Below are 284,789 nucleotides of genomic sequence, written 5' to 3'. Positions count from 1 at the left end.
TCCCTTTTTTTCCCCCTGAAAAATAAGATCCAGTGACTCAACCACCTCTGAGATTCTCAGCTACTGGCTTAATCTGGGAAGGCTGAGAGCCACCTGCCTTTATTACCCTCTCTGACCACGTGACTGTATACATATGCCAGGTATAAATAATGGTGGTAGAGATGGAGCCCAGTGGTGGCTGGCGGGGGGTGTGGGAGGGGCAGTGTCCAGTGCAGCATTTGGATCAGAAGGGCTGGAGGTAATCTGGTTCAGTGGGAGCCACAGGAGAAGCACAGACTCCATCAGCCTGGGCTTGTCTGCAGTGTCATGTGTAGTGTCCTGACAGTCAGTAGGAAGCAGCCATGTGATCCGGATTAGTAGGTGGATAAAGCATTGATCCTCATACATCTCTGAATGTATGAATCTTTACACTTAAAGTCTTAAAAAACACTTTCATGTGCTTTTAAATATTGACTATTAAAAATCTTTTTTAAAAATTTAATGTTTATTTATTTATTTTTGAGAAAGAGTGAGTGTGCACATGGGGTGGGGGAGCAGAGAGAGAGAGGGAGACAGGGGCTCCCAAGCGGGCTCGGCACTCACAGCAGCAAGCCCCAATGCAGGTTTTGAACTCACAAACCGTGAGGTCGTGACATGAGCTGAAGTCTGATGCTTGACCAACGGAGCTGCCCAGGTGCTCTTAAGTACTAAAAATCTTATTGTGTAAGCCTCTTTTTCCTCCGGACAATCACATACCTTTGGCATATGGGATTTGTGCCTGAGCTGGTGATGAAGACGTGTGTCATGAGCCCATACCGCTTCCAAAGCGGTGGCTGCCAAAACTAACAGCTGTGAAATTATTTGTGACCGTTAAGGATAAACACGTTTGTCTCTATTCATTTTATCATCGGTAAGTGCTAGCAGTTCCTATCGGTAAAACTGTGATTTATTCTCCGCAGTGTATTTCTTAGTTTGGAAGTGGACACAGAAACCATGGCATCGTTTGTTTTCTTTGGGATCCAAGTTATGAGTTTGGGCCCTGTTATCAGGCAGGCCTTGGCTCTTCAGTCTCTGCAAGATCGGGCTTTCCTGTTTTTGTCGATGTCCGTTTACTTCGTAGGCATGCTTTGTGTAGGGGAGAAAAATACCCACGAAGGAAGCTTCTCAGAGGGTGACCAGGTGCACAGTTCAGCCAAGTAGGTGACTTGATGGGACGTGTCTCTTTGTTTGTTCGGGTCGGGAAGGGTGTGACAGCGCACTGGGAGATATTCGGCTCACGGCCAAATAACTTTTCCACCTGAGGTCCGAGGCCACTCTTCCGAGGGGTCCGGTCTTGGCTTCTTGAGAAACCGAGTATGTGGAAAGCAGACGGCCTTACGTGGCACTCCGCGTGGACCGCGTGATAGCTGCTCACTGCGTGTGTTCCGAGCAGATACACAGAGCTCCTCCTGTCCATGCATGTATGCGTGTAAAAGTGTCACTGTGTACATAGTGAAGTTCTTGTGAGTAGAACAAGCAAAAGAACAAAGAAGCAAAAAGGTGTGTGTGGGGGGCGGTGGAGAGAGAAATGGCAGCATGCTGACAGTTAGTGAGGCTGGACGGTGGCCACACAGGGATTCATCATACTCTTCTCTCTGCTTTTGTGTATGTTTGAAAATTCCAAAATAGAAACATTTAAAAATATGTGCAGTATTTAAACATTTGTGTAAATGTTTGGTCCGTGCAATTCTCACTGCACCCCAGTTTTGCTGCAAATGCTGTGCTGGGTATTTGGGTACAGTGACAATTCTCTCCTTTCACAGTGCTCAGAGCCGATGGGGGACAGACATGAATCTAACATCACACAAATACCGAGTATCAAACAGAGAGGCATTATTTGAAGCACAGAGATGAGGTATTAGGAAACCTTTGAATAGTGGAAACTGCTAGGGGGAGGAAGTCTTCCTTCACAGAAGGATTTACCAAGCTGAAGTCTGAAGCATGACTAACTGGTTGCCAAGGAGAAAGGGAGAAGAGAGTTCTAGAAGGTGGGACTGGCTTGTGCAGTGCCAGGGACCTGAAGCGGGTCAGGGTGATGGAGCCCTGAAGGAGGGGATGGTGGCTGGGAGGTGGGCTGGGCATGTTGCCAGGCCTTGTTATAGAATTGCCCTCCTGGGAGCAATGGACAGCTAGTAAGCAGCTGAAGCAGGAAGTGGCTGTGGATCCACCTCCCCTTCCCAGGCACCATTTTGGCTACAACGTGGAGGGTGAGTGGGGAGCAGGAGTTGGCATGCAGGTGAAACACTGAGGCTGTCTGTGGGGGAGGTGGGGACGAAGGTGTGTCTAACAGCTGGAATCTAAGCTGCTGACTGTGTGGATGTGGGTCAGGGAGAGGAAGGGTCATGTGACTGTGATGGGCCGTCATGTGCTGAGATGGGCCTCCAGAAAGGAGGCTCTGGTATGGAGGAGAAGTCTGGTAGAGATGGAGGGGGATAAGGCTGAGACAGCTGGTCACATGGGGTTGGAGCTCAGGGCTGAGATGTGGGCCAAGGGAAGAAGCTGGCGACTCCTCCTGCGCAAATGGTGCTGGGAGCCAGAGCTGCTTGGAGAGAGGCACCCTCAGAGAGAAACTAGGACAGGACGATGGTGGCCAGCTCCAGCCCACCTTGGGTATTTTTAAAATTAAAGTTATGAAGCCTTTGGGTGGCTCAGTCAGTTAAGCACCTGAATCTTGGTTTTGGCTCGGGTCATGATCTCACGGTTCGTGAGTTCAAGCCCCACATCGGGCTCTGCACTGACAGTGTGGAGGAGCCTGCTTGGGATTCTCTCTCTCCCTCTCTCTCTGCCCCTCCCCTGCTTGCTCTCTGTCTCTGTCTCTCTCTCTCTCAAAGTAAGTAAATTTAAAAAAAATTAAATCAAACAAGTTATGCATAAGGATGCCTGTCATAAAAATGTTAAGCCATGGCACGGGCATCCAGATGCAAATGCTTACAGACCCAGTACCATTCCGAATATGCACATATGTACATGCACACATGGCTTTCCATTTTACCTAAATTTTGCCTCAACATTTACCCATGTCACCAACTCCACAGCTTGTTTGCTTTGAAATTTTCTTCCTGATGTTTTTTTATTATAAAGTCTCCTCCTACAATCTTGTCTTCCAGAGGACATTGCTGTTGACATTCCTTCAACTGTTTCTTCCATGCTTGTATGGCATCTTATTATACGGATGCATTGTTATTTATTTAATTGTTCCTCTGTTACAGGGCACCTAGATTTCCTGCTCTTAAAAAGTGGCGCTGCAGTGAGTGTCCTTGAGGATATGTTTTCATTTGTGTGCATTTGTGAGTATTTTGGCAGGCTGGAGTCTTCCAGGCCCAATCATTGGGTCAAGGAGACTGCACATTTCAGAGTTTTAACAGATGTTGCCCAATTGCTCCAGAAGGCCCATCTCTCTTTAACCACTACTGGATTTTAGCTTTCTGAGTTTTTTCCTAGTCTGTTGGGTGAAAAGGCTTATTTTAGCGATGCTTTAATTTACATTGCATCTATTACTTGCAAATGTAAGTATCCTTTAAAATGTTCACTGGCTGTCATCAGTTTTCCTGAGAAAATTGTATCTTTTGCTCATTTCTCTTTGGGATTACTTTCCTCTTTCTACTTAGCTGTAACAGTTCTTTATATGATATGGATATTAAGTTAACAGCTCAAGTCTCTAGGATGCACCCACCCCAACAGCAGTCTGAGAAACTCCCCTTCTTCTGTGTCACCCCCAGTGCCCTGTGTCTGTTGTCACCAGGCCCTGCTTGCTCTCCTCTGAAGCATCTTGGCAACTCTGTTCTTGGTCCCTTAAGCCTGGGGACAAGCTGCAGAGCATCCCCTGCAGTGGACTGTCCTTGCTGTCTGGAGTGGGTCCTGTCCCCAACTCGCTTCTCTCAGGCCTGCTCAGAGTCTGCTTTCTCAGTTCCTAGCACAGGGCCTAGTGATGAGTAGGCACCCAGTAAGTACCTGCTAGAGGAAGGAAATGGCTCTAGTGTGAATGTGGAAAGTGGGGGCCACAATGGAAGAGTCCCTGGTCCCACTGGGCCTTGGGTTTCTGTCATCAAGAGGACTTTTTGGCTCCTTCATGCACTTGGCAGTTCTGACATTATGGAGTCCAGGAGAAAGGGGGCCTTCAGAATTGGCCTCTGCCCCTGGGGCCTCTCAGAGGGTATGAGCCTATGCAGGGATCTGGAGCCTGCATAGGAGTGCTCTCCTTCCACTACTGCAGTACCCAGCTCTGTACGCTGAGCATGACCTGTGTCACTGCTGTCCTTGGGCTCGTTGCTTGGCACCTGGTGGCTGCCAGGCTGTGGAGAACGCCAGAGCTGGGTTCTTCCTGTCTTCTACCTGGGGCTCCAAGGTCCCAGTTGGGTGGAGTCCCTCTTTATCCTTTGGTAAAATAGTGAGGATGTGGTTAGTGATTAGTCAGGCCTGTGCAAGGGCAGGTGTCCACATCTCCTGGATACAAACCACAGCCTCTCCAGGACTGCAGACCCAGTCCGGTCTGGCCCGGCCACACTGTGGCTTCACAGAACCCCCAGCCCCTGAGGACCACCCTCACTTGGCTCTGCTCTCCACTCTGCCCATATTTTTTGTCTCTCATGCCCCTCCATAGAATACCTGTTCCCTGCTGCCCCTTGGTGACAGAAGGGGGACCTGGTATAGTGTAGTTGCCCAATAAATACACATGGAGTGAACAAATGAACAAATGTATAGAGACTTCTTTTTGTTGTTGTTGTTTATTTATTCTTGAGAGAGAGACACAGCATGAGCAGGGGAGGGGCAGAGAGAGAGGGAGACACAGGATCTAAAGCAGGCTCCAGCCTCCGAGCTGTCAGTGCAGAGCCCGACTCGGCACTCAAACCCACAAACTGAGATCATGATCTGAGCTGATCTTAACCAACTGAGCCACCCAGGTGCCCCCATTTATAAGACTTCTGGCTGAGTTCAGCTAGATTAGGCTTGAGTCATTCCTGCTGAGATGATCACGCTTTAGTTTTTGTTTAGAGAGCGTTATTAACATTTGGATATTTAGAAAATGCCAAGAATGAAAAAAGGGAGGAAGCTTCCTTTTTAAAAACAACTTAGTTATAGAAAAATACAAATATATGCACAAACAGAATAATAGCGTAGTGACCTCCCATGATCCAGCCCCAGCCCTAACAGGTCCCAATTCACACCATCCTGTTTCATCCAGTCCCCCGTTTCCACTCCTGGGTTCATTAAAAGCGAACCACAGATAATGCCATCCTTAAGTATTTCAGTTTGTATCCAAAATGAGGCTTCTACATAGAAAGTCTGAGGGAGAGATGAACTGCTAATTCCGATGTTCTGCTGGCCCAGTGAGGTGGTGCCCAGCATATGATGTTACCCGCCCTGAGTGTGTGTGTGTGTGTGTGTGTGTGTGTGTGTGTGTGTGTGTGCGCTATTTGCATGGCATCTAAAAGAGTCAAGCCTGGCTCTAGCCACTGCACAGGTGTCTCCATGGTCATTTCCTTCCTGTGCTAGTCAGGGACACCGTCAGAAGCTCAAAAACTCTGAGGGGTTTTCCTTTTTTCCATTTCCTGTCATGGTTTTAAAACAGAGAGGAAGAGTGGTACCTCGATTTGATAACCATTCACTTACTGTCAGAGCTGGTGCCACATACTTCTAAGAAAATGTGGTCAAAATCATGAGTATCAGTAACGTGAGGAATGCTAATGTTTCATTAGGACAGGAAGAAACAGGGGCGCCTGGGTGGCTTAGTCAGTTAAGCGTCGACTTTCGCTTAGGTCATGATCTCACGGTTCACGGGTTCGAGCCCTGCATCGGGCTCTGTGCTGACTGCCAGTTCAGAGCCTGAGCCTGTTTCAATGTGTGACTCCCTCTCTCTCTGATCCTCCCCTGCTCACGCTGTCTCTCTCTCTCTCCTAGAAATAAAGCATTAAAAAAATTTTAAAAAAATGGACAGGAAGAAACAGATTTTGTTTTAGGTTATATACAAACAGGTATGTTTTTAGGTTTTCTGACACATTGCTAAATGTGGATTCTTACGTGAATGATGGAGAGAAACATAAATCTCATATTTCTACACATTGAGTCACTTCAGTGGAATGTCAGTAATTGTTAAAAGTTATGGTGCTGAATGGGAGAAAAAATGTGGTCTCAGATATGACATTAATTTTTTCCTTATTTTGAGCTTCTGATCCTCATAATAAGACATCTCTCAGTTGCCGAACAAATCAAGATAAAACGTCGGTTTTAAAAAATGTTTATTTATTTGAGAGAGAAAAACAGAGAGAGAGAATAAGTGAGGGAAGAGTAGAGATAGAGGGAGGAAGAGAATCCCAAGCAGTTTCCTTGCGGTCAGTGCAGAACCAGATGCAGGGCTCGAACTAACGATCCTAAGTCAAAATCAAGAGTCAGACACTTAATCAACTGAGCCACCCAGGTGCCCCTAAAATGTGTTTTTAAAAACAGAATGTTGCTTAAAAACAAAACCCCAAACAGCCTAATTGAAAAATAGAGTACTTGAATAGGCATTCCTCCAAAGAAGACATACAATTGGTCAATAAGCACATGGAAAATGCTTAACATCACTAGTCACCAGGGAAATGCAAATCAAAACTGAGATGAGACATCGCCTCACACCCCTTAGAATGGCTACTCTCAAGGGGTGCCTAGGTGGCTCAGTTGGTTGGGCAACCAACTCTTGATTCCATCTTGGGTCATGATCTCACAGTTTCTGGGTTTGAGCCCCTTGTTGGGCTCTGCGCTGTCAGTGCAGAGCCTGCTTGGGATTCTCTGTCTCCCTCTCTCCCTGCCCCTCTCCTGCTCTTTCCCTCTCTCTCAAAAATATATAAATAAACATAAAAAAAATAACAAGTGTTCAGAGGATGTGGAGAAATTGGAAGTTTGGCAGTTTCTTGAAAAGCTAAACATAGGATTACCTTAGGACTCAGCCATTCCATGCTTAGGTATATACTGAAAAGAATTGAAAGCAGGACTCAAATAGATACTTGTACACCTATGTTAACAGCAGCATGATGTACAATAGCCAAAAGGTGGAAACAACCCAAATATCCATCAGCAGATGAATGGATCAACAAAATATGGTATATACATACAATGGAATTCTGCCAAAAAAGGAAGAAAATTCTGACACATGCTATACCACAGATGAAACTTGAATGCATTATACTAAATGAACTAAACCAGACACAGAATGATAAATGCTTCATGATTCCACTTATATGCAGATCCTAGAGCAGTCAAATTCATAGAGACAGAAGGTAGAATGGTGGTTGCCAGGGGCAGAGGGGATGGGGATGGGGATTTTTCATACTAATAAGGAGTCAATACTCACCAAGAAGACATAATTATTCTAAATATATATGGGGCGCCTGGGTGGCTTAGTCGGTTAAGCGTCCAACTTTCGCTTAGGTCATGATCTCGCGGTTCGTGGGTTCGAGCCCCGCGTCGGGCTCTGTGCTGACTGCCAGCTCGGAGCCTGGAGCCTGTTTCAGTCTGTGACTCCCTCTCTCTCTGACCCTCCCCTGCTCACGCTGTCTCTCTCTCTCTCTCTCCTGGAAATAAATAAAAATATAAAAAACAAACAAACAAACAAAAAAAACCAAAGTATACATGTACGTCAAAGTTATCAATGTATATACTTTAAATTTTTTTAAGTTTACTTATCTATTTTGAGAGAGAGAGAGTGTGCACATGTGGGAGGGGCAGAGAGAGAGAATTCCAAGCAGNCTCTCTCTCTCTCTCTCCTAGAAATAAATAAAAATATTAAAAAAAATAAATATATATATTTTTGGAACATATATATTCAAAATCCAAGAAGCACAAACTGAGCAAACAAAAATGATGAGTAGATAAACACACATTTGTGGTTAGAGATTTCAGTACCTTTCAGGAAATGATAGAACAAGTAGGCAGAAAATCAGTATAAGGATGCAGAATACACGAGCAACCTTAACAATCTGACGTAATCGACATAGTATATTCTCCGACCGCAACAAAAATTAGAAATCAATAACAGAAGGACATCTGACAAAAAAACCCTAAATATCTGGAAATTAATACATTTTTCAAATAACCCAAAAGTTAAAGAAGTCACAAAGAAAATTAGAAGATCTTAAATTGAATGATGATTTTGAAAAATAATAAAATCTGTGGGATGTCAGTGCAAGCCTGACACTATATACTGATATATATCAGTGTCTGACACTGATACTAAGACAGTATTTAGAGGGAGATGTATAACTTTAAATTTTTGTATTGGGAAGAAAGAAAGGTCTTAGAAACCATGATCTAAGTGTGATATTTAAGAAGCAAAAAAAAAAAAAAAATTGAATCCAAAATAGAAGAAAATATTATAAAACCAAAATCAATAAAATAAAACAGAAAAACAGTAGCTAAAAATCAACAAAATCAATGGTTGGTTCTTTAAATTTAAAAAAATTACTGTTTGTTTTTGAGAGACAGAGACAAAGCATGAATGGGGAGGAGCAGAAAGAGAGGGAGTCACAGAATCCAAAGCAGGCTCCAAGCTCTGAGCTGTCAGCACAGAGCCTGATGCAGGGCTCAGACCCATGAACTATGAGATTATGACCTGAGCTGAAGTCGAAGATTCAACCAGCTAAGCCACCCAGGCACCCCAATGGCTGCTTCTTTAAAAGAGCAATACAGGTGATAAATCTCTAGTGAGACTGATTAAAAGAGAGAGAGAGAGACATCAAGTTACCAATGTAGACAATAATTCAGGAAATGATTCCACAAACATTAGAAGGGAAATAGGAGAAAATTATAAACAGCTTTATGCTAGTAAATCCAAAAACTTGGATAAAATAAACTACTTAAATACTCAAATTACCAAAGTGGACTCCAGAGGAAGGGGAAAATCTGATTAGCTCTACATGAACTAAAGATATTAAATTTATATTTGAAAACCTTCCCACAAGGAAAACTCCAAGCCCATGTGGCTCCAAGGATGAGCTTTACCCAACATTTATGGAAGAAATAGTGCTAATCTTACACAATATCTCCGAGAGAACAAAAGAGGAGAGAATACTTCCCAACTCATTCTATGAAGCCAGCACTACCCTAATACCAAAACCTGGGAAAAAGTTTAGGAGAAATCTACAGGCCAGTATCTTGTATGTAAATAGACATTAAAACCCCTTCAAACTATTGCCAATTGAATCCAGCAATACATAAAAAATGACTATTAACCATGGACGAATGGAGTTTATCTCAGTAATGCAAGATTGATTTTTTTTTGGTTTATTTTATTTTTGAGAAAGAGAGAGCAAGAGCACAAGTGGATGAAGGGGAGAGAGAGAGAAAGAGAGAGAGACAGAGATAGAGAGAGAGAGAGAGAGAGAGAGAGAGAGAGAGAAAATCCCAATCAGGCTCTGTGCTGTCAACACAGAGCCCAGCGTGGGGCTCTAGTTAACGAACCATGAGATCACGACCTGAGCCAAAATTAAGAGTTGCAAACTTAACCAACTGCACCACCCAGGCATCCCAAGATTGATTTAACATTTAAAAAAAAATCAATGTAATTTACTATTTTAAGAGAATAATTTTTTTAAAAACATGATCATCTCAACAGTTGCAAAAAAAGGCATTGACAGAATTCAACACCTGTTCATGATTAAATCAAATCAAAACAAAACAACAACAAAAAACACTCAGCAAATTAAGGAGGGAAGAGAGTTTCTATAACCTTGTAGAGGGCAAATGCTAAAAATCTAGAGCTAATATCATAGGACAAAAATGAACACTTCCTCTTGCTGTCAGTAACAAGACAAGGATGTTCTTGCTGTTTTTATTCAACATTTTAATGGCAATGCTAACCACTGGAATAAGGCAAGAAAAAGAAAAGCATACAAACTGGAAAGAAGCAGAACTATCTTTATTCATAGACAACATGTCCATCTTAAATAGGACATGACCATGTACCATGAAAACTCCAAGGACTCTACCAAAAATCTGCTATAATTAATAAGTGAATTTAGCTAGTCAAAGGATATAAAGTTAATATTCAAGAATCAGTTGTTTCTTCAAATGCTGGCAATAAGCAATTGGAAGTTAAAATTTTTAAAAATACCATTTACAATACCATCAAAACACACAACATACTTAGGGGGGAAATATACAAAATATATGCAAGAGAGGTACAATAAAAATTACAGAATAATGCTGAGAAAAATTTAAAAATCTTTAAATAAATGTAAAGATATGGCAAATTCATGAATCGGAAAGTTTAATATTAAGTTTTCAATTCCACCCATACTAATCTACATATTCAGTGCAATCCCAAATAAAAATCCCATAAGCTTTTATGTAAAAATAGTAAGTTCGTTCTAAAAAGTTGTAGAAATGCAAAGGACTGAACCCAAGTTGTTTTCTTTAATCAAAACAATTTTGAAAATTAAAAACAAAGCTGGAAAATTTACACTATCTTATTTCAAAATGCACACAAATTTATAATCATCAAGACAGTGTGGTACTGGCATTAAGGTAGACATATAGATCAATGAAACAGAAATAAACTCAGAGATACATAGTCAGTTGATTTTGACAAAGTTGCCAAGGGAATTCCGTGGAGGAAAGGACAGTTTTTTTTCCAATAATTGATGCTGAGACTGTTGGATATCAACTTGGGAAGATATGAATCTTGATCCCTATGTGATTAAATATATAAACATTAACCTGAAATGGATTGTAAAGCTAAATAAATATAAAAGCTCACATAAAACTTGAAGAAGAAAACACAGAAGAAAATATTTGCCACCTTGGGAGATTTCTTAGAACATGAAAAACCATAAGCTATAAAAGACAAAAAATTGATTAATTGAACTTTATCAAAATTAAAAACTTATTTTACAAGCACCTTTAAGAAAAGGAAAAGATGAGCCAAAAATTGTACATTTGATAAAGGACTTTTATGCAGAATCCATGAAGAATGTATAATTCAAATATCAGAGGACAAACAAAACTTCATTATGAATTAAGCAAAAGACTTGAGCAGATGTTTTACAGAAGGTATACCAGTGGCCAATGAACCCATAGTGAGATAGCACTAGACAACCATTCTAATGACTAAAATTTAAAAGACCAACCACGTCAAGTGCTGCCAGGGAGATATACATTACTGTTGAGAATTTAAAATGATATGGTTGGTGGGGTTACTGAGTGCCTCCATCAGTTAAGTGTCTGACTCTTGGTTTCAGCTCAGGTCATGATCTCATGGGTTTGTGAGATGGAGCCCCACTTCGGCTCCATCTTGGGGTTTTTCTCTCTCAGTCTCTCTCTGCTCCTCCACTGCTTGAGCTCTCTCTCTCAATCAATCAATCAATCAATCAATCAATAAACATTTAAAAATATAAAAATGGTATGATTGGAAAAGTTGGGCAGTATTCTTTACTCTTAAACATTTATGTCTGGTTTACAACTCAAGTAATTCCCTGCTACATAATACATAACAAAAAACACCTGTCCATGAAAAGACTCACACAGCAGCTTTATTCAATACTAGTCAAAAGCTGGGGTGCCTGAGTGGCTGTGTTGGTTAAGCGTCCAACTTTGGCTCAGGTCATGATCTTGCAGTTTGTGACTTCAAGGCCCCTCTGTGCTGACAGCTCAGAGCCTGGAGCCTGCTTCAGATTCTGTATCTCCCTCTCTCTCTGCCCCTCCCCTGCTCACACTGTCTCTCTCCGTCTCAAAAATAAAGACATTAAAAAATATATTTTTGAAACCCTGAAAACAACTTAAATGTCCATCAATATTTGATGAACAATTGTGCTATAGTTGTGCAGCAGAACACTATCAGCAATCAAAAGGAGAAACTACTGAAGATGCCACAAGTGGATAAATCTCACAGACATTATGTTAAATAAAAGAAGTAAAAAAGAAAAACCCACAGATGGCAAGGTTCCATTTATAGAAAACTTTAGAAAGGACAAATCTAATCTGGAGTGACAGGAAACAGGTCAATCATTTGGGGCCTGGTTTGGAAGGTAAGGGGACTGACTCGGAAGAGTCACAAAGGAAGTTTTCGGGCCATGGAAGTGTTTTATGTCTTGATTGTGATAATGGTTACTTACACAGGTATACGCACCTGTCAGAACTTGTTAAAATCACTTAAACTGGGGCGCCTGGGTGGCTTAGTCGGTTAAGCGTCCGACTTTCGGTTAGGTCATGATCTCGCGGTTTGTAGGTTCGAGCCCCGTGTCAGGCTCTGTGCTGACTGCCAGCTCAGAGCCTGGAGCCTGTTTCAGTCTGTGACTCCCTCTCTCTCTGACCCTCCCCTGCTCAAACTGTCTCTCTCTCTCTCCTAGAAATAAATAAAACATTAAAAAATTTTTTTTAAATCACTTAAACTAAGTGCCCTCTATTGTATATAAATGATACCTTAATAAAGTTGACTCACAAAAATCCTGTATGTAATCAAAGTAAAAAAGAAAAAAAGAAAAAACTGACATACAGTATACTTACTCTGTATTTCCTTCCTTCCTTCCTTCCTTCCTTCCTTCCTTCCTTCCTTCCTTCCTGTCTTTCTGTCTTTTTTTTTTTTTCTTGAGAGAGAGAGAGAGTGAGGGAGGGGAAGAGGAAAAGGGAGAGAGAGACTCTTAAGCAGGCTCCACACCTAGTGCAGAGCCTGATGCAGGGCTTGATCTCAGGACAGTGAGATCATGACCTGAGCCAAAATCAAGAGTCGGATGCTTAACCAACTGAGCCACCCAAGTGCCCCTCTACTCTGTATTTTCTAAAATAACTACAGTTTATATCAGAAAAAAGAATGGAGACCCAGAATGGTACATAAAGATTGCTACCATTTTTAAAAGATCTATTTACCCATATGCTTGTCCATGTCAATCAGTACACAATCTTCTTGTAAAACCCACAATTGCCCCTGGTGATGGGAGATAGGTAGAGAGGGAGAGACACTTGAATTTTTCATTATGTGCATCTGTTTCGTAACAGAAACCAAAACTTCTGATTTACAATTGATGACACTAAAAAATGTGCCATTCAGTCTGGGACTGCCAAATTAATGACCTGGAAATAGTATTAAGGAAACCGAAGGGCTGGGTAGTGCACTCCTAGACTTCAAGTCTGAGTAATGAGGGGGAGTCTTCCCAGGAGTGGCCTCCTGTGCATGGGCCTGGGAGCCAGGGGCAGTGTGTGTCCTGGCACTGCCACCAACAGGCAGTGTGGCCCTGGCAAGCCCCATATCACTCCCGTCCACACTTTCCTAAACACACCCAAGTCACAGCAAAAATCCAATTCGTTTGAAAATGAGGGTTAATCAAAAAATTAACAATAGAACTCCCCTATGACCCAGCAATAGCACTGCTAGGAATTTACCCAAGGGATACAGGAGTGCTGATGCATAGGGGCACATGTACCCCAATGTTCATAGCAGCACTCTCAACAATAGCCAAATCATGGAAAGAGCCTAAATGTCCATCAACTGATGAATGGATCAAGAAGATGTGGTTTATCTATACCATGGAATACTACATGGCAATGAGAAAGAATGAAATCTGGCCATTTGTAGCAATGCGGATGGAACTCGAGGGTTATGCTGAGCGAAATAAGTCATGCAGAGAAAGACAGATATCATATGTTTTCATTTATAAGTGGATCATGAGAAACTTAACAGAGGACCATGGGGGAGGAGAAGGGGAAAAAATAGTTGGGGAGAGGGAGGGAGGCAAACCATGAGAGACTCTTGAATACTGAAAACAAACTGAGGGCTGACGGGGAGAGGGGAAGCGAGGTGATGGGCACGGAGGAGGGCACTTGTTGGGATGAGCACTGGATGCTCATGGGAACCATGAGCATAACTGGATGTTATATGGGAACCAACTTGACAATAAGCTATGAAAGAAAAAAAAATAAAATAAAGGTAAATTAAAAAAATGAAAATGAAGATTAAATATAAGGTGTTCACAAAAGCAGAGACTGTGTGCCCCTCAAAGCAAGGCATTCCTTTTGTTCCCTTACATTGCTTGCTGCAATGCAGTAATCCCAGTGTATGGTCACTCAGTATAACCTAAAACAACAGTTATCTGAGAAATGAAATTTTGGTAACTTCAAGAATACAGTTGAACTTATTTTAATGAATGGGATGTAGAGAAAAGCTCACAGATTTAGAAGAGCTTATATGTGTTTTTTTAAACCTTAAACTCATTAATAGGTTCAAGAAGTAGAAATCCATGTGACTGCAAAGATTTGTTACTAGTGCAATTCCATGACCTTAGTAGGATAACTCCTGCTCCAAAGGAAGAGAATACATTTGCCTGAAGCGCTGATTCTTAAAAAAAATAATTAAGATAAAATTTATTGAAGTGTAATTTATATACAATAAAATGCATTTGTGTTAAGTAAACTGTAATGCTAGTGGTCAATGTAACCACCATCACCATCAAAATATACAACATTCCTATCACCCTGGAAAGCTTACTGGGCCCCAAACCCTCAACTTTCACATTCAAGCCCCAGGCAAACACTCATCAAATTTGTGACACTGCAGATCAGATTTATCTTCTTCAAGAGTATTACATAAATGGAGTCATCCAATATATACTTTTTTTTGTCTGGCACCTTTTTTCACACAATATTCTTCAGATTTATCCATGTTGCATTCATTTTGGTTGCTGAGTGGTATAGTATTCCTCAAATGATTTTTTAAAATCATTACTTGCTTCCTAATTACCTGCTAGTAACTCCTGGAAAGCGATGAATGAGAGCTTCCTGGATAATTAAATCAGGGAGCAGAGCAGCGACCTCTCCAGTTGACCAGACCAGAAACCTAGGGATTATATTTGCTTCCTCCTTCTATTTTCCAAATCCAAGAACCATGTCAGTCAGTTTTAGTCTCCTAATCTCTCATATCAGTCTTGTCAGCCACTTGTATAAGCAACTCTTCATTTCTCACCTGTGTTACTGCAGAAACCCATTTTGCTTTAATTTTGCACCTGCCATCCATTCTCCATCTTTAAGCCAGAATGAATTCAGCTGTTCTAGGGACCTCATACGAGTCGAATCATATAGTATTTGTCCTTTTGTGTCTAACTTATTTCATTTAGCATGTTTTCAAGGTTCATCCATGCCAGAACTTCCTTTTTGTGGCTGAATAATATTCCATTGTATGGGTAAACCACATTTTGTTAATCCATGTATCTACTGATGGACAATTGGTTATTTCCACCTTTTGGCACTTACGAATAATGCTGCTATGAACACTGGGGTACAAGCATTTTTTCAAGGCCTTATTTTTAATTCTTTTGTAGGTACACCTAGGAGTGGAGTTGCTGGGCCATGTGGTAAATTCTGTGTTTGACTTTTTGAGGAACCACCAAACTGTTTTCCACAGCAGTTTGAACCATTTTACATTTCCACCAGCAGTGCAGGAGGGTTCCAATTTCTCCAAAATCTCTAATCTGGTGAAAAACTATTTCAGGCAACTTAAGCTCTCTACATCTTGTTTCCTTCAATTTCCAAAATGCAGGAAATGCTAACATTGTCATTCTAGTGTGGTTAAGAAATTTAAATAAACATATGTATGCAGGGGCACCTGGGTGACTTAGTCGGTTAAGCATCCAACTTTGGCCCAGGTCATGATCTCACATTTCTTGAGTTCAAGCCCTGCATAGGACTGTCAGCACAGAGCCTGCTTTGGATCCTCTGTTCTCTTCTCTCTCTGCACCTCCCCTACTCGTTCTCTCTTTCTCTCTCTCTCTCTCTCTGACAAAAATAAAATAAACATTAAAAAATCAAAAAAACAAAACCAAACCACAAATGTATGTAAACGACTTAGGGCCAATAAACATGAATGCTATATTAAATGCTAGCTGGTATCATCAACGTCGTCATTACTAATGAAGATCAGCATGGCTGAAATCTGCAAACTTTGCAATCCATGCCCCTTCCCTGGGTCTCCTAGGGCTCCATGGAGACTGTAGTAGAAAAGCAGCCCAGTGGGCCAGGGGCCAGAAGCTGGGGTTGAGTCAGACGAACCCCTGGAGATGTGCACAATGAACAGACCGGGAGGTGTGGACTTCATGGAAGGGGCCGCATCGCACAAGGGAGTGGCAGCACATCCCTTCCTTTCATGAAGCAGGAAGGGGAGGCTCACAGAGGCTGAGTGGTCCTGGCTCCTGCCCTTCTCTTTCCACAAGTGCTTTAGAAAGCACAACAGGCAGCAAGGCACATTGCTTCCCATGCATGCAAAGAGCCCGATGGAATCACCTTAATTGTGAGAGCAAGCCCACGATGCTGCAGGTGTTCCTGAACATGACCTGAGCACAGGGTTCACATACCTGGTTTTTCCTCAGGATTGTTTTCAGCAATGTGGTGACCGTGGTCACAGTGTATGCATATTCTCTCAAGGTCTCTTGAACAAGAATGAGTGCTCTATGTTGCTGGGTGCCAACGACCAATTGTCACTGCTATTCCTGTGGGCTTGTCTCCAGTGAAGATCTGTAGTCCGTTCATATATTATAGAAAGCCCTCAAATGGTGAACTTCCAACTCCGTAGCAGTGTAAATTTTCACCTTCTAAAAATTGGCATTTATAAGGCAAAAATATGCGTGTTGTGTTTTGGGGGTCTGACCAGTACTTTTGCAGTTCTGCATTCCTAATGCATCTGCTGTGTGTTCTGGGTCCTGCTGAGGCCACAGGGCAGCACGGGCTTTGCCCGCCGGGTACACAGGAAGTCTGCCAACAAGGGCTCGGCTCTCACCCTCGTGGGATCTGGTGGGTCACTTCCTGGTTCTTTCCTATTATTATTGTTTGCTAAGTTTGAATAGGACTGCTGGCTGGGCGTTAGGTAGTTTTTCTAAAACCTATTTAATTATTAAAATTTATTACAGCATTTGGAAAAAAGTGAAAAAAAGGACATGTCACTCATATTTCCACCATCATAGCACAATAGCTACCTTCATTTCTCCGGACTTTCTTGTAGTCTTTTCTCTTACTGGCACATATTTTACATTGTTGTAATCACTGTACGTGGGAAATTTAGGTTCTTTCTGCCCAGCTCTGCTCATAAATATCTTTTTCATGTCACTTTACTTGTTTTTAATAGCTGTATGATAATCTGTTGGGTTAACATCATTTATTTAGGAATTCTTCTCTAACTGACATTTAATTTTTCCCACTCTTCCACGATCATGAATTTTATTGTATTTACCTATCTTTGGTTTTATGCAATGTGTAACAACTATAGGTTTAGACTTAAACTGTCAAATGATGGGGCGCCTGGGTGGCTCAGTTGGTTAAGCAACCGACTTCAGCTCAGGTCATGATCTCACTATTTGTAAGTTCGAGTCCAACGCCGGACTCTATGCTGACAGCTCAAAGCCTGGAGCCTGCTTTGGATTCTGTGTCTCCCTCTCTCTCTCTGCCCCTCCCCTGCTCACACTCTGTCTGTCTCTGTCTCTCAAAAATAAACATTAAAAAAATGTAAAAAAAAAAAAAAAACGCTAATTAGCATGGGCCCCAGACTTAATTGTATTCAAATAACTGACATGATTCTACTGACATCTATTTTGAACAATGCAAATCATTTTTCATAATTTATCCTTTGGAAATTTTCTAAGTAGGTCCTGGCACAGAATTTTAGCCCGGGTATTGCCATTCTCCTTCATCCTTGTTATATCAGACCTCTAGACAGAGCCACCAGCAAGGAGTGCCACCGAAGCAGCATTTTGGAAAGACACCCCTTTAGTGAGGGCCAGTCTTGGGGCTGGACAAATGGTTCTCTGGGGAGGTGCCTACCATGTGGCTGGTGAAGCACAGGTCCATGACTAGACTGTCCTGGTACTGGCCATACTAAAGTCAGGTCAACAGTTTGGGGTAACTGTACCTTGTGTATCCTGCTGCCCTAAGCAACTGGAAACCTGGACAAAATTCATGAATTGGCTGTTTTCAGACATTGAATACTAGGCAGCACAGGGCTGTGCTAATGTCGCCCTGGATTTCTGCCTGGGGCTACTGCATGGACCGCAGCTAGGGAACAAGGACCCAAGTGATATCCAGCCAGTAGCTTAGCGGCCTTGAGGAGTGGAGATGGGAGTGCAGGGACTCAGCTGTGGTTTGTGGGACAGAGTCCTGGAGAGAAGGGAATTCTGCAGGGAAGGAGCTCCAGAAATCCTCAGGGTGCCTTGAGTATTCGTGAGTTACTGAGCTGTGCATGTGCAGTGTGAGACGCCACAGACATGCACCAAGAGCAAATGCCAGGGAGCTGTAAGGAGGCCAACTCCAGGAGCTCAGCCTCAGTGGATGGCTCTCAGTGACCCGCAGGCAAGCTGTAGAGACTCCCAAAAGGTTCCACCTTAGGAGTGGGGTGAACAAGACCTAGAATGAGTGTCTGTTGAACCTCCCCAACAAAGCTTAAAAACAAGTCTTGAAAGGGTCAAGATAATAATCTGCAAAGGGTGTGAGGCACCCGGGTGGCTCAGTCAGTTAAGTGATTGACTTTGGCTCAGGTCATGATCTCAGGGTTTGTGAGTTCGAACCCTGCATCAGGTTCTTTGCTGTCAGCACAGAACCAGCTTTGGGTCCTCTGTCCCCCTTTCTCTGCCCTTCCCCTGCTTGTGCTCTCGCTCTGTCTCTCTCAAAATAAATAAATTAAAAACATTATTTGCAAGGGGCTTAAATGCCCGCCTAAAGAGACACAGAAGAATGGAAAGCTATAGATCAAGGTCTGTTGTGTGAATACAGATGTGAAATTCTCAATAAGATATTATCGAATCTTAACTCAGCCATATATTATACATCATGGTCAGTAGAGTTTATCCCAGGAATAAAAGGTTGGTTCAACATTTGAAAGTCAATCAACAGAATTCTTCATATTAACAGACTCAAGAAGGAAAAGTTTATGATCATCTTAATAGATCTAGAAACAGCCTTTAACAAAATTCAACACCCATTTGTAATTTAAAAAAAAGAAAAAGAAAGAAAGTCAGCAAGCCAGGATTAAAACAAATTTTCCTTAATCTGGTAAAAGCATCTAGCAAGCGCCTGCAGCTGGCCCCATGCTTAACGGTAAAAGACTGGATGCTCTTCCTCAAGATCAGGAACAAGGCAAGGATGTCTGACCTCACTGCTTCTATTCACCATTGTACTGGAGGTCCTAGCAAGGGCAAAGGCAAGAAAAAGAAATCAAAGGCATACAGATTGGAAAGGAAGAAATAAAACATTTCTATCTGCAGGTGACATGATTTGTTATGCACAAAACCCAGAGGAATCTAAGTAAAAGTTAAGCCTCGCAAATGAATTTAGCTGTGTACTAGCAAAGAACCATCAGAGGTTGAAATTAAAAATATTTTAATTTATAGGGACACCTGGGTGGCTCAGTCGATTAGGCGTCCGACTCTTGATTTCAGCTCATGATCTCACAGTTCCTGAGTCCAAGCCCTGCATCAGGCTCTGCACTGTGGAGTCTGCTTGAGATTCTCTCTCTCCCCCGTCTTTCCCCTTCTCTCTGCCCCTTCCCTGCTTGTGTGCTCCCTCTCTCTCTCAATAAGTAAATAAACTTAAGAAAAACCATTTCAATTTCTAATAGCACCAGAAGACATGAAATACTTGGGAATAAGTCCTACAAAATAAGTACACAAGCTTTTTGCTGAAAACTACAAAATAATGCTGAAAGAAGTCAAAGAATTCCTTAAATAAATGGAGTGATATATTGTGTTCATGGGTTGAAGGAGTCAATATTTTAAGAGGTCTGTTCTCCCAGATTAATGTAGAGAGTAATGTAGCCGGCTTTTTTGGGTAAACCGTGGCTAGCCGATTCTAAAATTCACACTGAAAGGCAACTTCCAAGGAGAAGAACAACCCTTTCTGTGGGTTTGCATGGGGCTTTCCAAGGACGCACATCATCTGATTTCAAGCTACAGTCATCGAGACTGGGTGGGATTGCATAGGGGATGGCCGCACAGATCAATGGAACAGAATGCAAAGTCCGGAAATAGCCCCACACGGGTGTGGTCAATTAATTTCTGACAAAGCATAAAGCCAGTGCGGTGCAGAATGGATTGTTTGGCTTGAAAGTTTTTGCAGGACATCTAAAGGGCAGTTAGAAGGATAGATGGTCTGAAGCTCAGGGAGGGCTTCTGGGCTACGGAGACACAATCTGGGGAGTCATTGAATTAGACTTGGAAGTGGAAGTTTGGGAAAGGTGAGAACCACCCCAACTTGGCAGGAAGATGGAGGAGAATGCCAGGGATGGCATTCTGAGTCTGGACTGGGACAGTGACCGGACCATGAGGGATCCAAGGCAGAGACACACAGGCCTTTATTGAATGCTGAACATATGTGGGGGAGGGAGTCCCCATAAGCACAAGCAGGGTCAGAGAACAGTAGAGGCAGAAGTAGGTGCCCCAGAGATAAAGAAGAGGAAGACAGGTGAGCCAGGCCTGGACCATCTAAACAATGTGAACCTGTACAAGTACAAACAGCGGCTGCACATATCAGCCTACTGTCACCTTCTGCTCGGCACAGAAGGAACCAAACTGCCATGTGGTCCCCCCCCCCCACCATCTGGAGGGCTTTCTAAGTGCCAAACGCTACTCTAAAAGCTTCATAAATATTAAATCACTTTGCCCTCACAACTTTCTGAAGTGGGTACAATTATCCCCATTTTACAGATGAGAAAACTGAAGCCACATTCCATACAGTGAAGCTAGGCGTTGAGCCCACGCCCTTCCATACCATGCTTTGCTGCTCTGGCTTGGGATGATGAAAGCAATGACTCAGGAGGCCCCTGGGGGTCTGCACCTTGTGCCTGCTTCTCATGATACCCTGCAAGGCCACACACCTGGTACAGGTAGGTTCAAGGCCAGGTCTGGGTCCCCCTTGCTGTGCTGCCCACACTCAGCACGGATGGATCTGTCTTGCTCGCACAGGTGGCGTATGGGATGGGCCAATGAACCCTGGTCTCAGGTTTCTGGCCCTTGCCCCAGGCTGCCTGCGTCCGTGCTGCTCAGAAGCAGATGCCCCCCAGTGTCCCTGGAGGGCAGGTTTCAGACTGGACCCTGGCACTGTGTCCCGCCTCCTGTACTCCGCCTCTAGCACCAAGTTTTCATGGTTTCCTCCATGCATAAGTTTGGAAGTGGCTAGGGTCAACAGAATGAAACAAAGTATAGGTTTGAATTTCAAAGGAAAGAAAAAAAAAGACCATTCTAAAACGTTGAAGCACATTTATCTGAATGACTTACTCTTAAACCTGAAAGAAACCCAGGGTGATTTCCGAATTATTTTGAACAGCAGTAACCCTTTAAAATTTATGCATGCAAGGTCTTCCAATATATGCTAAAGGCGGTGGCATTTGGGTTTTTTTGTTTTTGTTTTTTTTTTGCACATGAAGAGACTGGCTCTTGATTTCAAAGTCACCTGGTATTTTTGGTCTTCTGTACCTTTTGTAACTTCCTCTGAATAAGAGGAAATATGGTTGCCATTTGTGTTTAATTTATTTTAAACAAATCAAAGCACTGATTTCTACTTCCTGCCTGTGTAATACTTGAGCTGCAGGCTTCAAAGGGCAGAGTAACTATGTTCTTGAGTGATTGGGCGTCTGTTGTATTATTTTATAAACAGTTCAAAGTTTCATATTGTATAGGAGCGACTGGTACACATTGGGATATTATTTTCTGCATGAGTAGCGGCAGAGAACTCCAGGTGACCTTTACATTTGTCTTGTGCTAGTTCATAGATTAAATTTAGGTTTTGGTAGAATATATATTTATATAAAGACTCAGAGTTTATTTTTCCTGTTTTCTCTAACACTGCTTAACTTGTTCTCTGAAATGTTTATCACAAATGGCAGGTTGTTGCAAAGAGCAGTGGAAAGAAAACTAAATACTTAATTCATCGCTTGGTTTTCTTGCAGGTTCATCGGGTTGAGGAAACTCCACCTAGACAAGCTGCTTGTTTCGGGTGGGACCTCTCCCCAGAACCAAATTCCTAGGGCTGCGGGCGTGGGGGTTTCAGAATCCAGGGTTCCCAGGGATGCACGGGGCAGATCCCCATCATACAAGTTGTTAGGGCAATGATGTTACCATACCCAGATTCCAAAGCAAGTTCACTTATTAAAAACAACAAGAACAACAACAACCAAACAGGCCCCCAGGGCTCTGCTGGGGCCATTCAGCCTCTGCGTCCAAGCCTTCTCTGCCCTCGGCCAAGACGGCCATTCATGTATTCTGCTGCTGGTTGCATTTTGGTGTGGGGAACAGAGGAAGATTTGTATGCACATGGCCACCACGCTGCCCTGCCGCGTTGGACCCAAGCAAGAAGCCCTTCTCTCCTGCTGGGAAGAGCCTGGGTAAGTGCCTGGGGGTGGGGTCACTCAGGGCCAGCCAGATGCTAATCAGGGCCTGCGGTGCAGGGCACGCACCGGTCCTGCCCCTGGGCTGGATGTGGCCCAGAGGAGCCCAGCATCATGGTCTGGGGGAGCCAGGAAGAGGCTTCCTACCAAGAGCCCCTGGATGTGCAGGCTTAGCAAAGTATGTGTGTCACATGCCACTCGGGAGTGCAGTGTGGACAGCGTCTTTCGAGCGGGGCTGCCATCTGACCTAATGTGAGTTGGAGAGAGGCAATGAGGACCCTGGGTGAAAGTCGTAACCCCTGCGCTCTGCTCAGGGAACCTAGGGGCTGGCCGTGTCCTGGTCCCAGGACTGGGCAGGGGCAGGCCTAACAGGAAGTGGGTTGGCAGGCGGGTGCTGGGCACTTTCATCTTTTGCCTGTCTTCGCTCAGAGGCCGTGAGTGCTCCAATTCCGTTTTCACTTCTTTGGAAGTGCTGATAAGATGGGAACGGGACAAATCAAACGCCAAGTTACAGGTTTCCTGGCTTAGGAAGGGGAAAAAAAAAAAACTAAGCATAACCTTGGAAATGCTCCCAGATAGTGTTCTAAGTTTTTTACCCCAAGGTGATTTTTCCTTCTTGTTTTCTTTTTAATTGTGGTAAAACATACATAACATAAAGTTGACCGTTTTCCCCATTCTAAGGGCACAATTCAGTGGCATTAAGTACATTTACACTCTTGTGCAGCCATCGCCACCATCCATCTCCAGAAGTTTTTCGTCTTTTCAGCGGAAACGCTGCCCCCTTACACATGAACTCCCAGATCTCCCTGCTTCTCTGGTGGGTCTGCCCGAGGGCCGCCTCTCACCCAGACACCCAGGAGCTACAGCTGAAGTACCGTCTCTGCAGCCATGCATGGGCTGCAGGGTGGCCTTGTGTCCTGGCCCCAAATTCCTCCCGGTGTGGGCTGGCCACCCGTTGTCCTGGCCCTGGCTGGAGCTGAGGACAGCTGTTCGCATCTTAAGGAAGGGGGTCTGTCAGATGTCAGTTTATAGAGCTCAAAGCTGACAGCCGTGGAGCGCCCGTGCTCCCACGCACTGTCCTAAAGCCCTCTGCGTGCCGTTCTTGTCTTCCAACCGGCTTTGGTCTAGTCCTTACAGAATGGATGCAGCAGGAAGCCAGTGTCATTAATCCACATCCTCGACTGTGGAGTGAAGGAGAGGGAGTGGCTCTCCGAGGCCGGGCTGGGGTTTTCTTTTATTCTGTTTTAGTCCCAATCCCCACAATGACCCACAAGGACGAGAGATAGCTCACTGTCACTTGGCATCCGAGAAAACAGGCACAGAGAACTTAAATCTAAGGGTGCGTTTCTGGGCCCTGAGCAGGGCAAGGGTCAAAGTGGGCCTTCTTCCACATTTGGTGATTCCTGCGTGAGCTGGGGGCCGGCGGCTGTGGAGTGGCCTCAGGTCCCGCTACCCCTGCAGTAGGTGTGCATGGATGGATGGCGGGAGAGGAGGCAAGTCTGGTTCAGAAGCGAGCCAGCCCCGAGCTGTGGACAGTGCCAGCGTGTCTCTGGGCCTTGGTCACCCCTGATTTGTCAGGGCTGGGCTACCATCTGTATCAAAACCCAGAGTGTGCGCTCAGAACGGCTTTCCTCCTGGGGGAGAATGACTGACGTGTCACTTCTGGGTTAATTTTCTAGTGCAAAGGTCCACTACAGGCCTTCAGGGACATGAATCAGTACGTGTGTTTTGTGAGCAGCTTCGGGAAAGGGAAAGAGTGATGTCGAAGATCTCGGGCGGGGCTGGAGCAGCTGACTCTCTGAGTGACTGAGTGACAACGTCAGCTCTGGGCACGGCTCCAGGCCACGGTGTGCGTGGGCTTTGACCCTCTGGCCCTGATGTCTCTGTGTTTATCCACTCTGCTTCCTCTGCCGCTGATGTCATTGTGACTTCATATTTTGCCCTAGGTTGGTCCCTGGGGAGAGGGGTGATGAGGGCCACTGCAGGACACCAGCCAGCTGAATCCCACCCCCTGCTCTACCCCCCACCCAATCCCCCCACTCACCCTGCAATGGCTCAGGAGCTCAAAATGGCCATTGCATTGTTAAATGGTTGGGAAATCTTAAAAGAAGATCTCACGACCCCTGCAAATTATAGGGAATTGCAATGTCAGTGTCCCTGATAAAGCTTTATTGGAACAATCACACATTTGTTTAGGGATTGTCTGTGGCTGCTTTCTCAGTACAATTAGGGACTGTGTGGCCCGAGGAGCCAAAAATATTTCCTCTCTGGCCTTTTCCAAACTTTGCCAACCCCAGGCACAGAGTCCTCTTTCCTGTGATGACAGAAACTCAGGTTGGTAGTGGCGTTTCACATGGTCAGCTCAAATCTCTGGCTATAAATCAGAGTGGAAAAAAGTGGAAAGTGTGGGGAGGGTGAACCTCTGGGTTCCCAGAGAGGGCAGGGCTCATGGGTGCCCTGACAGTCCCCATCTCTGACTGCTCAGGGCCTGAGATCAATTAGGGTCACATGTATTTAAGTGAGAGGACCGGGCTCCACTGGAGGGCCCCGGCAGGCAGGCAGGTCTGTGTCCAGAGCTCATGGGATGCTCTTCAAAGGGACTCTGATTGGGAAGACTTCCCTGTGTTGCCAGAATGATCCCAACAGAATCTCCTGTCCTGACCTATCTGTGTGTGTGTGCATGTGTGTATGTGACAACAGTCCACCCATATGACAATGGCTCCATGTCTTTCACAGCACTTTCTGCTCCTAAGGGAGCAGTTCTAGATTTGCCCTGGGAAGCCACTTCTCAAAATGGCAGGAAGAGCTGAGAAAGCACCGAGGTACTGGCCAGGCCCTGAGCCTAGTTGGTGAGGAAATAGGCCTGGGGTCAGCCCTTGGTGACTTGTAGCTCTTCTGAAAGCCGGACTCATGTGGAAGGGCCAGAGCCATGTGGCATTTCGATACCCACTCAGCATTCACGCAAAACTGATGGTGAGGACACAGTGGGCTTTGCAAAGACCCTTTGCTCCCTCTCACTGGGCAGCTTTTTAAAAAATAGTGATAAAATACATACACATAAAATTTACCATCTTAACCATTTTTCCCCTTTGACAAATGTTTATTGAGTGCCTACTATATACCGGGCAGTATGTCAGGCATCAGAGGTACCAAAACAACAACTCTTATGTGACAGACAGATTTCCCAGAGTAATTATTGGACACTTACCATTAAAGTTGGTGGGAAAAGTCCAGCATCTGCTCAGACCTAGAAGTGTACTTGCTTCAAGCTCAGAATGTCTGAAATCTCTTTTTATTTTTAAAATTTTAATGTTTATTTATTTTTGAGAGAGAGAGAGACAAGAGTGCAAGCAGGAGAGGGTCAGAGAGAGAGAGGGAGACATAGAATCTGAAGCAGGCTCCAGGCTCTGAGCTGTCAGCACAGAGCCCAATGGCGGGGCTCGAACTCACAGACTGCGAGATCATGACCTGAGTGAAGTTGGACACTCAACCGACTGAGCCACCCAGGCACCCCAGAATGTCTGAATCTTAAGTAGGTCCAAAAATCATGACACAACCTTATTACTTCACAGGTAGCCCAAGCTGGTTGTAGAATTATCTCCTCAATAGAAAAGTCTACTTAGAAATTAACTTAGTAAGGTATTAAAATGCACACTTGAACAGGATCCAGCCAGAGATGTAGTCAAATTTTCAATCCTTGCCATCCCTCTGTCTGAACACTATTCTGTTAAAATGCTATTTCTTTAAAAAATATTCCTAGGAGCTCCTGGGTGGCTCAGTGGGTTGAATGTCCAACTTCAGCTCATGAATTTGAGCCCCACGTCGGGCTCTGTGCTGACAGCTCAGAGCCTGAAGCCTGCTTCTGATTCGGTGTCTCCCTCTCTCTCTGCCCCTCCCTCACTCGTGCTCTGTCTCTCTCAAAAACTAAGTAAACATAAAAGAATTTTTTTTAATTAAGAAAAATTCCTATACTTGAGGGTGCCTGGGTAGCTTAGTCGGTTAAACATCTGACTATTGATTTAGACTCAGGTCATGATCTCAAGATTTGTGAATTTGAGTCCCATGTTGGGTTCTGTGCAGACAGTGCAGAGCCTGCTGGAGATTCTCTCTCTCTCTCTCTCTCTCTCTCTCTGCCCCTTCCCCGCTCACATGTGCTCTCTCTCCCCCAAATAAATAAACATTAAAAAAAAAAAAACTCCCCTTTGTCAACAAAATGAAAAAGGCAACCTAATGAATATGAGAAAACTTTTAACAAATGTTTCATACGCTGGAATACCATAGTTCATCAGGACCACTCGTTGGCAGCATTACGAAATGCCTACACTGTTCATAGACATCTGTTTGCCATCACTGTGGTTTTCTTTCAGTTTTAGGATTTTGTTTGTATTTTTCCACTTATTTTTATTGTGGTAAAATACACATAGCATGAAATTTACCATCATACCCAGTTTTGAGGGCACAGTTCAGTGGCATGAAGCACATTTACACTGTTGTGCAGCCATTGCTCCCACTCACCTCCAGAACTCATCTTCCCAAACTGAGACTCTGTCCCCATTAAATACCAGCTCTCTCTCCCTCCCACTCTCCCCAGCCCCTGGCAAGCACTGTTCGATGGATTTGACTACTCCAGGGACCTCATATAAGTAGAATCACACAGTATTTGTCCTTTTGTGGTTGGCTTCTTTCACTTAGTATAATGTCTTCATGGTTCATCCACTTTATAGCATGTATCAGAATTTCTTTCCCTTTTTAAAAAAAATTTTTAAACGTTTTTTATTTATTTCTGAGAGAGAGACAGCGTGAGCAGGGGAGGGTCAGAGAGAGAGGGAGATACAGAATCAGAAACAGCCTCCAGGCTCCGAGCTGGCTGTCAGCACAGAGCCTGACACGGGGCTTGAACCCATGAACAGTGAGATCATGACCTGAGCCGAAGTCAGACGTTAACCGACTGAGCCACCCAAGCGCCCCTTAAGGCCGAATAATATGCCTTCATATGTATATTTTGCTTATCATAAGCCCACATGTTGTTTCTTCATTCATCCATTGATGGACATTTGAGTTACTTCCGATTCTTGGCTATTGTGAATAATGATGCTATGCACATGGGTGTACAAATATGTCTTTGAGATCCTGCTTCCAATTAGTTGGGGTTTATACCAAGAAGTACGAGTGCTGGATCCTATGGTATTTCTATTTTTAATTTCTGAGGAAGGAAAAAATTTTCACAGCAGCTGTACCATTTTACATTCCCACCAACCATGCCCAAAGGTTCCAATTTCTCCATACCCTTGCCAAAACGTGCTATTTTTGTTTCTGGGTTTTTTTTTTTTTATAGGAGCCATCCTAATGGAGGTGGAGTAGATTTATTTTGTTTTGTTTTTAACTAAGGCATAGTTTTCATCCAATGAAATGCACACGTCTTGTTTCCTATTAGAGGAGCTTGGACAGGTGAACACCCTCATGAAATCCACCTCCCATCAAGAGAAAGGACATTTCCAGTGCTCAGAAGCTTCCCTCTCTGCCTTTCCAGTCAGTCCCTCCCACCCCGCCTGCAGATCTCTATCACCATGGAAGTGTGTGTCCGTCCTCCAACTTGATGTAGCTGGACCCACACGGTGGGGACTGTGGCGGGTTTTGTTGACCCAAGCACGCCTCCCTGTGCCTGGTGGAGTCAGAGCCACTCTCCTCTCTGGGGAAAAAGTTGCCATTACGCCATCAGGAGCCAGAGGAGGGTCTTTGCAGCATGCAGAGTGTCCTTCGGCTCAGGGCTGGCCCCCAGCTCCTGGCCTCTCCTGGAGCAAAGCTGTGTTTGCTTTTGGAGGACTCAGCACAGGATGCACTGTCCTCTACTGGATGACAGGAGAGTGAGGTCAGCCCAGGTGCTTCCTGGGCAGGGCTGGAGGGAAGGCTTCCGAAGACAAGGCTGAACCACTGAGCCGACAACATGTCAGCGATGCTCACAATAGCTTTTCCCCAAATACACTCAACCTTGGAACTGGTGCGGTTTTTATGAACAGCAGGTTCCTGAAAAGCTGCCATTCCCATGTCTAGGCTGCTGCCTAGAAGGGAACTAGGTCTTGTCTCACCATGGATTTGCTGAGTGACAGTGGACAGGTCTTTTCCTCTTTCAAGACTTTGGTTTTTCATTGATACTTCAACACACAATGATTTCTGCCAGGCGCTTGTCACACAGAACTGAGCAGGACAGATGGTGGGGGCGAGAGACATGAACAGATGATATAGCACAATACCTACATATCTACGGAAGTGTGGTGAAGGGGCAACATTCGTATCGGGGGTGGTCAGGGAGGGTCCCTAGGAGGAAGTCACACCTGAAGGATGGATAGGATCTACCAGGGACACAAGCGGAGGTGTCTGAGTCTTTGGGCTTAGGATACAACCATCTCCAAGGTAATGTGTGTGGAAGGTCTCGGCAGGCAGGCCTCTCTGCACTGCCACTGGACAGCTCAGGGACAGCAAAGGGACAGCACACAGACACTTAGGGAGGGGGTACAGGGGAGTACAGGGGAGGGGTTCCAGCCCCGCATTCACTGCTCCTGGGGGAGGGGGAACAGTAGACACCCAGCAGCCTGGGAGAGAGCTCGTGGGAGCAGTGATATAACCCAGAACCAGAAATGTCTTTTCTTTTTCTTTCAGGAGAGAGAGGAGAGGGCAAGTCCAGAGTGGAGGAGAGGGAGGGAGAATGGAACCAGATGCAGGCTCAATCCCACAACCTTGGGATCATGACCTGAGCAAAAATCAAAAGTCAGACACTCAACTGACTGAGCCACCCAGGAGCCCCCAGAATTATCTTTTCAAGTTTCAGTGGCTGGGATCCTAGGGCCTTTGTTAGCTTGGCAGGAAGAGATTAAAATGTCTATTTCAGTTCCCTTCCCTAAAATCAACTTTTCTGACACTGGTTTTGATGACTTCACTGGGTTTTATGGCTCTTTTTCTAGAAAGATGCCAGGTTGGACTCATTCCTGGACCATTAAGGGGGCAAGGGTCAGGGTCTATGTGTATGATTCCAAGATCTGAGGCAGCAGTGGGCCTTCTGTCGCCACTCGCTGGCTTCCCCCGGGGTATGCTTCCCCTTTCACCCCACCACACACAGCATCCCCTCTATACCCAGGCGCCTCCCAGCCTGGCTCTGAGGGTGCCTCGTGTCCTCAGATGGTGGCTGGCGACCACCTCATGCATTCCTGAGATCTCATTTTCAAAGCGAGGGTCAGTAAATAGAAATGTGCTAAAGCAAATGAAAATGGGGTGGAATGTGGGAAACAGTGGACTTTCAGAGCTCTGCTTTCAATCTTTGGCATCTCCCACCCCCTGTTCTCTGTTCAATTGTGGTATATACACAACATGAATCTATCATCTTAACCATTTTTAAGTATAAAACTCAGTAGTACTAAGTATATTTGCATTGTTGGATGACCAGTCTCTCGAACTCTTTTTTTTTCTTGTTTTTAAAAAAGAATTTTTTAAAAATGTTTAGTTTTGAGAGAGAGAGAGAGAGATAAGAGTGCAAGCAGGGGAGGGTCAGAGAGAGAGAGAGAGAGAGTCACAGAATCTGAAGCAGGCTCCAGGCTCTGAGCTGTCAGCACAGAGCCCGATGTGGAGCTTGAACTCATGAATCGCGAGATCATGACTTGAGCTAAAGTCGGATGCTTAACCGACTGAGCCACCCAGGTGCCCCTAGAATTCTTTTCTTCTTGCATGAATGTTAGGTATCTTTTTAAAAATAAAATAACATGGAATAAAATAAACAGAGCAACGCTCTCTTCAAAAATCAGTGGCCAGGGGCGCCTGGGTGGCTCAGTTGTTTAAGCATCCAACTTCGACTCAGGTCATGAGCTCACACTTCATGAGTTCGAGCCCCAAGTTGGGCTCTGTACTGACAGCTCAGAGCCTGAAGCCTGCTTTGAATTCTGTGTCTTCCTCTCTCTGCCTATTCCCCATTCGCACTCTGTCTGTCTGTCTCCCTCTCTTAAAAATAAATAAACATTAAAAAAAAAATCATTGGCCAGGGGGCCTGAGTGGCTCAGTCGGTTGAACGTCCGACTTCGGCTCAGGTCATGATCTCACAGTTTGTGGGTTCGAGCCCTGTGTCAGCCTCTGTGCTGAATTCTTGCTTAGAGCCTAGAGCTTGTTTCAGATTCTGTGTCTCCTCTCTCTGCCCCTTCCCCACTCACGCTCTGTCTTACTCTGTCTCTCAAAAATAAATAAATGTAAAAAAATTTTTTAAAAAAATCAGTGACCAGAAGCCAACATTTACTCTCTTCTGTCGTGGCCTCTCCCCAGCCACTTCCTGCCTCACTTTACATTCACCATGGTAGCCTGTCATGGCCCAGGGGCTTCAACGGGGCCAGGGACATAGCTCCGTGATTTAACCAGGTAGATGTGTTCAGGACCTGCTCCTTGTTCTTGCATGCTTCTGAGTACGTCGCTGATGGCCCAAGAACTATTATAAAGCCAGGGTGACAGGAGGGACGAGGAACCCACAAAGATCCAGCGAACACTAGCACTTTGGGAAGGCTTGGTGTACGGCAGAGGACCCTCCACACCCAGCCGCTAGCAGGGCCCTCCCACTTCTAGCCCCTAACATATCCGTAATTCCACACTCTGCTTCACAGTGGGCCGGATGGTCAGTTTGGGCTGGCAAGCCGGAAAAGTTGAGGCCTGTGTTGATTGGTGATATCAGTACTTTAATTTTGTGGGTTTTTCCACTCATCATAAAGCAAGCAGGGAAAATGCAGTGAAACCGTGGCTTTCAGTTTGTTTTGATATTTAATAGCAAAACTTTCTTTAAAAATATTTTTAATGTTTATTTTTGAGAGAGAGAGAGAGAGAGAGAATGAGCTGGGGAGGGGCAGAGAGAGAGTGAAACAGAATCCACTGCAGCCTCCAGGTTCTGAGCTGTCAGCACAGAGCCCGACGTGGGGCTCGAACTCATTAGCTGTGAGATCATGACCTGAGCCGGACATCCAACTGACTGAACCACCCAGGCACCCCAGCAAGACCTTTCTTTAAATGAAATTTTTCCTGGCAATGATGTCAAAGGAGAAACAAGCAAAGGGTCTATGGTTGATGGGACTGGGGCTTCCCCATGCTGGGGCACCCCCTGCCCCTGAGGCTCTTCCTCCAATCCACACAATCCAGTTTCAAACCCCTTCTGAGCTGTACAGACATCTCTCAGAGGGGACAGCAGCTGGGCCCCCGCAACGTGCTGAGTGCCTGCGAGGTGAGCTCACACAGAAGAGTCCGAATCAGAACCTCAGGGTGGGGGGCATGGGGGGTGGTGACGCTGTTTAACATTTGAAGGTAGGATGTGCTTGCCAGGCAAATGTAGAAGGTTGTACCTTTAGGAGGGGAAAAGAGTTTCAGGTTAAGATGGTGGCGGGAAGCAGTTGAACTTGAACAACACAGGTCTGAATGACGCAGGTCCATTTATCTTTTTTAATCAGTGTTCCAAAACATGTTTTGGAGATTTTTTGACAATTTGAAAAACCTTGCAGATGAACCGCATCACCTAAGAATACTGAAAGAATTAAGAAAACGTTGGGTGTTATGATAAGAATACAGTGTATAATACATATAACACAAAATGTGTGTTAATTGACTATTCTCGGGAAGGCTTCCAGTCAACAGTAGGCTATTAGCAGTTAAGTTCTGGGGCAGTCAAGAGTTATACGTGCATTTTCAACTGTGTGGTGGGGGGTGGTGCCCCTACCCTCTCTATTGTTCAAGGGTCAACAGTATAAATCTCTTTCCTAATGTCTTTTTTTTTAAGTTTATTTATTTATTTTTGAGAGAGAGACAGAGACAGAATGTGAGTGGGGGAGGAGCAGAGAGAGAGGGAGACACAGAATCTGAAGCAGGCTCCAGGCTCGGAACTGTCCGCACAGAGCCTGACGTGGAGCTTGAACTCATGAACCGTGAGATCATGACCTGAGCCAAAGTCCCACAAACCGACTGAGCCATCCAGGGACCCCTCTTCTCTAATATCTAATAAAATGACTAAAAACTAGTAAAATAAGCTTCCCAAAAATCCACTATAGCAACAAACAGAGTAATACCGTGTGCCTCAAACTTCAGAAGCCAGCGGCCAGAGAGAGAAAGGAAAGATATTGGGACACCAGAGTGTGAAGCTTGGTCCCCAGCCCTCCAGCCCTGCCAAAGAAGATGCAGCGGGAGAAGATGCAACATCTTGGGTCTTGAGAAGTCTGCTGTAAACCTGCCAGTTTGGAGAGAGCTGGACTCAGGGGGAAGAGGCTGCCCTGGGGAAGCCAGTTGTCCTCGGCACCAGGGTGACAGCTCAGTGCGAAGGGCGATCTCCCTCTGCACTTCTCTCCGATGCCCTCGCCACCCTCTGTCTGGCTCTCCATTCTGTCTCCCAGGGCCCTTGTTTTAGACCTCCCCTCTCCCCATCCTGTGCTTCCCCCTCCATGACCTTCCCTAGTCACTGACCTCCAAGGCCTTCGCCTGGTGTTCCCTCCTCCTCCCTGAGCTCTCCTCTGCCTCTTTTTTCTTTTTTTTACAAACAGTTTATTGTCTTTTTTTTTTTTTTTACAAATAGTTTATTGTCAAGTTGGTTTCCATATAACACCCAGTGCTCATCCCCACAAGTGCCCTCCTCCATGCCCATCTCCCCCCTCCCCCCCCATACCCATCAGTCCTCAGTTTGTTCTCAGCATTCAAGAGTCTCTCATGGTTGGGGCGCCCGGGTGGCTTAGTCAGTTAAGCGTCCGACTTTCGCTTAGGTCATGATCTCGCAGTTCGTGGGTTCGAGCCCCGCGTCGGGCTCTGTGCTGACTGCCAGCTCAGAGCCTGGAGCCTGCTTCAGTCTGTGACTCCCTCTCTCTCTGTCCCTCCCCTGCTCATGCTGTCTCTCTCTCTCTCTCCTAGAAATAAATAAAACATTAAAAATTTAAAAAAAAAAAAGAGTCTCTCATGGTTTGCCTCTCCCTCTTTCCCCCACTGTTTCCCCCCTTCTTCTCCCCCACGGTCCTCTGTTAAGTTCCTCCCAATCCTCCTATACGTGCAAACATATGATATTTGTCCTTCTCTGCCTGACTTATTTCGCTCAGCATAACACCCTCAAGGTCCATGCATGTTGCTACACATGGCCAGATTTCATTCTTTCTCATTGCCACGTAGTATCCCATCATATAGATAAACCACATCTTCTTGATCCATTCGTCCATTGATGGACACTTAGGCTCTTTCCATGTTCTGGCTATTGTGGAGAGTCTCCTCTGCCTCTTCTTGTTCCCTCCCTCCACCCACCCCGCGTTCCCCAGGCCAGCTTCTGCCTGTGGTCCCAGAGTGACAATGGATGGTCATGTTCAGAAGTAAAGTTGAAAACCCACACTCACAGTTGTATTTTTAAAAATCATTATTTTTACGAAGTAGTTCGGACCCAAAGGAAAGAAAAGACGAAGACCTGCAACTCCCTGTCCTCACTCACAGTGTGTGAGCCTATCACATTCACTGTGGACATGTGTCACCCTAGGTCATTTGTGTGTGGTGGTAGGACCACTGGATGCCGGGATCCCAGGGGATGTGGTAGAAGCCTGTGCTGAGTAGAGTCCAACAGTGTTCAAGACGAGACAACAGGCCCCAAATAAAACCACTTGTGCTAAGCCTGGTGTCACCAAACTGAGACTTAACTTAATTATGGTTTCAGCTCTCCCAGAAATGTCATCTTAAACCACTGCCTGACCAGCACTCCTTAGGTAATCTGCCAGATAGACCCTGCATCCCCAAAAGGAAAATGACCTTGCAATAATCAACCTTTTTTTTTTTTTTTTTTTTTTTTTTTTTGCCTACTATCACTTCCTCGTTCCCACTCAGTTCTGCCTATAAAAGTCTCTCATTTTGTTCAGCTGCTTAGAGCTCCTTTCTATCTGCCAGATCGGATGCTGTCCGATTCATGAATTGCTTAATAAAACCAATAAGATCTTTAAAATGTACTTAGTTGGATTTTGTTTTTTACCAACAGGAATGCCGCCCATCTGTTCACTCATTTCCCTATTGGTGGACCTTCAGAGGTTTCCAGTTTTCTGTTCATATAGCAAAGTTACTCAATACCTCTGGGGCAGGTGTAGAGGTTTCTAAGGATATATATTTAAACAGGGACTTGGGGGGAAAAAGAAAGTTAAAAATAGAACTACCCTATCATCCAGCAATTGCACTACTAGGTATTTATCTAAAGAATACAAAAATACTGATTCGAAGGGATACATGCACCCCGTTGTTTAGAGCAGCATTATCTACAATAGGCAAATTATATAAAGAGCCCAAATGTCCATCAATTGATGAATGGATAAACAGGATGTTGTAAATATATAAAATGGAATACTACTCAGTATTCAAAAAGAATGAAATCTTGTTATTTGCAATGGCATAGATGGAGCTAGAGAGTACTGTGCTAAGCTAGATAAGTCAGTCAGAGAAAGGCAAATACATTATGACTTCATTCATTTGTGGAATTTGAGAAACCAAAAAAAATTAACATGGAGGGAGGGGGTTATGTGCTGGAGGGGGGGCACTTCTTGGGATTGTGTTAGCAGCAATCCCTAGCTACGCCATGAGCTTACATGGAAAGGGAGTCATTCCCAAGCTATCAGATAGCCACTTCAATTGCAGTGGCTTTGGGATAAAAATTTTTGTTGACTCTGTCTGCACTCCTGGAGGAGTTGATATCATTTGGAAGAAATTAGTATTGTCATTTCACCTAAAAGTAAGAAAGTAAGAAGGAGCTGGGTTGGCATTCCAGATACTGCCCAGATACTGGGGAGTCATTGAAATGGATTGGGGATTGTGGCATGACCAGTATGGTTTGAGTGTGTGTGTGTGTGTGTGTGTGTGTGTGTGTGTGTGTATTAGAAAGAGAGAGAGAGAGAAAACAATACAATATAATAACATTTGCCATCTTAATCATTTAAGTGTACAGTTCAGTAGTGTTAAGCATACTTACATTGTTGTGCAACAGATCTTCAAAATTTTATCATCTTGTAGAACTGAGACTCCATTCCCATAAAATAATAACTCCCCAGTGCCCCCCCACCCCACCACAGCAATGACCTTTCTATTTTCTGTCTCCATGAATTTGACTCTAGGAACCTCAGATAAATGGTATCATACAGCATGTGTCCTTTTGTGATTGGCTTATTTCACTGAGAATAAAGTCCTCAAGGTTCATCCATGTTGTAGTCTGTGTCAGGATTTCCTTCCTTTTTAAGGCTGACTAATATTCCATTGTATGAATACACCTCAGTTTTATTATCCATTTATCTGTTGATGGATGCTTCGGTTGTTTCTGCCTCTTGGCTATTGTGAAAAATGCAGCTATGAACGTGAGTGTACAAATCTCTTAGAGACTGTGTTTTCAGTTCTTTTAGATATATAATTAGAAGTAGGATTATTGGACCATATGATCCTACTATTTTTAGTTTTTTGAGGAAACGGCATACTGTTTTCTATAGTAGTTTCACTATTTACGTTCCCACCAGCAATGCACCAAAGTTCCAATTTCTGCGTATTTTTGCCAACATTTGTTATTTCACATTAGCCATCCTAATGGGTATTGTAATATCTCATTGTGGTTTTGACTGGTACTTCTTTAATGGTTAGTGATGTTAAGCATCTTTTCCTTTGTTTCTTGGCCATTTGGACATCGCTTTTGGAAAAATGTCTGTTCAAGTCCTTTGCCCATTTTTTAACTGGGCTATTTGATTCTTGTTGTTGTTGAATTGTAAGAGTTCTTAATATAGTTTGGATATTGACCCCTTATTAGATATTTGTAAATATTTTCTCTTACTCTTTTTTACTCTGCTGAATGTGTCCTTTGACGACCAAAAGTTTTGAAGTTCGATATAGTCCTGTACAGCTTGGCTTTTGGTAACTATATGCCTGTGTGGCCCCAGAACTCAGTATGGGGTTCCCTTGTCTCTGGTGATGCAATGTCAAGCCAGGACGTTCTCTGATTGCATTTGATGGACTTTTCTTGATTTCCTTCCAGCCTGAAGTTCTCAGACTTGAAATTCATGAAAATTGTTCAAGGCAAAATCAGTGTTTGCCAAAGTCGATACCCTCACCTAAAGGAGACTGGGGTCAGCAGCTGGTCCTAGACGTCTTTCTTTGGGATCCATGTGGGCAGTGAAGAGAGAGCAGATCCTGGCATCAGTTCCAAAAAGAGCAAAGCCCCTTTGAATAAGGAAGCATTACTGATTTGCTAAAAATAAAAACAAAGACAGAGTTTTGACTAGTATGAGAGAAAAACTCCAGAGGTTGTCGACTGTCTCTGTTCGGTTCTCAAAGGGCATTTGGAGCCCTGCTCTGCTCTGTTCTGGGTCCTGGGATGCGAGCTCTGGGCAGCCAAGGGTCAGGTTGAGTGTGTTGCTGCTTTTGTGTGTTACAGTGGGACACCCCCCTCCCCTGCCACATGTGGGGCTGGCCTCATGCCTTGGGATACCTCCTCTGTCTCTGCAAGAAATGCCACAAACATAAAACCATGCACAGCCCCTTGTCCAGCTCATCTGGCTGGCATTAGAGGGCTTCACTGGGGGGTCTCAGAGGCAGACCTCTCTCCCCCATGCTCCCTCGTATCTGTCCATCCAAGCCTGGCCATGCCAACTGGGCCATAGTAGAAACAGCAGCAGGGAACTGGGTGTCGTCTATTCTTTTCTTTTTCCTTTCTTCCTTTCCATTCTTTTCTACAACAGCAAAAAGATGCCAAAGTTTTTCTGTTGTCCCCTTGGTATGGGCTGAATTGTGCCCCTCCCCCCCAAATCAGGTACTGACATCTTAATTCCCAGGACCTTATAATGTCACTGTGTCTGGACACAGGGTCTTTAAAGATGTGGTTAAGTTAAAACGAGATCATTAGGGTGTACCCTAATCCAATCTGTTTGGGGTCCTCATAAGAAGAGGAGATTAGGACACAGACAGGCAGAGGAAAGACCATGTGAGGGCACAGGAGAACGGCCACCATCACATGCCAAGGAGAGAGGCCTGAGGAGAAACCATTCTGCTGCCATCTTGGTCTGGGACTTCCAGTCTCCAGAACTGTGAGAAATACCTTTCTGTTGTGCAGGCAGCACAGGCTGTGGTACTTGGTTCTGGCAGCCCGGCAAGCCAGCACACCCACCCACGACCCCTTCTTTCTCGCGGTACAACCTCATGAGTCGCTATGACCTCCAGCAGTCGTATGCCACTGTCAGTGTTAATGTAAAACTCTAACCAAGAGTTACTTGTAATATTGGCAAGTGCTTGTGAGCTGTGAGCCCAGCATCCTGTCGTGAATGGGTACGTTCCTTATTGAAATGCCACTTTCAGTCCACTGTTTCCCGGCGCTCTTGGCAATGGCCCAATTTCATGTTCCAAATAGGAAAAGGCGGGTTGATTTAAAGACTCAAGACGTTGTTAGGCGTTACCTTGATTTATGTAAAAATAATATTAACCAGATGAATAACAATGGCTCACCATTCACCTGCGGCCTGAGAGGCTAATAAAACGGGCACATTAATCTCTATTGTGATGACATCAATTTGTACCAGGCCCTTCTTCCAAGTTAAGAAACGTGTTATGTTGTTCCAAATGTACGTTTGCTTGCTACGAGGTTGTGTTAAGTGGTTCCAAAAAGCGAGCGTGTATATTTTCTCTGGGGAAATGCTTGTATATTATTTCAGCTGAAAACATCTCTCGCGCACAATTACTAATCAGGAGTAAAAATCAGCATTTGTCCTGATGGCCCAGCTGGAGCCTCTGCTGCCGTGAGATGTGGCTGCCGAGTGGAGGGCCACTGGGCGGGGGGCACCGGGAGCTCTGGGTCCCATTCTTTCGGGCTGGGCCCCGGGAGCTCGTGCAATGCTTCAGAAGGAAGCGCGGCTTGGGGCCATTCCTGTTTTGTCTCGCTGGAATTCAAAGATATTTTTTAAGCCTTTCCCCCCCACTTGAGTTGAGAGGCCTGGGACACAGTTTCACAAGCGGTGCCACATAGAATTCCTGAGCAAACCCATTCAAAAGAATGACTTCATGAGAGGAGAACTAGTATTTGCCGTTTCTTCTTGTTTTTCTCCTTTCCCAAGGGAAGGCTAATCTGTAGGAACACAGAACCTCTGGAGGCCAATAAAATGGAGGGGTAAGAGAAGTGAGATTGTTTCATTGTTGCCATCATGAACTACAGTTTGTTTTTATTGCTTTTCTTTTTTCCCTTCAGGAAAGCGCTGGGTTAGGAGCCCTGGTAGATTATTCTTGAACCCCCTAGTTCTGGCTTTCCCCGCATTGTTCCAGCTGCCTTTTTTATCACCGAGATCTGTGTCAAGTTCAATGCCGTTCTTGTTTCATGTACTTGTTCCTGCCACTGAGCTGCCCACCCGCCTCTGCCCAGAGTCCCGGAGGGTGATGGTGTGTGGCCCCGTTACTACCCTTTCATGTTGCAAATGGCCTTGAGTGGCCCTGGAACCAGCTCGGGCATGGACGGGACGGCAGCGACTCCACATTCCCCAGCCTGGTGGCCGGCAGGTGGGCATCTGGGCATCCGCCGCGGATCAAAAGGCTGTCTTTATACCTGTGGGCTCCTCGGTGGGGGGAGCTCAGTGAGGTCTGGCCCGCTGTGTGTGAGCACTTGGGCTGCCCTGTGCCTCTGGTCATGAGAAAGCGTTTATTTGTTGTACAGAAACATGCAACCATAAGCAGAAATGACAGCACTCTGGCTTTGGGACACTGCCTTTGAATGCCAGGACAGGGGTAGGGGACCAAAGCATCACCCATGGAACTGAAATGCTTTCATGTGCAAGAGCGCAGTTAAATGTGTGGGAACAGGGGTGAAGAAGTAAGGAAGTTCAGGCAAGGAAAGCGGATGGGAGGCAAGAGGTGTGGGGTCTCCTTTCTGCCCGAGTAGCTCTGAGATGGAACAGTCTTGGTAACTCAAGCGAGCAGGGACCAGCCCCCTAGCCCTTCACCCTGATGTTTACTTGTGGGGTTAGTGGAGGAAGCCTCCCATCCTGTCACCACGGCTTGGGGAGGTTTGATTCTGAATTGGAGGATAGTGACATCACAAACCTATGCCTATATACACCTGGATGAATGATTTCAGGGGGTCTCTGCATTTGAATCCCTCTGTAACCTCCCCGAAACGGGTCATCCTGGGGTGCCTAGGCCCTCCATTGACAAGAAGCCCAGAAAGCCCCCTCCTGCGTCCAGCCTGACCTTGTGTGTGTGTCTGCCCCCCACAGACCTCCTAAGACAACTCTTGGTGGCCCCACCCACCATCTGTCCCAGGTCCAACTCTAACATGCTCTCCACATGGTGTGGTGGGTTAAGTTCATCTAGAAGGAGGATTTATCACATGAAAATGTTGGCCTTGTTTGTGGTAGTCATCAGTGTCAGCAATGCTCCGCTTTTGTTAAAATGGAATTGTTTTTTAATCTTGGGGAAAGAAAGACATCACATCTTGCTGCCTGGCATGCTGGGGCACAGGACCTTCTGCAGTGTCAACTCAGTCACTCAGGGCTCTTGGGGCTTTGGGGGTCCGGGAGGGCTGGAGAGAGCACTGTGCTCAGGGGAATGAGGCCACAGCACTCCAGGAATCCAACCTGGTTTGGAACTGTCTTACCCAAGCCTTTAACCTGCACGTACTGAACACTGTTCCCAGGGAAAGTAGGGCCTCTCGTGAGCTGCCGGGCATGACATCCATTCACCGATCAATATATAACATATGGTAATTGTGGTAAAGACACTGTATTGAATATGTATTGATTCTTTTTTTAATGTTTATTTATATTAGACAGAGAGAGACAGAGAGAGAGAGAGAGAGAGAGCGTGCATGCAAGTGGGGGAGGGGCAGAGAGAGAGGGAGACACAGAATCCAAAGAAGGCTCCAGGCTCTGAGCTGTCAGCACAGAGCCCAAGGCGGAGCTCAAACTCACGAGTCGTGAGATCATGACCTGAGCTTAACTGACTGAGCCACCCAGGCACCCCTGTATTGTTGATCCTTTAATATTAAACTCATAGCCAATAGGGCTCACTTGGGCTTGGACGAGGTTCATCTAACATATATTTTCTACATAAAGCTCGTCCCAGCCTTCTTGTGCTGAGGAACACCAGGCCACACCTCATCTGTAAAGTAGGGACAGCAGGTCAACCACCCGAGGACAAACAAGACAGCAGTGTGTGGAGGCGGCAGCAGGTGCCCAAGGGGGCTGCCTGGGCCCACCCCGAGAGCCGGGCCTGGCACACCTGGCCACACAGGTGGGTGGCAGCAGGCTCTCAGCACCCTAGGGCTCCCGGGTATGTGAGGGGGGACCCCACACAACGTTTATGAGGCCGTGACACACCCCTGCTGCACACGGCCTCCTGCACACTGAACCAGCATCCGAGAGCCTGAATGTCACACTCACTGGCCTGGGCTCGGCAGAAGCACCTCCCAATTCGAGTGTGGCCACTTTTCCTGTTTTGTGGTTTTTTTTTTTCCAAGGCCAGGTGACATAGCAGAGCAGCAGAGCAGGGTCCAGAAAGGATGGCTTTGGTCTGGCTTCTGCCTCTATTTTCCTTCTAAAGATACAATACATGTGGTCTCTGAGACCCTCCTGGGGTGGGAACACACTAGGATCTGGCCATGACCCTCTGGGGCTGTCCAGGAGAACTGGCCACCTATCTGCCCTGCTCACTTATCTCTTTAACCCCACTCTCTTCTTGAGAGTGGAGCCAGGGCTGAGAGTCTCAGAGGAAAGCTCTGTGCAGCTACTGGAGGTCCTGAGCTGCCAGCGGAGGTTCCCCAGGCTGAGGAACTCCTGTTCCTGTGCCTGCCAGATCGGCCTTGCAGACAAACTCCATACGGATGAGCCATCATACCTGATCCCATTCTGGCCACCTCTTCTTGGCCCCATGGCCTAAGTGGGGAAATATAGAAGGAGGGGACTCCCCATCCTGGAACACTGTACCACTGACATGCAAGGCCCCCCCCCCCCCCCCCCCCGCCCCACTCCCCTGGGGTTTGCCATCCTACTGAATGTCACTGCGACAGTGTGCACACAGCTGACCTCCCAACCCGGGCTCTTGGGAGAATCATCTGGCCCCCTAGATGGGCTCTAGACCAGCCTTCAGCCCTCCTCTGCAGAAGGAAAGCCCTTCTCTGGAGTTGAGAAGACTCTGTCTCTCATGCGGTGGGTGTGATGCTCCTTTCATGGTGAGCATATGACTTGGGACCTCTGCTTCTGGTCATCTGCCTCCCCCCAAGCCTGTAGAGCACCCTTGTGGCTGGGAAGGACAACGCCAGCCCCTAGGTCTCATGGTCCCTTCCTGATGGGGCACCACCTTAAGAGGGGGTACTCTCTGTGTATCGTTGTTTTCAGACTATCATTAAAAACTAGCATAAAATTTACCATTTTAGCCATTTTAAAATGTATAGTTCAGTAGCATTAAGTACATTCACACTGAGCAACCACCTCCATCCATCTCCAGAACTCTTTCATCTTGCAAAGCTGAAGCCCCGTCCCCATGAAGCACTAACTCCCCATTCTCCCCTCCCTCCAGCAGCCCCTGGCAGCCACCTTCTATTTTCTGTCTTTATGAATCTGATGGCTCTGGGGGACCCCACATAAATGTAATCATACGGTATTTGTCTTTTCCATCTGGCTCATTTCACCGAGCGTAATGTCTTCAAGCTTTGTCCGTGTTGTAGCAGGTGTCACGATTTCCTTCCCTTTGAAGGCCGAACACCATTCCAGCGTATGGATACACTACATTGTGTCTGTCCGTTCCTCTGTTGGTAGACCTTTTGGTCCACCTTTTGGCAATTCTGAATATTGCTGCTGTGAACATAAGTATAAGGAGGGGTGCTTTTGGAGGTTTGAAACATCCTTGCTTTTATGAATGTTAACACTTTAGTTGTTTTTTTCTTTTTTTACACTTGGAAGAGATTTGGCAGTAACCCCAAGTCATTTTAGCTCCAAGGTTCCATTTAGTTTTCCTCATGCTCCCAACACACTTGGTCACCTGGTACATCAATGTGGTAACCTGTGTGCTCACTTGGGCCGGTGCTCCATCAGCAGCCAGTGGTCCCACCAGGCAGAGGCCAGACAGATCGAGGTGCCATGGAGACCTTAAGTCACAGACCTTGAGAGTAAAACTCAGCCAGATACTCTCAAGTGAAGCGTGTGCTCCCCTGAACATCCAGGGTGGAAAGTGGCCTCTTACAGAAACGGGGATTAGATACAATGCCACCCAACCCCCAAGTCATCGCTAGGCAATGGCAGTGCACAGCAGAAAGCTGAGCTAAGGGCTCACTGCAGTTATTGAGAGGGAGGTGACATCGAGGAGCCCTTGGTTAGAGACAAAGTATCCCTGGGAGTATCAGAAATTTGGAACAGGATGTTCAAGAGAAGTGACAGAGAAGCCCCTTTCCCTGTCTTATTGCAGGAGATTACTAGTCAGAAATACCACCACTTGAATTCACTGGCTTCTCTAAATCCATCTAGAATCTGTCCTGAGTCTCAGGTACCTGCAATCCAGCTCTAGGACACGGTGGTGATTGTCCTTCAAGGCGTGTGTACAGAACGTGATCTTACACAGAAGAAGCCTGGGGACAGATGGTTTTCTCCCCTCACTGAGGACGAGAGGAGCGCGGACCTATCCTAATGATGTTGGGTCAGCTGGGCACAAAGAAAAGAGGAAAACTTAGTATCCCGGTCTTCACTGGATGAAGGCGTGGTTCAGAATACCACCTCGCCAAGGAGTGTCCTGGGCTCAGAGTTTGTGGACACTTACTTCCCTCTAGTGGTAAGATGGAAGCAGGACATGCTTTTTCTCATAATACGTTCTTCAATAAAGGCTGTGGCTGCTGAGTGATTCCATGCATAACATTGTGATCATTACCTTTCTGTATATGTGTGAGTTTGTACATGTTGTGCAAGGTGCCAGGGATGTATGAGATGAATTACACATCGTTATAGGCTGAGTTGTGTGCTTTGAACATTCATACATCCTAACCCCCAGTACCTTGTAATGTGACTTTATTTGGAGATGGGATCTTTATTTATTTTTTTAAGATAAAAAATTTTTAATTTATTTTGAGAGAGACAGCACGAGTGGGGGAGGGGCGGAGAGAGAGGGAGAGAGACATAATCCCAAGCCAACTCTGCACTGTCAGTACGGAGCCCAACGCAGGGCTCAAACCCACGAAACTGTGAGATCATGACCTGAGCCAAAATCGAGTTGGATGCTTAACCAACTGAGCCACATAGGCACCCCAGGAGATGTGACCTTTAAAGAGGTGATTACATTCTTCTCGAGTTCACATGGAACATTCTTCGGGATAGATCCTCTATGAGGCCAAAACACAGGTTTCAGTAGGTTTTTAAAAGATGGAAATCATACAAATAATCTTCCCCAACCACAATGGAATGAAGTTAAAAATCAATAATCAGAAGGAAATTTGGGAAATGCACAAGCATGTGGAAATTAAGCGATATTGAGCTAAATAAACATTGGGTCAAAGAAGAAATGAGAAAGGAAATTAGAAAATACCTTGTGATATATGAAAATAAAAAATATGACATACCAAAACTTACATGATGAAGCTAAAACAGTATGCAGAAAGAAATTTAAAGCTCTAAGCTTTCCCCCTGAGATCTGGAACACGACAGGGATGTCCACTCTCACCACTGTTGTTTAACATAGTGCTGGAAGTCCTAGCATCAGCCATCAGACAACAAAAGGAAATCAAAGGCATCAGAATTGGCAAAGAGGAAGTCAAACTTTCTCTCTTTGCAGATGACATGATACTCTACATTGAAAACCCGACAGACTCCACCAGAAGCCTACTAGAACTGATCCAAGAATTCAGCCAAGTTGCAGGGTACAAAATCAACGTACAGAAATCGGTTGCATTTTTATACACCAACAATGAAGCAACAGAAAGAGAAATCAAGAAACTGATCCCATTCACAATTGCACAAAAAACCATAAAATACCTCGGAATAAACCTAACCAAGGACACAAGAGATCTGTATGATGTAAACTATAGAAAACTTATGAAGGAAATTGAAGAAGACACAAAGAAATGGAAAAACATTCCATGCTCATGGATAGGAAGAATAAATATAGTTAAGATGTCATTACTACCCAAAGCACTCTACACATTCAATGCAATTCCAATCAAAATTGCACCAGCATACTTCTCAAAACTAGAACAAACTATCCAAAAATTTGTATGGAACCACAAAAGACCCCGAATAGCCAAAGTAATACTGAAAAATAAAACCAAAACGGGAGGTATCACCATCCCAGACTTCAGCCTCTACTACAAAGCTGTCATCCTCAAGACAGTATGGTATTGGCACAAAAACAGACACATAGACCAATGGAACAGAATTGAGAACTCAGAAGTGGACCCAAAAGTATACAGCCAACTGATCTTTGACAAAGCAGGAAAGAATATCCAATGGAAAAAAGACAGCCTTTTTAACAGATGGTGTTGGGAGAACTGGACAGCAACATGCAGAAGAATGAAACTAGATCATTTTCTCACACCATGCACAAAAATCAACTCAAAATGGATAAAGGACCTGAACGTGAGACAGGAAACTATCAACACCCTAGAGGAGAAAGCAGGAAACAACCTCCTTGACCTCCACCGCAGCAACTTCTTACTTGACACATCCCCAAAAGCAAGGGAATCAAGAGCAAAAATAAACTGTTGGGACCTCATCAAGATTAAAAGCTTCTGCACAGCCAAGGAAACAACCCAGAAAATTAATAGGCAACCAACGGAATGGGAAAAGATAGTTGCAAATGACATATCAGATAAAGGGTTAATATCCAGAATCTATAAGGAACTCACCAAACTCCACGCCCGAAAAACAAACAACCCAGTGAAGAAATGGGCAGAAGACATGAACAGACACTTCTCCAAAGAGGACATCCAGATGGCCAACAGACACATGAAACGATGCTCAGCTTCCCTCCTCATCAGGGAAATACAAATCAAAACCACACTGAGATATCACCTCACGCCAGTCAGAGTGGCTAAAATGAGCAAATCAGAGAACTCTAGATGCTGGCGAGGATGTGGAGAAACGGGCACCCTCCTACACTGTTGGTGGGAATGTAAACTGGTACAGCCCCTCTGGAAAACAGTGTGGAGGTTCCTCAGGAAACTAGCAACAGAACTCCCCTATGACCCAGCAATAGCACTGCTAGGAATTTACCCAAGGGATACAGAAATGTTGAGGCATAGGAGCACATGTACCCCAATGTTCATAGCAGCACTCTCCACAATAGCTAAAACATGGAAAGAGCCTAAGTGTCCATCAACAGATGAATGGATCAAGAAGATGTGGTTTATCTATACCATGGAATACTACATGGCAATGAGAAACAATGAAATCTGGCCATGTGTAGCAACATGGATGGACCTTGAGGGTGTTATGCTGAGCGAAATAAGTCAGGCAGAGAAGGACAAATATCATATGTTTGCACGTATAGGAGGATTAGGAGGAACTTGACGGAGGAACAAGGGGGAGAAGAAGGGCGGAAATGGTGGGGGAAAGGGAGAGAGGCAAACCATGAGAGACTCTTGAATGCTGACAAAAACTGAGGACTGATGGATGTGGGGGGGGATGGGCTAGAAGAGGACACTTATGGGGATGAGCACTGAGTGTTATGTGGAAACTAATTTGACAATAAACTATTTGTAAAAAAAAAAAAAAGAAAGAAAGAAATTTAAAGCTCTAAGCACCTATATTAGGAAAAAAGAACATTTTCAAATCAATAACCTAAATTTCCACCTTAAGAAACTGGAAAAGAAAGGGCAAACTAAACCTAATGCAAACCAAAGGAAGAAATAATAAAGATTAGAATGAAAAAACATTGAGGAGAATAGAAAAACAATAGAGAAATCAACAAAATCAAAGGCTGATTTTTTAAGAGATCAACGATGATCATCTTTTTCTACACTGACCAAAAAAGAAGGGAAAGCATAAATTATTAAAATCAGGAATGAAAGAGGGGACATTATTGCCAATGTTATAGAAATTTAAAGAGACTAGGAAGGGATACTAATAACAATTGAATGCCATGGTGGGCAGAATGCCCCCCTTAAAATATCAATGTCTTAACCCCTGGGACCACTAATATGTTGCCTTACATGGCAAATGAAATTTTGAAGATATGGTGAAATCAAGGATCTTGATATGGGGGATCTTAATTTGGGTGATCTGAGGGGTGGGCCAATATAATCACGTAGGTCCTTATAAAAGAAAGGAGGCAAGAGGTTTAAAGATACTACACTGCTGGTTTTGAAAGAATACAAGTGACCTTTGGGAGCTGGAAAAAAACCTTGTGCCCTGGAGACTTCAGAAGGTATGTGGTAGCACCTGGGTGGCTCAGTTGGCTAAGTGTTCAATTAGGTGTCTGACTTTTGATTTTGGCTCAGGTCATGATCTCACAATACGTGAGTTCGAGTCCCAAGGCAGGATCTGCGCTGAACTTGCAGAGCCTGCTTGGGACTCTCTCTCTCTCTTCCTCTCTTTCTCAAAATAAATAAATAAACAAAACAAAAAAAAAGAAGGTAAGTGGCTTTGAAGGCATCTTAATTTTAGCTCAACAAAAGGAGCATATCTGCCAACACATTAGATAACCTAGATGAAATAGATACATTTCTAGAAAGATAGAAACTACGGAAACAGACTCAAGAAGAAACTACGGAAACAGACTCAAGAAGACATACAAAATTTGAATAGACTTACAAGTAAAGAGATTGAATCAGTAATCAAAAACTTTCCGTATGAAAAACCCAGGGCCAGATGGTGAAACTCATGAATACACCAAACTCTCCCAAAATATCGAAGAAGAGGGAACGCCTCCTAACTTATGCTATGAGGCCAGAACTACCCTGATTGTAAAACCAGACAAAATCATCACAAAAAAGAAAACTACAAGCCAATATCCTCTAAGAATATAGATATCAAAATCTTCAACCAAAACTAGTAAATCAAATCCGGCAATATCTTAAAAAGAATTATATACCATGGCCAAGTAACATTTGTATCGGGAATGTTGGGTCAATAATCAATTAATGCAATTACTATATTAGTGGACTAAAGGACCAAAAAATGCATGACCATCATAATAGGTGCAGAGGGAAAAAAAGTATTTGACAGAATCTAGCAAACTTTTATATTAAAAACAAACAAACAAACAAACCAGAAGTATAAGGGAACTTCCTCAACCTGATAAGGAGTATCTACCAAAAAACCCTCACAACTTACATCATGAGACTGAAAGCTTTCACCCTAAGATCAGGAACAAGATAAGGATTTTGCCTGTTGCCACTCTATTCAAAACTGTACTTGAGCTCTAGTCAGGGCAATTCAGAAAGAAAATGAGGAGCACCTGGCTGGCTCAAGTGGAGCATGCAACGTTTGATCTTGGGGTTATAAATTGGAGGCCCACACTAGGTGTAGAGATTACTTAAAAATAAAATTACTTTTTAGAAAAGAAAGAAAATTAAATAAAAGGCAGACAGATTATAAAAGATAAAGTGAAACTATTTGCAAATAACATGATCTCATATATAGAAAATCTTAAAGAATTTTTAAAAATGATTAGAGCTAATAAACAAGTTCAGCAAGGTTGCAGGATACAAGATCAATATACAAAAATCAATTCTATGTCTACACACTAGCAATGAGCAATCTGAAAATGAAAGTAAGCAAATAGTCCCATGTATGATAGCATGAAAATAATAAAATACTTGGAATACATTTAACCAAAGAAGTGCTCTCACACTAGTACTAGCTCTTTGCACTTGCAAAGAAGTGCTTTTGTACAAAACATTGTTGAAGAGATTAAAGAAGACAAGTAAATGGGAAGACATCTTGTATTTGTGGATTAGAAGACATAATATTGTAACATTGACAATATCCCAGACTGATTTACAGATCCAATGTAATCTGACCTTGTTGAGGAAATTGACAACCTGATCCTAAAATTCATATGGAAATTAAAGGGGCCCAGAATAACCAAAAATCTTGAAATAGAAGAACAAAATTGGAGGATTCATAATTTCTGATGTCAAAATTTATTCCAGAGCTACAATAATCAAAACTCTGAGTTACTGGCATAAAGATAGATGTATAGATCAATGGGATAGAATCAAGAGTCCACAAATAAACCCTCACTTTTATGGTTAATCAGATTTTTGATAAGGGTGCCAGATAATTCAATGGGGGAAAAGATAAGTCTTTTCAACAAATCATGCTGGAAGAACTGGATAGATCCACATGCAAAAGAGTGAAGTTGGATCCCCATCTCATACCCTGAGTTTTAACTCAAAACTGATCAGAACCAGTAAGAACTAAAGAAAGAACTTAGAACTAGGATAAGAACTAAAACTATAAAACTGTTCAAAGAAAACATAAGTATAAACCTTCATGACCTTGAATTTGGCAATGGTTTCTAGATAAATGACACCAAAAGTTCAAGCAACCAAAGAAGAAAATAGATAAATTGGACATCATCAGAATTGAAATGTTTTTGTATTTCAAAGGACACCATCAAGAAAGTGAAAAGACAACCCATAAGATGGGAGAAAATACTTGCAAATTATGTATCTGATGAGGGACTGGGGTATCCAAAATATGTAAAGAGCTTTTACAATCCAACAATAAAAAGCCAAATAATCCAGTGTAAAAATAGGCAAAGGACTCGAATAAATATTTCTCCATGTGCGAATAATAAGCACATACAAAGATTCATAACAAATGAGATCAGAGCCACAATGAGATATTACTTTACACCCACTAGTATCACTGTAATCAAAAAGATATACCATAACAAGGACATGGAGAAATGAGAACCTTCATACATTGCTAAGGAGAATGTAAGGTGGTACAGCTGCTGTGGAAAACAGTCTGTCAGTTACTCAAAAAGCTAAACACAGAATCACCATAAAACTCAGCAATTCGACACCTATGGATATACCCAAGAGAACTGAAATCATATGCCCATGCAAAAACTTGTACACAACTGTTCTTAGCAGCATTGTTCATAGTAGCCAAAAGATGGACACGACTCAGATGCCAATCCACTGAAGTGTGGATGAACAAAATGTTGTATATACATACAATGGAATATTATTCTGTTGTAAAATTTAAGTTCTGATTCATGCTATAAATGGGCGAACCTTGAAAACATTATGCAAAGTGGAAGAGGTCAGACACAAAAGGCCACATATCATATGACTCCACTTATTGAATGTCCAGAATAAGAAAAGCTATAGAGACATAAAGTAGATTAGTGGTTGTGAGGGGAGATGGCAGGGGAAGGAGGGTGATGGGGAGTGACTGCTGATGGGGTATGGAGTTTTTGGGGGTGTAATGAAAAGATTCTGAAACCAGATAGTTCATGATGTGCACAACTTTTAAAATATACTAACAACCACTAAATCATACACTTTAAAAGGGTGAATCTTACAATGTAAGAATTACATAATATTAAAACACACACACACACACACACACACCAGAAATCCAAATAAAAAATGAGAGGGAGACAGGCTTGATCCTGCTGCCTAGAATGATCGATGTGGTTGTGGTGGTGCAGCTGAAGAAGTGAGGGAAGTCTGTTCATCAGGGAGCCCCAATTTTAGGTGCACCTTGCAGAGTGAGGGTCCTAATAATAGATATGGTCCCTTTTCCTTACAAATAAAAGATCAGTAACCCAAAAAGCACTTTGGTTGAAATGCTTTGTATTTCTTTCTAAACCATTCCAAAGTAAAATAAATGTCTTTTTGGTTATGAATAGGTTTATTGGAGTGTATTTGTGTCTAGTGGGGTGAAAGTGCCCCATCCAGGGCCCTTTCTCCAGCGCTGGAAGGAGCCACATGGGGGCAGTGTCTGTCTGCCACTGCTGTCCTCACTCCCTGCTGGGGGGCTGGGAGGTGAGCCTGGTGCACCCCAGTGGCAGAGGGGGGTCTCTGGAACCCTCTGGAAAGAGCTAATGCCAGCTCATGTCAGATTACTTAAAGGAATTGTGTTCTATTGTTTGTTATACTGTCAGATGTGATGACCGGGTTGGGGTAATATTTTAAAATTTTAATCGTTTAATGTCTCCTAGAATATTTAGGCATAAAACGTGTCTGGGTTGTGCTGGAAAACACTTGAACAAAGGGGAAAAAAAGAGATAAAGCAGATGTGACAAAATGTTAATACTTTTATTTTATTTTTTTTTAATGTTTTATTTATTTCTAGGAGAGAGAGAGAGAGACAGCGTGAGCAGGGGAAGGTGAGAGAGAGAGGGAGTGACAGACTCTGAAACAGGCTCCAGGCTCTGAGCTGGCAGTCAGCACAGAGCCCGACACGGGGCTCGAACCCACGAACTGCGAGATCATGACCTAAGCGAAAGTCGGATGCTTAACCAACTAAGCCACCCAGGCGCCCCATAATGTTAATACTTTTAAAATCTAGCTGATAAGTATATGGGACTCCATTTAATGTTTTCTCATAGATTGGTAGATATATAGATAGATATCCATATATCTCTAACCTATGTACCTAATATCTATATCCATATAGATACATACATATAGATATATAATCTACAGATATCTATCTAATATCAATATCTATGTGAGAAAATATTAAATGGAATTCTCATATACCTAAATCTGCATTGTATCTATCTAAGATAATGTTAAATGGAACCCCACCTACTCATCAGCTAGATTTTAAAGGTATTAACATTTTATTAATAAATGTATATATCTATACCTCAATTTGTGTCTATCTATCTAAATATGAAGATTTTCCGTTTTAAAAGTGCCTGCATGGAAGTGCACCTTCAAAGGTGTTTTTCCCATTTAACTCATTACTTCCAAATGATTTTGCTGTCTTTGTTGTTTTCCTTTAAGATGTTATTTTATTTATTTTTAAAAATGTTTTTATTTATTTATTTTTGAGAGAGAGAGAAAGAGCACAAGCGGGGGAGGAACCGAGAGAGAGAGAGAGAGAGAGAGGGAGAGGGAGAGAATCCCAAGCAGGCTTCATCTGCATTGTCAGCGCAGAGCCCGATGTGGGGACTCAAATCCGTGAACTGTGAGATCATAACCCCCCTGAGCTGAAGTTGGATGCTTAACCGACTGAGCCACCCAGGCGCCCCTAAAGATTTTATTTTTAAGGAATCTCTACACCCAATGTGGGGTTCAAACTCAAAATCCTGAGATCAAGAGTCATGTGCTCCACCAGCTGAGCCAGCCAGGTGTCCCAATTTTGTTCTCTTGAAACAAAAATACAGTATGCTATGATCCTGTCGCTTTAGAAATGAAATAGAATAATGAGATTTAGAAGCCCTTATAGATTATCGTTTTTTAAAGACTTGTTTTGAAGCCCTATAGATTATCGAGATGAATACAAAAATAAAATCAAACCCCAAAATGCCTTAGCTTTTTGTCCGGTGGCCAGGGCACTAGCCTGAGTTGATAACCCAGTTGTGAACAAGGGGACTCACTGTTGGATTATCTACCCGTGGCCAAATCTTAGAAACTGGCAGCCTACACTTCTCAGAAGGGGGCTGGCTGAATTCCGGGGACTGCTGTGCCACCGTATAAAGTCACAATGCAGCCCAGTGGGAAGCATGCGGCTGGGTGGGCTGGGATCAATCCGCACAAACTAGGAGCAGGGAAATGTGCAATTAGGTAAAATGCGTTTTGTGTCATGCAGAGCGGGTAGCTGGCTGGTCCTCTGCTGGGCACTTCCCTGCTCTCCTCCTGGCCGTCTCACCGTCTGAGACTCCCTCCACCACGTGTGGTAGTAAGGACTTACTGGTATTTGGACAGTTGGCCTCCCTTACGTGAAGACAAGTCTGGCAGGTCACTGTGTAGCCTGGCCCTGGAATGGGGCTCAGGCGGCAGATGCTCATCTATTTGTTGAGTAAGTGAAGGGTCAGGGAATCGCTAGTGATTTTCATTTTATTCTTTATGTTTTCCTTTTGGGTTTCAGATTTTCTATAAAGAAGACATTTTATGCTAAAAAAAATTAATAAATGCTGCCTTAAAAAGTGAATGTGTGTGGAGCAAAGGAACTCTCATTCACTGCTGGTGGGAATGCAAAATGGTATGGCCACTTCGGAAGACAGTTTGGTGGTGTCTTACAAAACTAAACATGGTCTCTTTTTTTTATTTTATTGTTTTAAATGTTTATTCTTGAGAGACAGAGAGTCAGCAGGGGAGGGACAGAGAGAGAGGGAGTCACAGAATTTGAAGCAGGCTCCAGGCTCCAAGCTGTCAGCACAGAGCCCGACGTGGGGCACAAACTCAAGAACTGTGAGATCATGAGCTGAGCCAGTCGGCCACTTAACCGACTGAGCCACCCAGGCGCTCCAAAACGAAACACTCTTAACCCATGACTCAGCAATCATGCTGCTTGGTATTTACTCCAAGGAGTTGGAAATGTATGTCTACACAAAATCCTGCACACAGATGTGCATAGCGGCTTTATTCATAATTGCCAGAACTTGGGGGCCACCAAGACGTCCTTCAGGAAATGAATGGTCCATCGGAACAGTGGAATATTACCCGGCACTAAAAAAGAATGGGTTAGCAAGGCGTGAACAGACACAGATGAACCTAAATGCATATTACCAAGTAAAAGGAGCCAGTCCGGAAAGGCTATATACTATACGACTCCACGTATATGGCATTCTGGAAAAACGCAAAACCGCGGAGACAATACAATGATCACTGGTTGCCGGGGAGAGCACATAGGATTTTTAGGGCAGGGAAACTAGTCTGAATGATATTATAAAGTTGCATAGGATACACGACACCAAGAGTGCGCCCTAATGTTACCTATGGACTCTGGGTGACTGTGAGGTGTTACTGTGTGTTCATTAATTGTGATAAATGTCGCACTTGGTGGGAGATGTTGATAGTGGGGGAGGTTGTGCGGGGACAGCGGGTGTGTGGGAAATCTCTGCACTCTATGCTCAATTTTGCTGTGACCCTAAAATGGCTCTAAAAAAGAGTCTATTAAAACTTTTTTTAAAAAGTAAATATGAGGGGCGCCTGGGTGGCTTAGTCGGTTAAGCGTCCGACTTTTGCTTAGGTCATGATCTCGCGGTTCGTGGGTTCGAGCCCCGCGTCGGGCTCTGTGCTGACTGCCAGCTCAGAGCCTGGAGCCTGTTTCAGAGTCTGTGACTCCCTCTCTCTCTGACCCTCCCCTGCTCACACTGTTTCTCTCTCTCTCCTAGAAATAAATAAAAATATTTAAAAAAAAAAAAGTAAATATGAGGCTCAGAGAGACTGGTCACAGTGTGGGGTTGCTGAGGTAGGTCCCAGGCACAGAGCAAGCCCGTGCATGCTGTCCCCATACGTAGGAGAGAAGAAGTCTCGCTGAGCCACTGGAGTTTGCAGAGAGGCGCCTCCGAGAATGTGGATGTGCCGGCCGTTCCCTCTCGTCCCTGTGCATGCCAACGGCTGTTTGCTGCCTCACCCGGCTCTCTGGCATGGTCACTTCAGGTCACCAGCAGACGCACCCTTTGCTGCAGATTGGAGGGAGATCTGGCCTGAAGGTGGGGGGTAGCTAGCATGAGGAAGGCCCAGGCAGAAATTCTCCCCCTGGAAGGCCCTGCCCCTTTCCTGCAGGATGTGGGCCGTCAGGAGCTATGGCTGGCCAGAGAGGGAGGGAGCCCAGAGCATGCAGACCCTGCCAGCGTTGGGAGAGGATGCTGTGGGCAGTGGAAGGGAGGGCACGGAGACAACCTCATGCGGAAGGGCATGTCCAGTCCACAGTCTGCTCTTGTCACCTGGGACATTCTGTTTCCTTTGCCTGTAATCCTGCAGCCACTTGGACTGCTCCCCCATGTTTGCTGGGGGGGGGGGGAGGATGGTGGTGGCAGGGGAGCAACCAGTCTAAAGCGATGATTTGCTTTCTTCTCCAGGTCAAGGGGCCCCTCTTGTGCCTGGTGTGTTCCTGGTGCCTGGTAAAGACTCTGCTGGGCATAGAAGCAGCTTATGTGGGTGGGAGTCTGGGCAGGATGGGGGGTATGGGGCCTCGGAGAAGCTCCTGGAGGTGGCCAAGACTGGCGGGTGGGCCTGCTTTTTCAGGAGAAGCTGGGCTCTGCTGTCTAGGGCCAGGGGCAGAGCACATGGCATATAGGGCCAGCCAGGCATATAGGGCAGCTGCACGTTCCCCTTCTTAGTGGAAATCCCTCTCCTTCAGCCATACATTGTGTTTGACTTGGCATGTTTTTCTTGGCTTTAATGAACAGGATTAGTTACAGTCTTTGTAATTTTTGGAATTGAAGGTATTTTTAACAAATGCAGCCAGTATCGTGGGAACATCCTGAAGTTGCTGGCGTGTCTGTAGTCTAAAATCAACCCTGTCCCACCCCCAACCTTCCTCCCTGAAAAGTCGAAGTCACTCAATGGATGTCTATTTTTGTTCATTTCGATTTCAGACTGAAGCATGGATGGAACTGAGGAAATTGACATTCCCCAACTGTTATTCCTTCTTTTTCCTGCCCCTGATCTATGAAAGCAAAGTAGAAGGTGAAAAGGACCAGACTGTATGGTGTGTCCAGGCAGGGCAAATGGGCGGGCCAGTGGCCCTGCCCCTCACAGCCAGACGTCGATGCCCCCATTCTTCAGTTAACTGGATGCTCTGGCTGGGAACAAGCAAGACAAAAATGAAACATGTCAGCAATCACTAAGTTATGGAGGTCCATAATTATCTACCTCTGTGTAACAAATTGTCACACACTTAGCAGCTCAAAACAGCACAGGTTTGTTACCTCAGTCTCTGTGGGTCAGGAATTTGAGCATCAGCTAGGTCCTCTGCTTGGGGTCTTCTGTGAAGCTGCAGTCAAGGTGTTGGCCCGGGGCTGTGGTCTCATCTGAAAGCTCCACTGATTGGATCCCCTTCCAAGCTCACTCATGTGGTCGAGGGCAAGACAGAGTTCCTATGGGCTGTTGGACTGAGGCTACCCTCAGTTCCTTGGCACATGGGCCTCCCCAACACATCAATTTGCTTCATCAAAGCTTGCAAGAGGGAGAGTCTAGGACTTTTGTAATCTAATCCTAGAGTGACATTCTTGACATTGCTGCATTCTTTTGGGTAGAAGGGAGTTACTCAAGGATCAGGGATCACACTGGCCGTGCATTCAGGAGGGGGAATCATGGGGCCATCTTAGATGCTGTCTGCTACAACAGAATGTAAAAATGGTCATGCCCTTCGCTGGTACATATATTCATCTCATGGGCATGGTAAGTGGTAACCTTTGCAGAATGTGCTTTGGCTCCTTGTCCAGAGGGGGAGCACCAAGGAGGAAGTCCTGAATCAGGACCCTCTAGCAATCCACTTAACCTCTCTGACCCTCAGTCTCTTCCTCTTTAGAATGGGGATCATGGCAACTGTTGCACCATTTTGTGACAGTTTTAGATTTGATGTGATAAGCATCAAGCATTAAAGAGCTGGTCAAGGCAGCTGACTCATAGCAGGCACCCAGAAATTCTTGCTGAATGAATGAATGAGCTTCCTGTTATACAGTGGGATCAAAGCCCTGTTTGGAGTCATTGGTAGCAAGAAATACACTAGGATTCCTTGAGAATATTTGGATTCTGAAACCCACTCCAGCTTCTGGGGAGTAGGGGCAGATCAGAGGCCCTAGCTGGACTTGGGCCTTTATTATTCAGAAATAAAGGTGTCTGACTGCTGACACATACTCACTGTCCAGAGAAGAAGGGAAAGCTCAGATGACAAAGGAACAGACACATTTTTCTGGCTTCTCTTAAAAAAAAAAATCTTATCTGATTTTGAAAGTGACATTGGTTGGTGGCAGAACTCTAGAGGGGGGGCTGGCCTAGGCGTGTCAGAATAGTGGAGTGGGGTGAGCTATCCCAGGTCACAGCCAGGGCCCATCCAGACCTGTTCCATTGGAGCCTCAGGGGGCAGAGCTTGGCAGGAGGGGCTGGTACAGCTCAGGGGTGACTCTGACTTTCACTCTGATCGTAAAGCGCTGTGAATGCATCATCCCTTGTGGATGAGGGTGTAACCTGGGGTGGTTTTCTATGTCTGCTCTCCCCCAGGTAATGTTACGTCAACACCATTTCCAGTTACTTGGATTACTCTGACCACCCCATGCCCCTCGCCACACGAGACTGCTGTCATCGGATTGGTGCATGGCATTCTAGGCCTTTTTCTCTGCATTTCCATACTTACATATTTAATAAAAATACAGTTTTGGGTTTTTTGTTTTTTTTTTTTACAAAAATGGCATCCCGCCACACATGGCATCCTGTGGCTTACCAGTTTTCTACTTGATAATATGTCTTGGTATCTTTCCGTGACCAGACATGTTGCTGACGCACATTCTTTTCATTGCTTCATGATGTTCCAAGCTATGGACACACTGTGTTTCCTTTGCTTCCTCCTATGCATGAACATTCAGATTGCACCCAGAGAGATTTTGCTTTTATAAGTAACTCTCTCTCTCTCTCTCTCTCTCTCTCACACACACACACACACACACACACACACACACACACACTTGAGTCTTCCTGCAGAATTGATGGGTTCTGGGGGATGCATATGTAAAATTTTAGTTATATTAATAATGCCATATTGCCCTCTGGCACATCTGTATTAATTACCTTCTTACCAGTGATATGTCTGAGTACCATTTCTCACCATCCTTGCTCAAAGTTCTTAATGTCCAGTAATCTGATGGATGGCAGAGTATCTCACTTGAATTCACATTTCACTGAGTTTGGACTCTGCGACAATACATTTATCGATCATTTGTGCTTCCTTTGTTATGTGTGAATTGTCTTCCTTTATTAGATACTTAGTCCTCAGGGAAGATTCTTTATGGATTCTGCAACCAATGCTTTGTCTGTTATATATGTTCCAAACATTTTTCTCCCAGCCGGTCTGTTCATTTTTTGTAACTTTGGTTTTGGTGCCTTTTGTCATAGAAAAGTCTAAGTACTAATGTAGTCCCATTTACCGGTATCTTCGTTATGGCTTCTCAAAGCTAACTGATTTTCCTGTTGTTTGTTTGTTTGTTTAATTTTCTTTGGTCTCTCACCAGCACCCATGTCCTGCTGGGCATGGTAGGGATCATCTCCACCTAATAAAGTCAGCTTTATCACTCTGCTGCAGTGAGGTAGACTACACGCCACAGGGAAGGAGGGGCGTCTTCAAGGGTGGGGATGGGGGTCTGGGAGGGCACTTCCAGGGTTGAGACTACAGTTAGGATGTCTTGGCAGGGACTGGACAGAGTTTGTGAACTGAAGGGTTGCTGGAACAGCGAATGGGCGGTCCTGTCTCTAAAACACGTGGGTTCACGTGGAATCGCTGTTGGATCAGTTTGTCCAAGGGCTGTCTCAGTCTGTTTGAGCTCCTCTAACAGAATATCATAGGCTAGGTGGTTTATAAACAACATAAATTTATTTAATACAGTTCTGAAGGCTGGAAACCCAGGATCAAGCCCCTGAAAGATTTGATGTCTGGCAAAGACCTGTTTTCTGGTTCATAGCTGGTGACTTCTCACTGTATTCTCATATGGAAGGGGTGTGGGAGCTCCCTGGGTCCTCCTTTATAAGGGCACTAAGCCAATTCATGAGGGCTTCACCCTCATGACCTAATCACCTCCTAGTACCATTACATCGGGGGTTAGGATTTCAAACTTACGAATTTTGACACAAACTTTCAGGCCACGGCAAAGTCTTTTTTTTTTTTTTTAATGTTTATTTATTTTTGAGAGAGAGACAGCATGAGTGGGGTCAGGGAGCAGAGAGAGAGGGAGACACAGAATCGGAAGCAGGCTCCAGGCTCCGAGCTGTCAGCACAGAGTCCGACATGAGGCTCAAACCCACGAACTGTGAGATCATAACCTGAGCTGAAGTCTGACTCTTGACTGACTGAGCCACCCAGGTGCCCACAGGCCATGACAAAGTCTTATCTTAGAACACATGATTCAGGACGAACTGGCATTAAAAGGTGATGTCCATCATGGCTTGGTCTGACACAGTTTCTGTTTTGTCAGTCAGGTCGTGTTCTAGGCTATGGCTTCTATTTCAACTCTCAGTTCCCCCAAGGGCATGGATGCCAGCAGAACTTGAATGGTCCCTCTCCAGCTCACCTTCCTGGTCTTCCAAGATGAAGACCAGGCCGTTCTCTTCTGGGCACACCTCGGTCCAGACCTGCACCACTCACTGCTCATCTGTGTGTCAAGTCAAAATGGTAGCCATTCTGATGCCTGCCACATGTGGCCCCCTTGTTCCTCTTGTTGGATCATTTGGTGAGAGAGCAGCTGCACGGCAGTGTTCCAGAGCCTGGAGCTCACACATCTGGCAATGGCTACATGGATAAACACCAAGTCAAGGGTCTTTATTAATGCATGAAACGTGTCTCCAGCATTCCATGATGGATTTGGATCTTTTAAATTAATTAATTAATTTTTAAATGACTTTCTTTCATTCAGAGAGAGAAAAAGAGAGAAAGATGTGGGGGGAGAGAGAGAGAGAGAATCTTTTTTTTTTTTTAATGTTTTATTTATTTCTAGGAGAGAGAGAGACAGCATGAGGAGGGGAGGATCAGAGAGAGAGGGAGTCACAGACTGAAACAGGCTCCAGGCTCTGAGCTGGCAGTCAGCACAGAGCCCGACTCTCGGCTCGAACCCACGAACCGCGAGATCATGACCTAAGTGAAAGTCGGACGCTTAACCGACTAAGCCACCCAGGCGCCCCGAGAGAGAGAGAATCTTAAGCAGCTCCACGCTCAGTGTGGAACCCAACATGGGGTTTGATCTCACCACTCTGGGATCGTGACCCAAGCTGAAATCAAGAGTCTGACACTCAACCAACTGAGCCACCCAGTCACTCTGATTTGGATCTTTTTAAAGATGTTCCTTTGATCTGAATATAGTTTGTTCAGCTTTCTTAGCATTTGAAGAATTTGTTCTATACCTGGTGCCTGTCAAGGGCCAGGGTCCTGGGAGCACCGTTACTAAAGAATAGGAATGTTCATTAATGATGTGTTACCTGAATCAACAGAGAAGGGGAAGTGATCAAGAAAATAAAAAACAGAAACATGCAGAGAAGCCCATGGCAGGGGATCAGAGCATTCTTCATGTCATCCTCTGCTCATGGACCATATGGTCCTGGGCCCCCTGCCCCAGATACAGGTCCATGGTGGTGACACTGACTCTGCCCTGTGGCAGCAGCACTGGTCACAGGTTCCCTGGACAGTCTTGTATGACGTCTCTTCCACAAGCTCAACTCCTGACCTTCACGTACAGCAGGAGCCTCGAGCTGAGTGTAAGTAACAAGCAGAAACCCCCTTTTACAGTGAGACTAAGTGACCCAGATTCATCTATTATAATCACTCACTTTATCAGAACAGAGAATCCCTAACTGAAGCTTTGCACAATTGGTGATTCGTTTGGTCATTACCCAGAAAGAAGTAAATCTCTAGGTCTTTGATTTATCCCCTTAATTGATTTATAAATATCAGCAATTGACAAGCATATGTAAGCCCAAACACAAAATATTTTTGTAGGCGTTGTCATGCCAATCTTTGGGCATGAGCATGAGTATTTTGTAACCTAAAAGGCACACGATGCTTGAAACAACACAATTTATTCATCATTAACCTAGACGTGCAGAAATTCTCTTTTGCCTGGACATTTTTCCCTTCTTCCCTTTTCACCTTGAACTTAGTAAACAACAGAACTCTAACAATAGATTTGAGTAAATTTCAATTGAGAGGATGACAAGCAGATCGAATTATTCCTGGTGTCCTTGCTTTAGCGAGATGAAGGAACGGTCTTTGTTTTAAGCAGTAGCGATGCCAGGAAATCCAATTATAGTTTAGGGGGAAAAAAGATCTGAGAACGATGATGTCAAAAAGTGTTGTCAGAGAATATTTGCTTTATTTTTTTTTCATTTTTTTAAAATGTTTTATTTATTTCTAGGAGAGAGAGAGGCAGACAGCGTGAGCAGGAGAGGGTCAGAGAGAGAGGGAGTCACAGACTGAAACAGGCTCCAGGCTCTGAGCTGGCAGTCAGCACAGAGCCCGACGCGGGGCTTGAACCCACGAACCGCGAGATCATGACCTAAGCGAAAGTCGGACGCTTAACCGACTAAGCCACCCAGGCGCCCCAGAGAATATTTGCTTTAAAGCAAGAAATGGCGACATGTGACATTTTGAAAACACGTCAATAAATGATAATGATTACAGGGAAAGTTGGCCTTTTAAAAAACGTTAAAAATGTAATATTATGTTAAGGCACAGAGAGATAACATAATATTTTGGTATATTTCTCATACAGATCTTTACACACACACACTCTCTCTCTCTCTCTGTGTCTCTCTGTAAGGCCTCCCCATAACTCCAGGAGCACTGACATTGTTCAACGTGTTGTCCTCTGCCAGGTGAGGAACCCATCTTGTTGCCTGGCGGGACCAGCCAATTCCCAGAAAGGTGCCCAGCCTCCCCACCTTGCTCTAGCCTTCCCTCCAAGTTCTGGTTCCCCTCACTATGTCCAGAGCTGAGGTCTCCACTGACTCTGGGTGCTACTTTGCTCCACCTTGCCACCCATGCTCTGTGACCCAGATCTGCTTTCTTCAGTCTCTTGCTGTCATTTTAGCGGGGGTTAAGGACAGAGCCAGGATAAAGCTGGCATATTAAAATCTGAAGTTCCAGTCATTTCTTCTACTAGTTTAACAGTTTTGCTATGTCCCTAGAGCTCTTCAGTCTACAGTTCAGTTTTCTGTGGGATATATGACTCAAATCTTTATTTTTTTTCCAAAGGGCTAGCCAATCATCCCAATTTTATTGACTAGTATGACCACCTTTCTGCTCATATGAATAACACTCCATAGAATATCAAGCACACATGTATCTTTGTTCATGCGAGTGCATTTTCTGAGCCTAGATTTCCTGCACTGGAAATTACAGGGTCAAAGTCAAGAGTCTTTGGAGGCTCCTGGGCATGTTGCCAACCACTTTCCAAAAAGATTGCACCCACATGGGAGAAAAGTGTCCATCCTTGGGTATTCTAATTTTTAAAAAAGTTTCTAATGTGGATAGGCCAAGTATCTCAACACTGTTTAAATGTATATGTCTGTAAAAATTAATAAGAGGCCACTTCACAACCATTAGGATGGCAATTATAATAATAAGGAGAAGGAGGAGGAGGAAGAGGAGACGGAGGTGGAGGGGAAGTAGGAGAGAAAGAGGAACAGGAAGAAGGAGGAGGAGACAGATTGTTGATAATGTCGAGAAATTGTGCCAATACCATACTGTCTTGATGATTACAACTTTGTAGTAGAGGCTAAAGTCTGGGATTGTGATGCCTCCCGCTTTGGTTTTCTTCTTCAGTATTTTTTTGCCTCTTTGGGGTCTTTTGTGGTTCCATACAAGTTTTAGGATTGTTTGTTCTAGCTTTGAGAAGAATGCCACTGCAATTTTGATTGGGATTTCATTGCTTTGGGTAGTATTGACATTTTAACAATATTTATTCTTCCAATCCATGAGTATGGAATGTTTTTCCATTTCTTTGTGTCTTCTTCCAGTTACTTCATAGGCTTTCTATAGTTTTCAGCATAGAGATCGCTTACATCTTTGGTTAGGTTTATTCCTAGGTTTTTATGGTTCTTGATGCAATTGTGAATGGGTTCAGTTTCTTTCTCTTTCTGTTGCTTCATTATTGGTGTATAAAAATGTAACTGATTTCTGTACATTGATTTTGTACCCTGCGACTTTGATGAATTCATGTATTATCAGTTCTAGCAGGCTTCTGGTGGAGTCTGTCGGGTTGTCCATGTAGAGTATCATGTTGTTGGTAAAAAGTGAAAGTTTGACTTCTTCTTTGCCAATTTTGATGCCTTTTATTTCATTTTGTTGTTAGATTGCTGATGCTAGGATTTCCAGCACTATGCTAAACAGCAGTGGTGAGAGTAGACATCCTGTTGTGTTCCTGATCTCCGGGGGAAAGCTCTCAGTTTTTCCCCATTGAAGATGATATTAGCTCTGGGGTTTTCATATACGGCTTTTATGATGCTTAAGTATATTCCTTCCATCCCAACTTTCTTGAAAGTTTTTATTAAGAAAGGATGCTGCATTTTGTCAAATGTTTTTTCTGACAGGATCATATGGTTCTTATCCTTTCTTTTACTAATGTGATGTATCACATTGATTGATTTGCGATTGTTGAACCAGCTTTGCAGCCCAGGGATGAATCCCACTTGATCATGGTGAATAATTCTTTTTATATACTGTTGAATTCGATTTGCTAGTATCTTGTTGAGAATTGTTGCATCCATGTTCATCAGGGATATTGGCCTGTAGTTCTCCTTTTTGTTGGGTCTCTGTCTGGTTCGGGAATCAAAGTAATGCTGGCTTCGTAGAATGAGTCCGGAAGTTTTCTTTCCATTTCTAGTTTTTGGAACAGCTTGGGAAGGATAGGTATTAACTCTGCTTTAAATGTCTGGTAGCATTCCCTAGGGAAGCCATCTGGTCCAGGACTCTTATTTGTTGGGAGATTTTTGATAACTGATTCTTTCCTAGTGGGAATGTAAAATGGTGCAGCCACTGTGGGAAACAGTACGGTGGTTCCTTAAAAAGCTAAACATAAAGTTGCCATTTGATCCAGCGATCTTACTTCTGGGTACATGCACAAAGAAATCAAAAGCAGGGACTCACACAGATACCTGAACACCCATATTTATAGCAACATTATTCACAATAGCTAAAAGGCAGAAACGATCCAAATGTCCATTGACAGAAGAATGGATAACCAAAATATGTATCCATACAATGAAATATTATTCAGCCTTAGAAACAAAGGGAGTCCCAACGTGCTACCAGATGGATGAACTTAGAAGATATAGTGCTAAGTGAAATTAGCCAGTCACAGAATGGCCATTGCTGTATGATTCCAATTACATGAGGTCCCTGGAGTAGTCAAATTCCTAGAGACAGAAAGTGGAATGGTGGGTGCTAGGGGCCAGAGAAAGGAGGAGGGGGTGTTGTTGTTTAATAGGGACAGAGTTTCAGTTTTGTCAAATGGAAAGAGTTCTAGAGATGGGTAGTGGTGATGGTTCCACAACAATGTGAGGGAACTTAGTGCCACTGAACTGGACACTTAAAAATGGCTAAAATGATAAATCTTACATATATTTTACCACAGAGAGAAAACTTTCTTTCACTGTTGATTAGACAACCCTATTTGCTTTTTATGTGAATTTTTTCTTCATGTTCACTTATGCCTAAGCTCCCAGTTATCTGGATCAGTGGAGGGGTTCCTTTCAGCAATCCTGGGTTATGGCCAGACCAGACGTTCTTCAGGCCCTGTGCAGAGTCCGAGGAGGTTGGTAGAGGAATGAAGGGGAGGATGGTGCAGAAATTGAAGAAGTTCCTGGGAAGTATTGGGAGGGAGGAGCTCTGGGGAGGACTTGGGCTTCCTCAGATTTAGCATCACCAGGCCCAGTGGGCTGGAGGGTCCTTGCTAAGGAGGGTCCCTTCTCTGAGAGGGGTCCTGACCCCCAGAACATGTTCACAGACGCCCAAGTGTCCAGCCTCTGGATGTCAGGCTGCCCCTCTCTCGGCCCCAGCTAGAACAAATGCCCAGCAAAGCACTCTCAGGTCTCACTCCCTGTGTTCTGAGATCTGGGCCATATAGAGTCTGGCCATCAGGAGGTATGGGGCTCCCTCATGCATCACAAAACCTTGGGGAGGTTTTCTAGAAAATATATACACTTTCTCTGTATACATCCCCACTTCCAGTACCGCCTCCAGGGGTCTCAGCTCACAGCCCTGAGGACCTAGAGCAATAAGAAGGTCCTCATTTCTAGTCAGGCCCTGCCACCAGGGGGCAGTATAGCCTGCAGGAGACTACTGTCCCCTGAGCCTCTGGTTCTAGTCCAGGACTGAGTTGCTTGGGTGGACCATCCCCAAGGCCCTGGAAGACACTCTTAGTTTAGACCTGGAAGTGGTTCTCTATTGACCCAGTTGTCTAAGAGACTGGGAACCTCTCAGATGTCTGCTAACAGGGAGGCAGCCAGAGCAGGTCGAGGCACAAGTGGGGTTTATTCCTGGGGTATCGGGCTGGTTCAGCATTCAAAAAGTAACCAACATATCCTACCATACTGACATGCCAAGAAGAAAACTCACATGATTCTATCAAATGATCAGAAAAAGCATTTGGAAAATGTAACTCTCGTTAATGATAAAAATTCTAAAGAATAAAGGGGGAACTTCCTCAGCTTGATAAAGAGCATCTACAACATACCTATAGGTAACATTAAGGCTAAATGTTCTTCCTCCAAGGTCAAGAATAAGGCAAGGCTGTCTGCCCTCACCAATCTTAATCAACCTAGTGCCAGAAGTCCTAGCCAGTGCAATAAGGCAAGAAAAGGAAATAAAAGTCACTAAGATAGGAAAGGAAGAAATAAAAGTGCTCCCATTTGCAGATGACATAACTGTCTACAGGGAAAATCCCAAGAAATCTACCAAAACACCCTCTAAGAACTAATAAGTGAATTTAGCAGGGTCATCCAGCATAAACATCCCCCCCCCAAAATTAATTGTATTTCTATATGTGGGCAATAAATACATAGATGCTGGAAGTAAAAAATACAATGTCATTTAAAATGCTCAAAAAGTGAAGGGGCACCTGGATGGCTCAGTCAGTGAAGCACCGGACTTCAGCTCAGGTCATGATCTCATGGTTCATGAGTTCGAGCCCCACATCAGGCTTCTGTGCTGACACCTCAGAGCCTGGAGCCTGCTTCAGATTCTGTGTCTCCCTCTCTCTCTGCCCCTCCCCTACTCACGCGTGCATGCTCTCTCTCCCTCTCAAAAATAAACATTAAAAAATAATAATAAAATAAAATGCTCAAAAAGTGAAAACTCGGATGTAAATCTGACAAAACATACACCGAATTTGGACACAGAAAAGTGCACACGGCTGAGAGAAGAAAAAAGAACTGAGCTGTTTATATGCACAACAACCTAGATGAATCTCCAGAGAACTATGCCTAGTGAAAAAATCCACTCCTGAAAAATTACATGCTAGATACTTTCATTTCCCTTTATATGACATTGTTGAAATGCCAAAATTACCAGAAGGGAGAGCAGATTCGTAGTTGCCAGGAGTTGGGGGCGGGAGGAGGGTAGATACAAACAGGCCACAGGAGGTAGCCTGTGGTGACCTAACCCCATCAATGTTGATATCTGGGCTTTGATGTTGTGCTACAGTTTTGCAAGATGTTACCACTGGGAGGAACTGGGGGAAGTGTGCAAGGGGACCGCTCTGTATTATTTCTTACAACTGAATGCCAACCTCTAATTATGTCAAAAAAAATTGTTTTAGGTATAGACCAGGTAACAATGTGTCATTCGGATCTCGCAGAACACATTTCAAGCACGCAGACTTTGAAGCTGGTGTTCACCTAACTACATGCCTAGCGATAAACTCGTACCTGCAGTTATTGAAATTTAGAATGGGGGCTACCCTCAGAGAGACCCCGTCAGGAGCTCAAGTGCAGCGCCCAGACATTGTATTTAAAGTGTCTAAGCCTCACTCTGGGGCAAGTATTCCTTTGTGCTCAGTCCCTCCCTGTCCCCACCTCACCTCTGTCCCCTCAGTGCTCTGCTCCCTGCCTCTTCCTCTCTGTGGCCTCCATGTCCCTGCAAAGCTGGCCTCTCTTCTTCTTCCAGGTTCCCCTCACGGAGCCTGGCTTCTCCTTGGGGCCCACAGTGCCCTCAGCAATGGCAGGACACGTGGGTGCCCCCCGGAGGCTCCTCACCTTGTACACAAGGGTAGGCAGTGCATCTCCCGCCCCCCGTGACAAGGGCATCCTAGTCAAGGAGCCCATTTCTCTTCTGCCCTCCATTCGGGCCAGGCTCCTTCTTGGGTCATACTTGCTAAAGAAACGGGTTGCAACACAGCCCCGTGTGTTTCCACACATCTGGGGAGGTGGCTGGCCTTCCGCCACAGGAACCTGTTGGGGAGGCTGGAAGGTGCACTTGGCATCCCAGCGCACACGACGTGACCAGCCTGCCTCTCAGGTTCCCCTCCCCACGGCTGGGTGTTGGAATCACAGCCACGCCCTGTGCAGTGACCCTACCTGCCGCCTGCCTGCGGGTGTGCACGGGCACGGGGACCTGCTGGGCGGACTGGCACCTGGCAGGAGACCGGAGGAATGAGTGCCTCAGCCGCAGCGCCCTTGAGTCTGCAGTCGGCTTTTTCATTTTGGGTGGCAGCCAGCGTGTGTAGAAACAGCAGGAGAGCCTTCGGTGGATCCGGCTGCGGGGGTTGCTTCATGCCGCGTCCTCGCTCTGCATCTCACTATCTCTCCCGGCCCTGCCTCCTGCCCTCCTCCCAGGCTCTTTGTCCCCCCTTCACCCCCCATGGCCCACTCTCTCTCTCTAACTGGCCCCTCAGCCTCAGCCGTCTGGCATTACCTGGCCTCCCAGGAATAGGGGGAGCTGCCGCCACAATGATGTTATTCCCCCTAAATCCCTGGTGTGCTCATGCCACACACACCCCAGAGCCCCCCGGGTCCGTCCCGCCATGTTACAGCCCCGAACCCCTGACCCGCTCCGCCCGGGCCCCACACGCTGCTTCTCCAGCCTCCTCTTTTCCAAGGCTCAAGGGCCGAACTGAGAACCCTTCCCAACTGTTCTGTCTGCTGGGCTTCAGCCTTCTCTGGCTCGGAGGCAGGGTTTGCTGGCCTCCTGGGACCCGTAGCTGTGGTAAGGTGTCCGTGGTATGTCATATCCCCCAGAAGCAAGACCCCCAAGCCAGAGGCAGGATGGATGTGCTGGGTGGGGCTTTGGGAGTCCTGCGCTCAGCCTGGGCCTTGGGCCCTCCTCCCTCCCTGCGCACCAGAACTGTCTGTCTCCAGACGCACACATTGGCTTTTGTCTCTGTGCCCTCTGGGCTCCCTGTGGCCTCCTTTGGCGGCTCCTCTTCCTCTGGCCACCCTCTGCTCACAGCAGCCAGGGACCGGCTTGCAGCAAGAGGAAGCAGCAGGTGCTGGGAGTGCTCAGTGTTGCTCCACGGGTGGGGGCGGGGGGCAGGGGTCACGACGGCAGTACATGAGGTCAGAGTAGGTCCTGTCTCCCTGGGTTAGGGGACAGATCCCATGAACATGCCTCCCCACCCCGGCTTCTGCACATGATGGTGCAGATGAGGCTCAGATTCTGATGTGACACCCCTTGCCCTCTTCCTACTTAATTACACGTTGCCAACTGAGCACAGCCCATCACGTGTGCTCGGAAGCTTGGTTCAGTCAGTGCGGTCCCGGCAAGGCCAAACCACAGCCCGGTCCTTAATTAAGTGCAATGTTTATAGCCCACAGGTCAGGGTGGGAACCTGCTCGTGCTGCGTCAGAGGGGACAGGTGCCTGGGGTAGGGAGGCCGCTGCAATGCAGCATGGAGCAGCGCGCTGGCTGGAGAGTCTCATCCCTGAGCTTGGTGTCCTGTGTGGTCAAGTCAGCTTCTTCCTGATATGCCCCAGCAGAGGGCTGGCTGTCTCCTGCGAAGGACCTCTAATGGTGTGGCAGATCCACAGGGCCACAGCCTTCCCTCTTCGTGGCCAGACAGCCCCAGTGGCCACAGGCTCCTTCTGGGGTGTTCTGGAACTTAAAGAAAAGGTAAGTATGAGCTCCTTAACCATTCACCTCATTTACCACCTGTTTCTGTTTTGTCTCATTTCCTTTCTTAGTTTCTGAGTAAAGAGGCATAGCCCCATCACCGCCACACTGCTGATGAGTGTTATTCCTGGGAAGTTTGGGGAGTCTGATTTTTCAGCCCTAAAACTGCGATGTGTTTCGCTGAAGAGCAAGAACACTCAGCTCGAGTATTTTTCTCCTCATTTCACCCACTGCCTTCCCTTCCCCTCTGCCTCTGGGTACCCATTCATTTGTTCTATCTATGAGCTCATTATTTTTTGTTTTACATTCCACATATTAGAGAGATCATACGGTATTTTTCTTTCTCTATCTGACTTATTTCACTTCACATAATGCCCTCAAGCTCCATCCATGTTGTCCCAAATGGGAGGATTTCCTCCCTTCTCATGGCTGAATATACAACAATTGTGTACAGATATGACAATTGTTTTTATCCATTCATCCATCAATGAACATTTAGTTTCCTTCCATTCCTTGGATATTGTAAATAATTTTTTTAATGTTTTATTTATTTCTGAGAGAGAGAGAGAGAGAGAGAGAGTAGGGGAGGGTCAGAGAGAGAGGGAGACATAGAATCTGAAACAGGCTCCAGGCTCTGAGCTAGCTGTCAGCACAGAGCCAGATGTGGGGCTCGAACCCATGAATCATGAGATCATGACCTGAGCCGAAGTCAAACGCTTAACCAACTGAGCCACCCAGGCACCTCTATTCCTTGGATATTGTAAATAATACTGCAATGAACATACGGGTGTAGATAACTCTTCAAGTTAGTGTTTTCATTTTCTTCAGATAAATGCCCAAAAGTGGGTTTGCTGGGTCTTATGGTAGTTCTATTTTAATTTTTTGAGAGATCTCCATGCTGTTTTCCATAGAGCAAAAGCAATTTGCATTCTCACCAACAGTGCAGAAGGGTTCCCTCTTCCCCATATCCTCAGCAATACTTGTTATTTCTAGTCTTTTTTGATAGCAGCATTCTAACAGGTGTGAGGTGATATCTCATTGTGGTGTTGTCAAGTATTCAATTCAGGACATTTAACATTTAACATTTAACATCAGGACATTGATGCAACACTGTTATGAATACATGGTCCATATTCAAATCCCACTAGTTGTACCCATAATATTCTCTCTAGCTATTTTCTCCGATCCAGGACCATGCCCTGAATTTTGCAGTCTGGTGTTTGGAGTGGACTTTGGCCCTGCCTATGTCCCTGACCTGGGCATTACGTCCCTTGCTTGGTGTGCCTGCCCATTTCTTCCAGATCAGATGTTCATGACCACACATTATGAGTCACATCAAGTCTTTCTCCAAAGGCCCATAACACTCCTGGGAGAAGGTGATGCCCGCCAGGTGTTCTCACCTGTGCCAATGATAAAGGAGCCCATGGGAGAGATTCTGAGGCTAAGTAAACATCTCCCCGGGACCTCTCCACCAACCGTTTTCTAGTACCTATTGGCAATTCTTGCCTGAGTCAATTATTACTATGGTAGTTGCAAGATAATGATCTTCGAACTTCTTTTCCTGTTTTCCATTTATTGGTTGGCATTCTACCACAAGGAAGAAATGTGGATTCCCAGTCTCATTTATCTGTTGCGATATGGGCTTACAGGTTTTTGCTCTATTCAGGAAGTTATAGTCTGTTACTGTCGTTGCTCATACAAATGCTGTCAGCCTGGCTCCCGTGTCCTCCAACATGTCCCCGTCCTTTTTGAACATTTCCTGGCTTTCTGCCACTATAATTTACTCCAAACCCAGCTTACACTTTCACTGCCCCAGCCCTGGATGCCACCGCTTCTCCTGGGTTCCTTTAGAGCAGAATGTTTCTTCAACACCAAGATCTAGGAGCTAGGTGCGCTCATTTTCACCAGGTGTCATCTGGTTGCTAGAAAGAAGTATAATGAATAGCACCATGAGTTTGCACGGTCACTTCTAGCCCGGCCCTCACACTGCGGATTCCTCCTGGCGTCCACATCTGCACCACGTCCCTAACTTCTGACAACATCATGGGATTTCTTGTCTAGTTTATCCTCTGAACACACAAGACAATTCCAGAATTGCTGTACTCACCACCGCAAATGGCAAGCCTACAAAGCTTGGTCTCAATTTCTTCTCGTCTTTTTTTTTTTGGTTTAAATTTTTTATAGTTTATTTATTTTTGAGACAGAGCATTGGTGAGGGAGGGGCAGAGAGAGAGGGAAACACAGAATCTGAAGCAGGCTCCAGGATCTGAGCTGTCAGAGCCCGGTGCAGGGCTTGAACCCACGAACCACGAGATCATGACCTGGGCTGAAGTCGGACGTTCAACCAACTGAGCCACCCAGGCGCCCCTCTTCTCATCTTTAGACCGAGTCTATAGTAAGACTATTGTGTTTAGAAATTGAGTTTGTTTTTTGTTTTCATCTCTGTCATTTTCTTAATCATTTGAAATATGGTTGGATTTGGCTGTCCGTTTGTATTCACTTTTAGTGTTCCTTATCCATCGTTCTTGACTGAATGTTATTTATGACTATAGCAAACATTAACCAGGTCCAAAATCAGAGCAATAGATAGGGTTTCTTTTGCATATATCAGGAGATATATACCTTCACATGTGGTCTTATTTTTCTTTCTCAACAAAAGGTAGCATATTAGTTGTGCTTGTAAATGTAGTCTGGAAGTACTTCTTGTGGTCCAGGAGGTCACCCCATAAGGCATCCCCCTGCATGGCTGCTGCTCTGTGGCTCTAGATTATTCCCATACTTGTAATGGCCAGTAATGACTATATTTGCTCCCATGCATTTTGCACTGTTGGAAGCGTATTCTCAGGGCATATTCCCAGAAGCAGGGTTGTAGATTCAAGTGTAAAGTCTCATGTAGTCCCATTAGGTGCCCCGGATCCCCCTTGGCACAGAGACATTTTGCAGCCTGGGCTTGTGAGGTGCAGCTACCCCGCAGTGAGCGTCCGTGTGTAGCTGAACCATCTTGGGGCGGGTCAGTGAGCGCTTTTGTCTTTGTAAATGAACTTGAGCATCTCTTTGTGTATTTAAGACCGTGTCTATATTGCGTGTTGCATGTTGCCTATCTTTTGCCCATGTTCCTATCTGTCCCCACCCTTGGTTGTTAAGAGTTCCTTATATATTCAGGATATTGGCCCATAACCTGCATGTGCTCTCCATTGGTCATGTTTCATCCATCTCTACTTATGCCAACTTTCAACATGGGGCAGCATTTTTTTCTCACGTCATTGAATTTTAATTGTTTCTTTTATTGCCTAGTGTTTGGAGTCTTCCTGCAAAGGAATTCAGCCATGTTTTCCCCTGCTCCCTGTATGGTTTCATTGTTATGCTTAGAACTTTGGACTGTTTGCAGTTTAATTTTGTGAAGGTGTGAGATATGCATCCAATTTCACCTTTTCTTAAATGGCTTTAGGGGCGCCTGGGTGGCTCAGTCGGTTGAGTGTGAGACTTTGGCTCAGGTCATGATCTCATAGTACATGGGTTCAAGCCCCGCATTGGGCTCTCTGCTGTCAGTCTAGAGCCTACTTCAGATCCTCTGTTCCCTTCTCTCCCTGCCCCTCCCCCACTCGCACTCTCTTTCAAAAACAAACTTAAAATAAATAAATGGCTTTAGTGTTATTTGCTTTAAAATTTTTTTTGTTTATTTATTAATTTATTTTGAAAGAGACAGAGACAGGTAAGCAGGGGAGGAGCAGAGAGAGAGAAGAAGAATAGGGAGAGAATCTCAAGCAGGCTCCATGCTGCCAGCACAGAGCCAAACAAGGGGCTCGAACTCACAAAACTGTGAGATCATGACCTAAGATCATGACCAGAGCCAAAACCAAGAGTTAGACGCTTAAACGACTGAGCTACCCAGGCACCCCATAGTGTCATGTGCTTTTAAAAAGTCCGTCTTTCCCCTGCCTTTGTCATATACTGAATCTCAAAATGTTCCTTAGTTTTCTATACCAGTAGAGATAGAATCCAGGCACATGTATAATTTTAAGTTGTCTGAGAACCACGTTAAAAAAAAATAACAAGGAACAGGTAAGATGAATCTTTTTTTTTAGTAGGCTTCACGCCCAGTGTGGAGCCCAACATGGGGCTTGAACTCACAACCCTGAGATCAAGACCTTAGCTGAGATCAAGAGTCAGACACTGAACTGACTAAGTAACCCAAGTGCCCCCAATTTTAATATTTTTTAATTTAATGTAGCCAGAATACTGTTTCAACATGAGTCAGTATAAGCGAATGATTAATGAGGTAGCCTGAATTCTTTTGCTCATAAGCTTGGCTGTGTTCTTCTCACAGCCCATCTCCATCACGATCAGTCACATCGAGGGGCCCAACGACCACTTGTGGACAAGAAGGGCTGTGCCATCCTGTCCATCCTGCCAGTCTGTTCAGGGACAGGCCCTGAACTGTGGTAGTTATAAAGGTGCAGATAGTGTTTGCATGTCCCAAAGGGACTTTGTTCTTTCCATGTGGAGGCTGACTTTGCTCAATGCTGGAATATCTTTCCCCAAGAAATATCCTCAGTTTTCATTAGGTCTTGTCTTCTCGAAGTATCAGGGGCAGCTTGCATTGTGGTGAGAAAGCATGAGAGATTTCTATTTTGGGGGGAATTCAGTCTAGGAAGATTTATCTCTCCTTCATTTTGCTAATGGAGGTCTGTTCATCTGTTGGATACTGTAAAATAACTCCTTAATTTATACACTGAATTTTCTTCTGACTCTCATACCTCAAACCAGCTTTGTAATAGCTTATTTGGAAATTTTCTGAAATGTAAAAATAAAAAAAGAAGCCTTATTATATGTCTTATTATTGTTCTTTAATTAGGTAAGTGCCTGATGTCTTGGGCTGCTGGAATAGAATTCTGAATAAAATGGACTCTGGTTTTTTGGTGTTTTTTTTTTTTTTTTTTTAAAGATGTGTCTGTGCTAACATCCCTGACTTTACACTAAGTAGATTTTAATTGCCTTTCCACAAACCTTGGCTTTTTCTTTTTTATTCCATTTCACTCTTTCCGCTGTGGCTAATCCTTCCCTATGTAAGGTTCTTGCCCAGTAGGGAGGTCCAGATGCAGCTTTCTGCTGGGAGTCTGTGCTCTGGGTTTGAGCATCGCCCTGGGGAACGCCCGACTTCTTCCTGCCCTGCCTCCCGCTCAGAATTCCACAGCCTAAGCAAATATGTTTGGTCTTTTTGGTCTAGCCACTGGGGCCAGGCCGACCACACCGCCGGACTTGTGAGCGGAAGATTCGTGAGTCTAGCAGTGGGGGAGATCAACAAAATCGCCTCCTTCCCCGCTGACCTGGCTTGGTATGCAGACACTCGTCACCATTACTCAGCTCCTTACAGAACGGGAGCTTCAAGTTTTCGTCCAGAGAGAAGTGCGCGCGGGGCAGGGTTGCTGTGTCTGCAGAAGAAGCCGGTTTTCCTCCGGGGCTGGCGGGCTCCTCCTTGCCAGGCAAGCGCCCCGTGGTCGGGTGGGGCCGCGCAGCCGGGTCCCGGGGCTTTACCTGTTTTCCTCCGCTAGGCCTCCCTTCAACAATCCACTTTTTAACTTTTTTTTCCCCAGTAGGTGACAGAGTTTTAATATTCAAGATTCCAGAAGTGTAGAAAGACACAGACATAGAGAATTCTGCCTGCCTGTCCCGCCTGTCCACCAACGCCCTTCCTGTCGCCCACTGGTGGGGCAACTTCTTTTTTTTTTTTTTTTTAATGTTTTATTTATTTCTTTTCTTTTTTTTTAATGTTTTATTTATTTCTAGGAGAGAGAGACAGCGTGAGCAGGGGAGGGTCAGAGAGAGAGGGAGTCACAGACTGAAACAGGCTCCAGGCTCCGAGCTGGCAGCCAGCACAGAGCCCGACGCGGGGCTCGAACCCACGAACCGCGAGATCATGACCTAAGCGAAAGTCGGACGCTTTCAAGTTTTCGTCTAAGCCACCCAGGCGCCACTGGTGGGGCAACTTCTCGGTGCCCTTCCAGGGTGCTTGATGCGTGTACAATGACATGTGTGTATGCACATATTTTCTCCTGCTACCTTTTTCATACACATGGCAGCACACTATGCCCACAGGCCTGCAACTTCTTGTTTGTTGTTTTTACTGTGGTAAGAACACTTATCGTGAAATCTATCCTCTTAATTTTTTTCGGGATTAACTATAGGCACAATGTTGTACAGCAGACCTCTAGAGCTTAATCGTCTTGCATAACTGAAACCGTATCCCCATTGAATTGTTTTTTTATTATTTATTTTTTTAATTGCAGTAAAGTGTACATTACAAAGCTTGCCATTTTAACTACTTTTTTTTTTTAAAGCTCTTACTTTTTAGGTAACCTCTCTACACCCAACATGGGGCTTGAACTCACCACCCCAAGATCAAGAGTCACAGGCTCCACAACTGAGCCATCCATGCGCCCCGCCATTTTAACTACTTTTAAGTGTCCAGCTCAGGGGCATGAAGCACATTCAGTTTGTTCGACAACCGTCCCCACCATCCATCTTCAGAACTTTCTGGGATCCCCAACTGACAACTCTGTCCCCATTAAACAGTAACTCCTGTTTCCTTCCCCAGTCCCACCATTCTCCTTTCTGTGTCTATGGATTTGACATTCTAGGGACCTCATTCATGTATGTGGAATCATGCAGTGTATGCCCTTTTGTGTCTGGCTTGTTTCATTTAACATAAATGTCTTCAAGGTTTATTCATGCTGTAGCCTGCGTCAGTTTCCTTCCTTTTTAAGCCCGAGTAACATTCCTGCTAAGAACTAAGGACACATCCTTTTCTCTCCTCAACATCTCCAGGAGTTCAGCCAGGATGAAAACTGGACCTCTCGCCCCCTTTGCAACCCTCAGACCGTCCCCCGACACCTGTCCCCTCTCTGGGATGCAGTGCATCACACCTGTCCCACCCCAAGCCCTTGCTGTGCTCTCCACAGCCCCCCACCAGCCACCTGCCCTCAGTCTGCCTTCCTCCCATTCCTCTCCATAGCTCTTCTGACCTCACTATACACTGCAGAACCTATTCACTTTATTTTGATTATTTATGTTCTCTCCCCCATTTAGAGAATAAGCTCCATGAAGGGCAGAATTTCTGTCTGAGGTGCTTCCGCAGACACTCGCTCAGTGCTAGGCTCACGTGGGTCCTCAGTCAGGATGTATTCAAGGATTATAATGGTGCTATTCAAGGAGGAGCGGATGAGCAAACATGGTATGTACATGCCATGGAATATTACTCAGCCTTTAAAAAGGCAGGAAATCCTGATACCTGCTACAACCTGGATGAATCTTGAGGACATCATGCTAAGTGAGGTACGCCAGACATAAAAGGATAAATATTGTATGATTCCACTACTACCCTACTAAGTCAGGGTCTTAGAGACAGAGGGGGGAATGAAGATCACCAGAGACTGGAAGAGAGGGAATGAGGAGTTGTTTAAGGTGGGGCAGGGTTTCTTTTTGGAAGATGAAAAAGTTCTGGAGATGGATGGTGGTGAAGGTTGCGCACAATGTGAATGTGCTTCGTGCCACTGAGCTGGACACTTAAAATGGTGAAAATGGTCAGTTTTGTTGTGCATATTTTACCACCAACCCCCCTCCCCAAACCCCCAATGTGTTCAAGGAGTGAATCTCAGGATCTTTCCAATAAGCACACATGAAGACGTCCTTGCGTGTCTGTAATGGCGGCTAGCGACTGGAGAGCTGGAGCTGCCCCCATGGGCTGCAGCCTGCTTTGCAGACAGACTTCCAACCCCAGTCTCAGAAGCTCAGTGCAGCAGGGCTGTGCCCATTTGAGGGATCATGGACAGCACACACACCTGGCTGTCCTGAGCTGAGTATCAGGAGAGGGGCTCTGACCTACCTTGGCATGTCCTAAATGCCCCAGACCTAGACCCAGCCCCCAGCTCCAGCCCCTAGACTCTAGACCCCAGACCCAGACCCAGACCCAGACCCAGACCCAGACTTCACACCATAGGCCCAGACCCCAGACTCCGACTCAGATCCAGCCCCCAGACCCAGACCCAGACCAGACTTCAGATCATAGGCCCAGTCCCCAGGCCCAGCCCCCTGGCCCAGCCCCCAGCCCCAGTCCCTAGACAGCAGACTCCAGGCCCAGCCCCTGGACCTAGACCCAGACCCCAGGCCCAGCTCTAGACTCCAGCCCTCAGACTTCAACCCCAGACTCTGACCCCAGTCCCTGGCCCCAGATCCCAGATCCCAGCCTAGAACCCCACACCCAGACCCTGAGCCCCAGTCCTATAGCTCTCTGATGGAGGGAGTCACCTAAAAGACAAGTGTGTCACTCATCTTCTGGGTGGTGGCTCATTCAGATGTTCTAGAAAAGCTGAAGTCCTGCACCTAGGTGGCAACTTAGCACAGAGACCCTTGATGGCAGGTTAGGGTGCACTGAGCCCTGAGGGGCAGGTCTGTCTCTATCTTCTCTGTGCTCTGCCTCCTTCCAAAACAGTAGTCCCTGGGACATCTGTGACAACAGAGCTGGGGCCTCGAGTGAGACGTCAGGAGACCCCACATGGCAACATCTCTGTTCTCTGGGACAATTTAGTTCCCACTTGGGCACAATGAACTGCTCCTGGCAGAAATGCAGGGAGTCAAGGAAGAGGGAGCAGGAAGCGGGGGCCTTAGGGAACTGGGAGGGCAGCACGAGCCACAAGAAAAGGGATGTTGGTGGCACAGGGGCAGGGCTGAGGCCTGCCTGACTTGGGCCCACTCCTGGCAGCTCTGGGCATGGCCCTCACCCCCACACAGTGGGCACCGCCCTGTCCTCATATCTCCTTCATCCTAGATGGGAGAAATGGACAATAAATCAAGGCAATCGGGAAAACACAGGATCTCATGACCTTAGGTTCCAGTAACTCCATTTTGTCTACTCAACAGAGACAAAAACATATCCTCGCAAAGACGTGTACACCAGTGTTTCTATTCATGACAGACAAGTGGAAAGAGCTCAATGTCTATCCACAGACAAACAGATAACCAAATGTGGTCCATCCACACAGTGGAATATTATCTGGCCGTGAAAAGGAATAAAGTTCTGACACATGCTACCACATGGATGAATCTGGAAACACAATGCTAAACGAAATAAGCCAAACACAGAAGGCTTGTCTGAGTCCGTTTATGTGAAGTGTCCGGAATAGGCAAATCCAAAGAGATAGAAAGTAGATCAGTGGTTCCTGGGGGCTAGGGGAGGGGAATAAGTAGCAAATACTAAGGGATTTCTTTTTGGGTGATGGAAACGTTCTAGCGCTAGAGAGTAGTGATGGATGCACAACATTGTGAATGAAGGGAAATCCACTGAATTCCAAGCTGTATGAGGGTGGATTTTGTGGCATGCAAATTACGTTTCAATAAAAAGTTCTGCATTTGATTGTGGGGATGGTTGCACAATTATACTACAAACTTTTGAATGGCACACTTGAAATGGGTGAATTGTATAGCTAAAACATGGAAAGAGCCTAAGTGTCCATCCACAGATGAATGGATCAAGAAGATGCGGTTTATCTATACCATGGAATACTACATGGCAATGAGAAAGAATGAAATCTGGCCATGTGTAGCAACATGGATGGACCTTGAGGGTGTTACGCTGAGCGAAATAAGTCAGGCAGAAAAGGACAAATATCACATGTTTGCACGTATAGGAGGATTAGGAGGAACTTGACGGAGGACCAAGGGGGAGAAGAAGGGGGGAAACGGTGGGGGAAAGGGAGAGAGGCAAACCATGAGAGACTCTTGAATGCTGACAAAAACTGAGGACTGATGGATGTGGGGGGGAGGGGGGGATGGGCATGGAGGAGGGCACTTGTGGGGATGAGCACTGAGTGTTATGTGGAAACTAATTTGACAATAAACTATTTGTAAAAAAAAAAAAAAAAAGAAATGGGTGAATTGTATGGTATGTGAATTGTCTCAATAAAGCTGTTTGTTATTAAAAATACACAAATATATACTACATATATAGGTGCGTGACCAGGGGTTGTGTGAGAAGGCTCAGGTGACACTCATACTTGACTCCAGGTAGAGGGGAGGCCATGAGGGGTTGGACTGAGCTTGGTGTGTTTGAGGGAAGGTGATGAGGCCAGAGCGCCTGTTGGCCAGAGCCCCCAGGGTGAAGGGAGAAGGCGAGGCAAGCATTGGAGAGTAGGCTTCTCATGTGAGCCCGTGTGCTTGATGAGGGGTAGGGCCTGTGACCTAAAGGTGCAATCCTCAAGGGTCCTCACTGCAGAACAGAGTGCCCAAGGCTCAAGTTGAGGTAGGAAAGATGAGGTGGAGTTGGGTGGTGTGATGGGCTCAACTGTGTCCCCCAAAGTTCATATGCTGAACCCCTAACCCCAGCACCTCTGAATGTGACTGTATTTACAGACAGGGTCTTTAAGGTTAAATGAGGCTATCTGAGCCGGTCCTAATCCAATGTGACTGGCGTTTTCATAAGAAGAAGAGATTAGGACACATACACTCACAGAGGGACCACTGTGTGAGGACACAGGGAGGTGACAGCTGTCTGCTGACCAAGGACAGAGGCCTCAGGAGAAAGCAGCCCTGCCCACGACCGATCTCAGACTTGTAGCCCCCAGAACTGTGAGGAAGTATATTCTGTGGTTCAAGCTGCCAGGTCCGTGGTATTTGTCACAGCGGCCCGAGCAGGCTAATACCGGTGGTAATGGAGTGAGGACAGCAAATTTTGAATATGTTTAGGATTTGCTGACAGATGTGGAGGATGGAGACAAATGACGTGATTTGGAGATTTTCTTGTGAGCAACTGGTGGGTGGTGCTGTCTCAGGTCAGACAGGAAGCCCAGGGTAGGAGCAGGTAAGGTCCCTCAAGGGCCCATCTGGTGTGCAATGCCACATGCTGTCGTTGGAACAGGGGACGTCAGCCGGGGCGGCTGGAGTTATGGGACAAGGGCCCAGGAGTGCCAGCCCTCACCCAAGCTTGGGGGCCACAGCCTCCTTCACAGGTACCTTTCTGGTGGGTAGCACTCCCTGGTGAGTTCTCCTCACCTGCCTGTGCTGCAGCAAACAAAAACAAAAATCAAAAGGCACCCTTGGGCCGACATCTGCAGGAGACAGGTCATTTCCCTCTCCCATCAGCTCTGTGCACTGTGCCTGTTGCACGTCAAGGGGAAGCATGTAAACAAGATGGGCCAGGGGTCGGCTCTCGGGGGTTTGATTCATGTGAGAGGGACACTAACACATAAATTAAAGAACCGCATGTGCTGGAGAGAGATGCACATGGTGCCCAGGCGGAGCATGCTGTCCAGCAAGGCCAGTGGGCTGAGATGGCAGCAAGGAGGAGCCAGCCTCCAGCAGACAAGGATGTGCAAAGACCCTGAGGTGGGATGCAGTTTAGCCTGAGGAAAGAGGGGTAAATGGTGGAGTCAAGGAGACAGCCTGAGGGGAAGGATCTGCAGTTGTCCCCAGCCCCGGCTCCTTCCCCTCAGATTAGACCCAAGATGCTGGGGCATTTGCTGAGGGCCACTTTGGGATGGCTTTACAGCTGCTTGACCTTCTGTCAACAGTGTTTTCTTAGGGATCCCCTTGGATCTGTGAGTTGGGAACGAGGGTCCTCCACGCAGGAAAAAACACTGAGATGGTTGGAGACTCTTTGGGCCCCAGGGGTGTCAATGCCTTAGAGGGAGCCAGCCAAATACAGTCTGGTGTCCTCTCCCTGGCCAGCCAGGACAGCCCCAGGCCTGTCCTCAGCGGTCATGGAGCAGGCGGCCGCCAGCACGGAATGCGCCCTCTCACTCAGCGCCTCCCTTGTAGCCTGAGGCGGCCGCATTCAGCTCCGCCGTCCTCCATGGAACCCTGGCCAATTCAAACACGCTTGTGTGGGGTTTCTTCCTGAGTCAGAGCAGGGCAGCCGCAGGCTGGGGCTTCAGCACCGCCCCGAGGCCCTCCAGGCTGCCTGCTGCCCCAACCGTCTTCCTCTGTCCCTGACCCCATCACCCACCCACCCTGTGGCCCTCAGCTCCCAGATGGCACACTGGACGCTGCACTCCTCTCCACCACCCTGCCCTTGTTCCGTGGCCTCTGTCACAACTCATCCCAATGGAGGAGTGTCCCTGCCGTCTGCCTCGGTCTACCCCCACACTGCCAGCCAGAAACAGATCAATGTAGATTATCCAGTCTGCAGAACAGAGAGATAAGAGATTGACCCCAAAACAGGGTGAGTTTTTACTGATTGTATTTTTCAAAGATGACCACGGCAATGTCTTCCATCCTACATGTGCTTCTAGACTCTTAACAGTCCCCCTTGAATGTAAGTGATCTTATACTGTCTTAGAAACAGTAGATCGCAGGGGCCCCTGAGTGGCTCAGTGGGTTAAACATCCGACTTTAGTTCAGGTCATGATCTCATGGTTCGTGAGTTCGAGGTCTGTGTTAGGCTCTGTGTTGGAGCCTGGAGCCTGCTTTGGATTCTGTGTCTCCCTCTTTCTCTGCTCCTCCCCCACTTGCACTCTCTCTCTCTAGAAAGTAAATAAATGTTTTTTTAAAAATGTATTTTAGAAACAGTAGATCACAACAGAAGTGATGCCATACAACTTGTGAGGCTGGGTCAGAACAGACAAGACAGCATCTGCCCTGGTGCTGGAGTACTAGCACTTACAGCCTTAAGGCCACCATGCTTTCAGGGTCCAGGCTAGCCCATCTGCAGAGGTTAATAGCTAGGTGAGCCCACCTGCAGAGCCAACTGTCAGACTAGGCTACCTGCAGAGCTTGATTGCCAGGCTGCCTCAACCACACAGATGATATAAAGAAGCCCTAAGAGGGGGGTGGCTTGGTGGCTCAGTGGGTTGAACATCTGATCATCCGATTCTTGATTTTGGCTCAGGTCATGATCCCAGGGCCATGGCATTAAGCTCCATGTCAGGCTTATGCTGAGTGTGGAGCCTGCTTAAGATTCTCTCTCTCTCTCTCTCTCTCTCTCTCTCACTCTCTATTTCTCTCTCCCTCTGCTCTTCCGCCCTGCTCATGCTCTTTCTCTCTATAAAAAGAAAAAAGAAGAAGGAGGAGAAGCTCTTAGAAAGAAAAACAAATAAAAAAAAAAAAAAAGAAGAAGAAGCTCTGAGGCTTCATGGAAAGGGAGATGTCCAGCCAGCTGCTCCACCTCCGGGCATTCTCTGCCTAAATCACAGGAACTACCCAGCTAAGCTCTCCTGAATTTCTGACCCATAGAATTCATGATAGAAAATCAAATGACTAAACTGATATTTTAAGCCACTAAGTTTTGAATTGTTATCCAGTAACACAATTGTTTCAGAACAAAGAACCCAGAAAGAGATCCACCATGTATGTCTAAAATCTTGCTTTTCTTTAATGATGTCATGGCAATTCAATTGGGAAAGCCAAAAATTTTGAAAACAAATGATGCTAGGACTATTGGATAAGCTGAAGGGGAGGGACAGAATGAACCTTGACCTCTACTTCACTCTATACACAAGAGTTAATTCAAGATTGATCATAGTGTTTTTTTAATGTTTTTTATTTTTGAGAGGGAGAGAGAGACAGAGCATGAGCAGGGGAGAGGCAGAGAGAGAGGAAGACACAAACTCTGAAGCAGGCTCCAGGCTCTGAAATGTCAACACAGAGCCCAATGTGGGACTTGAACTCATGAACCATAAGATCATGACCTGAGCCGAAGTCAGATGCTTCACTGACTGAGCCACCCAGGTGCCCAAAAACTATAAAGTTTCTAGAAGAAACAGAGGAGAATATATTCATGACCTTGGAAAAAGTAGGCAAAGATTTCTTGGAGAGAAGCAAAAAAACATGAAATATTAAAAAAATTGATACATTGAAATTTATTAAAATTATAAACATTTGTTTCTCAAAAGACACTACTAAGAAAATGAAAATCAAGCCATTGTCTGAGAAAAAGTATTTGCAGCGAACATATCTGACACTAAACTTGTACCCAGAATATATTTAAGAACATCTGCAAATCAGTAACAAAAAGATAATCCAATTTTAAAATGGGTAGAAGATTTTAATAAACACTTTACAAAAGAAGACATACAAATGGGCAATAAGCACTGAAGAAACACTCAGAATCATTAGTCATCAGAGAAATACAAATGAAAACTGCAGTGAGATATCCCTATACAAACATTAGAATAGCTAAAATAAAAGGCTGACACTAATAAGTGTTGCCAAGGATGCAGAACAAGTAGACCTCTCATATACTGCTGGTGGGAGTGGAACTGTATCACCACTGTGGAAGCAGCTGACAGTTCCTTATAAACATACACCCATATGATTCAGCCATTCTATCCTAATTATGTGTCCAAGAAGAAGGGAAATATATGTCCAAACATCTATGTTCATAGCAGCTGTATTTGTAATAGCCTAAAACTGAAAACAACCTAAATGTCCATCAACAGTGAATGGATGAACAAGTTGTGGCATATCTATGCAAGAAACTATCACTCAGAAGTAAAAAAAAAAAAAGAACTATTAATACACTTAGGAACATAGATCAATCTCAAAATAATCCTGAGGTTAAGTCTCAGTTTTCAAAATTTTTTAAATGTTTTATTTATTTCTGAGAGAGAGAGAGAGAGTGTGTGAGCAGGGGAGGGTCAGAGAGAGAGGGAGACACAGAATCTGAAACAGGCTCCAGGCTCTGAGCTGGCTGTCAGCACAGAGCCCGACGCGGGGCTCGAACCCACAAACCGTGAGATCATGACCTGAGCCAAAGTTGGACGCTTGACTGACTGAGCCACCCAGGCACGCCAAGTCAGAGTTTTCAAAAGTACGTAGTACATAATTCCTAACATAATTCCCTTTATTTGAAGTTCCAAAATAGGCAAAATTAATCTATGGTCATAGCAGATCAGCAGTTGTGTGGGGCTGGGACAGGTATGGTGGTGGTGGTGATTAACTGGGAAGAGGCACAGAAAACTTTATGGGATAATGAAATGGGATCTTTTATTTTTAAGTTTGTTTATTTTTGAGAGAGAGAGAGGCAGGAAGAGAGAGAGGGACAGAGGATCTGAAGCAGACTCTGTGGTGACAGCAGAAAGCCAGATGCAGGGCTCAAACTCACGAACCATGAGATCATGGCCTGAGCTAATGTTGAACGCTTAACCAACTGAACTACCCAGCCACCTCAGAAAATGGGGTCTTGACTGGGGTTTTGTTTACATGGTTCTATCTATTTGACAACATTTGTTGAATTGAGAGCTTAAGAACTGTGCATTTCACTACATGTCAATATTATCTCAATAAAATAATTTAAAACAAAACAAAACAAAAAAATGAAATGTCCAACCTGTGTTAAGTGGGTTAAAATAAGAATGTTTGCTGTTCTAGCTCTTTTGCCTTTCCACATGAATTTTATAATAACATCCATATCTACAAAAAAATCTTGGAGGAATTTTGACAGTTTTATATTTTATATATTGATGGGAATATAACTATACATCAATATGAGAAGAACTGACATCTTTCTAATGTTGAGACTTCTAACCCATGAACATGGTATGTCTCCCCTTGTAGTTAGACCTTTAATTTCTTTCACATGCATTTTGTTGTCTCAGCACATAAATCCCGTGTGTGTTTTGTCAGATTTACACCTCAGTATTTCATTTTTTGAAAGACTGTAAATGACATTGTATTTATAATTTCGGTTTCCATGTGTTCATTGCTAGTATGTAGAAATACAACTGATGTTTATATATTGATCTTGTATTCTGCAACTTTGCTGAAGTGAGAAGAAATAGGCTACCTGCTTAATATATATTAATATATTAATAGTTAATATATAGTATATAATGTGTGTGTATTCTATGGCTACAGTTATTAAAACTGTATGGTATTAGCAGAGGGATAAACACATAGATCAGTGAAACAGGGTGCATTACTATCCCAAAATAGATCCTAATAAACATGCCCAACTTATTTTTTTAACTTATTTTGAGGGGCACCTGGGTGGCTCAGTCGGTTAAAGGTCCAACTTTGGCTCAGGTCATGATCTCACTGTTTGTGGATTCGAGCCCCGCATCAGGCTCTGTGCTGACAGCTCCGAGCCTGGAGCCTTCCCTTCTCTCTACCCCTCCCCCACTTGTGCTCTGTCTCTCTCTGTCTCAAAAATAAAGAAAACATTTAAAAATTTTTAAATTTATTTTGAGAGAGAGAGAGTGTCTGTGTGTGTGTATAAGTGGGGGCATGGGACAGAGATAGAGGGAGAGAGAGAGTATCCCAAGCAGTCTCCATGTTGTCAGCACAGAGTGGAGGCTTGATCCCATGAGCCATGAGATCACATCCTGAGCCAAAAACAAGAGTCAAACACTTAACTGCCTGAGCCACGGAGCCATGCCTGAGCCATGCCCAACTGATTTTGAACAAAAGTTCAAAAGCAGCTCAGGGAAGGAAGGACAAAGCAAATGTTGTTGGAGCAATTGGACATCCATAGGCAAACAAAACACTCAACCTAAATTTTGTACCCTATTTATAAAATATTTCAGGGGTGTCTGGGTGGCCCAGTCAATTAAGCATCAGACTCTTGGTTTCAATTCAGGTAATGATTTCATGATTGGTTAGATCCGTTTGGGATTCTCTCTCTCCTTTCTCTCTGCCTGTCCCCACCCTCCTTCAAAATAAATAAATAAATAAATAAATAAATAAATAAATAAATAAACAAACGTTAAGACCAGGGGGAAAGTGACAGTACCAAATGCTGGTAAGGATGCAGAGAAACTAAATCATTCATATAAGGCTGGTGGAAATGTAAAATGGTTTGGTCATTCTAGAAAACACTTTGGCAGTTTCTTGAAAACCCAAACATGAAATTATCATAGGAGCCAGCAATTGTACTCCTGGGTACTTCTCCCCGAGAAATGAAAACTACATCCACACAAACACTTACGCAGGAATGTTCATAGCAGCTATATCTGTATTAGCTAGAAACTGAAATACAAACCTTGGTACGTCCATAATGTAGACATACTACTACTCAATAATAAAAAAAAAAAAAAAAAAGGAAGGAGCTACCTACACATACAGCAAACTGGATGCATCTCTAGAGTCATATGTGGAGTGAAAAAAGCCATTCCCCATATGCTACATACTCTATGATCCCATTAATGTGACATTCATAAAATGACAACATTATAGACATGGAGGTTCCCAGGGATTATAGGGGGTGGACTGTGATATATAATATTGTTTTGCAAGATGTTACAATTAGGAGACACTGCTGTATTATTTCTTGCAGCTCCATCTTAAAATAACAAGTTTAATTTAAAAAACGTGTAAACTCAGGGTGTCCAGGTGGATCAATCAGTTAAGCGTCTAACGCTTGATTTCGGCTCAGGTCATGATCTCACAGTTTGTGAGATCGAATGAGCGCCCCCCGCCCTCTGTCAGGCTCCAAGCTGACAGAATGGAGGCTGCTTGAGATTCAATTTCTCCCTCTTTCTCTACCCTTACCCCTGCCTCATACACACTTTCTCTCTCTCTCTCTCTCTCTCTCAAAATAAATAAACAGTAAAAAAAAAAAACAAAACCACGTAAACTCTGATAATGGTCTTGCTCATATGGCCACTCATATAGCCACCGTGGGAGGCAGGGGTGAGAAGGGCACATCTGCGAGTCCACGCACATGGCCAGCGCAGCCCAAGGCTTCCCTGGGCCCATGGTGTGCCCTTGGCCTCCTCACTACGGGGCCTCAGCATCCAAGGCTCTGACATCCTGCAGGCAGCCTTCGTCTGTCCCATGCCACACATCCACAGTATCTGCGTGCCTCTCTCTTTCATCTGAGTCTCAGAAAGCATCAGCTATCAAATACATTCTCTGTGCCATGGACAAGGCCAGGTGACCACATGGCTACAGTCCTGTGGGTGAGCTGGTACCATCGTCCTATTCTCTGCCCCCAGGAAATTTGCGGGGCTGGGAAAGATCCCATCTCTGGATCAGACAGATGGTTTGTGCCCAACGCCATTCTCCTCTCAACAGTGGCCTGCCAGGCGTGGAGGGAAAGTGGGCGCTGGGACTGGAGTTCACTGGGTCAAGGAGGCTGTGGGGGGCCTCGTACATACTTGTCCCCCATAACTCTGGCTACTTCCAGTCCCTTCCGCTCCCAGGTCATGACACAGCTTCACTTCCCGTTTCCCCATCTCCCCTCTGGAATCGCCTGGAGCTGTAGGCAGTATATCGAAAGGCCCGGAATGCCGTCCTGGCCACCACTAAGGCACCAAGACCACCGCTGGCAGCCGCCTCTCCGTTCGTGGCATATCCCCACTCCTTGTCACAGCTGTCTCCTCCCGGGGGCCCAGGAGGCCCTGCCCGCATCTTTCCCCCCAAACAGAGTCCCTTGTCATGTCCTGCTGCCTGACAAAGTTGGGAGCCCAGGCCTCTCTGTCTGTGAAACCCCTTTGCCCGGATTCTCCCACTCAGCCCTCACTGAGAGCACCTGCTGTGTGCCAGCTTCTGGGGGTACTGGGATGCTAGGAGGGAGCAAAGGAGGGGGCTCCCAGCCAAGATTGGGGGTGCCGCGATGAGTCTCAAGAGAGGAGGCATGGAAATGCTCTTGCCAACTGAGGGGAGAGGAGGGAGGTGGGGGGGGCTGGGCTCAGCATGGCAGGAGGGGTGTGGCCTGACATTAAGCCTATTGATAGAAGCCAGGTTGGTTAGGTCGTGGTCCTCAGAAAACTCTTTAAAAATGGCCCAAGGGGCGCCTGGGTGGCTCAGTCGGTTGAGCACCTGATTGCTGGTTTCCGCTCAGGTCATGATCTTGCGGTTCATGGGTTTGAGCCCCGCATTGGGCTCTGTACTGACTGCAGTGAGCCAGCTTAGAATTCGCTCTCTCTCTGCCTCCCCTGCTCACTCTCTCTCTCTCTCTCTCAAAATAAATAAATAAACTTAAAAATGGTCTGAGGCCCAGGCTGGATGCAGAGCGGCCCACAGGAGGCTGTGTGTGCAGGCCACAGTTGCAAGCCTGGGACGAGGTGGGTCTCCGGAATCTCCAGCCCCCATCTCGGGCTGGCTCCTCTTGGGAGAAACGTCAGTCAAGTTCTTTGCCCATTTTGGAATTAGGTTGTCTTTTTGTTGTTGCCAGTCTCTGTTTTTTGATCCTCAAAATTATCTTGAATGCCCAATGCAGCCAAAACAGCCCCACTGGGTATGGACGGGGAGCATGAGACAGCCCTGCTCCAGACCCCAGGGCGGCTGGTCCTGCGGCCCGGGACAGGCCTCTGAGGCCTCAGGTGCTCTGGTTGGACCCCTGCTGAAGACCAGTGTCTGTTATGGGAGCCGCGGGCCCCGGCCCTGGGCAGGGGGTCTGGGAGAGCTGTGATGTTTTCTTGGCAGCAAGGCCCGTACCCGACATGCAGATCCTCCTCCCAGCAGCCTGCAGGTGGGGACACCTGCCCAGCAACACCCTCACAGTGCCCATTGTCACCCCCAGGTCTACAGACTTCTCTGCTTTCCTGGGCCCTGATTTGGCAGGCGCCTACCCAGAACCCTTCTGCCCTGTTCTAGGTGGCTCCCCGGGCCTCCGTACTCAGTGCTTATGGCCCTTTCTCTCCCTCCTGGCCTGTGGGCAGCACTTTATGCTATGGGCCTATGGCATGCTGACCCCCCAACCCCAGCGAGAAACCCTGGGGGAGAAGCCTGGCAACCACCACTTTGTCCTACCTGTGGTGCATTGCGATACAGCCAGGCAGGGCTGGTGGCTGCTGTGGAGGCAAGAGCTCCACCCCCCCCACCTCCGCCACAGCCCCCCGCCGCAGCCCCCAGCTGCCTGGGAAGGTCCAGAGGGAGGACCAGTTCAGCACATCAGTAATGTGTCCTGCCAAGGAGGCCACGTGCAGCTTCTCACCAGGTGGGAACACACAGCAGGGCTCCCTTTAGGACATGCCAGTACCTATGGGTGGCTGTGAACTGTCATGACTGCAAAAATGAACTTTGGCAAGAGCTTGAGGGAGGGGAGTGAGTCTGAGTGAGTCCTTTTTCCTAGAGGTCCTACTTCCCAGGTCCAGCACCCAAATGCACCCTGGTGATGCTTCTTTGGTCTGAACCCCTGGTCAGAAGCGCTTTCGCTTGGCAGCCAAACCTCGTGCTTCCCGCGTGCCATCCAGAGCCACCGGTGATGTTGAAGGGCCCTCTTTTCCTGCAAAAGCGGCCCCAGGCTCCGCGACTCCACCCCCTGCTGCTTTCCAACCCAGAGAAGACCCTGATGGTTGCCGTCAGGCTCCTCATGGGCTTCACTTTAGAGAGCGTTTGGAACAGGGAAGGGGCAAGCACCAACTTCAGCACAGAGCATCCTGCTGGGGAACACAGGCCTTGCCTCATGCATGCATTATCAAGGCTTGCTCTAGCTGGCCGCAGACCTTAGACATTTGGTCCCATCCAGTGGAAGGAGTTTGGAGGGCTCCTGGTGTATGGTGGGTGGCCTGTCTCCCACCAGCCGGGACCCCCTCCTGAGGGCAGTGCATGGCTCTGGCCTGCCATAGATGTGCCAGGAATACCAGCCTCTCTGCTCCAGGGAAGGAAGAGCCCTGTCTTCACCCTGGAGAAGTAAGCAGATTCTGCACTCAGGCATCAGAGATGACAGCTCCTTGAACCCATGCCCTCTTGGCTCCCACCCTGGTGGTATGCCCAGAGGTAGAGGATTCTCCAGAGCCTGCAGCCAGAATAAGGGCTGGGGATGAGACCCTGAGTCCTTGCCTTTGTCCAGTGCGGTCAGTTATCAGAGACCTTGGAAACCAGGTGATGGATGCCCGCTCTGAGGACCCTGGTGTCTGCCTTCTTACCTGGCTGTGATAGGCGGTGTACTTGCACCACTGACCTGCCACATCCTCCCTGGGTGGTGCCAAGGCCCTGTGGCCAGCATGCACGGGGCAGAGTGACACAGACCGGGCAAGTGTCAAGGCCACTGAGGGACAGGGCCTGCATGGCCGGGTGGCAGGGTCCGGAGTCCCCCCTGCATCCTGTTTATTCTGGGGAAATTTCCTGATCTGTCTTGGCTTGATGCTCGTGTGGCATACTGAAGAGCTGGGGTATGGAGGGGAGCTAGAGCCAGCCTTTGGAAGCCTCGCCTTCTCTGGCAGGAGAGGCAGGTCACAGGGAAAGGGCTGGAAGCTTCCCTACTTTGCCTGGCTGCTCCAGCTTGCCAGTGCTCCAGCCCCATGCTCTGCCTTTCACAAGCACGTGTCCCCATGGGATCTTACAATGTATGAATGCCTCTGGGAGAGTCTCCACGTTGGCACGTTTCATATCTATACCTTAGGCTTCTCACAAGATCGCAGAGCTGCTGTAAGGACAGAGAGCCTCAGAGGTGCCAAGACACCTTGGAGGAGGTCTTGTCCGGCCTCCTGATGACCCCCGAATGCATACCTTTGAAGAGTGCCTCTGGGGACCACACTGAGCCACACTGTACTCTGGATTCCTGTCACTCCTGCTCTTGCCCTGAGCTGCTCTCTGCATCCCTTCCCAGGACACTTTGGGGGACTGTGTGTCATCAGATGTGGCTGGAGGCCCATACCACCCCCCACTGACCCTTACCAGGGAGAAAGCCCGTCGCCCGCTGCTCTGGGTCCCCAGGTCCCCATGCTGGCTCACTGCCTCAGAGCACAGGCGCCCTTTGTAGCGCTCCTCCAGCTGCCCAGTGAATGGGGGACTCGGTGTGGACCGGGGCTCTGCCCCACTTGGAACCCTGCTCTGTCCCCTGCAACACACAGGCCGCTTTAATGGGGCTGGGCAGCACTCTCCTGGCAGGGGGAGCTGCTGTGGACTCTGTGCTCTGATTGGTGAGGAAGACGGGGTGTGTCATGACCCCCTTACATTTTTCTAACAAGGAGATCAAGAAAAGCCTTCTCCAACAGCTCCTTGCCGCATACACATTTCTCTGTGAGACAGCCACCCCCAGAGCTCCCGGGCCCACAAACACCACTCAGGCAGGCAGAAAGGGCTGGGGACAATGCATGAGACTCCGAGGTCTGGGCCCTCCCACCCCCAGGTCAGCGGGGCAGGGAAGAGCTGTCCAAGCAGCAGACCCATGGAGGTGCCAAGCAGCAGGATGCACTCACAGGAGCAGGGCAGCCCTCCTGGCTGGGAGCCCCAGGGGCCAGGGATGGTTTCCGGCCTTCTCGTGGGTATGGCGGAGCCAGAGTAACCGGACTCAGAGTTACTCAGAGCAGCCGGAGTCAGGAGGATGCCAGGTCACCGTGTTGATGGAGTTCAAAGTCAGACAGGGCGGCCTGACCAGAGCAGTCCCCTGGCCTGGCTGTGGACAGTGCACACCTCTTTGCTGGAGTGAGGCCTGGGCCAGGAGGTCCTGGGTTCAGCTGTTTGCTGTCACCACTCCGTGAACCTCTGCTTCTGATCTGTGCGTGGCCATGACACCCATCCCCAGCAGGCATTAGGGGTGCTCCTGGGGAGTGCCCTGTAGGTAGGTGGAGGGTGACAGAGTGGGAGTGGGGTGAATGAACTCAACTTCCAGCAGACCAGGGAACTATCATCTGGGGCCAGGGAAGTTGAGAGTTCTGGCAGGAGAGGAAGACCCACTTGACCCTGCCCAAGGCCCTGTCCGTGGCCCCAGCATTGCATACTAAGGAGCGGGTGCCTCAGGAAGGGGATGTGGGACACTGGGATACAGTCCTTAAAGCCAGAAGCTGGTGGAGCCTGCACATAAGTGTCCAGAACAGTATGGCAGGAGGGAAGGGAGTGGGCAGAGCTGGTTGTGGAAGCTGGCAGGCAGGCAGGGGAAGGGGCAGCATCAAGGTGAAGTGCTTACCATAGAAGGAGCCCTGAGCAGAGCACCATCCATGGGTCAGGGCAGTGGGTCCTTTTCTCGGTTCTTACTTAACTTGACCTTGGCCTGCTCTATACACTAGTCCCACGCCCAGTGACAAATTCCTTGGGAGTGACTTGGTAAACCCAAGCCTCACCTTAGGGCCTGCTGGGGTGCACTCCTTGAATCACAATCTTGAGCCTTACCTAGGACGCCCCCCCCAACATTACTCCCAGGGAGGCCCTACAAGCTGCCAGGGATGGGGAGAGGGTCACCCCTGCCACCACGGCTTCTCCAGGTTTGGTCAGAGCAGGAAGGAGCATCCCAGAGCCCCCATTTTCTGGGATGCCTGAAGACCCAAAGAGAATGTCTGGTCTGTCTCGTTCTTTCCACACTGCCCCTCAAGCCACCAGCTTCCAGAGGGCTCAGACCAGGGGTCAACTGTCCCCAGGCACTCAGAGTTTGTGGCTCTGTTCAGATAAAGGGACATATGTTTTCGTGGTGACCCTTTTCTCAGGAACGTGGTCTCACCTCTGTGGGCAGGCATGACCCTGCAGATCCCTTCCCTCCAATACCCCTGTGAGGGGGTCTTAGGGGTCTGATGCATTGTACCCAGCTTGCCCTCTGCCCTTGTTCTCGGATGAATCGAACATTCTTGAGCTTTGGCATTGGTGGCCCCCATTCCACCTGACATCTGTGTGTAATCTGGAACAAACCTCTGAACCCTGGTACCTGCCTCACTTGCCACCCACTTGTCCCTTTGTCACCATCATAGTGGTTTACTATGAGGCCATCTTTGGTCCCGCGTGGCCATACTGACGCCCACAAGTCTGTGCTAAGGGGGAGGGAGACACAGCATGGGCTGAACGCAGCCTCTCGAGAATTTCTTAACTAAAAGAGGTTTTGTTGCTTTTTTTCTCTGGAAAGCATCAAGCTATTTGTAGCCCAAGTTGGTTGAACAGATTTTTCTGGGTGTAACTTATTTTTTCACTCATTAACTTCTTTTCCTTGTGAATTAAAAAGTAGCATTTTTTTTTCCCACCCAGGAGTGTCTTATTTACTTCTCATTGTACCACAGCCAGCACTTTCTCTGCCTGCTGAGGAAGCAGACTCAGAGCCCACTCAGGGAGGCCACAGACCCTTACCTAGGTTAATGCCGTGTGTCCAGGCCAGGCCCTGCTGGTCTTGCCCCTTCCCGATGTCACCTATCCCCCACAGGGTTTGTGCCTGTTTGATAAATAGGAGCAGTGTGACAATTTGGCTCAGGCCACCCCATCGCCAGTATCCAGGCCGGAGAAAGGGAAGGAGGCCTTATGCTGTCTCATCTAGGAGAACTGGAGGCACATCCCACGAATCTGCTGGCCAGTACCAGGACCCCACAGTCCTACTTCCAAAATGTTCCCCACAGTTATTCTGCCTGTTGACCAATGTGTGCTACGGTGTGTCTGTGGTGGGATTCAGGGCTATCCCTTGGACTTGGCCCTGGTGACCACAGCCCCAGGGCAAGGAGGAGACCCCCTCTTCTCCCTTCCAGGCCAGCAGCCTCGGGTCAGCCTTAGGCATTTCACAGAAGGCACTGACTCAGGCCTGCCCTTGACACTTTCTCCTTCTAGGGAGTGGCTCCGGTCCTCTCTCCATTAGCTCCACACCGATCCACAGCTCCACTCCAGACCCAAAACGCTGGTCCCTAATCCAATAGCATTTCTGTATGTAATCTTTTGGAGTGTACTTACCTCAAAAACAACAACAACAACAAAAAAGACATGTTAGGGGCACCTGGGTGGCTCAAGTCAGTTAAGCGTCTGACTTAGGCTCAGGGCATGATCTCGTGGTTCGTGGGTTTGAGCGGCACATCGGGCTCCATGCTGACAGCTTGGAGCCTGGAGTCTGCTTTGAATTCTGTGTCTCCCTCTCTGCTCCTCCCCTGCTTGTGCTCTCAAAAAATAAATAAACATAAAAAAAAAGACATGTTTATGTGATATACCTTGTTCTTTTTGTCTCCAATCTCCAGAATTGTTTTAGAGCCTGTGATTCGTGTACAGGTGCACCTCCCACCCTCTGCCAGAGCTATTCCCTTGACCTACTGCCCACCCCCCTCAAGGCCTGACCCAGGACTGCCTGGAGTGCCCCTCCCCACTGAGCCCTGAGGGGGCCCTTTGCAAAGACATGTCTACCTCATCAAGGACAGGTTCTTATCTCCTCCTTTGTCCCCACAAGCACAGGCTTGCATGGGTCAGTTCAGGCTAAAGGTCCAAGTGCCAGTTTTCACTGACCAGTTGAACCGTCTTGCAAAGCTCCAGGCCCCCTCAAATGGGGTTCCCCCAAGCCTGTCGGAGCTGAGGAAGGCTCAGAAGTCCTGCCTATCACTTCAAGTGTTCCCTCCCTGTCCCATTCCTTTATCCCCAATTCCAATTTCCCCAAAAGCTCTGAAACTTAAAGGTATTGAAAAGTCTGTAACAAAGGCAGCCCTGGGTTGATGTGTACGGCCTTTATTTATTCCAGTGTGTGTGAATAGTTGTATTTCACTACAAACACCTTTTTAAAATGTTTATTTATTTTAGGAGTGAGAGATAGTGAGTGGGAGATGTGCAGAGAGAAAGAGGGGGCGGGGAGGAAGGGAGAGAATCCCAAGCATGCTCCATGCTGTCAGCACAGAGCCCAGTGCAGGGCTCGAACTCACGAACCCGAGATCATGACCTGAGCCCAAATCAAGAGTTGGACATTTAACTGACTGAGCCCCCTGGGCTCCCCTCACTTCACTACAAACATCTTTAAAAATTTTTTAATATTTATTTATTTTTGAGAGAAGGAGAGACAGAATACGAGCAGGGGAGGGGGAGAGAGTGAGGGAGACACAGAATCCAAAGCAGGTTCTAGGCTCTGAGCTGTTAGCACAGAGCCCGACACGGGGCTTAAACTCACAAACTGAGAGATTGTGACCTGAGCTGAAGTCGGACACTTAACCTACGGAGCTACTCAGGTGCCCCTTCACTACAAACATCTGAATGTGTCTGATTATGAGGTGCAGCCGCAGCCAGTTCCAATGAGGTATCATGTAACATATGAGATAAATGACAAATTCTGAATTCCAAACACATCTGGCCCTGAGGCTTTGGATGAAGGGTCTGAGCGGAGGATTGTCCCCATGCTGGTCACGGCTCTGGATCATGTGGAAGTCCCAGTGGAGGGAGAAATGGGTGTCTGCCACAGAATTTTGCAGAGCATTGATGCTGCTTACATGGCTTTTTCATTTTTGGAGCAAACAACTCTGTGCTAGGGGCTGTTGATTCAGAGATGGAGGAGCCAACAGACCCGCAGAGGGATCAAGGGGCACACAACGGGCTGAGGAGAAAGCAGTGCTTCCTGTGTGTGGAAAGTTCATGCCATTTCCTTCTAAGGGGCCGTCACCTGGGGAGCTGGTGACCACAGGTCTGCCTGCCCCTTTCTGTGGGACTGAAGACTCCAGATGTGACACCTGGGAGCACTCCAGGGAAGTGACAAAAGACAGGAGGCACTCATGCTTGTGAATCCTGCCAACTCAGTGAAGGTCTGGGGCCTCAGTTTCCCCATCTGTAAATAACAGTGCCACCGGCTGCTGGCTGCCCTCTAGCACAGGAGGCTGAGATCTCCCTGCCCCACTTCTCAGGGTGGTAGCAATTCTGGCTGTCATCTGCAGTGCACAGCTGGGGTGGGGAGTGGGGGGGGGGTGGCAGGCTTGAGGTCCGGTCAGTCCTGTCCCGGATGTCAGCTCGGTGGCTCTTTAGAAATAATCCCAAAAAATAAGTCGGGAAAAGAGAGGAGGGACAACCGCCCAGGGGCTTGGCCTTTGCAGCTTGCTCAGGTGTGTCTTCTCCCAGAGCAGGGGTGCTCAGCACTGAAAAGGCCCCAGGAGGGAAGCTGGGGCACCGGCCTGGCGCCGGGCATCCGGCCTTCTGTGGGGTGACCATCACCTCTCCTGCTGTGGCCAGGAGCAGGACTGCATGGGCCAGCACCTCCAGCGTCCATGGTGAGGTGAGGAGGGGCTGCGAAGAGGCAACCAGACCCTGAGGGGCAAGGCCTTACGGAAGAGCCACACGTCGGGAAGGTCAGAGGCGGAGACATCTACTGGGGTCCCTCGAGAGCGAGGCAGGCAGAGTCCAGGCCTGGGCACGGGAGACGCGAGGTGTGGCGGGAGTCCGTCAGGGCAGCCGCCACGCCCTGGGCTGGGCGTCGCGGGCGTCTCGGGGTTCCCAGGGCGCTGGCCCGCGGCTAGAGGCGAGGGCGTCGCCCGGAGGCGGCGGGCGCGGGGCCTTTGGGGGGCGCCTGGGTCCCCGCCCCCGCCGGCCGCGCCGGGTCGCGCGTGGGCGCGGCGGGCGCCGATTGGCTGGCGGGCGCGCGGGCGGGGCGGGCGGCGGCGGCGCGGAGGGGCCGGTCACCCCGCAGCCTGGCCTCGGCCTCCGCCGCTCGTTGCCGCGCCCCGCCCGCGCGCCCGCCGCCGCCCGTCCCCCCCGCCGGCGGCCACCATGAGCACAGGCCTGCGGTACAAGAGCAAGCTGGCGACCCCAGGTGAGCCCGGCGCCTGCCCGCGCGCTCGCGCGCGCCTTTGTCCCCGCCGCCCGCCCGCCTCTCACCGTGTCTTTCCGTCTCTCCCCCGCCCGCCGGCCCGGACCCGGACCCCGACCCGACCCCAACTCCGCAGAGGACAAGCAGGTACGCGCGCGCCGCCGCTCCCCCGGCCAGCTGTCACCCATTGTGCCACCAACGCCGCTGGCGCCTAGGCGCGACCCCGCCCCCGCCGGCCGTCATCCCGCCTTGTGGCGATAACCGATTGTCAGCTGGGGCAGTGCCGCCGGCCAAGGGCTACAGAGGGGAAGAGTGGGCACTGGGCGCCTGGGGGCTTGGCTCCTGACCCTTAGAGCAGAGGCGCCCCTCCCAGGATGGGGGGATGGGCCTGGTGTCTCCCAGTGGTCCAGCACCAGCATATCCTCCCTGAACTGGCCTTAGGCCTCGTGCTGGGGGTCCTGAGTGAGGCTACCGTCACTGCAGGCCACAGGCTAGGGGAGGGGTCTGTATCCAACAGCCAGCACCTAGACCCTAAGCAGCCCCACCCCACTCCTGTGCATCTTATGTCTCTTCTCCCCACACACCAATTTGAGTGGGCTGATCTGTGGCCAGGCCTCTTCCCCAGACTAGGAGCCTCCAAGGCCTGGTCTGAGTCATCTCTGTGCCTAGTATGGGTCTTCCAACCTAGTGGGTACAAATAGGCTTGTAGCCTCCCAAAGGGGCTGGCCTGGCCCCCACTCAGGGAATGCAGGACCTGACAGGAGGCTGACCTGGGCACCCACTGTGAAACCCAACTGAGGCTGGGGTTAAACAGAGCTGGAAGACTCTGAGAGTGGGGTGGGGGTGGGTAACCAGATGGGCAGGGGGCTCCGGGGCAGCCCTGCTGGGGACTTCTCTGGCTTGAGCTCAGTCATTTTGGGGGGATTTTATTGGCCTGACTCTGGCACCAACGTGGCCTTGGCACCCCTCGTCAGGGATAGGAATTCACACAGTGGATAGAACCCCGAAGTCCTGGCCCAGGGTGCGGCCCAGCAGGTGGGGTGGGGGCTGGGAGTCACTGGCTGCCAGGTGCCAGTCTCCTGGCAGGGACGCGCCCCACCCTGGGACAGGTGAGGTTCTTGGGGAGGGGCCCCTCAGCCTCAACCTGCTGGCAAGGGCCTCTCCAGGGAGCCCGGGCCAGGAGCTGTCTTCCTATCAAGGCAGGTCAGACAATGCCTGAGATACAGGGACACATGCTGCCAGGCTATTGTTTGAGGGAGAGACAGAAGAGAGGCCCGGGAGACCAGCCCCCACAGCTTCTCCCGGGGCTTCGGGCACTTGGGGTTCCTGCCCAGCACCAACAGGACCTTCCTCCTGCCGAGGTGTGAGCACCTTCAGGCCTGTGTCTGCCCGTCCTTCAAGGTCAGTTAGGTGCCAGCCTCACCCGTCCCCTGCCCCTCGGACCAGAGGGAGAAGGCACCATGCAGGTGGGAAGGGGAGCCCCAGGAACAAAGCCGGGGAGCCCCAGGAACAAAGCCAGGGAGCCAGGTCTTTGGACCAGACTCCCCGAGGATCTGGGGGGAGCTAGAAGAAAGTGGTAGCTTCACTGTTAGCATTGTTCAGTGTTAGTGAGCTTTGGTCTATCCACACTGTGAAAGAGGGTGGGGAGAGCTCTGGTAGCCCTCCATGCCCCCACCTTGTCTCAGGCAGTGATGGGGGCTCTGGTGGCTGCTTCCAGAGCTGACTCCAGTGATTCTAAGAATGGAAATGCCTCGAGAGTCTCAGGCACCGGGAGGAGGTGGGCGCAGCTGTGTCTACAGCTCGGGAAGCCCTGAGGAATATTTGTTGTATACTTCATGGGCCAGAGAGCGGGGGTGGCAGGGCCCCTCCCCCAGAGCTCCCCCAGGGAATCCACAGGCCCTGTTGGGGTGAGTTTGGGTGCAGGGGCAGGAGCTGGGAGTGAGACTCTTGCCCTTGTGACATGGACCCTCCTGACTCTTGCCCTCCTGACCTAGGCCTCCCCAGAGGCTGTGCCTCATCAGTAGGGAAATTGAGGAAGTCTGGGAGTGACAAGCTCCATTAGACACCCGGCTGTGAAGTGCTGAGGTCTAGACCCAGGTGTGTCTGTCTTGTAGATGCCCTGAGCCTGAGATGCCAGCCTGTCCGGGGGTGGGGGGCCTAGGCTGAGGGGCGGTATCTATAGCAGACCTGCGGGTGGGGGCTGGGTGGGACTTGGCCCAGACGCCTACTACAGGTCCACATGGCAGAGGGCTGGGGCCAGTGTGGAGGCTTTCTCAGGGCAAGGACTGAGGGCCCAGCTGGGAGAGCTGAGGGAGGTGCCCTGTGGCTTCCCCCTGCTCTCCTCTGCATGAAAGGCTCTCCTGTTCCCAGCTCTGGGCCCACCCCTCCTCCCCAGGTGGGTGCCAGAGGCCTCCAGGCCCCAGAGCAGCATCATGAGCCTGGACAGATGGGCAGAGGCCCCTCAACCAGGGGAGCCAAGAAGGGAGAACCAAGGTGGGGAAGAGCTGGGCGGCCGCCTAGCCCCACTGATACACAGTCTGAGAAGTACGTCTGTTCTTGTTGCAGCTCCCTTCCAAGCCTCCCTCCTGCCTGGCTGGTACCCCCTGGTTCAGATTCTGGTAGGGTCCTGGAGAGAGGGGTGAGGAAGGGTTTGTTGGCCCAGGAGAGGACTGTGGCCCCCGGGTGGTCACAGAGGGTGAGAGATAAACTGGCTGGAGCTCTCCAGTCCTGGTGGGCCCATCCTGTGGGCCGTCAGAGCAGGCGAGGAAGCTGAGAGGGAGCCCCCTGATGGGTAGGGGGTAAATCCAGGCCACATACCCTCCCCCCACTTTTGCTCACAAGAGTGGTCTGGGGGCAGTTGTGGCCAGTGCTGGCTGGCTGCCGCTTCCAAGTTTTGGGGAGGTAGGGTGGGTAGGCCTCTAGTGCTCTAACTGTCCCACTCCCCCCACGCCTTGAGCCTCTGCAAGCCTGGGGGACGTCTTGGTGGGTCCAGGCTGGGGAGGTAGGTTCTGCCCTCCCCAGTTCCCACGTGTCTGGAGGGGCCACACCAGGCAAGAACACCCCTGCCCCCATCACACACACAATACACACGAAGGGGGAGGGGGCAGTATAGGGAGGGGTGTGGCCGTGGATAGTTGGGGCTCCAAGACACCAGCTGGGGGGTTTCCGGGCCAATTCTACAAGGAGAGGAGGAACGAGAGGGGCCGGCTCCCGCGTGGGTTTGCGTAGGTCCCTGGAGCATTCTTCTGGCGCCCTCTGGCGGGCGAAAGCCGCGCCGCACCTGGAGGGGGCGGGACGCGGGGCGGCCACAACCCCTGCCCCCTAGGGCCCTTGGGTGGGCTCTGGCTCGACCATCTTCCCGTCAGGGTGGTCGAGACGCAGGGACCGAGGTCACAGGTCCGGCAGCGGGGCTCCGCCTCCGCGCATATGCGTGCCTATGCTGAGCCCTGCCCTCCGAAGCAGCTTTCCGGTGGCTCCGCCCGCGGCCCAATTTCCAGGCGACTGTTTCCCGGCGACCGTGCGGGTGGGGCGGTCTTGTCCCCCACCCCCCACCCGCCAGCGCCGCGAGGCCCCGCCTCTGGTTCGGTGCGGGAGCCGGGCCTGTCTGGGGCTGGGACGGCGCGCACGGCTCGGGACGGGCCCGCAGAGGCAGAGGCATGGCACGCGGGGCCCATGGGGTAGGCAGCACCGCGGGTGGGCAACGTCCCTTCTCTGGGCCTCAGTTCCCGCGTCTGTAAAACTGGGGCGAGAGCAGGGCTTCAAGGCAATACCGCCTGTAAGTCCCTCCTGAAAGGCCGGCCCCCTGTGGGTCTGACCCGGTCGGTCTGGGGTCCGAACGCAGCGATGGACTCGCTGGCAGCGCCCCAGGACCGCCTGGTGGAGCAGCTGCTGTCACCGCGGACCCAGGCCCAGAGGCGGCTCAAGGTGTGTGTGGAGAGGGGAGTGGAATGTGGGTCAGCGTGTGTGTGTGTGCGCGCCTGCCGGGTCCCGGTCCCGAGGGCTCTGGGACATGACAGGGACCGGCAGGGCCAGGGTCCGCCTGGGTGGGCGCTGGGACACCGAGGGCGGGAGAGGCTCCGTGCCGCTGTCTATAAATAGCCCTTGCTCCGCCTTGGTAGCAGCAGCCAGCCACCCCCACGGCTGGATGGTGGCCAGATGGGGCCTCCCACCCCCTGGTACACTCAGGAGGGGTGAGTATTGAGGCCAGGGGGCTTCTCTCGCCTATGGAGGAGGGCCTTGGTTGTGTCTGAGGGGTCTAGGTCCTGGTGCCCTCTACCCACCACCCAAGGGAGGACCCAGCTGGGGCCTGCTACAGCCAGACATCCTAAACTCTGCACACCCAGACACATTCTCAGGTCCCTGCAAAGGCCCTCGCTGAGGCTGGGGCAAGGATGCCTGCCACCCCCTTACCTGCCTTCCCAGCTCCAGGCCTTTGCTCACAGGCCCTCACCCCATTTCTGCCATTGAAACTCCCCACCCAGGGGACTCTGCCCTCTGCTGCCTCCATGTCTGAGCCGGGTAGGGAACAGGGCACCAGACTGCCCCAGGAACCCAAGCATGCCGCTGACTTGCCCTGCCCCTGCCCCCAGGATATCGACAAGCAGTACGTGGGCTTCGCCACCCTGCCCAATCAGGTGCACCGGAAGTCTGTGAAGAAGGGCTTCGATTTCACGCTTATGGTGGCGGGTGAGTGGGCTGCACTCCCAGGTGGGGTGGCGTGGGCCATTAGCCAGCCAGGCTTTGTACAAGGGATCCCAGACTTAACCTGACTCTTTCACTGTACCTGTGGGCAGGTGAGTCAGGCCTGGGGAAGTCCACGCTGGTCCACAGCCTCTTCCTGACCGACTTGTACAAGGACCGGAAGCTGCTCAGTGCCGAGGGTGAGTGGGCTCTTTGCAGCCCTGGCATTGGATCCCCATCCTCTGCTGTGTGACCCTTCGAAAGAGTCCTTTCCAGGTCCAGACCCTGCTCTTCTCTCCCCACAGTGTGGGTCTCCTGTTTAGGGTCCAGGAGGAGTGGCCCAGACCACAGTCAGGCTATGTGGCCGGGGCTAAATACTAGAATGGATGAGAACAAGAGTCCTGGCTGCCCAGTGGGGGTGGGGCCTGAGTGTCAGAAAGACCCTTCCAACCAATGCCCCGGCATCCACAGAGCGCATCAGCCAGACCGTAGAGATCCTGAAGCACACAGTGGACATTGAGGAGAAGGGGGTCAAGCTGAAGCTCACCATCGTAGACACACCGGGCTTCGGGGATGCTGTCAACAACTCTGAGTGGTAAGGAAAGCCTGGCTGGGGAGCAGTCTGTGCCTAGGCTGACCCAGCCTCCCCTCTGGCCTCACGGTCCCTCCTGCCTGCCTGCAGCTGGAAGCCCATCACCGACTATGTGGACCAGCAGTTTGAACAGTATTTCCGTGACGAGAGCGGCCTCAACCGCAAGAACATCCAAGACAACCGTGTGCACTGCTGCCTCTACTTCATCTCCCCTTTTGGACATGGGTGTGTGAATGTCCTGGGAACAGGCTGGGGTGGGGGTGGGGGGCAGGACCCGCCTCCATGGTTCCCTGTTGGCTGTACCTGTCACTGCTTATCTTCTACCTGTGCCCTCACAACCATGCTCTCTCTGAGCCCATCCCACCCTCTCTCTGTGCCCCCCCACCCCCTCCATGCCCCTCTCCACCCCTGGATGCCCTCTCCAGGCTTCGGCCAGTGGATGTGGGTTTCATGAAGGCTCTGCACGAGAAGGTGAACATCGTGCCCCTCATCGCCAAAGCTGACTGTCTTGTCCCTAGTGAGATCCGGAAGCTGAAGGAGCGGGTGAGCCTGCTGTGTGTAGCAGCGGGGCCTGGGCTAGGTCTCTGGGACCCACAACACCAAGTGTGCTGATCCTGGGTGCCAGTGCGCCTGGCCCCTGGTCCCTGGCCAGCCTCAAATCTGACAGTGCTTTGCCTACCCCCCCGCCACAGATCCGGGAGGAGATTGACAAGTTTGGGATCCATGTGTACCAGTTCCCTGAATGCGACTCTGACGAGGATGAGGACTTCAAGCAGCAGGATCGGGAACTGAAGGTGAGCGGCCTGGGATGGCAGAGGAGGGAACTGGAGGTCAGTTTGCATGGTGCCAAGCTTCCAGGTCCAACCCCATAGGGGCAGGAGTCCTGTCTGGACATTTGAGCCTCTTGGGGGTGGAGGGTACAATCACCCATGTCCCCGCTGGTTTGTGCTGTTTGGGCCCCATGTGGTTGGTGTGTCATGGAGCACTTGCCAGGACCCAAAGGCACAGTCCTGGCCAGGCATCCCCCTGACCCTGCTCCTCACTCTTCTTCCAATGGGTCATGAGTGGAAGGGTCTGACCCAGCGGCCACAAGCCTCCGTGTGCTCTGGCTTCCAGAATTCTGAGCTCCAGAGGGTGGTTGTGGCTCTGGGTGCCCTGAGATTTAGAGTGGCAAAACCAAGTCCAGGGCACAGGACAGGCAGCCACTGGGCCAAAAGCAGGGTGGCGCCCTTGGCCCTGGCCAAAGTCAGCATCACTAATTGGAGGCATGGGCTCAGCTCTGGGGAGGGAGGGATGGTGAAGGTAGCTCGATGGAGCAGTTCCTGACAAGGGATGGTCTCAGAAGGGAAGGCTATGCCTGGCTGGGCACAACCTGGTAAAGGCCCCTAGGGTCTGAGCTGTGCCAGCTCTGGCTTCAGAGAAGCCACAAGGGTTGGGCAACTCCAGGATCTCTTTGGGGAGACGCTGTTGATAGTGATGCTGGAGGGGCAACCAGGTGTCGAGTGCCCGTGTCCCTCTTTAGCCGCTAACCCCACACTCATACTAACTGGGTGCGAGCCCTTGTACCTGCCCTCCCCAGGAGAGCGCGCCCTTCGCAGTTATCGGCAGCAACACAGTGGTGGAGGCCAAGGGGCAGCGGGTCCGGGGGCGACTGTACCCCTGGGGGATCGTGGAAGGTAAGTTCAGGCATGGGGCATGGCAGAGGGGCTGGGGCAGCTCCCTTGGGCCTATACCCACCCACCACCCGCTCCTGCCCCACAGTGGAGAACCAGGCACACTGCGACTTTGTGAAGCTTCGCAACATGCTCATCCGCACACATATGCATGATCTCAAGGACGTGACATGCGACGTGCACTACGAGAACTATCGCGCACACTGCATCCAGCAGATGACCAGGTGCGCAGCCCTGACCCGAACCTGGATCGTTTGCCTCCTGTTCCCAGCCACATCTCCCTAACAGAGGGCTGATCCTTGCTGCCTACCCAGATCTAACTTTGCCCCGACTCCCAAGTTGGCCCCCTACCCTGCATCTTGTCTTCCCAGAGCAGACCGAGGTGTGTGGGAGGTCAGGAGGGCAGAGCCTCGGTAGAGTTGGGGGTCAAACTGTCTTTCTCGTCCACCCCACAGCAAACTGACCCAGGACAGCCGTATGGAGAGCCCCATCCCCATCCTACCACTGCCTACTCCTGACGCTGAGACAGAAAAGCTCATCAGGATGAAGGATGAGGAGGTTAATGGGGCCACAGGGGAGGAGCAGGGGCTGAGGTGGGGTGGGGGTGGGGGTCCAGCCCCTCCTTTCATGATTCTCACCCCACTTTCCGCTATTCCCGCCTCACCTCCAGCTAAGGCGCATGCAGGAGATGCTGCAGAAGATGAAGCAGCAAATGCAGGACCAGTGACCCCAACCCAGCCCCACATTACCATGGATATATATACTGCCAGTTCTCAGGCTGGCCCTTCCCATCCCTGGACCCCAACTGGCCTGGACTCCACCCTGGAATAATCTGGATCTCCAACAGGCCTGGGCACAACCCCAGTCCCAGAATGGCCCAGACCAGGACTGTTCCCGACTGTTCCCGACCTGACCCAGAGATGCAGGCTCATAGCCCCCAGCCAACCCTAATTTATTCTCAGCACCAGTCCCTCCCCTCATTTGTATCTGCTTCCAAGGGGCCTGGACAGCAGCCCCCACAGCTGGCCCTCTTTGGCCTCTGGGGAACAGGAGCTAGGTTGGGCCATGACTTTTGAGATCTACCCCTGCCCCAGAAGGTCATGAACTCTCAGTCCAGGCCCTACTCAGGTGGGGGAGGGGGGGTGTAAAACAAGGCAGACTAGGGGAGCAGATCCCCGGCATCCCAGGCCTATTTTCCCACCCCAGTGCCACAGAGTGGACATGGGAGCCCTCGTGCCCCCTCCCTCAGGCCACCCAGCTTATGCTGAGGCCTCACTTTGTGCCGAGGTAACCAGTCCTTCCTTACCTCCTCACCCCTCACTGGGTAGCTCAGTGGCAGGTTGGGTAACAGAAGCACTTAGGATCCCTCCAGACGGAAGGAGGGCAGCTGGCTGCAGGCAAGGATCTCACGGGGCTGGCGGGGCTGGGACCCCTGTGATTGCCCATACTCCTCACCCAGGGCTGTGGCCTGGCCTGAGGGCTCCAGGAGCAGTGAGTGGGTGCTGGGCAACCTGGGAACCCCCCACCCCTAGACTGCCATTCCCTGCCTGTGGCTGGAGGTCCCTTCTCCCCAGCAGCACTGTTGCCCTGGGTTGCCTAGCCCATCCCTCCCCCACCCCCAGCATGATGCCCCCCACCCCCAATCCCAGTCTCCAGTTTTGTTCAGTTGTGAATGCTGCGTCCTGTCCTGGTGACAGGAGAACAATGTTGGTGAAGTCACGGCGGTGTCCGAGTGATCCATGGGAGTTTGTGGCGGCGGAAACCCTGGTGGCCCACGAGCCCTGGTGATAGCGCTCTATCTGGGGCCGCAGCGCCTGTCTGCTGGGCCTCCGGGTTATTTCTGGCGGGTGGCTGTGCTGTGGTCGGTTTGGCCGGGGTGCTGAGGACTGGCAGGGCGGGGCGGCCTTATCGCTTGGCTCTCCAGCCAACGCTTAGCGCTGCAGAAGAAGCCGGGTCACCATCCTCTCGCCATGGGCTCCGGTGAGTTTGGGGTCAGGCAGGCCCAACTGCTCTCCTTGAGCAGAGTCGTGTTCGGAGGGGCTGCAGTCGTTTGGGTACAGTAGGGAGATTTGGGTCGGACTTCAAGGGGAGTTCCAGTCAGCGCGCGAATGGTCGAGGTGGAGAGGCTTTGGGGCACCGGGTGCACAGGATCCCGCCCAGGTGCCACACAGGCCACCAGTCTCACTGCGGCGCTTCCCTTGCAGGGCTGCGCCGGGCGCTGAGCCTGCTGCTCTTGCTGCTAGCGCAGCCCAGCCGCCTGGCCGCGGGCTGCCCCGCGCCGTGTGGCTGCGCGGGGACGCGCGTGGATTGCGGGCGCCGCGGGCTGACACAGGCCTCGCTGCCCACCGCCTTCCCGCCGGACACGACCGAACTGGTGCTGACGGGCAACAATCTGACGGCGCTGCCGCCGGGGCTGCTGGACTCGCTGCCCTTGCTGAGCACCGCGTACCTGGACGGCAACCCCTGGCGCTGCGACTGTCACCTGGTGCCGCTGCGCGCCTGGTTGGCCGACCGGCCCGAGCGCGCGCCCTACCGCGACCTGCGCTGCGCCGCGCCCCGCGCGCTGCGTGGCCGCCTGCTGCTGTACCTGGCGGAGGAAGAGCTGCGCGCCGCCTGTGGGCCGGGCGCGCTCTGCTGGGGGGCGCTGGCAGCGCAGCTCCTGCTGCTCGGCCTCGGGCTGCTGCACGCGCTGCTGCTGCTGCTGCTGCTGTGCCGCCTGCGCAGGCTGCGCGCCCGCGCCCGCGCCCGCGCCACGTACCCGTTGTCGCCGACCACCCCGCTGGTGGGGGAGACGGCCGGAGCCAGAGAGTTCTAAGAGCAGCCCTGAGAGGCGCCGAGCGACGCGGGCGTGCAAGCCCGACAGGACCCTGCCCCAAGGAGCCCTCGCGCTAACCCGGACGGGGGCTCATCCTCCGCCTGGGCACACTCTTCCGGACCACACCAACCCCTGCGGGCCCCGGGCCACGCGCGCCCCTCTGCAGCGAGACGAGCCAAAGCCCCGGACGCTGAGGCAGGTCGAGGGGGTGAGCTGCAGCCCAGCCCCTGGGAGGCTGCCCACACCAAACTCCAGTGCAGAATAAACCCTTCTCCCGACCTGACTGGTCTCTGTGGCCCACCACCCGGAAATTCCCCTCCCCAAACTGCAGGGAAAGCCCTAGGAGGTGATTCAAGGAGGTGCATCACGTCTTCCTACACCCAAAATAACCTCCGGGCAAACACGGGGTCAGCCAGTGAACTCTCCCAGACCACTCACTGACAGAAGTTCAAGTGGAAGGCACAGAAGAATTCAGACAGTGACCACATTATACAGTAGTGAAGACACTGTGGGGACAATTGAAAACAGTGCGGAGACAGTGAGGACACTGAGGGCACTGCAGGGCAGTGTGGTTGAGAGCAAGAGAGAGAGGATGTTTGGAGTAGCAGTCTCGGGGGGTCAGTGAGGGGCCATGAGGAGGCTCTGAGGGCTCTTTGGAGCACGGATGGGCAGCTTTCAGGGCAGTCGGGTGGATCCAGGGTGGTGAGGATAATCTGATGACCTACCTGGAACTCCCTGGGCATCTGAATTAGAAGCACGGCCTCTGGAGAATACGTGAGGTAGGTCCCTGCAGGGGTGAGTGGGTACCAGGGGGCTGCACAGTGTCTGGAATCATGTTCTGCACTTGACCACCACTTCCCACAGGAAGGTGCCTCTGACCGCCCAGACCGGCCTTAGTCCCTGGCCTCCCCCCTCCCACCCCTGACCTCAGGCTGAGCAGCCAGGGCCTGGGGCTCCTCCAGGGTGCCGCACTGTGGTACAAGCTGCTAACAAGGGACCCAGGGTGCCCAAATGAAGGGCTACGCTTTCCTCAGTATTGGAGTCCCAGTCCTGCCCTAGGTGTGGCCTCCACCTGGCTGGCCTGTAAACAATGAAGGCTGCTCTCCATGGACCCCAGACAGGATTGTGACAAGAAGCCTCAGGCCTGGGCCTGGGGCGCCTGGCACAGGAAGGCTCTGGCCCCCATTGACCGGGTCGGGGAGGCTGCCGCTGACATGGCCTTTGTCCCAGTCTTTGTGGGACAAGATGGATGGCTCTCTGGTTGGGCTGATGCTATCTCAGGGCTGCCGGTCAGACGTGAGGCAGGAGCCACCCCCTCCTTTGTGGGCAGGTGCAGGGCATCCGGCCCATTGTGGGCTGTGGCCAACTGTCCATCCGTCCATCCGGCCTTATCACCACATCGGGGTGGCCCCTTTTGTACAAATGAACTGCCACCCTCCCCACCCCCAGGGATGGCCCAGCACACCCAGAGCCCCTGGTGGGGGTCAGAGGTACTAGTCTTTGTCACAGCAAGGTACACAGGCAGCCTCCTAACTCAGTCCCAACATGGTACAGGGAGGGGATGTTCCCCTCACTTTCCAGAGGAGGAAACCAGATGCCAGAGAGGGGTCTTCCTGCTGGGCCTGAGCTTTCTCCATGCTGCACTGGAAGCAGAGCCCCTAGGACTCCTCTCTTTTCCTCCTCACCTGGGCCTTCAGGGAACAAATGTAGGGCTCAAGAGAAAATGGCCTGGGGGTCTTAGGTGACCCCAAGCTAAGAGAAGCCCCCCCCCCCCCACCAGGCTGTGAGCCCAGGCTCCAGCAGACACCTTGGGGAGGGGTCAGCAGAAGCCAAGGTCCAATGTCCACAAGTTTGAGGGCTTCTGGGCCAGTGTCCCTCTGCGAGTGTGGGCACAGGAGCCCTGAGAGCCCAGAGCAGCAAAGCAGCCAGAGCTCCTCTGATGTAGGAAAGAGGCTGGCGTCATAGTCTGGTCAGACCTAAGGAAGAACTTCCTTACTCTCTGGGAATCAGGGCAGCTGAATTCCATGGTTCCTCCAAGACTTTTTCTCTTTTGCCAGTTCTCCATGATTTAGGTTGGCTTCTGCCAAGGTACTGACCACAGAGGGTGCTGGCCTGGCTTCATGCGAATCTTTTCCAGGCTGCCTGGGAGTCCCCAGTCCCAACTTCTGACCCTGAGCTGACCCTCCATGCATTGACCCTGGGGCCTCAGTCTCCAAGGAGTGTGGGGAAGTGGATGGTCCCAGCTCAGCGCCCCTGAATGGGGCCCTGGGCAGGGAGGGGGAGTGTACACCTCTACCCCCACCTCGGGGACCTACCATGCCCCTCCCCCCGTGTTGTTCTTCATCTGATGGACAACACACCTGCCCCAGGGGCTTTCCCCACTGACAGCCTGGTCCTCTCTGTGGTTTCAGACTCCTTCTCCTTCCAGATGGGAACAAAACGGTGACAACCCAAGGCGCTACCCATCCCCCCACACCTCCAGTCCCCAAGCTGGCTGATTCCGGGTCCCTTGCTACAGCCCAGGGGTCCTCTAACCACATCGCTGCCCACCCCCAGCCTCTCTGAACAAGCCCTGGCAGGGCCAGACGGCATTCCTGGGACAGATACAGCCGTGACCTCCCTCTGGTAGCCTTCATGGTCTTGTCTGTGAAATGGGTTTCTGCCTCCCCTGAGGACCTCTGGTCCCCAAATCAGGATCCAGTTCTCCCCTCACGTGCCGCGACCCAGAGAAGCCACCAGAGGGCGCTCGCAGCCTGCGGAAAACCGCCACGTGGGGCAAGGGCGGCGGAGGTGGGCACTGGGCGTGCAGACAACCAGGATCCTCGGAGAAACAGAGACCAGGAGCGCACGGATCTGCCCAGGCTCGTGGGGGTGGACCGCCGAGACGGCGGACAGGTCGCACTCCCCATGGGAACAGGGGAGGGTGCACAAAGTGGCCGCTAACAGGGAGGGGTGAGCGCGCCCCCTCTACTCCCCTCCCCTCCCTTCCCCTTCTCTCCCTTTCCCTCCCCGGGATCACTGACAGCCCATCAGCAGGGAAGATAAGGGACTTCTTCCGCCGGGCAGAGGGGGGGGTGTCAGCCTAGGTGGACCAGCCGCACTCCCGCCGCCTGTTTGCTCCGTAAACACTTATTGAGCCCCTGCTGTGTGCACCGCGGCAGGGCTGGAAGGAGCGGCTGCGTGGCCGGTGGCGTGGAGGGTGACCGGAAGGAGCCGTCCTCAGACGCGTCTGTGGAAGAAGCCGGTGGGGAAGGTGGAATGGGAGCCCCCGGGCTAGTGGAACAGACACTTTGCCACCTCTCGATCAACCTGGGGGCGAGGAGTGTGTGCGGGTCCTCCGTGGGCCCCCTCCTGCCTGGGGAGATGAAGGGGAGCTTGGGGGGCAGCGGCCCTTCACTGGGCGGAGACTTGAGTGGAGCCAGCGTGGACGAGGCCCTGGGAAGGTCTGGCGGGGGTGGGGTGGGGGGGACGAAGCCTTGGCCACGTTGGTGGGGGGGGTGCACCCGCCACCGCCCAGACAGAGCAACAACATTGGGGTGGGTGGTGGGGCCCTGGGGGCCCATAGCTCACCGCACCGTCTGCGCCCACCCCCGGCGTTTCCGATGGAAGACAAGCAGCAGGCGATAAATCACCGGCTCCCACTCCCACCCACCCAGGCTGCCTCGGGGAAGGGGGGGCTGCATGTGACAGAGACAGAGCCTGAAACAGAGACAGAGACAACCACAGAGAGACACAAAGGCAGCTATAGCTGGCCAGCTGACACTGGCCTGGTCCTTTTGCTCAAGGTATCTGGCCTCCCACCCCAAGGTGCTCCCTCCACCAGGCCCATCTGGAAACCAGCTGAGAGCCACCCCACCCCAAACGACCCCCAACAGGGAGGAGGAAGAGGGAGGGAGCAAGGCCTTAGCAGCCATAACTCTGTCCACCCTGGAGAACCATAAATCAGCAGGGGGCTCTCTGGAAGCACTCCCCCCACTAGGCTGAGGGGGGTCTTTGGGGTCACTGGTCCTGGTGACTGGGTCTGGCCTTAACTGTTGTGTCCCTCCCTCCTTAAACAGCCCCTGGGGGAATCCCCCAGGCCCACCTCTGTTTTTCCCCAGCACAGTCACATGCCCAGTGCTGTCTACACCCAGTGCTGTCTACACTGGATGCAACACTCTCCCCGTCCTCACCTTCTGTGTCCACAGTCAGGAAACGTCTGCAGAGGATGACGTCCTGTCCTATCAGGAGAACCCACGGGCTGGCCCTGCAGGATCTGGGGGTCAGGAGTCCTCCCCAGAGAAGTCCTCCCGGGGGACCTGCTTTGCCTCAGAGGAAATACTGTCTACCCCTCCTTCTGTCCTGCTTTCCCATCACCACCACCCCACAGGGTGCTGAGGGCCAGCTGGGCAAAGGATGCTGGGAGAAGGACCAGGTGGGGACCCCTCCACCACTGTGGACACTGCCTGGGGGGTCAGTACTCAGGGGGCAAAGCTTGAGAGAGCGTATGGGAGTATTCCCAAGACCTACGGAGTGTGCTCAGCACCCCCACTGCTCAGACCCCCAGTTCAGCCACTGGCCTCATGGATCCCTGCCCCAGTGGGTCTTTCCTGCTGACAACCCCTCACGGCTCTCAGCTTTCATGGCAGAAATAAAGCCACTTGCACACAAGGAAACAAACGTTCACCATGAACTCTTTCCAAGAGCAGAGGCTCTGGGGGCGTCCTTCAGAGCCCTTGGAATTCTGTGCCTGAGAGAAACCCTGGGTTTCATCATGTGGATGATCCTCTTGACCCTGAGAACAAACCTGAGTGCCCCAGCCCCGGAACATCAAAAGCACTGACTGGTATGTCGAGGGCAGGTGGTGGGGAGGGCCTCCTGGGGATGTTCAGGCTGAGGGAGCAGCACTGTGCTGCCCGGAGACGCCTGTCAGGGAGGGTAGAGAGAGTGCAGGGGCCAGAGGTGCCCTGGGCTCAGCCTGTAGGAGGGGGAGGGCAGAAGGGGCTCCAGATGTGCAAGGGGAGCGGCCGTCCAGTCATTCCCTGGTTCTGAAGCATTGTTCCCAGCAGTCTGTGGTCCCATTTGGAGGCCACCGTCGGCATGGTGAGGGGGGTTTGGGTGTGCAGTCCCTTGGACTCCAACCTTCACCTATCAGAGGCACCCACCCTCCTCACCACACGTGTCCTGGGGGGCGGTGCTCACCTCACCCTGTTTAAGAGTGTCAGACAAATTGAGGGGCTCTGGGCCAGACAGACGCTCATGTGGCAAGGGGTGTGGGACGGGAGGGCACCTTCAGCAACAAGGACAGCCTGACTGACTCTCCCCACCCACCCCAGTGCTGCTCTCTCTGCCTCTGTGTCAGTCCCACAGGACCCTGGATCATCCCCACAAGGTCCCTGTGTCCCCAGTGGGGTAAAAAGCACTTCAGAAGTGGGAGGGGCCCAAGGCACCTGGGCGGCTCGGTTGGTTAAGCATCTGACTCTGGGTTTCGGCTCAGGTCATGATCTCACAGCTTTGTGGGTTTGAGCCCCTTGTTGGGCTCTGCGCTGGTGGCATGGACCTTGCTTGGATTCTCTCTCTCCCTCTCTCCCTGCCCCTCCCCTATTCTCTGTATCTGCCTCTCTCTATCTCTCAAAATAAATAAATAACTTTGAAGGGAAAAAAAAAGAAGTGGGAGGGGCTAGAAGGGGATCCTTCAAGCTTTGCCTGATGGAGCCTCTGCGGTGTGGGGGTACAGACCTCAGGGGAAGTAGAGGGTCCCCGTAGCAGCTGCTTCTCTTGCCCAGGGGTGTGGACAGGCTTGGCGTGCCCATCCCTAGGAGGGAGACTACAGCCTGGGGCTGGGGGGCTGGGGAGGTGGGGGTGAGTGTCCGGGGCAGTACAGGCATCACCCAGGTAATTGTGCCCCTGGGCCTCCCAAGCTCCCAGTACCCAGGACCCTAAAGGCCAAGCTCTGCCATGCATCTGCGTGGAAATCTATGTTGCTGTGACTTGTATTTAGGAGCTCACTTTTCTCTGTGCTTTGTTTATTTAAAGATGCTCTTGAGGGATTCCAGCCAGTCTTTGCAGATACCGAGGAAAGGGCTTCTGTCTGGGCAGGGCTGGGGAGGGGCAGGCGCCCCTGACAGCCACCTGTCCTAACACGCCCGCACCCCTGTGTGCCCACTGAAGGTGCTCACCATGTTCAAGTTGCCTCATCTCCTGCAAGAGTACATCTTGAGGGGGTCACACCCAGGAGGGCTCCGGTGACACAGACCAGACCAGAGCCAGAGCCCAGAGACAACGCCATCCTGAGATGTTCACGCAGAGGGGGAGTGGGGAAGACCATCCACTTTCTTTATAGGAAAAATGGGGACAGGCTTGTTTAAGGGAGCCCTGGGTCTCTCCTGGCACAAAATACCTCACCTGGGTACCCCTTGCTCTGGGGGGTCCCTAGTGAGGGTCCCTATTTTATGAGTCTCTCTGCTGTAGATTCTTCCTCTAGATCCCCTGCTCTATAGGTGTCTTCTTTTTGGATCCTGGTATGGGAATTTCTGGAGTAGGGGTCTCTGGTATGGGGGTCTCTCCTCTTGGATGTCTGGTCTGAGGTTGCTGTTTGGCGGGTCCCTGGTGTGGAGGTCTCTGGTCTCAGAGGTCCCGGACCGGCTCTCCAGGTGTCTGCTCTGCATCTGGGGGTCCCCAGTGTCTCTCCCTATTTGGGGTACCATGGTTTTGCCGTGGTGGTCTCCAGGATACCAATCAGCCCCTTTGCCCTGGGCTGGGGACCCACTGCCTCGGGAATCCTCCCAGGGGGCCACACTCCTGACTCTCGTGGCAAGGCTAGCAGGATGAGTGTGTAGAGCGTGAGTGGGTCCCCAGATCACCCGTGGAAAGGTGTTGACAGCTGGGGCTGACCCGCAGCCTCGATCCCACGCAAACCCTAAGTCCTTGTCAGAATTCGGTGACGCTGTTCTGAGTCCACCAACCGGGTCTTCCTGGAATCCTCCCAGTGAGTGCTCCCTGAAGCTTTCTGCAGTCCCCGCCCCCCACCCCCACCCCTGCACTCTCAGGCCTGTATTGCTGCACCTGGATTGGTCCCAGCAGGTGACTTTGGTTGGTGCCAGCAGAGCCTCGAGCCTGGAACTGCCCCCAGGGTCCTGGTGGACAAAGCGGGCAACGCACATGAGGTCAGCAGGCCAGGCAGTGGGACCGTGAGGAGTCAAGGCTGGTAGGGCCTCACTCCTTAGCGCCAATGCCTGGGGTGTGTTCAGTGGCTGGCCTGGCAGGGCCATGGCTTCCTGGGGCCCCTGGGCCTCTGAGACAATCAAGCCTCAGAGCAGGTAAGACCCAAACAGGACCGACGCATCACCACCCGGCCCTTGTTCCCACACATCCTGGTCTCCTGACACACCTGTAGCCTCTGTAGGCCAGCTGGTCCCCTGCTCTGCCTTTGTCTCCTCATGCAGCGGTCCGTCCACCATGGTGTCCTCCATGGGCTTTCTGGGGCTGGGAGACACCCTGCACACACATGTAAAAGCGCACGTACATACCCACGCACGTGCACAGCCATACACGCACACACAAACGTCCAGAGAGCCTTCCTTATCTTTCCTTCCCTGGGTCTGATTCCTCTGTGGGAATCAGGATGTGGGAGAGAGCACACCTCCAGGGTGGGACCAAGCGTGCTTCTGGGTGACATGCCCACTGAGTGTCCCTGGGCTTGCTGTGCCACCTTCGGATGCATGTGTGTATGCGTAATCACACCACTGTGTGGGCACGCGTGTGTGTTTGTAGGTATATCAGAGGTGTACAGTCCTTTATGAGTGTGCCCACATCCCCACGTATCCGTGTGCATGTCTGTGTCCCCATACCCGCACGCCTGTGTCCCTGCACCTCCCGCATGCACGTGTCCTGCTGGCCCGCCATGCCCCCACATGCCCCCCGGCAGCCGCCCATCCCTGCCCGCCGCGCCGTGTGTACACAGAGGCTTGTTTTCTCTGCCTTGCGGGCCAGGGGTGTGCTCATAAATCGTGCAGTCGATGACACATTTATCCCTCAGGCGGCTGGCGGTGTGAATTTATGGCTGCCCCTCCCTCCTAGCTGAGGCAGGACAGGGGCCTGGACACCCCCGCAGGCAGGCACCCACAGGCCACTTGGCCAATGAGCTGTCATGGGGCCACCAGGGCTAGGGCTGCGCCCTGAGGAACTCAGGAGCACTCTCTAGGTCCTGCCTGCTCAGGGATCTTGCAATTTTAGGGAGCTCAAGGCAGACAAGAGGCCAAGAGGCTGGGTCAGCTCCGCCTGGGTATGGGCTGGGGTGCAGGGGCTTCTAACCTGCTAGAGGCAGGGAGACCAATAGCTGGGCCTGACACCTAACTCTGCACCTTAGTCTTCCCACCTATGAAATGGGACAACAGCTTTAATATGCAAGACTGGAGAGGCCGCTTCCCTTAGGGGTGGAGTCGGCCCACCCATTGCACTGGGGCTTGTCGAGATATTGGAGGTATAGAGGGAAGACTTCGTGAAAGGGTTGGGACCTTGAAGACAGCTGGGGCTGCACACAGGGAGGGAGGAAGAGTGACCATGGAAAGTCAAGGCAGGGAGGGCCGCTCAGAGCACGCCTGGCCTTCTCTGCCTTGTAAAGTTTGGGAAATCCAACCCCAGGGAGGGGCAGGGCCTCAAGACCCCAGTGTGCAATGTGGGGGTCCCAGGTTCAGCACCCCCCCCGGGACAGTCTCCTTTGTCCTGGAAAGACTAGTTATGGGGGAGGAGGATGACCAGCTGGGTCAGACAGGGGAGATGATGGAGCGAGTGGGGTGCCATCGGGGCCACAGCCGGGGATGGGAGCCAGCCAGGGGTGAGAGGCCTGCCTGCCTCCACTCTGTCCGTCTGTCCGTCTGTGTGTGGGGTCGGGTCTCCAGGGTACCCTCTGTCGGCTCTCATGCTCCCCCCTACCTCTCGTCCCCAGCCCCCCCTCGCTGCCCGCCTGTCAGGATGAGCGATGGCCGTGCCCCTCCCCGGGCCCTCGGCCCCAGGCCCGGTTCCCGCTCATTAGCCGCTGACACTGTTTGCTTTCCCGCCCGGGACGCCCACCCCCGTCACAGGCCATTTCTCCCGGCGCCCCCCACCCCCATGGGCCTGCCCGGGGGTCCAGGGTGCTGGGCAGGACCTGCATTCAGCTCCCGGAGTGATGGCCAGACAGAGCCCAGCCCCACCCTCAGCTGCACACCCTAGAGGACAGGTCCTGCGGGGTAGCAAAGCCAGGCCACAGGACAAGCGGGACTGGGCCGTGCCACGGAGGCTCGCTGGCTTTGTGGGGACAGATAGGGTGGGTCTCGTGACAGGCACCAACCAGGCTCTCTCTCCCATCTCTGTCTCTTTTTATCTCTTGCCTCTGTCTCTGTCTTTGTCTCTCTGGGTCCTGAACCCAGCCTCTCCCATGGAATGGCACTGAGCCACCAGCACCATGCAGAAAGCACTTCCCTGACCTAGAGCTCCTGTCCTCACGAACAGCCCCAGTACACGTCCCAGGTCAGTGTGTGGGTCAGAGGGCGAACCTGTGATGCCAGGGCTGTGGGAAGAAGGCAGGGAGCAGGAGTGCTCAGAGCACGGATGAGGGTGCTCCCGGGGCCATCACCCCAGCTCCAGAGGGGTCCAAGCAGGGGAGGCTGTAGACGTCAGACCGGGGGAGGTTTAGCACTGGCTCAGCCTCCAGAGCATATTGGGGGGATATTGGGGGCTGCAGGCACTCCTCCCTAAGGCCGGCTGCTTACTGATCCCCCATACCCCCTCTCCAAACCCTCCCCCACCCAGTGTGGTCACAGCTGGGCGGCATCAGGGCCCGCAGGCCAGTGGCAGCCAGTCCTTCACTTAAAAATGTGTTTGTGATTTCGGCGGCGGGGCAGATAACGGTGACGAATGGCCCGCCTGCCCCACGGGGCCCCCAGCCCATCTGGTTTGACTTTGGCCTGTCGTAGGGTGCCTTTGGGCCCCTAGCTCTGCCCTTGGGCAGTACCCTCAGAGTAAAGCCAAGAGGCCCATGTGGACAACCCTGGGCAGCCCCGACGTACCTCTAACTTCTGCACACTGGTTCCTCTGCCCTCCTGTGCGTGTCCCCACACTGTGATGGGCCTCCCTTGGCTATGCCCACTTGGGGCTACCCTACAGCACCCATGGCCTGCAAGCGCTGAATGCTGGCTGGGGTCCGTGTAGAGGCCATGGCCCAAACGGGCCCTCTTCCTCTCCATAGAATGGGGAGTAGTGGACGCCTCACCCGGAAGGCTGCAGGAGCCGAGGTGAGGGTGATGGAGTGGCCGCTACAGAGGGAAGGCAGGGTAGCGGGGTGGGGCCTGGCTGAGCCTGTCCCTTCGGGCAGCGCATGTGGTCATCGTCAGGAGCAATTTCTGACAGGGCTCCCAACCTTTCTGCAGCCACTGCGGCCCCCAGACCATCGATTATCTGGTTGGAGAGCAGCTTCCGGGTCTGGCCCCAGGCTCGGCTGGGGGGGCAGTGAGGTCGAGACCAAGCCCCTTGGGTCCCAGCCCCTCCCATTCTCTCCGGGGATTCTGGGGGTGGGCAGAGGAGCTGGCGGGGGGTCCCCTTTGTCACCAGAGCCCCTTCTCCTCCCCTACAGCCTTCCCAGCAAGCACCCTGGGCTGGGTCCAAGTCCAGGTCAGCTGCACCTTTGGAAGTAAGAGGATGTGTGGCTGGTCCCACATGGGGTGTGGTCAGGTCCACAAAGTTTGTGTGACCAGAGGGACACAGGCTCATGCATTGCTCAGAGAACCTTCCCGAGCCCTGCCCGCCCAGGTCATAGACATGGGTTGCACTCCGCCCTCATGGAGGAGATCAAGGAGGTAGGGGATTTGGAGACCCCTTGGCTCACCTCAGGGGCCTGGGCGAGGAGGAGGGCATTCCAGGCCCAGGGAGCTTGCAGGTCTAAGAAGAGCTGGAGGCGGCGGGATCACTCTGAAAGGAACAGCCTGAACTGCTCGGTGTCAGAGCTTCATCCTCAGGGCAGCCCAGTCCCTACCCCTGTGGTGGGGACAGCTGGGGGAGGGGGAGGGGCGGCGCCATGTCGGGACCCCAGCCTCCCTTCCCCTGTGGCAGGAAAATCCCTCTCCCTCAGTGTCACATTGTTGAGAATTAACTTTGTTGAAATAAAAATTGGTCTTGGTATTAACTCGGCCTCGAGGATTTTCTCCGGGATCCAGGAGGCCGCAGAGGGGTCAGACGCCCATTCCCAGAGCCCACAGCCAGCTTGGGTTTCAGGGGTGCCAACGACCTACTAATCCTCCTGGCTGTAACTCTCCGCCCTTTGGAGACACAACACCTGGCTCCTTGGGGCTGTGACAGAGCTGATCTGGCCCCTGCCTCCTCTGGCCCCAGCCATGAAGGAAGACAGCGTGGACAGTATGGATCTCAGGGGTCTGTCCCTGGTCCTTGACTCCCTCCCCCTCCCAAGACTCTGCCTCCAATCCCTCCCCCACTGCTCCATGTCACTTGGCAGCCACGGTTGATAATCTACAAGACACCTCCACCCTTAGGGCTCTGCCACAGCCTCAGCCTCACAGCCTTTCTGGGCCTCAGTTTCCCCCACCTGCAAAATGGAAGACTTGCCCCAGCCAGGGTATGGGAAGCCCTGAAAACAGCTAGATCTTCCAGGCTGTCAGACACTCAGCAGCAGCCAACACAATGATGAGACTTCTGAGAGGGGAGCACCCTGGTGTGTGGCTGCGTCTGGACACAGGCTTTCAGTGGCTCAGCCATGGATAGAAACTGGCACCCCAGGGTGTGCATGGGGTGGGCAGAGGTGGAGGACAGAAACGCAAGGTCTGTGGGCACCACCTAGAGCTCTCTGAGACTCCCTGGAGCTCCCAGAGAAGTAAGTAGACATTCATCCTACATGTGCTACCAAAAAGGACAGCAGCCACCAAAACGATATATTTCTGCACCTACACAGATTTGTGTGCGTTTGCTTCGAAAGCTGGTGGGGGTCTCACTGCTCCCCTCCATGGTCCCCTCTGCCCAGTGGGCCCCCCTTGGAGTCTTCCATTCATCTGAAGTGTGTGTATTCCTGCAGGGAGACTGAGCCCATGAACACGAGCCCGTGGGTTGGGGGCTGTGTTGTGCCTCCTCCCAGCCTGATGCCGAGGTCCTGCATCCTGATAGCAAGCGGGTAGGAGATTTCCCAGCCGGTGGTCCCTTCACAGCCTCGCCCAACCGCGTCCCTAGCAGTGTGTTTTGGGGGGCGGGGTGCAGCCTGGGAACGGGCTGGGATGGGGGCCTGGGAACAAGGCGGTGGCCCCCGGGGGATGCTCGAGTGGGGCCAGCTGTTGCTGCCGGCTCCAATTCCCGCTCTGCACTGAGGCTGGTCCCCCGGGCCGAGGCCGGTGGTCTGCCTGGGAGGGAGTGGGCTGGCTTTGGGGGCTGTGCCTTCCTCCAAGCAGTGGTCCCCGGGGTAGCTGAGGTAGGAGACAGCCACCTTCACGCTGAGTGGCAGAGCTGGCTGTCCAGGAGGGCTCTTCTCTTCCCCCGGGCAATAGGTCCCAAAGCCCCAGAATTACCTGAGTCCTCATCCTACCCTCATCTGGCAGCAGGGCTAATCACCTGCCTATCCCTGTGTTCGAGGCTCTTCGGAGCCTGCCCCCTCAGAGCCATCTGTTCTATCTGCCCCGTGAGCCTGGCACCAGCTGTACCTTCCAGGCTGGTCCTTCTGCTAAAGCTGGCCCTTCTGTCCAGGGAGACTGCTTACCATCCTAAAACTCCTACTCACCCTTCAAAACCCCAAGCAAATGTTTCTACCCCTGGGAAGCCACCTAGAATGCTGGGCTCAGCACCAAAATAAGGTCGTCACCATTTCAAGACTTCCCCCAGGGCATCTGATGGGTTCATCTTGTAGAACATACGACTCTCAATTGTGAGTTTGAGCCCCACATTGGGTGTAGAGATTACTTAAAAAAAAAAAAAAGACTTCTCCCCAGTGGTTCTGCATCTGTTACAGGCCTGGACACTAGGGTAGAGTACACAGCTCTACTCCCATGAACAAGAGGCTTGTTTGTGGCTTTAAGGAAGCCTCCCTTCCTCAGGGCCTCAGTTTCCCCAACTGAACTGTCCTTGGCAGAAAGCATCCATAAGTCCACTGGAGCAAGTTTGAGCTCTAGGGGGAGACAGGCTGCTGGGTCTTGCGCCTCCATCCCACCCCGGGGTTCTGTGGAGGTTGGGGTTCTGAAGAGGTGGGGTTTGCCGTGTCCAGCTGGAGGTTCCCCCAGAGCAGGAGAGTGGGGGCCCAGCTGGCTGCCACCAAGCATTCGGCTGGCTTCTGCTGAGGCCAAGGGGCGGGCAGATCGGCCAATGAGGTGGGGGCCAGTGGGGGGATCTTCTTACTCCTGAAATCCCTCCCGCCTGCCCGGTGGCCCCCAGGGGAGCCCTGTGATGCAGGAACCTGATATTTTAAGACTTAAAGCAAATGTTTCTGGAGCCTGAGCTGTGTCAAGGCGCCCTCCCAGGCCTTGTGGGGGCAGGGCCAGCCCTCCTACCCCTACCCATGAACCAACCCGGCCCCTCCTTGGACTGAAGCTTCTGGTGATGGGAGGGGTGTTGAGGTGGGAACATCCATGAGGGGTCAGAGCCAGGGACAACTTCAGTGCCAAGCTCCCCACTCTGCTGGTCCCTCTCTCTTGGGCTTCCAGCACCATGTAAAGCAGTAAAAAGCCCTGAACCCCTCTAGGGACGGCTGTCCCTGATCCAGGAGCTTGGGGTGCTACCAGACTGCCCTTCCCCACCACTATCAGGGCAGGCAAGTTGACTGTGCTACTTTTGACCCACTGGAAGAACCACCTGGAGTTCAGGGCTGGGAGAGCTGATGCTTGGAGCAGGATATTGGGGATGGATTGGCAATGCCTGTCTGGAGTGCAGGTGTGAGAGTGGGGATTTGTGCCATAGAACTGGCTTGAAAAAACAGCATGACAGTTTCTTCACCTCAACATCAGAAAAGACTCCTCTTCACCTGAACAACAGAGGGACCCAGAAGCATACCTCAGGCTGAGTCAAGCTGGCCAGGGTGAGGGTCAGGCTCCAGGTCCCACCTGGGGGCTCAGTGGAGCCATTTTCCTTCTGGAAGCTTTCCAGGGCCTTGAGGGCTGGAGCACCATGGGTAGAGGGGCTGGGTGGTTGAGTGGACAGCAAATCAAGGCTGGGGTCCCATGGAGCAGAAAGGGATTAGGGCCTAATCTCTAAGAAATGCTTGGGGGCTGGGCTAGCCTAGGCCTGGCTGGGAATGTGGGGAACACGGGAGCTGGTGTTCTGATGATTCTTCCAGGGTAGGCCATCCTCACAACCCCAGCCAGCTGGGCCCCTGGCCCTCAAAGCACCTGTGGCTGAGTCCCTGGCCTGGTCTCAGTTGGTGGGGCTTGGCTATACCCCCTACCCTGAGCCAGCAAGTCTGTCAGAGCCATGAGCCTCTTTAGGGGCCATATTAAATACTTTACAGATGGGGAAACTGAGGCCCAGAGAGGGGACAGCGCTTTCAGGTCCAGAGAGAAAGCCTACAGTCAGCCCTGCTGTACAGACTCCCTCCCCCAAGTCTGCCCCAGTCCCCGAAGCCCTTTAATCTCTGCCCGTAGGAGGGAAGGAGCTCTGGACAGCCTGGTGTAGGCGAGAACAGACCTGAGTGAAGCCCAGCATCTCGCCTTGGGGGCCTGGGTGCTGCTTGCTCACCCTGAGCCCCAATTCCCCACAGGGCCTTGGTGGGCATCACCGTGCTGTGCTTCTCGCTTGCCCTTCTGTCCTGGTGAACTCCTATGCACCCTCAAAACCCACTGCGGTTTGAACAATGAGCTCTGAATGGCATACACACTCCCATCCCTGTCCTCAGCTGCTAACTGCCCCTCCCAGCAGGATTTCTGTGCCTCACGCCGCACTGAGAGCCCACCAGTCCCCCTCTTTGGCAATCCCAGGCCTGGCCCTGCCCCCTCACCTCACTGGACATGCCACCCTCATTGCGAGGCCTGGACTCATGCTGTGAGGACAGACACACTATGTCACCATGCCTCAGTCTCCCTAACTGTGAAATGGAGATGGTGAGTGTCTAGTGAAATGGTATCCTGACCGGATGCTCAGAGGAAGATGAGGGTGGGCTGCCCAGAGGAAGGGCAGCTGCTGGAAGTGTACATCACTTCCGAGAGGTACATATGCCATCCATAATTCCCTTGTCCAGGCAGCCACTCAGGGCCCTCTGTGCAGGTCCCTGATGTCTGAAGGCACACTGTGGCCCTGCAAGGCCTGGGGACTGGGGGAACTGTATCCACTAGGGGCTGAAGCTTGTGCCCAGAAGCCACTGGCTCTGGGGGTCTCAGCCAGCACCCACCACCACTGCCACCATCTCCCCCATTAGAGTTCTGGCTGCACCACTCAACACTGCTGCATCTCGGCTCTTCTTTCCATTCCTTGGGCCTCAGTTTCCCCACATTGATCAAGAAGGGTAGGTGGGCAGAATTTGATTGGAAAGAGGAGAGGGCATCCCAGGCAGCTGGGGTTGGAAGAAGAGGTGGGCCGTGGAGGATGAGGGGCCAGGAGCCAGGAGAAAGGAGGAAGACCCCCAGCAGTCCCCTCCAGAGGTACAGGGACACCCAGGGTCCCACACGCAGGAAGCAGAGGAACCTAGGTTTAAACGGAAGGTAGACAGATGCCATGTGGGTGGGAGGTGCCTCCCCCAAGAGCTCCACACCCTGGAGCCTTAAGCCACTGCTCACTGTTCCCACTGTCCCCACACACAGAGGGCGTTACTCAGGCCTCTCCAAGGAAGGCTGAGGGGGTCAAGAACGAAGGCTGGGTGGTCACTGGCAACCCGCACCTGACCTTCGGACTGCAAAAGCTTCATTGAGGCTGCACCATAGGTCTTCTCCTTAGCCTGCCACCGGGCCAGTAGGTGAGGGCAGATGGGTACAGACAGGCCTCCTCTGGAAGCCCATGTGGGCGACCACCCACCGCCCCGGCTCAGGGTGGAGCTCATCCACCTGTCCGCAGGGGAAGGCAGGTATGGACAGGAAGGTGACAGCAGTGTGGGTCCAAGGATGGCCTCACACTCAGTCCTGATCCCTTTCCTCAGCCACACCTCTGCCAGGGCCCCTTACTTCTCTCCCCACCCCTCACCCCCACCCATTCTCAGGCCCCTAGCCCTGCTTGGGCATCCAGGCTCCAAACCAGAAAAACTAGATGAAGAGCAAACAAGCCCACATTGTGGCCTCTATCATGTCCGGCACAGGTAAGGCCAGGAAGTGGGATCTGCCTTCTAGGGGCCTAAAGGTCAAGCCTGGAGGGGTAACGAGCAGGGGTGCAGATAATACTCCACACTCTCCAGCTGGCACACAGCCTCCCCAATCTGTCCCCTCCCGCATCACCACCCAACTCCAACCACACCAGGCAACCCCCTCTGCTGGCCCTGCACTCCCCCTCTCCCCGGGAGAAGCTTTCTTTTATTAATTAAGAAAAAATGTTTTAATGTTTATTTATTTTTGAGAGAGAGAGAAAGAGAGTGTGTGTGCAGGGCAGGGGCAGAGAGAGAGAGGGAGATACAGAATCAGGCACAGGCTCCAGGCTTTGAGCTGTCAGCCCAGAGCCCAGCGCAGGGCTTGAACCCACAAACCCGCAAGATCATGACCTGAGCTGAGATCAGACCCGCTCAACCGAATGAGCCACCAGGCTCCCCTTGGGAGAAGCTTTCTACTCAACCACCTGCAAAGCAAGAACTGCAAAGCTCACTGTCCTGGATGTGGTAGGCTGCTTATGGGGAGTGAGATTCTCATCACTGGGGCATGTGAGTAGGGCAGGGAGACTGCAGCCCAGGGGCCTCTGGTGGGGAAGCACAGTAGGGACCATGGGACCAGGTTCCCCAGGTCCTTTTCAGACAAGAGTCCCTGGACCCAAGACTCCTTCCTCGAGCCCCAGATTCCAGGATTCCAACCTCTGCGATGGTGGCATGTCATATGGTGAGCACAGGGCTGGGCGCGTTGTGGGTGCTGGATAAATACTTATTTGGTCAATCAACAAATACCCCAGGGAGGTCCAGGGGCAGCTGGGGGTCTTGAACACATGAGCTCCACTCTTGGCCTCAACCTGCCCTCAACCCGCTTCGGAGGCTCAGGCCAGACCACTGGAGCTGTGAGGTGCCTCGGACAGGCTTCTCCACTCCAGCATCGGCCACTCTTGCCCCACTTCCCTCGCCCATGACTTTAGTCACACAGGGGAGAGACTGTTGATTGGTATTCAAGTAACTGGGGTGTCCACAGTGGAAAACTAGCAAGGACCCATCCATCAGGCTGCTTGGCATTTTTTGGTATATTTGCAAATTCTTAGCTGGACAGTCTCCTCTAAACAGGAAGGAGTGGGAGAGAAGGCTTCGCTTTAAGGGAATAGTAGAGCAAGCTGGCTGGTGAGAGCCATGTCCAAGGGCAGCTGACGGGTGTCCAGGACTCGCCCAGCAGAGGGGGATGCAGCATTGGGTTCAGGAGACAGGCCAGGGAGGGACCTGGCCTGGAGTGTGGGATGCTGCCTGAGGGGGCTGAGAGGGCCTGCCTTCCTCGGGGCCCTGACCCCAGTGATATGGGGCTCAAGGGGCCCCACCTGACTCTCAGGTCAGGAGCAGACTGATGCCAGGACAGGAGGTAAGGTCCTGAGGGGGAGGACCTGGAGTTAAGCTCCATCAGCCAGGCTAGTGGTCAGCTCAGAACAGCCTGGGGTAAAGGGTCTGGGGAGAGCACAAGGCTGAGCATACGGGGCAGGAACAGACTAAGGGTGGAGGGGAAAGAAGAACCATGCAGGGGTGAGGGACAGAGGGATGTTGGACAGTGCCAGACGGCATTCAGAGCATCCACTCAGTGACCCCACGTGGCCAGATGGATGTTCAGTCACCACGTGGGGCTGCAGGCTGGGGCTGTTGGGGACCAGAGTGGCAGGGTGGGACTGTGCTAAGGGCTCAGTCACATGGACAGTGCCGGGCAGGCCTGACCCTTCTGGGGGCCTGGCAGCAGCCTCAGAAATGGGGTGAGGGTGAGGGCAGGGTCCAGAGTTAACCTGAACAGGGCGAGCTGGCCACCCAGCTGTCCTGTGAGGACACGCTGCCCCACCCGTGGGCCTTGCCACCGGACATTCACATGACCCACATCTGGCTGCCTGCCCGGCCAGCACCCCTGCCAATCACGCTGACCTTCCTCCCACTGGCACCTGCTGGGGGCTGACAGAGGTCTCTATTCCCGGCCAGGCGCCTGCTCTGGTTATATTTAGGACATGGTTGGGCGGGAGGGTGTTGGGCCGCTGACCCCCTCCCGGGGCCCGGAGCAGGGGCAGCTGGGGCTGGGCCATCTGCCCAGGCCCAGCCTGATGGCTTGGGCTGAGCTCTGAGGCACAGGTTGCTGCCTGTGGGGCCTCTCCCTCGGCTCTCAGCCCTCTGTTCATAGCTGCATGAAGGTTGGGAGACATGGGTTCTGGCCATGGCTCATGTGGGAAACTGAGGCTAGGCAGAGGGGTCTGAGCTCCTGGCCATAGCAGAATAAGGCTGGCTACTGGAAACTCCAGGAACCCAGACCAAGGTGGAGGCCCAGGAGCTCCAGGTCGGGGCTGGGGGAGGTCCAGTTGGCCCTTTATTTAGTTCCTGAGGCTCAGACATCTATGAGGTCATTCCCTCCTGGGACCTCCCAGGGTCCTGCCTGAGGGGACGCTGAGCCCCAGGCCCTTCCTGCCTGCCCAGACTCGAGCCCTCTTCCCTGTTGCTGCCTGGGCAGGATGTTCTCAGGGAGGAAATGGCCTCTCAGAGGCCACCCATCCCTGCTGGAGTCCAGGGCCACTTCCTGCCCTGTGGGGGCCTTGGTCCTGCCCCGATTCTGCCAGCCCAGGCCAGACCCAGACTTCCTGCCCCCAGCAGCATGGAGGGGCTGGGACATCTCAGCCTGACCAGCCCAGCAGGCACAGTCCCAGCTCACCAGACCTGACGTCCTGAGAGCCTCCACCCAGGACCCCAGATCTCTTCCCATAGATCCTCCGTAAGATACTCCAGCTGTGACATCACCTGCTACTCCCACGGTCCATATCAGTGGGCAACCATGACCTCAGTCATCCCCAGACCAGCTCTAGAAGCTGATGGCTGAACCAGGGCATCACCCTGGCCATGGCAGAGATGGGCCCATCTGGCACCCACAGGGTTGAACCAGTCGGCTAGCCTGCATCCAAAGGGTCCTATGGCAGACGTATCACCCTGCTCCGTGAGCAGCCTCCTCTCCAATAGAGGTCCCTCCTTGGCCCAGCCCTCACCTTCTAGCCAGGCCCCTTACTCACCAGGTCTTCATACCCCATTCAACAGGGCTTCCTGCCCCTGCTGACCCTAGATCAGGGCACATCTCCTGGCCACTCCTTCTGCCCCCCTCCGCCCTGGAAACACGTAGCTGGGGGCTGTGGAGCTGCAGGACTGTGTTGGAGTAGCTGAGGGCAGGGCTGGGGGCTCTGGAGGGAAGTGGGCGGCCCCAGCCCTGCCTGCTCTGAGGTTCAGGAAGTGGGGGTCTCAGAAGCTTCCTCTTGGCCAGACGTGCTCCCGGTAGGGCTGGGCAGTTGGGGGGCGGGGGTCAGAGGCCTGGCCACAGCTGCCCCTTCCTCTCCAGCCGGTCACCAGCTGGGTGGCCTGCGCTGCTACAGGCCTCGGGCTGGGTAGCTGGGTGTCCCTTGGGCCCTGCAGGTGGCCGGCAGTTAGGGCCAGGAGGTCTCTGAGCCTGCCAGGACTGCAGGCTTGTCAGCTGTGGCCTCTGTGGGACCACAAACACACATCTGCCCCTGCCTGGTGGGAGCCACCATCGGCTGGGTGCAGCAAGGCTCAAGAGTGCCCAGTGGGGCCCACGCCAGCCCAGGCCTGTCCTCCCTCCAGGAAGAATTCCCCCAAGCCTTGGTTCATCCACCTGTACAAGGTGATAATCCCTGCCCCAACAGGTAGAGGGGCTGCCAATGAAGGCTGGGGCGGGGATAACTGAGGCAGAGGACCCCAGGGCCTTTTGGGTCAGCGCAGTGGATCCAGACCCTGTCGGACCTCTGAGACCTGGAATCCCGCTGCCTAGGCTTTGTTCATGCCTCAGACACTCCTGGTGTGCCTGCCTGACCCTGCCCTGAGCTCAGGGACTCAACCTCAACTAGGCACCATCCCCTGCACGGCCAGTTCAGGCTCTGCTGGGGGACCCAGGTGGTGGAGGCCCCGTGAGCCTGAGCATGCACACAAAGGTGCTGATAAAGGCTTCAAAGGACCCCGGCCTGGCCAGGACTAGAGTACAGGCTGAGGACGGCTTGCTTGCCCTCTGGGAGACAGGTGGGAGCCTCAGAGGGGCTACGAAGGACCCTACCATCAGGTAGGTTGGGTCACGCCTTGCCCATGACAGAGACCTAGACTGACACCCATGACATCGATGGAGAGACTGAGGCTGGGAGAGATAGTAGGCCTGGGTCTTGGTCCACTGAGGCTCTGGCCCGGAGAATGTCTCAGGTAGGGTGAGGCCAGCACTGCAGCTCATGAGTGTGTGTCTGCGCCTGTGTCCAAGCTTCACTGGGCCCCCGCCTCCGGCCCACACATGATGGGCGGTCGTCCATCAGCGAGGCCAGCCCCTCTGGCCATCCATCACCAGCCGGCGGCCACAAGAGGAACGGCCTGTTTGTTTTGCCAGCTCCGTGTCGCTCCCTGGGGCAGGGGCCGGAGGAAATGGCCATTTTCTGCCTGGGCGGGCGGGTGGACAGCAGAGGTGGACAGGGCACCGAGGGCAGGGCCAAGCTGGATTGTGGCAGGACCCTTGGATGGGCAAGGCCCCTCAAAGATGCCAGAGGCCTTGCTTTGCTCTGTGCCTCAGTCTCCCCTCTGGAACCAGGGTGAGTGACATTGGGATTTTCTGACTGAAGTTCCCATAGCAGCTGTCTCCAGCCAGGTCACTCACCCCTGCCCCTTGCCACTGGGTGGGGTGGGCTCAGGTGTCAGCTGCCACCAGGTGGGGGGTCCCTTTGTCAGAAATTCAAGATGCTTGATGCTGGCTGTCATATGGTGATGAGCTGCTCTGAGACTAGGTCCAGGGCATAGACTAACTGGTGGGGTGGGGTGAGGGTACTGCCAGGAGGTCTGGAAGGGCCTGGGCATCTCTTTGGGAGACATCCAGCCTCAAGATCAGAGCCAAGGACACTTAGGGCCACATTAAAAGAGACAGCACATGTAGAAGGGAGGAGGTGACATGTTTCACCAAGAGGGCAATAACCAAACTCTAGAGCAGTGTCCTCAGCACTTACACCATGACCACTCCTGCTGCGTGAAGTGTGTACATAACAGGTATAATTTACCGACACAATGCTAGGCACCCAACAATCAATGCTTTTTACCACAACAGCCCCTGAAGCCCCCATGGGCCGAGCTGGGACATGTCTTTCAGCCTCAGACCTCTGCTCTTATCCCCTGATCCATAACACGGTTATCCTCACAGCCCCAGTCCTGGGCTAGGAAGGAGGGCCCCGGGCTCCCACTGGGCCTGTTTGGTGGCTTGAGAAAGGACCCCAAAGTCCTCAGCATGCAGGCCACAGGTCGTCAGCCCTTGCTCCCAGAGCAGACGACTCGCAGAGAACAGACTCATGCTGAGTGTCCAGAGGGCCCAGGAAGCAAGGTCAGAAGCCCAAAGCTGGAGTCCACAAAATGCCCTTCAGATTCAGTCCCAGGGACTCAGTGTCTAGGCTGGTGGCCTATGTGTCCCCCCCCTCCACTGTCCTCCTCCCTTCCTGATGGCCACCTCCTTTGCTTGCCTCCCAGACACTTAAGACAATCTCAGCTCTTCTTCATCTGGGAGCAATAAAGTTCCTTCCAGAACTTTCTCCCCTGAGATTTGGGCTGCTTCCTTTGCCCGGGGACAGCCCTGCAGATATCTATAGGGTATTGCCACATTCTACCTTTCCATGCCGAAAGGTACTCACCCCTGCAGTAGACCTATGGCTGATCTTAGCAGATGTTAGGAAAGAATCTGCAAAAATTCCCTCTAAATTGATGAACATTCATCTTGTTGGAGACTGGTGGGAGGAGCTTGCTGGGAAAGCAGCACCTGAGACCCTGTGAGGGAACTTTCTGGGTGCTACACTGAAGGGGCTCTGGAGAGAGGAGAGCTCAGGACCAGTCCCTGGACCTTCCCCCACCAGTGTGGGCTGACTCCTCAGGTGGAGCCCTGGTCCAGCTCACAAAGGCTGGCTTAGCCCCACTCATGTGCCACCTACTTGCGGACATCTGAGGTCGCCTATCAAAATGGCTTGGGCCTGCCTTGATGCTCACTGCTGCTCTCCACGCAAGAGCCAGCCTGGTCTCCCGATTCCCTGCCTGGCCCCCCAATTCCGGCCTAGAAGGGAACAAGTGACACCACTGGCAAATGCCCTGGAGTGAGTGCCACCCCCCCCCAACCCATCCTACAGAGTGCAGGACCCAGCAGGTGCAAAAGGGCACAGGCCTAAGACAGGCTTAATTGTCACTGGGGGCAGAACCATGACACAGAGCCAAGAAGGAGGGGACACATGGTCAAGGCCCCAGACAGGAGCTGGGACCCAAGCAGGCGGGCAAGTCAGAGAGGCGCCTGCTACGGAATCGGAAGGAAAGTCAGGCCTGGGAAGTCCTAGGAGCTCCCACTTCACATTGCCTTTGACAGAGGGCGGCCTTGGTTTCTTCAGTGGGCACCTCAGACACTCACATCTGTCCCAGGGCCTGGCCATTCCCAGGGAGGCCTGAGACAGCCTGGCGCCGCCCACACCCCCGCCCAGCACGGGGCAGCCTGGGTGCATTAGGTCCTGGCAAAGGCCCTGGAAGGAGGGGCTGGGTTGGCTTGGGACACTGGTGAAAGCTCGCATCTGTCTATCTGTCCACCCAGCACAGCTGGTGCCAAGCACCCACTTAGCGGGATGGGGTAGCCAGCGCCTCCACGTGGCCCACGTCACTTCTGGCCCCACTGCCTAGTGGCCACGGCCAATTTCACTCACCTCCTCTCAGCCTCGCTTTCCCCATCTCTGGGAGGCTCCTTGGTGGGTAAAAGAGGAAACCCACCCAGTCCCTCCCTGCTGTCCTTCTGGTCTCTGTGGAGGGCTGGCGTGGGGAAACTGAAGGTCCAGGCCTGACCAGAGGCCCCTACTTCCACCTCCCTGCCCCCCAAACTGGCATTACCTCCGGGCCATTGATAGCTTAGTGGGTCAGCGGGGATCTAAGTTGGGGGGCTTCAGTAGAGGTGAAAGTGACCCAGCCTCTGCTCCACCCCGTCACCATCACCGGAGGCTGCAGAGACAGCAGGAAAGGCCAGGCCACACTCTACACACATTCACAGACACAGGCCAGACCCCCTGGGCCATGAAGGCAGAAGAGGCCAGGGGGGAGGGGTGGGTAGAAGAACCGGCTCCAAGTCTCGGCCCAGGGACCCAAGACTGACTCAGGGAGCAGGCCTGGCAGGCAGGAGCTCCCAGTCTGGGGGGCCTCAGGGCTGTCAGGCTGTCCCCTCCCCGCAGCTGTCTCAGGCTCCCACCTCCCCCGCCCGCCCCCAGGACTCCTATTTCACTGAGGAGATTAAGACCACCTGGCGAGAGCCCCCTCCACCCCTCCCCTTGTCCCAGCCCTCCCTCCTAGCCCCTTCTGCCCCTTGAGGTGCCTTCCCACCCTCGACCAACCGCCTCCCCATCCCCCGCGTTCCCACAGGGCCACCATGGCCCTGCCTCTGCACCTCCACATCACCACCCGCTGCCTAGGGTCACACCCCAGTACATTGATCCTCTGAGCCCTCGACCCCTCCAGTCCTCACTAGCCCTGCTCCAACAGCTCTGCCTGCCGCACCTCAGCAGGACACCGTCACCAGTCGTTGTCCCCACAGCAGATTCGTGTCCACGTCCAGCCATGCACCACCAGGGCCAGGTGTCCTTTCTGCTTGGTGCAGGCTGCAGCCTCCTGCCACGCTTGCAGGGTCTCGGGGTGGGGGAGACGTGGGGCAGCCCAGTGCTTTGGGTCAGCTCTGAGCCTGGCACCTCCATGCTGGTCCAACAGCCGATGACCTGGGGGGCTCAGCTGTGGGCCCCGTCCAGCCTGCCGGGGGCGGCTGGCCGGGCTTGACGCTGGCTCAGACAGACAGGAGGAATCTGAGCTCTGAAAACCGCAACTCTGAGCTCGCCTGTTTGTTTGCTTTTGAGAAATTCCAACCTGGTTCAGCAGAGTCTTGGAGGAGGGAAGGGATTTGTCTGGCTGGGGTGGGGCGGAGCCATGCTCATGAACACGGGGAAACTGAGGTTGAGTCCAGGTACCTGAGCCAGGTGTGGAGGCTGGGAAGAATGTTTGTAACTGGGCTTCTTGGGGACACAGCCAGGACCACTCCCCACTGGGCCACTAAATCCCAGGCCAGGCCTGGTGGCCCCGCAGAGTCACAGAGGCAACAGCTGCCCTACCCAGTCCTGGGCAACCAGGGAACTACGTGAAAGAGCTGACAAAGCTTCCCTTGTCCACCCTGTGGGGCCTTGAGAATTCTTCCTATTTCTCAGGCAAGAACACTGACACTTGGAGAGGCCAAGGTGTGTCCCAGACACTGGACAGTGCAGAGTAAGGATCACACCTGGCCCCAGCTCACGATGACCAAGTCGCCCCGGATTCTGCCCTGCTCTGAAGGGCCGAGCGGACAGCAAGCCTTGCCTAATGGAGCCAATTCTCCAAAATGTTATCCCTGCCTTTTCTCCAGCAGCTTCCCCGCAAGGCACATAGCTGTCTGCAGAAAGGCAGGAGACCAGACGGGGCTGGAAGATCCACTGGGGAGGGGCGTGCACCAAGGAAATCCAGTTGCTCCCCAGGTCTCTCCAGGCCCTTAGTCTCCCCTCTGTCCATTGGGTGCTCGCCCTCAGCAGAGGGGCCGCAACTCTAGAGCTTGCCCATAGGCCACTGTGCCTTCGCATTAATTCTACTGTGACAGCAGCATCCCTGCCACCTGCCTGAGGCTGGACAGTGCATCCGCCTCCCGCCTTCAGCTCTGGGTCATTGGGCAGAAAGAACCAAGGTGGGCCTACTGAGAGCAATGGGTGTGGAGGCTCTGGCTGCCTCAGGCGTACAGCAACCTGGGCTAATGGGGACAATCTAGCAGCCCTGGGGGCTCAACCAAGGAGCAGAGTAGACAAAGAGGGGCACAGGTGCAGAGCCAATTCTCCACTGCCCTTGGACCAGATTTTGACACAGAGCTTCTCCAAAGAGTCCCACTTTGCTGTCACCATGAATACGTGGACAGCTTGAATTTAATTGCTAACTTAAGCATTTTAAAAAATATATTTTTAATATTTATTTTTGAGAGAGAGAGACAGAATGTGAGTGGGTGAGGGGCAGAGAGAGAGAGGGAGACACAGAATCTGAAGCAGGCTCCAGGCTCTAACCTGTCAGCACAGAGTCTGATGAGGGGCTCAAACTCACGAACCATGAGATCATGACCTGAGTGGATGTCAGATGCTTAACCGACTGAGCCACCCAGGTGCCCCGCTAACTTAAGCATTTAACAAAAATTCCAAGTTGGATATATTCCATTATTTTAAATGTTGTAAGTATCTGTAAGGGGAGACATAACATATCCAAAGACCAGAAGGGAGCACGCCCTCACTTGCACCTATTAACAATGGCGCTGGTGTAACTGGCTTATTGGTCATTCTTTCATTGCTTCTGGCCCTGTCCCCGGTTTCTTACTTTTCAGAGCCTCCCAGGGCTCATTTTAGCCACCAAGCCTCATTCAGGGCTGGAGCCTGAGCATGGAGACTGACCAGCGAGGTGATTCCACCCAGAGGGATCCTGTTGGGTGACCCTGTTGAGAGACTCTTCCTGTACCCAACAGCCAGGACATCATCCTGGCCATTAGATCTCACCTTCAAGATATTTCCCAACATGAGTGGACTGCAACATTTTATTCTTCCTTCATCATGTGGTGCCTGCAGCTCCCCACAGACCTCATCCAAGTCAAGTAAACCTTAAGTCCCCTTGAATTAGTGAAATGAGTGTCATGGACACCGAAGGCCACCGTGAAGGATACACTTGCACATCCATGCATGAGTGAGTATATGTTCTGCGAGTGCCAGTATGTGCGCTCTAGCCTGCACTGGTGTCTGTATATATGAACAATGCATGTATGTGTGTGCCCCTGCTCACATGTGTGTAAGCAGCATGTGTGTGTGCCCATGCTCATAGGCATCCAGTGTATACACATGTACATGGAAGTCCATGCTTGTGTGTGTAACATGCATGTGTGTGTACACATCCCTGGGTGTGTTCATGCATGTGTGTGGTGTGTGCATACGTGTACATCCATGCTCATGTGGGGGGGGGTCGATGCCATGTGAGTGCATGACAGGGGGATACTGGGACCCCACCGGGTTCCCCTGCTGGCCAGAGGAACCTGAGGAGCTGTCCATCTTCTGGCCCTCACCTTCAGCCAGTACACACCAGGAACCTTTGGGGTCCGTCCTTTTCCCTGGATAGTATAGGTCCTCCTGCCCTGGCCAAAGAGGGCAAGTAGGGGTGCTGGTGGGGCTGGCTTCCTCAGTCCTGTCAGTCTAAATCTAGATCACCTGTGTTTCTGCCTGACAGCACCTGGGGTGGAGGGGCTTGTGTCGCCAGGAGATGGACAGACAGATGGACAGCCAGCTCCCCATGTGGCTGGGTCCTCCCACCAAGTGGGCAGCTAAATCAACAGGCCCAGAAATCGGAGAGGGGCCCATGGCCCGGCTCTGCATCAGTCTGTTTGTTTGTTTGTTCTGGAGTTGTGGGAACTTCCAGGCTGCGGGAGGCCCTGGTGCCCGGCGGGGGGCCAGGGGGTGCTGTCACCCAGGCCTAGCTGACATCCCCATCCGGCCTGGCTACCCCTCTCACCAGGTCCCCACTCGTGTCCTCCTGGAAGACAGCACCCACAGTGAGGGGGTGCAGCTACGCTCTGGGCAGATGGAGGCTGTGACCCAGCTGTGCACGGCTGTGCAGGCCCTGGCCCATCCCCTCCCAGCTCTGAGGCGCCTGGTGTCACAGGAGTGTGTGTCTCTCTGTCCTACCTTTTCTTCCCACTGCTGCTGTCCACTCCAGTATCTACCCAGCAAGTCTCAGTTTCCCTCTTTGCTCATCCTGCAGTCACCAGTCCCCAGGGTTCAGGCACCAACCTCCAGAGACAGAGCAACTCCTACTCTGGGACCAGGAGACAGGTGGCTCTGGGGCCCAGAGTCCTAGGGGATGTCAGAGGAGGGCTGAGAGAGCCAGCCCCTTCCCTGCCCATGCCTCAGCTTACCTCCAACCCATGTTCTCTCCAAGCCACCAGAGTGCACACAGCAGGCTGTTTCTAACTCCTGGACCTTTGCCAAGAACTCCATCAGATCTGCCTGGCTGGGTGCTCTTGGGCATCTCCTCGGAGCCCCTAGTCCCCCTCGCGTGAACCCCACTGTGGGCCTGGGGCCCATAGGCAGGACTTCTGACTGATGCCTGCCTCACCTAACAGAACTCAGGGCTGGGCACAGACACACATCCCCGCCCACCAGACGTTAGGGTAAGAGCCCAGCACCAAGGAGGAAGCCTAGTGGGGGGCTCATAGAGAATTTTGCTTCTGGGGGAGGGGCATGAGGAGGAAAGGGCCAGGGAGCAGTTAGAGGCCAATGGAGCCATTGCTCTTCTGGGTACATTGAGTCTTCAAGCTGGAGAGAGGGATTCACCTCCTCCAACTTTGCGGGACAGTGTCATGGGAGACCAGATGTGGGCACCGCAGGGCCAGGGCAGGAAACTGCTCTTGCCCACCCACCCCCACCCTCCGTTCTGGCCCCAGCCCCAGACCACACCATAAGCCCCTGAAGACCACCCCCCCAGTCCCAGCCCAGCACCCGACAGTCTGTAAATGCAAAGTATGTGGTCAGACAGGGCTCAGGCAAGCAGTGCCCCACGTGCGGCGCCTGCTGATTGGAAACCAGGCTTTGATACAGACCCTGGGGTGGACTGAGCTTGATCCTTTACAAAGGGGAGCCAGAGGTTCTTCTCCCAGCTCTATGGCTGGGCACCGAGGGTAAGGAGGCCATACTGCACAGACACCCTGCAGGCAATGTGAGCATGGCAGCCCCACCCATCCGCCTCGAGAGCCTGGGGTCCCTGCCCACCCACGCCAGCGCCTCCCTGAAAGCCATGTTTGTGGCACGGGGGTGGGGGGGACAAAGCACCTTCACTGGATGGAAGAATGATAGGGCGCCCCCCAGGGGCCAACGTTCTTCTCCGTGAGGCACCAGTGGTGGGCTGCAGCAAGACGTGGGGACAGAGCCGCCCAGCGTGCCTGCCTCTCTCCCGGCTCCAGCGAAGGTTGCCTCCCTCCCGCCCCTGCTGCCGCCCTGTGGAAACTTGGCTCCGAAGGCTGAAGGCTCATCCTGGGGTGGAGTCACTGACTGCAGCAGAAAGCCTGGGCGCAGTGTGCTCCTGATGCAGGACTTTTCTCTGAGATCCCTGAGGCTGAATCTAAGCAGACACTTGAGGTAGTTCCCGGCTGATCAATTCGGAAACGAATGAATGGGACCTCGTAAAACTGAGCTGTTCTCTGTCTCTGGGAGGTGCAGCCTGCTTCTGCCCCGATCCAAACTCTGGTTCCTGGAGGAGGGAGGGTCTCCAGTGCGCCACACACTCATGTCCTGTGGGCACCTCCATGAATCCCTCAGTGTGTGCATTTGCCCCAGACGCATTGGAGACCCGCGCTGGAGGAGCAGCTGGTGTGCCCTTCGTCTTTGGGAGCACGGAGTGCAAGGATCTGTGCGCTTTGCCTCCCGGGAAGCACAAAGGTGCACAGGTCCTTCCAGAGTTGGGAGTGGAGAAGTTCTGAGTGAATTATGAGCAGCGGTAGCATGGTCGCAGCGCTGTAGTCGTGCCTTTACAATGGACAGGAGATGAGAAGTGCGGTCCTGCCAAAAGAGTGTAGGGGTGGCTGTGGTGACAGCTCCCCTGGGGGAGCCATGTGCTCTCCCTGGAGGAGGCGGGCAAACGGCTGGCTAGTCAATACCCTGCAGGGAGCACCTCTAGCACGCTGGCGAGAAAACCTCGAAAACAGGACTTGCTTCAGGCAAAACTCCAAAGATGCTGAGTCGGACGGGGGTGCTGTCTGGGCATCCTAGGGTAGTGCTGGAGGGCACAGCCAAGCGCCCATGTGGGACCCCATGCCTGGCCAGAGGGAAGCAGAGGCTACAGCTGTGCTGGTGCCGAGCGGTGCCTCAGTCTTGCCCTCCTCCAGCCCATCCCACCTCCTGCCCTCCGCAGGACTTCGAGTGTCCACCCTGTACCTAACTGTGGACTGTCAACACCCAGCCTCGGTTTTAGGGCCTGTAAAATGGTCCCATAGTCACCCTGACTTCGCAGCCAGCCGCAAAATGCGGCCCTTGTGTTCCTTCTGTGTCCCAGGCAAAGGGGGCAGCCTGCGGCCTGAGAAGGCAGACCCGGGCGGCTCTCGACCCCGGCCGTTCGGCCCTCCTGGCCCGCGAAGGCCGGTGCCCCGCCAGGACTCCTACCTCTCGGTAATGGAGGCGCGGCCGGCAGGGGGAGCGAGGCGGAAGGGAGCCGCGGCCGGGCCAGGTGAGGGAGGAAGGCTTCCCGCGGGCGGCGGCGCAGCGTGCGCGATGGGGTGTGCGGGGCGCGGGCCGGCGGGCGGGCGCGCTCCCTCCGGGCTGCAGGCGGGTCCGAGTCCGGGGCTTGGGCGGCGGCGGCGAGGGCGCGGGCGGGTTGCGGGGCGGCGGAGCGAAGAGCGCAAGGGCGGTGCGGCGCCCCGGGAGGAACGGAGGGAGGTTCCGAGAAGCGCAGCCCGGGTGGGCGGCGGAGGCGGCCACTCTGCCCTGGGCTGGAGGCTCCGGCGGCCTCGCGCTTCGAGCGCTTCGGGCCCCTTCAGTCGAGGGCTCCAGGAGGGCCCCGGCGCTGAGCAGCGGGGTCCCCGGCTCTGCAGTTTCGCGGGTGAGTATCGCCAACGGGTAGAAAGGGGTCGACCCGGCGAAGACAGAGCAGGTTTGGGTGAAGCTCCTCACCTCTTCCAGGAGCCCCTTTCCTCAACCAGGGTTTGCTCACCCTAGAGTCCCCTACTCTGGCACTTCTGCCCACCCAGCCAGACCCAGCAGGTCTCAGTTCCAGCAGGAAGGGGTTAATGAGGGGCTGGGAGGATCAGGCACTAGCTCCCCTCCCTTGAGGCAGACACGGGAGGGCCATCCAGGAAGCCCCAGGTTTTTTTCGCTTTCACTTCTCCCTCTGTAATATTGGTGTCACCCTCGGAGTCCACATCTGTCCGCTGCCCTCAGGTGTGTGCCCAGTACTGGCAGAAGCCTCCCCAGGTGGCCAGGACAAAACTGCCCGCATCACCACATGCTGGGCCAGCATGCATCCCAGATAGCTGCACAACCGCAGGCAGGAGCCCCACCCAGAACCCCCACATGGGTCCCACATGCAGTCTGCAGGGCCCAGGGCCTCTCTGGGTGCGGACTGCCAGCATGAGGTACCCCTGGTGACACTATCCTGCATGCCTGTCTGGGTGCGGACTGCCAGCAGTGGGCACGCCTCCTTCAACACTGCCATGACGTGCCTCTACCAATGCCCCTTCCTAGCTGGGCTCGTCTATCAGAAGCAGCTTCTCCTGGGGTCCTGGAGGCAGGGGGCTGCCCTGCTCAGGGGAGAGGGAGAGGGACCTTAAACCCAGCTGGTTCCACATTTCACTCCTCCCTGGATCTGCCCCTAGGTCCCACAGGTTGGCGTCACTGTCACAGGCCATTCAGGGCTGAGGGCATGCTCTGGCAACAGCTTCCCTTTCTCTCCACACTCCACAACTACAGCCTCAGATGTAGGGGCAAGTGGGGGGGGCTCATTGTACATGAAGTCACACATACCACACCCCAGTCATATACCCACATGCTCACCTGCTGCACTCAGTGCCTCCCGCTCTTTCCTGGACCTCAGGCCCAGGACCCAGTCCCTTCCTACTGGAGCTTACTCCCGGTCCTCAGTTCCTGAGCCTTCCCCACTTCCCAAACAGCACCTTCTCCCGCCTGGGTTCTGAGCCCCCGGGATTGTACAAACCCTGGGAGAGGCTGCCTGCCTCCTACCCTTATCCCAGGCAAGCGCAGGCGAAGGCCTACACCATGGTTGCAGGCAGAGAAGCCTTGGAAACAGAGGCCCTGAGAGCCAGAGCCACAGCGAAGGGCTAGAGAGGCTCCTGGGAAGCTGGGAGATTTGATGCTCTGCTAGGAAGCCTCTGGGCAGAAAAGCCATGGATACCTTGAGCTGGTCAGAGAAGACCTCATCGGCAGTAGGTGTGGGGGAAGGCACAAGCCAAGTTAGGCCTTAGTGTCCCGGATGCCTGGGCCTAGAGGCCTTGAAGCTTCAGGGTGGGCCTTGCCTCACTCTGCTGGCCTGGCTGGGCACCAAGGCAGCAGGCCTAACCAGGTGGGCAGGCTGAATGCAGGGTGGGTGGCAGGGGGCAGCATACAATCCGACCCGGCGGCCTGAACTCCTCCGACGTGTCCTCGGCTCCCTGGGCCAGTCCAGGCCCCGCCCCCGGCCCTCCCTGCGCCCGGCCGGTGCGCGGGGAGGTCGGAGGAGCGGGCACTGCCCACCCTCCGGATGTATAAGCGTCCTGGCCAGAGGCGGGCGGTGCGCGCGGTTGCGCGTGACGCTCGGGCTCCCGGGCTGCGCGGCCTGGGCGGCGTCCCTCTGCTTGGGGTCCCCACGACAGTGAGCCGACTGAAGGGGGTTGGGGGGGCATTTGCTGGGCTGGGTCCTGTTCCGCCGCGCCGAGGAACAGACGACGCCACAGCTCTGGTGTTGTCCGCCTGTGGCCAGTGCCGGATCCCGAGCTGCCCTCTCCTCACCCAGGTGCAGGGGCAGCCAGGGAGGAGGAGGCGGGAGGGGCCGAGGGCAGGGGCAAGGCCAATCCAGGCCTCCCCACGGTGATCCATCGGTGCCCCACTGACACAGGCTGAGGCTGGGCGCTCTCGTGTAGCTGCCTCCATTCGGGGACTGTAGAAGCCGACGGTGGCTTCGGTGGTTTCGCTGGACAGAGGGAACCCCCGCCTCGGTGGGAACAGCGGGATGTTCGAAGGGCGCTGGTCACCGAGGTCCCTGGGAGCAGAGGCCAGGGGCAGGGAGCTTGAAAAGCAGAAGGGCCCCACACTCCCAGGGCGCTCCACCCATCTGGGCCCCTCGGCTGCCACCGGCCCAGAGTGGGGGGCCGTGACGCCATAATCCCTTGGGCCCAGGGCTGGAGGCTGTGAGTGGCACCGCAGGCCCCCGCCCCCGGGTCCCGTGGGCTGGGCCGGCCTCGGTGCGGCTGGGTGCACGCAGTCGGAGGCGGCGCCGGCCAGGCCGCCGGGCGCCTATGGACGCGCGGAGCCCGCTGTCTCCCCGGGCCAGCGCGTTCAGCATCGCCTCTCTGGTTGCAGCAGAGGCCGTAGAGCGCAAGGCTCGCCTGGGCCCCCGGTCCTCCGACCAGGCGAAGCTTCGCCGGCTGCTGGGATCCCCGGCCGGGATGCACTTCAGCACCGTCACCAGGGATATGGAAGGTGAGCCTCCCCGCTGTGTCCACAGGGACCCGCCGGCCGACCCCCTGCCACAGCTGCCTTGGGGCCCTAGCAAATAGTGTGGGCAGGACCCTGGCACAGAGAGGGTGGAGGGAGCTCTGGCGGGGTGGGCTCCAGGCTTCCAGTGACTCTGGAGTAGAGAGGAAGGGCAGGCATCCTGCCCAAAGCCTGTGCACCCTCCAGCCTGGGAATCCAGCTGCAGAGACCCACAAGGAGCTAGGCACCGGCCCTGAACAGGACTGGTGGAAACCAGAAAGGACAGGATTGAGAAGGACCGGGGAAAGGGGGCAGAGGTAGCCAGAGGTGGCCGCAAGCTGGGAGAGGTGGAGGGAAGTTGGCAGGAGAGGAGAGTGCCGTAGAGTCTGGGAACCCAGGCAAATGAGAGACAGAGAAACAGAGAGAGAGAGAGAGAGAGAGAGAGACGAGAGTGACAGAGAGGGAGAGAGGTGAGCGCAGCCAGGAGGAAAAGAAATTGAGAAGAGAAAAAAACACAAACACCCAGAAAGGAAGGTAGGAAAAGTGAGAAAGATGAAAAAGAAGTAAAGAGAGCGAGAACGAAAAAGAAGAAAGTGAAGGGAATTTTAAGACGAAAAATAAAGGCATCAAAAAAGGGAAAAGCTAGAGAAAACCTCCAGTTTTTATTTTGTTTTTAAAAAAAGAGGAAAACCCCCTGAATAACAGGAAAAGACCTAGAGAAAGAAGAGGCAAAAGGCAGACTGGGAAGAAAAACGAAGTGATGAAAAATGAAGTGGAAAGAAAGGAGAGGGACAGGACTGGAAAAAGAAAGGCAGAAAAATGACACAGAAATAAAGAGAAACGAAAGAGATAGTGGAAGAAGGAAAGAGGATTAGGAGGGAAATTTCAACGAGGAACACAAAGGTAAAGAAATAACAAATTGGAAAAAGAGCCTGGAGAGAGAAAGGAGAAATGCAACGCGGGAGGGCGGCAGAGCGAGGGGCGGCGGGCGGCCCGGCGCTCTGGGGAGCCGGTCCGGGCGGTCGGGGGGCCCGGGCCGAGCGAGCCGCGGCGGGCGGGCTGGGGGCCGGGGAGGGGGGAAGGAGCGGGGGAGGGGCGAGGAACGGGGGAGGGGAGGGAGGCCATTGTCTCGGCGCTTGAGGGGGGGGGCGTGGGGCGGGGCGGGGCGGGGCGCCTCCTCGGGGCCGGCCCGCGGTGTAGGGCGGCGCGGCCCCGGGCGCAGCTCAGCGCCCGCCACTCGGCCCGGGGCGCGGGGCAGCGCTCACCTCGGCGGCGGGGGCGGCGGCGGCGGCCCGCGGGTCATGATCTCCGCCGTGTCCAGCCCGTGGCTCACGCAGCTCTCGCACTTCTGCGACGTTGCAGCCTTCACGGCCAGCAGCCTGAGCAGCCTGGGGGCCGCGGGGGGCTTCCCGGGCGCCGCGTCGCCGGGCGCCGACCCGTACGGCCCGCGCGAGCCCCCGCCGCCGCCGCGCTACGACCCGTGCGCCGCCGCCGCCGCCCCCGGCGCCCCGGGCCCGCCGCCGCACGCCTATCCGTTCGCGCCGGCCGCTGGGGCCGCCACCAGCGCCGCCGCCGAGCCCGAGGGCCCCGCGGCCAGCTGCGCGGCCGCCGCCAAGGCGCCGGTGAAGAAGAACGCGAAGGTGGCCAGCGTGAGCGTGCAGCTGGAGATGAAGGCGCTGTGGGACGAGTTCAATCAGCTGGGCACCGAGATGATCGTCACCAAGGCCGGCAGGTCAGGGTGCCCCCCCCCCTTGCCCGCGACCCTCCCCACGTGGCGCGGGTCTCGGGCAGCGCGCCTCGGTCTGATCCACGCGAGTGGGGTCGAGAAGCGGGGTGGGGGGCGCGGCCCCGCCACCTGCGGGCCCCTCTAGGCGCGAGCCGGCTCTTCGCTCTCTGCGGTCCCGGCTCCAGCGACAGCCGCCTGACGCGCCGAGCGGGGCCGGAGGGGACGGCGCGGGCAGCCTCGGAAGGCTGGTGGAGAGAAGCCCGGCGGACCGGCTTGCCCCAAGGCGCCCGCGGCCGGAAGCCTGGGCCGGCTCGGAACACACGGAGCTAGGGGTTAGGCAGCCGCCCCTGAGCGGCCTCGCCAGCCAGCCGGCTCCCAGTGGATCCCACCTCAAAGGAAATTCACGTCTTTAGTTCCCCAGTTCAATCTATACGGGTTAGGTAAAGAGGGAGCAGTTGGGCAACTGTCTGGAAAATTTTAAGGGAAAGTTAAGACCCTTAAAAACAATATGCTCTCTTCCGTGAAGGTTGTTACCCAGTTTTTTTCCGGCCTAAATTTCGGGTGATTGTGGGGCCTGGCGGTTGCTGCTGGGGCTGCCGCCTTCCAATTGGCCTGTATTTGTTTTAAGGGCCCAGAGAGAAGGGGAACAAGTTTTGCGATGCAACCGATTTGACCAGCAGACAAAGGCGGGTGCCGGGCTGTGTCTAATGTACACACGGAGACACCAGCTCTGCGTCCGCACAGCCAAGGGGAACTCAGGGCCTGTTTGCAGAGCCTTCTCGTGGTTTCTGTTTCCCTGCCACGGCTGTCCTCCCTAGGGATCCTGGGGCCTGTGCTCAGCTTCAGTTCTGCAGGTCTTCTCCAGGCTCTCCTTACTGTCCCCTGAGGACGCACCCCAGCCTCTAGGCCAGTCCAGTGCAGCAAGGGCCTTGGTGGTGGCCAGGCTTCACCCCAGAAGCCAGCATTCCGCGGCACCCACCAGCCTGCAAAAGTGGGGGTGGCAGGTCTGACCAGGAGGGCCGGCTCCGTGGCATCTGTTTTTTGCCCACTGCCTACAGGGAGGTGCCTATGAAGCAAAGCCGTAGGAAGGGCAGGTGGGAGCCAAACCTCATGCTGTCCTCCAGGGCCCAGTGGTTGGCACTGCTGTGCTCTCAGGACAGGGCCAGCCCCCGGCTGGCGGGCCCAACCAGGAGCTGCAGAATGTCCTTTCAAGAGCCTAGATGGGTCATAGAGTCGGAGTCTGGGGGAGGGGAGAGTTAGGGGACATGAGAGCATAAGCCAAGGTCTCCCAGAGTAGCTGCGTCTGTCCGGGGCCAATAGTGGGGTGTGTGTGGCGGCGGGGAATTTGTGTGTATCCCTGAGGAAGATGGAGAGACTCCAGCATCGGGCTGGAGACGGGGCCTAAAAGTTGGGCCTGTGGGCTCTGAGGCCTCAGCCTCACTGGAGGGATCGGGCAGCAGCCCCACAGACCCAGCCGAAAGGGCAACTGGGACTCCTGGGAACCACATAAGAGTCCCCTGGTTTCATTTTGTTCGAGCCGGGAGTTTACATCGGTCGCTTAGATGGAGCTGGGGGAAGCTCTCTGGAGGGCTGAGAATCTCTGGGACCACATCTTAGGAGTCTTGCTGATCCGGTGCTGCCGGCTGAGGCTAGCTCTGGACTGAACAGCCGAGAATTAGCAAATGCTAGGCTGTCTCTACGCAGGCAAATGTGGCAGAAGAAGCCATAGACCAGGGCTGGTGTGTGGAGGCTCAGCTGTAGTGTTTAATGAACCACTTCGGGGTTTTGAAAAAGGGAGCAGGGGACTACTCTGCCCCTCTACTTGCCCTTGGCTGAGCATGGGCCTAGTTGGGTTAGAGTAGCTGAGTGAGAGGAGAGGAGATGGAGGGGCCAGGCCGATGAACGCAGCAGCCGGCAGGAAGCCGCCTGTCCTGGGTCGGTCAAGGTGGGGCAGCCCTGCCCTCCGCCACCTGAGGTGACCGGAGGCCTCGCCGCCCCCAGGCGCATGTTCCCCACGTTTCAAGTGAAGCTCTTCGGCATGGACCCCATGGCCGACTACATGCTCCTCATGGACTTCGTTCCAGTGGACGACAAGCGCTACCGGTGAGCGCCCAGCAGAACCAGGGCGGGTGCCCTGGGAAGCGGCTGGTCCCTGCTTGGTGATGCCTCTGAGGGCAGCCCACAAGGACGTTTGTGACTGGGAGTCCCAGGCACCTGCACCGCAGGCGCCACCGTCCCCTGTGACCTGCTCCCTCCCCAACCCTGTCAGACCCCAGACCCACACACCCCACCCCTAGCGCTTCTCCCCTCGGGAGTCGCACAGGCTGGGCCCCTCCGCCAGCTCTAAGCCCGAGACAGCTCCCACGCCCCTGGGCCAGCTTGGCCCGAGGCAGGCAGGCCCCTTGCACACAGGCCCCCTGCCTTTCTTCATGCCTCCTTCTCCCACGAGGTGAGCGTGGGCACCTTGTCCCCTTCCCCCATCCCCCGGGAACGCTGGGAGCCAGCAGGAAAGGTGGGGTGGCCGGGAGAGATTATGCTGGGCGGGCCTCTCTGCCCGGACAATTAACAGCAATTAATAAAGAGAACGTGGTCCGCCCTGCGCCTGAGGCCTCCGGCGCTACCAAATCCGGGCTCCCGCCACGCAGGCGACACCGGAGGCGGCGGTGGGGAGGCCCGGAGCAGGCAGACCCGCGTGCAGCGAATTGTGGCGCCCGGAGCCCAGCCTCCTCCCTTGGGGCCTGGCTTCCTGCTGTCTTGTGTACTGGGACTGGAGGGAGTTTTCCGTTTTCTTCCCAATTCCCCTCGGAAAAGCTCCCAGTCTGTGTGGTAGCCGAAGGCTCGAGCTCACCGATGATAGGAAAACTCATTAGAGGCACTTTTGGGGTTCACTCGTCAAGGCCCTCTCTGCTCACTCTCCATGGCATGACCCCTGTTCTGGTGTTGCCCCAGGTACGCCTTCCACAGCTCCTCCTGGCTAGTGGCCGGGAAGGCGGACCCTGCCACACCAGGCCGTGTACACTACCACCCCGACTCGCCTGCCAAGGGTGCGCAGTGGATGAAGCAAATTGTGTCCTTCGATAAGCTCAAGCTGACCAACAACCTGCTGGACGACAACGGCCATGTGAGCAATCTTCCCACATCCCCAGGCTACCCGGGGCAGGCCCTCCGGAGTCCCTGTTGACCAGAGCTAGAGGCCGAGCTTGGGCTGTGAATGAAGGACAGGCTGAGGAGAGTGGGCCCCTCCGGCCAGGGGCTCAGGGTCTGGTGGCTCTCGGGCCTGGGAGAGGCTGTCTGTCACCTTGCTTCCCTCACTCCATTCTGGCTCTTTTGCTGGAGTTTTTGTTTTTGTTTTTTGTTTTTTAACTGGGAAGGATGGGGTGTGGGGGGAGCGGCAGAAGGCTTTGTAGAATCCAGGCGGATGATGCCGCTTTCCTGCTGGGCTAAGCATTGGCCTGCAGCCGCCTACCACTGCCTGTTGTAGGCCTGAAGTAGTTCTGACGGACCTACGGAAAAAGAATCTAAACCCTGATCTTTTGCCATTTGGGGGGGTCTTCCCTGGTGGTCCCCATTTAGTTGACTGCAGTCTCCGCTTGAGCCCCACGGCTGGACCTCATTTCGGAAGTTAAGGGCTTTGACCAAGTTCAGAGAAATTTGCTGCTTCTATGGACCTTTGCCCATTTCCTAGTTCCAAACTTGCCACCTTGTCTTCCAGATTATTCTCAACTCCATGCACAGATACCAGCCCCGCTTCCACGTTGTCTATGTGGACCCACGCAAAGATAGTGAGAAATACGCTGAGGAGAACTTTAAAACCTTTGTGTTTGAGGAGACTCGCTTCACTGCGGTCACTGCTTACCAGAACCATCGGGTGAGACCCTGGGGATGTGCAAATTCAATACTTCTGGGTTGCACTGTGCAGTTGCTGCCTGAGGGAAAGAGGTCTGGACCCAAAGGCTGTGGGTCCTGGTGGAACACAACACGATGGAGTCCCACCCTCAAAGGCCTCCTCCCCTCTGCGGCAGGCCAGCCCAGACTCCTATCAGGTTGACCTCTCCAGCGGCAACTGTCAGTGCGGCCTGAAAGTTTGTTTTCCAAACCATTCCGGAAACTCCCCATCAGGGGCCTGATCCACGGTTTATCCAAATTCCTAGGGCATCCCCCTCCCCTACTGTGGGGTGGGCGGTGGAGGTGACTACATTCCCAACTCAGCCAGGGGCACTGGGTCTCCATCCCAATCACTTGGGGCCACAAAGGGGATCCTTAGCGAGAAAGGAAGCTCCCCCTTTGGCAGAAGAAAGGCACAACTCTCAGTGTGGGAGAGTAAATGTGGGAGGGTTATTGTCCCAGAAGAGTAAAGGGGCTCTTATTGTGGGAGCCCCTTCTAACGCTACACTACCCTGGTGCTCCAGGCCCCAGCGCTGGGGCTCCAGCCACTGGCTCAATGCTCGCTCCCCCAACCCTCCGCAGATCACGCAGCTCAAGATAGCCAGCAACCCTTTCGCCAAAGGCTTTCGAGACTGCGATCCGGAGGACTGGTGAGTGTCCAATGAAGGGATCGCTACAGTTCGGGGAGACCAGCGGGACGCTCCCCTGACTCGCTGCCCCTCTCCCTCCCGCAGGCCCCGGAACCACCGGCCCGGCGCGCTGCCGCTTATGAGCGCCTTCGCTCGCTCGCGGAACCCGGTGGCCTCCCCCACGCAGCCCAACGGCGCAGAGAAAGGTAGGGCCGGGGTCGTGGGATCGGGGCCGCGGCCCCGCGCGCGCCCCGCCCCGGGCAGGCGGCCGAGCCTGGCCTCGCCTGCGCCCCAGGGGCGCTCGCGGCCTTCGCGCCGGTTGCACAACGGCCGTGGCGGCGGGCAAGCGCTCACTCGCCCGCCCGGCCCGACGGCTGCGCCCCGCCCGCCCCGCCTGCAGTCGGTGGAGGGGCGCGGGCCCCCGGGGAGGCCCCGGGTCTCCGGCAGGTTCGGCGAGAAGGGGCCGGGAGCGTCCGAGCGCGGGCTTGTGCCCCCTCCCCGCCAGGACCGGTGGGGCGCTCGCGGGTCTCCTCTGCCGTCCCGAGCCGCCGCGCTTACCCCTCGGCCCTCCCCGCAGAAGCGGCCGAGGCTCGGCGAGAATTCGAGCGCGACGCGGGTGGACCGGCAGTGCTCGGGGACCCGGCGCACCCGCCGCAGCTGCTGGCACGGGTGCTGAGCCCAGCGCTGCCCGGGGCCGGCGGCGCCGGCGGCCTCGTCCCGCTGCCGGGTGCGCCCGGAGGCCGGCCCAGCCCTCCGCACCCCGAGCTGCGCCTGGAGGCGCCCGGCGCGTCGGAGCCGCTGCACCATCACCCCTATAAGTACCCGGCTGCCGCTTACGACCATTACCTCGGGCCCAAGAGCCGACCGGCGCCCTACCCCCTGCCAGGCCTGCGCGGCCACGGCTACCACCCGCACACACACGCGCACCCGCACCACCATCACCCAGCCGTGAGCCCAGCCGCCGCAGCTGCCGCCGCCGCCGCCGCCGCTGCAGCCGCCGCCGCCAACATGTACTCGTCGGCCGGGGCAGCGCCGCCCGGCTCCTACGACTACTGCCCCAGATAATGCGGGCGCCCGCTGGCCGCTCCCCGCCCGGGGTCCCCGCACAGCCCTGAGGGCCGTCGGGGTTCCCGTCCACCCAGCCCCAAGGGCCTTCCAAGAACACGTTCCCCCAAGCCCCGGGGGCCAGTGCGGGTCTCCCCTTCCCTAGCCTCGAAGCCGTCTGGGTCCTCCACTCTCCAACCCCGACAGCTGTCGAAGTATATGGTTCCCCAGTCCCGGGAGCCACCGCGGGTCCCTCCCCAGCCCCGAGGGCCACGGGGTCCGCGCCCGCCAGTGCCAAAGCGCCCGGTCAGCGGCGGAAGGAAGTGATATTTATTGTTCTCCGCGAGACCGCGTCGCCCCCCTCGCCCCTCCCCGGCCCGGCCGGCAGTTGCAGTGTAGACGACCCGAGAGCCCGTCTGCAGGCGGTGTAGATACGTGTAGATATTTGTAGATACTGTAGATACTGCGCCGGCGCCGACTTGATAAAGGTTTCGCCTCTTTTGGAAGCTGCCTGCGTGTCCATTTATTTGCGTCCAGTTAGATCGCACGGGGGATGTCGGGGAGAGGGAGTCCAGTCGATTCGGGGACTTCGGGGTCTCCCCAGCTCCAATCCCCACAGGCCGCTGCGAAGCGGGAGTCCCTACAGTGCCCTCCCAGCACCTTCTCCCGGCTGGTTTCCAGAGCCTCTTCTCGGCCACGCCCCTCTCCGTCCTCTCCCCGCCCCCTCTGCTGTGGCCCCAACTGGGTTCGCTCCCAGGGTCTCCTCCCGGCTCTGCCAGCCAGCTCCCCGCCCCCACTGCCGCCTTGCAGCTTCATCCCACCCGCCCCCAGGCTGAAAGTACCGGGGCTCAGCCTCAGCCCCAGGTGTGCACAGGGTCTTTTTACTTCATTCTGGCCGGCAGTTGTCCCTCCTCTAGGATTTAGGCAGGCACTCCTGGCCTGTTTTCAGGACCGGTGCCTGTCCTGGGTGCTTTTCCACGGAAGCTGGAAATAACCATCACGACAGGACACTGCCATTTGGGGGCTGGGAAGGGGAGAAGCTCTGACTCTGATCATCGAAAGACAAAAACAGGCAGTTCTGCTGTTCTAGCATTTCCCCTGGCTGGACCTAGCCCAGACCCGTGTTTTCCCCTGTTTATTGACTTTGTTCCCTGTGAATGTCCCCACGGAGTGACCTGGACAGGGGGTACAATGACAGTGGTCATGAGTCATCTTGAAACCTGTCTGTGAAGCATTTTTCCCAGGCCAGGTGGTGAGGGACCTCTCCCCATTAACTCAACACCAGGGATGGGGCCAGAGGAACCCTTTGATCCCTCCCTTCCTGAGTCCAGGCAGGAAAAGCTGACAACCGGTCAACGTCAAGGCTGCTAACTTGGACACACGATGGACGGGAAATGCAAGTGGCTGAGGTTCTATCCCCCTTCTGTGTCTGTCCCAGTATGTTTGTGGCAATTGCTGCAAGCTGGTGCCACCTCTCCCTGGCACAGCCAGTAATTTCCCAGTGTCCCTCCTAGACTGGATGGTTTCTTCCCGATGTGTTCACCCTGATGGTGTGACGTGGTTGACATCTTAGCAGTTGGACAGCAGAAAGTGTTTCCGTGAGCCAGGTCTACAAAGGGTGACCAAGGCTGCTGAGGAATGAGCTCTGGAGCCCAGATCCCCCAAAGCTTCAAAGGTCATCTAGTGCCAGGGTGTGAAGACGCAGCCGGTGATTTAGTGGGCTCTGTGGACACAGCTTCATGGACTCCTAAGGGCGGCTCTGGACACCCATCCCTGATGGACACCCTGCTACCACCTGCTGCACACCTCCCGCTGGGTGAGCAACATGCACCGCTGAGCTCCCCACTCATGCAGCCTGTTGGTGCCACAGATGCGCCCTGCATCCCTTCTCGTCCTGGAAGGCCCGCAGGAGTGATGGGCTGTGCCCGCCAGGGCTAGCCTCTCCTGCATGTGCTGGACACCCCTCCAGGGCCTACTGTGATCCTGAGGCCGCGCTCTTCCTCTGCCCACTTTCAACACTCAGGCTGTGGTGAGTGGCAGGGGCTGAGAACCACAGTTGGAGAGAGCTCCACCTTGGTCTCATTTAAAGCTAAAATGAGAAGACGCTCCCTTCTGAACCAATGATGGTGCGGCTGTTTGCAGCTGAGAGGTTGCAGCTGAGCATACGGGTCTCCGGTGTGCAGCCTGCCAGCCTCCTGCATGTGGACCTGCTCCCGTGATCATCACCCACTCAAGGCAGAGCGCTGCACCGCTGTCCGACATGCTGGCTGCTAGCCACAGTGGGCCACTTACATGTTAACAAAAACAGAATAAAATGAAACATTCGGTTCCTCGCTGGCTGCATTCCAAGTGCTGAACAGCACATGTGCCGCAGGTCAGCTCGCTGGACACTGCAGAGGAGGGCTGCCCTGCGCTGGGGAAACAGCCCCCCACAGGCATGGTTTTCTACCCTCTGCCCCCGCAGATGAGTTTGCCCGGCTTAAGAACTTCTCACAAAGGGGATCACGAAGCAGGGCGCCGGCTGCTCCGTGGTGTGGCAGGGCTGGCCCACGCTGCCACCCACCCGTCAGTTCTTCCCGCTCACCAGTGTCCAGTCTCCTATCAAGGGCACTCGGTTGCTTTAGGATGATGGATGCTGTGGTGCCCAGCACTGCAGGCGAGGCTGTTCCTCCGGGCAGTCCTGTGTCATGTAGGCCATACACCACCTCAGCAGATTGCTGTCACCCACCTTCCATCCTGGGAAGGGGGTGAGGGAAGGGTGGCCCGGGTCCCCCAGCTTCTGCTGGGGGCTGCTCATTTCAGAGCCCCTCTTGGTCACTCATTCCTGAAACAAGTGCCTGGTGAGCACCAACAGCGCTGTCAGCACTGCCTGCTGTGTGAGACTGACACTCCCATGGGCAGCTACCCCAGACAGTCCCTGGCTTCCCTGTGAAGCCACTGTCCTGGCAGCTTCTGTGTCCCTTGCTTTGGGCTCCTCTTGGAGCACACCTGGCCTACCCCTTCCATGAGCTGATGTGCTGCCCTGTGTGGGTCTCAGGTCCCATCTGACCTGCTTCCTCATGTGCTTGTGCCTCAGTGTCTTCCTCTGGGTTCCCCAGTTGGCCCAGAGGTCCTGTTCTGCTCCCTTCACTTGTCTCCAAGTATCCAACTGCCAACTCAGGAGGACAAGAACTTGGATTAGAAAGGACCTCAGAAGTTTGGTCCAGGGACCCCAGACTCCCCAACCCTTGAAAAACAATGGACATGTGATGGATGAAACAGGTAAACTCTTGACTAAGTTGAGGAGGGGTGGGGCCTGTCCACTGCCCTCTTTGCTCCTTTGGGTCCCACATAAGGGGTCTAGGGGATCCAAGACCCTGGGGTGTGGTGTGACAACACCCTCAGCAGCCCAGCTCACTGTTTTTAGAGGAGAAAGACCAGGGGTGCTGGGTGGCTCAGTTGGTTGAGCATCCAGCTCTTGATTTCAGCTCAAGTCATGGTCCAAGTGGGCTCTATGCTGAGTGTAGAGCCTGCTTGGGATTCTCTCTCTCTCTCTCTCTCTCTCTCTGTGTCTCTCCCCAGCCCCCTCCCCTCTTTCTCCTTTTCTCTCTCTCTGCCTAAAATAAATAGAGAAAATGAAATGAAATAAAAAATAAAGGAGGAAGACCAGACCATAGCTACAGATAGGGCCTGCTGTCCTGCTTTCCTCCAGTGCTGGAGCCTCTGTTTTTGACATAAACCTTCCAGATCCCAGGAAGGCTGGAGATGTGTGTGGAATACCCCAATATAAATTACTGGCATTTTTACAGGACTTACCAAGTGCCAGGCACTCTGGCAAGCTCTATGGTTGCCACCTCCTCTCATCTAGGTATTCCAAGAGCCCAATTCACGAGCACTCTAACAACCCCACAGCCCAGCCCACAGGGTCTCATCCACAGGCTCTGGATGGTGCAGGGTCCCTCTGGAATGGGACCGCGCCCCTGTACTACCACTAAGTATAGCTGGACAGCATTAGGTACCTTTATAGGGACAAAGAGAAAGTGCCCCAAGCAAGCACGTCAGTGAGCCATAGGGCACAAGCAGATGTGGACACAGGTCTATGATGACAAACAACCTGAAGGGGCTGGTTACACAGGGAAGCATTTGGGGTGCAGAGGCAGTACACAGAGGTTCTGGTGTGGGTGGGGGGGGGGTCTGGCGTGGATGGGGGCGTCTGGCATGGCAGAGGAAGAGAAAGCCTGGTTGTGGGGCTTCAGCCGCCACTTCCCTCTGGCTGAGGAAGTCCAAAGAGTGTGTGGGACTTGTATTGCGACGGTTGGGTGAATGGGAGGCACTGATCTCCGGGTGTGCTGCAGATCAAAGCGCGTGAGCACTAGAGAATTCCACGGGGCCACAGCTGCCAGGGGCAGAGCCAGCAGAGCCAGTAGAGGGAGGGGTGGGGGCCCAAGGAGCTTCTTCTAGGACAAAAGGAATGATTCCAGTGGCCCAACCTGGAGCTGGGTGCCAGGGAGAGCACACCTCCCAGGTTCCATAGCCTCTGTGCCTCAGTTTCCTCTTAATGCTGGGGTGCTGACCCATGCCCTGTGGGAGTGGTATGAATGGTGAAGGCCCATGCGAGCAGTGGGGACCTCCTCTCCTCCTCTGTGGGTTCCGATGAGGCTGTGCGGTTTCATAGGTGCCGGGGGACAGGACCGGGCATCTATTTGGGCACATCTGATGCCTCCGCACAAATCTGATCCCCACTGCCTCCTTCCCAATCTCCCTCACCCCCACAGCCGCCTCTGTATTGTGACATGCGCACTGCTGGGGAGCAGGCCAGGGGACATGGCCCCACAGCCCAGTGGCGGCACCCAGCCCTGGGAGCGGAGGATGGGACTATTTCCTGGTCTACCCCACACTGTATTGAAAAAAACACACAAATCTTGCCTTTGATTCAATTCCCTTCCCTGCTTGTCGTACTACTTCAAACCAGATGGGTTCACAAGATGAACCTTTGGAGTCTCTGCGCCTCTATTTAACTGCTGCCAGGTCTGTGTGTGGGGAAGAGCAGAACCAAAGGTATTCTATGAAAAGCAGCCCACATGGGGGAGAAGCTTAGGTTTTAATAGCAGTAATTAAGTTATCTTCTTAATTATAAAGAGGAATGGTATTGCTGACATCCTTTATCTATCAGCTTTCAATTGCATAAAGTAAGTACTTAATCCTCTGTTTCCAGCGGCCGCCACCCATGTCTTCCCCCCTCCGCTCACAGAGCAGCCTGGCCCAGCTCTTGCTGCGGAGACCCACGCTGGGGACACATGAGGGTCCAGGCCCACCACTCTTGCTCGCACCACCAAGGAGAAGGCCTTCCGATCACACAGTGACTCCCTTAGACTGAAACACATCCTGACTTCAGAGATGCTGAAGTTTTCAGTCTAAGGGAGTCACAGTCTGATCTGAAAGCCTTCTGGTGGGCCTTACAGTTGCTGGGGGTCTGGACTTGAGTGACATTTTTTCAGTCACATACTTATGACTTTTTGGGCCAAGGCCTGAAGCAGCTCTGAGTGCTGTATGTCACGCCACTGGGAAGACAGCAAAGACCCACCCTGGGAGACTGGGTCCTGGGCTCCAGTCCCTAAGCCCTTCCCACAAGTGGCCTTGGCCTTCCAGGATGGATGCCCCTGTCCCTCCCCCCATGCACCTGTCTTCCCAGCCCCCTCCATCTGTGACCCCATCTCTGAACCTACCTTTCATCTCAAAACATGCTTTCTAGATTCTTCTCCAGGATGGCTTCTTTTGGGACCTCATCTCACAGTGAAGGTGGTAATGGCAGTCAGGGCCACTGGAGGCCAGGTTAAGGAAGAGGCCATAGCTCTTGGGCTCCCCGAGGCTGCTCGGCTGCATGTGGCTGCAGCTTGCATCTTTTTCCATTGGGTAGTGCCTGCGCTGGAGGACACAGCAGGCTCTTCATTGCAGAGCTGCCCTCTCCGAGTCCTCCCTTGTGGTAAGGTAGACTTGAGTCACTGGCTGGGATCCAGGCCCCTCCCTGTGTCCGCTAAGGCTGCCCGGCAGGGCCAGCCCCCGCGTGGTCTGCAGGTGGGGCTCAGAGCTGCAGGAAGGCCGGCTGCAGTGCATTCTCTGCCACTCGTCTACACAGGGCACTGGTAGGTCGGGGCTTCCAACGCGGTAGTGGGGACTGGGAGCGTGCGTGTGTGGTGATGGGCTGTGACAGAATATGGAAGCAGCAACTCCCATGCAAAGAATCCATCTTTTGTAAAGTCTTCAAAGAACTAAGAAAAACAAGAGGTTTAATTAAGATGCCACTGGCCAGCTGGGTCCTTGTTCTGGGCGAGACTGCAGGGCACAGAGCTGCAGAGACCGGGGGCTGCCAGGCTATGTGCCTGGCCCGAGGGCATCTTGTCTAAGGTGGGGGGTGGGCTGCAGAGAGCTGCCAGCTGCCAGCTGTATGCCACCCATACACACGTTTCCCACACACCTGCCACCCGGCAACCCAGCTCTGTGAGTGAGCAGGCATTCTGGCATTTGTGGGCATCCCCACAGCGGGGGCTGAAGAGAGGCCACTGGCCCCAAGTGTGCCTGCTGTCATCTCCACCAGGCAGGGCTGGGCAGCGCTGCTGGGCAGCAAGGGGGCAGTGGGCCTCATTTTCCCCAGCGCCCCATGGAGGCTTCTATAGTGGGCCCTTCTTACAATGCTAGGTGTTTCTGGGGATGTCTCACCTCAGCACTGATGATCAAGCCCTTCTGCCTTCTGGGTGGACGGCCAGAAGGGTCCATTAGAGGCGGGGCCCAAGGCCACAGTCAGCACCCTCTTCCGGAGACCTGGACTCCCAGAAGCTACTGCAGGGCTGTTCCCAGAGCCGCAGCTGCCTCTGGGCTCTTCACTTGCCACTGTCATTTCTCTGCCACTTACCAATCCTGCCCCTGGAACAGGTGGGCTGCTGATGGGAGAGGACAGGTCTCAGGTGGGCCAGGACACATGAGGGGGCCGAGCCGCCTGGTGTGTGCTGGTGGGGCCATTTGGCTCCTGAAAGCCTGTCCTCCGCCCACCCGCCCCGCCCCGGCCACTGCACACTGCCACTTGGTTTCCCTCCCGTTTCCAGCTACTTCCCATGCATGTGTCTCATCCCCGTGAGGTTTAAGTTTCCAGAAGACAGAGATCATATTACGCATACACGTGGGAAATAATTTATGATGAATTAAAAATTTGGATTAAACCACAGCAAGAGACCCCTTTGTGCCCCCTAAGGATGGCTGTTATGAAAACATCACACGCACACACACAACACACACGCACAGAGTTCCACGAGGGGCTTGAACCCAGGAACCATGAGCTCATGACCTGAGTTGAAGTAGGATGCTTAACCAACAGATGCCCCAAATGTATATTTTTTATGTATATTTACATGTATTGAACACTTAAGGAAACCCTGGATTATCCATAATCTACAAAAGTTACCCTGTTCACCTTGGATTGACCAAGTCCTAACCTGTCTCTAAACCAGTGGTTTTTAATGTGCAAATTTTATCCTACAGGGGCATTGGGCAATGTCTGGGGACACTTTTGACGGCCATACTGGGTGGGTGGAGGCCAGGTATGCTGTTCAGCACCCAGTGGTGCATAGGACGGCCCCAACACAGAATCGCTGGACCCAAATGTCACAGAGTCTAGACCAGCTAACAGCCACAGCCCCAAGTAGTTTGAACCCCACATCCTGCCTGGCAATTAGCTGGACGCAGCCAGACGATCAAGCACCCCTCCTACTGGGAGCCACTCTCCTGGTGCTACCTCCCCGGGCTGAGTCCACCCCAGGCACTCTCCATAAGCTTCACTGATGCCCAGAGACCCAGACTCATCCATGAGGCAGGCTGTCCAGCCCCCAGCCTGAGCAGTGGGTCCTGGATGCTGGGGGGCTGGTGACAGCCCTGGGTGTGTGTTTGGGAACTTTTGTTACGGTTATCACAACCATCTCCTAAAGAGAGCGAATGTTACTGAATGTAAGTTTCCTTCATTGTGGCCCTTGTTTGAAATTTCCAAACTAGAAAAAAAAAATCAATGGTTCAATAAATTCTCAAGATTTATAAACTGTATATTGTATAATAAAGAATTCTCACTATAGCATACCCTAACTCGGTTGATATATCAAAACATGTCAGATATACAGATATAACAGAGTAAAATTTCCCCGACATTTATACATTGGTTGCAAATGCATTAAAAACACTTGTAAATATTTAACAAAAGTGACAAGCCTAACATATAGATCTGAAAATGTCTTAATATCTTAGGAAAGATACACACACATGATATAAGATTCACGAAAGCTGGTGTTAAAAGCACTGAACTATGTTTAGTTTCTTTGGATTGTTTTTTATTCTTTCTTTAAAATTTTTTTAAAAAAATTATTTCTGAGAGAGAGAGAGAGAGAGAGACAGTATGAGCAGGGGAGAGTCAGAGAGAGAGGGTGACACAGAATCTGAAACAGGCTCCCGGCTCTGAGCTAGCTGTCAGCATAACAGCCCAATGTGGGGCTCAAACCCACCAACCGTGCGATCATGACCTGGGCCGAAGTCAGACGCTTAACCGACTGAGCCACCCAGGCGCCCCAGGATTGTTTCTTATTCTTCCTTAGGTGTGTTCTCAGCAACCCCAGGGCTCAGACTACTCACTGGGTCAGCAGGCTGCTCGGCTCCAGGCTCGGGCACCCTGGAGGGGCTGGTGCTGTCACTGATTGGGGCTGGCCTACCCTGGCCTGTTCTATAGCAAAACTTCTCCATAGGTTGAGGAACTCTTAATGATAGCCTTGCCCTTCACATTTATTTTCAGCTTCTCTCCCTGAGATGAAGGAGTCTTTGGTTTCATGCGGATGGGAGGTCCAGATCTGCTGCCCATTTATTTGGAGACATAGACTGGTGTGTTGGGATGTGTAATCTTCTTCATGAGCATTTCATCACACCCTGCAGGGTGGCGTGAGGGGTGTCCCCCATGCATGGCTGGGGTACTCCCACCTGGTGATGGCAGGAGGCCCAGGTCCTGTCCTGGGCTCCTTCCCCCAAGTCTTCGGGTCTCGGTTGTCTATGCTCACTCTCTCTTGCTACCCAAAGAGAAACAAGGACAAGCCTTATTTTGTAAAGGATGAAAACATTTTGGCTTTTCTCCCTCATGAGGCGGGGTCTTGTGTCCCCTCTCTAATACCAGGGCTGGGCAAAGAAGGCTCCTGCTGGTTTGCTGGATGAGCTTTTGGAGGCCCCATGTAAGAAGTCTGACTCCCCTGAGACCACTGGGCTGAGAGGCCATGCAGAGGCGTTCACGTTGACGGTGTCCTCTGCGCTCAGTCCTCCCCAGGCTCTACCGCCCCGCTGAGCCCTTCCCAAATTCCTGGCCCCTGAATTCCATGTGCACAGATGGCTGCTGGACACTGCTGAGTTTGGGCTGGTTTATTAATGCAGTGATAGATAACTGCAACAGGATGAGACCAAATGACTTGATTTTTTTTTTTAACATTCTACAGCCTTTTTTTTTAATGTTTATTTTTGAGAGAGAAAGTGCACATGCACAAGCTGGGGAGGGGCAGAGAGAAGAGAGGAAGACACAGCATCCAAAGCAGGTTCCCAGCCCTGCGCTGTCAGCACAGAGCCCCATGCGGGGCTCTACCCTACGAACTGCGAGATCATGACCTGAGCCAAAGTCGGACGCTCAACTGACTGGGCCACCCAGGGGCCCCATAACATTCCACATCTTAAAAAACAATAAAAATATAACATCTTGCCTCAGTCCCTTTGGGCTGCTATGGCTTATAAACAGCAGAACTTCATTTCTCACAGTTGAGGAGGCTAGAAGTCCATGATCAACGCAGATCCAGTGTGTGGTGAGAGCCCACTTCCTGTGTCCTCGCATGGCAGAAGGGCGGAGGGATCTCTCTGGGCATCTCTTTCATAAGGCACTAATCCTGTTCACAAGGGTTCCACCCCATGACCTAAGCACCTCCTGTTGCCATCACCTGGAGGGGTAGGTTTCAGCCTAGGAACTTGGAGGGGGACACAGACATTCAAACTATAGCAGTGCGCAGACACACTTGGCTTACTGAACTATTACGATACTCTTCTGATCTACTTCAGTTAACTTTTCTTGTGTGAGTGTCAGTGAGAATTCTTGGCCTAACACAATCTCATCAGTTTGAACAGATGACCGTTAACTGTCTGCTTGATGCCTGATGCATCCCAGGCCCGTGTGGGAGGCCCCTTGGCCTCTAGTACTGCTCTTGGCACCATTGACCACATCCAGGCTTTGTGGATTGATTCCCCACATAGGATTGATTCCCCACATCCGCCCTGCGCCACAGAAGCTGTTCTTTAAAGAATGTTTGAGGGCCAACAAACATGAATACTTTTGGCTCTGTGGGCCAGAGGTCCCAGACACTGCTGCCCAAAGGTGTCTGTCAATGACACACAGGGTGTACTTTCCTGACCCTGCTCCAAGATCCGAGAGCCCAAGTAGAGTGTGGGGTGTGCAGGTAGAATGGCTCTAGGCACACCCTCCTGGCAGGGATGGAGGCAGAATCATTTCATTTAAAGACCATGAGCACCCTTTTTTCAGTTTAGCACACGATATAGGTATGCCATACTTACTATGGTAGGTGGCTCTGTCTCCCACTCAGTGTGTCTTCCTGCATGGATTCCCTCAGTGTGGTTTTGGAACTTCCTTTGTGGAACTGACAATCCTATACATGGTGGGCTTGTTTCCTGGTGGGTTGTGTGTATGTCTGCCCTACTCAACAGCAGCCACCTGGCCCTTGGCATCTTGCACATCTCTGTCTGGCCCAGGTGCTTCCTTCCTGCCTGGCTCCTAAGGGCGTTGCCAGACAAGCCGGTGAGCTTGCCTGGGGAAGCTGAGTCTAGGCAGGGCACATGTGAAATCGGAGGGCGGCAGTGCCGCAGGAGGGGGGTGGGCTGGACGCGGGGCAGCTGCGCTGCTGGAGCTTCAGGGTGCAACGGGGGGCAGTGGCTCGCCTGCACCGAAGCACAGGTGCACGGCACGCTCAGCTTTAAGGTTTTCGTCTGTGCCAGCACGTCTTTGACACCAGGCTTTCCCGTGAAGTTATAGCTAGTTGAGTATCAAGCGTTTCTAAAGAACCCCCTGAAGGAATGTTTTTTCTTTGTGCAAACAGTCCTTTTGTGCAGAGGGTGTTCTGTGGCTTCTTGGCACAGACGCAGGTGGGTAACACCTGACTGAACATCACTCACCCAGGAGCGCAAAGACACGCACTGCACGTCAGCACAAAGCCAGACCGCCGAGCGAGTGCGGCGAGGCCCCTGTGGACACTGGACCACAGCAAACCCTCCCTCGGGTACTCCCGTGTCTGAGTGCCTCGTCCTGTTCTCTGGGGCTCACTGCCCCCCACCAGACATGGAGGCTGGCTTGCGTACTTCCAAAGCACATGGCTGTCTGCTGTTACCCCACCTATGAAACTCAGGGAGCATGAAAAGCTGATGAAGTCTCAATGACCGACTGTGGGCCATACCCCTGGTCCTTGCCAGGTCTGCTGGGAGCTTCCTGCTTGTCCGAGAGGACCCAGCCTGCGGTGGGTGCTGGGTAAGCATTGCCCACCTGCTGCGTGGGAATGGCTGTGGATTCCCCTTGCAGGGTTACCACAGGTCTGGAGGAGGATCTGCAGAAGGTTCCTGAGGCAGGCTCTCACCAGATGCACATGCCAGGCCACCCACTCGCCTGAGCTGGCTGGCCTCGATGGCACAGCTGCCTTTCAGGGCAGGTGGCCTAGAGGTGGGACACGTGGCAGTCCCCGCCATCCCCTGGATCAGAGGCGCCTTCTGCCTTGGAGGTGGTGGCAGGGGATGCTTTGACTCCGCAGAACATTCAGGTCACACCCGGGGTCATGAAAGTCATGGCACAGAATACCCCAAGGCCATTCCTGCTGGTTGTGAAGGAGCCTCGGGCCTCAGGCGGCTAGCACAAAGCTGTGGATTCTGCTAACAACCAGGAGGGCTGGAAGGGGTGCCTGGCCCACTGATACCTAATTATAGCCTGTGAGGCTCCAACCAGAGGCCCCAGCTACACTGTGCCCACACTCCTGATCTATGGAAGTTCTGCCAATAAGGACAGGACAGTAGAATGCATGGACCAGAGGGGCACCTGGGTGGCTCAGTGGTTAAGTGTCCGACTCTTGATTTCAGCTCAGGTCATGATCTCATGGTTTCATGAGTTTGAACCCCGTGCTGCTAGTGCTGGCGAGACTGCTTGGGATTTTCAATCCCTCCCTCTTTCTCTGCCCCTCCGGCACTTGCACTGTCTCTCTCTCAAAATAAATAAGGAAAACTTAAAAAAAAAAAAAAAAGGAACACATTGACCAGAGCCAGAACCGCACACAAGAAACGTCCCAAATGAGTTTTCTCAGCTGTGAGCAGCCTCTCCTCTGAGAGTATTAATGAGGACCAGTGAGCCTCTCTCAGTGGCTGGGTTGGGCTGGAAGAGGTCTTGCTGTGTGTGAGGGTGCCTGAGCGATGCTTGGCTAGTGAATCTCCCCCTCTTCACCTGGGGAGCCTCAGGTCTCTGCCTGGCTGCATTTCCTGTCCCTGGGTACCCGTGCCATGGCCTTCCTCATCTTCCTGGATGATAATGTTGATGTCGGTGGTCCAGAATCACCAGTTTGGACACTGTGGACTGTGCTAAATCAAAGTGAGCTCCGAATGAAACAGTGCTTAAGTGTCCTGAAAAATGCTGCTTGGTTAACAGTGAAAGTAGCCAGGTAAGGCACTTTGGAAACGGGGAGAAAATCACAGGGATGATTTCACAGAGCCACCCAGGTGCCACAGACAGACATGGCTGGGTGTGCGGAGGTGCTGCTGGGCCAGGGAGGGTCTTGCTGAAAGCATCTGACATGAAGGCACACAGGCATGGCCCGGCCCCCAGGGTACCAGGGGGACAGGCAGACACGGCCTGTCAGCAAATGTGGCTGTGCGGGCCTGCAGGCGGGTGACAGGGAGGGAATAGGGCTTCCCACATGGCCTGAGGTGAAGGCCAGGAGCCCAAGCCCTGCTCTCATTCGTCTAATAGGTTGAGGAACACCACTGGTAACTGTACTCTCAAGGACCGGTTTATTGACCCACACGAGGCATGTGGAAACATCTTTATGGAAAAGCAGGCCTTTTGTACTGTGGTAAAATGGAAAGTGGAGGAAACTCTGCCACAGGGTGTGAGAAGCCTCCAGTGGGCCTCTGCCCGAGGCCATGCCCAGATCAGCCTTTGCGAGGTGTCACCCCAAGGGTACCTTATGCAGACACCCTATGCGGCCTGGGGGAGATCTGGGGCTGGGCTGGGCCTTGGCAGACTGAGGCTTCCACCCATGCCCAGTTCCTCAGGGTCCACCCAGGCTCCTCTTCATGGCTGGTGGGACTGCACCCTAGTGACACACCACAGTTTGTGTCTCTGTCCCTTCATCTGTCAATACATTTGGGTTGTTTCTAGTTTGGGGCTGTTATGAATAAAGCTGCGATGATCATCCATGCAAAGAAAAAAAGCCATTCCCAGAACATTAAGGGCCCTAAGTTAACATCAAGGGACTGGCCACAAGAGTGCATGCGTCCTTCTGGTGGAGCACAGCCTTGGATCCACAGGGGATCCTCCTCGTCAAGCACCTGCCTGTCATTGCAGAAGAGCCGCAGGGACGGCGTTGTGCCCACTCTGCAGCCCACCCTGGGATGGTCAGGGAGATGAGCTTGAGCCCTTCCAGCAAGGGGGGCTCATAGCTGTTGGAAGACAGCAGCGCTCCTGCACACCTGGGTCCCGTGGCGCAGCCAGGCCCTGACACCAGGCCGGGTCTGAGGAGGGCCAGGACAAGGACCATCTGGGACTCTGCAAACGTGAAGCATCCTCCCCAGGCTGGGTGTCAGAGCGGGGCTCCTGTTTCTTATGATGCTGCAGGTAGTTTGAGACTAGTCGGGTCTGTGTTGATTTCCTAACATCCTCAGATCCTGTTGTACAAAACCTCAGGCTCTACGGTGGGCAGAGAGGGGGACTGTGCTGGTTCAGACACCAGCATTTCAATTACAGTTGGTGCCACTGTGGTTCCAGGTGGCTCAGCTGAGTGGACCAAAGTCCTGGCCACCAGTCTTTCCCTACAACATCCATAAGGCCTGGGTGGCCTCAGAACGTGCTTGCCTTATCCACAAAGCCCCACCAGGCACCCAGGGCCTGCAGGGCTGTCACAGCCCAATGTGGCCCTCATACGTAGGGATTCGGCCACAAGATGTCCCCGGACACTGCTCACCAGCCTGTCACCTGGGTGGGACAGCCCAGAGCCCAGTGCACGGTCAGTTGCCTGTGATCCTCTGTGCACCTCTGCTCCTGCCTTCAACAGGAAGGTGAGGGCCAGGTATGGACGCCGGGTCTGGGTCTGCCAACACCTCCTCTCTACCATCTCCAGGGGCAAGATACTGCCAGTCAACACACAGACAGCTCACCTCAGACATTCTGGAAGCGTCTCTGGGTTTAATAAACCTAATTCTGACTTGCACTACCCTGCCCCTTTGTCTGGAATGCATGCCTCCATGGCTGTTTTTGTAAATATGGTGATTCTGTCAAAGGACAGTCACCCAGATCCCTGAAGAGCTGATGACACAGGCGTACACAAGGGCAGGGGGCACCATTTCCTTGGCCACTGGGTTCACAGCCTCTTGAGGCTGCAGCAGCCCCACGCCTGATGCCAATGGATCAGAGCTGAGGCAGGGTGGACAGCACCCCACAGGGGCTTCCCAGCCACGGCGGCAGCAGGTTCTGGCAGGGCTGCTGGAAGGGCACGCAGAGTAACTGAGGGGGCTTGTCTCTCCCCTCCCCTGCTGTACAGGCATGCCCCTTCCTTCTTGTGACCACCTGCAGTGCAGCCCACTCTCTCAAAAGTGCTCATGAGGGTGGGATGTTCACACCACTCACTCTGTGCACTCACAGCTTTGCTGTAGTTAGCAACGAGGCCAGGTGGGTTCCAAGACTCATCCAACAGTTCTTTGCTGTCTGGCATTAGCCTGTGGCTGCCTGGCCATGGGGAGGATTAGCAAAGGTTCATCTTCCAGAAGGACCACCCCCCACCCAGTGTCCCACTGCCTGTGGTCATGTCAGCAGATGGGTGCCTCTTGCAGAGAGAGAACAGGGAGGTGAGCAGCAGCACTGAGCAGACTATGGCTGCTATTCTAGAAGAGCATCCTTGGTATGTGGCCTCTTGTGGGGTTCGGCCACCCTCCATGGTCTCTGACCTGACAGCTTCCCTATGAGGAGCACCCCGAGGGTGGCTCACTCGGCAGTTTCCCTCATGTCTGGAGAGGTTCGAGTGCCTGACGCCTAAACAGAGCCTCTCCTTCGGACATTCATCATGTGGAAATCTCTCTGGATGTGTCCCCGAACAGCTGGTGGGTGGCCTGGCTACAGGACACTCAGGGGCCAGTGTGGTCCCTCCCAAAGGTGCTAGAGGACACTTGCCAGCACCTCTGTCCAAGAGGGCCCCCGTGGGCAAGCCAGTCCCCAAGCAGGGGTGTCCATGAGCTCTGACAGTGTGCCATCCCCTGGAGGGTGGCCGTGGGTCACTAGGGAGGCTGGCCAGAAGATCCACAATATACCTGGCCAGCAGTGCAGTATGGTCTTTCTTCACAAGGCCTGTGTCTGTGATGGAGGGGTGTGCCTGCTCTGGTGGCCTGGGCCAGATATCTGTATACTAGATCCAGAACGCTTCCCCTCAAGCAGACCAAGCCAGACTTGAGCAGGCTGCTCGTCGGCTCCACGTCCAGGGTCCCCAGGCCACCAGCCCACACCTGCACCTCTGTGAGTCTGGCTGCTGGTGGCTGCAGTGGCCCTGCTGCCCACCCCCCGGCCACACCTACCCTGTCCTGGGTCGTGAAGTTCCACCACTGGGCCTTGCCACTCTGAGATCCACGGACTCCACTGCATTTAGAGATCCTCCCTGTATGGCAGTGGCTCTAACGGGCCTGCAGAGAAGAGAGGCCACAGAGCTCTCCAGGGTGCTGGGCTCCCCCTGTGGGTGGATTCCTCCAGGTCAAGGGGAAAGGCACATGCTCCTGCCCCTCTTGTGGAGGGTGAGCAGGTCTCAGTGGCAAGTGTCCTCGAGCACCCTGATCCCCCTGAGTCCTTAAGTCATCCAACTGCAGTACACCGAGGTGGTTCTGGCATTTCAATTGCACTTAGCGAACCTGCCTTGTGGTCCATGTTTCAACCAAGCAACCAAACCCTGGGGCCCTTTCTAACTCCTTAGGCTGCAACGAGTCCAGACCCTCTGCTAGTGGCCCTGTTTCAATGGATTCAGCCTTATGTGTCTCATATTCCCGCCACCTGAATCCCACACGTGTTCTCCAGATTTCTGTCTGCATGAGGTTCTTCTGGAGCGTAGCCACTTCATCACGGGCCACACTTTGTATCTCACCCTCTGGGGCCTCCTGGGGCCTGAGTCTAGTTATAAGCAAAGCTGGGAGGTGGGGGAACTGGTCCTGAGTATCCCACATGGACCCTGGTCCAGGAGAAGCCCTTCCAGGTGCTTCAGGTAAAGGAGGACTGACTGCTTCAGGCAGGGACCGAAGAGGGCTCTTCTGGCAAAACAGCCAGTGGAACAAAGGGGTTTGAGGCCCCCAGCTTTCCCCAGGTTCCCCTTTCTTCCCAATCAATAGCCCAGCTTTGACAGCTGGGCCTGGCCATGCATGAAAGGAGACTGGGTGCACTGCCTGCTTTGGCTGCTAATTCCCAGTTGCCCTGAGTGCATGGTGCTGGCTGGGACTGTGTCATTGGTGGCCATCTCAGCCATACTTAATTCTGTTGTGCTTTCCACCCTGAAGCCGCCCTGGAGATGGCACCTTGCCCTCCTTGGTCTTTCCTTCTTTGGGGTGGCACATCCTCCTGTGGATCCTGCGCTTGGCCTGGCCCTGAGCCATGAACTCTTTCTCCCCAGAGTTGCCTTTGCCAGCCGTGGCCACCTTCCTTCTGCCATGTTCCCTTGAAGGGTCTGGTCACTTCTTTCTACTGGTTCTGGCTTCAGCCCTGTGCATCAGAAGCTCCTGACCATCCTTGGGCGTGAGGAGCCACATGGAATTAGCCGGAGCTGGGGACCACATCTGGTGTTCCCCATTGGACAGGGGTCAACTGCCCTGCCCAGTGAAAAGTCTGGGGATGGCTCTCAGAGCTGACTCTAAGTGGGAAGCAGGGGTGTCACCTCGGAGAATTTGTACTTTGAACCTGCAGGTTTGCCACTGGAAGTTTATTGTAAAACAGCATCCCCAAGTTGGCCTCTCACCTGGACCACAGATGCCCAGGTGTCTGGCCCAGTTACTCTTTGTACACTGCAGTCATTGTCATGTAGAGGCTGTATTTCACAAAAGGAAACACAAGCCTTGTGCGGAAAATAAGGACCCCAAGGACTGGACACCTCTCGTACCTGGAGGAAGAGAACTGTGACTGGCTGTCCTCAGGGGTCCTGATGCACGGTTTCTACATGTCTGGGTCAGGCCAAAGCATGGGCTCCCACCTCCCTGTTCTCCATCACATGTCCCGACAAAGGAGTGGATGAGTCACTGCTAATCGGGTAGAGTGACCAGATGCTGATGCGCTGATCCCCGGACCCTGCAGCCAGCATGCCATCGGCAGCGAAGGCCACACAGTGGACGGTAGCACTGTGGAAGGAGAGCACAGCTAGTGGCTTCATTGTCCGCCAGTGAAACACACGGACACGATGGTCCCAGCCTGCAGTGGCTAGGATCTTGCGGTCTGGCCGAATCTTGACATCAGCAATCCCAGGATTGGTGAGTTCGTGAGTTTTGCATACCTACAAGATCAAGAGCAGCAGAGAGAACCATGAAGTGGCTTCTTAGACTTGTCACAGAGGCTCCCACCTATGGACATCCCCAATCTGGCAGCTGGAACGAGGAGGGAAACACAGGCTGCCAAGATTGCATGCTCCTATAAACTCACCCCCTACCTTCCAGGAGCCAGGTACAGACCTGCTGAGGGGAGCGGCCTGACCACTACCTTTGGCTGAATCCTTGGGTTATGACAGAAGACCTCAGGCCCTTCCCTTAGAGAGCCCCTGAAGCCCCTCAGAGCTACCCTGTTTCCCTTTCTATCAGGCCCTCAGGAAAGACCTCAGTGGGCTGGGTCCTGGGGCCCCTGATCACAGAAATATATTGCACTCTAACGAAATGCAAGAGGTGTTTCCAGCTTGATAGCAGAATAAAGTCTGCATTTCTCCCTTCTGGGGAAACCTCACACCACCCCAAAGCATGAGGAGCACAAGAATCTTCAGGAAGAGGGGCTGAAGGGCTACCAAGAAGGGGAGCCAGTGGGTGTGAGTGCAGACAGGAGGAGTGGGGGACAACAGGAAGGTGCAGGTCGCAGGCGAACCTGCAGAGCCTGACAACACTGGCCATGGCTGAAACCTTAGTCCCTTGCCTGGTCTAAGAAGGGATCAGGCAAAACAGAAGAAGGAGTTACACAGATGCATTCTATTTGCATTGAGCCATTTGAAGCCAACCTCTCTCTGGGGGCTGAGCACTCCCACGGTCAGTGCTCTGTGATGACCCCTCCTCAACACGTGCCTCCTGCAGCAGGTAGGGATCCAGAGCTGCCTTGGTGGTCACGGGACCACTAGTGGTTATACAGCACTGTCTCATGCACTGCAAGGCAATTTGGCATCTCCGTCCCCACACACTAAATGACAAAGACACTTTGCCATCACTGTGACAATATACAATGACCACTTCCTTCTACTGATCCCATGATTGGCCTAGATCTGTGCACCACAACCTCTTGCTGCCCTGAAGTTGCTTTGCTGTCTCTCACCAGCATACCCTTTTCTCCTAACTGACTTCCTAATGGGGCCATAGCAGTCTCAGTTAAGAATCCCTCATCTCTGCAAAGATAACACTACAGAAAAGGAGGAAAAAAACATGTAAAAACAAATGGTACGGGCACCTGGGTGGGTCAGTCGGTTGATTGTCCAACTCTTAATTTCAGCTCAGGTCATGATCTCAGTTTGTGAGTTCCAGCCCTGTGTTGTGCTCTGTGCTGACAGCATGGAGCCTGCTTGGGATTCTGTCTCCTTCTCTCTCTGTCCCTTCCCACTTGCTCTCTATCTCTCAAAATAAATAAAAATAAACTTAAAAAATAAATAAAATCATGGTAATTTCCTTGGAAGCAAACAGAAATTGCTATGAAGCATTTTTTGCCACAATTTAACAAAACAAAATTTCATGAAGCAATCACCTCTATAAAACAAGAACCCAACAAACACAGAGGAAGAAAGCTGAACTGACAGAGCACAGGAAAGAAGTAGAAGGAAGAACTCAAAGAAATGAAGGGGAATGGGAAGAGCAGAAGGAGACTGGAACTAGACAGTAAGAGCAGGAATGATACAAAGTGAGCAAAATGAAAGAGAAACAAAGAGTTACAATGGACTGGAGAGAAAAGAGAAGATGTAGAAAACAGGTAGAGATGCTCTAGCATTCAGTGATTTAGAAAATCAATTTTAATTTCTAGAAATTGAAGTCTTACAATCCAAATCCAAAAACAGGCTGCAGGATGGTCAATGTTAAGATATGCCTTAGGAAAATCACTGGACTAAGGGGGAAAAAAAGACCTTTTGGTGGCCAGGCAAAAAGATCAAGTTGATTGTGAGGGAAGGCTTAGGCTGTCCTCAGAAAGTTCCATGGCCACATCTGTGCCAATGGACGGTGAAGACTGTGAGGGCAGGCATGGTCCAAGAATTTTATATCCAGCCAAAGTGCTGTTCAAGTATAAAAACAATAGACAAGCATTTTTCAACATGTAAGAACTCAAAGAATATGCTCCCATAAGCTCTTCTTGAAGAACTGGAAGATTAACTCTAGTCTCTTAAGAGATAACCAGAGAACTTTAACAGATGATCTGGCAGGGAATACAGAATCTACTTACCAGAGGGATTATGTCTAAAACAATATGTGGGTTATGACTATAGAACCGGTTATGTAACTAGTCAAAATATAGGCAGATACTGAGAGAGATGGGATTTTTGTCAAATTCATTGATTTGCTCATCTTTTGTCATGTGGGGCCTCAGATACAATGGTCAACCTCATACTTGAGAGATTATCAGACAACCCACTGTAAGTAATGACAAAAACATTACTTCCTTCCCCACCCTGACACTAGGTACCATGATTTCCTAGAACTTGCCCTTGCATTTCTCCATAAAAATATATTCAGCAGATTTATAACTGGATTCCACAGTTAAACCCAAATCCGTGCTATGTGTAGAGAGACACCAAAAGAATGACTGGCAAAGATATATCAGGAGAGTGCAGACAAGAAAAACAGGGGTCCAGTGTTAGTAACAGGAAAGGTTGAATTCAGAGTCAAAAGCATGAAGACAGACTGTATACCATACTTATCGATGATAAAGGGTACAATTCACAATGAAGAACTTTGACTATCTCTTTAAGAGATAAACAGGCATATCATTTATGAAGTGAGAACAATACGAATATGGCTTTGATGGAGTAAAAACTGGTACGAGACTAGTCCTCATGCTATAAACAACCATCAAATTGCACAAAATATGACAAACAACTGTGTCCAGGCAGTGGAGAACAGGAGGGGAAGGGCAACTGATGAGGTGGGTCTCCCAAACACCCTAGCAGCAATCTGCCCAGGGAAGTATCCCAGCCATGAAATCTAGGTGGTGCACCTCTGTGCACATGAAGCTGAGGAGGCAGAGATCAGAGAGTGGGACAGCTAGAGCAGCTAAGTCTGTGGGGTGAGTCAGCAGCATGGAGGGAATTGGGGGAGGGACTGAAGGCCATGTCTCGTTTCCCAACCATCCTTGTGTGGAAGGCTGGGCTATTCAAGTTCAGGACAGCACACCAAGTTTACCGGACAGTGGCTGCAGCAGGGTTAAATGTAATAGTTACAAGAGATCAACAGTGATCTCTGGTGGATCCAGCAAGAGTGTAAACACTGCCTGACACCACAAGACCAACTGAGATGCCACAATGGTCTTGCTTCAGGAATGAGGAACATGCCTTTGGGTGGGGGGCCTACCCTGGACCTACTATAACAATACTAGAGACTGAATTCTACATGATCTGAAGGGGAGGCAGAGTTTGGAAGGTGAGTCCCACCACTTCAGAGGAGCCTGGGAAGGACCCTGGGCTTTCCACATATCTTCCCTGACAGAGCATAAAGCCAAGACTACACAAGTTCAAGGTCAACAACCAATAACTGAACTGCCTGCAAGAACAAAAGTAAACCCGCTTCAGCACAAAAGACTAGAATTCTGAGTCTCCATCACGTATTACATGTATTATGATGTCTACCATGCAAACAAAAAATTATTAGACATGCAAAGAAGCAGGAAAATATGACCCACAGTCAACTGGAAAAAAAGGCACTAAATAGAAACTGGCCCAGAATGACACTTAGACATATCAAAGACTTTAAAGCAGCTGTTTAAATATGTATTTTTATTTTTTTTTATTTTTTTAATGTTTTACTTATTTCTTAGGAGAGAGAGAGAGACAGCATGAACAGGGGAGGGTCAGAGAGAGAGGGAGTCACAGACTGAAACAGGCTCCAGGCTCCGAGCTGGCAGTCAGCACAGAGCCCGACGCGGGGCTCGAACCCGCGAACCGCGAGATCGTGACCTAAGCGAAAGTCGGACGCTTAACCGACTAAGCCACCCAGGCGCCCCATAAATATGTATTTTTAAAAAAATCATACTGTATGATTCCAGCCATGAGGTTCTGGAAAAGACAAAACCAAAGAGACAATAATGTCAGGGGTTAGTGAGGAAGGAGGAATGAATGGGCAGAGCATAGAGGATTTTTAGGGCAGTGAAAATACTGTGTGTGATCCTATAATGGTGGACACATGTCATTATATATTTGTCCAAACCCACAGAATGCATACCACCAACAGAGACCTTAATGTGAACTGTGGACTCCAGGTGATAATGTGTCAATGTGGGCCCCCCAGTTATAATAGCTGTCCCGCTCTGGTGGGCTGTGGATAATGGGGAAGGCTGTGCATATGTGGGGGGACAAGGGACATAGGGGATATGTCTACACCTTTTTCTCAATCTTGCTGTGAATCTAAAACTATTCTAAAAAAGAGCCTTTTATTCAAAAAATAAAGAAGAACTCTAATAGAAAATATAGACTGAGAAGCTCAATCACTGAGATGCAAAATTTGTAGAACAGGTTTAACAGCAGACTGCAAATTAAACATCAGTCAGTAAAGTAGAGGACAAATCAATCAACATTTTTCAACCTGAAGAAGAGAGAAAAGCAAATGAAAAAAACTGAATAGAGCTTCAGGAACCTATGGGGTGACATCCAACTGTCCAACTGTCTAACTTATGAAAGTCCCTGCATGGTCAACTACTGAAAACCACAGATGAAAAGAAATCTTGAAGGCCACCATGGAGTGAGACACACGGTGCATCTGGGAATAATGATAAGGTATGATGAATTCTCATCAGAAACTATGAGCACCAGATGACAATAGAACAACACCTTTTTAAAATTAATAAATTAAATTAAATTAAATTAAAATTTTTAAGTAGACTTCATGCCCAGCATGGAGCCCAGCGTGGGGGCTTAAACTCATGGCCCTGAGATCAAGACCTGAGCTGAGATCAAGAGCTGAATTCTTAACTGACTGAGCTACCCAGGTGTCCCAGTACAAAGGCTTTAAAGTGCAGGGAGAAAAACAAAAGCATCATCCTTAGGTCCCATAGGTGCAATTCTTTTTATCTTATCTTATTTATTATTATTTTTAATGTTTATTTATTTTTGAGAGTAAGACACAGCGTAAGCAGGAGCAGGGCAGAGCGAGAGGGAGACATGAATCCGAAGCAGGCTCCAGGCTCTGAGCTGTGAGCTGTGAGCACAGAGCCCAATGTGGGGCTCGAACTCACGAGCTATGAGATCATGACCCGAGTAGAAGTCAGACACTCAACCAACTAAGCCACGCAGGCACTCCCAGAATGCTTTTCAAAAAGATGGTGAAATAGACATTTTTCACAAACAGAAGCTGGAGAATCTTTTGCCAGTAGAATTACACTGTAAGAAATGCTAAAGGATATTCTTCCAGATAAAGGAAAATAAAACCAGGCACTTGGATCTATAGGAAGAGCACTAGAAATTCTAACAGATGGGGGTAAATATAAACTACAGTTGACTCTTGGACAACATGGGATTAGGGGTGCTAACCCCCCCCACCAATGCAGTGGAAAATCCGCATATCACTTCTGACTCCCCCAAAACTGTGAATAGTCTCCTGTTGACTAGAAGCCTTAGTGATACATAAACAATTAACACACACATTGTATGTTGTATGTATTACATACTACATATTCTTACAATAAAATAAGCTAGAGAAAGGAAAATATTAATGAGATCACATGGAAAAGAAAACACATTTATAGAAATACACTGTATTTATTAAAAAATCTGCATATAAATAGACCTACACAGTTAAAACCCACTATTGGGGGGGGGGGAATGGGGAAGGAACAAAGAGAGAGAGAGAGACAGAAAGAGAATCCCAAGCAGTTTTCCACACAGTCAGCGCAGAGCCAGATGCGAGGCTTGAACTCATGAAGTGAGATCATGACCTGAGCCAAAATCAATAGTCGGACGCTTAACTGACTGAGCCACCAGGGTGCCCCTACACTATTTTTATTTCTTATAAGTTTTAATAAGTAACAACTGATGGTTTAGCACAAAACCAGTAACACTGTAGAGTGAAGGTGTATAGAAGTAAAATGTGTAACAGAGGCAGGAGGAAGGGTGGGAAAGTGGTAACTGGAATCCTTCTAGCGTGGGGCTATGATGCACGAAGGGGTAGCATGGCAACACTAAGCAGGATTGGGAACGCCAATGATGTGTGCCGTGGGCCTGCAAGCAACCGCTCAGAAGAAAACGACAAAAGCTATAAACCAAGAGAGGAAATAAAATGGAAAACTGAAATATGAATACTTGATGGACATACAAGAAGGCAGGAAAGAAATAAAAGAGGGTCAACAGAGAAGTGCCAAGTGGAAAACAAATATCAAGATGGCAGCTTTAATGCTGGACACATCAATAACTACATTAAGTGCAAACAGACTAAGTGCTCCAATTAGAAGGCAGAGAATGTCAGAAAGGATTAGAAAGCAAGACTAAAAAAAGATGCTTTTTAAATATAAAGAGATGGACATTGGTTGAAAATAAGGGAGATGTGGGAGATGTGCCTCGCAAAAAGGAAACTGGAGAAAGTTAATGCAGCTTTATTAGCGTCAGACCAAGACGACCTCAAGACACCTGAAACTAACAGAAACATTCATTGTGTGTCAACTACGCTTCAATTAAAAACAAAAAAAAAAAAAGACGTGACAAGAGCTACAGAGGATATTTCATGATGACCAATCAGCAGGATGTGGGAACCATCTTAAATGCGCATAATGACAGTGCTTCAAAATTCATGAAGTAAAACAAAACAGAACTAAATAGGGAAACAGGCACATTCACAGCCATACTCAAAGATTCAGACTTTGCTCAGTAACTGGCAGAAAACTGGACAAAAAGATCCGTAGGGATATGGGAGACTTAAATGCTACCAACCACCTTGACCGAGGCCACGCTGACAGAACACTCCACCCACCAACTGCAGAACACACACGTTCACCAAGATGTACCATGTGCTGGGCCAAACACAAGCCTCAATAAATATTGAAATGTTAACATTATACAGGTTCCTTCACTGACAGCAGAATTAAGCTAGATTAAAGATATCTACAAAATCAACAAATATTTGCAAATTAAATAATTTACTTCTGAGGAACAACTGGATCAAAGAAGAGATCACAAGAGCAAAGAGAAAGTATTTTGAACTGAATAGGGGCACCTGGGTGGCTCAGTCGGTTGAGGGTCTGACTCTTTTTTTTTTTTTTTTAATTTTTTTTAATGTTTTTAAAATCTATTTCTGAGAGAGAGAAAGCATGAGCAGGGGAGGGTCAGAGAGAGAAAGATACAGAATCGGAAGCAGGCTCCAGGCTCTGAGCTAGCCGTCAGCACAGAACCCGACATTGGGCTCGAACCCACGAACCGTGTGGTCATGACCTGAGCTGAAGTTGGATGCTTAACCGACTGAGCCACCCAGGCACCCTGAGGGTCTGACTCTTGATTTCGGCTCAGGTCATGATCTTGCAATTTGTGGGTTCGAGCTGCATGTTGGGCTCCATGCTGACAGTGCAGAGCCTGCTTGGGATTCTCTCTCCCTCTCTCTCTCTGCTCCTCCCCAACTTTCACGTGTACTCTCTCTCCCTCTCAAAATAAATAAGCCAAAAAAAAAAAAAAGAAAAGAAAAGAAAAAGAAAAGAAAGTATTTTGAACTGAATAAAAATGAAGGCACAAAAATAAAAATCTGTGGGACAGACCCACAAAGGCCGGTGAGCTGGCTTCCCAACAGCCCAGTGGAGGGCTGGTACAAATCCACAGAAGCCCCTAGAACCGTGGGCACCATCCATGTGCAGATTCACACACTCAGAGGCCCCCAGTAAATGTTCCCTAACAGGTGGCCTTATCAGCTTCTGGAAAGAGTACCTGAGGAGCGGAGACTGTCCGGCCAACACTTATGGTTACAAAAACAGCAGCGATGAGATGCACTCCATATGCAAAACCAGCTCTGTAAGAGAGACACCTACATCTCAAGAAAAGTTGAAGGTAAAGGAGTAAAAAAAAAAATCTATAGGGGTGGGCAGGTGGTTCAGTTGGTAGAGTGTCCGACTTTGGCTCAGGCTGTGATCTCACAGTGTGTGAGTTCAAGCCCCGCATTGGGCTCTGTGCTGTCAGGGCAGAGCCCACTTCAGATCCTCTGTCCCTGTCTATCTCTGACTGTCCCCTGCTCACACATGCTCTCTCCTTCAAAAATAATTAAACATTAAAAAAATATTTAAAAAATTTAAAAAGCTATAAAAAGAAGTAGTAGAGTCAAAAGAAATCTGGTATGAACCATATTAATAGCTGGCAAAATAGGCTTTTAGGCAAAAATCCTTTTCAGAGATAATGAGGTCACTAAAGTATAAAGGTTCATTTCTCTAGGAAGATGACCACTCTAAACCTGTATGTTCCTAAGCCAGCTTCAAAATGCAGAAGTAAAAGTGCCTAGGATGCAGGAAAAGTTAGGGAGATGTGCCTCAGCATGGGATCTCCCTGCCCCTTCCAGAGGCTCCCAGTCCCGGCCGCCAGGGCTGCCTCCGTGTGTGTAGGTACAGCCATGCATCTAGCAACAAGAGGCACTTCCTTCTCATACACATGTGGAATACTTATGTCAACTGGACCGGCCTCCACATTTCAAAGAGCTGATATCATTCAGACCTTATTCTCCGACCACAACGGCATTAAGTTAGAAATTGAAAAATAAAAAATAACTAGGGGGAAAACTCAAACATTTGGAAACATAAAAACACTCTGATCAGCTCAGCAGTCAGAGAACAAATAAGTGTCGGGTCCAACCACAAGTGAGCGCTGATGAAGATGGTGACATGGCCCAACATAGGACACAGCTAGAGGGTCACAGACAGACTTCAGCTGCCGTGGGGAATGGATGGCAGAGAATGAGTGGGCTCCATACCCAGGTCAAGTCAAAGAAACAGACCAAGCTCAGAGAACACAGGATGAAAGAAGGGAAAGATTAGAGCAGAAATGAAATAGAAAAAGATTTTTAAAGATCAACGAAGAGGGGCGCCTGGATGGCTCAGTCGGTTAAGCATCAGACTTCGGCTCAGGTCATGACCTCATGGTTGGTGAGTTCGAGGTCTGCGTTGGGGTCTCTGTAGTCAGCACAGAGCCTGAGGCCTATTTTGGATTCTGTGTCTCCCTCTCTCTCTGCTCTTCCCCTGCTCATTCTCTCTCTCTCTCTCTCAAAAATAAACAAACATTTAAAAAAATTATAAAGAATTAAAAGGGAAAAAATAAACAAAGATCAATAAAGATATGACTGATCAGGGATAAAAATGGGACAGTTTTATAAATATAGCAGAAATCTAAACAATCATTACAAATAAAAAAAGGGCAGTATGAAAATACCTTGAAAGTTTTTAGGCTCATAGACAAATTCTTAGTTCAAGAAAATCAAGCCTTCCTTGCAGAGAAAATGCCTGCGCCAGAGGGACAGGCCAAGAGTTACCCATGGCCACTCACAAAACTGACCTCCTGCCAACTCATCCAGAGATCAGGAGAGGAGGGGATGCCTGGCTCCAGACTGTGGGGCTTCTGACACCAAAGCAGAGTGGGGGTAACAGCAGATGGGGTGCAGCTTAGTCTACTGAGAGACAGACAGATGGCCCTGAACAACTCTGCCCCAGCACCACAGCATGGAAATGGACAGGATATGTGGCAGGTTATTTTAGCACTATGTGGTTGTTTTAATATTACAAAAACAAAATCATGCAATATATTAAAGTAACTGATTTGAGAAGAAAACACCAGGAGTCTGACAGTTCAACATCCATTCACATTCCAGATTCTTTCCCCGCTAGGAATAGAAGGAGGATCTAATATGTTGGGAACCCGCTAAAACCTGCAGCAAATGGGGCACGCCATCCAACCCATGGCACAGCCAGGATCCCTGCCGCAGTCCCAGCCTCCACTTGGAATGTCCTGGGTTCCTGGCCAGTGCTGTCAGCACGTGGGCAGCCCTGCAGTGACCTTTCCAGGCACCTCCACGCCTGCCCCGCATCTCCTGGTCCAGGGCCCCCTCCTGCTCTTCCAGGGCTCTGTCCAGTGCCTGGCTCTCCAAATCGTGGACCGCGATGCCCAGGTTGCCAAGCCTCGCCTACACTGGAGAAGGACTGTGGGAGCCGAAGCCTCTGTGCCGGTGTGAGAAGGCAAATCGTACGTGCGCCTGCATGTGAGGGTGTGCATCTGCCTGAACCTCTCTCTACTCTCATGGACCAGAACAGGGTGGCTAGGAATAAGGACTGAGGACCATCACCGTCCCTCATCCTTTTCTCTTCTGTGGACACTGCCTCAAGCCAGTCCCAAGCTCAGAGCCACAGACTCCCCGGAACCCGCCTGGGGCCCGGCTTCTAGGTTTCCTCCTTCATAGACCATCTTCATGTGAATTTGTTACCAGGGGGAGTATTTCACAGAGAGATAAGGGCTGCTTTCAAGTTTGGTCTCTGCTGATGAACACTGAGAGCCCAGGACAAATGGAAGAGGAATCTGAATTTCCAGAGAGGACCCTGAATTGGGATCCTCACACACTGGAAGGCGGGTGCGGGGCAGAGAACGCCTTCCTTGCCAGTGTCGCCACCTAGGAGGGGCTAATAGGCCCAGTGCTGCCCAAGGGGGCAGGAGTGACTCTGGCCTTGAGGCAGAAGCACAAGGCAGGCTCCCCCAGCAGGAATGAAGAGAAGCAACTGCAAAAGCTTTGATGAGGACCTAAACCAAATGAGGCCAGTCCCTGTCCCAGGCTTGTATTCTGGAGGAAGAGGAAGAGGAGGGGGAGGGTGGCCCAACAGGGACTGCTGGTGGTGACAGTGGCCAGAGCTTTGTTGGTTCTACTATGCATCTGAGATGCATATGGTGGGTTGGGTTGTGTCCACAATTTTCTTGGTCTCAGGGCCCTGTAGTCTCCCTCCTACCTGTCCCACACATCCTGCTGCTGACACTTTTGAGGAGAAGGCCAGGGAGAAAGAGGGCAATGGCCACACAGTGGGACGAGGGGATGCCTGGCCAACCAGCTGCCGGCACAGTGCGGGGAAAGTGTGGTTGGTCTGATTCCTGGCCCAGGCTGGGCGGGGTGGCGGGGGGCCTTAATATTACTTAAAGGCCTAAAAATACTGCTGGCTGTAAATCAGCCCCTGCTTCAAGGCCATGGGCCCTGCCCAAGTGTGGGAGGAAGGAGCAGGTCTGCACACCACCTGTGTCTGATGACAGCCAAGGCCCAATCCCCTGGAGGCTGGAGGGAAAGCCACCTCTGGAAGGCAGGCAAGTGTCCTGGTGTCACCACGTGCCCCTGAGGCCACACTGTCCTGATGAGAGTGGCTGAAGGCCCCCCCAAGTCATTGCCGTGGCCCTTGGCCGCACCCATCCTGGATGAGGACCCTCTGGGAAGGATCCGTGGCCACTAGTGGCTCTCACAGCACATGACCTCAGGTGCCAGGAATGCGTACACGGCGCGGCCGCCATCTGGTTCCCATTACCCACGCTCTGCTGCGGGAAACCTCATCTGCGTCTCTGCTCCCAGCGCCCGCCCGGGAGAGATTGATTTGGGCTCATTAGAGAGTCCAACAGCAGGCTGTGAGGTGAGGCACATCTGTGCCCACGTGGCTCCAGGGCCAGGGTGGGCGGCCACATCGCAGGGCCGGCACGGTGTGCTGCGGGCGAGGATGCCTGTGGGTGCCTATGGGTGCTGGCCCCTGATACTTCCTCCTCAGAGGCCTGTGCGTCACAACCCGAAAATTTCCAGGGCCTCTGGGGCGAACTCTGAAACTGATGTGCAGTTGTTTCTGGGTGAGGCAGCCGTTTTTAGTGACCGTGCTCAGCGGGAGCAGCACTGTCCTCCCCCTTTGATGTGCACTACTGAGCGAGGCCCCTAGCCCAGCGTAACGCCATCATGTAACCACCACATCCATTCCACAGTGCCTGGCTCCCCTTCTGCTTTAACTTTCAAATTCATTAATAATCCCCTGTGCTTCAACTTTTCAATTCATCAGTATAGTAAAAGTTCATCTCTGGACTGGAACATACCCCATAAATTTAAGTCTTAAGTTCCAGCAGCTGTTTCCCAAAACAGGCAGCAGAGACCAGGCAGATCTGGGCTGGATCAGCAGGAGGGGACCCTTCCAGAGGTCCAGGGGTTCGGGCGGGGTTCTCAGGGAAGCCACCTGAGTCTTCAGCCCTTTGCAAGGTCAGGCTCATGAAGTTCAAGCCACGGCAGGATGGAGCACTGGACCCCACAGTGGGAAGGTGGGGACACTGTCTGGTCCCCACCAGGCTCGAGGGTCAGGAAGGAAGGGTATGAGGGAGAACTCCAATGCCTGCCTGGCTGGGCTCGACACCCCATAAGGTGCCCTCCACTGCTGAGGACGTGAAGACCCAGCACCAGAGTGGCTCTGCCCCAGTCTTAAAGATGACAGCCGGCGTGCCTGAGTGTCTCAGTTGGTTAAACGTCCGACTCTGGATTTCAGCTAGGTGGTGATCTCAGGTTCATGAATTTGAGCCCTGAGTTGGACTTTGTGTTCACAGAGTGGAGCCTGCTTCGGATTCTCTCTCTCTCTCTCTCTCTCTCTCTCTCTGCCCCCACCCTACCCCACACACTTATGCGCTCCTCTCTCTCAAACTTAAAAAAAAAAAAAAAAAAGGATGACAGCCATCACGAAGACATTCATTCCCATCCCCACCCAAGTCCACAATTCCAGTGCCTGGGGACCCTCCTGCCAGGATGGAGGCAGGAGAAGCTTGGCCCCCGACAGCCAGTCTGGGCCCCATTTGGAGGCCTAACTCTGCTTCCTGCAGGGCCTCCACAGACTCTCTGAGACAACATAAGGACAGGACAGATGGGTATCTGGCTTCACTACAAGTCAGCCATGTGCTGACACGAGCTGGTCTGCTGGAGAAGAGCAATGCCAAGGAAGCATGAATGTGTGCCCTGTCCCCAAATGTGACATGTGACCCCCTTCTTCCTCTCTCTCTGGGCTCTGGCTGGCTGCTCCCTGTCCTCGGGTCCCTGCTAACGTCCCACCTGGAGAGGTGCCAGGACAGCAGGTATAGCTTCAGCCCTGCTGCTGCTAGCTACTTGCTCTGGTTTTCCCCTCCGTTCTCTGATGCGACCGCTCTTTTTAGGATGCCAGTTCCAGCTCCAGCTTCGACATGAAAGGGCCCCTCCTAGGTCCTACTCTGCCTGACTTCAGTGTCCGTCCTTGGGTCTCTCTACTATCGAGAATGGCCATTACCATTCACTCTAGCACCCTCTCACCTCGCTCACTCTCAGCTTCCCTCTTGCTCAGGACTCCTCACCCACCATGTGAAACCCCTGCCTCTGCTGTCCTCACTCTGTCCCTCCTTTGGGATGACCTGGTGGCAATGTCCCACCCCTGGGTTGCACCCAGGACCCGTGATACCTGCTAGGCACTGTAGCACACCCTGATTTTCCATGGGGGCTCACCCCTCCACCCAACCCATGTGCCTTAGGAGCTCATTGGCTACCACCCAGGGCCTCTTCCTCTGGCTGTGGGGGCCTGGGCTGGGCAAGTGTGAGGTGAGGCAGGCTTGCTAGGCTGTGGGCAAGCCTCTCCCACCTGGAGAGGGGCCTTAAGGGATGCCTTCACCCTCGGCCTCCTGTCTCCACCAAGCTACTGCTGAGGAGGGCAAACATGTGATGAGCGCCCAGGTGAGGCCAGGAGCCAAGCCTTCTGCTGGCTATCTCCCTGAGGGCCACATATCTCCCATGCAGGGCCTTGTTCCCCCACCAGACCTGGGTTTACATCACTGTCCTTCCATGCAGCCTCTGCTGGAAGACAAGTGGCCAAGTCTCAGCCTTCCAAGGCTTCCTGGCTAATGGGGACCCCTTGGGTACCCCAAGACACCAGAGTGCACCCAGGCCATCCTCTGGGCATCAAGAAGCATAGCACACCTCACCCCTATGACCAGCAGCCCACTCAGACCTGCCCTAGTGTGAGGCTTCCCGTCCCCTCCAATTCTACCCCCCAGGTCCCAAACAGGGCTGAGCGTGTAGGCTGGGCCACCACATGCTGAGCACCAGCCACAGGCCCAGACGTGGTCTCCAGGTACTCCACAAGTCATGTGGAAAGGGAAAGTCCACTGAGACATTGTGGGAAGGCTTTCAGCACCACCGGGCTCCGCCTTGAGGCCTCACACCCCTTCCTAGCTGTGGTCACTGGGCCGGCTGTGAGGAACGGCTTCCCTGGGGTTGGCTTACAGACTGCCCTGGGGGTGTGACTCCGAGGATTTCTCCACACTGGGTTCGTTTTTGTTGATTAATCAGTTCCTTACTGACTGAATTCCTCTGAGTTTTTGCAAATGGGCTTGCCTACTCCTGGACTCTACATGCCTTTTCTCTAGATGGACAAGACGTGACTGCTGTTAACCCAAGGTCTGAGAGAAACCCAAACCATGTGAACGGTTCACAAACGCCCACGCCCCCTTCTTCCTGCGCCGGCCCCGCGGACAGGCTTGCCTGCGCCCCGCCTCACGGTGATTAATTAGCCAGGGATCTGCAACAACTCCTCTTCATGCCTAAATATTGTTTCAGCCTATCAGACTGTTAGTGCAAAGCAGGATAAATGACACTTCGGGTCTGGCGTACTGACCTGCAGGGCCTGCTGCTCATCCAGGCTCCAGACAGCCAGAGCCTTCTCCGCAGAGCCTGAGACGCCCCTGGCCTTTTGGGAGTCAAAGTCAAAGCCCATGACGGGCTCTGTGTGGCAGGCGACACGGCTGCACACCTTCCGCTCAGAGACGTCCCACAGGGCCACCGATCCGTCCTCATAGCCGGCCAGGAGGAGTGGGCGGGGACTGGACTCAGCCTGCGGGGACAGCGCAGCAGTCAGCTCCCAAAAGGTACCTGGTATGTTCTGGGGGAGAAGGGGCTCCAGAGATGGGCGGGCTCTCCTGCTGCGCCTTGGGGGTGACCCAGCCGGGGAGCTGTTTCCTGTGTTCCCCTCCCCAGCAGTAACAGTTCGGAGGTTCTGCGTGCTCCCCGGATGGCCGGCACCACTGGCACAAAGCTGGCACGGGCCGGTGCTGGGGCAGCCCGAGGACTGAGACTGGGGGAGACAGGGCCTGGGATAGCCCAGCACGGCCCCCACCTCACATTGCCACGCCGCTGCTCGCCAGCCCGGGTGCTGCTGCTTCTCCGTGCCTCTTTTCTGCAGGCTGAGACTTGCGGCCACCCCTTCGTGAGGCGGTCACCTGTCTAGAACTGCCAGCCAAAGGAAATCGTGAGCTCCATCTCAATGAAAAATGAACTTTCTGTGCTTTGTCAATGTCGCCGCGGAAGCCCCCCACCCCCCAGGCCTGGTGAGTCGCCAGGGCGCTGACTGGTGTGAGCTGAGCTCTGCCGGCCCTGGGCTATTGTGATGAATGAGGACGCGGGTCAGAGGGCTCCGCACCCTGGGCAGACGCCTCGTTTATCTAGCCTTGGCAACAACCTCAGGGGAGCACCGCGGGACTCCGTGTCACCCCGGCACTGAGAGTGGCAGCCCCATGACTGGTGCCCAGTCTCCAGCACAGGCGCCCAAGTTGCTTCTGGGACAAAGCACACGCCAGCTGATGCCTTTTGCTCTTCACTCATCTCTGCATTTCCTGCTAAGCTGCCTGGGGTTGGCGTCACTCAAGTGTCAGAAATAACTGAGCACATCTCCTCCCCAGTGAATTTTCCGAGAGCCAGGAGCTCAGCTGAGCCTTGGGGAATTCTGACTGGGCTTGGCCCCCAGCCCCTGGATGGTCAATGGTGAGAATGGGGGCCTTACAGGGGCTGGTCAGCGAGGCTGCCTTCCGGGTCACCTGCAACCCCCAGGACGGTCTACTGCTGGTGGCAAGGCTGGTAGTGAGCAGAGTGCCTGGGCCGTACTGGTCATGGGCCGACAAGGGCCAACAGCACCACGGAGGCCCTCCTTGTCCACCTGCTGGAGCTCCTGTTACTGAGCTGTATGGGCGCTTCTCCTGCCCAGAGGGGCTCTGTACCTAGATGCTGTACACACCACACAGAGTGCCTCTCCACATTTAAGAGTGCTCAGAAAGAACCGGCTATGCAGCTAATTAAGGTAACTAACTAACTTCTGGGTTAGCCAGAAGGCACCAGGGCTTGTGTCTAACAAATGGATACTACGTCCTCAACACACAGAAGCAGGACTTTGTGCAGCAGAAGGGGAAACTGAGGCTTCAGGTGTATGTCACTGGGGCCCTGGTTAGTGATGGGAGCCAGAGGGAGTGTGACACAGACCAGCTCTCTGATCAGAAGGAGATGGCTGTGCCAGAAGATAGGGAGGACACAGCCACCAAGACCTGCCCATAGCACACTGAATCCTCCCAGGCCGGAGTTAGTCTGGAGGACACCTCCTACATTTCCTCGGAAACGGCTTACACATTTTTTCTGATGATAATACATGTTCATACAAACAAAAACAGAAAGGCTCCCTAGTTTCACTTAGCCTGTGGCAGCCTGTGCTCCTCCCTGAGGCCTCTTGCATGCTGACTGCCTCTCGGCAGGCCGGACTGGGCAAGCAGTCAGGATAGTGGGCCCTGTGACCATGAACCCTGTGTGTGCACAGCATCTTGTGATGCCTGCCAGGCAGGGGCCAAGGCTGGGAGCAGCTGAGCGTGGCCACTGGCTCTGTCTAATTGACTCCCATGCAAAGCCACGACATTGTTGGTGTACTTTCCCTGTAGTTTCCCCAGGCAGCATGGAGGGGAAAAGCTCCATTTTGCTATCTGTCAAGTTATCTGATCGGAAATTATTTGTGAGGTATAACATTATTTACAACACTTTTCTCCAAGGGTGGACAGAGTACTTTAAGCAGTGGTCAGGCCCTCTGCTCTGGCACCTCCTTTTAGGTAGCTGTACCTCTCCAGACAGGGCCTCCCCTCACGAGCAGCCATATCTGGATCCGAGGAAGGGTGACAGCCAGGTGAGAATAGCCTGACCGTCTCCCTGCCAAGCAGGAACTCATGCCAACCCCCTAGACCAGATCTGCTGGACCCCACCCACAGGCCAGGACTGAGGAACTTGCCTGGGGCTCACTTGGGTCTGTTCCACTCAGGGCAGTGATCTGTCTTGTCTCCTGATTCCCATCCACCCTGCTTTAGCCCAGTCTGCCCCTCTCCCGGGGCCCTGCCACCGTCTGATGCCCCGGGTACATTCTTCCCTCATCTGGGGCTCCTACCAGGGCCAACACATTGGCTTTGGTCAGTCTCTGTAACCCGAGTCCACATGATGCCCGTGGTTTCTGGGTTCTGAGCATCTCGGCCAGTTTAGGGGCAGCATGCTACTCACCTACTTATCAAGGTACCACAGGGGGACCAGATCAGAAGCCAGGCTGACCTGCAGCTGCTCACCTTGCTGTTGCCAAGGGTGACTAAATGCTGAGCTCTGGCCCTGATGGCTGCTGCTTCCCACCTATGCTGCAAGGCCCTGTGGCCTCCAGTGACAGACACCACAGGCAAGACAGTGGTCTTATGCCCTTGGGCCTTTGATGACAGGCTGCCCTCCATAGGATGAGGATGTGAACTTGTTACAAGGACTTACTTTCTGTCCTGTCCTGTCCTGTGCTGACTGGGTGGGACCCCAGTGGGCAGGGCCTGCCTACAGTACCTCCTGGGACCCGTCCCGTGGGAAGCTCCCAGCTCACTGGAGGGGACCGTAGATCCATGGGCCAGGAGCCTCTCAGAGCTACTGTGATCAACATTCCTAACCTTTCATGTGATGACCATCCTAATAACGCAACTCAGCAGCTTTAAAAAGCAAAACAAGAATACATCTAAATGTTTCAGTGAAAATTACCACGTCAGGCCACTCTGCCACACTCAGATTAACAAATTACAACCTGGGCCTTCAGGTTAGGAGAGAAAAAAAAAAGGACCTTTCAAAATTAACATTGACTTTTTTTTTTTTTAAACAGGACGCTCTGCGTTGGATCTGTATCAACTAACAAAAACTCAATTTGTCCTTCTGTCAACTATATTAATTACCTTAACAAGTTTGTACATCCCGTTTCTACACATTTTTCTGCTGGAATTTTTACATGATTACACAATGGCAGTGTTGCCAGGGAGCAGAGTAGGAGCGGATGCAGCCGCGATGTCCTCCCTGGGACCTGTGAGCGCCACGCCAGGGCCCAAGGCATCACAGCTTCGGGGTGTTCCCTGCCATATACCTGCTGGCGCCAGGAGCTCTGTCATTTAAGCGGGCACCTTGGAGTTCCCACCAACTCAGTTCCCCACGGGATTCTCTCTGAGAGGCAGCAGGACACCACAGGATCAGCTTATCAGAGATTTCCAACTGGGAACAAATTCCAATTGGAATGTTCGTGGTGAAGAAATTGCAGGGCAAATTGCAGGGGGAAACCAATGGCAAGAGAAGACATGTCCCTGGAGGGACAAAAAGCTTGAGGCAGGGTCTCTGGGGTGCCTGGCCCTGTGGGTCCTGTTGGTCCCACAGACACCTCCAAACTGCCCAGGGCCCATCTTATGAAAAGTTCAAATGAGCAGTGAGGCACGAGGCAGGAATCACTTCCTCCTGATCTCAGGCAGGCTCGGGGCGGCTCTCAGAAGGTGCTGCTGAACTGAACAGAGCTGGGAAAGTGACCTATAAACTGTACTCCCAAGGCAAGCACTGGTCAATGACCTAGTCACCGCGGTGTCTGCCATGGCCAAGATGCTGCCTGGGATTCTTTCCAAGTGAGCACACCAGACCATTTGCTTTGCTGCCCCAAACACGAGCAGCCGTGAGGAGCAGAAACACACACTTTGAGCCAGTGCTGACCCCTGTGGGGGAGAGGAGGATGTGCCTTGAGGAGGGAGGAGGCTTCTGGTTAGAGGCAGGTGGGTGGCCTCAGGAGGAACCCTCCCAGGCCTCAGGCTTGGAGCTCAAGCCAAAACCAGCACTCAGGCTTGCGACCCACTCCCCAGCCCCAGGCTTCAGCTGCCAGCCCCAGCCTGAGGAGAGGCCTCCTGACCCTCTCTACTCAGAATAGTCAAGAAAGAAGGAAATGGCAGTCAAGAATTAGAAATGCCAAGTGTGGCTGCAGGGAAAGTCAACGTGTTAAGCCCACTCCTGCCTCTATGACGCAAAGAGGGAACACAAAGTAATCCCAAGTGGAGCAAGGGCCGCGCAGGCTTGCAGGGTTAGTCAGCACTTCCCTCCTAGCCCCGTGCAGGGCTGCAGGGCTGCGGACTGGTGTGCAGAGAGGAGCGGAGCTCAGCTGACCCAGCTGTCCCTCCTCACCGCACGGGCAGGGGGACACCCTGTGGAGGACAGCACAAGCCAGGCCTGTCCTGGGCAGTTTGTAGGAGCAGCAGCAGCAGCAGCAGGAGGACAGCAGGAGCTGGCTGGGATACCGAGGCTGCGGAACGTAGTGTGTACATGTACTCCCAGGGGGCTAATTGTCCTTTGGTTTGACGATAAACCAAATCGTGAATGGGACATGACTCACCGCCCAGAGGGCGTGGCTGGCAGGGCGTGGTTGGCGTGCGCTGGGCCTTACCTGCCACAGCTCCAGGCACATGGGCATGCCCGGCTTGGCATCTGCCTCCGGCTTCAGGGTGCACACTGACGTCTTGGATGGCATCTCCAGAATCTGAACCTGACAGTAAGAAAACAAGTTGATTTGGGCCGGCGCCAAGTCGAGCCTGTGCTATACAAACAAGAGACTTTTAAGGCGATTAGCCAAGGCTGCTGCGAGTTTCTGTCTGCTCCCCGTAGGAACCTGGGAGCCGAGCCTCCTAATTAGGCCGCACAAGCTCGTGGGCTCAGGCGCTGCCGGGCGTTGCAAAACTTCACGCGTCATTCCTGAGTGACCGGCATGTCCCTCTAATCAGCATCACCACCTGGCAGCCGCCTCCAGTCTCTCCCGATTTTACCTCTTCACTGAGTGGGAGGCTTGCTCGGCACTGACTCAGTTTGCCCATTCACCAGAGCTCTGCCTCCTTCTCTTTCCTGGTGGGGCTTTTCATGTGAACAACTCTGAACCATCTCAGGAGCATGAAATGGTTTACAGAAGTTCCTGTGCAGGGAGCACCTGGAGACCACCAGTAAGCCTAAGAAATGAACATGGTGTGCACCAATGGGGACTCTGTTTGGAGCCTGCCTGTTCCTAGCACGCCACACCTCTATACTGGGCATCACAGTGGTGTTTTGTGTCACCAGGCCCTCCTGCACCTGGGCTGGAAGATGTGCCTTTCTGGTCCACGTAGCCAGGTCATACTCAGGCCCGTTGAAAGGGGCCACGCTCTGCCCCACACCATCTGCAGAGGACAGCCACAGCCAGCCACAAGGAGCAGGCCTGGGCACTGGAGGACCACAGATCTGAACTGGCTCCCCAGCCATCTGCATTCCTAGTGCCTCACCTCCTTCACCTACCAAGCAGAGACAAGGATGGCCCCTTCTGTGGTGCGTGGAAGTAGAGGGGATTCTGTGCGAGGCAGGTCCACCACTCTATGGTGGGGAGGCTCCACTGTACAAATAATGTCACAACAACGTGCAGCCATCGTGGAGTCACACATCATCCCTTGTCAACAAGATGACATCCTCTGGTTTGCAGATGAAGAGTCTGAGGTGCAGAGGGGTTGGGGGCACTGAAGGGACAGCTGGCCTGCTCTCTGATGCCCAGTGAACTGGAGGTGTGTGGGTCTGGGCTGAGCTGCTTTCACTAACCCACATGGGAGAATGAGCCCAAGGTCTGAGATTAAGTCCCAAGTATTAATTCCAGATCTGCTACATGCAAGGGCACACTGCAGGCAGGCCAGAAAGCTAGTGGTACGGCCTGGTCCTCTCAGCTGTGAGCCCATGCGGGGGCACCACCCCCAAAGGCTGAGGCTGTGGGTACCTTTGGGGAAGGGCTCTCGCCAGAGGCCCACACTGTATCCTAGTGGGGGTGGAGGGGGGGGTGTGCTCACTGCAGAGTGTGCACATGCACACACACACATGTACACAGACAAGTACCCCCACCCTCTGTTGGGCCTGCAGGATCAGTGTCCATGCCAGCCACTGTAGTCCTCACTGCCACAAAGGAGACTTTAGCATTTTAGGAAATCATATGTCATTTTAAACGTATTGCCACTTACAATACATTTGTAAGTGGAGAAAAGACTCTAAGTGATGTGAGCGCTTATTACGGTCATGAAATAAGAGGCTGCTAGAAGAAGGAGAGCCCTGGAACAGCAGAGATGCTCAAGGAGAAGCTCTAGCAAAATTAAAACAAATACAAAAAAGAAGTTGCATGGGGTGCCTGGGTGGCTCAGCGAGTTAAACGTCCAACTCTGGATTTTGGCTCAGGTCATGATCTCACGGTTTGTAGGTTTGAGCTCTGCGTTAGGCTCTGCACAGACAGTTTTGGGGCCTGCTTCGGATTCTCTCTCTCCCCCTCTCTGTCTGCCCCTCCCCAGCTCACACTCACTCTCTCTCTCTCTCTCAAAATAAATGGAGGAAGTAGACATCACCTGACACACAGTCTGCACAAGCCTGCACCCTGGATGGCCTGGCACAAGGGCCCACAGATACAGTGAGGGATGGCCTATCCCAATTTGTGGGCCCAGGAAGACCCCGCTGGTGGCAGAGCGGAGAGACATGAAGGTAAGGGGATCAGGTAAGAGTGAGTCACCCAGCAAGGCTGCTCTGGGAGGAGAGGGAGGAAAACCAGGACAGCCCTGAAGCCTGAGCGAGGTGCCGTGGGAGGAAGTGCTAGTGGCGGAACCCACAGCCACATCCCAGGTTCAGGAGAGAAAGGATACCAGGACCCGAGGACCAGGGCAAGCCCAGGGGCCTCTGTGAGTCTGAAGTGGAGCTCTGGGCTCTGGCAAGGGCCTGGGCACCTATGCCCAGAGCCTCCTACAGACACCAGTGTGCTTTCCATCTGGCACTCAACTGCAACTTTTGTTTCCAGAAGGTAAAATGTTTGGTTTGGGCAAGTGTGGCCACCCAGACGGCCAAGCAGGGTGGGAGAATGTCCTCCCTGGGCATTGTCTGGGCATAGGCCAGTGATTCTTTTCCAGACAGATTCAGTCCAGGTAGATTCCAGGTGGGAACATGGAAAACAACGATTTTCCCAGAATATACGAGGTCCCCAAACTGGCCGCTCCTGAAAAATACAGCTGCCTTCTGCACTGACAAATAGGGAACCAGCAAGTCAGATTAAAACAGTGTCAAACAGGAGATGCGGGATCTTGGGGGCCAGGCCTGGAGGAGGGACGCGCAGCCAGGAAGACCTGGGGTGGCTGAGAAGTGGAAGACAGCCCAGGACACCCTCCCCTCAGCAGGAAGGGCTGGATCAGCCCGGGCTGAGCTCTGAGGTGTGCAGTGCACGAACAAAACTTGGCGCTGCCTGGCACTGGCTGTCCTAGAGGAAGCACAGCCCTCTCTTTTCACATTAATAAAACTTTTAACAGGTTTTTGGCAAATTGGCAAGAAAAGTGTATGTAGCTCCTAATTGGTGATTTAAATGCAATCATGAACAAATAAATGCCTGTTCCTATCTCATTATTTATGAACTGAATCTGCTTTAAGACAAATGAGTCTTCTTGGGTGGGGGCCAAACCTCACCGTGTGCGCGCGGCCTCGGGTCCCTGCCCAGCGCTGCCTGCTGCACCACCTCTTGGGGCCAGCAGGGGACACAGGGAGACAGGAGGCCCCCTCCCCTTGCACATGGGCACCTCCAGCCCTCCCTGCCCATACTCAGAGCCCCTGACCCCCCCACACACTTGGTCCGGCCCTGGAGCAGCCAAGCCACAACACTCACCAGGCCTGTCCGATAGCTGCTCCTGGGTTTCTTCTTCAATTTCCCTTCAGCTTCCCAAAAGCTGGCACTTCCATCCATACCCTCATCTTCTACCTTACCCTCCACCCTTGCTTCCCACCATTTGTTCCCATGTCCTGGGCACTGCCTCTTCTGCCTCTGGGGGCATGGGCATGCTGTCTAGCCTGCCCAGCTTCCTGTCACCAACCACCACTAACTGCTCTGGCCAGAGCCCCATATGATGGTGACCTCCGAGGCTCCATCATGTCCACCTGAAGCCCCATTCCCTGAGTTCCCCTACTCACCTGTGCCCTCTATACTGAGCTTACTGACCGCCCTGGTGCCAGCCTTTGCCCCCAGCATGCCAGATCTGACTGAGACCCTCTCATGCCAGGACCCAGTTCAGCTCCCCAGAAGGCTGCCTTCCTCTGCTGCCCTGGCTCTGATGCCCAAACTTCAAAAGGCCTCGGTTTCTCTTCTACCACCTCCTGCTGGCCTGCCTGGGTCTCCCCTTCCATGTGCGTCTCCTCCTAAGTCCTCTGAGGACCTGTCTGGGCAGTCTCTCCCCTGATACTTGCCCATTCTGCCATTGGTACTGGGTGCTGGGGCCTCCCTTCTTGACTCTCACCACGGGACACCTCACAGGAGGCCAGGCCAAGGCCCCTGGAGCTGTGATCCAGCAGACAGACCTAGACCCACCCCTCTGTGGGATCCGGTGGTAGACACAGCGTTCCTGTAACAGGTGCTTAGGATAAGCATGCGTGTTTAGGGGAACAAAGTGCCAGCAGCTTGTGAAGCCAGGGGCACCATGCGGGCTGGTGCTCACCTCGTCACTGCCGCTCCCTGGCATAGCCAGCATCCAGTGCCCCTGACCCCTGGTCAGGATGGAGCTCCTGCAGAAGCCCATGCTCTCCAGGTGCACAGAGTCTGTGACAGCGTTTCTGCCCTCCGCCAGGTCCCACAGGCACAGCTTCAGGTCGCGGCCTTGACTGCCAGACCAAGAGGAGACAGAACATGAGCCTCCCAGGTGAGCAGACTGGGAGACAAATGTTGGTGTGCCAGGGCCAGGCCAACACTGAAGGCAGGCAGGGGATGCTTTCCAGAGATGGACCTAGAGGGCATCGATTATCTGGCTGGGTAACCGCAGCCAAGGAAGGGCTTTGCATCCAAGATGCCCAATGCCCAGCACATTCATGGGCCGTCCCAGGGCTGCACCCTGAACCCCAGCCCAGGGTGCCTCGTGGCCCCTGCCCCATGCCCAGCCTCCCCATGCCCTTCCTGCCACTCCCTATGCTGCCAAAGTGTGAGTTCACCATCTTCCGTTTGTGAATTAACTTTGACAACCCAGCAGTCCCACCCTCACAAATTCTCCCAAGTGAATTTAAAACCTATATTCACACAAAAGCCCATACACGAACGTTTACAGAAGCTCTGTTTGTAGCTGCCCGAGCCAAACTGGAAGCAAGCCTTCAACAGGAGACTGGGAAACCAGTGATGCATCCACACCACGGAATTCCACTCAGCGACAGGGACAAACTGGGGCGCGTACAACCACCTGCAGGAACATCTGCTAAATGAGGGAAGCCAGAGCTCAAAGGCCACTTTCTGTAGGATTCCCCTAGTGGGACGTTCTGAGATGGGGGTGGGGAGCATGATGGCATGTGGAAGACTAGGGGCACTGCCTACAGGGGGTATAGAGAGGCCCTGTGTGGCCCTGGGGTGGCACCTATGTGATTGTGGGCATTGTCAAGCCCACAGACGACCCCACAAAGAGCAGACTTTGGTGTGTACATATTAAGAAAACAGCCAGGGTGTCAGGGTCCCAAGATGGATTGCAGACTATAACAAACATATGGCACAATGTGCCAAGGGGAAGGGCACCCAGAAGCCGACCTGCGGGATGTTGGAGAAGCATGTCGACTCGATACTGCAAAGTTAAAGGCAAAATACCTTTACAAAGACACAGGACTCTAGTTGTCAGTTTGTATCTGAACCCTCAAACAGCTCAGCCTTGGCACAGAGTGGAACTGCCCACCTGTCCTCAAGGGTTTCACGGCCACTGGTGGGTGACTCCCATGCCCACCACCTTCTACACTGACAAGGTGCTGTCCCACAGGAAGAACGGGCTTTCCCCTCCCCATTGCTCTGGACTTACACATTCCTATATTACTCAGTGGGTTGTCATCTACGCTTCTCATTATTTATTTTTGTGCTAAACTATCCCAGATGAGCCAGTGGGACCCCCTTCAGGCTGGCTCAGAGTCCTTCTGACACATGTCCGTCAGCAAGGTATTCCAGACCTAGAGTCACTTCCCCAAGGAACCCCTGTTTCTTCTAGTGCAGAGAGAGATCTGCAAACCAAGATCTGGACGCTGGTGTGTTCACTGTTGTGAGGTGCTGCTGCCACCAGGCCCTCTCAGCAGACAGAGCCAGGAAATACACACACACACACACATAGACTCATGCACCCAAACATACCTCTCTCATACACACACACACACACACACAAACATAATCTCACAGACACAGATTCATACATGCAAACATACCTCACACACAAAGACTCACACACACGAACACCCCTCACACACATACCTCACACATACAAAATACCTCATACATACACTCTCACATGCAAATATACCTCACACACACACACACACACAGATTCACACACACTAACATACCTCATACACACAGACTCATACATGCAAACATACCTCACACACACACACAGACTCATGCACCCAAACATATCTCTCATACACACACACACACACACACTCACACACACAAACATCCCTCACACACATACCTCACACATACAAAATACCTCATATATACACTCTCACATGCAAACATACCTCACACACAGACTCACACATGCAAACATCCCTCATACACATCCCTCACACACACAAAAACACTCATATATACACTCTCACATGCAAACATACCTCACACACAGACTCACACATGCAAACATACCTCATACACACCTCTCACTCACACACAAACACGCAAATGTACACACACAAGAATTTCTGTATCTATCTTTTTTTTTTTTTTCTATTTTTGAGAGAGAGAGACAGAGCATGAGCGGGGGAGGACAAAGAGAAAGGAAGACACAGGATCCGAAGCAGGCTCCAGGGTCTGAGCTGTCAGCACAGAGCCCAAAGCGGGGCTTGAACTCACAAACCATAGACCATGACCTGAGCCAAAGTCAGACACTCAACTGACTGAGCCACCCAGGCGCCCCCTATCTATCTTTGTGTATATATTTTCAAAATGCCACAAGTTCATGCTGATGCCCTGAGGCTTCTTCCTCCCCACTTCCTCCTCCTGTGACTTCCTTCCCTGACCAGGAAAAACCTGCTTCCCATTCTTCCTCAAGATATTTACTGCCATGCTCCCCTGGCAAACTTGCTTGCATGATGCAGTCAGTCTCCCAACCTCCCATCACCTTGCTCCCATCACCGGGTTCTCTGACCACTGGGCATGCTGCTCCAACACCCCTGCCTGGAAGCCACTCCCCACCATCCACTTCCTCAACTGCCCAAGTCACTGAACTTGGAGGAGAAATAAGGGCAGGGAGGACAGGACCGCCATGTATCCAGATGGAAACAAAGAACTCTCATTCATACCAACAGGCAATTCCAGATGAAGTGTGGGCCAAAAGGCACAAGAGTGAAGCTCCAAGGGAAAGACGGCAGATGTGACTCCAAGTCAATGGCTAACTTCTGCTCATTAAAGACCCCATTAAGTGAGTGGAAACTAAGCTAACATGTGGGAGAAGTAACTGGTGATATAAAAAAAATCAACCATATCCAGAATATAAAAAGAACTCTCAATAAGAAAAAGGTAGTCAATCCAATTAAAAAATGTACATTTAAGGAAGATTTAGCCCAGTGGCTAACAACTAAAGAAGAGGGCTGGCTCGTTAAGTGGTCAGGAAAATGCAAATGAGGCCACACCCAGACGTTCCCAGGCCCCGGGTGGGCAGTGGAAGGAAGGGTGGGGGCACCTACTGCACTGGGGACAGCCTGCCACCTTCTGAGCAGCCCAACATGTGCACACCCTGTGGCCCAGACGGCCCACCTCTGGGTACAGGGTCCCACCTGCAGACACGGCACACCTGGCACCAGGGGACCCAGACGAGACTCTATTTTTTTTTCCCCAAGATTTTTTTTCTTTTCTTTTTTTTAAAAGTAGGCTCCACGTCCAGTGTGGAGCCCAGTGAGGGGCTTGTACTCACAACCCTGAGATCAAGACCTAAGCTGAGATCGAGAGTCGGACACCTAACCGACTGAACCAGCCAGGCGCCCCAGAGAGGAGCCTTCCTAAGCCTCATTCTCAGCCCCAAGTGGACAACCTAGACCTCCACCGACAGCAGAATGGTAAATAATCTGGGTGTACACATCCAGTGGAAAACCACACAGAAAAAAACCACACAACGCACTGTGTAGCATGATGGTGGATCTCACAAAGTAAAGCTGACTGGAAGAAGTCATACACAAAGGAAGCTATTCTGTATAGCTCGATTTTTTTAAGTTAAGAAAAAAAACCAGACATAACTCTATGCTTTTTGGAGATGCACATCCAGATGATAAAGTGAGAACAAGTTGCAGGGGGCTGCCTCCCGAGGACAGGAGTGCGGCACACATCATGGCCGGCAGTGTTCTGCTTCCTGACTGGAGTGGTTACCCAGGTGTCCACTCTGTGATAATACAATGGTCTGTAAACTTGTTCTGTGCACTTTTCTCTTAAGTATGCACAGTTCTCAATGAAAAAGGGAGGAAACAAACCCACGCAGGTGGCTGTCACTGGCACAGGTGTGCCCTCAGGCATGCGGGTGGTGCCTCACACTCAGCCTGGCTCCCAGCTTTCTGTCCCCTGGCCTCCCCTTGACATGAAAGTGTACCTTCCTTTCTCAAGGGCCACTTTGGAGAGACTTGGCTTCCAAACACAGCTGGGCGCATGGCCTCTAGTGCAACGTAAATGCACCTGGGCATTCCAAGTACCTGTACGGTCTGCACTGTGGACCTCCTGACCCACGAGACCCTGCCCAGAGCAGGACCACCACAATGCCCTCCAGGTTGGCAGGGGAGGTACCACCAAACATTTACTTCCCATACAGCGTCAGGCTACCTCAGGGGGCAGAACTCAGGGCCAGGAGTTCCTTGAGATCAGCACAAGGCCCTGGAGGAGCAGGAGGCCTCAAAGGGCCTACGGCCTCAGCTAAAAACTCAAGAGGAACGTTTACAAACAGCAACTCCCAGTACAAGTGGGGTAGTTGGACGCAACATCTATTCTAAGCATCAGGGAAAGATCCCAACTGTATGGAGAGCCTTCCATACCAACTGGAGATGGGGGCCGGCTTGGCCAGGGAGGGGGCAAGGTGCTGCAACAGCTCTGCAAGCACATATGTCTGGGGCCACTGCCCTCCTGGATACCTCCAGTCAGTCAGTCACCTGCATGCCACCCTCAGGGTGCTGGAAGCAGCATGTCTGGCAAGAAAGTGCTTTGAAGATGGGTGGGGGCCTGACATGCCTCATCCTTTGGGGAATAGGCACCATGGTACCCAGCCATCTGGGCTCCAAATGTAGAGCAGGAACACAAACGTGCCCTGGAGGGCATTCAGGAAAGTTTCACATAAACTTGGTAGACAGAAACTCATTCTCTCACCTGCCCCTTCCTGTTGCCTCTTGGCCCACCTCTCACCTGGGGTCCCCAGCCTGGAACCTCCACAAGGCCGTGGTGGCAGTGCCAGAACACAGCCCTTCTAGGCTGCCATCCCTCACAGTGCTCATGACATGCACAGGCTGGGACTGCCATGGCTTTGGCCCACGCAGCTTCCTCTACTAGGAGTGCCAGCCCCTATCTCCCTCTCGCCATTTGCTCACCCTGCACTAGACAGCCCAAATGCCACAGACCTGGGTGCCTATGTGGCACTCCCAGTGCCCCTGGCGGTGACTACACTTGGAGTTTGGAGGATAGCCCCAGTCAGCAGGTGCACTTTAGGCTCAGGCTCTGCACCCCCCCTGGTGACCAGTCCTAGCCACCTCGTGGGAAGGTGCCCACCCATCAGAGCAGGTATTGTGACACCAGAGCCCTGGGGAAGGGAAGTTGAGGCTCCTTTAAGGAGATGCCTTGGGCTCAGCCATCGAGCCCCCAGCTCTTGCCACTAGAGAGGCCTACTCAGGCCAGGGAGGTGTGGGATGTAGACAGGGCTGCTCTCTGTATTCATCAGGCTCTTCTCAGTGGGCACCTGCCTGGATGACGCAGTGGTCGGGCACGCAGTGCACCCAGGGCAGCCCAAGGACTGAGGTCACACTGCTCTGCCACTGGGAGGGGCTGCCCTGGCAGCTGGGGGAGACCCCGAGGGCCTCCCCTGGCAAGCTCTTGGCCCCTGGTGAAGGCCACAGCTTGACTCCTTTGGGACTGCACTCACTGCCACCAAGACCCACCTGAGGAGCTGGTGCCCCTGGGGCAACATCTGCAACCAGGTCACACACTGGCCCCGATGGCCATCCAGGGTAGCAACCGGCCTCCGCGTCTGCAGGCTCCAGATGTGCACCAGCCCACTCAGGGACCTGTTGTGACAAGTGCAAGCACAGGTTCAGGGAGAGGCATCAGTGGGGGACATTCCAGCATGCTCTGTCTGCAGGGCTGGCCTGGAAAGCACACAGCTGGTGGACCAGATGTCTTGTTGTTGGTTTTAGTTTAGGTGACAGCTGTAAATGTGAACTAAGGGTAAGAGTGGCACAGTGCTTTTCCAAGGATGGCGGGCAGAGGGCCTCTGGGAGCCCCTGAGGGCCCCTCAGGAGTCAGCTTCTCTGGAGGGGGATGGGGAGTGCCATCGACACTGTAAACTAGATTGTTCTGTAACAGAGAGGGGATGTTCCCTGCCTCCTCCAAGGGGACCAGGCCCAAGGGACAGCTTGTTGAGTGGGCTCTGAGAAGGCAGTGTGCCCGAGTGATGGGCAGCCTGAGCCCTTCACTAGGACCCCCAACTGAGCGCCAGGCTCATTGATAGCCCACCACCTCCTGAATTCATCCTGGGCTGACCCCTGGAGTTGGGCTGGGGCCGTAGCTACTCACCCTGAGAGGAGGAGTGGGTGCCCCTGCCCTTGGGCTCCTCCAAAGAAATGCAGTGCATGTACCGCCGACTGGGTACCTCGGAGGACAAACCACGGGTCAGGTGGTGGAAGCGGTGAGGCTGCCATACTGGGAGGGGGTGCAGTCACCTGGGGACCAAGGGAGGGTGTAAGGGACACACCGTCATCCTTCAAGAAGGCAGTAGGAAACCCCCTGATGCTGCCCATGCCCTTCAGCCTGTCTTCCATCCTGACTATTGGCCTCTACACTCAAATGGCATCACTGTGGCCCCAACGTATACCATCTCTGAGCAGGCACAATGGCACCCACACCTTTCTGAGGCCACTCTCACCCTCACTGTCCTGCATAGAGCCCACCATTGGCCTCCAGGCCTTCCTGTCCACCCACTGGCTGCACACTCTGGCTCCCTGAATCCCACTGGCCACATAGCCAGGGCAGACTCCTCCACATTTGGGCTGTCTGTCTCATCTCTGGGCCTGGCTGACTCCTGAAAATTCAGTCTCCCTCCTCCCTCATGAGGCCCATCTCCTCTCCTCACAGCAATGGAGCAATGACATGCCGGGGCATGCTGTCCACCTTGGCCCCACAGCAAGCTTGTGAGAACAGGGGCCACGCTAGTCTGCTACCCCCAGACGCCAGGCCTGGCCACCGGCACCAGGCACATAGCAGCTGCTCAGCAAGTGCATACTGAAGGGGTGAGCCATTGGACAGACAAGAGGTGTGTGGGGTTCCTGGGCGAGCAGGACCTAAAGATGGAGAGGATCCTCTCCCTCAAACGTGCTAAAATATACCACCTGCTGGGTCCTGAAGGTCTGCACATCCATCCTTAGAGAAGGCAGCACCCCATTTACTGTTGGTGAAACTATGGCAGAGAATGGGCTGGTGAGCTGCCCCAGGCCACTCAGACCCAGGCCGGAAGTGGTATGCTGATACCAGGGGCCAGAGTGGCTTGGGCACTGGTGTGTGGGCAAGGGGCAAGAGAGTGAGTCCCCTTGCCACTCCCCAGGAGGACTGATATCACAGATGAGTGACCCTTCCTCAAATCACTGGTCCTATGTTTAAAGCCTGCTGGGGCCCACCCACCTAAAAGAGGAAGCCTCCCAGTGTCCCCACTGAGCCTGCCCCAGTGATGGTGCAGGGGTGGTTGCTGGACCAGAAGTGACCTGCTACAATGACCACGGGGCACATCTGTCTGCAGGTCCCAAGCCCTGCAAGGTTGAAAGGGAAAGGTCAGGAGCAGACTGCTGGGGAACTGCAGTAACTTCATCAGGAGGGCCTTGCCGGCTGGACTCTGAGATATTTCCCAACCTGCCCACCAGGGAGGAGGCTGCCCGACCACTGCGGCAGCTGCAGCCACAGCCACCAGAGGAACTTGGGCAGGGGAAAGAACAAGAGCAGAGAAGACAGTATGCCTCCAGGAGGAAGGCCCTGGTCAATGCCAGAGGTTGGAGGGGGTTCTAGGCCGAGGATGGAGGCCCATGCAGGAGGGGCTGCGGGCCAAGGGCAGGGAACCGCGCAGGGGCAGGAGAGGCCTGGGTTTCTCTAGCAGGAGATCAGTCTGGGCACTGCTTCACCTACACCCTCAAGGGCAAAGCCCTATACCTCCTCTCCTTAAAACCATCCCAGCCCCTTTCCTTCTCTCTCTCCCTTCAGAATAGAGCCAGGAGTAGCTCGATTATACAAAAGGTTCAAAACACCTAAGAAATCCCACTGTCAAGGCAGCTGGGGACTTGCAAAGCAGGGGGCTCCAAGTCACCGAGACAGCACAAGGCGGGCTGTGACCCGAGCCTCTTGAGACCACGGGAACCTGGGAAACACTGCAGAGACCCAGCAGGAGGCCACTGCCAATACCAGGCTGGCTGAGGCTTGGCCTGTGTGAGGGCTGGAAGTAGGGCTGGGGCTGAGATCCTGATGACCCAGAGCAGACACTGCAGGGCCAGGGCCAGGAAGGGGCAGATGTGTACCCTTCCTGGTGAGAGACCCCAGGCAGCCATTCACTGCTTGATCCTGCCTCTGTCAAGGGGTTTTAAAGAGAAGGAAGGGGTCCCTGGAAATGTGCCTTACAAATAGCCAAATCCCTGTTTGTTTCTTTCATTTTTAAGGCTTTCACCCTAAAAGCCCCTCTCACCTTTGGCTGAAAACCAAATGACTCTTTCCAAACACAAGGACAGCCTCCTGTGGGCAGAGGGACCTGAACCCACACCGCTCCCCATGGCCCCTGCTCTGGTGTGGGACAGGTAGGCTGCCTGGAGATGCTTCTGGGCCCAGGGCTACAAACCCTGCAAGGCGACCCTCAGGCAGGTGGGCTTGGGACAAGTTCAGAGGAGCAGCTACTGGGTCCTCAGAAGCTACTGGCTGTCTATGCTATGCCTGCTCCATGAGAACAGTTGACCAGCTCCAGGACCCCAGATTTGGAAAAACCCTCGAACGGAGAACCCTGCTAATGCACATCAACTCACCAGAAAAGCCCTGGTCCGTAGGGGCTGGGGAGTGGGGTGCATCCCACCTCACTGTCCAGGCCTCGGGGTCCCACAGGCCCCTCCTACGCAGGCACCCACGGTGTGGTCCTGACTCGCACACACACTATATTCAAGCGCGTGCATGCACACATGCACGGAGGGCACACACTCACATGCACTCACATATGCATACACACGCATGCATACTCACACACACATTCATGGGCAGCACAGGGGCCTTGGGCAGCGCCGGCCGAAGCCCAGCCTACACTTGCCACCTGCCTGCGGCCTGATGGGAGTTTCCAGAACCTCACCAGCACAAGGCTCAGTCTGAGGTGATGAAATCAAGTTCTCCTCTATTGTTTCCCCAGAACTGCAGGGAACAAACCCGTCACGTTGTTACAACAACCAAAATGTTCAGGCCAAAATGATGCATCGGCAATTAAGGGCTCCATCATTTCAAGCAATTAAAATAAACGCTTTATTTGAAAACTAATTAATTCTAGCTACATATTTTTCCCATGACAATATCCTATGATTACTTGATTTATGACATCTAATTATTCTTTATTAATCTAATTGAGAATAATCACGTTATCCTATCTCCCCTGGCACTGGGCCGCCCAGAGCGGAGGCCACAGCCCCTTGTGCAACACCCGTGCGTGATCGCCCGCCGCCGCTGCTTCGTTTCCCTGTTCTGTCACTTGTCTTTTCCTCCCAGAGGGCAAAGGAACATGAAACTTAATCCACCGAGCACAACTTCGGATTCTGCCTGCTCTTCGAGATGTCAAAGGGAGACACATTCTTTTCAAAATTAAAAAGAAAGACAATCTGACACAATTTGCGCAACTCTGACAGCCTTTCCAACTGATGCTACGAATCCCCCACCCCACCCCCACCTGAAAGCCCCTCAGGCACTTGGCCCAGGATGGAGGACGACAGTGCCCCCCTGCGTCCTGTCTTAGAAGTGGCAGCCTGGCAGGGCTTACATAGGGTCATCCCCATAGAGAGGGGCCCAGAGCCTCCCTCCTGGCGTGGGGGGCAGCGGTGGGGGGGGGGGGGGCAGTGCCCCATGTGGTAAGGCACATGGATGGCTGGGACCAGGCTACATTTGGCACTTACCGTCCCACAAAGCCATGTGTACCCTGGGCAGGTACAGCAGCCACAAGGACCCAAGGATGTCCCTCCTGGGAGTGGGGTAGAACACACACACACACACACAACCAGTGACTGGCAAACATAGAGGAGGCAGGGCCAGGGGAGAAGCTGGTACCCAAAGACCATGGGTCCTTACCTCTGTGTGCCCCACAGCCTGACCTGCAAACAGGTCGCACTCAGTCACAGAATCCTTTCCTTTTACTGCCACAGAACCACTGGTCCCAGAAGCAGCTTGTAATCTATAACAGCATGAAGTGGGCCCAAGCAGGGGCCACCACCCAGAGATAGATACCCAAGCACTGTTCTTGACTGCCTGCACCCACCGGGTCCCACCTGCTTGGGAATGCAAGGACAGGCTGCACGGGATGCTGGGAGTGCTTCAAAGAGGACCCCAAGCCCTCCCACATGTGTGCCTAGAACAGCTCTAGCAGCCCCAAAAGGCACTAATAATTCCATAACCAGCACACACTAGGGAAGCACCACTACCTAGCAGGATAGATGCCCACAAAACAACTAAAAATGCTGATAGAATTAAAAACCAAAATCTTCAGTACATCACTAAGCTGGTAAAAGAAAAAAAGTTTAGAACCTTCAGAGGCCCAACATTTAAGTAGAATTAAACCTAGTGAGGTCTGGGGCGCCTGGGTGGCTCAGTCGGTTGAGCATCCGACTTCTGGCTCAGGTCACGATCTCACGGTCTTTGGGTTCAGGCCCGGCATCAGGTTCTGTGCTGACAGCTCAGAGTCTGGAGCCTGCTTCTGATTCTGCGTCTCCCTCTCTGTCTGCCCTTCCCTTCCTTGGCGCTGTCTCTCTCCGTGAATGTCTCTCAGGAGGAGCTCATCTTCAACACCGGCCTGAATGAATTCATAGATAAAGCCCTATGAAATGGAAATATCCAAAACTCATAGAAACAAAAAAGGAAACATGGCACCATGAGTGAGAGCCATGAGAAACAACAAGAGGCAGAACTAGATCTCTAGCGCACAAAGCATTCAGGCATATAAAACAGGGATCTTTAATGCTCTTAAAGAAATAAAAAGAGGGCTAAAACTCCAAGTTGAGAATTAGAGAACATAACAATCACCACTCAGATTTGAAAAAGGATCCAGGCAGGTGAAAGGTTGTTGGGAAACAGGAGATCTGCATTGTGCCAAGGTATTACACTACAGATTATTTTCTGATCACAGAAGGAGAATGTTCCTTAACAATGGAGACATCTGGCTGTCACCACCTTCACCATGAGATCGAAGCTGGCACCGCCAATTATAAACAAACTGGCATCACTTATCTCCTGAGGTGATGCCAGAAGACACGGCACCATCCTTGTATGTCTGTGCCAATGGCTTGCGGAAAACAATCAGATACATCCAGATTATGGGATGCCGGGCAAGATAACTATCTCAGACTTATCATAAAGGTCAAGATCAAGAGAAAAAACAAGAGCAAAAAGCAGGGCGAGTGTTCTCAATTGAGAAACTAGAGGCATCATGACCAAATCTAACAGGTGAACCTTGATTAGACTCTAGATCAAAAAAGGTGGGGCACTATCAAGGACATTTTGGTGACAACTGGGAAAATGTGGACAGGGACTACAGATAGTATGGAATTATTGTTAATTTTCTTGGGCATCATGACAATGGTATTATATGGAGAAGAACGTCCTTATTCTCAGGCCATGATGTTTCAGGAGTGAAATGTCATGATGTCTGTGCATTGCTCTCAAATGTGGCAAAATGCTAACACATAATGTGGTGAACATAAATGAAGAGTATGCAAGTAGTTACTCTCGTACACATGAAGCTCTTCTATAGATTTATGATTATAAAAGCACTCCAGATGAGAGGGAAGAAGATAAACCTGCTCTGGACTCACAACCAGAATAAAGAACACATAGATCAAGAAGAAAGCAAACACCAAAAAGGAAAATAAGCAAAAGATTTGAAGAGATATTTCACAAGAAACATAAATGGCCAATAAACATATGAAGAGATGTTTAACCTAATCTTGGAAATGCCTGTCAAAACCACACTGTGATATAATTACACTCCTAGCATATTAGCAAAAAATTAAACAATCTTTAAAGTGTTGACTGGGACAATGTGGGACAACTAGAAACCTTTACCATGCCACCGGGAGCATAAATTGAAAGAATCATTTTGGAAAACAGTCTAGGACTAGTTTGCACACCTTATGATGCAACAACCCCCTTCTTAGATAAACGCACTGAAAAAATTCTCAGATGTGTACAAGGAGAGATTTGTACAAGAATGTTCATACCAATATTACCCATGCTAGTAAAAACTACAAACAACTCAAATGGCCATCAACTGCAGAACAGGATAAAATTGATATATTCACATAGACTGTTCCAAAAAATTGAAACTGTATAAACTCCAGTCTCATGTGAATGAAATTCAAAATCCTAATTCTCATTAAGAGATATTAAGGATGTAAAAAATGAGGCAAAGTTGAATTTTAGCCAAAAAGCATTAGAATGGACAAACCCAGACACTTTCCAATACTGAAAGCTACAATTCACAATGAATATATGATAGTTGTGAATATCTATGTGCTAAATATCTATGTGCTAAAATATTTTTTAAAAATATTTATAAAATAGAAACTACAGGAAATGTAAAGAGTCACAGAAAAAACTCACCAATAATGGGAAAACGTGATACACTACTACTCTTAGTACAAGTCATATCAAGTGGATAATACTAAGTAAGGAGACAAAAGACTCCATGAGGTAAATATTATGGATCCATATGGAACTTTACACTCTGGTAACAAAGACTACATCTTCTTCTCTCTCTCTTTTTTTTTTTTTTTAATATTTTTATTTATTTCTAGGAGAGAGAGAGACAGCGTGAGCAGGGGAGGGTCAGAGAGAGAGGGAGTCACAGACTGAAACAGGCTCCAGGCTCTGAGCTGGCAGTCAGCACAGAGCCCGACGCGGGGCTTGAACCCACGAACCGCGAGATCATGACCCAAGTGAAAGTCGGACGCTTAACCGACTAAGCCACCCAGGCGCCCCAGACTACATCTTCTTCTCAAGTGCACATGAACATGTGTAAAAATTATTTATTGGGTCACAAAGAAAACACCAGTAATTCCCATTAAAAAGAAATATTATAAACATATTCTATGACCACAGTGCAGTTAAACTAGAAATTAACAAAATAAAAACTAAAATGCCCTCCCAACTAAAAATTTAAAACCATTTATTAAAAATAAATTTTAGGTAAAAGGAAAAGTACTTAGTCCACAAATGTGGAAAAGCAACAATGAAAAACACGATAAGCCAGAATTCATGAGATATATTTAAAGCTTTGATCAGAGGAAATGTAGAGACCAACGTCACTTAGGAATATCATACAAAAATAGTTCATAAAATATAACATCAAATTAAAGAAATAATACATGATGACCAAGTGGAATTTATCCTTAAAATGCAAGGTTAGCTCAACTAGAAAACCCATTAATGTCATACAACATATTAATAAACTGATGAGAAAAGTTACATAATTATCTCTATAGAGGCTAAAAAGAGCCTTTGACAATATTCAATACCCATTTTTTATTAAAACATTTAACCAAACAGAAACTGATGGGTTTCTTAAAAATGACTAAAATAGACACACACACACACACACACACAACACACACCTCCTTAGTTCTACAGCCATTACTTTATGAAGAAATACTGGAGGTATTACCTCTAAGATCAGAATACCCAATGTCTATACTAATATTCAACACTGCACTGGAGGTTTAAACCAATGCTATTAAATAAGAAAAATCAATTAAAGGCATATGACTTAGAAAAGAAAACATTAAATTATTTTCCAGATAACATGATACACATGAGAGCCTTACATAACCAAAGATAAAATAGATTCAAGCACTAAAAAAACAAAACAAAACAAAAAAAACTTCAGTATGGAAGCAGGAAGAAAACTAACAAAGAGAACCCAATAGCTTCCACATGCACAAACAGTAACCTGTTAAAGAAAATTCCACTCATAATACCAACTTAGAAGATAAAATACCTAATAAATTAAAAAAATTTTTCCATGTCAAAAGAGATAAAATTCTAATATTTTAAAAATATACAGGGGCGCCTGGGTGGCTTAGTCGGTTAAGCGTCCGACTTTCGCTTAGGTCATGATCTCGCAGTTCGTGGGTTCGAGCCCCGCGTCGGGCTCTGTGCTGACTGCCAGCTCAGAGCCTGGAGCCTGTTTCAGTCTGTGACTCCCTCTCTCTCTGACCCTCCCCTGTTCACGCTGTCTCTCTCTCTCCTAGAAATAAATAAATAAATAAATAAATAAATAAATAAATAAATAAAAATATACAGAAATCTTTGGGGCACCTGAGGTCTCAGTTGGTTAAGTGTCTGACTCTTGATTTCAGCTCAGGTCATGCTCTCAAGGTCGTGAGATCAAGCCCAAGTCAGGCTCCGTGCTAGGTATAGAGCCTGCTTCCGATTCTCTTCCTATGGCCCCTCCCTTGCTTGTGCACAATCTCTCACTCTCTCTCTCTCAAAAAATAAAATAAGATACAATATATAGAAACCTTCAAAATTAAGTAAAGTCCAAAGACCAAATAGAAAAATGGTCAAAAGACGTGAATTCACATACACAAAAAATGAAAATGGCCCTTAAACATATATAAAAAGATGCTTAACATCACTCATGCAGAAATGTAAACTGAAACTACTTTGACAGGCTTCTGGTTCTGGCCAGGATGCAGGAAGCTCACTATAGCCTCTCTCTCTCTCGGGCTCACTGCAACTATAAAAACTCTACAAAATATGAAGAGGAATTACCTAAAAACTGAAAAGTGAACAACAGCAGGCAGACTGTGGAGGCAAGCAAAACCTTGGAGAAGTGACCTGTATGGGGATGAGTTGTCTGTGTTTATTATCATGTCTTGAGGTACTGCCTTGAGGATAGGCCCAGTTTGCATAGCTGCAAGGCAGCAGTGGCTAAAACTTAGACTAGTTTCTGGACAACTTTACAGAGAAAAGGTTTAAAGAATGTGAGGGGAAATCCCTGATGGTCTGTTTTCTCCCACAGCACTGCCCCAAGAATGGGCCCCAGAAACGGAACTGTGTGTGGGGGAAGGGACTCTGAGAGAAACCTCTGTCTTTTTGGCCAGGGAACCAAAGGAAGGGAATCCTGCAGGAGGGAGTGTGAGTGGGGGGCAGGGGAGGGAGGGAGAATTGCAGAGAGGAAAGAGCTAAAGAAAAAGGTCTCTTAATTCTGTGAATGAACGCACAAAAGTCCCAGGCTCACTGCGGAGATTCATAAGCCTGGGATGGACCCAAAGGAACAACTCAAAAGGTTTGAAAATTGAAAAGAGCATAGCCCACAAGGGGCAAGACAGAATCGTGTAGCAATTCTAACTGGGTTGACGGCCTGCTAATACAAAACTCAATATTCTCCAGAGGACCCAAAGTAAGACTCACCCAGGATATGAGTACAATACAAAGGATTGTAGGATACAATACAAAATTATTTAACATACCAAGAACAAGGAAATGAGACCAGTTCTCAAGGGAAAAGACAACTTACAGATGCCTACCTTGAGACAATTCAGATGTTGAGAGTATCATTAAGGATTCTAAAACAACTTTTAGGATTATGCTCCATATGGCAAAGGTAAACACACTTGAACAGAAGGAAAGTTTTCAGCAGAGAAACAGAAATACATTTTTTTAGGGCACTTAGGTGGGGCTCAGTTGGTTAAGTGTCCGACTCTTGATTTCAGCTCAGGTCACAATCTCATCTTTTTGTGGGACTGATCCCCATGCTGGGCTCCACACTGACAGCGCAGAGCCTGCTTGGGATTCTCTCCCTCCTCTCTCTCTACCCCTCTTCTGGCTTACGTGCACACACTCTCTCTCTCTCTCTCAAAATAAATAAATATTTTTAAAAAGGTAGTTTTTTTAAAAGGAAATTTCAAAACAGAATACTACAATATCTGAAGCAAAAAATTCAATATGGAACGGGAGATGACAAAGGAAAGAGCTAATGAATATGAAGACTGATTAACAGAAATTATCTAATATAAAGACAGAAAGAAAAAAGATAGAAATAAATGAATAGAGCATCAGGGACTTGTGGAATAAGAGTAAAAGGTCTGACATTTGTGTCACTGAAGTCTGAGAAGAAGAGAAAGAAACGGAACAGGAAAACTACTTGAATAAATAACTGCTTGAAATTTCACAAATTTGGGAAAAGACAAAAATTTATAGATTTAAGGACTCAATGAACCATAAGCAGGATGAAAACTACATTCAAACACACCATAATTAAACTGCTGAAAATAATAAAGAAAAATAACTTGACACTGATGACACATACATAGGGATATAATAATCTGAAACTAATCTGAATTAGTTTCCCATCAGTAATCACAGAAGCCAGCAGAGAGTGGGGTGCCTTTAAAGTATTAAAAGGAAAAAAAAACCCTTATATCCAGTAAATTCTCTTTTGGGAATGAAGGCAAAAATATTCTCAGATGAAGGAAAACTAACAGAATTTGTCACCAGCAGATATAGCCTAAAAGAAATACTAAATGAGGTTCTACAGCTCAAAAATAATGATAATCAGAAAGAAATATGGAACTTCAAGAAGGCAGAGGAAGAGAAATAGTAAATATCTGGGTAAATATAAAAGCAAAATTTCACCTCTTAGGTGAACATGTATATTATTAAAATGATAATACGGGCGTCTGGGTGGCTCAGTCATTTAAGAATCCGACTTCAGCTCAGGTCATGATCTCACCATTCGCGAGTCTGAGCCCCACATCAGGCTCTGTGCTGACAGCTCAGAGTCTGAAGTCTGTTTTGGATCGTGTGTGTCTCTCTCTCTGCCATTCCCCTGCTCATGCTCTGTCTCTCTGTCTCTCAAAATAAATAAATGTTAAAAAAATTGTTTTTCAATGATAACACTGTCTGGTGGGGTTTTCAGTATAACAGCTATCACATGAAGGCAGGAGGGTAAGGGGACCTATATGATTGTAAGCCTTCTATATTTTACTTGAAAAAAAAATTAACTCTAAGAAGGCTGAAAGGTTGAGAATGTACACTGCAATCTCCAGAGCAACCATTAAAAACATCATATATAATACAAAGCGATACAGCCAAAAAGCTAATAGAAAAATTTAAACAAGAGTGTTTGAAAATATTTAAATAATTCATAAGAAGACAGGAAGGAGGGGAGAGATGAACCAAAAAACTAGAAGAAAAAGAGAAAATAACAAAGTGGTAAACCAAAATAGAATCATATCAATGACTATAATATAAATGCTCAACATGTTAATTATCAGATCCAACAATTATAAGCTATTAAAAAAAAAAAGACCCAACTATGTTATCTGGCAGAAACCTACCTTAAATATAAAAACACAGATTAGAAGTAAAAAGGCGAAAGAGAATTACTGTATGCACAGTAAAAGATGGTTAGAGAAGATATATTAATATCATGAAAAGTAGACCTCAGAGAAAGGAATTTTTTTTTTTAAATGTTTTATTTATTTCTAGGAGACAGAGAGAGACAGCGTGAGCAGGGGAGGGTCAGAGAGAGAGGGAGTCACAGGCTGAAACAGGCTCCAGGCTCTGAGCTGGCAGTCAGCACAGAGCCCGACGCGGGGCTCGAACCCATGAACTGCGAGATCATGACCTAAGCGAAAGTCGGACGCTTAACCNCTGAAATAGGCTCCAGGCTCTGAGCTGGCAGTCAGCACAGAGCCCGACGCGGGGCTCGAACCCATGAACTGCGAGATCATGACCTAAGCGAAAGTCGGACGCTTAACCGACTAAGCCACCCAGGCGCCCCCCTCAGAGAAAGGAATATTATCAGGGATTAGAAGAATACATAAAAATAAAAGGTATCAATCCATCAAGAAGGTATAAGAGTCCTTGGGGCGCCTGGGTGGCTTAGTCGGTTAAGCGTCCGACTTTTGCTTAGGTCATGATCTCGCAGTTCGTGGGTTCGAGCCCCGCATTGGGCTCTGTGCTGACTGCCAGCTCAGAGCCTGGAGCCTATTTCAGAGTCTGTGTCTCCCTCTCTCACTGACCCTCCCCTGCTCACGCTGTCTCTCTCTATCTGGGATAGATCATATCCCAGGTCATAAAACAAAACCTTAAAAAATGAAAATGAGACAAAAGCATACGAAATATGTTCTTAACCTTATGGAATTAACCTGGAAATCAATAGCAGAAAGGTAACTGGAAAATCTCCAAATATTTGGAAAATGAATAATACACTTTTAAATAATTGGTCTAAGAGGTAGTAGAGAGAAATTAGAAAATATTTTGCATGCAATAAAATGAAAAATAAAATAATCAAAATTTGTAGGATGCAGCTACATGGAGTGAGGCATGGAGGAAAATTTATAGCATTAAATGCCTACATTTGAGGTGTCTGGCTATCTCAGTTGGTAGAGCATGAGACTTTTGACCTCAGGGTCATGAATTCAAGCCCCACGCTGAGTGTAGAGAATAAAAAAATGCCTACATAAGAAAAAAAGGTCTCAAGTCAATGACCTAGTTTGCACATTAAGAAACTAGAGAAAGAGGTTCAAAATAAGCCCCAAAGCAAGACAAAGGAAGGAAATAATTAGGATAGAGCAGAAACAAATGAAACAGAGAATAGTAAAGCAACAGAGAAAAATCAACAAAGGCAGAGATTGGCTCTTTAGTTTATTTATTTATTTTCATTTTAGAGAGAGAGAGAAGAGAGAGAGCACGTGAGTGGGGGAGAGGGGCATAGGGAGAGAGAATCTTAAGCAGGCTCTACTGCTCAGCACGAAGTCCAACTCGGGGCTTAATCCCACAACCCTGGGATGACTTGAGCTGAAATCAAGAGTCAGATGCTCAATGGACTCCCAGGGACTCTCAGGGACTCCCAGGCACCCTGAGACTGGTTCTTTAAAAAGATTCATAAAATTGATAAATCTCTATCTAGACTGATAACTACAAAAAAGAGGGAAAGAAACAAATTATCCTCATGAAAGAAGGATTATCACACAAAACACCATGAACATTAAAAGGGCGGTAAGGAAATGCTATAAACAACTCAATGCACAAAAACTCAACAACTTAGATGAAATAGAACTTAGGGCCACAAACTATTAAAATGGCTACAATAAAGAAGAAGAATGAAATCTGACAAAACCAAGTGCTGACAGGAATGTGGAGCAAATAGAATTCTCGTATGTTGTTCGTAAGGATGCAAAGTGGTACCAGCATTCTGGAAAACAATTGGGTAATTTCTTATAAAATGAAATATACATGTATCATATTCCTGACAATCCTATCCCTAGGTGTTTATTCTACAGAAATGAAAACTTATGTGCAAAGAAAAGCCTGTACATGAATGCTACAGCAGCTCTGTTCATAGTGCCCCAGAGGACCATCCATGGGTGAATAGAATACCCCTGAGGAATAATAAGGAACAAACTATTGAAACATGCAACAACATAGATGGGTCTCCAGAGAATTATGGTGAGTGAAAGGTTACATACGGTATAAGGCTAGTTATATGGCATTCCAGAAAAGGCCCAATGAGGTAGAGAGCACAGACAGGCAGTGGCTAGGGGCCAGGGGCAGGGGGATGGGCCGCCTACTGAGGGGCAGCAGGAGGAAAGTTCTGAGGTAATGGATCAGTTTCCATGTCCGGATTGTGGACGAGCTGGTGTGGGCAGGTGTTACGACTCCCTGTAAGTATGTTTCATAATAATGATCATATTAATAACAGATATTCATGAGTTCAATCTGATATAATAAAAGGACTGAAGAAATAAACAGAGGAGAGCAGACAAATCTTGCATGCAGGAAAATTCCAAATAATCTGTATCGATACCCCGCCCTCAAGGATATGGAGCAGAATTCCCACCCTGATGCAGGGGCTGCACATACGGACTTCTTCCTTCCTAAGATGACAGTCTGCAAAGGGAGAGAGAAGAGTAATTTAACAGAAAGGAAACCTGACAACCACTACTTCGGCCAGGTGACCAAGGTCGACATCAACAGTGATGTCATTTTGACAGCATGTACCATTAATATATGATGAGATGGCACTTTACCTTTGAGGTCTGGCTCCCAGAAACCCACAATGCGTCTAATTGTGAGAAAAACACGTGACATATCCTAGCTGAGAAATATTCTACAAAAGACCCAACTGGTACCCCACAAAACTGTCAAGGCTATGAAAATAAGGAAAGTCTAAGAAACTGTTACAGCCTAGAGGAGACTAAGGACACATGACAACTAAATGTAATGTGATGTCTCGGATGGGAACCTGGGACAGAAAGAGGACATTAGGCAAAAACTTAAGGTATCTGAATAAATTGGGACTTAAGTCCGGAATGATGTACCAATATTGGGTCATTACTGTGACGACTGTACCATGCTAATAATATAAGATGTGAATAAGAAGAGAAGAGGGCTCAAGTATGCACTGGGTCACTGCTCTCAGACATTTTCTGGGATATTATTTTTTTGTTAAATAAAATATGTCGGACAATATTGTGTTGTTTTTTCTTGACCTACAATTGATTTGATTTACCACTAACATACTATGAAAACCCAGTTTCCTGCTTAGACTTTTCTGGCTTAGGGACAATTTCTACCTAATTCTACTTAGGTGACTCTAAAACAGATTTAATGCCAATTTTCAAGTGCTTATCCCATTTAAAATAATACACCACCTTACTATGGTGCCCTAATAGATTTAAATTCATTTAGTATCCCTAATACAAGGTAGGCAGTATTCAGTTAAGCAAATTAGCCGATGACTGTTACCATCACCATCATCATCATCATCATCATCATCATCATCATCACCACCATGGCTACTTCTAGAAGCAAAGCAGCATGCCAGGGAAAGGAGACTGTTCTCTACCAGGCTGACCAACTCATTCTCTCCTTGAAGTACATAGCCATCCTAGGGGGAAGCTTCTGAATTGGCTGGTCCTTCAGGCTGCAGGAACAGAGACCCACTCGCTTTGTACCTCCCAGGCTACACCTGGAACCAGAAAGATGCTCTCTGGACAGGCCCATCCTGAATGTTGCCTTGTCACCCTCCCACCTTCCTGATCAGGACAGACTATATAGCAAGAGTCCCAGACCCCTCAAAGCCACATCACAGACACAGACCTGGGCGGTCTAGGCCAGGTCACAGGGAAATTTCCCAGGGCTGCTGCTTCACACCAGGGAAATAGTGACCACTGCCCTCCAAGGTCTTTGAAATGCAGGGAGGCCCAGGGGAGTCAGTAGGTGCACATAAAGGCATCAGGAGCCAGCCTACAACTTAGGACAACCCCTTTTCAAGTTGTCACCCTACTGTTGAGGCCCCTGGGGGTCAATGTCCCCCCACAGTGTTGGCTCACCACTCAAGCCAGGGGTGGGGGCAGCCCAGTGAGTGATGCCCAGGCCCCAGAGGGTTGGTCCTGCCATAAATAAGGCCAAGGGCACAGTCCCTTCCAGAGAGCTCAGACTTTTCCATGTCAGCTTTAGGAAAGCAAGTACAGATGAGACAAGGGAAGGGACAAGTCGGCTGGGATAGTAGGCTTTCTATCCCGCTACGTGCAGCTCATGGCCATGAAGAACTGGACACACTCCCTGGGCCAAAGAAAGCATGCTGCACCTCCCTGCTTGGGCCCCATGGGCTGCTGGGCACAGGCCCAGGGCGGGTCAGGCCAGCCCCGGCACCAGCCCAGCCTGTGCGCACAGCAACCCTCCCCGGCCCCGAGCCAGGGAGGCAGGTTTGCCGGGGTAACTCAAACTTCACAAAGAAACCATTTCTGGAATAGGGCTCCGTTTGGCTATTCGGAGTCAAAGGCGCACTTCATAGCTCCTTTCCAAACCCCATGCATTGTCAGGGCCCTTTCCCCTTTGAAGCCTCGGTGAGTGATTGAAGCGTCTACTTTCTGAGGGGCAGATAGCACTGGGCCAGTAATCTGACTCTAAGCCCGGGGATAAAGGTAGTTTGTTTCCTCTCAGCCCGTCTGTCAACACCTCCTCAGTAATTAGCCCTAATTATTACCAAGGGCCAGCCTCCCATTCGGTTATTAAATCAGAAATAGTATCGTGGCCGGGCATCTGTCAACGCCCGACTGGCGACCTTGGATTCATTGAATCCTCTGTCAGTATCCGTGGCTTCAAAGATGCAGATCCTGGGGAGGGGTTCCGGGGACTCAGTGCAGCCAGCCCTGCCTGGGAGGGAGGGTTTGCGGGAGGGAGGATAGGGCCATGAGCAGCCCTGCACACTGTGGGCCTCGAAGTCCAGTGGGGAGGTGGGAGCCAGGCACCGTCCCTGCACCCTCCTTCCCCCTGGGCAGCAAGTGCACACCCCAAACATGGCCATCTTCACCTCCCCAGACAACTGAAGGAACACTGTGTGTATGGCGTGGGGGTGTGTAAGGCATGCCCTCCAGCAACCCTTCCCCTAGGGGACCAAAGGCCAGTCCCAGGCCTGTTTGCCTCTGGCATAGCCATCTCCCAGGAGCCATAGGTGGTGGTGGCCTGAGGCCCAGCAGGGGCCCGTGCTGTTTCTTGAATGCACAGGTAAAACAACCAAACCCCAGGGCCAGGAACCCCCTTTGAGCTTTGAGTACAGCCAGGACATCTCCCCCTGGGCCCGAAAGTCCACAAATAAGATCTAGGGGCAGCTGTGGCAGAGTCAAGAGTGCTGCACTACTGAAGGCTGGCGGGGTACACTGACAGCCACCTCCATTCTTGGCCTGAAGCTTCTCGTCCCATCCAAAAGCAGCAAGCCACTTGCTCCATAACTTGGAGACCTGCTATCACAAAGCTCCTCTGAAGGGGAAGATTGACCCCCTCAGGCAGGAGTGTGCCAGGCCCCGCGGGAGCTCCTTGCCTACAGTCCACCCCAGCAGCATCCCACACTGTGTCTGGACATTCACCCCACCAGGTCTGCAAGCACCCCTTCTGGAAGGGCTCCACCATGTGTGGAGGAGAGGGCAACGGAAGTCTAGTTACAGCCACATCCCATGGGACCTGGCTCCTCTCCTCCGCTGGAGTCAAGGCCCACATGGTATGATGGGTGCCCAGGCAGAGGTGAGCACAGCCCTCCCACCAGCGTGCCTGCTCTCCCCCGCCACAGCACAGCCAAGTGCCTGCTGGGTGCTCTGCCAGTGCTCCCACAGTGGTGGGCCACGCTGGACTGCAATAGAGGGAGTGAGCTTCACGGACAAAGGCACAGTGACATATGACAGCCCAGCAGCTGCAGTGCATGAGGTGTGAACGACCAGGGTGCCCCAAGACCAGCAGGGGCTTCCTGAAGCTGGGCCCCTGAGGCCAGCAGTTGCACACTTCTCCTTGGGATTAGGGGACAGGTCAACCTTGCTGAACCGAAAGGAAATGCCAGGGAGGGGGGCTGCTGGGCAGGCAGGCTGGGCAGGCAGGGCCACTCCCTAAACAGGCACCTCACACTGCAGCTGAGGATGCCCGTCACCCCCAGGAGCAAGTCGAGAGAGCTTGGCAAGACAACAGGAAGGAAGTCCCACTTGGAAGCATTTTCAGCCAGCCTGCCCCCACGAACTTACAGGAGGGGTGGGAACCCAGCCAGCGACAGGCCAGCAGCATTTTTGTCCCTAGTGAACACACGGAAAAGCTTGTTGTTTTACAGGAAGTGTGACCGTTCCTACGCACCAGTGCTGGCCTCTGGGGCCCACTTCCACCATGAGATCTGGTCCGCAGTGGCTAGCTGCCCGGGGCTGACAACAGCACCCAGCCAACACTTACCCTGGGCATGGAATGGGGGCCAATCCCTATGGGCTTGTACCCAGGCAGCTCCTATGAACCTGATCCCACTTGAAGAGGGGGGTCGCTAACCATGATGGTGGTGATGCATTTTCTGACAGGGATCCATGTGTTTGCTCCTATGACAAAGGCTACCTCAGGCAGGGGGGTTCCCCCCTCCCCACTCACAGATGTGCTCACAATGGGCTGCGGGGATCTGTGTACACACACACCTGTCTAGGTGTGTCTAGGTGTTCACATGTGTGCACTTATACTAACAGCCGCTGGATGGAAGTCTGGGGCAGGAAAGGACAAGGGACAGTGAATGTAGTCCTCAGGGGCCTGCTGCCTCCAGGCACATGTGAGGCAGAAATTCGCTCCATCACACAGGTAGCAAAAGGACACTTGCAAAAGTTCAGCAACTTGTGGGGGCCAGAGGGGAATGGGGCACAGGACACGATGACAGAGGCCAGGAGGCCATGGTGGGCACTGTGAAGTGGATTCCTGGAGCGGGGTGGGAGCACAGGGGCAGAGCTACACTGCCCCTGGGTTACCCTCCTGGCCCCCACTACCCATGGCTCCCATTTGCATGATTTTCAGGGGAGGAACATAGGGTCTTGGTGGTGGAAAGGCTGCCATCCTGCAGGGGACAGCACAGTAGATCAGGTACCTGGCCAACCCCATGCTTCCTGGATTCCCCTACCCTTTAGGCGCTTACAGACTGCCCACCTCCCTACCCATGGCCCTCAGAAAACCTTGGCTATAGTGCAAAAGTGTCAAGGTGAACGACATTGTGCACTCAGGACTTCATGGGGCCTGAGATGTGGCACTCCCAGTGGCTAAAAGGCGTTCCTGTGCTGACCACAAGCACCTGCCCTTTGCCACCTGTGTGGCAGAGTGTGTCACTGTCAGCCCAGGCCCCCTGCTGCTGGGGCACATGGGGGAGAGCAGCCCAGGATGCTTCTCTCCACTGTCTGGTGGGCGCCCCTGGCAAGTGGATGAGCACCCACCACCCACAGGCCCCAGCCCTGGCTGTGTACCCCTGAGGCCAGGAGAGAAGGAATAGGCTGTCAAGGGCACCCTGCAGGCCAAGGGCTCCTCCCAGACTCACCATCAACAGCCTTCTACAAGAGCTCACACCACCCATTTACAAATGAGGAAAGCACAGCCCAAAGAGAAAGTGAGCTCAAGACTCCCGCTGTCCAGGACAGCATGCTTAGCCAGGCAGTCCACCAACATGACGGCCCCAGTTTAAGAACTGACCACTGCTGGAGCCGAGCAATGGACACATCACCTCTGTGTTTACAATGATACGTGTTTTTAAAATTAGACAATTTTTAAAAAAAAATTTTTTAATGTTTTATTTATTTCTAGGAGAGAGAGAGAGAGAGACAGCGTGAGGAGGGGAGGGTCAGAGAGAGAGAAAGTCACAGACTGAAACAGGCTCCGGGCTCTGAGCTGGCAGTCAGCACAGAGCCCGAGGCGGGGCTCGAACCCACGAACTGCGAGATCATGACCTAAGCGAAAGTCGGATGCTTAACCTACTAAGCCACCCAGGTTCCCCTAGACAATTTAAAGAACAAGGCATCAGGGGTGGGGAGGTAGTGGGAATGTTTCTCTACCAAATAATGAAGACTCACTATAAAATTAGATAATTGGTGAGGGACAGACTGGACCAGAGAGCCAGGTGTGTATGAGAAAGACAGCACCATGGACACTTTGGGCCAGCAAGGCATCCTAAACCTGATGCTGGCAGGTCTGTGCCCCATGGGAAAAGGTGAGATGGGGTCCTCTGCTGGTCAGGGTAGAATAGGTCACACTGTAGAAAACACAAGCCCCCAAACTCAGCAGCTCCACATATCAGATTCCCCACTCCTACTACATGTCCAGCACAGGTGGGCGGAGGGGCCCTGCGCATCACTGGCCATCCAATGGCCACAGCAGCCCTCTGCCCGCCATGCCATTAGTTACAAGCTAACTCAAGAGTTGATGTAAAAGGCAAAACATTAAAACTGGGAAATATTGGGGCACCTGGGTGGCTCAGTCGGTTACCTCCCTCTCTCTCTGATCCTCCCCTGTTCATGCTCTCTCTCTCTCTCAGAAATAAATAAAACATTAAAAAATCAATAAGTAAAACTGGGAAATACAGGGTAATGTCTCTACCTTCCAGTACTCACAAATTTCTGAAAGAAGAAGAAAAAGGGGCGCTTGGGTGGCTCAGTTAAGTGTCCGACTTCGGCTCAGGTCATGATCTCACGGTTTGTGGGTTCAAGCCCCGCACTGGGCTCTGTGCTGACAGCTAGCTCAGAGCCTGGAGCCTGCTTCAGATTCTGTATCTCCCTCTCTCTCTGACCCTCCCCTGATCACACTGTCTCTCTCTCTAAAAAATAAATAAAACATTAAAAAAATTAAAAAAAGAGTTCCCAGACATTACTGGGCATGTCCTGCTGCCGTGGCCTGGGGGGGGGGGGGGGGCGGCTCTGCACGCCAGCACTCAGAGGTGCTCAAAGGGTGCTCACCACAACACTGTCTGAAATTGCAAAAAAGAAAAACAAGAAATCCATTCTGGCCATTATTCCCTCAATTCACACTGAAGTCCTAACCACCACTACCTCAGAGAGTGACTCCATTTAGAGACAAGGTCTTCAAAGGCATAATTAAGGTTAAATGAGGTTATATGAGTGGCCCCTAATCTCATATGACTAATGTCCTCATAAGACAGAGTTAGAGCACAGAAGGACAACCATGTGAAGACACAGGGAGAAGATGGCCATCACAAGCCAAGGGGACAGACCTCAGGAGAAACAACCCTGCCGACACCTTGACCTTGGGCTTCCAGCCTCCAGAACTGTGACAAATACATTCTGTAGTTTAAGCCATGCAGCCTTAGGAAACAGGCATCTTCCCGTGGTTATTGACACAGCCTGGCCCCACTTTGTTGATGGCTGCACCACTGAATGTCATGTTCATCTTCTCCATGCTGATGGCCCCACCCCATAGGGATATAAGCTGCTCATCCCTCAGGGGATGAGGTGTGGGAACTCAGGTGTGGTTTGGCAGCTTCCTTTGGCCATGGGAACAGAAAAGGGGGGACAAGTATCACTTGTGATTCGTTGTGGTCTTTCCTTTGCCTCTGTGGTTGTGGAGAAATGTGTCCAGTGAGCTCCTATCAGCATGGGTCCTCTGTAACAGGCAGAGGGCACCCCAGCTGATCTGTGACAGGTAAGTGATGGGATGTGGGAGGTGTTTACTGCAGCACAATATGGCCCACCCTGATTGCTATGACGGGACAAGAGCTTTATTTACCTTGTTCCTTACTATAGGACCATGGGGATATTTTTAGGTTTGCGGTTAATACAGTGACTGCCAGTAGGCAGTCCACAGAGCTCAGACAACTGCGTGGGGTTTATTTTATTCAATCCTCCCAATACCCTAGGAGGTCAGGTGACACCAAGGACCACGAGCTGGCAAGTGGAGCTCAAGTCCATGCTCTAAAGCTCCACACCAAGGAATGAACAACAGCCATCTGCACGTAGGCAAGTGATCAGGGTCTGCACACTTAGAAATGTTATGTGGGTGAACTATAGTATTTGATATTCTCACCAACAACAAGAGAAAGCTTATTTCTCTATGCCTTCAACAATTCTGGATATCTAGAACTTTTAAAGTCCTGGGATCACAGGCAGAAAAAAAAAATTCACCATACTTCCCTCTAGTACTTTTATTTTTCAAATATTGAAATCTTTAGTCCATCTGGAGTAGAGCCTGGCAGAGTGAGGTGGGTATCCAGTTTTACTATTTTCCAGATGGCTAACCAGTTGTTCCAACTCCTTTTAGTGAATAATCCATTTCACCCCCATTAATTTGAAACAATACCTTTATGCATGAACTAAATTCCTGCCTTTATTTGGCTTTATTTCAAAGTTCTCTATTCTTCTCTGTTCATCCATCCACACCAATTTCAAGTACCTTCATTGCTGCAGCTTTATAAAAAGTTCTGTATCTCATAAGACCTTGTCCTTAATACTTCTGGTGCTAAAGTTTGCCTTGGAGACATGTATGTTAAAAACCCTTCCACAGAGCTCACAAATATCATATCTTTAGGAAATAAAATCTCCAGATATTTCCAAGGCAAGTAAAGGACAGATCTGATGATCTGGTAGGCAGGCCCAAGCACATCAGCCAGACCCCAAGCACAACAGCAAACACTGCCAGACTGTCCTGCACCCAGGAGCACCTTCCTCCTTCCCCCATGTGAGAGCCAGGAGTGGCGAATGGCCCAAGGATCCTCCTCTCATCATGCATGGCAGGCCTTCCCTTCCGGCCTTTTCCTCCCCGCTCAGAATGGCAAAGGAGCTCGGTCACTGCATATGTCCAAAGACGGGGCACAGCATTGGCTGGCAATGAAACTATCACTTTGCAATACCATATGCACTGTCCATCTACAAGGCCAGGCCAGAGCCCTCCCGTACTCTCCTGATCCCACCTTCAAGTGGCCACTGCCACTGAGACCCTGACCTCCTTTCTCTTTCTTTGTGGCAAGGGTTCAACCACAATAGAAGACATTTTCCAAATTAAAACACAGGTCATCTAGTCTCTCCACAGATCCTCTTGAGCCTGCCTTGGGAGAGGGGACCCTCAGGAGAGGTATGCCAGACTACACACCAAGCCTATAGGAGTTGCCTGGGGCCCAAAGGAGAAAAAGTCCACAGGGCCAGAGGGGCCAAAGGAAAATGGCAATCTTGAGGTGAAGGGATTCATTTCAGGTCCACTAAATGTAGATGAGAAAGGTGGCCTGCACAGATGCCAGCAACAGTGTGAGTGTCAACTAAGTGATGGGGCCATCATCCCAGAGAGCACCTCCTGGTTCTACTGTCAGAGGCATCTTACTGGCTCAAACAATATCGCCAACAATATCAGACCCATTGGCAGGACAGGGAGTGGGAAGCAGTCTGACCTGGGTCTACAAAAGGAGGGTCCAGACATGAGCAATTGTGGAGGGGTAGCAGTGCATCTGGGGCTGGGCTACAATATGCAGGGATTTCCCACACTTGCTCAGAACTACGACTGCAAAGTGATTTCTTCTGTGGGCTTGCTTGATTGGTTTTTGGGTTATATCAGTTTCCCACCTATTTCTAAGATTTTCAACTGTTTTTATTTACAAGCCATCTGTGCCTTAAAATAGCTCATGCATAAAACCATGTGAACCCAGAGCCTTTTTAAGTGATAATTACTAAATAAAATAATCCCAACAATGTCTATTTTTACCAGATGTTTGCTTATTACTATTTTTTTCTCTAATAGTTTTAACAGCAATTCACGCTTCCACTTTATTTTTTCTTCCTACTTTCCAGAAAAGTGTTGTTTCTAGCTGTAAAACTGAAGGGGCTTGGCATTCTTGCCTAATCATTCCTCAGAGTAGGTGCACTGTACCCATCCTGTGTTAAACTTGGCTTGAGGGAGCTTCTGAGCTCAGTTCTCATCATTAGAAAACCCATCCTGTGTAGAACAGATCTTTCGTCATTCCAATCCTCTTAGCCCCTTGGCCTCACAGCTCTAGTCTGCTGCCTGCTCCTTCACTCCAGCTCTAGGAAGTCAGTTTTCAAGGCCACACACCACCTGCCAAGACTCCCATTCCCCCCTATTCAACCCAACTGGTTCCTTCAACGAGATCCTTGAATTTTCAAAGCCCCCACCCACCAGAAACCACACCTGCAACACTGAACCTAGAGTGCTCATGGCTAGGGCCTAGCCTGTTCTCAACAGAACAGGCAACAGTGCTACTGCCAACAAAATAAGGGCTCTGCTCATCAGCTGCCATCACACCACAGGGTCGGCCATGGATTTAACATGTTTAATGAGTACCAGTTGTGTACCAGGGACACAAAGCTGTTCAGGATGGAGCCCCTGCCCTAGAGGCTCACAATCTACCCACCACAGATACAAGTCATTTATAGTCTTATGGTTTAAGTGTTGAGTCAGCAATGCCCAACACTGGGGAGGGAGGCAGGGAATGCTGAAGGGCAGAAAGTGGGAGGGCAACAGGGGCAAAGGCACTGAGACACAGAAATTCACTAACTTCTGAAAACACCAGGCGTGACTACAATGTTAATATACAGATGGGGAAAATGCCTGGAACTTAGTTAAGACTGGCAAGGAGGCTTGTATCCCAACTCCCTAGCTGTCCCAGGCTGCTGGCATACCCATAGGGAAACAACATCTTTCTCTGCCATCCCGCTAGTACTAAGTGATCAAAGTGGCCACTTGCTCCATGCAGCCTTCCTCAAATTCTAGCCCAGAGGACAAAGGTCACAGGGAGCCAAGGTGGGAAAGGAGGCCTAAGTAGAGATACCATCCAGGGTCAGATCCAAACAGGGCTGGCATGGCAGACCTAGTCCAGTCCAGCCAACATTGAATGAGGGGTCTGTGGAGGGGGGTGGTTATGAAGACATACAGATATCTGAATGGGGACTGCTGTATGGAACTCTGTCCAACTAATGGAAATGCAGCTGAGAACCTAGTGGGAGGCAGCCTCTGGGTGACTGGAGAAGTCAGAGAATGAGGGACACATGGTAGAGCTCAATATTCTACTATAAGAGAAGGTGGGGGTGGTGAAGACAACAAGGGGGCTGTTTGTGTTCTGACAGCGCAGAGCCCAACTGGGTGCACCTCCAATAAAGCAATAAAGCAAGCGGATAAGGCACTACCTGGCACACTATGGCTAGAGTCATCTGGCAATGCCACTCTGTCCTGCTGGGGCACTGTGGGGCTTCTCAGCTATGCAGGCCACTTCATCACTAGGGGCACTACTGCATCTGCCTGGGCTGTGTTCTGAATCCAGGGCTGTGGGGTAGGGAGTAAGAGAAACTGCTAGCTCTCCTGGGGTCTCTGGGGTGTCTGCCACCTGCTGGGAGGTACCTAAGGCTGCCTCTGATCTCCCTCTGTCTCAGAAACTTCTTCCTTTGTCTTCTGGGTTTCTGGACCCCCTGGTGGAACTGGGTCTGGTTTCTGGGCAGGCGGGTTAGCAGATCCTGAAAGTGCAGGGACAGGTGTGGGGGCCACCTACCCTGGTTGCGATGAGCTGGCCCCACAGGACCAGGATCAGTCCTGCGTGCAGAACTAGACAAGATGGGGGATTCCATAGACCCAAGGCTGCTCCCCTTGGCCAGCTGCTGCTCAGGAGACCATTTCTGGATGCAGAGTTGGAACTATAAACAGCAAGGGTGGCCGCAGCAACTGGGACAACATCCATGTTGAAGGCCAGGGCCTCCGGATACCTAGCTAAGTACCGCCTCACCAAAGGCAGCTGCGGGGCCACTGGTGGCTGGCTGGAGGCGGGGACCAGGGGACAAGGCACTGCAGCATGGTACTCAGCGAAACTGTTCAGGTCTTGAATGACATCCTTGAGATCTGGCAGAAGAGCTCATAATCGTCAGGAAGGGGCAGGTCCCCGACGAGGTAGGGGGCCGCTCCGCCCGGGCTTGGCTGGTCAGGTGCCCAAGGATCTCACAGACGTGGCTGAGGTTGTCCTGACAGTTCTCAAAGCAAAAGGACATGTAATCGCCCAACGGAGCCCAAAATTAGTCCACAAGCCATGGAGAATCATCAAAGGTTCCTGGGTCCGAGCTTGGCACCTAGTGAAAGTTCACCCTGAGGGATCATGGGCTGGGCATGCACAGAGCCAGGGGTCCCCTTTCTGTGGGCTTACCACCAGGAGCACTGCTGGCCCTGCTCTTCTGCTCCATGGTTATATGCACGAATACAGGGTCCCCACAGCAGGGCCGCTCAATCCAGGGATCCACTAGGGGAGGCATATGTGACCCCAAGAGAGACCTGATCCATCTGCTGCCAAGGGTGTATATTGGCGTAACTGGCTGCTGCTGGGATGGGGTTGCGAGGGCCGTGCCAATGGCACCGGCCATGAGGCATGCTGGGCGGCAAAGGGGAGGACTAGAAGAGGAAGGGGGAAGAAAGGAAGAGATGGCGCAGCGGAGAGGGTGGGCAGGACACAACAGGACAGAGATGGGCTGAAGAGGTGTCTGGCAAACCCAGATGTTCCAGGCAAGTGCTGAGGGTCAGAGGAGCTGACAGCTGTGGCCTCAGGAGAGCTGAGAAGAGCTGATGGGACTGTCAGATGCAGGCCACCATCCAAGGCAATCCTGTCCAAAAACAAGGTGGGGAAGAGCGGGAACTAGGCCCAACCATCTCCACCGTGCAGCAGGAGGAGGCAATACACAGGCAAACCCCAAGTACCCCACTAGGAGCTGTGAGTGGAAGGAGGGCCCAGGAGGCAGGCCTGAGAGGTCTGAGAAGGTGGGCAAATGCCACCTGTGATGTTTTGTGGGCAAGGTGTGATGGCAGATGCTGTCAGTCTCAGGAGAAGGAAAAGGGGCCAGATCAGAACCCCTTGGGCTTCCTTGGACGGCCCAGCTAGCTGTCAGGGATTTTCAGGAGAACGACAGTAGCAACCTTTAACTGAGTGCTCTATCTATGGCAAACACTGACCCCTTGATGAGGCTGATACTCTTATCCTACCAGAGGCAGAATGGTGAGTGAAGTCACTTGTCTGCAGCCACACACCAATCAGTAAGCAGAGGCGGCTGAACCTGGCTCTAAAGACCATATGATCAACCACCACACATCACCATGCTGGTGATCCAGCACTCCACTGAGAAGGAAGCCCCTAGTGACCCCAAACACTATGAGTTTTAAGTAAGCAGACCATATCACAAGATCCTTTTACATCAAAGCACTAGGAGCTTGGAAGGAGCTACTGCATGCCAGACAGAAGCCTGGGGTCCCACTAATCTCTGTGCCCACCGGGTTCCCCACCCATGCTTTCCAGACTCACCTCACCACTCAGAGTCCAGCCTGCTTACACCACCACCCTCACCCCGAACACCACCTCCCTGCCCTCATCCTTGTCAACAGCCCAGGATCCAATCCCTCAGGTTTGATCCCGTTGCTATGTCTTCTTTCACCACCCCAAAGTCACTCCAGTAAAGGGCCTGGAGAGCAGGGGTCATGGACCCTGAGAGGTAAAAAGAGCCCCGAAGTGGGAAAGGAGGCTGTAAACATCAACAAGTACAGTTCTCTTCCAATGCCAGGAGCCCTCTCTCAGGGCTCTCTCACTGCCTAGCCTGATTGTGGCCACCTCCCCAGTATCTCTGCGATGGGAGGTCCACTCATAGCTGCCAAAGAACACACACTCCAACCCCTCCACACATACCCCAATGCTCCATCAACTCACACCTAGGGACACCGTGGTCTGCACACACCTTCGTGCATAGTTGCCTATGTGTTAATCTACCCCTGCACCCATCAGAGTGAGTTCCTCCAGGGAGACACAGCTCTGCTGATCTTTCTGCTGAGCACCTCCCAGGGTGGCCTGCAGCATCTGAAGCTTCTAGGGCCACCAGCACCTACCTCTTCTAGGGCTACCTAAGTATCCTGAAACCTCTCAGGTATGGCCCCCACTCTGAGGGGTGATTCTTCCACCTGAAAGCCTTCCCATCCTAACAGAGAAAAAGAATACGACAGAGCCTGCCAGCAGCAGTGGCTCAAGGGGCAGCACACAAATGGCAATCCACTTGGGAGACCAGTCCAGTCCCTCATCAAGTTCTGAAAAACAATGACCATGAATGCCAGTAACCACGAACCACACTCCAGCTCCTACCACCAGCCTAAGGGTAAGTGCCAGGCTGTGTGCAAAAACCACATCCCATGCTCAGGACACAGTGCACTACTCAGGTCTCTGCCCTGGCTTCCTCCCAATCCCAAATTCCCACCCCCGGTCAGAACCCTAGCTGTCCCCTGCCTGCCCATCAGCATGCCTGTGTACCCCTGTAGCTTCAGGGAAGGAGGCTCCCTTGCGCCAACCAGCCAGCTCCCTTGGCCCTGAACCTTTCTAAGCTTGAGTCTCTTAACACTTAATGAGAACCTTTGCCATCCCACAGCTATTAGTCTGTTGGCCCCTCTTCCTTCTCTCCCAACCCTAACACTGAGGAATTTGGGCCCTTCTCCTGGACTGCACAGCGCTTTACTCAAGGAGCAGGTACCGGGACGCACACGCATTTGCTCTCGCAAAGCCAAAAGCCAGCCCCTACAACGCTGGAGCGTTCTCCGCTCCCAGGAGACCAGGGACCCCGGGGGTAGAAAAACTTGCCCAAAGCTTCACAGCAAGTGAAGCGCAAACCACTGCACCATCCCTCTCGCAAACGCCATGCAGGAAACCGCGGGGATATGAGCTCACAAATCCCATTGCAAAAAGAAGCCAACCGACCTGAGGCTCCGCGAGGCGTCTGCGAAGAGGGTCCACGGATTTGCGGCCAGACTGCGGACCCGTCTCCCTCCCAGGGCGAGACTTCAAGTGCCACCTAAAAAGCGTAGAACAAGATCGGCCGCCGTGAGGTGAGGAAGGGCGCGGGGGCGACCTCCGAAGACACCCGAAAATGACTCCAGGCTCTCCCCCCGCTCACGGCGCGGACCGAGAAACTGAGGCCCGCCTTTTCGAAGGGCAACAGGGACTCAGTCCGAAGGCTCCGAGCTCCTCTCCGCGTACAGGGAGTCGGGAAGAATGGAATGGGCCCTCCAGGCACTCGGGTTCCCGCCGACCCACTGACCCTCTGTCTAAACTCTGCGACACGCGCTAAGGCAGGATCTTCCCTCCGAGTCTAACCACCTCGCACAGCCACGCCCCCAGCGTGCGCGTGGCCGCCCCATACGTCCCCGCGCCAGTTCCCGGCGCGTCCCACACTGGTCTCCCTCCAGGGCTGCGCCTGCGCTGTGAGCCTTGAGGCACGTAGCTGCGCAGGCGCTGCCAGGCCCTGCCAGCGCGGCAATGAGGCGCGGGGAGTCATGGGAGCGCGCTCATCCCCGAGACTCCGTGCCAAGTGCCTAGAGCGAACCGGGCAGCGTGGGCAGGCGTGGGGTGGCCAGGGCAGATGTTGTCCAGCTTGCCAGCGCGAAACGCGCTGGGGATGAGGAATCCATCGGAGGAGGGAGGGGCGGGGCACCCACCTGGCTCCCCCAGGGATGTTGAAGCGGTTGCCACTGCCCTCAAATCAGCTTTGCACTGGGGCGTTAGGAGGGATGCTGGGAACAGAGGTCATTAGGGAGGGTTGGGCATAGAGGGCCTTAGGCGCTTCGGTGGAAAATGCCTCTCACCACCCAGCGCCCCATGCTCTAAACGTAGGGCCTGGTTCTGCCTACGTTCCCCCGTTCCGCCCAGGAGTGAGAGGGCGGGGCTGGGCTGGCCGCCAGGACGCCCCCACCTGGGTGCCTAGAGGCTAGTAAGCGGGGTTGGGGGAAGCCTGTAAGTTTTCTAGGGGGTGTGTTTGTGCTGCCCTACTCAGGTCGAGGCTGGACTGAGGACAATGAGGGCAGGCCGCCAAGGCCAAGTTTGCTACCCAGGAGTGGCATGCTCATTCAAGCACCCAGAGACTTTGGGAAAGTGAGTGGAGCATGAGGTTGGGTGTCCTCATGGGCACCGCCCCATGCCTCCTCTCCCAGTGCTTAAGGTGCCTAGACAAGAGGTGGGAGAGGGTATCTGCCCCCCAGCCCAAAACCCTAGTGCCGTGTGAGCCAAGGACCTGGATGCAGGCCAGGAGTTATTGGGGCCATCAACAGCCGAATCCCCTGGAAAAAGATGTTTCTCAAGGCGAATACATGCGTAAGAGACCAGCTCCCTTTCTGTCCTGGTCTAGTGACTCCTTTCATGAAACCATCTCTGAAATGTTATCTGCATTTACACCCAAACTGACTCTCTTTGATCTTTGAAACGTGAATCAAAGATCACATTGTACCTTTACTTGGGTCTGTGGGGCTTCCAGCCGCCTCGGCCAAAAATAATAAAAGTGGCACCCAGCCAGGAAACGCCTCCTTGAAGTGTGAATGAAACTTGTATTTTTCGGTTGTATCTTTCCTAATTGACCTGATAATTTAAACTTCCTGCCTCAAAGGAGAGCGGGAGTTCCCGACAATTTGGCTTACCTCAGGCACTAGGCAGCTCAGGCCAACTCCAGGCCGGTCAGCAGAGAGCAGGCAGCGGGCTCCTGTCAAAAACTAATCCATCTGGATGTCTTCTTTGGAGAAGTGTCTGTTCATGTCTTTAGCCCATTTCTTTGCTGGATTATTTTGGATTTTTTGGGTGTTGAGTTTGAGGACTTTAAGATACAAAACAGATGAACATAAATAAGGGAAGGAAAGCAAAAATAACATAAAAAACAGGGAAGGGGACAAACCATAAGAGACTCTTAAATATGGAGAACAAACAGAGGGTTACTGGAGGGATTGTGGGAGGGGGGATGGGCTAAATGGGTAAGGGGCGTTAAGGAATCTACTCCTGAAATCATTGTTGCTCTCTATGCTAACTAGCTTGGATGTAAATTAAAAAAAAAAAAAAATAACCGAACAAACAAAAACTAATCCAACTAGGCCAGGCCATCAGAAATCACTTCTTTTGGTTCCAATTGCTTTTTTTCATTCAGGCCATCTTCTATGTATATATTTTTAAAATTGTAATAAAATATACGCGTCATAAAATTTACCCTTTTTAAAAACCATTTTTAGGGGCGCCTGGGTGGCTTAGTCGGTTAAGCGTCCGACTTTCGCTTGGGTCATGATCTCGCGGTTCGTGGGTTCGAGCCCCGCGTCGGGCTCTGTGCTGACTGCCAGCTCAGAGCCTGGAGCCTGTTTCAGTCTGTGACTCCCTCTCTCTCTGACCCTCCCCTGCTCACGCTGTCTCTCTCTCTCTCTCCTAGAAATAAAAATAAAAACATTTAAAAAAACAAACAAACAAACAAACATTTTTATGTATAAGTATATTCACACTGTTGTGCAACCTTCACCACCACCCAGTTCCAGTACTTTGGCATCACCCCAAACAGAAACTGTACCCATTAAACACTCCGCACCATTACCCCTGCCCCAGCCTCTGGTAACCTCTATTCTACTTTGTCTATGTGAATTTGCTTATTCTAGGTACCTCATGTAAGTGGAATCATACATTGTCATTTCACTTAGAATAATGTTTAAAAAGTTCATGTTGTAGCACCTGTCAGAATTTTTGTTCCTTTTTAAGGCTCAGTAATATTCGATAATATGTACACACCACATTTTGTTTCTCCATTCAACTGTTGATGGCCACTTGGGTTGCTTCCATCTTTAGGCTATTGTGACTAATATTGCTATTAACATGGGTGAACAAGTATCTATTAGAGTCCTGCTTTCAGTTCTTTTAGGTATATATCTAGGAGTGGAATGGCTGAATCTTATGGTAATCCTATGTTTAACTTTTTGGAGAAACTGCCAAACTTTTCCCTAGCAGCTACATTATCTTATGTTCCTACCAGCAATGACCAAATTTTTCAATTTCTCCACATCCTCACAAAGAGTTAATCTTTTCTGGGTGTGTTTGTTTGTTTGTTGTCCGACTTCAGCTCAGGTCATGATCTCGTGGTCTGTGAGTTCAAGCCCCGCATCAGGCTCTGTGCTGACAGCTCAGAGCCTAGCTCCTGCCTTGAATTCTGTGTCTCCCTCTCTCCCTGCACCACCTCTGCTTGCTCTCTGTCCCTCTCAAAAATAAATAAGAACATTAAAAAATTTTTAATTTTAGTGACTAGTGACTTTCAGCATCTTTTCATATGCTCATTGGCCATTTGCAGATCTTTGGAAAACTGTCTGTTCAAGTCCTTTGCCCATTGGTTTTTTTGTTTTGTTGTTGTTGAGTTGTAGGTATTCTTTACACATTTTGTATATTAATCCCTTATAAGATATATGATTTGTGAATATTTTCTCCCATTCTGTGGTTTATCTTTTTCACTCTCTTGATGGTTTCCTTTGAGACACAAAATTTTTAAGTTTTGATAAAGTCAAATTACCCATTTTTCTTTTTTTTATTTTGGTGTCATATACAAATCATTGCCAAATCCAATGTTGTGGAAATTTCTGCCTGTTTTTTCCTGAGAGTTTTATACTTTTATCCTTTATGTTTAGGTCTTTGATCCATTTGAGCTATTTTATATATAAATTGATATAAAGGCCCAACTTCGTCTGTTTGCATGTGTATATCCAGTTTTCCCAGCACCATTTGTTGAAAAGACTGTCCTTTTCCCATTGAATAATCTTGGCACCCTTGTCAAAAATCAACTGATAACATAAGCAAGTTTTCATAATATTGAGCAACACTGGGGTGAACACCCAAGCAGCTGAATGATTGCATCTGCCACTGATTTCTCCCTCTCCCCAACCTCCAAGGACTGAGTTTTAACTATAAGTTTATTATAACTAATAAACTATAAGCAATGGTTTATTTCTGTGATCTCTATTCTATTCCATTGGTGTCTATGTTTGTCTTTATGTCAGTCTTGAGTACAATAGCTTCATGATAAGTTTTTAAATCTGGAAGTGTGAGTCCTCCAATTTCATTCTTTTTGTTCCCAACATTATTTTGGTTATTGGGGATTTTGAGATTCCAAAAATTTATATTTTTAGGATCAGTTTTTCTATTTCTAAAAAAAAAAAAAAACCACTGTTGAGATTTTGATAGAGATTTCATTTAATCTGTATATCACTTTGATCACTTTGTATGGTATAGATATTTCAGTAATATTAAGTCTTCCAGTCTGTGAGTATGGAAATGTCTTCCAAGTTATTTAGGTCTTCAATAATGTCTTTCAGTGATATTTTGTAGTTTTTAGTGTGCAAGTCTTTTGCTTCTTTAGTTAAATTTATTCCCTTTTATTTTATTCTGCTTGATGTAAGTAGGATTGTTTCTTAATTTCCTTTTCAGACTGTGGTAAGTGTATAGAGATATAGCCTATTGATTTTGTATCCTGCAACTTTGAGAGGACATTTATTAATTAGGTCTAGCAGTGTTTTTTGTGGAATCTTTAGAGTATTCTACGTAGAAGATCACATCATCTGTGAACAGAGATAGTTTTACTTCTTCCTTTACAACTTGAATTCCTTTGTTTCTCCTTCCTGTCTTATTGCTCTGGCTAGGACTTCCAGCACTAAGTTGAATAGAAGTTGCAAGAACAGACATCCTTGCCTTGTTCCTGATCTTAGAGGGAAAGCTTTCAGTTTTCACCACTGAGTGTGATGTTGGCTGTGGGTTTTTTGCATATGGCTTTTTATCATATTGAGGAAGTGTCCTTCTATTCCTAGTTTTATTGAATGTTATATCATGAAAAAGTATTGAATTTCACAAATGCTTTTTCTACATCAATTGAGATGACCATGTTTCTTTGTTTCTTTCTCTTGATACAATATATTACATTTATCTTGAAATCTATATATACATATATTAATGATTTTAACTTCCCTGTGGGCTGCGTTCTTAACAGGATTCATTCCTGCCTTTTTACCCACACAGTGAGGTGAGCTAACTTTGCTAAGCCCACCAAGTGCCCAGCATGTGAACTCAAGGTTCTCACTGGATGATGAAGGCAGGAGTCAGTCCATTTCACAGATGGAGAAGCTAGGCTTCATGAAGGCCAAGACTTGCCTGAGGAATGGTAAACTCGAGAGTCCCTATGCAGATTGCAGCCCCTCCTTTGGATATACACCCACTTGTGCTGGATGTAAATGTTTGAATTAGGAAGCCCAGAAGCAGTGGTCAGGCAAGGAGCATTGGAACAAGGACTTTGGCTCTAAAGTGTTCAGAGTTGATGTTTGCTCTGTGTCCCCAGAGCAGGTGGGCAACAAGGAGGCAAGGACCTGCTACCCAAGCAAGGTGACACCAGCTGCCTGAGGACAGTCAGCCTCTGAAGCCTATCTGTGCTCCTGGCACCTGGACCTTCATCAGGGGCATTTCCTAGAGCCCGCTGATAGATGTCTGAGCCCAGAAACAGGAATGCCAGTATCTCTCTATTCAGCCACCACCTTTCTCATTCTACCAAAAGTTTCCCTAAAAATATAAAGCTGAATCCTTTGGTGCCTTCTCAAAGGTCGCACTTCCCAGAGAGGGGTCTGTTCCAGTCTGGTTGGTAGGGCTGTGCCCTATGTGATTGGCACAGATGCCTCAGAGACCCTTCCAACTTAGCCAGATGGCTGGGCACCTGAACCTGGTGCCCCTGAAGTTCCTTGTGCTTCATTGTTATGGGCTGGATTTATGTTCTAAAATCCATATGTTGAAATCCTAACCCCCAGTGTGATGGTATTAGGAGATGTGGCTTTTGGAGCCCTCATGAATGAGATTAATGCCCTTATAAAAGAGACCCCACATAGCTCCGTCACCCCTTCTGCCATGTGAGGGTCCAGGGAGAAGTCAGCTGTCTATAAACCAGAAAGTAGGTCCTCCCAGACATCAAATCTGCTAGTGCCTTGATCTTGGATTTCCCATCCAGAACTGTGAGAAATAAATTTCTGTGGTTTATAAACCACCCAGTCTGTGGTATTCTCTTATAGCAGCCTGAACTAAAACAAGCTTTTGGAAGCCATTGTTGTCTTTGTCAGTTTCTTTTTTCTTTTTCTTTAAAGTTTATTTATTTATTTGAGAGCGACAGCATGAGTGGGGGAGGGGCAGAGAGAGAGGAAGAGAGAGAGAATCCCAAGCAAGCTCCACAGTCAGCACAGAGCCTGCTAGGGGGCCTGAACCCACAAAACTGTGAGATTATGACCTGAGCTGAAACCAAGAGTTGAACGCTTAACTGACTGAGCCACCCAGGTGCCCCCATCCATCTCTTTACATTGTGTATGTCTCTCTCTCTCTTTTAATGTTTATTTATTGTCTCTCACTCTGTCTTTCTCTCTCTCTTTTTAATATTTATTTATTTCTGAGAGGGGAGGGAGGGGCAGAGAGAGAGAGAGGAAGACAGAGGAAGTAGGCTCTGCACTGTCAATGCAAAGCCCAGCGTGGGGCTGCAAATCAAGAACTGTGAGACCTGAGCTGAAGTCAGATGTTCAACCGACTGAGCCACCCAGGTGCCTCTCTTTCTCTCTCTTTTTATTTATTTATTTATTTATTTATTTATTTTTACAAATAGTTTATTGTCAGATTAGTTTCCACATAACACCCAGTGCTCATCCCCACAAGTGTCCTCCTCCATGCCCCTCCCTTTCTCTCTCTTTTTAAATTAAGGTAAGATTTACTTCAATAAAATATACAGATTTGAAAAGCACAGTTACAAAATTTTGCACAGTAAGCTACTGCCACATAAAATTAAGCTATAGAACATTCTGTTACCCAGAAAGTGCTTCCATTCCTCATAGACATTGTTCTGATTTCTACTGCATAACTTTATTTTGCTTATTCTGGAGTTGTTTTTTGTTTGTTTGTTTGTTTGTTTTGTTTTTTTAAGTAGGTTTCACGCCCAGAACAGAACCCAACATGGGCCTTGAACTCATGACCCTGGGATCAAGACCTGAGCTGAGATCAAGAGTCTGGCACTTAAATGACTAAGCCACCCAGGTGTGGTCCCCCTCCCCCCCTCCCCCATTCTGGAACTTCTTACACATGGAATCCTATAACAATGACTCTGTGCCTAACCTAGTATTTGTAAGATTCATCTATGTTATGGTTGCATGTGTCTCACTCACTTGTTTTTATTGCTGTGTGGCACCCCGTTGCATGACTACGCAATTTGTTTCATCAATTCTCTTGTTAATGGATATTCCCCTGGTTTTTAGTTTGGAGCTATCATGAATAAAGTAGGAGCATTTTTGAATAAGATCTTTTTGTGGACATAGGGTTTCATTTCTTTGGAGGAGATATCTAGGTCATGGGATAGATGCATGTATATAGTTAACTTTATAAGAAGTTGTCAAAAGTTTTCCGAAGTATCTGAAACATTAAAAAAAATTTTTTTTTAATTTTTTATTTTTTTAAATATTTTTTTATTTTATTTCTAGGAGAGAGAGAGAGAGACAGCGTGAGCAGGGGAGGGTCAGAGAGAGAGGGAGTGACAGACTCTGAAATAGGCTCCAGGCTCTGAGCTGGAGCCAGCACAGAGCCCGACGCGGGGCTCGACCCCACAAACCGCGAGATCATGACCTAAGCGAAAGTCGGACGCTTAACCGACTAAGCCACCCAGGCGCCCCTTTTTTAAATTTTTTAAATATTTATTTTTGAGAGAGAATTTTATTTTGAGAGAGAGAGAATGCAAGCACCAAGTGGGGGAGGGGCAGAGAGAAGGAGACAGAATCTGAAGCGGGCTCCATGCTGCTCATGAGGCTTGAATTCCTAACCTGAGCCGAAGTTGGACACTCAACTGAGTCACCCAGGCGCCCCCCAAAGTATCTGGAACTTTTACACTTCCTCTGGCAATGCATGGGAATTTCAATTGCTCCACATCCTCATCAACATGTGGTATTGTCAGTCTTTTTAATTGTAATCATTCTGGCAGGAATGGAGTGGTATTTCATTGTGGTTTTGATTTCCCTGATAACTAATGATGTCCAAGCTTTTATGTGGTTGTTTGTCATCTTTTATTAATGTATAAGTTTTTCATGGATTCTGAATTTAAAATTTCTCAGATATGTGTATTATATATATGTCCTCTCAGTCTGTCACTTGCCTATTCGTTTTCTTAAAGGTATCCTTTGAAGAGCAGAAGTTTCACATTGCGGCAGCTAGTGCTTTTTGCACCCTAAAAACTTAGCTACCCTAACATCATGAAATTTTTTCCTATGTGTACTTCTGGAAGTTCTATTCTTTTAGCTTTTACATGTGGGTCCATGGGTATTTTGAATCATTTTTTGTGTATGATGTGAGTTACAAGTTGAAATTCATTTTCATCCATATGGACATTCCATTTTCTAGCACCATTTGTTAAACAAAACAAAACTATCCTCTTCCCAACTACATTACCTTGGCACTTTTCCAATTACTACATTTATGTGGTTCTACTTCTGGACCCTCTACTCTGTTCCACTAATCTTTGTCCTTGGGCAAGAAACATACTGTCTTACTAATTGCATGTAGCTTTAGAGTAAGTCTTGAAATCAGATAGTTAAGTCCTCCAACTTTGTGTTCCCTTTGCAAAACTATTTTAACTATTGTAGTTCTTTTAACACTTCCATGCAAGTTTTAGAATCAACTTCTAAATTTCTGTGAAAAATCAGCTTGTCCATTTCTAATGAGATATATTTTTAATTAGGATTGTGTTGAATCTATAAATAAATTTGAAGATAGGGAACTTCTTAACAATATCAAATTTCCAATTCATGAACAGATTATATCTCTTTGCTTATTTAGGTCTTCATTAATTTCTTTCAGGAATTGTTATAGTTTTCAGTGCACAGTTATGCATGTATTTTGTTAAATTTATTCCTAAGAATTTTATAGCTTTTGATGCTATTGTAAATAGTACTTTAACATTTTTCAGTGTCTAGTTTTTCTTTGCTAGTCTGTAAAAACTGAAATTGACATGTTATTTTGCTAAATTCACTTATTAGTTCTAGTAGTTGTTTCATAGCTTCCTTAGGACTTTCTATGTACATGGCCCTGTCATCCACAAATAAAAACAATTGTGCTTCTTTTTTATGTATATGACATTTGTATATCTATATCTATATATAATGTGTATATGCATACACACATATATGTACATATAACTATCTGATTTTTTTTTTCTTTGTTGCAGTGGCCAGGACTTTCAGTAAAAAAGTTCAGTAAAAGTGGTAGGAGTAGGCATCCTTGACCTATTCCTAATCCTAGAAGGAAAATGTTTGGTCTTTGACCATCAAGTCTGGTGTCAGCTGCAGCTGTTTTTCATAGATGCCTTTTTACAGGTTGAGGGTGTTTCCTTTCAGTCCCGATTTTCAGAGTTTTGTTTTTTCATAAACAAGTGTTGAATTTGGTCAAATGCTTTTACTCCATCTGTTGCTATGATCACAGTATTTTTCTTTCTTTTTTTCTTTTAATGTGATAAATTACATCGATGGTTTGTTGAATGCAAAACCACTTTGCATTCCTGGGATAGATCTCACTTAGCAATAATGAATTCTTTGTATGTATTTCTGAGTTCAGCTTGCTCATATTTTGTTGAGGATGTTTTCATCTAAGTTTTTGAGGGATACTGGTTTGTAGTTTCCCTTTCCTAGAATGTCTTTGTCAGGTTTTGATATCAGGGTAACATTGGCCTCATAAAATGATGAGAAGCATTTCTTCCTCCTCTATTTGCTGAAATAATTTGTGTATGTTGGCATTATTATTTTCTTCCTTTAAATGTTTGACAAAATTCATCAGTGAAACTCTCTGGGCCTGGAGTTTTCTTTATGGAATAGTTTGTAATGAAGAATTTAATTCTATTAGTCGATGTGGAGCTTTTAATATTTTCTACTTCTTCCTGTGTAAGTTAAGGAATCTGCCCATTTTTAAATTGCCCAATTTAGCAAATTAAGTTTGTTCCTAATATTGCCTTATCTTTAATGTCGGTAAACTCTGTAATGATGCTTCTTCTCTTATCCCTGGTATTGGTATTTTTTTCAAGTAACCAACATTTATTTTATTGATTATCATTTGTTTTCTATGTTATTGATTTTCACTTTGATATTTATTATTTCCATCTTCTTTCCTGTGATCTGAATTTGCTCTCCTGCTGCTGCTCCTTTCTTTAGGAGGTTGTGTGAGTCAGGGGTCATGAACACAAGTATTTTTTAAAACACAATAGTTTTCTTTTTTACATAAGTATTTTTAACACAGATATTTAAAGCTATACATTTGCCTCTAATCACTTCATTAGCTTTATCCCAAAAACAATGATGTGTTATGTTTTTATTACTAGTCAGTTCAAAATATTTTCCAACTTCTCTTGTGAGCTCTTTGATCCTTGGGTTATTTAGAAGTATGTTGTTTAATTTCTAAATATTTGAGGGATTTTCAAGATATCTTTTTGTGATTTTTTAAATGTGGTTTCGTCTCACTGTGTGGTCTATTTGGTGAAAATTCCATATTTGCTTGCAAAGAATGTGAAGAATAAGACAAATGTGAAGAGTGATGGTGGGGATCTGGTACAATCACTTCAGAAAAACTCTTTGGCATTCTTACAATGTTTTTATTGTTGTTGATGTTGTTTGGGAGAGTGAGAGAGAGAGAGAGAGAATGAGGGGGAGAGGGGCGGAGGGAGAGAGAGAGAATTTTAAGCAGGCTCCATGCTCAGCACAGAGCCCTGCATGGGACTTGACCCCACGACCCTTGGATCATGACCTTAGCCAAAATTGAGTCAGACACTCAATTGACTGAGCACCCAGGTGCCCCAGCATTCTTATAATGTTAAACATATTCCTACCATATGACCAAGTCATTTCACTCCTAAATTCATATCCAAGAGAAATGAAAACATACCCACACAAAAAGCTGTCATTAACATTCATTGCAGCTTCACTAATAACAGCCAAAAATGACCCAAATGTCCAACAATAGGTTAACGGATAAACAAAATGTGGCACATCTACACTATGGAACACAGTCTCCAAGAAAAAAGGAACCAACTACTGATAGACAACTGAATGAAAGAAATCAGAGCAGAAGAGCATATACTGTATGAATCCATTAATAGAAAATGCAAACTAATCAATAGTGACAGAAAGCTGATTGGTGGTGGCCTGGAGCAGGAAGCAGAGGAACGGAAAAGGTGGAAAGAGACATAAGGAAATATTTTGTGTGGGTGGAAGTTTCTATATCTTGATCATTGGGGTGGCTTCCTGAGTATATACATCTGTCAAAACATATGAAATTGTACCCTTTAAGTGGGTGCAATTTATCACATGTACATTATATCTTTAAAATATTATTAAAAATAAGGGGCGCCTGGGTGGCTTAGTCGGTTAAGCGTCCGACTTTCGCTTAGGTCATGATCTCGCGGTTCGTGGGTTCGAGCCCCGCGTCAGGCTCTGTGCTGACTGCCAGCTCAGAGCCTGGAGCCTGTTTCAGTCTGTGACTCCCTCTCTCTCTGACCCTCCCCTGCTCATGCTGTCTCTCTCTCTCTCTCTCCTAGAAATAAATAAAACATTAAAAAAATAAATAAAATATTATTAAAAATTTTAATAAAGCTACCCATTAGAGTATAGGAGAAAATAAAGGGCTTTCTGTCGGGGGGCGGGGAGGAAGACTGTCTATTCGATAGTTACTGGGCATATGTTCTACAAATGTCAAGTAGGTTTAAGTGGTTGATAAACTCTTATCAATCTTAGCAGGCTCCAGGCTCCGAGCTAGCTGTCAGCACAGAGCCTGATGTGGGGCTTGAACCCATGAACTGTGAGATTATGACCTGAGCCGAAGTTGGATGCGTAACCATCTGAGCCACCCAGGCACCCCTATATGGAGAGTTTAATCCATCTATTTATGTAATTATTAATATAAATTCGGTTTGGTGAGGTTTAGGCCTACCATTTTCCTATTTGTTCTTATTTATCCCATCTCTTCTTTCTTTCCTTCTTTTTCTGTTCCTCCTTTTCTGTCTCCTTTTGAGTTTATCAAGATTTTTTACTATTTCATTTTAACTACTCTATTGGGTTTTTATTTTTATTTTTGAGAGAGAGACAGAGACAGCGACAGAGAGAGAGAGAGCATACATGCTTGTGCCTGTGTGCACGAATAGGGGAGGCACAGAGGAGAAGGGAGAAATAGAATCTTAAGCAGGCTCCATGCTCAGCATGGAGCCCGAAGTGGGGCTCGATCTCACAAACTGTGAGATTATGACCTGAGCCAAAACCAAGAGTTAGACACTTAACAGACTGGGTCATCCAGGCACCCTTATTGGCTTTTTAGTTGTACCTCTTTGTATTATATTTACTGGTTGCTCTAGGAGTCTACAATATGCATCTTTAATTTACTGTAATCTACTTAGAGTTAATATTGCACCACTTCACATTACATATAAGAAACTTGCAACTGTGTAAGTCCATTTATAACCATCTTTTTGTTGTTATCATGTTTTTCATTCATATAAACCCAATTGTACATTGTTATAATCCTTGTTTTAAGTAATCGGTGTCTTTTAAAGAAAATAAGAAAAGGGAAAAAATCATATTTTATATTTACCTACATATTCACCATATCCGGTACTTTTTTGCTTTCTGTAAATTTAAGCTTCATCTGGTGTAATTTCCCTTCAGCCTGAAGAACTTCCTGTTGCATTTCTTGCAGTGTGAGTCAGCTGAGGAATTACTTCAGCTGTCTTTTAAATGTCTTCATTTCTCCCTTATTTTTGAATATTTTTACTGCACATAGATTTTCTGGGTTGGCTTTCTTTTTTTCTGCACATAAATTTTGTTCCATTGTTTCTGATCTACATTTTTTCTGATATAAAGTCACATGTGTGATGTGTCTTTATCCCTCTGGCTTCTTTCAAGGGTTTCAAAGAGTTTGACCATGATGTGTCTCAGTGTGTTTTCTTCATGTTTATACTGCTTGAGATTTGCTGAGATTCTTGCATCTGTAAGTTGATCCAAAATTCATTACATTTTAGGTTATTGCTTCTTCAGATTTTTTCCTGCCCCATTCTCTCTTTTCTCCTTCTCAGCCATCATTATAGTAGACCTTCTAAAATGGTCTCTCTAGTCCACATTACTTCTCTTGTCACTCTCTCTTCTTTTGATCAGAGAATTCTTTCTCTGTCTTCAAGCTCATTTACCCTTTCTTCTATCATCTCCAATCTGTTCTTAAGATCAGTTAAAGTCCATCCAATTGCATTCCATTTGTTCTACTTTTCAGCTCTAGTATTTCCATTTTGTTCTCTTTGCCATTTCTCTACTGGGATCCCCTGTATTCATTCATTGTGACCATTTTTCCTTTGAGTACTCAAACATATTTATAATAGCTGCATTAAATTTTAATTCAACATCTGAGTCATCTTGGGACTGATTTCAATTAATTGCTTTTTTTCTTGGCTTGGAATCACATTTTCATGTTTCTTGCCCATCTAGTAATTTTTTTATTGCATTCTGGGCATTACAAATGGCAGTTGGTAGGGCCTTTGGATTGTTTTCTTCTGAAGCATGTTGATGTTTGTTTTTGCTCCATTTTGAACCTTTGAAAACTTAGTTTTATATTTGTTAGGGTAGATCTGTTGCACTTCTGCCCTTAGTCCTAATTTCACAAACCCTTTCATCCTGGAACATGTTTTTTTTTTTCCTCCTAAGGCATGGACTTTCTGAGGTTTCTATGGAGAGACTGTGGTGTTTGCACAGTCTCCATAACTTGGCAGGTCTTGAGATCCACACACTCTCTCCTTTGTGGTAGGCAATAGCTGAAATATCTGCTCAGCTGTTATCTTTCTATGGGACGCCTTGAGTTTCATTCATACATATCCAGTCCAGGACTCAACCAAGGATTTGAGGGGAGTTTATATGCACATTTTCATGGATTTTCTTCCTCATTTCGAGATGCTCTGGCTGACTGAAACTCTGTTCTCTGGAAAATCAACCAATAGGATTATAGCTTTCTGCTCAATTTCAGTCACCCATGCCATGCCCTGGAAAAGGCCCTCAGGGGAAAAGCAGTATAACTTCGGATCTCACCCAGTGGATTTCTCTCCTTTCAAAGGTTGGATTCCCTCTAGTTTCTGCCACTTTTATTTATTTGTTGTTTAGTGCCTTCAGCTAGTTATCTTTTCTATTTTGTGTAGAGTTGATCATTATTAACTATAGCAAGTGGGCTCTATGTAAGCTGCCCAGTCACCACTCAGGCCAGCCCCTCTTTACATTTATGTTATAGGCACCAATCCTGCTGTGCCTGCCTTTGTGGTTAAGACACATGGTGCCTGATGAAATGCTTGGGGAAAATCTGGTGTTCTGTTTATCTCTCGCAGCCCTGGAATGTTAGAACCAGGAGGAGGTAAACTGAAGTAAGTTGAGTCAGGTTCTAAGCCATAACCTCTTTCCCGTGGATGCATAGCATGTGCGGAGCACACGTCCTCAGATCTTACAGAGCAGGGCATTATGGAAATATTGGTATTGAAAATATAACACAAATAATTCATGCTAATGTTCATTCGACAGCCATGCTTTGAGCACCTATTATGTGCAAGGCTTTGTACTGGGGACAAAGATATGAATAAGGGAAGCTTCTTAGGGGTGAGAGAGAAACAGCATTTCATGGGAGCCCTAAGCAGACCCCTTGCCAGGTGCCAGGGAAGGCTTTCTGCACTGAATCTTAACTACGGAGGGGAAGTTAGCCAGGACAGAGGGTGGAGGCCTGGTTTTGGGCTGGGGAAACAGCACAGGCAAAGGCTTAAGGGCCAGATGTGTGTGGTGGGAGAGGGTACAAGGCAGGAGTAAGATGAGCCACCCAACTCATTGAGTGCCTCCACTGTAGCCATTTGTTCTTCGTAGCAGCTCTCAGAGGGTGGGGTGGGGGTCAGAGCTTGTTGGAGCCGGTGAAGGCAGGACTCACTCTCACTGTGCCTAGGCCTCCTGGTAAGCCTCCCTCCCTGATGTGCCTGGGCATTGGGGAGCTGACAGGTAAGCATCTTTTGAGGGAAATACGGTGCTGGATGGGACCCTGACTTCCAAAGAACAGGCTGATGTGAACAACACACTCCATTTACACACCATCTCCCCTGAAAAAGACTTTGAAAATCAAATACTCCCCAAGCTATGGAAACCCAACCACTGGCTCATTGTTAGGACTTTATTATTATAATCACCCAGCCCAATTCCAGCCACCAAGGGCAGAACAATGAGCCATTGAAACCACATGGAGGTCTTACCTCCTATCCACCCGCTCCCACGGCAGGAACCTGGCGCTGAGGCCTCGGTGAGGAGGACGGCGGCATGCCTGTGCCCTGGCTGCACCAGTGCACCCCATGGGGACTTCTGGGGGGTCTAGGCATCGGTCTCACTCATCAAGTGGGAGGCCCCAAGAAAACACATCTGGACGTTGCTTTGATCTCCTCACATTCTGTCCCATATCTTGACCCTGGTAGCTTAGGAGCTAATTACATCTGCTTTGGGAAATTTATGGGTATGAAAATTCTTCAGAAATGCTAAAAACCACGAGGCACCATTAGCTGTTCTCACCACACGTGGCCTGCATGCCTCACTAATAGCTGGGGTGCTCATAGCTGTGTGCCTGGCATCCAGTGTCTGAGAGCCCTGGCTGGGTAAGTGGCCAGTGGTGAAGGCAGGGAGCTGGGCCTACTTGGCTCTTGACACCCAGCTGCTGTGTAACTAGGTCACACCGCCTCTTGTTTATGGTCCCACTTTATTCCCAAGCATTTGGTGTTATTTGATCATGAGTTATAAGCCATATATCCTGATTTTATTAGAAAGAAAAAAAAAAGCTTAATTTTGTGGAACCGCAAGGCTGGATCACTGTCCTGTGAAACTTTAGAGGCCAGAACCTCAGCGATCTTGAGCTGGGCCTGCCTCGCCAGTCTTTTCTGCTGTCGCCGCTGGCTTTGGATTTCCTGCCTGAGAAGAGGCCGGGGCAGGAGCAGCCAGGCAGCAGAGGGCTTGGCTGTTTCCTGAGCTCCTCCCAGGTTCATCAGAGTTGGATTTTCACCCTTGAGTGCCCAGCTCTCTGCCCTGTCCCAGGAGGTCAGCCTCAAACACAGGCACATGGGAGGGGGTCCCCTTGCTGCCTGTTCAGATGGCGCTGGGATGGCTGCTGGGACCCTGGCTTGGGTTTCGGGATTAGGGAAACCCAAGCACCGTAAACCACGTTGGGGCTGGGATTAGACGGGCTCAGCTCTAAGATGCTCTGCTGGGCCCCATGGGCTGACGCAACGGCCTCTTCACTGCCCTTGAAGGCACAGGTGCTTGGCCGGGAACCAGGCCGTGCAGGGCTCCCAGAGCCCTCGGGTGGAGGGACCAGTAACCCGAGAGCTCAGGCAGGGCTGGGCTGTGCAGCAAGGGCCGGCGGATGGGGGAGGAGTGGGCAGAAAGGAGAGAGGGAGAAAGGGAGAAAGGGTGGCAAGTCAGACCTGCTCAGAGGGGTTCTGCGGGGAAGTGCAAGAATCAGCAACTGTAAAATGGTCCCAAAGTCCTGTGTCCACCCTCCCAGGGCTGTCCCAGAGATCCAGAGCATCAACTGGAGCAAGTTTTGCCCCCTGGTGGACCCTGGCTGCTTGACAGTGGGTGGCACAGCTATTGTCACTCTTGTTCCCTGAACATCAGTTGTGTTGATAGTCTGAGGTGGGTGCTGTCTGTGGCCTGTGGGAGTCCTTGGCCTTTGGCAAACTTTCTCCATCATGGAGGGGTCTGGAAACAGGAAGTGGTGATACCAGTCTCAGCTCCTGAACAGGGAGGCTGGCCCTGCAGCCTAAGGTGAGGCCCAAGGAGCGCTGGGTGTGGGTCCCCCAGCTGGGGGGGAGAGGGGGCACAGGCACCAGCCCCTCCACACTCACAGGTGCAATCTGGCCTGTATGTGTGAACTACCGACTCTTTCAGTTCTCTCAAGTCTCAGTCTTGACAGTTCTTGCCTGTTGAAGAATCTTAAGAGCCTAGCCTCAGTATCTCCACAGCTTGTGGCCGGGCCTGTCCCAAAGCTACCTGGGCAGTTCCCTCCTTCACCAGCCTGTTTGAGGGGGCCCCCAGCGGCTTGGCTTCTCCACAGTCCCGCCCTGTCGGAGCTGGGATGCCCAGCCTGGGCAGTGGGCAGCACAGAGCAGGTGTCTGCACAACTTTGGGGGAAGTCCCCTGCCCCCACACCTGTGAGAAAGCCCAGCAGAGAAGCCACTCATGTGGAGCGTCAAGCACCTCCCTCAGCCTGGGTGTGCAGAGAAGCCTGGGGTGGGCAGAGCCTGTGTCCCATTCCTCTGCCCCTCCCGCCCCAGGAGGGCGGCATCCAAGGTGTTTACTTATTGATACCGCTGCCTGGTACAGGATGGACCTAAGGCAGTTCCCAGGAACACTGAGCATCCAGCAAGAAAGCCCGGGTCTAAGATGGTGGCAGAGGAAGAAAGAAACAAGAGTGGGACCATGAGGCCCATCGTCGGGCTCTGGGCTTCCTCCACCAGGCAGCTGCTGGCACTGGCATCAGGGGAAACCTGATGAGGATGGGGAGGAGGGGGAGGGCCAAGGGAGGGAAGATGGGGGAAGGAGAGGAGGGGAAGGAGAAGGGGGAGACAGAAGCAGGTCTCCAGCCCAAAGGCTGTAGGGGTCACTTTCTCAGCCCAGAGTGCTTGTGACGCCACCAACGGGCTTGGGGCTGCAGCTTGGGGCTCTGTGGCAGATCCTGGAGGTGTTCAGCCAGCTCCCTACACCCGGTGGCCTGTCAGCTGAGGGCCAGGGCCCTGGGTGGGTGGATAGTGGGGTCCTTGGTGGCATAAGGCTAAAGGCTGGCCGGGCTCAGGCCTGCAGGTGGCCCCAGCAGAGGGACACCTGGGCTTGTGTGGAGATGACTACACCCCCTGCCCTATCCCTGAGTCTGGTCTCTGTGCCAGTACAGCTTGGCCTGAGGTGACAGAAAAGCGTCCTCCCGCCACTGCCCCCACATCAGGCCAGAGTCCACAGCCTGTGAGTTTGGGGCCAGCAGTGAGCATCTTCCTCTGAGGCTGGGAGGCCGCCCCCCAAGAGCTAGGCCCAGCTTAGGCCCCAGAGGTTGCCAAGTTTGCAAGCACCCTCACCATATGGATCAAGAATTGCTTCAGACAGAGAATACCCTACTGCTGCTTGCTCACCTTGGTGGGGGTTGGGGGGAGAGGTGGCTCCTGACCTGTCTCTAGCAGTGACCAGCCCACCGTGTCCCCTGTGTACACCCTGGCTGGGACTCAAGGGTGAGCCAAGTGGGAACAGTGAGCATTGACAAGGAAGAAGGTGGGTGGATGGAGGCAAGGGGCACTCAGGGGGCCCAGGGTGGATAGGGTTGGGGGTAGTGGCTCCCAGAGGGACACAGAGATGGGTAGGAAAAGTCTGGGGCCTGGGATCTGCTTGGCTGGGATCTGAGTGGGCCAGCTTGGGGAGACAGGAATGGCCCCTGGCAGCCCAGCCCCTACCCTGGCCTGAACCCCAACCATTAGCCCAGCACAGAGGAAACTCTCATGATGTGCTTGTAAGAACTAGAAGCCTAGGGGCGCCTGGATGGCTCAGTCGGTTGAGCGTCTGACTTCGGCTCAGGTCATGATCTCACGGTTCGTGGGTTTGAGCCCCGCGTTGGGCTCTGTGCTGGCAGCCAGCTCAGAGCCTGGAGCCTGTTTCAGATTCTATATCTCCCTCTCTCTCTGACCCTCCCCTGCTCACGCTCTCTCTCTCTCTCTCTCTCTCTCAGAAATAAATAAAACATTAAAAAAAAGAAAAGAAAGAGAGAGAACTAGAAGCCTACATGGGTGTTCCCCATGTGGGGCAGTGACCCCTTCAAGGGAGTCCCCTGACCAGAATGGGCCAGGAACCTGGAGACTAAACAGGGTCTGGAGGGCTCAGTGACATGGCCTGGTGGCCCTAAGTCTCTGGAGATGGCACCGCTTCTAATGAGCATACTGCCTCTTGACTTGGGGATCCTTTTTTGCAGGGCCCTGGACCGCCTGCTCTGCAGCAGGTCCTGACAGGTCCGTATGCGGCAGGGAGCCAGGACCTCAGGCCTCAGTCCTGACCCCCGGGTCCTGGTTCACGCTGGGGGACGGGCCAGGGCCTGAGGCACTGGTCACACCTTTGAATTGCCAGGTGAGAGGAGGCACCCCAGGGACTTCAGGGGCAGGCCTGAACCTGAGGCCACAGGCACGGATACTGAACCGCAGGCGCCACCTGACACCGAGCTGTTTCTCATGGGACAGCTCCACCAGTGAGGGCCCCTGGCCAGGCGCAGGGGTCACTTCCTCAGCCAGGCCTCCCCAGCCATGTGAAAGCACGGCTGAGGCATGTGTAGGGAGGGTATTCCCCACTAGCTACGCAGCGAAGAGGCTGTAGAACGCTGCGGGGGGGTGGGGGGGGCATCAGCAACCTGTGGAGGGTTTGGAGGGCCTGCAGGCTGAGCATCTGGGCCACCTTCTGTGGGCTGATGCCCCTCCATCAGTTCCAGATATCTGCCCCAGGCCCGGCCTGCCCCTCCCTTGCTGAGTCCTTTAGGTCCTGGGTCCAGCCCTTGATAATAACTTGTTGCCCCTTCTCTGTGTAGCCACCTTCCCAGGGGCCTGAGGACCACTGGGGACAGTACCTCATGGGACTAGGGGGGAAGGAGGGGTAGTAGGTGACCTGCCCCACTTCACAGCAGAGGGTGAGGCAGGGAAGACATGGTTTGGCCCCTGAGCAGCAGCAATCCCCCCTTCCCCACCTCACCCCACCCCTACATCATTGTGAAATCTGGAGCCATAGACAGAAGTGTGCAGGACATCACCGGGGGTAGGGGGGTGGGGGGGAGGGATTACAAGTTACACCAGACAATCTGGGAAATTAAAATCATATTTTCATTGCACCATAAAAACCTGTAAAGATGGCGGGAAGGCGGCCCTGGAGTCAAGTGGAGAGCACCTGGCCAGTGCTGCTCTGGCAGCTCTCCTAGCTCCTTGGGAGGAGGGGGCAGGGAAGGGCTGGGCCCAGGGAAGGGGCCTTGGGTCACACAGTGAGTCCAGAGCCAGGTGGTCCCTGGGACATGCAGAACAGAAACCACTGTGGCCCAACATCCGCCCTGCTCCCCACACTCTTGCTCAGACTTGAGACCCAAGCGTGTGACCTGCCTGACTGCTGGGCTGGGCAGGGGACCTTGAGGTGTCATCCCTACGCCCCACCAGGACAGTGGGGGCATGTGGGACACTTAGGGTGCTGAACCCTATGGCCAGAACAGCATATGGCTCGGAAGGTGGTCCAGATAATGTCAGTCGCCAGTGGTGGGCCTTCTGTGGCAGGCTTTTGCATGGAATGCCCACTGGTGGTAAACTGGGCCAGGCCTCTGCCCACGGTTTACCGGGAGGGCGTGAGCCCCCGTGCAGGGGGAGCCAGTGGGCTTGAGGCCTCCTGGACAGCGGCTGTGGAGCTTCAGGGCCACACAGGCCACATCCCTCAAGAGCTGTCCTGAGTGACCAGGCAATGGGGCTGGCAGGGCGCAGCACCGTGGGTGCTTCTTTCTTTCCCAGACGAAGGCGCAAGCTGGGTGAACTGTCCGGACACAGCGTGGAGACGGTGGCCGTTACAGACACAGCAAGAGTGCTGGAGGGAGGTTCCATTCTATGGAAAAGGGTGCCTGGAGAAAACGACTGGTGGTGGGGGGCTGTGGGGTCATGGACATGGGGCTGGTGTTCTGGCTGACTGGTGGGGTGAGCAGGTAGGTGAAAGTCCCCGCCCCAGAGACTGCCCTGGGTGTGCTGAGGCCTCCCACACTGGCTGCATCATTTCTACCATCATGAAAAGCAACCAAGCCATTTCAAGTTCCTTGTTTGCTCCACGGCAGGGGCCCAGCCCAGCTCCAAGGGGCCCCTCCTGCCACCCCCAGCAGCTCAGCTACGTTAGCTGACCTCCCTCTGCAGACCTCGCCCTTTGCCTCCAAGGCAGGGGAACGCCTCACCCCCAGTGCAGAGGGAGGCCTTCCCTGCACCTTCCAAGGCAGGGGTGCGCCGCCAACCGTGCGTTAAATGGGACACGGCTGATCTCTCGCCGCACTTGTCAAGAGGGCGCTGGCCCAGCCCTGCACTCGGCATCTTAATTGGGCGTCTGAGAGCTCCTGCACACGCTTCACACCAAGCAAGCGAGTGTCTGAGGCTCCCGTAGGCCCATTAGGTGCAAAGACATTCCTTTGTTCTCTGACAAGCAGGGTCCCATCCAGGGCTCCCGGGCGGGTAGACTAAGTGATGTTTTCTTAAGGAAGACACGAGATTAACCACCGCTAAAGCCTCAGCACAATGCAGGGCCCTGCCCGTCACTGTCAGCGCTGTCTCTCCGCAGTGACTGACAGGTGCGGCCGGGTGCTGAAGGGCGCTCCCTCAGCCCATCAAGCCTCAATGTGCAGGATTAGCCTGAGCACAGCAGACAAGCTGGCTGGGAGGGCCACAATGGAAACGTAATGAAGTGCCTGACGTTCAGGGGACAGAAAGCCTCCAACACCCCTGCCAACTCCTGTCACTGGGCCACACCACTGGCAGGTTGCTCTGGAATAAAGCCAGTGGCTTCCCACTCCCCTTGAGGGCCTGCCTTGCTGTGAGGTGCACAGAGACCCTGTAGAGGGTCCTGGGAGGGAAGGTGGTGCTCCCTGTGCCTGGGAGAAAGGGTCAGGCTCTTCTGGGCGTGACTGCAGGGCTTGGGGCATGTTGACCCTGGCTCCCATCGTAGCACAGCTTGAAAGTGGCAACCAAACAACAGGGTGGCAGGGTATGGGGTGTATGTGTGACAAGCTGGGCAGCCAGGCCCCACCCCCACTTGGGTCATCCTGGGCGGAAGGTCGGGGGGTGTGCATCAGGGACAGCACAGGCAGAGCATATGTCAGGGAAACACCCTCTTTATTTACACTCCAGAAATGCCAGGGGGGCTCGGACATGGGCAGCCCACAGGGTGGGTTTCTGCGCATGTCGTCATCTTCTGGCATCAGGGGCCTGGTGGGGCTGGCCCAGGCAGGAGGGTGTGCGAGGTCAGGGGCTGACAGCCCCTGGGGCCATCCCTGCAGGGCACACAGGGGGTCTGTCCAGAAGCCACCCACGCTGATGACCTCCGGGGCTCTCCAGGCAGAGGTGAGGCTTGCCCGGGCTCAGCCTCTGGCATCCTGCAAGAATCGGGGTTCGGCATAGGGCAGTCAGGCCATCCTGGCATTTGCCTGGCCACATCTTCTGTGCCCACACACAGGGACCCTCTGGGGACAGAGGAGAAATGAGCCCTAGGGAGAGCCCCCGTCCGCAGTCCCCTGATCGATGCATCACAGGGAACACTGTACTGTTAAAAAGAAATATTTTGAAATGATAAAAATTTATAGCAGGCTCTGAACAAAACAGCTCTATTGGGTGTGATATTCTGGTAGGAGTTTCCTCGGGATACCCTTTGTCCTTATCAAGGGCAGCCCTGGCGGTGGGGGGGGGCTCTTAAATCCATGGGACCCTCAGCTGCTGCCCAGCCCTTGGGCCTGCCTCAGGGCATCTTGTGGGGTGCTCACTGCTTCATCTATAGTCTGCTTTAGCTCTCAGGACCCAAACCTCAGAGGGACTGACAGACATAGTGGACACTCCAGGCCAAGCTGTGCAAGCTCGGAGGACGCTCTCACACCGACAGCCGAGTAGGCCCTGACCACATGCAACCTTTTAGCAGGGGTCAGGGAGGGTCTCACTAATTTCTTCCTCCTCAGAAGAGGGCTGGGATGAACGTACCCCGAGGCTTCCGGCTGCCACCTTCCCAGCCCGACTTTGCAAAGCTCTAACAGAACCAGATGTGTGGTGGCTGCTGTGCACAAGGCAGCATCTCCACCTTCTGGGCAACAGGGAAACAAGCGGGCGCTGCTCTGCATGGAGCAAAGCTGGAGGGAGACATGCCCCTCCTGTCCGGCAGCCCACTGGGCTCAGCCAGGGGATGCGGTCCACACCCGATGCTCCCCCCAACCCCCGGACGGGCTGCTGTGGTGTGAGCCCAGCCTCAAGACATTTCCTGCATCTGGGGAGCAGTGGCAGCTAGGCTGGTGTCCGGGAGTGCCCTGTGGAGGGTGGGGCCCTCAAATGGCCTCCTTCCCAGACCTGTTTCTTTAGCCACCGTGGCCTGGGCACAGGGCTCACGTGTCTGAAGTGGCACGGCAGGCGTGGCCCCCCAAGTACCTGGAGAGAGCAGTTCAGCACCCAACCCCCCAACCACTGTTCCATCCTTAAACATGGAGACTACCCCAGCTGCATACCTGGAAATGAGCCTCAGAAGAGCCTGGTTGCAGGAGGCGGCAAGCACGCCGTGTGCCCTTGGCCTGGCAGGGATGGCTGCCTACCCTCAGCAGCCCGTCACGGTGGGGTCCAGGCCCGAGCGCTTGGAGATGCGCAGCTTGGCCACCTCCTCAGCGCAGGTGGGGTGGATGCCCACCGTCCGCATCACCTGCTCATAAGAGGCCCCGCACCTACGCACAGGGGGACAGAGGGACCCAGGCGATGAGTCAGCGTGGGGAGGCATGTCCACATCATCCCGTGCCTCTGAAGATGTCACACAGGGGAAGGCCTCAGAAGTCCCAGTTTCCTCACTGCTCCCCAGTCCCGGCCCCCACCCTGTCTTCCCCAGCCAACAGCCAGGAAGGGCTGCCAACACCCACGTGTCTCCCAGCAAATGCCAAGTAGCTCCAAGTCAGGCCCACCTCCCACCTCTCCCCTCCCTCCCTCCCTCCATCCTGGCCTCCTGCTGCTCCCAGCCCACCAGGCACAGCCCCAGCTTGGCCCATGGCTCCAGCTGGTCCTTCCGTGGGCCTACACCCTCCCCCTGCCAAGGTGAGGCTTGATCTGCCTGCCCCAGTGAGCCTGAGCCCACTTACTACTGCAGCCTGCACCCGCCCAGCCCCCTGCCCGGTCCTGCTCACCTCGCTCTTCTGGTCAGCACCCAGCTCTTCTCACACACATGCCCCCTGCACCCTCAGCAGCAACCACCCCCCAGGCAGTGTTCACCTCCTCAGAGGCAGTGAGTGTGGACTCCCCACAGGGCGCTTCCACTGTCTGCAGACAAGGCTGCGACAAACAGCACGCTTCTGTCTCTGCACACGTGTTAGAATATCTGGTGGGTGAGTTCCCGACATGAACAAGTGTGTGCATTTCAAATGTGGACCGAAGGCACCTAGTGGGAGGGTCTAGTTCACACCCTCTTCTTGATGGTGTCTGAACATGGGTCTCCTCACTCCACTGATTTGCTCAAACCTTTAGCCTCTCCACCTTCCAGAAAGGAAGGTGCTGGAAAACGATCACCACTGGGCTCGACGGTGTCAAACCCTCACTGACCAAAATGGTTTCTTGGTGTTTTAATTATATTAAAAATTCCAGATGAGGCACAGCAACTTTCTACTTTTTCTACTAATTTTTTTTTCCTGTGAATTGTCCATTCATGTTCTCGATCTTCCCATTGGCTCTGTCCTATAATTATTATTGTTACCGGGTGCCCGGCCCACCCAGTGGCTTCAATACCCTCGGGGCATCTGGATTAGACCCTCACAGCCCTCATCAGCCTTCCTGGGTAAGGGCCCTGCCGCTCTAGCTCCTGCCCTGTCCTACTTCCTACTTCCTATCTCCCCCAAGCTCCGAGGCTGGGTCCTGGCCACAGCCCCAAGCCCCAAGCATATATGGGGCTCCAGGCGGCCCAGGAAGCCCTTGCCGGCTCCCTCATGGCCACTTAACCTTTCCGCCCTCCTGCCTCTGACAGCCCCACACCCCACTGTCCCAGACAACCTGCCCCCACCCAGAGCCTCCATCAGCAAAGGCTCCAGGCAACCCTGGGGACGCGTGACCCCACAAAGTACAGCTTGTGCCTAAGGCCCAGCTCTGGAAAACACATGCTGGCCCTGGGGCAGCTCTCCTCAAGCTCGCTCATGACTGCCTGGGTGATTTGCCATGTGAAGGAGGGCCCCAACCCTGCTCATTCTGAGTAGAAAAGACCCAAACTCTGACCACTCCCCCACCCACCGTCCTGGGTGACCAGGCACATGGGCTTCTCCCCTTGCTCCCCAGGTGGCCCAGCTGCCTCTCGTGTAACGGGGCCTGCCACGTCTGAGGAGACGCTCTGCTGAAAACACGGAAACGCTATGTAAGAGCAACACCAAGGTGGCAGACTCCCAACCGCAGAGCTGCCGACATTCAGAGGGGCACTAGTCTGGGCATCGCGCAATGGCTAATATTCCTCTGGACTTACTTGATTCCCAGAGCAAATCCTTGAGTGACTTCACCTGCATTGGGACCGAGGAAGTGCAGGCCCAGCACCAGCTGTGGGGGCTTCCGCAGGCACACCATCTGAAAGCCACACTGTCAACTGCCAGCCTGACTGGAGACGGGACCCTGGGGCTGCACATGTGGCCCTGCCCTGGGAGCATGGGTGGTTGCGTGGAGCTTTCCCACCCGTGGGTGCCAGCTCTTCCCCTGCCTCTCACCTCCTGGCATGCCCCAGCCCAGGCCCAGGAGGACACTTACCTTTACGTAACACTGGGATGCATCCTGTTCAGTCACTGTGAACTCCAGTGGTTTATAATATGCATGATAAACCTAAGTGACAAGGTATCAAATCCTGGAGTCAGTAGCCTCCTAGGCATTTTATAGCCCCAGTGAACTGCATGGATGTGGTAGGAACCCGAAGTGCCCACCTGGCCCGCAGGTTGTGGTCTGGGGGGCGAGGACATGGCTCAGATGGCCATGGACAGTACCCCTCTCTCTCCCACACAAAGGTAGCCTGTGGCTGGAGCCACACTGTCTGCAGGACAGACCCGCTCCCGCCCAAGACCCCTACCGACCATGGTAGCAAAGTGGGCACCAGATTGGCTAAGTGCAGCTCACTGTGACTTGTTACAGAGCCTGAGGCTCAACACAGGGCACGGTGCCCCCAGGAGTACACATCAGGTGGATGTTGCAGAGTGGACGGGGTGACTGCAGACATTGGAAAGGGGTTCCTAGCCCACCCAGTGGCTATCTGGCCTCCTGAGGGCACTTTGGTGCTTGCTGGGCCCTCACTTGAGCAAAGGGAGGGAGGCAGGCATAAGGAGGCCCCCGGGCCACACTGGAGCTGTCGGACAAAGGCTTTCAGCACCCGAGAAGGGCTCGACAGCGTGTTCGGGGCTGCGGCCGAGTAAAAAATGAGCGGGGCCCTCACATGTGCTGCACAGCCATTATTAATTAATGGAACTTCAGAGAATATTGTTCTAACTAAGACAGAATTGAAAAGAAAACAAACAAAGGGTATTTGGCCATTCAACATTGTGAAACATAAAACAACATTATAGAATGCCATGAACATATGTCCCCATGTACTTGTGATGAATCAAACAAAAATAGCAAATACAGTGCTGGGGGGAAGGCTAGCCTGTCAGACATGGCCCATTGATGGAGGGGACCGGGGCTCTGGGGCAAGGGGCAGGCCCTGGAACCCAGTGACTCATTCCCGAAGGACACCAGGCCCCCAGTGGTGGCCACACGGGGTCTGGTTTCTCCTGGTCCGTCTGCAAGCTGCTGCAGTAGCAAGATGAAGCCTCACGGAAAGCTCCCAGCATGCATAGCCTGGCAGGTTTCAAAGGCTCCTGCATCCTGCTGAGTCATGCGGGGTACCTCCTGGAGCCACCCCAAGGCCACAGCAGGCCAGCTGAACAGATTCAGAAGTAGCCTTCCTCTGGGGTGAGTACCTAAGTCTGGGCTGTTGGGGGCCTGTGATCGTTGGACAAATCTCAAATAAGGAACTGAGGCAGGGGTGGCAGGAAGGTGGAGGTACACGAGGGCAGGGCCAGGTAGGGCAAGGTGGGAGTGGGGAGCAGCAGCCGGGGGGCAGGAGAAGGTCAGAGGGTAGGAGAAGCCTTTCCAGGTGGAGGAAGACACATGCCTTGTGAGGGGGACCACACCCTAAAGGTGCCCTCATTTCTAGGGCTGTCTTCCAGCACTCCTGCCCTACGTGTCCCTTCACACCATATCTCAGCTGTCACTCAGGGACCCCTGCCCTCCGCTGCCAAACTGCAGGCCCTGGGAAGCAGGGACGCCAACACTTGGCCTTGCTCGCTCGCCAGGCCTCTGTCGGGGAGAGGCTGTCATCAGGGCATGAGTGCTACACAGACATCATGTCCTGGCACCCCTCTGTCCTCGGGGACCTGACTTACCTCCACATGCTCTTCTCCGTGGCGAGCCATGGCCTCCTCCTCCGACAGCCCCACACAGCCATACTCTAGCGGGGTGAAGACTGTGGTGGGGACCTGGAAAGCAGGTCTTAAGTGAGGTACACTCCTGGGGACCCAAAACTGAAGGTCCCCACTGTGGGACACAAGAACAGCAAAAGCAGGCTAGGTCTACAGATGTGCTGGCTGGCAGCAGGGAAGAGCGCAGGTGGACACCCTCATTTATTCCTGGGCCACACCTTCAGAGCTAAAGTTCACACACATGCACATGGGAAGGCACATGTGCATGCACTCGCACAGATGTATGTACACACCCCCCCCCATGCCCCTGGGGAAGGTCCGCAATCGTCTCCAGGCTAATCGTCTCCAGGCTGGACTTAGTGTGCAAGAGGGTGGTGGGTACTCACGTTGCTGTAATCCATCACGTTGGAGGACTGACCGCACAGCCGCTGGGCCAAGAGCTTTCCTGCCATTACAGCCGTGGGTGTCAGTTCAGGCCGCCCCTGATGCAAGGAGGGAGCCCGGGGTCACTTCGGCATGTCTGAGGGAGTCTGCAGTACACTCACCACCACCCATGCCCTCCTAGAGAAGCTTCTCCCTTTCAGAAACCTCCAAAGGCTGTTTGCCTCTGAGCCCCAGGGTTCCTGGGAGATTTGCATGTTCTCCAGCTTGCTTCTCTCTGTCCCGCTCTGAGAACACACCTGTGGTTATGACCCCTTTCCCTAGAAGAGCAGGTGAGCTGCCCATGAGCCCAGCTGCACTGCCCACACTCGCGCACAGCTTCTCTCTGAACCCCTTCTTCATGTTGGTGGCCTTGGAGAGCTGCCCTCATGACAAAGCTCAAAGGAGATCCCGCTACTGTTCAACCATCTGCATCAACTGGGATTCAGGCTAAAATGGGCCCTGCAAGCACTTCGTGTGCTCCTGACAAGCAGCTTGGCTGGCACGTCACAGTCCATTAGAGATCCCAAGTCAGAACGCTGTGCTGCTGGAGGCCCCTCCGTCCCAGGGTGTGTCCTGCTTGGGGAGCAGGAGGTGGCACAGCCCCCAGTGTTCCTGCACGCGTCAGCCTGGGACCGGCTGCCAATCACCTCTGCAGCAGCAGGAAATGCAGATGTTGTTTGACATTCCAGAAATGAATAGAGATCCGCAGAGATAAACTCGTGAAAGCAGCCCGTGCATTCCACCGGGCCTGACTAACTGCGGAAACGTCCATGCGCACAGCACACAATATCGCACTAGACAATGGCCGCCCCGCCCGCCCGCTGGACTCTTCCCTGCTGGACGCCAGACCACTGGGGTGTCTGCCCAGAATGGCCTTTTTTTGACTGCCCAGAATGGCTTTTCCAACTGAGTAGTTTTAATGTGTCAATAGATACTGCCTTTGTGTGTAGTGTGTATTTCTGGCAACACAGTCTGAAACATTACGGTTTCCACTCTGTCGGCACGAGCCCTACTGTTGATGGATCTCGCTCAGCTCCTGGGTGCAGAGAAAGCACAGTGTAATACGCAGGGCACTCTCCCAGGGCCGTGAGTGCTATCTTGGGGTGAGGCACATAGGATGAACACAGAAGGCGCCACCAGAGAATGCCACGTCCCGACCACCAGAGGTCACACAAGCAACAACACTGCCCAGTCACGTGGGCATGTGAAGCCACTCACTTCCATCCAAACCAGGAGGCCGCCTAGATGCTCAGAGATGACTTGGGTAGGAGGAGTGGCCAGAGCTCTGACCGCACGCTCCAGCAAGCTGTCCCCAGGGTCCCGCCTCCATCTGGTAGTCTGCTTCCTGTGCACCATTTCATGAGTCTGGGTTCACGGGCAGTCTCAAGTGGCAGCCACTTGGCTCACAAGTCAGCACTGGCCACAGCTAGTGGTACCACAGCTAGCTAGAATGCCAGGGACCATGTTCTCCTAGAAGGAGGGGTCTGTATGGGGTCAGGTGTCTTCATGACAGACCTATGCCAGATGGGTAGGCTGGTGCTTCAGGAACAAAGGGAAGGCCCAGCCTTGCATGGCCTCCTGCCCTGGTCTCTGTGCCAAGCTCTCCAGAGGACCTGCCCATTGTGAGCTATGGCAGAGGCTGAAGGAGGGATGGTCCTGCAGCACTGAGGACACCCCCTCAGCTCTGGGATGTCTCGTCCAGGGACCCACTTGTAGATCCTTCCCCCTCTCCACCCCCAAGCATTTCCCAAAGTGGATTCTGGGGTGTGCATGGGCAGGGCAGTGCCTGCACGCTCAGGTGGGCACAGGTGTCCTCGATGAGCTCCCCTGGGTCCCCTAGCTGGTTCAGCTCCTCCTTTGGATGTCCCTGGACCACTGCACTATGCATCTTCTGACATCTACCAGAAATAGTCACTTATTTACTTGTCATCTATGACCCCGGCCAGAATGTCACTTCTACGAGGACTAGGACTTTTGTCTGTTCTTGCAGTGGGCCACAGAACTCAGAAAAGTGGCTGGTGCCAGAACACATCATGGTGGGCTTAATAGCATCCCCCACATGTGTATCTGCCTGCAATCTCAGAATGGGACCTTGTTTGGAAATGAGGCTCTTCGCAAATGGAAGTTAAGGAAAGGATTGAGATCATTTAGGATTGGTCACTTAGGGTGGGCCCTAAATCTAATGAGAGGGTCCTAAGAAGAAAGAAACAAAGACATACAGACAGAACAGACAGATTCTCACACACACACACACACACACACACACACACACACACACACACACGAGGATGGGCAGAGAGAGACCAGAGTGCTGTAGCTCCAAGTTGGGACTGCCCAGGATCATCAGAAGATGGAAGGGATGAGGACTCATCTTCCCCTAGAGGCTTTGGAGGGAGCACAGCCGTGCCCATACCAGATTCTGCCTCCAGAATATGAGAGAATACATTTCTGCTGACCCAAGCCATCCAGTTTGTGGTGATTTGTAATGGCAGCCACAGGAAACTAACATGTCAATGGTGCTGGCAGGTCTGGCCACCAAGAGGCCTGCTGGGGTCTGGGGGCTCTGGCATATCTGTCTCTCAGGCTCCTTTGGCCAGGGCCCCACCTGAGCCACCTTCCTTAGAACATGCCACACATATACAGGACAGGCCAACTGCTCCTGAGGCTTTGGGAATGTGGGGGCCCCACAACAGACCAGCCACAGGCCATGGGAGAGGTGATGACCAGATGCCTCCCAGGCTCGGGTGGGGCTTCCACCAGGGACTCACAAGGGGAGGAGCAGGCGGACAGTAAGTTGGGGCTGCGTCCATGTGCCCTGCCCCCATCTGACAGCCCAACTGGGGAGAGTACCGACTCACCCACAGTTCAGAGGGCAAACTAGGCGAGGGGGGTCAAGCTCGGTGCTGTGGGGCCAGGACAGCCCCATGGCTCTGTACCACCAGCCCACCTTTGGGAAGCTGAGGCCCATGTGTGCGAACAGATGCCCCTCCCTCAGAGGTTCACAACAGGAATCTGCTGATGGTGCTTTCAGTTTTGAAGCCTTCCCCATACCCCCTCCACAGAAAGGAGGAGCATTCTGGCAAGCAGAGGCTGATGCCCAATCCTTACCAGAACTTGAGTCTAATGGCACCTGGGGTTTGGCCCAGAGCCCCTGTGAGCCTCGTATGTCCCCAAGGCCCAGCAGGGAGGGGCCACGGAGTGGTGAGGTAAGGTGGCAGGTGCAGGCCGTACCTCTGCTACGTCTCCAATGGCATAAATGTGGGGGACGGAGGTGGCTTCCTGAGCATTGACCAGGATCTTCTGACTGTTGGGGTCAGTGTTTATTCCAGCATTCTCCAAATTCAGACTTCTGGTTTCAGGAATTCGACCTGAAGGAAATAAAAAGCAAGGCTGAAAGACTTTCAGCAGTTCTGACTGAGACACTCCTTGGTTTATTCAGAACACTTCTCAGAATGCCCATCTGGAATTGGTAAAACATGTAGCACAACAGCGTTGTGGGAGCTGCACACGCACACACACGTGCACATACACACATAGTGCATACGTGCACACACCCCACCTGTATTTGCACAAAGAATCAACAAGAGGATGAAGTAGGACTAGGAGAAACAGAAAAAAAGGAAAAAGGGTGGAGAAAGCAGAGATGGAGACAAGATTTCTCTAAATATAGCCTGTGATACAATTTTGGTTTTTTAATCATATACACAGTTTCTAGATTCAAACCACAAAAAATAAATTAAAAATGGAAGAAAAGGTCCCTGTAACTTGTAAACAATCTGAAACCAATGGGCCTAATTGGATATGCAGTTGATAACCAAGCACATACAAAGATAATTCGCTCAAGAGACTACAGCAGCGGCAACCCGCATTTCCACTGTCTGTCCTAAGAGGATTATATCCTAACAATAAATAGACCCAAAAACAGATCCGATGTGCCATTCAAAGTGGTTAAAACCCCATGACATCAAATTGAAATCGGGAATTTACTCATTCTATTTTCTTTCTTTAAATACAAAGTTCCTATGGCTCTGACCACAAAAAAAGTCTAGAAGCAGGGAGAACCCAAGAATGATGCATGTCCCATCCCTGTACGGTGATCTCAACCCTTCCCTACGGCAGTGGCCAGGCTCCAGGGAGCTAGCCCACTTCAGGACGCCTTAGAGACATGGCAGAGTGTGTACAAAGGTCACTCTGGCCACGGTTGCAGACACAACACGACAGGGTCCTGCAGCCTCTGAAGGCATTGTGCCCTGAGGGGAAGACATGGCATATACACAACCCAGGTCTCTCACAGGAGCTGTGGCTCCTGTCATCTGCATGCATTTTCTAGTGAGGCTAGGGCGCAACGTGTCTCAGTCTTTGTGGAGTGCGCCGGGGGGTCCTGAGGGAGCTGACAGCCTCCTGGGTCCCCATATGGCCCTTCCTGGGGTAGGTACCCTCCCTCCCACCCTCTCCATGACCCCAGGGTGCCCCACCCTCCCACCGGGTGCTCTTCCCGCAGGTTCACACTGGGGACAGGATGGGGCTTTGTGGTGGACTTACGCTTCCATCCCGCCACCAGACTGTGTTTGCATAAATAGGCTGTGGCCTCCTGTCCCCAGAGTCTGGCAGCAGGATGTCTCCCAGAGCAGGCAGTGAGAATGCACAAATTTACACCCCGCTCAGGATCTTGGGGCAGGTCCCACCCACCCGCTCTGGGAGCCAGCACAGGTGCTGAGCGAGTGGGGCTAGAGGCCAGGCCTCGGACACTCGGAGCCTTCAGCTCCTCTTCCCACAGTGCCTGTGGCGCCTGCCCAGCCTACATCCCCAGCCTAGAGACCTCCAGAGCTGAGCACGGAGATGGGCAGAAAGGCAGAGCCCAAACCACACATCATCCCTATCTTTGGGTGCAGTCATTTTGGCTAATTCTAATGAGCACATCTGGGGTGTGAAGGGCAGCGGGGCAGAGGACGGTGGGGCAGCAGTCTCCCTGGCAGCCTTCATATACTCACAGCCCTGGGCCTTGTCACAGCCGTGCTGCCAGCAGAGCCCCCTTTCTCCCCTACCTCGGACAAGGGGGCCTTGCTAAGCCAGGAAGTGGCAAATACAGCACTTCCTGCCAGGCTCTAGGAGGGCAGCGGCGGCCTCTCGGGGCTCCCGGAGGCTCAGGGTGTCTCCCAAAGGCAGAGATAAACAGTTTCAAAAGCACAGTTCCCACCGCTTATGGTGGCTCACAAGAGAGGTCGGGTAGTGGGTGGTGCCAATCTGAACATCTGGAAGACCATGTCCTGTGAAAGGGAAACCTTAAGTCTCCAGCTGCTCTCCCAGAGTGGGAAGTCAAAACACAGAGACTCAACTAAGCCGTGCTTCTCAAGTTCATGGGGAGCCGGCTCCAGCTTCTTCATTCTGTTGGCCACAGGAATCAGGGGCTAGGCAGGCTGACATCCATCGCCCAGCATACCAGACACAGGCGACGTGACACGAGGCCCTAGAGGGTCCCTGCCTTCTGACGGCACCCACACTGGCACTAGTCATGTGCATGGAAACCGGTGACAGGTCATATGGCAGCTCACCAGGCCTGTGGCCTTCAGGTAACTGCTCCAGGCTAAGGCTGGAGCGTTTGACGGCAAAGCTGGCTACCTGCAGACCACCCTGCTCTGGGGCTGGCCACACTGCACCCCTGCCTGACCGGTCATGGAAGGCCAGGAGTGTTTCCTCCTGTGTCTTATAGTAACCATGGTAACCATACACCTCACAGATGCCAGCCTAACGACATTCAAGGTCTCAAGAATATAACGATAAATTTAAAAGGAGTAACAGGAGTGGGGCAGACAGAAAGAATATGCCCAACTTGTGGGAGGCACTCCACTGATGCTTCTGGAATGAACAGTGAAGGAAGAGAAAGGCTGTACCAAACAGAGATGGCCCTAAAAGGGCAGCCATTGGCATATCGGCTTTAGGAAGCTGCGCTGGCAGGGCCTGTGTGGGGTGAGACCTGGGGTTGGCAGGGAGCCCAGCTCCCCTCCAGGCACCCCACTCTGTGGGCCATGCCCCTGAGCTGTGAGGTAGGCCCTGCCAGCCTCATGAGGCCACAGCCAGGACACAGTATTCTCTGAGCAAACAAACATCCCGCACGACCCTCTGAAGTTCTGTTCCCTTGTGCTCAGAACAGTCATGTCTCCCCACAGGTGCTAGGGGCCCAGTCAGATGGTGCGGGGCCCCCGCTTAGCTCAGGCCTGGAGCCCTCAAGGAAGTCAGAGGTGCTGGGGTGGAGACCTTGCGGCCAGCCATGTAAGCAGAGCAGCTCTGGCCCCACGGACAATGTCCAGTGCAGGTCAGACTTAAATGACCAGAAGCAAGACTCAGGCACCATGCAAAGTCTTCTCTCAGACCATTTTCCTCTTCTGCAAAAATAAAGGTAGCACTCCTCAGGTGATCTGGGGAGAGAGGGCAGCTCCCATGGCATCCCCCAATCTGCCTCACCTGTGTGTCACACATGGTGCTTTCCCACCCCTAGGAGGCCACCCGTTCCATGCCCAATGGGATCTCTTGCTCCCTGGGGCCTTGGCTCTTTGGCGCCTGGCTTGGGTTTGCCAAGCGCTGCTGAGTGGCTCCCCTGGATTGGTTCCTACATCTCTGCTCCCTGGACACCATCAGGATGGAGGTGGTGGTTTGTCCACATGTCAGTTTAGTTCCTTGGGACAGGACTTCAGCGGAAGGCTGGCCAGCCAGCTGGGGCTTCTCCAGAGCAGGGCAGGGAGCTGCGCCTTCTTGGGCTTGCTCATTCATTCCTACTGCTGTTTTAATTTTCGCTTCTTTGATTACCAGTACATTTACCAGTAAAATTAAGTACCTTTGCCCACGTATATATTAGCTGCATTTTCTTTTCTGAACTGCCAGTTCCTTGCCTTTTTTCACTCACTTATACATATCTCTATAACTTCATTGCCTTGTAAGTAAGAGCTTCTCACATGATACGCGAAAGACACCGCATCATATTTACTGCGGACAATCAAGGTGTTAAGATTCTAGATGCAGGGGCGCCTGGGTGGCTTAGTCGGTTGGGCGTCCGACTTTCGCTTAGGTCATGATCTCGCGGTTCGTGGGTTCGAGCCCCGCGTCGGGCTCTGTGCTGACTGCCAGCTCAGAGCCTGGAGCCTGTTTCAGTCTGTGGCTCCCTTTCTCTCTGACCCTCCCCTGCTCACGCTGTCTCTCTCTCTCTCTCCTAGAAATAAATAAAAATATTTAAAAAAAAAAAAAAAGATTCTAGATGCAAACATGTTCTCACTTTTAACTCAGAGGCAATGTCTAAATAAATATGTGGATGAGCCTTTGGAGCTGCCTCCCTCACCAGGCCTAGCCTTGCTCCCTGGCCTGAGTCCCTCTAGGGGACCATGTGAGCACTGGCGTCACCGAGATATGACAGTGCCTCCCTCCCTGTGACCCGCATCCAGGATACCCCAGGGCACTGAAGTGCTATAAGAAGCTGCATTCAGCCTGAGAGCTCTCAGTGCAGCTGGACCAGGCCAGCCTTCCCCTCATCGCACTGAAGTCCCACCAGCTGCTACTGCTCGCCCGGGGGAGGCAGCTTGGCCACCACACTCACCCAGCCAGCTGGAGAAGGCCAGAGAAGGCTGAAGGTCGAAAACCCCCCAGATGGCGGCTGTTGGTCATTACTACCTGCTCAGCTGAGCACAGGGATGTGGCCAATCGGACACATGCAGTTTCACGTGCGTCTCTCACGCCGTTATGGGAAAACGGGCATTCCCTCCAATTTCACGCCTGCCTGAAGCACACGTTCTGACGAGTGAAGGGCAATCCGTGTAATGAGGTAAGATTTAAGTGGCAGCAGGAGTATGACAGCGCGAATGAGGGGCTCTGATCAGACAGGCGCGGCGAGCGTGTAAAGGAAGCAGCCTGAAGCTCAGTGCCAGGAGGATGGGGGACCGGCAGCTTCGCACTGGCTCACGGAGGAACCAACCCTCCTGGGGGGCACATATGTGGCCCCCCAGAGCCAGCCACCCCATGGGCTGGGCCTGTGCAGCACCCTGGACCAGACACAGAACGTGGAACCCACACCTCCAGCACCTCTATTCGTATCTCTTGAAACCTACCTTTCAAAAACTTTATTATATCCTTTGTCATCTTTGAGACTTCAGGTAAAAGGATAACAACAGCAAAGGGCTCCTTTTATTCTCTTGAATGACCCTTTCTACATGAGCCCCAAAACCCTGCCGGCCTGGGGCCCAGGCAGGGCTCACCCTTTGCTGAAGGAAATTAGTGAGCCTTAGCATGACCCGAGGCTCACTGTGACCACCAGCACCTGCCACTGTCCCCCAGGCCATCCTGGTGATGCTTCTCACCCCAGGGGTACACGTGGGCTTTTCCTTTTCAAGCCCGCATGCAGCACTGACAGCACAGAAAATAACCTCACACGGGCCCCTAAGCCATAGTCAGCCCTAGAGCTTGGTGGAGTGCCCAACTCAGGTCCAGCTGCAGCCTGGTCCACTGGAACCCCCAGGAAGGAACACCTTCCTTGGCAGGTGGCAATTATTGCTGTAACAATTACTAATGTCACTCTAACCTTCCTGCTGGTTGACTGCTCCCAGCAGCACTTGCAAAATTTAGATAGTGCACGTTGATGCATGTAAACAATGTTCACTTTTCTTTAAAAGCATTTTCACTAAGGCTTTCTTTTCTTTTTCTTTTTTTAAAGAAATTGGTTTTCACCAAGTTCTAACCATTAATATTGAATTTGACTTGGTAAAAAGATTCTGCTGGATGACCATGAGCATAAAGGTAGGTCGGCCTGGGTCTGAAAGCTGTGGGTGACCCTGGACAGAAGGAGGAGACTGCTCGTAAGCCTGGCATAGCTCCTGGCCGCTGTCTGAGCAGGGCATCCTACACAGAGGGCAGGGGGCCAGTTTGTAAGCACAAGGCGCTGCTCTCCCATTGCCCTTGCCTGGCTTCTGCAATGGACTAGCACCACTGTGAGCCAGAGCAGAGATAAATGACAGTCACTGACCAGATGGTGCACCGTCTAGGGCCACATGGTGTGGTGGGGAAGCCTGTAGCCTCAGGCCCAGGAAGAGCTCCACCAGTGTCTCCTCTTCCAAGAAAACAAACCATATACACAAGCAGATTTGGTTCTCTCTTCATGTTGCTAACTAAACTTTATGACATTTACACTAAAATAAAAAGGTGTTAAAATATTGGAGGCTCATGAGTAGCGGTGCTTCCCTTAAGGCCTTGAGAGCAAAGATGGGTGGGCCCATCACAGGTAGGTGGGCCATTATGGAATACCCACTGGGAAGAACGTGGCCACATGCAGTTTCCTGCAGCCACAGCAGGATGCAGGCCATCCCCAAAGAACAGACCTGCTGGCCTTGGATTTGGCTTCTCTTAACAAGATGGCACCTATGTTCAGCCTGCCAACCCTTCTCCATCATCCAAGTGCCAGCCATGAAGAGCCTGGGTCCCACTCATGGCTTTCAGGAGGCACTGGGGCCTGGACTATCTCACCCTCTTGCTGGACTCAGAGCACTCTCACCCGTGAATTCCCAGAGTCGGGGGGCTTGCTTTTGCTTTGCTTCCAGCTCCCAGTGCTGCTGCCCAGCACTCGGGGTGGGGGTGGGGTAGAGAGTCCATAAGGACTTGAATGGGGGCATCTGTGGCACGGGAGAGCCATCAGCTGAATGTGGCTAAGCAAATGGCCTCCTGTAAACCAGAGCAGGCAGTCCCCATGGTAGAGAGGGGAGCCCCAGGCTGCAGCCCCTGCTGGGCAGATGCATTCCACTCCCTGGGCCCTAGAGGCCCCCATCAGTATCTCCACGGATGTCACCACCTCCCTGGCCGTGGTCCATGTGCACGTTCTGTGCAGGTAGACTGTACATGAAGTGGGGTTCTCAACATGGTGGTTGGATTAGAAGTTGGAAAGCCAGGGCCCCAGTGCCTGCTGGCTCCCTTTGTACCATTTTAGAGGCTCAGAAGCCGTCCTTGGGCTTCACACACAGGTGGACGACACTAGCTCTCTTGCTAAGACAAAGTCTGAAGAAGAAAGGCTGATTCCTAACAGACCAAGTGGGCTCCTGAGACAGGACCAGGAGAGCCCTTCCTGGCACTTCGGACGGTGGGAATACCAGCCATCTGGGCCTTCTGAGTGGGGGCAGGACTCCTGTGGTCCAGGAAGGGATACCAGTGTCTCTACCCTTCCCTCAAGAGGGGGATAGAAAACCTTCTGGGACGCTGAGGGGTATGAGACAGTTTTAGCTGCAGATTTTCCTAAGGCTTCACTCCGGAGGCCCTCTGTCCATCCTCTGAAACAAAGTCTAAGCTACACTGAGGCTGAGCTCCAGCTCAGAAGTGTTGACACGCCCAGCTGTCCACTCGGACACCCTGTCCTGCTCCTGCTCCTCCAGGTGGCTGAGGATTCAGGCCACAACTGGTTAACTGCACAGGGTGAATTCGAGCCCGCGGCGCAGCACAGGCTGACTGTCTTCACTCAGCACCGTAATCGGCACATCTGCAGACAGGAAATCCTCCTCGCTGCGAGTTCCCAGTCTATTATCTGAGACACCTGGTGTGGGTGGGTGATTCAGAGACAAACAATGAGCTGGCCCCCTGCACAGCAATTAACTGCTTTAACTGCTAATGTATTTAATCCACCACGTGGAGATCAAGGCTGGGCCGAGGAAGAGGCTCGGAGTCCTCCTTGGCTTGCAGACTGCAAGGCCCACTTCTCCATCCCTGTGGATACTGTCCTCATCGGCCGTGACCAAGGTGCTAGGAACAAGGGCAGCTCAACCCCACGGAAGCTCCTCCCAGCCCTCAGTGTGTCCATGAGGCATGAGGGGCATCCTATTCTCCTGCTTTTACCCAGCTTGTGTGCACACAGCACTCGCTGCTGAGGCAGGGCGTATGGTCTAGGAACCGTTTGCATTTACGGTACCAGCCCTTCAGCCCCCAGGGTGTTTTATTTTAACCTCCTGGATTGGATCATCCTTTATTGTGAGCAAAAATAATGCTTGGAGAAAGGCTTATCGGGGTAAACCAGCAGAAAACATTTCCAGTTGTTAAACTGGGAAGTGGCTCCTGATTGTTTACAAAACCTGGCCCGGGAGCGAGCAGCAAAGTCAGCACATGCCCGTACAGCCCCAGAAGGCGTGCCAGAAACCGCCGCCACCACAGCGCCGCCTCGGGAAGCAAGGTCAAAGGCCAAGGACTGTGAAAAGCTTCCACCCCCAGCATCAATCACGTTGGGCAGACTGTCTGGGGGATGCTCTTTTTGAAAATACAAAAAATAAAACGGACTCCTGGCGGGGGAGAGCAAGCATGTGCGCCAGGGGCCCTCCCTGTTGCCCACTGGGGACCTGTCTGGAAGCTGGGAGGATCTTGCAGCTTTCTGAGGGCATGGTCCCTTGTCCTCTGAGCTGCTGCCATCAGATTTAGCTGATGGCATATGGGCACAGGCCTTTGCCGCTGTCCAAAGGTGAGAGAGGGACATATGTGTGGGGGGCCCCAAAGTGTTATCAGGGGAGAAACTAGGCACCTCACCTTTAAAAAATTTTTTTTAAATGTTTATTTATTTTTGAGAGTGAGAGCGAGCATGAGTCGGGGAGGGGCAGAGAAGGAGGGAGACAGAATCTGAAGCAGGCTCCAGGCTCCGAGCTGTCAGCACAGAGTCCTATGCAGGGCTCAAACCCGTGAACCATGAGATCACGACCTAAGCCGAAGTCGGACGCTCAACTGACTGAGCCACCCAGGTGGCGCACCACCTCACCTTTTAGAATGGAGTTTAAGATAAATGTCAATTTAGGGACACCTGGGTGGCTCAGTAGTTAAGCGCCCAATTCTTGGTATCTGCTCAGGTCATGATCTCACAGTTCCAGAAGATTGTGCCCCACGTCAGGCTACATACTGACAGCACAGAACCTGTTTGGGATTCTCTCTCTCACTCTCTCTCTCTCAAAATAAATAAATAAACTTAAAAAAATATCAATTTACGCTTCTGGATTTGAATAGTTATATAACGTTTCACAGTGTTAGACAAAATAAACCTACCCACTTTTATGACTTGAACAAGAATATTTCCCGTGGCCATTTGCTAAATTTTTGACAAGAGACACTAAATTTACGATAAGGCATTTTCCTTGCTCCTTAAATCTGCTCATGTTGACCACGCAAGTGAAGAGTTCTGATTCCTCCAGAATTTATCTCATTGTCTGATTCCAAGCATTCTGAGAACTCAGAAAACCAGAGAGCCTTCTCAGAGGGACGTCGCTGTGTGACACAGCCCTGTTCTTCCCGGCTCGCTGCAGGGGATGTGGGAACCAGGCCGACCACGTCTTGACCAACGCTGATGGGACAGCCCCTCTGAGTACTCAGTAAACATTCAATTAACTGACATGGAGGCAGATGAAGAGCCAGAGAGCTACTGGGGTTCTGAGCCCAGGAACACAGAGGAGGGACAGCTGACTAGGCTCAGTGCAGAGAGACCCCTGATAACTGGAGACCTCGAGAGAGGAAGACCTCAATTGTTATTTTCACATGCAAGTTGACAGAAGGCTTAGGAAAATGAGACTCCAACCCCAGAAGACAGATATCAAGGTGGGCTCGATGTCCAAGCAGGTGTACTGAACCCAGCACCACACGCCCTCACTAATGAGAAGCCGTCAGCCCCCCAGCAGCCACAGCCCACTCATAGCAGGCATGCCCAGCCACAAACAGGCTCCTGATGGGCACAGTGTCTGAGTGCTCTGCTCTTTCTGCCTGGCTCCTGGCCAGGGCACCTTTCCTCAAAGTGCATGTCCTTCCCTGAGACCGGCCCAGGCCCTGGCCCTTGGCAGGCGTCAACCCCACTGCATCCCCACTCTCCATTCTGCCCCTCAGGGGCAGCTTTGGGGTGCAGGAGGATTCAGCCTGGCCCTATCAGCAACGGGCTAATTTTGCCCAGTCATGCTTGCTCAGCCTTCACCCCCACAGAAAGCTGGATCCACACCTCTCGGAGAACAGGAGGATGGGAATACAACCACTGGTGGGCAAGGCAGCAGCCAGCCCACGCAGAGCAGAGAAAGGCCCAAGGCCTCTGGTCCATCCCTGATGCCTTCTTTGGAAATCTGCGCCATGTGACTTCCACAAAGGCGGGTAAGACCTGGCAGAGCTCAAAGCAACCCACGGTGCTGTTTTCATGACCCAAGAGGTGGGCTGTGACGACTGGCCCACCTGAGGCCAGCAGAACGAGGGGAGCCCTGGAGGCAGCAGGAAGGGGAGGTGGCGCTGCTGGTCTCCATGTGTGGCTCACACGTGTATGTGCCCGTGTGGCTCAGTGCACCCTTACCTATGGCCCACAGGACAGTGTCGAAGGTGCCCATGTTCTTCTTGCCGGAGGTGAGGTCCTCCCAGGTGACCTGGAGCTGGCCGTCTGGAAGCTTCTGCACTCTTGAGGGGGTACAGCGCTTCAGGAACCGGGTGCCTTGAGAGTCCATGTACTCTGTGACCAAGGAAGACATTTGCTGCAAAGCACAAGAGAACATGCTGTGAGGACCAGGTAGCAGTGAGAAGGTCCGCTGCTGAGGACTGTGGGAAGAAAGGGCTTGGTCTCCTGCCTGCTTGAGGCAGGCCCTAGAAGGCCCTAGAAGAGCCCAAAGAAAGTTTCTCCAAAGGAGAAGGTCCAGAGCCCCTCCTCACACGGAAGAACTGAAGACTGAGTCAAGAGCACATCTGATGCTCCCCAGTTCCAAATCTGAGGCCCTGAGGCCCTTTGGTTAGGATGCACTTGACCTTTGGACTCCTCTCTAGACGCTCACTAAGCCTTCACTAAAAGCAATGACAGAGAAACACCCCCTTTTCCTGGGGGCTCTGGCCTGAACCAGATGGCGCTTGGCTCCGCCCACACTCACCACCCCTCTGCCCCCGCCGAATGCTGTCACCACCTCTGCCGCTGGGGGAGCTGGGACAGGAGGTGAGCACCTCTGCTCCCCACCAAGATGTACCAGGTGGCAGGTATGGTGGGGGTATGGGAGTGGCTGGGGTGTCTGCGGAGAGGGCTCCCTCCTCTCAGCCCAGAAGGCTCTGCACCCACTGGTTGTAGATGCGGGCCTAGTTCCTGGGGCCACCGTGGTGGCTTGTGCAGGCTAGAGCCCCAGTCAGACACAGCTTTTTCTTTTAGGAGAAAATAAAAGCCAGTGTTTAAATCCTCTGGTGCCTGCCCATTTAGAGACACACACGATGAAGAAGGCTGCCTGTTCAGGACGGTCACACGAGTCACGGGAACAGGAGTGTAGGCTCCGGATCCCTCTGGGCACCGGACAAGCCTGCAGTCTCTGTCACACTCTGAGGGGGAACTACATGGCCAGACCACTGGCCCTAGGCCTGCCACCAGGTTTTCACATCCTTCTCGGAGGCAGGGCCTGGCTCCCCTGGCCTCACCACCGTGTCCTAGGGCACCCCTTCTCGTTGGTCTCCAGGTCCTACCCGGGCTCAGCACTAAGGCCAGTGTTCTGAGTGGTGCTCGCCCCTAAACCCCCCTCTGCTTCATGGGCCTTGTCCTCATCTGCATCCTGCAGTGCGGCCTCTGGTGGCTCCTCTCTGCTGCCCGGCACGCTTTCCCCGTAGCCCAGGGTACAGAGACCTTCCCTGGGTGCTGTAGCTCCATTGCAGGCACTCAGGGCAGAGGCACTGAGTGGAGTAAAAGAGAGTGGCCCGCACAGGACAGAGGGGCAGGTCTCTGCCTCTGCTGGGTGGGGCGGGGCTGGAGGCTGGACGTGGCAGGCCCACCACTTCCCTCTGTGAGAGCTCGCCAGCCCCGAGAGCCCAGATGGACGCGGTGTGTCTTCCCTCTCAAGGACGTGGAAGGGCATATGACATCTTGACAGTGGCAGCCCCAGACTTGGGTCTTATTCCCTTGAAGAGTTTTTAGTTAAAATAAAATTAAAAAACTAAACACAAGAAACCGTGTGCTCCTAGCATGCTGCATCTGCAGTCAGTGCTGGTATCTGCGTCTCACATTAACCGGGTCATCTATTCCCCAGACCTAGATCAGGACAACCTGCACTCTTTAGACCCCGCAGGGTGGCTCTCTGAGCTCCTGCCATGAGGCTCAGGAGTGGCCGACTGACAGGAAGGTGGCGTGCAGCAATGGCCCTGCCCAGGGGACAGGAGGTCGAACTAGCAGGGCCTAAAAGGCTGTGTGGATGCTCCGAGAGCTGAAGGCAGACCACTGGCCAGGAAAGCCATGGAACGCTGGTCCTGACTCACAAGGTACATTTTTTTAGTCTATGGTGGGTGACTGGGAATGCAGCCAGGGGCTGTCATCTCTTGAGATAGTCACCCAGGGCCTCGGCAGTCTAGCGACTGCTTCCCAACCTAGTGTTGCCCCTGGGAGGCAGCACCCCACTCGGACACCAGAGGGACTCAGCATGGGAGACAGAGGACAGCACATCGGCCAACACACGCCTCTGCTTGCTAATGGAGGGATGGGAAGGGGTGACCCAAGCTCGCGGTCTGTGAGGCTAGCTTGGCGTGCCCATCCACATCCCTTAGGTCCAGTGAGAAGGTGCAACATGTTCCATGGGTCAGCTCCTCCTTCCACACTTGGGTAGGTGTTTCATATTTTAGGGACAATCTCCTTATTCAACTCAAAGGCCAGTTTCCAAAGACTGAGACCTCACTCCCAGCCCATACCTGCACCTGTCCGGGCTGGGGCAGCTGGCCGAGGATGTGCAGCCCCCTGGAGAGAGCACAAGGTGGGAGCAGGGGCACACGGGGCCATACCTGGTCAAAGCCCCGGAGGGGGATGCTTCTCATCATGACAGTGGTGTCCAGTCCGAGCCCAGTGAGGAAGCCAGCACACTCCAGGGCCACATCTGACAGAGGCTGAGGAGTGCTAACAATCATGACATCAGGAGCCAAGTGGAGAGACCCCAGCACCACGGCCAGCCACCCACTCCCCCACCAATCCCCAGTCAGCCTGAAGGAGCCACAAGGACCCCCTCACACACCCCCCATCCCACAAATGCACACCCAATGTGAGGTGGGGCCTCTGGAGGTGCAGTGACAGAACTGTGGGCACCCTCCAGCACCCAGGGCCCCGGCAGCTTCTGCCTCCATGGGGCATTTGTGCAGGGTCCCTGGAGTTTAATCTCAGACTTTAGGGCCAGGCCCACCTGAGGGGTCTGAGTAGCGATAGCAAGGAAGAGCTTCCTTCATGAAAGACACGAAACAGCCACCTTCGACCCATGTTCCCAGCTAGCAGTCCCAGCTTTCATCTTCCATCAGATATCTCCTCTCCTGACCTCAGATCCTCCTGTGGCTCCTCTCTTGACCCACTCTGGTTTTACTGCTCCCTCTGAAGGAACAGGCCTGGCTGGGGCTGCCCTCGAGGGAGCACCACCTGCCTCACGGCTGTGTCCAGCTGCCCCGACTGGTTCAGCCGTCTCAGTGTGTGGCTCAGGAAACGCCTCCAGGAAGCCCTAGCCTCAAAGGTCAGCCTCAAATTGTCCCCTGAGCACAGGTCATCTGCTCTGAGTGGCCCTGTAAGTGCCTGGCTCCAGGCGGCAGAGTGTACGCCTTGACGGAAGGGAGAGCAAGTAGGGGAGGGGCCATAGGGAGCGTGAGCACAGCCGGCTGTCACCTGCACACCAGCAAAGGATACAGCTGGCCCCAACCACCAACCTGTTAGAGGAACAGACACAGAGAGAAAGAATGGTGAGTCCCGCACGTGGCCCACCACGACACATGAGCAGCTGTCTGAGTGGGGCCCCTGCAGTGGGGATGGGGCCCTTCAGCTTTCAGTCAGCTGATGTGTCACTGCTGACGAGTCAGCTGAGGCTAACTGTTCAAACAGGTTGTCCCAAGGTACAAAACCCACTTCCCAGAGGCTCCGACTGTGAAATACAGGACAAACACTGTGTCACTGAATCAGGAAATTGCCTGGTGGTGAAGGATGTGAGTGGTCGGTGACAAAACAGCACGCCCTGTGCAAGGTCCTCAGAGTGGGATCAACACAGAGTCTGTGGACATGGTAGAAAAAAACCCATTAGAAGAAGATGAATGGTTTTCCTTCTGTCCTAATGTAAGTTCTGCCCTGGGGTCCCTCTGGACCTCCTGTGGCCAGGATGGAAAGGGAAATGTTCTGTAGGGAGGACACCGACAGTGTGGAAGCTTCTGGGAAAGCACCAGCTATAGCCAGAACATTCTTGGGCCACGGAAGGACAGGCTGGAAAGGTCCACATGTGCCAGTCTGGCCAGGCCAGCAGAGCCAGCTCTCCTGAGCAAGGATGAGGGCACCTGGAGGCAGAGAGGGACACAGGACACTGGGACCCAGCAGAATCATTTAAAATATTTGCCCTAATAAGGGCATCTGGTGGCTTAGTTGGTTGAGCATCTGATTCTGGATTTTGGCTCAGGTCATGATCTTGCAGCTTCATGGTTTTGAGCCCCATGTTGGGCTCTGTGCTGACGCTGCAGAGACTGCTTGGGATTTTTTTTCTCTCTCTCTCCTCCCCCAGCTCATACTCTCTCTGTCTCTCTCAAAATAAACTTTAAACAAGTATTAAAAATAAAAAATAAAATAAAGTATTTGCCCTAGTAGTATAAATCCTCTGCTATTCAGCTCCACTCTGCATGCGTGAACACACATGCACACAAGCTACATACACACATACAGAACCCAACACAGAATGAAAATTCCCAGCCCGGGTGGCAACATGTGGGTGGGCTTGTCAGATCGCCCCTTCAGCCTTTGAACAAGAGGAGGTGATGTAAGGCTGGATAAGCCCAATGTCAGCACTAATCCCGGCAGGTACTAATGATATAATTCCATTTCAAAAAGCAGTGTATCCCATGGAATATTGCTGGAGGTGCCCTGCGGGGGAACAATTGGCACACAGCTTCCTCTCAAGAGCTGGGGACAGGACTGTGCTGGATTCACATTTGGGGTGAGTGAACAGAGCTCCTCATGTGAAAAAGCTGAGAGGGACACAGCCCTGTAGCTGGGAGGAAGCACAGAGATGCATTCAGAGCCCCATCCGGGCCTGCTGACCTTTAAGAAATAGACACGTTGGAGCGCATGTGTAGCCACGTGAGTACATAGCCCCGTATATGTATAATATGTATGTTTCTGTGTAGGTACGTTTTCAAAATCACATAACCTAACTTCTTTTGTACTCAATATACACAGAGAAAGGTATAAGTCTTTCCTTAATATAGGAAATTACAAGTTACTCAAAATACAAGCAGAATTTAACTGCTTTGAACATCATACCTTAAATGAAAGAATGAAGTTGGGTAAAAGCATCATTGCCAAACCTGTAGTGACCTTTGCTCCCTGCTCCCACTGGCGGCGACAGCATGGGCCGACGGCCCCCCAGCCAGGCAGGCCATGCAGGCACTAGGGGAGGCCCTCTGCTGGACAGCGGGGCTGTCCCTGCCCGTCTTGGAGTCTTCTTGCCTCTGTAAAGTGGACCCTCCAGCAGGAGCCAGCTGGCGACTGGGCACAGCATACAGGATGACCCCAGGTCCTCATATCATATTGCCAAGGACACAGCAGTGTGGTCTCCTGATTCTGGCAAAAACCTGTTTTGTTTCTGCAGCCCCCAGGTAACTCCCCAACCTCCTGCACTGTACAGATGGGGAGCTGGATGGGGAGGCGGGGTGGGCGACCATGCAGGTGCTGACCGCCAGCTCCTCCCATGGAGCTACCTCAATGCTCCGGGCCTCCTACTCCCACCTCAAAGTCATGGTGCCCACCCGTCAGGCCACCAGCTCTGAGTTGCCGACAGAGGGCACATCTGGGAGACGGCTGGCCCCAGCTCAGCCATTCCTAAATGGGTGTCCTTAACTGCATGTGTACAGCTGAAATCTCACAAACAAGCAAGCAACCTGCTTGCTTGAAGGTAATTTTGGGTCTCTTCTTGTCTTTGCAGGCAAGGATCATCAACAGTATTGGTTTTCACTCCATCCCTGGGCCCAATATATCAAATAATCATTATTCTTTGTAGAACGTAGGATCCAAGAACTCAACCAGAGAACTCCCTTCAAATGAGCTAAGTAGGAAAATGCCAAAGCAAAAACAGATACCGGAGCCTCCAGATCATGAGGGGTAGGGAGTGCCAGAAGACAGGGGCACTGTTTTGTTTTTATTGGTAGCTTTGAAACTGCAGACAAGTTCTGCTGGCCACTAAGGGACCCTGGGCCAGGAAGGGGCCCTGGGAACCATGAGGCTGAGATCAGCTGCCAAGGTGCAGTGACCAGCGCTGGCCCTGGCCAGCCACATGAGGACAGGGTTGCTGCCAGCAGAAGTCAGGACCAGCTTGTTGGATCTGGGGAAAGGGCCCAAGTGAGCCTTTGAGGCCTGGAAACATTCACCTTGTCACTACAGTAAAAGACTCAGACACAAGGGCATCAGCCCACATGGGAAGTCACTATCCTGCACCCTGGGAGTCCCTGATTTAATTTTACATGTGTTCTGGGTAGCTCTGCTCTCTGTGCCCTTCAGTGTGCAAACATCTTATGCGAAGGTATAACTACTGTGGGATTAGCCTAATCACAGGGCAGGCTTTCTTGTTCAAAATCTGAATGGGGGAGGAAGCAGAAACAAAAGCCTTAATTCAGACCCATGAAGCCCCAGCTTAAAGAGCCCTCCACCTGCCTCTCGGGTTTGAAGGCCCCTGATCCGCTCCCCAAGGGGAACACCCACACAAAGTGAGGGCCTCACGGCAGGCACCTGGCTCCTTGGCAGTCCCACCAGTGCAGGAAATGCCAAACAGTTGCCGAGCTCAGGTGCCCCAGGGAGGCAGCACGAGGGTGGGGGGCCCCAAGGCCTCCTCCCAGTGGGAGCCGGCTCTGGGCTTGCCTGGGATCTGCCAGACCCCTCCCACCCCTCGGGGCCTGACACTGGGCCCACCTCCGCCCAGCCAGAGCCTCTAGGTTCTGGCCTCGTAACGGATGCCACCCAGAGTTGTCTTCCTCAGCCCCTAAGCCCGGCATGTCTTAGACACGCCAGGGAGATGGTCACTGGGGCTTTATGGGCTGGTAGCCTCGTGTCAGGCAGATAGCTAGCTGGTCTCCCTTTTGCTGGACACAAGGCTGTTACACCAAATGAATGTGGAGATTAAGCAGGAAATGAGAAAACTCGCAGCAGTGAGTTTTCCTAACCAAATGGCTGTGATTCCTCACAAGATAAAATTTATATTCTTCCCTTTTGCACTTAGGGAGACAGAAAAATGACCACAATACCTAGTCAGCTTCCAGACTTAAAATAAGGGTCAAAGGAAAAAAAAAAAAAACACCCAAAAACTCCTAGGACCAACTCTGACAGGCAGTGTTAAATCAGCTTGAGTTACAAAAACACTCTGCCTCACAGAGCAGTGGGGTCCGAGGACAGAGAGGACCAGGCTGTGCAGCTGTGGGAGAGTGGGCAGTCCTGGGCCGGCAAGTGGGAACAGCCACGTCCAGGCTGTGACCTGGAATGGCAACTCAGTTATGTGTCAGGCCAACGTGCGGGAAGGGCCGCCCCTAGGTGGCTCCAGTCTTACTCAAGTCTTCTTATGTCAGAAAAAGGTGACAGTACTTAAGTCACCCCAAAGCTCCCTGCTCAGAGACACCGATGCACAGAGCAGGCCTGCAGACAAGGAGTGAACCCTAGGTGCGAGTGCTGACCGGCTGGGCCAGGGAGCCGAGGGGGGCCGGAGCAGAGTGATCTCGATTCCCCACCATTAGGGTACCTGCATAGTCGCAGGGTGCAGAGAACTGAGGATCCTGGCCTGGGCAGTCTGGGCAGCCGGGCCCAAGTCCCAGCCAGGATGCCCGGGTCCAGAAGGCCTGGCAGAGGAGGTGGCCCTCCAGGTGACTGAGCCAAGGTCACCAAGCCATGTGATCAAAGGCGGAGCCAGATACCCGAGCGCCTGCCTCCTTAAAAGCGTTGTGGTGAGTCGGCCTACCTTTTTCCCTTCCACCCTCCCTCCACCCAGCAGGGGATGGCCGAGCTGGACAGCTGGGCCAGGGAGGGTTGCCTACCATCTCCAAGCTTCCCCATGCAGGGCAGTGCCCGCCCCTGCACCCCCATTTCCCCCACTGGTGGTGGATAGTTTCTTGAAGTGGCCATTATCCCCCTGACCATTCCTTCCGAAGGAGCTCCTGCTACCTGCCTAGGGAACCCTGTTTTTCTCTCAGAATCCTCCTCACTTCCTGTTCCTCCTCAACCTGCCCTGAATTTACACAGAAAAATGAAGAAACAAGAACAATGGAAAAGCCAAACAAGCCAGACACAAAGCTGGCATTCAGGTAGCCCAGGCTGAATAAGATGCCTCAGGCAGGGGTGTGGTGCTGAGGGTCTGGGCAGCAGGGATGTATCCCCCTAACCCCTGCTTTCCCAGGCCTCACAGGGTCCTGCTTGGGGACTTGGGAGCTCATGTGTTTTCTACACATGATCTGTTACCTCTGGCGTAAGCTAGCTGTGTAGTGAAGGGTGTTTAACTCTTTCCACCGGCTGGGCTTGGGCTTCATCATCCCCTCTCTACCCTCTTTCCAGCCCTTGGCTCCTCAGACCTGGATTCGAGCAACAGAGGATAGGGGCGCTGCTCATGTCTGTGAGCCTGCAACACTCCTATGGCCATGGGGGTTCATGCCTTGAGGGGGCAAAGATGTGGAACAACCACAGGACACAGGCCTCATGAAGGGCCTCACTGTGCCCCACTTGGATGTACCCCGAAAGAAGGTCTCAGATGCTGCCTGGGCCCTGTCATGGGGAAGGAAGGACGGAGGAAGGCCCTGTGCACTCTGTAGAACCCATGAGGGACGTGGGGCCCGACGTGCCCACCCAGAGGCCAGTGGGGATGGCACCCGCTGCAGGGAGAGGCCAGGCTCGCTGGGCACCCTCCACCACCGGCTAGGCCTCCCGCCAGGACCAAGTAGAAACGCCCCGCCCGGCTGCGGGAGGCACTACAGGGCCGGGGGGCAGCCCTCAGGTCCATATTAATTTCAGCTCCATTTTAAAGGCGAGTTAAAATAAACACAGGGAATATTTATAAGGCAAATAAATCTGGCAGAAACAGCCCCTCCAAGTGTGAGCGGAGGCCTCCCCCTCAGCCCCAGCCCAAGCTGATAAAATACAGAAATGCTACTGTAGACCCTCCGGGCTTATTTTGACTGCAGCAGAGGAATGTAGCATGTAAACACTGACTCCCATATCACACTGTTACAACTTGCATTAACAGCACCGGACAAAAGCCGCATTTTCACAGAAGCATCGTACAGGGATATATCTCCAGCTTAATTTTTAAAAAAAACCATTTCCTCACATAAATCATGCTCAGAACGAAACGGGTGACTGATACATTGCAAACACTTTTTTCTTAAACAATAACATACCTAGATTCCTTCTAAGCGAAAGAGGTTTTTTAAAAAAAAAATCTTCTAAATGTTTTTTTTCTGAAGAAAATAAACACAGCACTTTCTTTCCTCACCAAAATATCTGGGGTGGTGTCTTCCCGGCTGAGCAGGCCACTGCCTAGGCACCCGGTCACAGAGGAGGGACCCATGGCTTGGGCCACCATGCTGAGCACAGGCAACACCCACCGTGCCTGGGCTTCCTGCCCTCCCCAGCCCTGAGTGATGGCCTGAGCCAGCCTCTCCACACACCCAGCCTCCAATGACCGGTGTGAAACTGACCCCTTCCTGGTCGCTGAAGACACTGCTTTTAAAATGTAATGGGAAAAGGGCAAACAAAAGAAAACACTAGAATATGCAGGAACTAATCTGACAAAAGACCAGGATTCAGAAAATGCTGGCCTTCAGTTATGGGTGAGATAACCAAAGTGCAAGGGCACCCTCAGACAGTACACAAGTCTGGGCAGCGAGCCAGCCTCCCAAGGCAGTTGCACATTCAAGGCTGTTTGAACCACGGGTCCAGTGGACCACTATGGCGAGGCTGGCAAAGCAGGTCTACATTCCACCCAGAGGAATCAGTGCAAAAGAAAACTAAGAATATCTGAAGTCAATGCCAGGCACTTGCACCAGTGATACAGGAAAATGGGAGCCAGGAGCCAGAGCAGGATCGGGATTCCACTTGGGATGGAGCTTTCAGCCTGGCTTGAGGGCTTGGGTGGGCAGCAACACGAGAACCCTAGAAGCCAGTTCTCTACCTCACCACACCACTCCACACCACGCCACTCCACACCATGCCTCTCCACACCACACCACTCTACACCATGCCTCTCCACACCACTCCACACCATACCACTCCACACTCCACCCCACCCCACCCCACACCACTCCACACTCCACACCATACCACTCCACACATACCCCTCAACACCATACCCCTTCACACCATACCCCTCCACACTCCACACCACACCACTCCACACCACACACCATACCACTCCACACCACTCCACACCACACCACTCCACACCACACCCCTCCACACCATACCACACCATACCCCTCCACACGACACCATACCACTCCGCACCACTCCACACCCACTCCATACCATTTCACATACCACACCACACCACACCACTCCATATCATACCCCTCCACTCCACTCCACACCACACCACACCATACCACATCACAGATGAACTGCAAATACCCTGAGGTCGCAAAGGAAAACCCGACCTGTGGAAGACCTAAAGGAAAATACAGGAGCTCTTTTTCAGAAACAATCTTGGGGGTGGAGCAGGCCTTCCTGAACATGCAATAAATCTAAAAGCCATTAAGTGTAAAAAGAGATCTAAGGTACGTAAAAAAAAAAAAAAAATTTAAGCCATTTGTACATCACACAAGTTAAATGACATGACAAGCTGAGAAAATCTGCAGTATAAACGACATGGGATCACAGCCCTAATACGCAAACCAGCTGGAAGATAAGAAACAGATAAGAAAAAAGGAAAACCAGATAGAAAGTGGGCCAAGGACCAAGCTGACAACACACACACACACACACACACACACACACACACACATTCTCTCTCTCTCACACACACACACACACATACACCCCACACACACACACATTCACAGACACACTCAGTTTTAAAAGACTAATAAATACATGAAATGATGACTAATAATAGCAAATCCAAATAAAATCAGGTCACATTTAACCAACTGGCTAAAGATAAAAGAACAGATAACTCAGAAATTTCGGCATAAAGGAAAAAAGTGATCAATGTGACAACATGAAAATTACAAGCTTCTGTATGAAAAAAATGCCCCCAAGTAAAAAGACAAACCACAGCTGGGGGTAACTGGTGGAAGGCGAGGGACAGAGGGATGCAAACCTGCATGAGCTTGACCACAGTCACTGGGAGGGACCACACAGGCCTTGGGCAGAAACAACTGGCGCTCACCCCACTGTAGCAGGGGGAGAGGCTCCTTCCCGTTTTACAGCTCATGAAAAAGCTGAAGGCCCAGGCAAGATGAAGGGGGATGACAGGCAGAAGTGCACCTGTAATCCGGTGCAGCCCACTAGGAGGGAGCGCTTGCTAGCAGCATGGGTGAAGGTGTGAAGGGCACCTAGCCCTGCACCTGGGTTCTCTCCCTGTAGGAAACACCCCTGACAGATGCGTATAACATGCAAGAAGCATTATGACAGCACATAAGATGCATACCAAAGGTTTCCACTGCAGCATTTCATGAGGATGACAAAAAGAGACTAGGGAGAGGCTCATGACTGGTGAAAAGATAAACACACATTCATTCAAGGGAATCAAGCCCCAACCCTGAAAAGGGATGCTTCATGAAGAGGGAAACAGTGATAAGCAGAACACACCCATGCCCCCCCCACACTCCCACACACATACACTTGTACACACACACCCATCTACCTACGCAGTTTTCCTCGCTTTTCCACCTGTATGTATGTATTTTCTCAAAACCAAGTCCAAGGCCTCCGAGCGCCTGCTGACGACCAAGCCTCTGCTGCCCCCTGGTGGCCTTTCCAGTCCCTGCTAGCATAAAGTCCCTCCACTCCCCATACCCCTCACTACCCCCACACCGCTCACAGTTGTCTAGACCTGAAACCCCCCTAACAGCCTAGCCTGCTCTGTGGGTACAGGCAGTGCATTTAGTGCATTATCACCTGCTCAGGAAGCGTAAAACAACTCACACACTTCAGGTCTTATTTCCACAACTGGGCTATGGTTTTTGAGAACTTTGGAGCCTTTGCTGGATATCAGGGAAGCCCAAGGTGTAATGCAGAGAGGGAATGTTTAATCAAGGCCCAAGGAGAGGTCAATGGCTTTCCCTAACGACCTGGCCTTACCTTCTTCTCCTTGAATATCCTCCCTCCGTGATGTCCTTGATGGGACCCACTGATACCATGGGGCTCCAGGTACCCTATTTGAAAACTGTTGCCTTAGACAATGGCTGATGCATTTTGTAATACTTGTGTCATCACATCTAAGACAGTCACAGGAGGCAGTATGTCAACAGCCCCACCAAGGGGCACAAGAACCATGCTCCATTTCCTTCTTTCAAGTAGATAAAAAAGAATGCACTAGGGAGAGAGGACGAACATATGGTTCTAAATGGCCCTGATGTTTGCAATTATGAACAAAACGGTTTCCACTAAGGCCCACATCAGGTCTTACGTTTTTCCAGGGGAGTCTTTCAGCCAGAAGATGTCGTCACTTGTAATTCCATATTCCAAGGCACCTTCAATCTATCCAGAAAGAAAGGATCAATGAGAAAAGAGCATCACTTAGCCCATTCCTATAGACTTCCCCCAATGAGGTCGACTGTTTTGTAGACACAACTGAACTAGAACCACCCCGCCCACACATGGGTGTACCTCCCTGCTCCCCAGACTGTTCTTCAGGTTGTAGCCTTTAGGGACAGGTGACCAGGCTATATCTGACTCTGTGCCATCCACCTACTGGGCAAAGCACCCCAGCACGCCTTGGCTTCTTGAGGTGGCTGGGGAGCCAGGGCATGGCTGGCAACTTTTTCCTCCCTGCTCTCCAGGGCCTTCTGCTTGATCCAGACCCAGGCTGAGAGGAGAGCAGGTGGGGAGCAGAGTGAGGTAGGGCATGGAGGGGCAGGCTGGCTCCAAAGGCACGAGGCTGAAGGCTGGACGCTACTGGGCACCCTCAGGGCCCGGGAATTGTACAGACTCTCCCGCACCCCCAGAGGAGCCTAAGGAGGGGCTGCTAAGCAGATGCGGGAGATGCAAGGACCAGTGTCCTCTCAGTGGCCCATGAGAGTAAGAAGAGTAAGATGTGCTGGTGGAGAGGAAGTGGACTGCAAACAGTTTATGATTCCAATTGGCAATAAAAATAAAGTCAGGAGTTTCTCGGGGTTGTGCAAAGAAAACCAAAAGGTCTGGAAATCAAAGGGACTAAAACATAAGCAAGTCTTGGCAGGCACCCAGGGAGGGCGTGGTGGGGGTGGGGGGATGGGAGAGCAGAGCGGCAACTGAGCTGCCTCCCCCTGGACCAGACAGCTCCTGCTCTGTCCCCCTCTGGGCGAGTGGAGGCAAGGTGGCTGCACAACTGAGGTACCCTGGCCCATGTGCAGGTCTGCCTGGGATGACCACTCGGCTCCAGGAAGCTGACTGTGGCCTTCAGGGGCATTAAGCAGAACCGAGGTGGGCCTGGCTGATGGGTGAGGGGGTCACTAAGGGTCACCCACCTTTCCCGTCCATTGTAGCTACCTTGTACAATAGCACCCTGCCACCCTACGGAGCCACATAACCTGCCTGAGGGCCACTTCTGTGCACAAGCCACCTGTCCCCTCTGGAGGCTGTTTTTGCAGGCCTGAAAGCTGGAAGGGAGGCGTGGTGGCCCCTGAGGACTGGAGGTATGTGTTTCCCTCCATGTCCCCCTAGGTTCCCCATTTCCAGAGAAAGCACAGAACTGAAAGTGGAGGCTTATGATTCAAACATGTGAGGAGAACACAAGTTCCTCTTGTTCTTCCTCCATCATGCTTGGTCCTGTCTAACTAGGAAGCAGAAGTGGCCTCCGTGCCCGGGAAATCCACTGGCCTCATGAACTTCACCACAGCCCACGTGGAGGCTCAGGGCTTGTGCCTCCTGGTTCCCAGGTTCCCCTGGGAGACCCATGAGGATGTGGTCTCAGCCAACCCCCTTCCTGCTTCCCATCCCCCTTTCCACTACCCTGACTGCAGGGCCTCTTCCCAAGCTCCACCCTCCTTGTGGGAGTGAGGGCAGAGAAGCACCCTCAAGTAAGACTGGGCCAGGAGGGCACACTGGCAAAAAATGGTGGAGTGAGGACCTCCCAAAGTTCACTCCTCCATAAAAACACCCACAACTAGGGGCGCCTGGATGGCTCAGTTGGTTGAGCGTCCAACTTCAGCTCAGGTCACGATCTCACGGTTTCTGAGTTCGAGCTCTGCGTTGGGCTCTGTGTTGACAGCTCAGAGCCTGGAGCCTGCTTTAGATTCTGTGTCTCCCTCTCTCTCTGCCCCTCCTGTGATCATGCTCTGTCTCTCTCTGTCTCTCAATAGTAAATAAATGTTAAATTTTTTTTTAAAAAAACGAACAAAACCAGCCAGAACTGGAAAAAAAAAAAAAAAAAGAGTCAACTTTTTGAGAACTCTGGAAATTAACCAAAGGCTTGGGGCAACACAGGGAACATTTAGTCAAGAAAAATGGCTGAGGCTTGGGAAGAACGGTGAGTTTGGTGGAGTTTTCACTGTCTAGCCCCTTTTCTCAGCTCAGCAGCAACCTTGAGAAATGAAGAGTGACTTAAAAATGTACCAGAGAGAGTGGAGCAGAGCTGGAGCCCTTTCAAAGCTCCTTCCCAAAGAGTCATTGTTTGACCTGGCTGGGGCTTCCCAGAAGACCCCACTCAAGAAGCTTATCTTCAACCTCTCTTGACCTTGCCCAGGGCTGCAAGCTCTCTCTGAGGAGAGGCTGCCCAATGATGTAATGTTGCAGCTGACCGAGGTGATGGATAACAGCTGAAGCAGACAACATACTACCCAAAACCTTAAAAGGAAAAGCCAAGGAATGAGATGTCCACTGGAGCTTTGAAAAGCTCCCGTGCATTCCTGGGGACCTAGAAGGCCAGGTGTAGGTACTGGGCTGTGCACACACCCGGAAAAGGCCTGAGATGGCCTGAGCTCTCACCTCTGGCTGGCCTGGTGGCCCAGCACAAGTAGGCAGCGAGGGCTAAGGCAGAGTTTCCGGTGCCTGGATGAATGTCAAAAGTGTGCCCCCAAATGCCCACAGAACCCCTCAGCAAAGACTGGGCAATCTCTCCAAGTGTTTAAGGAAATCTCTGTCCAGTTACCAGCTGACCACTAAGCTAACTGAGCAGAAATGTTAGTGGCCTCCCGCGACAAAGAATACAGACTTTACAAAATCAGTTTAGAAAACCACCCAACAAACAACAGCAATAAACAAAATCCTATGGTGGAGAGAGATTGTGACTTCCAGAGTTCACACATTATTTTATTTGAAATATTCATTTTTCAACAATAAATAAAATTACGAAACGTGAAGAAACAAGAAAGTACGGTATGACCGTCAAATGTTATTGGTGGGGAAATGTAAAATGGTGTAGCTGCTTTGGAAAACAGTCTGGTGGTTCCTTAAAGGGTTAAAAACTGACCCATCGACTCCATTCCTGGGTATAGAGCCAAGAGAAGTGAACACTTAAGTCCACAGAAAAACATGTACACACGAGTTCATAGCAGCATTATTCACAACAGCTCAAAGGAGAAACAACTCTGATGTCCATCAGTGGACAAGTGGACAAACACAGTATGGTCTACCCACACAATGTGTCATTATTCAGGCATAAAAAGAATGAAGTTCTAACACATGCTACAATGTGTGGATGAATCCTGGAAATTCTGCGGAGTGCAGGAAGCCAGTCACAAGGGCCACATGTTGTCAGATTCCATTTACGTGAAATGTCCAGAGTGGGCAAATCCATAGGGACAGAAAGCAGACTAGTGGCTGCCAGGGGCTGGGGAAGCAGGGAATGAATGGGCAGTGACCACTAACAGTACAAGGTTGCACAACCCTGTGAATATACTAAAACCCCCTGAATCGTACCCTTTAAAAGGGGGCATTTTATGGTATATAAATTTTATGTCAATTAAAAGCAAGATTTGTGGTAGCGGAAGGAAGAAAAGGCTTAATTAAGTCCCAGATGCTCCAACATTGCAAGGCTGAAGAGAAAAGGGAGAATCAGCAAAGCAAGATAAAGGAGAGCAGGTGTGGTGGTCTCAGAGCCACCTGAAGAGTAAAGTGACAGTTGCTCTTAGGATTCAGCAATATTGGGTCCCTGCTGACCTGCTTCTGTAGAATGGAGCTGAGAAAGAATTCGAAATAAAGGGATGCCTGGGTGGCTTAGTTGGTTCAGTTGATTAAGCATCTGACTCTTGATTTCGGTGCAGGTCATGATCTCGCAGTTTATGGGTTCAAGACCCACATCGGGCTCTGCGCTAGCAGCACAAAGGACTGCTTGGGATTCTCTCTCCCTTTCTCTCTTTCTACCCCTACCCCGCTCATGTGTATGCACTCCCTCTCTCCCTCTCAAAATAAATAAATTTTAAAACTGAAAAAAGAAAGAAAAGAAAAAGAAAAAGTGACCACAGTGAATATAGAAAAAAATAATTTTTTTAAGAAAAGAAAGAATGGGGATGTTGCTGGTGTGGGAAGCATGAGCTGAAGAGACCACGAATGTGCCCAGGGTGGCAGGGAAGGCTGTGTGCTGGGGACACTCACGTGGGTGGGGTACCTCGGTCGCCCTCCAGTAGCAATGACGATATGCTCAGCAGAAAGCAAAGTCTGGGAAGAAATCAAGGAAGCTGTGGTCACACAGATATACTGTGGTCATGCACACGTACTGTGGCACACAGATGCAGGGGCTCGGCTGCAGGCACCCCTGGCAGAGACCCACACTTTCCAATTGCAGTTCCTGCCCAGCAGTGCAGACCCTCCAGCCAGGAACTCAGAGGTCCCTTGGAGCTGGGAGCCCGTCAAGGGTCCTCAAGCCAGGAGGGGGCCCAGCAGAAGAGGGCAGGGAGACACTGTAACTCCAAACCTCACCCCCCACCCCCAGTTTATGGAGTACCCTGCAGGTGTCTCGTCTCCTCCAATCCCCACAAAATTCTGCAAGGGGTGTGACCACCCGTCCTGTGGCCCGGCGTAGTGGGCAGCCTGGCACAACGTGCATCTCAGTGATCCCTTTCATCGTTCATGGAGAATGACAACCGGCCTCAGAGGGATCTGCTGTCAATTCCAGCAGCACTTAGTACTGAGAATAGCACTGAGGATGAACGAAGCTGGAGTCAGCGCCCCAGGTCCTTGGAAGGGTCAAGACCGCCTGAGAGGAGCCACTCAGGACAGCTGGGCACTCACCTCTTTCCCACCTTTAGTGACACCACAAATCGTGTGCTTGTTGACAAAGCTGGCCTTGATGTTAAAGTACTCAACTTTTCTGCAAAATAAAAGTAAGATTGTCAAATATTTCCTCTGTAAATAGAGTGTCACCTATGGGATTAAATAGGGAGCAGATGGCTAAAAGGCTAGCGTGGACCCACAGCCCCCTGCCCGCAACTCAGGTGAAGCATGAAGTGGAAGGGAGGTAGCTGCCGTCTCCCCAAGGGTCCCCTGGACCATGGATCCCTGGAACTCCTGGACAGAAGCCAGCATGGTCCTGTGAGCCCAAGTACAGCCCTGGTGTGTGTGACAACAGAAGTGGCTGGGCCTCCCTCCCTTGTGCAGCCCTGGGCTCCAGCTGTCCCGCCAACGTGCCCCTCACTCCTTGCTACTCCAGGCTCTGCAGGTGCCAGCTTGCAGGGTGGCCTTCAGCTCACAGGGCACTCACCCCATCTGCTCCTCATGTGTGAGCCCCCACCCCATGGGCAGGGACTTCTCGCCTTAGCACTGCGGAGCCTCTGAGGACTAAGTGCTTGTCAAGGGATGAAATGACCCAGAGAGGGCTATGATGGCCTGGCGAGGCCTCAGTACCTCTCCTGCAGCTGCACCCGGTGCCCCCAGTTCAGGGATTTCACATGATTCTGAACAGCTTCTGCCATTTTCTTCCTATTAACATACAACGAGAGATGTGAAAAACAGCAACAGAAGTATTAACTATCGAGTCCCAATACAGACTGTCAGATGCAAACAGTGTGTTAGCAGAAATGCCAAGAAACAGTGATTCTAAAGGTAGAAAAATGTGACCTCCATCCCCATGGCCATGGCCTCTGTCCCAGGTTTGGGGGTGTAGGCCTTTGTACTCAGGGAAAACAGGGGCTTTGGGCCACAGACCCCAGGACACAGTGGTGGCCCTAAGTCTGGGTCATCTGAGAACCATGGAGGGGTCTGTGTGCAGCTCAGAGCAGCCCAAGTGCCACCTGTGGAACCTGAATCAGTTCCTCACTCCATACCAGTGGTCACTGGGGCCAGATCATCCTTTGTGAGGGTGTCCTGTGTGCCACAGGGCCTTTAGCAGCACCCCATAGATGTAGCAGCGCCCCCCCTAACCAGTGGTGATAACCAAAAATGTCTCTAGACTTTACCAAATGTTGGGGGGTAGGGCGCAGAGCTGTCCCCGGGTGAGGGCCTCTGTCTGATGGCACACTCCCATGAGGGCTAATGGAGCAGTTAACATCCCCCACGTCCCCCACGAGCAGCAGACAAGCACTAGGAGGGGGCAGGGCTCCTCACCAGTCATGCTGGACTGGCTGGGCCACATCCCAGCCGTAGTGGGGAGCGTCGCGGATCATGCCCCCCAGCAGCGCTGCCTGGTGCATCAGCTTCTTGGGGATGCAGCCAACGTTCACACACGTGCCACCGAGGCCCCACCTGGTGCCTGGCATGTTGGGAAGAGCATGTTTAGATTTGTATTCAGGGGGCTGGAAGTCTCTCCTGTTCTTCTACAGTCGTGTAGGATTCCTTGAAGTTATTGTTTGCAACTCAAACGCGCTCCAGGTGAACCCTGTCCCATGAATTTATTCTCCATGATTATAGTCAGATTCGTTTTTAAGTCAGAATGAGGAACTTTACATTAATGGCGGCTTACTTGAGAAATAGGACCTGCGCCAGAGAGGCCGACTAGCAGTAGGTGACTGGTTCTGGGCTCAGCCACCCTTGTGCATGAACCAGGCCCCCTTCCTCCCTCTTCCCCAGCACACACAGCTCCCATCTGGGGCTACTTACCTCTGGGGGAAGGTTCCACATAGTCTATCACTGCCACTTTCTTTCCCAGCTGAGCGGCTGGAAAGACAAAAAGAGTGAGAAGGTGGGCAGCCACTCTGGGGCTGGGGCTGAGGCCCCTAGGGGTCCATGAAGACCCGAAGAGGGCAGGGAAGGACCAGGGCCAGCAGCTGCCCACCAGCTCTGCACCCAGCTCTCCCCACCGTCGGCTGCCCATAGCTGTGCTGCCCATAAGTGGGAACCCTCAGGCCTCTTCTTGACTGCAGCCTTCATAGAACCCACCATAGTGCCGGGACCCAGTGGGATGCCCACCCTCCTTCATACACCGACTACAGCCCTCCCTTGCCTTCTGCCGCACCTGGCTCCAAGCCCATACATTCAGCATAAGCCTGGGGCTCACCCAGAGTATACTTATATGCATCACAGGAATATTCACCTCCTGGGAGAGGCCTCAGACTCAGAGCTTCCCCTGGTTCTCTCCCCAGACCTACCCAGTGGACTTGTTCACCTCCTCTCTTCCCCACTGGACACCATGGGGGGCTTCCACCCAAGGTCTACCCTTGTGGCCATTTGCCGCTTCATTCTCAAGGTGAGGAAATGGAAGTTCAGAAGGTCGAATGGCAGGTTCAGGATCAGCCAGCCCCCAAAAGGGGACGGAGACCTGGGCTCCAAACTGCACCTCCTGCCTGGAGTCCTCTGGCCTTCCCCACTGGCTGTCAGCAGGTTCCTCCCAGGGCCACGGCTCCCAGGTTCAGACCCTGTTACCCATTAGCCAGGGATCATTGAAGGGCTTCCCCTTGGCTTGCCTGGGGAATTACATCGCCAGCCTGGGCTCTGGACTTGACTGCCCCTGAGGGCATGCCCGACCTAAACATCGTGACTCATGAGTATTTGACATACTACAATTCATGGCCATCAACCAAGATCAGAACAAAGTTTTAGAAGCCTTCCTGTAAAAACCCATTTTGCTCAACAGACTAACGATGCGATTGCTTTGCTTATTTTAGAAACAAGGAGGACTCTTCAAACATCTGATGTCCATCTCTCCCATCTGACCACAATAGAGCAACAGGGACTGAATATACCCTCCCATCTAAGACAACCAAAAATCCAGATGATATACACAAAATAAGGGTTTCAAGAAACTGAACATCAGAAGACCAAGGAGAGTGATTCTTGGGAAGATAGGAAACAAACGAGGTGAGCCTCACAACTGGAGAGTCTCCAGGATCCAGCACAAAGAGGAGGCCCAGGCAGAGCCCACCAGACTCCATGGCGGAGGAGAGAGGCTGGGAGCCTGGGGAGACTGAGGCAGCCAGCGCTTCTGGGACAGAGGACCAGAGAGGAGAAAGCTGCACAGAACTGCAGACATCTGATCAGTGCACGTGTGTGAGGAATTTACCCGAAGCCAGGAAAGAATCATCCAGAAAGACCAAAGGAGACAGTGGTCATGTAGTGAACAGGCACTGTTCCCAGAAGGCAGGCTGGACAAAACACACGATTCCTGGGGAGCTGTAGAAGTATCAAGGTCAGATCCACTCGCTGAGAATGACTGGGCACAGCTCTGGACCCGCCTACTAATAAATCTTCAAAAAAATTTTTTAAATATTCACTTATTTATTTTTGAGAGAGAGAAAGAGCACAAGTAGGGGAAGGGGCAGAGAGAGAGGGAGACACAGAATCCAAAGCAGGTTTCAGGCTCCGAGAGGTCAGCTCAGAGCCTGACGCAGGGCTCGAACCCAGGGACTGTGAGATCATGACCTGAGCTGAAGTCAGATGCTTAACCAACTGAGCTACTCAGGTGTCCCTCGCCTAATAAATCTTAAGTGTAAGATGCAAAAGAATCAGACTCTCTTCCCTGCATCCCGGAACACACCCAAAAATGTATCTAGGAATCTAAAAATATCCAGAAGCCAGTAAGGGAAATTCAATCGAAAACCGTCAGGCATGCAAAGGAGCAGGAAAATACAAGCCATAAGAGAGAAAAGATCAGTCAGTGGAAACTGACCAAGAAATGACACAGCTGTCAGAATTAGAGGGAAAAAAAAGTAAAATGAGTACCGTAACTGTATTCTCCATGTTCAAAAAGTTAAGGAGCAACATGGAAGATATACAAAAGGACCCAGGTCGGATTTGTAGAGATGAAGATTACAATATAAGAGATAAAAAAGATATTGGGTGGGATTAATGTTATTAGCCTTGGCAGGCTTTTTTATTAGTGAACTTGGAAACATAGGAACAGAAACTTCTCAAAGTGAAGAGAGCACCTAGGAGCTGAGAGGCAACTTTTAGCCTCCTAATGTATATGTGATTAAAGTCTTCCAAAGTGAAGGAGGGGAGGGAAGACAGGAAAATTACCTGGAGAAATAATGATTGAAAATTCTCACAACTTAATGAGAATTAGAAATCCATGGGCCCAAGAAGCTCAAGGAAGTCTAGCAGAAAAATAATTGAGAACTACACCGGGGCACACCTCATTAAATTGCTCAAAACCAACGAAAAGAAAAAATCCTGAAAACCATTGAGGAAAAAAGACACACAATGAAGGAACACAGAGATAAAGTGGCAGCAAGAAACAATACAAGTGAGGGCCCCTGGGTGGCTCCATCAGTTGAGTGGCCAACTCTTGATTTGGCTCAGGTCATGATCCCAGGGTTGTGGGATTGAGCCCTGCGTCAGGCTCCATGCTGAGCCTGGGGCCTGCTTGAGATTCTCTCTCCCCCCTCTACTCCCACTCATGCATGGGCTTTCATGCTCTCTCGCTCTCTCTCTCTCTCTCAAATAACAAATGAACAAACAAAAAGAAATAATGCAAGTGAGAAGCCAGAGGGACAACATCTCCAGAGTAATAAAAGAAAGAAACAAACAAAAAACACAACTCTGTCTTCCTTGAATTCTCCACCAGAGAAAATATCTTTAAAAACAAAAGGCAAGATAAAGATGTCTTCAGACATACAAATGCTTGAAGAATTAATTACTCTTAAAGGCACATCGAAAGAAATGTTCACTGACATCCTTAGGGTAGAAGCGAAATAATGCCAAATGGAAACTTGGGTCTGTACAAAGGAAAGACAGCACCAGAAATGGTGACTACACAGGGCAGATCTGTAAGATTGTTTCCTCATTAGTTTAATCTTTTTTTTTTAATGTTTTATTTATTTCTAGGAGAGAGAGAGAGACAGCGTGAGCAGGAGAGGGTCAGAGAGAGAGGGAGTCACAGACTGAAACAGGCTCCAGGCTCTGAGCTGGCAGTCAGCACAGAGCCCGACGCGGGGCTCGAACCCACAAACCGCGAGATCATGACCTAAGCAAAAGTCGGACGCTTAACCGACTAAGCCATCCAGGCGCCCCTAGTTTAATCTTTTTTGAAGGTAACTGTTTAAACAAAAAATAGCAATGTGTTATGGGGCTTATAACATGTAAAAGTAAAATATATGACCACGTAGGATAAAGGCTGGGAAGGGAGAAAGGGAAGCATCCTACCATACTAAGGTTTTTGTACTACGTGTGAAGTGGGACAATATCATTTGCAGGTAGACTGTGACAAGTTCAAGGTGTCTACTGCAAACCCCAAGGCAGCTACCTTTCACCCTATGTATACATGAACTCAAAATGGACCAAAGGCCTAAGTGTCAGAGCTGAAACTGTAAAAGTCTTAGAGGAAAACATAGGCACACATCTTTTTGAGCTTGGGTAAAACAACTGTTTCTCAAACACCAAAAGTATAGCAACGGAAGAAACAAGAAGTAAACCGGACTTACATCCAAATTAAAAATGTGCTACAAGAAAAGTGAAAAGATAATCCATGGAATGGAAAAAAGTATTGGCAAATCATACACCTGATAAGGGTTTAGTGTCCAGAATATATTTATGTAAGAATGTGTAACATAGGAGGCACCTGGGTGGCTCAGTCCATTCAGCGTCTGACTTCATCTCAGGTCATGATCTCATGGTTTGTGGGTTTGAGCCCCACATCGGGCTCTGTGCTGACAACTCGGAGCCTGGAGCCTGTTTCAGGTTCTGTGTCTCCCTCTCTCTCTGCCCCTCCCCTGCTTGCACTCTGTCTCTCAAAAATAAAACAATAAGCATTAGAAAAACTTTTTTAAAGAATACAATCTTTTCAAAAAATGGGCAAAACTTCTGAGTAGACATTTATTCATAGACATGCAAATGGCCAAGAAACACATGAAAAGATGATCCGTGTCATTAATCGTTAGGAAAACACAGATCAACCACAACGAGGTACCATTTGAACACCTACTTAGGAGAGTATGATAAAAAAAAAAAAAAAAAAAAAAAAGATAACACATGCTGGTGAGCATGTGGAGAAATCTGAACTTTCCTGCATTGCTGGTGGGGACATAAAATGATGCAGCCACTTTGGAAAACAGTCTGGCAGTTCCTCAAAAGGTCAAACCGTATCGTTCCCCAATTCCACTCCTATGTCTCTACCCAGGAGAAAGGAAAACAGGCCCACAAAAATTGGCGCACGAATGTTCCCAGTACCATTATTCACAAAAGGCAAAAAGCAGAAACAACCCGAATGTCCATCAACAGACAAGTGGATAATAAAATGTGATCTGTCCTTGCAATGGAATGATATGCAGCCACTGAAAAGGATACAGTACTAGCACATGCTGTGTGGCGGATAAGCGCTGAAAACATCATAGTAAGGGGAAGATACAAAGACAAAAGGCCACATATTTATATGAAATGTCCAGAACAGGCAAATCCACAGAAACA

The 284,789-nt window shown here is 51.3% G+C and overlaps 6 protein-coding genes across 11 annotated transcripts in view; 3 read left to right on the top strand and 3 right to left on the bottom strand.

The window, feature by feature from the left end:
• Nucleotides 1-95,205: 95,205 nt before the first annotated feature.
• Nucleotides 95,206-103,990, top strand: SEPTIN5 (septin 5). Of its 2 annotated transcripts, XM_039242872.1 has the most exons (12): nt 95,206-95,329; nt 95,463-95,473; nt 99,916-100,012; nt 100,120-100,206; nt 100,478-100,601; nt 100,689-100,823; nt 101,024-101,141; nt 101,291-101,392; nt 102,178-102,274; nt 102,360-102,495; nt 102,727-102,829; nt 102,942-103,990. In XM_039242872.1, the coding sequence occupies exons 1-12, from the start codon at nt 95,287-95,289 to the stop codon at nt 102,996-102,998; spliced, it is 1,110 nt and encodes a 369-aa protein (XP_039098803.1). In that variant the 5' UTR covers nt 95,206-95,286; the 3' UTR covers nt 102,999-103,990. The 2 variants fall into 2 exon arrangements, with proteins under 2 accessions (XP_039098803.1, XP_039098802.1); XM_039242871.1 differs by lacking the exons at nt 95,206-95,329; nt 95,463-95,473 and adding an exon at nt 98,892-99,250.
• An 85-nt stretch (nt 103,991-104,075) lies between these two features.
• On the top strand, nt 104,076-105,364 carry GP1BB (glycoprotein Ib platelet subunit beta). The gene is made up of 2 exons (XM_039242873.1): nt 104,076-104,251; nt 104,476-105,364. Exons 1-2 carry the CDS (start codon nt 104,242-104,244, stop codon nt 105,084-105,086), a joined length of 621 nt encoding a protein of 206 aa, XP_039098804.1. The 5' UTR covers nt 104,076-104,241; the 3' UTR covers nt 105,087-105,364.
• A 32,046-nt stretch (nt 105,365-137,410) lies between these two features.
• Nucleotides 137,411-157,997, top strand: TBX1 (T-box transcription factor 1). 2 transcript variants are annotated; one of them, XM_039242919.1, is made up of 8 exons: nt 137,411-137,615; nt 138,972-139,341; nt 141,337-141,438; nt 142,285-142,456; nt 143,048-143,203; nt 143,803-143,870; nt 143,955-144,055; nt 157,942-157,997. In XM_039242919.1, the coding sequence occupies exons 1-8, from the start codon at nt 137,432-137,434 to the stop codon at nt 157,944-157,946; spliced, it is 1,158 nt and encodes a 385-aa protein (XP_039098850.1). In that variant the 5' UTR covers nt 137,411-137,431; the 3' UTR covers nt 157,947-157,997. The 2 variants fall into 2 exon arrangements, with proteins under 2 accessions (XP_039098850.1, XP_039098849.1); XM_039242918.1 differs by lacking the exon at nt 157,942-157,997 and adding an exon at nt 144,427-145,399.
• A 4,118-nt stretch (nt 157,998-162,115) lies between these two features.
• GNB1L (G protein subunit beta 1 like) lies at nt 162,116-220,225 on the bottom strand. Its single transcript, XM_039242922.1, has 7 exons — nt 220,157-220,225; nt 192,466-192,611; nt 191,832-191,957; nt 186,191-186,353; nt 182,119-182,217; nt 177,226-177,441; nt 162,116-162,700 (listed from the first exon to the last, which is right to left on the bottom strand). Exons 2-7 carry the CDS (start codon nt 192,588-192,590, stop codon nt 162,380-162,382), a joined length of 1,050 nt encoding a protein of 349 aa, XP_039098853.1. The 5' UTR covers nt 192,591-192,611; nt 220,157-220,225; the 3' UTR covers nt 162,116-162,379.
• Nucleotides 215,715-220,244, bottom strand: RTL10 (retrotransposon Gag like 10). The gene is given in 8 exon segments (XM_039242921.1): nt 215,715-216,807; nt 216,810-216,956; nt 216,959-217,054; nt 217,057-217,287; nt 217,290-217,346; nt 217,349-217,682; nt 217,684-218,033; nt 220,157-220,244. Coding segments are annotated over 7 exon segments (1,191 nt in total). The 5' UTR covers nt 217,804-218,033; nt 220,157-220,244; the 3' UTR covers nt 215,715-216,601.
• Nucleotides 220,245-242,164: 21,920 nt separating this feature from the next.
• TXNRD2 (thioredoxin reductase 2) overlaps nt 242,165-284,789 on the bottom strand; it is a 49,726-nt gene continuing 7,101 nt past the window's right edge. For all 4 annotated transcript variants that reach the window (XM_039242909.1, XM_039242910.1, XM_039242911.1 and 1 more), the window contains exons 3-18: nt 280,050-280,106; nt 279,558-279,702; nt 278,859-278,933; nt 278,247-278,325; nt 277,611-277,673; nt 273,505-273,575; nt 264,558-264,577; nt 263,678-263,769; nt 261,243-261,417; nt 251,159-251,295; nt 247,891-247,986; nt 247,469-247,561; nt 245,805-245,876; nt 245,530-245,627; nt 243,554-243,763; nt 242,165-242,443 (exon numbers count right to left, since the gene is read on the bottom strand). In XM_039242909.1, the coding sequence (XP_039098840.1) occupies nt 243,640-243,763; nt 245,530-245,627; nt 245,805-245,876; nt 247,469-247,561; nt 247,891-247,986; nt 251,159-251,295; nt 261,243-261,417; nt 263,678-263,769; nt 264,558-264,577; nt 273,505-273,575; nt 277,611-277,673; nt 278,247-278,325; nt 278,859-278,933; nt 279,558-279,702; nt 280,050-280,106 (1,397 nt within the window). In that variant the 3' untranslated portion in view covers nt 242,165-242,443; nt 243,554-243,639. The remainder of the gene's footprint in view (nt 242,444-243,553; nt 243,764-245,529; nt 245,628-245,804; nt 245,877-247,468; nt 247,562-247,890; nt 247,987-251,158; nt 251,296-261,242; nt 261,418-263,677; nt 263,770-264,557; nt 264,578-273,504; nt 273,576-277,610; nt 277,674-278,246; nt 278,326-278,858; nt 278,934-279,557; nt 279,703-280,049; nt 280,107-284,789) is intronic.

The sequence above is a fragment of the Hyaena hyaena genome, unplaced genomic scaffold (genome assembly GCF_003009895.1).
Source record: "Hyaena hyaena isolate Hyena2069 unplaced genomic scaffold, ASM300989v1 scaffold_219, whole genome shotgun sequence".
Lineage (NCBI taxonomy): Eukaryota > Metazoa > Chordata > Mammalia > Carnivora > Hyaenidae > Hyaena > Hyaena hyaena.
The sequence above is the reverse complement of the archived record's forward strand: the minus strand, read 5'-3'. Positions and strand labels throughout refer to the sequence as shown.

Coding starts and splice junctions, on each gene's coding strand:
- GNB1L (XM_039242922.1), bottom strand. CDS start 192,590: ATGGCAGCCTCACCGCTTCCACCACCTGACCCGTGGTTTGTCCTCCGA. Junction 177,442..182,118: donor TGTGCCTGGAGCTGTGGCAG/GTAAGGCCCAGC, acceptor CTGTCCCCGCAG/GCTGAGTCCAGTCCCCGCCC. Junction 162,701..177,225: donor ATGAGCAGCAGGCCCTGCAG/GTCAGTACGCCA, acceptor TTGATCTTGTAG/GTATGCAAAACTCACGAACT.
- SEPTIN5 (XM_039242871.1), top strand. CDS start 99,170: ATGGACTCGCTGGCAGCGCCCCAGGACCGCCTGGTGGAGCAGCTGCTG. Junction 100,602..100,688: donor GCTGTCAACAACTCTGAGTG/GTAAGGAAAGCC, acceptor GCCTGCCTGCAG/CTGGAAGCCCATCACCGACT. Junction 102,496..102,726: donor TGCATCCAGCAGATGACCAG/GTGCGCAGCCCT, acceptor TCCACCCCACAG/CAAACTGACCCAGGACAGCC.
- TBX1 (XM_039242918.1), top strand. CDS start 137,432: ATGGACGCGCGGAGCCCGCTGTCTCCCCGGGCCAGCGCGTTCAGCATC. Junction 143,204..143,802: donor CTGCTTACCAGAACCATCGG/GTGAGACCCTGG, acceptor AACCCTCCGCAG/ATCACGCAGCTCAAGATAGC. Junction 143,871..143,954: donor GACTGCGATCCGGAGGACTG/GTGAGTGTCCAA, acceptor TCCCTCCCGCAG/GCCCCGGAACCACCGGCCCG.